The sequence below is a fragment of the Culex pipiens genome, chromosome 2 (genome assembly GCF_016801865.2).
Source record: "Culex pipiens pallens isolate TS chromosome 2, TS_CPP_V2, whole genome shotgun sequence".
Classification (NCBI taxonomy): domain Eukaryota; kingdom Metazoa; phylum Arthropoda; class Insecta; order Diptera; family Culicidae; genus Culex; species Culex pipiens.
The window spans coordinates 365,061-637,273 of record NC_068938.1 but is presented as its reverse complement, the minus strand read 5'-3'; the positions used below and the strand labels follow the sequence as shown (position 1 = coordinate 637,273).

The 272,213-nt window shown below is 38.3% G+C and overlaps 11 protein-coding genes and 1 long non-coding RNA gene across 24 annotated transcripts; 5 read left to right on the top strand and 7 right to left on the bottom strand.

The window, feature by feature from the left end:
- Positions 1 to 58,490: 58,490 nt before the first annotated feature.
- On the top strand, positions 58,491 to 60,483 carry LOC120419050 (KIF-binding protein). The gene is made up of 2 exons (XM_039581616.2): positions 58,491 to 59,890; positions 59,949 to 60,483. The coding sequence occupies exons 1-2, from the start codon at positions 58,590 to 58,592 to the stop codon at positions 60,409 to 60,411; spliced, it is 1,764 nt and encodes a 587-aa protein (XP_039437550.1). The 5' UTR covers positions 58,491 to 58,589; the 3' UTR covers positions 60,412 to 60,483.
- A 34-nt stretch (positions 60,484 to 60,517) lies between these two features.
- LOC120419051 (vesicle transport protein SFT2C) lies at positions 60,518 to 61,466 on the bottom strand. Its single transcript, XM_039581617.2, has 2 exons — positions 61,133 to 61,466; positions 60,518 to 61,072 (listed from the first exon to the last, which is right to left on the bottom strand). Exons 1-2 carry the CDS (start codon positions 61,325 to 61,327, stop codon positions 60,650 to 60,652), a joined length of 618 nt encoding a protein of 205 aa, XP_039437551.1. The 5' UTR covers positions 61,328 to 61,466; the 3' UTR covers positions 60,518 to 60,649.
- Positions 61,467 to 63,512: 2,046 nt separating this feature from the next.
- LOC120419071 (coiled-coil domain-containing protein 28B) lies at positions 63,513 to 68,423 on the top strand. Of its 2 annotated transcripts, none has more exons than XM_039581656.2 (4): positions 63,513 to 63,949; positions 64,015 to 64,162; positions 64,620 to 64,700; positions 67,877 to 68,423. In XM_039581656.2, exons 1-4 carry the CDS (start codon positions 63,809 to 63,811, stop codon positions 68,092 to 68,094), a joined length of 588 nt encoding a protein of 195 aa, XP_039437590.1. In that variant the 5' UTR covers positions 63,513 to 63,808; the 3' UTR covers positions 68,095 to 68,423. The 2 variants fall into 2 exon arrangements, with proteins under 2 accessions (XP_039437590.1, XP_039437589.1); XM_039581655.2 differs by having other exon boundaries at positions 64,353 to 64,700.
- On the bottom strand, positions 68,398 to 150,362 carry LOC120419069 (fibronectin type-III domain-containing protein 3a). Of its 4 annotated transcripts, XM_052708471.1 has the most exons (8): positions 150,205 to 150,356; positions 137,372 to 138,837; positions 87,779 to 87,966; positions 83,236 to 83,551; positions 80,032 to 83,174; positions 76,191 to 76,708; positions 68,686 to 68,783; positions 68,398 to 68,620 (listed from the first exon to the last, which is right to left on the bottom strand). In XM_052708471.1, the coding sequence occupies exons 2-8, from the start codon at positions 138,057 to 138,059 to the stop codon at positions 68,421 to 68,423; spliced, it is 5,151 nt and encodes a 1,716-aa protein (XP_052564431.1). In that variant the 5' UTR covers positions 138,060 to 138,837; positions 150,205 to 150,356; the 3' UTR covers positions 68,398 to 68,420. The 4 variants fall into 4 exon arrangements, with proteins under 4 accessions (XP_052564431.1, XP_039437586.1, XP_039437587.1 ...); XM_039581652.2 differs by lacking the exons at positions 137,372 to 138,837; positions 150,205 to 150,356 and adding an exon at positions 106,130 to 106,731; XM_039581653.2 differs by lacking the exons at positions 87,779 to 87,966; positions 137,372 to 138,837; positions 150,205 to 150,356 and adding an exon at positions 83,642 to 83,800.
- On the top strand, positions 70,187 to 76,165 carry LOC128093040 (uncharacterized). Its single transcript, XR_008212188.1, has 2 exons — positions 70,187 to 75,497; positions 75,764 to 76,165. It is a non-coding gene; the product is annotated as an uncharacterized LOC128093040 (long non-coding RNA).
- Positions 150,363 to 153,062: 2,700 nt separating the features above from the next.
- LOC120419074 (serine protease inhibitor Kazal-type 1) lies at positions 153,063 to 153,471 on the bottom strand. Its single transcript, XM_039581658.2, has one exon. The coding sequence runs from the start codon at positions 153,404 to 153,406 to the stop codon at positions 153,134 to 153,136; it is 273 nt and encodes a 90-aa protein (XP_039437592.1). The 5' UTR covers positions 153,407 to 153,471; the 3' UTR covers positions 153,063 to 153,133.
- Positions 153,472 to 153,816: 345 nt separating this feature from the next.
- On the bottom strand, positions 153,817 to 154,883 carry LOC120419075 (trypsin inhibitor ClTI-1-like). Its single transcript, XM_039581659.2, has one exon. It carries the CDS (start codon positions 154,256 to 154,258, stop codon positions 154,007 to 154,009), a length of 252 nt encoding a protein of 83 aa, XP_039437593.1. The 5' UTR covers positions 154,259 to 154,883; the 3' UTR covers positions 153,817 to 154,006.
- A 911-nt stretch (positions 154,884 to 155,794) lies between these two features.
- On the top strand, positions 155,795 to 171,713 carry LOC120419073 (EF-hand domain-containing protein D2 homolog). Its single transcript, XM_039581657.2, has 4 exons — positions 155,795 to 156,488; positions 168,830 to 168,994; positions 170,232 to 170,393; positions 170,466 to 171,713. The coding sequence occupies exons 1-4, from the start codon at positions 156,325 to 156,327 to the stop codon at positions 170,551 to 170,553; spliced, it is 579 nt and encodes a 192-aa protein (XP_039437591.1). The 5' UTR covers positions 155,795 to 156,324; the 3' UTR covers positions 170,554 to 171,713.
- Positions 171,714 to 172,293: 580 nt separating this feature from the next.
- On the bottom strand, positions 172,294 to 174,392 carry LOC128093039 (zinc finger protein 665-like). The gene is made up of 3 exons (XM_052708470.1): positions 174,386 to 174,392; positions 172,504 to 174,197; positions 172,294 to 172,443 (listed from the first exon to the last, which is right to left on the bottom strand). The coding sequence occupies exons 1-3, from the start codon at positions 174,390 to 174,392 to the stop codon at positions 172,294 to 172,296; spliced, it is 1,851 nt and encodes a 616-aa protein (XP_052564430.1).
- A 225-nt stretch (positions 174,393 to 174,617) lies between these two features.
- LOC120419070 (THAP domain-containing protein 1-like) lies at positions 174,618 to 174,979 on the bottom strand. Its single transcript, XM_039581654.2, has 2 exons — positions 174,821 to 174,979; positions 174,618 to 174,759 (listed from the first exon to the last, which is right to left on the bottom strand). Exons 1-2 carry the CDS (start codon positions 174,889 to 174,891, stop codon positions 174,618 to 174,620), a joined length of 213 nt encoding a protein of 70 aa, XP_039437588.2. The 5' UTR covers positions 174,892 to 174,979.
- Positions 174,980 to 175,296: 317 nt separating this feature from the next.
- On the top strand, positions 175,297 to 178,199 carry LOC120419063 (histidine protein methyltransferase 1 homolog). The gene is made up of 4 exons (XM_039581643.2): positions 175,297 to 175,451; positions 175,505 to 175,911; positions 175,967 to 176,223; positions 177,953 to 178,199. Exons 1-4 carry the CDS (start codon positions 175,391 to 175,393, stop codon positions 178,119 to 178,121), a joined length of 894 nt encoding a protein of 297 aa, XP_039437577.1. The 5' UTR covers positions 175,297 to 175,390; the 3' UTR covers positions 178,122 to 178,199.
- A 760-nt stretch (positions 178,200 to 178,959) lies between these two features.
- On the bottom strand, positions 178,960 to 264,047 carry LOC120419061 (rap1 GTPase-activating protein 1). Of its 9 annotated transcripts, none has more exons than XM_039581638.2 (7): positions 263,330 to 264,047; positions 238,908 to 239,106; positions 197,486 to 197,506; positions 182,095 to 183,795; positions 181,734 to 182,028; positions 181,079 to 181,503; positions 178,960 to 180,396 (listed from the first exon to the last, which is right to left on the bottom strand). In XM_039581638.2, exons 2-7 carry the CDS (start codon positions 239,094 to 239,096, stop codon positions 180,256 to 180,258), a joined length of 2,772 nt encoding a protein of 923 aa, XP_039437572.1. In that variant the 5' UTR covers positions 239,097 to 239,106; positions 263,330 to 264,047; the 3' UTR covers positions 178,960 to 180,255. The 9 variants fall into 9 exon arrangements, with proteins under 9 accessions (XP_039437572.1, XP_039437573.1, XP_039437568.1 ...); XM_039581639.2 differs by having other exon boundaries at positions 263,358 to 264,047; XM_039581634.2 differs by lacking the exon at positions 263,330 to 264,047 and adding an exon at positions 262,752 to 263,247.
- Between the last annotated feature and the right edge of the window lie 8,166 nt (positions 264,048 to 272,213).

The following is a 272,213-nucleotide window of genomic DNA, read 5'->3' as shown; positions in this document are numbered from 1 at the left end:
GCGAGCAACGCATACTATGATGATGGGAAGAATAAAGGGGGGAGGGTGGCCAAACACGCTTATCTTGTGCACTTTGTGATGGTATGGGGAGCTATCGAAATCAGCGCAGCGCGAATGAGGATGTGAGGATCTTTGCTTGTTATGCTTTGGTTTTAGAGGCAAGATTTTCACTATATTCTTACACAATAATTAGGCCAATACAAAAATTGTTTGTGTGGATTTTTCAGTTTTAGGTAATTTTCATGTACTTCTTTAAAACTAGATTTCTCAAATCTATATGAAACCAATTCCCGAATCCATCATCCGACCCATCTTTGGATAGGTAATTGAAATATCTTCTAATCAGGTCCAAATCTGGTAACCCTAGCTCAAGTTATGACTACTTATGTGATATTTTTAACCGGATTATCCTTATCTGTATGTAATCAAAGTCTGGATCCATCATTCGACCTAGTGTTGGATAGATACTCAAGAGACAATCTAAATGAGTCTAACTAGAGGGTGACGATTCTCGAGATTTTCAATTTTCCGGGAATCGAGAGTTGAATTTGACCATTTCCTGGGAATTCCCGGGATCCGGGAGTTTTTTGGACTATGGCAATAGCGCCAAAAATTTAAAAAAGAAAAGTAGTAAATTTGTTTCTTTTCAATGAATTAAGTTACAATTAATTCATACTTATTCTATGAAACGTTAATATAAGTAGCCTCATTATTTTGAGGAACTATATCAGCATTTTGATTTTTTTCTGAATCTGCAAATACACAATCGTTTCTTGAGATTTTTAATACTGAAAATTGTAAACTCAAATGTTTACGAATCGTAATTCGCACTGAGTGACACAAACTTGTTGCATGAACTTGTTATTAGGTCTTTGTAATAAAAAATAGCTAATATAGCCAGTATATAATTCCCCGGTATCTGATTTTTTGCAATATGCTTAACAACAACTCAAAACAACAGATCAAAGTGTTTTTGTTTTTTTTTTAATTTTTAAGATCAACTGTAAATATTTATTAAAGAAATATTTACAGTTATCAGGAAAACTCGAATGTTCACCAAAAAAAACTAGATTATGAGGGTTGCTTTTCTTGAGAGAAAATATGGAAATTGAACTTATCTTGAAAAAAAATTTCCCTCTTAGAAATAAAATAAAAATATTTGGAATTAAATAACACATTAGATTTCAATTCTGGGGTGTAACTTCTAAGTATATTTTAAGGTAAATTAAGAGTTCACATTTTTTTGACTTCACTCAATTATAGTTATAAGAAGATTAGAGAAACATTGGTTTATTCAAACTTGAACATCGAACATTGGACATTCAATGTTCCAAACAATTTTGAATTTTTCAATTGTTTTTCTGATTAGTTTATATAATTTTGCATCGATTTTATAATTTTCCGGGAGTCTCGACCGAATTTCCCGGGAATAGAGAGGTTCAAAAATTGTCGATTTCCCGGGAATCCCCGCTCGTTACCCTCTAAGTCTAACAGATCGAAGATCAGGGTTCAAAATGAATGTGGCGTTAAATTCGAAGATCTATCAATATATTAGAGTAATTGGGCCCTGAAGCTCTATGTCATTCTTTTATTATTATTAACCCGAGCAGATGGAAATAACTTGGGAATAACATCTTTTGATATTTGAAAATACTAGGCCAATATCATTTTATGTTATTTATAACAAGATTCGTTATTCGTCGTTATGATTTTTTTGTTATTGGATTTTTATTTTGATAACAGACAAACAACATTTTGAGTTATTCTTTGAACAAATCTTTGTTATTATTTTTTGTTATTTTAACAACTAATCCGATCAGGTATTCTTCCATAACAAAAAATGTTATTCCAAAGTTGTTTTGGCTTTCAATCAATATCAGACCAATAACAAACTTTGTTATGATAACATAAACTCTTATGCAAAAATAGATTTTTCAAGAAGATTCCATAACACTTTCTGTTATTTTAACAGTTTTTGTTATTGATATGGCATGAATGTTGTTATTACCGTCTGCCCGGGTAACGATGAAAAGCACGTCCAAAATTGATTGTTTAAATTGCAATCACAAAAAATGTATCGCCATGTACAGCTATTTTAACAACAGTTTTTGAAGCATAAGAGTAATTCTCTGTACGTTTTCGATAATTTTTCGTCATTTTTTATTTTTTTTTTATTCGAACTTTTTCCATGCATTTCCAACGAAAATAAACGCCATTTGCATCATGAGTTTTTCCCAGAGTCCTGGTTCAACACGCCAAACAGAAACAAAACTGCGAACCGAATATTAGTGGTGAAGATTTGATATTTTGACAGTCTGAAACTGATGAATTACCTGCGGAACAACCCCATTTTCGGTTTCCCGCACGGATAAATTGGGGCAAAATGATTTGATGCACAAATTTGCTAAGCTTAGACGGTAGAAGCGAAAATAATCAAAAAAAAAAGTCCAAATTGACCTGTAAAAAAAAAACGTTTCTAGAGCTCTAAAAGTGTCCCGAATATCACTTTTCTCTAAAACTTTACCCTGAATTGCCATGTTAAAAAAAACTGATTTTTGAAGGTTTGCTCAGATGCTTTCTATAAATTTGGTCGTAGAAGGCGTAGATTGAGAGATAAAATTTTGGTGTCTTCGACAAAGATGCTTGAATTGGTAAGCCCAACAACTTTCTAGAAGTTGAAAAAATCCCAAAAATATTCCGTTTCCGTTTCCCAAAAATATTATATTTGGTGAACCACCCTAATTTTCAACCAAATCAAAAGTTGCCCCATCCTATTTGCAACAACTCTTCTGAAGACACCAAATCCGTTTTCCACTTAATTTTGCGATCTGATCCACTGTACACTGTTGATCGGTCTACTGGTTTCTGTGATACAACCTCTTAATGTTTAATGTGTAAAATGTGGTTTTCTCAGTGTCACAAGGTCAGCTCTAATTTGCCGGATTATCGCGAGTTAAAAAATGAAACTTTTGTAAAATTTTCGGCATTATAAAAAAAAATGCAGAAAAAACTGAAGTTTCATTCATTTCATTTCATTTCATTTATTGGATTGTTTTGGCAACAACATCAGTGCAGTAATTATCCTAAGCTGAGATATGGGGTACCTTTCAACAGCTGGCTAATTCAAACGGTGTTAGAGTTTACTGGTACACGGGAGAACAAATTGAGCAGGGGAAGGAAAAAAGTTACAAAGTAACCTTCGAAATTGCTAATAAATAGGGGATAGTTAGAGGAACGGAAGATGAAGTTTCATTCAAATTTATAAAATACAAAGAAAAATTGATTTGTCGAATTAGGTACGCCTATGTTTCTTTCATTTTTGTACTTGTACTTATGTGTTCAGTAACTAGAGCAAGTTAAGCCAATAAATTAAACCTCTTACATCGAATCATCTTTGCGGTTAGGCCTGGCCAAAGAAAAAAAGGATGCTGAGAGGTACAACTTAACCTTCTTCGTGAGGTTTCCGAAAAACTGTCTCCATCATGTTGTGATAAGATTACTTAAAATGGTGGACAATTTTCATATCTCTAATGGTAAATTATAATTGCTTGATGAATTTGTGCTATCAAATGTTGCAATCTAATATCCTCTAATGCCATTTGATTTAAAACAACACATCGCTGCCAGCGTTTACTCGCCAAATTATATTTGCACAAATCTTCCCTCGATTTATAATCTATAATTATACGCACGGGAGTATTCTCTCTTCTTGTCAGAAGTTTATTTATACAATAATTACACTTCACTTCTCCAAATATAAAGACAGCGGCACAACGAGACCGAGACCGACTCTCGCCATCCGGGAGATTTTCGCCTGGAATCGTTCCGGTATACCAGGTTAGGAAACTTTCTCCGCCACAATCCCTGCCAGAGCAGCGTATTTCTTGAAAAAGCAAAGAATCATCAAAGAATTGTCCCCCTTTCCCACTTTCACTTGCCCTCAGGGTGGGGGGGGGGGGAGGGGTGCGGGAACCGAAATCTTCTTCATTCCCGCGCAGAGCAAACACATTTCCTCGAGCAGCACATCCAGAATCAACAGAATGCTTGCCTTGGCATGCTGCGATGATGACGACGATGAGTAGGCTCTGACTCGGCGAGTGTGCTGATGGTTGGTATTTACTTGCGATTTTTTTTTGATTCACTTTCCACTCTCGTGATGATGAATGGATTCGCAGCTTCCTCTTCGCTCCGGGATTCACCTGTTAAAACACTAATTCTTCCGCGTGTGCGTGCGATGCTGGCTGGTTTGGCGGGATTCCGCGCGTGAAACGACGAATTGCGATGCGCTTCTGGTGCGCGATTGGTGGTGGTGACGATGACGAACTGAATCGTTTCCGGTTTGTTGCGACATTTCCGAGTGGTTTGCGGTGCATGGGACTTGAATGCATTTGGAACTTTGAGTTAAATTTGATTTATTCAGATTTACATGATTATGGGCAGTCTATTAAAAAAAAACACCGAAATATTTATTGTTTCGTTGCTGTTTTATTAATTGAGGTGACTTTAATCGATAAATAATCAAAATGATCAAAATGATCAAAATGATCAAAATGATCAAAATGATCAAAATGATCAAAATGATCAAAATGATCAAAATGATCAAAATGATCAAAATGATCAAAATGATCAAAATGATCAAAATGATCAAAATGATCAAAATGATCAAAATGATCAAAATGATCAAAATGATCAAAATGATCAAAATGATCAAAATGATCAAAATGATCAAAATGATCAAAATGATCAAAATGATCAAAATGATCAAAATGATCAAAATGATCAAAATGATCAAAATGATCAAAATGATCAAAATGATCAAAATGATCAAAATGATCAAAATGATCAAAATGATCAAAATGATCAAAATGATCAAAATGATCAAAACGATCAAAATGATCAAAATGATCAAAATGACAAATTAATTTTGGTAGATTTGGTAATTTTGGTAATTTTGGTAATTTTGGTAATTTTGTTAATTTTGTTAATTTTGATAATTTTGATAATTTTTGTAATTTTTGTAATTTTTGTAATTTTTGTAATTTTTGTATTTTTTGTATTTTTTGTAATTTTTGTAATTTTTGTAATTTTTGTAATTTTTGTAATTTTTGTTATTTTTGTAATTTTTGTAATTTTTGTAATTTTTGTAATTTTTGTAATTTTTGTAATTTTTGTAATTTTTGTAATTTTTGTAATTTTTGTAATTTTTGTAATTTTTGTAATTTTTGTAATTTTTGTAATTTTTGTAATTTTTGTAATTTTTGTAATTTTTGTAATTTTTGTAATTTTTGTAATTTTTGTAATTTTTGTAATTTTTGTAATTTTTGTAATTTTTGTAATTTTTGTAATTTTTGTAATTTTTGTAATTTTTGTAATTTTTGTAATTTTTGTAATTTTTGTATTTTTTGTAATTTTTGTAATTTTTGTAATTTTTGTAATTTTTGTAATTTTTGTAATTTTTGTAATTTTTGTAATTTTTGTAATTTTTGTAATTTTTGTAATTTTTGTAATTTTTGTAATTTTTGTAATTTTTGTAATTTTTTTAATTTTTGTAATTTTTGTAATTTTTGTAATTTTTGTAATTTTTGTAATTTTTGTAATTTTTGTAATTTTTGTAATTTTTTTAATTTTTGTAATTTTTGTAATTTTTGTAATTTTTGTAATTTTTGTAATTTTTGTAATTTTTGTAATTTTTGTAATTTTTGTAATTTTTGTAATTTTTGTAATTTTTGTAATTTTTGTAATTTTTGTAATTTTTGTAATTTTTGTAATTTTTGTAATTTTTGTAATTTTTGTAATTTTTGTAATTTTTGTAATTTTTGTAATTTTTGTAATTTTTGTAATTTTTGTAATTTTTGTAATTTTTGTAATTTTTGTAATTTTTGTAATTTTTGTAATTTTTGTAATTTTTGTAATTTTTGTAATTTTTGTAATTTTTGTAATTTTTGTAATTTTTGTAATTTTTGTAATTTTTGTAATTTTTGTAATTTTTGTAATTTTTGTAATTTTTGTAATTTTTGTAATTTTTTGTAATTTTTGTAATTTTTGTAATTTTTGTAATTTTTGTAATTTTTGTAATTTTTGTAATTTTTGTAATTTTTGTAATTTTTGTAATTTTTGTAATTTTTGTAATTTTTGTAATTTTTGTAATTTTTGTAATTATTGTAATTTTTGTAATTTTTGTAATTTTTGTAATTTTTGTAATTTTTGTAATTTTTGTAATTTTTGTAATTTTTGTAATTTTTGTAATTTTTGTAATTTTTGTAATTTTTGTAATTTTTGTAATTTTTGTAATTTTTGTAATTTTTGTGATTTTTGTAATTTTTGTAATTTTTGTAATTTTTGTAATTTTTGTAATTTTTGTAATTTTTGTAATTTTTGTAATTTTTGTAATTTTTGTAATTTTTGTAATTTTTGTAATTTTTGTAATTTTTGTAATTTTTGTAATTTTTGTAATTTTTGTAATTTTTGTAATTTTTGTAATTTTTGTAATTTTTGTAATTTTTGTAATTTTTGTAATTTTTGTAATTTTTGTAATTTTTGTAATTTTTGTAATTTTTGTAATTTTTGTAATTTTTGCATTTTTTGTAATTTTTGTAATTTTTGTAATTTTTGTAATTTTTGTAATTTTTGTAATTTTTGTAATTTTTGTAATTTTTGTAATTTTTGTAATTTTTGTAATTTTTGTTATTTTTGTAATATTTGTAATATTTGTAATTTTTGTAATTTTTGTAATTTTTGTTATTTTTGTAATTTTTGAAATTTTGGTTATTTTTGTAATTTTGGTTTTCAGGCAAATTTACATAGAAAAAAATTTAGCTGATAATTTTTCAAAATTTTTTAGGGACTTTTTCATTGAAAATTTTGGATTTTCATTGAAGATATCTCGAGTTTCGAGATATTTGAGTTTCAAAATTACACCTTTTCTTCCATAAAATGTCTGTATCTTTTGATCATCAAATCAAAATGCTATTTCCGTCTACACACCTAACAAACATCGTTCTGGTTGATGCTGAAAGCTTCCAAGAGCTCTAAGAGTGATAGTATAAACTATTGAAGCAAACATATTTTTTTAAATTGAGTAAAATTTGAGAAAATCAATTACATTATAAATTCGTCAACCAAGCAGAGCAGAAATATGCCAATGTGCAATTTCCTCACGTAATAAATCAAATTGCACACGAAACAATTCACCAAAGACGACAAACCACTCGCCGAACCTGCTGCACCGACTAAGAATAACCTCCCTGTCACGGGAAAGCGCAAGAAAAATCACATCCCTTCCTGCTGCTGCTGGCTGATGACGAAACAGTGACTAATGTCACTTCACCTGTCGCATTTTCCGCAACGGACGGAGAAAATTCACTTTGCGCGCAAGTGACTTTCCCCTCGACCAAGCTGGGCTGTGTACAATATATTTATTGTGTCATCTACCGGAAACAATCACTTACACGTTTTAATATATTTTGACAAGTGGAATAATTTGCGTGCGCTCCCTTCTCTGTCTCTCTTGGCTGCACTCTTTTCTATCTCACTGGATGCACTCTTGCGAGTTGAAAGCGTTTTGCAAATGGATAGATAGCGTTGAGAGTGAGTGAGAGGGCAAATTTATTCTAGATTTTATTTATAGATTTAATATTTCATATTCTGCACACTAAACTAAGCGACAGCGACGAACTGCAAAGCGCACGACAACTGCTGCCGACTGTCGTCGTGACCGCCATAGAATCGCAGTAGTCATTTTTGCGGGTAATTTTCTAGAACAACGCGCGGCGCGGCGACGACGTCGCTCCAAAAATCACAGCAGGCGGCTCGCGGAATTATCGGGAATTGGGTTTGGGGTACCGGAAAGAAACGCGTCGTCGTCACAGAGCACATAACCGACACTGTCAACCCAAACCCCAAGCCTACTGTGACAGTTGGGCTGCTGGGAGAAGTTGAAGAAGTGGGGAGGGGTTCGCTCAGCTAGAAGTAATTATCTTAATGAATCGAGAATGAAAAGGCAAAGGTTAGATTTCCTTGTAATGCTGATTGGAAATGAAGAAAGCGACGAAGATGACGACGACGACGACGACGGGACTTGTTTGTCCCCCTTCGGCGTGGCAATGAAGAGGAAAACTCGCTTGCTTTGAATAACGCAAAATCCTTTTTAGTTTATTAATCCCATACACACGGAGCGCGCACAGAATCCGAGGGGAAAGATAAACATTTGTGTACATACATACAATCATACTCACACGTATACACACATGCTTGAAAGACGGCTTGCGAAATGAAAATCGAGCGACTAAACACAAATACATCGCAAAACAAATAAAAATCGTTGATAAATTATTCATCCGTAGAAATTTCTTTTGCTCGGCACGCTGCTTTCCGAGAATCTTGCCTCGACGTCCCCCATCCTAGCAAGCCTGTGTCTGCTTTTGTACACGGTGGCTGCCACCCACTTTTCCAAGGCCTCCTACCACCGCCCACCCACCTTGTCTCTTTTATTGAATCATTTTTTGTTCTCATTATTATCCCTCCATCGCATCGCATAAACACATGCACACAGAATGTCACTCGCGCACACAAACGCAGCAATCGTCCTCGCCGTCATCGCAGTGATCCTTGGAAAAGTCGTCTGCTGACAGGGCCTCCTTTCGGCAACATCATCTTCCTGTGAGGTACCGTCAGGTGGCGTTACTTTGCACAGTCCCAATATGTAAGAATGCTTGTTTCGCTGAATGAGAAAGCTTTTCCTCGTGCTTTGTGAGGGTTGTTGGTTGAGGATGGGGGTGTGTAGGAAGGAAAACAGCCACCCACTTGCTGCTATTGCTTCTCGAACACAGCGAGAGAGTGTACATAAGCGAGAAGATATTTTCTGGAAGATACGGTTTGAATAAGAGAGTTCCGAGACGTTGTAGATGAGACAGGAAAGGTGGAACTGGTTGGTTGGTTATTATGTAAACTCTAACAGAGTGTGTCCCTGCCGTGATGTGTTTGGAGATTTAGGGAACTTTTAACAAAAATTTCTAAAAAAAATTTTTTATTCATTATCATGCACATTATCTTCGAACATGTTTTTGTTATAATTTATAAGGTGATAAAATACTCATTTCTATGAAAATAAATAAGTGGAATCCGGAGCTGAGGAGTCGGAGTCGAAGTCCAAGTCCAAGTTTCAGTTATAATACACGGTGTATTTTTTAGAACAAACTAATGATAAAAAATTCGGTATGTCTGAAATTTGGCACCGTGAAAGAAGGGCTCTTTCTCGTCATTTTGCGGTATATACCGAAATATTTCGTCGGGGGGTCTAGTGCAACTTTTTTTTTTGAAGATTTTTTTTCGATTTTATGGGATATTTGTTCAAAAAAGTCACAGAAAATCGGTGCATTCATGTTGATTTCATTCAAACTTCTTATGAATATGCCTTGGGGATTCTAACCAACTATATTTGACCAATATTTGACCTCCAATAAAAAAAAATCTAACCAAATTTACCAGATTTCTAGCTTTCTTTGAAATAACCCCAACATCCAAGCTGGAAACACCGATACGACCGAAAGCAAATCTTTTCTTTGTACAATTTGTCATGAAATAACAGTAACACATTTCCTGGAAAGAGATTTGAGCATTAAACAATGCAAAACATAGATTATTTATTTAATAAGCTGTTTATTACCCAATAGGTTCCGAAAATTATTTTTTCAATCCTCTGCCACATAACACCATTACATTTTAAAACTTTTTAGAATCAATCACATTGTAGAAAACAGTTTTCTGAACAAGTTCCATAAAAAAGTATCACTTTTGGTTCAATATAAGCAGAGATATGCCCATTTTCCTGAAATAAATAGTGCCTTTCTCCAACATTTCTTAATTTAATTACCTTTCACACGATGGGTACTGCCTACTGAAATTTGTAATGAATGCTATAGAATAATTTCATTAATTTCGTCAAAACTTGTTATAATTTTTACATTTTAATAACATATAATCATCATAAAAAATATCTTAGTAGGCAGTGCCCATCATGTGAAAGGCAATTAAATTAAGAAAATTTGGAGAAAGGCACTATTTATTTCAGGAAAATGGGCATATCTCTGCTTATATTGAACCAAAAGTGATACCATTTTATGGAACTTGTTCAGAAAACTGTTTTCTACAATGTGATTGATTCTAAAATGTTTTAAAATGTAATGGTGTTATGTGGCAGAGGATTGAAAAAATAATTTTCGGAACCTATTGGGTAATAAACAGCTTATTAAATAAATAATCTATGTTTTGCATTGTTTAATGCTCAAATCTCTATCCGGGAAATGTGTTACTGTTATTTCATGACAAATTGTACAAAGAAAAGATTTACTTTCGGTCGTATCGGGGTTTCCAGCTTGGATGTTGGGGTTATTTCAAAGAAAGCTAGAAATCTGGTAAATTTGGTTCGATTTTTTTTTTATTGGAGGTCAAATATTGGTCAAATATAGTTGGCTAGAATCCCCAAGGCATATTCATAAGAAGTTTGAATGAAATCAACATGAATGCACCGATTTTCTGTGACTTTTTTGAACAAATATCCCATAAAATCGAAAAAAAAATCTTCAAAAAAAAAAGTTGCGCTATCCCCCGACGAAATATTTCGGTATATACCGCAAAATGACGGGAAAGAGCCCTTCTTTCACGGTGCCAAATATCAGACATACCGAATTTTTTATCATTGAGGTCTCGAAAAAATACACCGTGAATACCTTTGGAGGCTGGAGTCAGAGTTTAAATCGAATTAAACATCAAATTCGAAAAAGACATGTTTTTCAATAATTTACAGCATAAAAAGGTGATGGTTTGGAAATTTTGTGTCAAAGGGGCTTTTTTGTAAATTTGGACGCCCGATTTGATGGCATACTCAAAATTCCGAAAAAAATATTTTTCATAGAAAAAAAACACTAAAACAGACAACTCTGCCATTTTCCGTTACTAAACTGTAAAAAAAATTACCTTCTCATTTTAAGGGAAATTTAATGCACTTTTCGAATCTACATTAACTCAGAAGGGTCATTTTTTTCATTTGGAACAAAAAATTTCATTTGAAAATTTGTGATTTTTCTAACTTTGCAGGGTTTTTTTAGAGTGAAATAATGTTTTACAAAGTTGCAGAGCAGACAATTACACACATTTTGATATCTAAACATAAGGGTATACCATCACGAGTTATCGCGATTTTACGAAAAAAATCAGGATTGGGACATTTATGCGAACATGGGCAGAAATAGTTTTTTTAATTTCTAACCCAATATTTATCATTGTCAAGCAGCAAGTATCGCAAAATGCTAAAATGCTTGCTTTATTTTTGAAAAACTTTAATTAATATATGAAAATTTGATGAAAATATTGATCTCTTTGAAGTGTTGTGTCTTTTTCAAAACTTTCAAAGAGCATTTAAACTCCAAATTTGTTGAAAAATATATAAATTAACGTATTTTAAAAAGGTATTCTCAATTGTTTACAGTCGATTTCACAAGTTTCTAAATTAAATTTCTTGGCAGTATTTTTTTGCCATTTGATTTTTGGGGGAAATATTGAAGGGGACAGGAAAACTTGAAAATAAATCCAAACCGTTCTGGGTTTTGTGAGTGAAACATCAATTAATGTAAATTTATATACTTTGTATCAACGTTTATACTTTAAAAAATCAATATTAGCTACAATCAACTATAATCCGTAGCTCAAAGAATACATAATTTTTATTTATACAAAGAAATGTATTCTAAAAAATTGATATTTTTTCCAGAAAATGCATTTTTTTAAATTCAAGGAATTTCACTGACGTAAGTCAAACCACCAACCTCGGTAAATTTGACCGATTTGATTTGATGATCTATCATTGCTAAAAATAATTAATTAACAATAATTGTGATTTCTTGTTTTTCCTGGATATTGCATACAGGAAAAAACGGTTTGAGCAAATTTTCTATAAATAAAAAAACTCAATGATTGTAATATTTCTTAACAAATTATATGAGATTTCCAAAGTGTGTCCTCGTGGTTTACGGATAGTCCCTATTATTTGACACTGATTTTGTTTTGTCAAAATTGTTACTGCATGAAACACCTCAACAAGCCAAGCACTTTCATTCATTGAATAAAGACATCTTTCTGCGCACTTATGGCATGCTATGCCGCGATGCACATTCCCGGTCCCTCCCTGCAAGCACATCAAAACAAAACGTCATTTTAAAATGTTTAATGGTTCACGCACGCACGCACAGTCACTGCGGTGCTGCTCACACACACGCACATAAAGTCATTCATTTCCATGTCATTTCGCGGCTCTAATTATGTTATAAGTCGACAAAATTTCCAGCCCATCGCCCGCCACGACTTTCACGACTTCATATTCCAATATAAGGTGGGCGTACCTTTTTTCCGCTGCCACCGTCTCCATTTCAACGTGCTAACCCTTTTTTTCTTTTCTTGTTTTGCTCCCAACTCCAACTAAATGACTCCCACCTGCTCGTGCCACCCGCCGCAGCGTTCAATCATCGGTATTATAAACAGCATTTATGAGTGCGCGTTTCAGAAGAGGTGACCCCCACATCCCTTACCCCCTTCCAAAAAGAAAAAAAAAGAGAAAAGAGACGACAACCCGAACATGTGGCGAGTGCCAAAGGCCAGCGCAGCTGACAACATTATGTTGAATCGTCGAGCATCGCAGTAGGCCAAAAATGAAACACGAGCTCGCACCGCGATGGCATTGTTCCGTGTTATTTTCCTTGTAATTCCGTGCGAGTTGTCTCATAAACACAACACCGCCATTCACCGGGCATAAATCAAAAAAGTGTTTTTCTTTTTCTCTCTCTCCCTAATTTTGAGGGTACCTTTTTTTGAGTTCTATAATTTCACACTCCTTTCGGCGGCAGTGGCTTCCGCTTAGTATCGATGGGAGCATGTTTTCCATAAATTTTCGTGTTTGTTTAGCTTCCCCCCTAATTTTTTTGGAGTGGTGGAAGCACTCCAGTTACAGAAAACATCAGGCGGTGATCTAGTTGTAATATTTTAAATCCTAAATTTTGAAATTTTATTAATATCAAATTGTTTGGAAATGGACGTAATGAAATGTGCTGTTTGGAGGAGGTGAAAAATGAGCAAGCCATGAGTTTGCTTAAGCAGATCTCAAAAAACGACACCTACATTAATAAGGCAGCAGATTTTATAGCCTGCTCTGATCGTTTGAAAGGGGTGAAAACGAGTCCCATCCGAGAAACATAATAATATTGGATAAATTTCGAATGGACAGATTAATTTTTATAGTTGACTTACTTTATTACGCATTTCGAAGTTCGCCACGACAAAACTGAAACAGTGAAAAGTCGAACCAAGTGTGCGGTAATAAAAAAAGAGAAAGAAAATACATTTTCCAAATTTCACACGCGGCGTGCTTCTCACACGCGGCCGCGCTAGTTGTCATAAAAATATTAAGAATGAAAGAGTTGCTGCCAAAAGTGGTCTCGAACCATCAACCCATTACTCATCGCCTGCTGCCATCACCACCCACCATGCGATGGTGCTTTTCCGGTGGGGGGAGGAGGAGGGTTGGGCGTGGTGGGAGGATCGCTTTTTGACCGCGGAGTTCTTTTTTTCTCCTTCGTTCTTTCACCCAGCCTACTTTGGTGGGAAGGAGCAGGCCACCACGATCGTGTGGTGGGTGAAATAAAATAGCGACAACAGCCAATGAACGTCAGGAAGACATTTTTGTTCTTTTATTGGGTGGAACGGGGTGGTCAGCTAGCAGTGTTAAGGGGTTTTGATGATTATTTTGAATGATCTTAAACTTTGTTGTATCTTGAATTTATTTTGAAATAAAAGGAAAATAACGTTTCTTTGTTGTCCTGTCAATTTAATAACTCTCAATAACAAATGACTTAATCCACCTTCAGGTTGCTGGTGCCTTTTACCAGAACAGCATTTTTTATTTCATTTTATAAAAAAAACTTCCAAAAATTTGGGGACAATTGATTATGTATAGAAAAAATCTTTTTTTTTATTTAAGAAAATTACTCTACACCCTGCAATATAAGGTCTTTTGATTACTTATCCGACGACGGTAAGCATGATTAATCGGGACAACATTTTCTTCAAAATATTTGAGATCCGGATCTAAAAAAGTGTATAAACACTTAGTTAGACATAACTTTTGATAGGGTTGTCAGATCTACAATCTTCTGAGCTCATTGGAAAGGTCATTCAAATACATATTTGTAGTAAACTACAAAAAAACAGTTTTTGATTTTAAACATTGAAACAACAAATTATCGTGAATAATTCTATATGTTGACCAAATAAAATGATAAAATTAATTTGAAAATATTGAATATATTTCGAATATTGGTTAAATTTAACAAAAGTTTCATTTTTTGACATCGAAAACCGCATACATTTTGATGACTCAACGTTACTGAAAAATTCTCAGCAGCTATTCATCCAATCTTCAATGTCTTTGAAGAAATTTTATAAGAAACTTTCTGATCTTTTTGAATAATATTTTCTGGGATGGTCAAGCATATTAATGACTAAACAAAAAAGTCACATATTTATTTAAAAAAAAAACAGTTTTTAGTGGCTTAACTTGAAAACGGTGCACGACATCGAAGTTTCTGTAGATTACATTTCAATCAAAAAATTGATTTGGCATCTAAAAATAAAGTCAAAATCATGATTTTTCGAAAAATGTGTTTGCCAATGTTAAATGGATTTTCACCAAATTGTGTGGAATTGAAAACATAGGAAATTTTTTTAGATTGCAACCATTTCCTGAAAAGTTTTAAGCACTACCTATAACTTTGCCAAAGACACCAAATCCATCAGATAATGCGTTCATGGAAACATTTTTCAATAGAAAAAGAACATACAAAGTTTTATTTAAATCAAAAATTATAAAAAAGTATTAAAAGTTTCAGAGAAGTTTCGGCTCAATAACATAAAAAAATTAAACTGTTAAAGTAGTGATGTATTATTAAGATTTTTTCTGCATAACTAATTTAATCATAAAATGAATAATCCTGATTCGATATAATCTTGATCCAGTCCGTGTCCGTGAGTCCTAAAGGTAAAAAAAAAACAAACAAATAAAAATGTTCATACGCTAAATTTCAAGACCGTTGAGCAATATTTAATTTTCCAAAATCAAAAAATATTTTTTAAGAGTTCATATTCAAGTCATTTTTTTCAATCAGTCCCAAATTTGAAAAGGACAAACGAAAATTTATTGTCGTGAAACTACTTACTTTTCCTGTCATTCTTGTACGACGAAATAGCCTACTTTTCTGTACCAAAAATAACAGAATCAAATAGCAACACTTTTCAAAATAAATGCTGAAAAGTTCTACTTTTCAGCACTGAAATGGGTGCTGAAAAGTTGAACTTTTCAGCACTTGTTTCGAAAAGTAACACTTTTCAACATTTTTTTGGTTTAAACGATTTATTGACAAAATACATGAAAATTCGACTTAAAATTTCACTCAATGGGTGTTTTTCGAAATTGCAAAAAATGTTGTATGGAACTCGTTGCAAAACTTGATTTTATCAGCACTCGTCGTATTTATCCAACTCGGTGAACCTTGTTGGATAAATTTGCTGGATAAAAAAATCCTCTTTTTGCAACTTGTTACATAAACTACTATTATGAAACTTATTCTATATTTTAGGTGGGTCCAAAAAATGAGTTTAGATTGACATACACGTACAAAAGTTCAAAATTGATAATTAAATTAATTTTGAAATAAATTGAACTTTTCAGAATGTGTTTGCGGAAAAAAACTGTACAGTACTTTATACTTTTTGCTTTTTTTATAAAATTGTCTTGATGCATCACAAAAATATTGAATAGACATATGTTACATTTTTGCAATTTTTGCCAATATGTGCTGAAGACGACCACAAATAAAGCTGGTAAGTATTTACCTTCTATTGAATTAAATTTCCTCTAATAATAAACAATGATGCAAAAAAATTAATGATTTTCAAAACAAATATCAAATCATTCATTTCAACAAATAAGAACCATTCTAAGCAAATACAACAAAATTAATACTCCGGAAAATAATCGCACGTCAGTGGTCCATCCGAAATATCTCAGATACAGTTTCTCCTCGCTCTGATTCACGCCAACCTTAGCCATCATACGACCAGATTGCGTCAATAGAATCTATAGGAAAAACAAAATTAGTAGCAAAAAAGAAACTCCCCGGCCGAACGATAAGATATGCGACATTTCGGTCGTCGTCCCCGGGGGGACAAAATATGATGCACTAAAATACGACCATTTCTCAACCTGTCCAACGGTCCATGTCATTATTCTGTCGTTCCGTTTTTCCAAGTCCGAGCTCCAGAAACGATAATTAAATTTCTATTTTCTAACAACACACTCGACGACGACGACGACGCAACTCGCACTCGCGTTACGGTTGAGCACTTTGCGCACTAAAATCGAGATTCGTCGTCGTCGTCGTCGCTGAGACAAATGGCCGAAAAGAGTTGAAAATTTATTTCCCCCATTAAAATTCTACAACCGTGGAAATCCAGCCACTTTGACAGCTCCTGATTTCGATGACATTTCGGACGAATGAGTGGCCGACCAGAAGAAGTGCGTGAATGAAGACATTTCCGCATCGCTTTCTTGTTCTTCTTTGTCGTTTAGAGTTGTTGGTGTGGTCCCAAAAGTGGCAAATCAACATTCCGTGAGGCAACCGGAAGAATGGGAAATTTAGTCCATTTCGAAGAGATAAAAGATGAATTGCTTTCCGGGTGGGTAGTTTTTCACTCACCGGCGGCTGAAGTCTGAGCATGATGGTGTAATAATTGGTAGTTTACAAGCAGGCCGTGATTTACGCTCGGTGGCGGCTACTTGGATGGGATGTGGTTGCAGTGGGTATAATGTTTCCTTCGAGATGACATCAATCACGGAGTAGGAGATGCATGTTTATGCAGTTTTTTAATGATATCATTATATTCTTCAAGATGTTTGTATTTTATGAAATTTAGCTAAGAATATTTTTTTATGAATTTTATATACAAGAAAAAGGTGCGGCACCAAGCTCAGGCTCATTCTTGCTGCGATATTTTTTTTATTACCGTGGCAGAGTTAGTTTCATACCATTTTATAAATATGTTTAAAATGTTATTCATAAATTTGTTTAATTGTGGGAAGTTTTTGATTGTCTTTGGCCGACCCAGGCGTTTCGAGATAAACTTATCGGATGTATTAAAAGCAACGTCCGTTCCTAATGCAAATCAATGGAATTGATATCCGTTTTGACATTTTTCACTATTCTTTTTATTTCAATCTGAAATTTAAAAAAACACATTAGATTTTCCTGCATCTTGTTAAAATTTAATTCAAATCAAATTATCAAATCTGGGCCCAATTTGAACTTGATATAACACACAAAAGTGTGACAAAACGAACAAAGTTCAAGACTCTAAATATGGATCAATTATTGAAATTATTTTTAGGAAATTCTTCATTTAAAGGAAATTATTTAAATAAAATTGCGCTAACTTTTTTAAAAGGTCCTATCAACATGGAAACCCATGGCATATTGGTTGTTTTAAAAATAATATAGAAATCCAAATAAGAAACAAAATAACATTACACCACAGATGCCATTGAAAGAAACAACATAAAATTTAGAAAATCTTACGAATTGCACTTTTTTTTTTTCTTCGGCCAAAAACAACTAGTACCGATATTATCTATCTGGAATCAATATTTTCTGTTAAACAGGACATATAAGTTATCTCATATTTAGCAAACAGTTATCAATTTTATCTTGGAATCAGGCGGTTTAGGATAATTTCAAAAATAATTATTGTCACTTAGATATGTAACAATGTGGTTTGTTGAAATAGAAATCCCGAGGCTATTGAAAATGATTTCATTAGCAGAAAAAAATAGCTTATAAAACGTTTTCGATAAAAAATATATTAAATTGTTCAAAATGTAGAAAGTAATTAAATCAAATTTAAAATAAATCATAACCACAATAAATCGTCATTTATAAGCCAATTGAATATAACAATATTTTCGGTAAAATTTAACCTAAAATAACTCAAAATCTTTGTTTTTACATGTGTATAAGAGTACATTTTGAGCAACTGCTCTTTCAAAATTTTACTTCTATTGTTTTCGTTTTCTTATTAATTTAAGTATTTTAATAAGCATTAATCTAATTTAGTTTATTGTTGTGTCTGATAGTATTTGGCTTAATCTACATCCTCCTGTTATTACCATTTATAATTTTAATGTTTTCATGTTTTTACAGAAACTATAGTCACTATAGTCATCATTATCATTTAAATTGTTTAAAAATGCGTATAGGCAAAGTCTGCGAAATTGCAAAAATTACTTCATACTTATTTAGGCTAAAACTATCGGAAATGTTAGTAAAAACACCGCCAAAATTTGTAAAAACATTAGCAAAGTCACATAAACCAACTCAAACTTCCATACCTTGAATTTTCTTTAACTTTTAAGAGTTCCTCTTTTCAATGCTTTTCTAAAATCAAAAAAATGGTTAGAAACTGATTTGTCGAATTTTTAGTTCAATGCTCGACTAGAGGCGAGAGTGGGTTGTGTAAATTTAAATTCAATATAATCATTTGAAAAAATAAATAACTAAAATATCTCTTGGTATCACATAAATTTAAATGTTGTTCTTGTATATTTTTTTTTTGATAAGAAATTATGAAAAGATATAACTTGGTGCAAAAAAAAATCAAGAATCTAATTACTGAAATAAATGTTTTTTTCTCTTTCAGCCAACATAATCTATATCAGGCCTGTCCAACGTCCGGCCCGCGGGCCGGATCCAGCCCGTGAAGCCATTTCATCCGGCCCGCGACGGCTTTTCAAAATAGTTCGATGACCGGCCCTAAAGGCTGTTCATAAATTGTAAATAAATTTAGTGTCAAAATTTAAAAGATAATCTTGAGATCAAATTTTCAGATATTATAACGAAACATTTATTTGTTTAATTTTTGCTTTTGACATAAAATGTTGCTAATTCAACGTTTTGTTTGGATTTTGCCTTTGTATTTTTTTAATTTCCTAAAGTTTTGGCTGTTTTAAATTCTAAATGAATTGTTACATTTTAACAGACATTACACCGTCTTTTCAGACTGAATTTACTAACTAACGGGACAAACACAAAACACCCAGAGGAGATGGGCGGGAATCGAACCCGGGCCCCTTAGCACACATGAGGGATCGGCAGCCGAAGCCGCTAACCACCACGCCACGGGGTCCTCATTTTTGAAGATTTTGATTGAAATTGATTTTTCATAAATGAGTAAGCAAAAATAATGTATTTTTTTAGAACATCTTTTTAATGATAAAGTTTGCTGAAAAAAAAGCTTCAAAAAATCAAATTAATCATATCGAAAATAAAGATCGCTGTTTATATTTTTGAAATATTTAAAAATCTTTCAAAATGAGTCTATCAGATATTTATTTTTCTCCACTTTTTCTAAATTTCGTGTCTTTAAAATCATTTTGGAATGTGTTGTAAAATATTTGAATAAAGTTGCACAACAACGCAAAAAATGTTTTTTCGTAGAAAAGATTTGAATCCAAATTTCGTTTCAATAAATTTTATCTTGTCTCATTGATTTTTCGAACTTGAAAAAAATTTGCGGCGACGAAAATTGAATGTTTTTTTTTTTTTTTTTTTTGTTAATGATATCAGGGTATATAATGTTAATCCACAAAAACAACTTCAATACAATTCTAACCTAAAAAAAATAAAAAAAAAATAAATAAACACATATTTGAAAGTTATTACTAGTTTATTTATTTGTTTACTTAAAACAACCTAATGAAATAAATTATATGATTTTTTAATTTTTTTTGAACTTTTACCAACATTAGTTCCGGCCCGCCACTGCTTCCGAAAAATCAGATCTGGCCCGCAGGGCCAAAAGGTTGGGCACCCCTAATCTATATTATAAAACATAAAATTTCTATGGATACTATTTTTTATATAAAACAGATAAAAATAATGAGATTTGAAAAGATCATACTCTGGAAAAGTTTGATTCAAAATTAAATTATATTGACCACTTATTGAAATAACCAAATCATCAGCTTAACAGAACCCTAAAAAAAATTGCGAAAAAATATTAAAAAAAAAAAATGCGAAAATTTTATTAGAGTAGATTGATGGAGTATAAAGATCGTGTTTCCAGAAATATATGCATGTATTTTTGTAACAATTTTAAAATTAGAATGCATTTAATTACAGTTGAAAATAAGTTGAAAAAGATGTCCAAGACTGCAAGTTTTTTGAAATTCAACTTTCAAACTATTAAATTTTACAAGTTGTAGTATTTTTAATTTGAAAACTTGCAAAAATGGTCCGCGAATTCAGGCTGGCTGAGAACCACTGATGTAAGTGGTACATATCTTTAGAAAATATGTACAAAGGAAGAAAAAATCTTTCTTTTTTATACATACACTTTTGACGATGCATTTAAACTAAAATTACAAAATATAGTGTTTGTAATTTTAGCAAAACAATAGAAGTCTGAATAACGCACATTGCCAATATTAGCTTTAATTTAAAATAAGGTTTTGTACCATGTTTTCTTTAAAATACGAAAAGGAACTGTTGTGAATTATTAGAAGAATTCTCGTATGTTTGGCAGGTTAAGAATTTGGTCCTTTTACAAGCTGTGATTGAACCTCAGCATCAGGTGCTAGATGAATTTAAATGCTGTTCCCTTGGTATCGTTTTTTTTAATAAAATCTAGTCGATTTAAATATTCAACTTTTCCAATGATGGACCAATTATCCCAATCATTGGGATCGTTCCAAATCGCGGCATAATTGAGCCGAACGAGTTTAATAATCGTTCATACATAATTGGAATTTTAAAACTCTTCTATTTAATTATGAAAAAATCTGCCTCCCAAATTAATTTCGTAGAATTTTAATAATTCATTTCCTCTTTCCGACCGAAACCGTTGCGTCGTTCCGTTCCTAGCTCGCTCATGTAGAGTTCATCGCAGTATGCCACGCTGCTACAATGTTTTCCCTAACCCGTCCCTTTTTTCTGAGCTGGGAGGAAAACCAGCTCCACCGTCACCGCAGTAAGCCGATCTTCTGTTGGGAAGGTCGATGCTGGCCTACTGCGTGCATCGTTGTGTGATTTTCCCTTCTGTGTGCACCTTTTCGCTGAGAGTGAACCGGTTAAACGGCGGCGATGCGAACGGTAAAGACTTTTCCTGGTCTGCTTGGCTTGCTGCGATCCGATGGATTTTTCACTTTGCGCGGTGAGTTCGTTAGACATTTCGACGACCGTAAATTTCCTCCAACCCGCGCGTTTCGTCTCCACGCCGCCGCGCCGTCGAGGAGTCGATTTTTTAATATCTTTTTAATATTGTCGCCTGCCATTGGACGCTTTTCTGGTTTCATTTTGATGAATAATTTACGGTGATAAAATTTCAAGTGTTAAATTATTAATCGTTTCAGCTGGTCGTTTTGAGCGGATTTTTACGAGCGTGAATTTGACGAGTGAGCGGTTGCGGTGTAGGCAGATAATTTAATTAAAATATGAGAATATTTTCCGGGAACGGGGTAAGAAGAAAGCACAATATTCCGCACTTGATGTGCTACACTGCAAGGAAAGTCAGAGTGCGGGGAGGAGGAAAAAAAACTTCTCAGACCGCAGTGGCGGAGAGTTCACAGAGTCAGTCGTCGTCGTCGTCAGTTCAGAGTCCACTTAGCGGGGAAGCCAAGCGAAGAAAACTGCAAAGTACAAGCGAACAAGTTCGTGCAGAAAGCCCGAACAATTTAATATCGTTCGCAACTTAATTAAAAATAATTTTCCATTTTTTTCATGTGCAAATAATTAGTGGGAGGGAGTGAAGAGTTATGTTGGGGTTTGGTCCTTCCCGGGGTTTCATTCGATAGCTCAAGTGAATGATGAAGTTCGGAGCCAAGTCCCAACACGATAGGAAACCATGACACCAGGGGGGGGGGGGGGGGGGTATTACCCGCAGACCAGCAGATCGTACTGCGACTCCAGCGCAGGTACTCCAACGCCCAGGTGATCCAAGAGCGCCATCCGGATTCCAAATAAAGCACCACACTCGCGATTACAAACCACAGTTATACAAATAACATTTATTGTCCGGTATTTACAAATATTTACAGTCGCGTCACGACGGACGGGTGTCCGACCCGCACCGTCCCTAGGTTCTAGGACTACTTAAATTGTATTGCCTAATTGCTCCCTACTTGGCCCAGATCCCTTCCAGTCGGGATGAACCCCAACCGATCGGAGAGAGAGATCGTTCTCTCTTATCGGCTTATCTCTTGTGCATTACCACTGACCACGACCAAAGAAGAAGATCACAGCTGCTGGCCAGTCCAGCGTATTCAAATCAGTGCAGTGGTATTGCGGGAAGAGTGGAATGATAAAAAACGCAAATGACCAAAGTCCAAACCATCCAGGGATGTAGCTCTGGGAGACCTTACTCCCGAACATTCTCCCCTGCCCTGAAATTACCCAATTTCTGAACAAAATAAATTTCCTCGTCAGTGTAGGTGTAGGTGTAGGTGTAAGTGTGATTGTGTACAAATTGTGTGGTTCAATTTCCTAGGTTGATGTCCACGTCCGTGTGGCACATCACCTCCTAACCGATTATTGATGGTTACTTAATCCGGTTGTCCTTCGGTTCCCGTTGACCTCCTTGGGTTGTTCCTTCCTTGGGTTGATGCGTACCGTGCACCAGGTTGATGTTTCCTTCCAATGGAGCCCGCGCTCCGGTGTGGGTGGTGAAGCATGACGTCCCACGACGTGCTTATGCTCGACCATTGGATTCCGTTTCCGAGGAGCCCTTGCTCCAGTGTGTGGGTGGGATGTGGCTCGAAGCATGACGTGCTGGTGACGTCCCGTGGCTTCGTACCGGGATACCTATGGAGCCCTGCCCCAGTAGGTTGAGATCCGAGACACGCCGTCCACGGACCTCCCTTGTGGATAATCAGTGCACCGACTAATCGATCCTTGGATAACGTTGTTCGCTGCCCTGTGCAGCACGCTTTTGTCACCGATCCGATGGTGACGGGTTAACCTCCGGATTCTATAACGACGACCCTGCCGTCATTATTTGCACTTTCCTAGTGCCCTTGGGTGGGAGTGTGTGGGTTGAACAGTCTCCGCAGACCGTCCAAAACGAAATCCAAATCCTTGGTTGAACAGTCACATCCTGTGGCCTGTTCCCTCCATGCATGTGAGATGCATCCTTGAAACACCTGGCAAGCACACCTGAGCCTGCCACCGTACGCTTGGTGGTGTGTCTCCGTACCAGGAGATCACGATGGGAAAGAGTTGATTATTGAGCTGAAGTCGCCCTACGCTTGCTCCCCTGCCGTTTTACAACCCGTGGCAGTGTAGTGGTACCCGAGTGTAGTGGTAGTGGTTCGGCGGTCCCTTGCCGATCCTTCCAGTGGTGTACGTTGGTACGATCCTCCGCAGTGTGCTGCGCTCCTGGCAATCACACCGTCCCGATGATGGGTTGAAACCTGGAGTCCCGACTCCGTGAAGTGGTTTGTCCTGCTCGGCTGTGCCTGACCAGGCGACGACCGATTACCTTTGGGTGGTGCAGTGCGTCCTTGACTGCGCGTGGGTGGGGATTGGGAGAGTCCTTACTTCACCTGTCCGGGATACGAAACCCTGTTTCGTGGATACGCAGTTCGTCCATGACTGCTGGGAATGAACGCCCTTGTTCCGGTAATCCAGATTTAACTGAAACTTTCTGTGCATGTGCGGTGCCCCGTTGGACTACACGTGGGTGGGTGGGATGCGCTACACCGAGACCCTAGCGCCGTGTAACCATGACCACGCAGTGCAACCATGACTGCTGGTGGAAGATGGGAGTCCTTCTCCGCCCGTGACGTCACGCTTGATTGGATTTGTCCCGATGACACGTGGCGACCATTCGCCGATCGTGATTAATGACTCGATGACGTCACGACTCAACTACGCTGCGCTCCGACCTCCGGACCCTGCCCAGAGTAGCGCTGCGGTGTAGTGGTGTCTCAGCCATGAGACCGTGGTGTGGACCTATGCCGATGGGTTGGCGACGTCCCAGAATGTGCTCCTAGCAGCATTCACTTCCATGACCCGAGGGTAGTTCACGTCGTCCCGACGTTCTCCAAAACTTGCTCGTGTGAAACCTCCATGACACGTCCAGGTAGCCTGACCGCAGGCGTGGTTGTTAATCAGCGATCACCAGCCGCCAGTTGACCAATGACGCCCCAGTGACGTCACTCCAAAGGATGTTAGCAAGCGTGTGAAAGAGGATAAATCCAATTGAAATTGTGCGGTATCCGAAGTCCGGCTTCGGCGGACATAAACTATTCAATTTGTGTTTACCTAGGAAAACCAATGTGTGCGCCTCCTCTTCACAGTGCTCGTTGTCGTCCAAGCCGAGCTGTCCCGAAGTGTCACGTGGTGAGCTCAATGTTGACAGCTGACTTCCAGTTGGGTTGGTAGCGACCTCCTAGATCGCTGAGGGGTGGAATGAACACAGACCATGTGCTCACTCGGGTCCGAAGTTGGCAAAGCTCGAAACCAATACCGAGCCGACGCGTTTCAAATCCGTCCTGCTGTTGGTAGCAACTCCTTGAGGTGCCGTCTGCCGTTGTATGCGTAGACAGCTACCAAAGTGGGTGGTTGTGTCTGGTCGATCCCGTGATCACCAGTGGGTGGCGATTGGAAAACCTCCTTGTGCTTCTGCTCGCGTGTGGTAGCCAACGAACCGTCCGAGTTTGTTCGATAGCTGGTGCTAACGGATAGCTCGATGACCATATAGCGAAAGAAGTAGTGTTTTCCGCGCTCGATGATTGTGGTTGATTTCCATGCCAGAAGAAAATGGTTGTGGGTGTGTTAGTGGCGAGCATAGCGATTGCTTCGGCGGACATATACAAGTTCATTATATTTACCTGGAAAAACAGGATTTCCCGCGATGAACTTTGTCCAATGTCCAGAACCGATCCAGAGTACCAGGTTCCCATGAACCGTGAAGATGTCTCGCTGGGGAGATGTAGTCGCGCGATGCTCTTGGTGGTGATCCGCTCTCGGTACTCGATCCGACACCGAGTCCAGTTGGTGTGCAACCCCGTTGGTCGCTCCGTCACTCGATACCCGTGTGCTCGACCCGTTGCCGAACACGTCCAGCGTGGGTGGTTAGCAGATGACGCATCCGTGGGCCACCAGCTCTACCGATGTTGATGAATTTAAAAACCTCAGTGCAGCCGTGCACTGCCCGCGACACCGTGTCGCCCGTAGATGATGATGAATGGGATGTGCTCGCATGTGTGTAGACGAGCAAGCCGTTGTGCGTGCACGCAGTACCTATGTGTACTTGTGCGTGTTCCTCCAGTCCAGGGTGTAGTTGTATTTTTCATCGAGAGAATTTTGGAATTGGTGTTAGGTGGTTGTTGATGAACACTCCGGCAAGACATATACACTGAACTATTAATATTTACCTGAGGAAACAGGTGATCCTGCCTGTCCAGTGTACAGTCCGAGTCCTGGGTTGAACCGAATTCCACTCGATGATTCCCAAACCGTTGATTGATTGCCTCGTCCAGGGGCGATGAATAGGAGTTCAGCACGCGAGGATGTTGATTGCGACACCGGGCGATGTCGAGCGTTCCATACGGCCGACCAATCCTTCCTAAGTTGACCGTGTCCACCTCGGTACAGTCCGACGTACCGTTGGGTTGCATGCTGTCCGATGCTGAGTAGTCCTTGGTGTGTTTCGGTGGCCATTTCCGAGGCCATGTCCATGGCGCTTTGTTGAGGCCATATCCTTTGGTGTCCTTTGTGCAGCAAGTGCGATGGCGGCGAAAGTGCATTTCGCGGATAGATTTTGGCGCTCACCCATTGTTGAATGTTGGCGTTGGTGCTGGCTACCAATGGCGTCGATCCAAAGCCTTCCAACCTGGTCCCACCGTCCTTCATCCGGTTCGAAGGACCAAATGTTGGGTTTTGGTCCTTCCCGGGGTTTCTTCGATAGCTCAAGTGGATGATGAAGTTCGGAGCCAAGTCCCAACACGATAGGAAACCACGACGCCAGGGGGGGGGGGGTATTACCCGCAGACCAGCAGATCGTACTGCGACTCCAGCGCAGGTACTCCAACGCCCAGGTGATCCATGAGCGCCGTCCGGATTCCAAATAAAGCACCACACTCGCGATTACAAACCACAGTTATACAAATAACATTTATTGTCCGGTATTTACAAATATATACAATCGCGTCGCGACGGACGGGTGTCCGACCCGCACCGTCCCTAGGTTCTAGGACTACTTAAATTGTATTGCCTAATTGCTCCCTACTTGGCCCAGATCCCTTCCAGTCGGGATGAACCCCAACCGATCGGAGAGAGAGATCGTTCTCTCTTATCGGCTTATCTCTTGTGCATTACCACTGACCACGACCAAAGAAGAAGATCACAGATGCTGGCCAGTCCAGCGTATTGAAATCAGTGCAGTGGTATTGCGGGAAGAGTGGAATGATAAAAAACGCAAATGACCAAAGTCCAAACCATCCAGGGATGTAGCTCTGGGAGACCTTACTCCCGAACAAGTTACTTGAGCGATAAACGCCCGTGAGTGAGCATCGCCTACTTCTCCACAAACCGTCCAGGGCATCGCGTCCTGCATCCTATCACAGTGCCTACTAGGATATGAGTGAAAGGAAGGACTCTCGTGCGGTGTTGCAATATCAGTGGATGCAGTAAAATTGCATCGTAGAAAAAAATGGGTCGGGTGTGATTACGGCTTGATGGTCCTGACATGCAGTGCATCGTTTGATGCGATAAACGGATGCAAACATTTTAAGAGGGGGAACAACATTTCGCAACAATTAAGTACATCGGAACACTTCATGCTTGCGAGTGGGGAGAAGGATGCTTTGGCTTCAAAGAGATTTGTAATTTTAATTATTTTAGAGAGATGGTTTTTTTTAGGACTATTAAATTTGCAATCAAAAATAATTTTAATTATGAAAAATACATTTCAGTTATTTTCCAAATTGTGTCTAAAATCGGCTTCAAAAGTATGTATAAATAAAATTTGATTGCTTATAACTTTTGATATGGTAATCATATCGTCGATGTTTTAGGTTCATTTGAATGGTATATAAATTATCTAGCCAACGATGGGTCGCATTATGGACCCGGGCACCACTTTCAACGAAATAATCGAGATCCAGTCTCCAAAATTGTATAAATAACACTTAAGTGTTAATAACTTTTCATAGGGTTGAAACAAGAAGACGGGGTTTCTTGCAAAAACTACCCTTTTTACAATCTCCCGAAGCTTAGCCAAAATCGTTTTTTAGCATAACTTTTAGAGTACTTCAAAATATGATTTAACATGTTTAAAAAGGTACCAAATTTACAAATAAAATCTGTGCAACAAACGAAAACAAAACAATATTACCCAAGTAACAATTTACGTTTTAATTCACTCTGGAAGAATATTTTAAGAATCTCTGGAAAGATTCGAGCAAAAAACCGCTTTATCCTGAAAGCAGCAATAAAAAAGAGTTAAATCAGCAATAAGTGTATAATGGACCATTTTAGGAGGTTGTCAAGAGCGTATTTCAGGAGAGTTCTAGAGCCAAACAGTATTGCTGTTGATATTTAACGGACTCTCCAGATACTCTCAAGAGATCTAATAGAACTTATTCTAAAGCTAATCAAATTTATAGCTTTATTGAAGATCTCTTGGTAGCCGCAATAAAACATGATTTAAACTTGTTTATTCTTGATTAGGATAAATTATATTTTATCAAGCAAATATGGGTGCAAGATTTACTTTATTAAATCCAACGATTCTTTGAAACTTTAAACGACAAATGGTTAACTTTATTCGGTGACATGAATATAATAATTATATAAATAAGTGTTTGATTATCGATTCAATCATATCGGGAAAATCCATGCCATTAAAATTTCACCAATCAATTTCTAGAGATACCTCGAAAAAATAGACACCGAATACATTATTCTGTCAGAATAACTCTCATTTTTCATAAAATTTAAGCAAACTTTTCTTGTTTAGCTGTAAACAGCATCATGGCGTCCATCTAGGTCGCTTTTTTTCATTTAAACATGGCGAAATTCGTTAAATCTATTTGTTCTGACTTAAAGCTATTAGAAAAACATCTTTTCTGGAGATGCTCTTGATCAAGAACAACGTTTCTTGAAAAGCTCTTGTTTAAGATTAAGCAAGGGGTTCTAGACTGAAGTGAGCTTTGACATAGTTTTAACCCAGAGTAAAATTCACAATACTGCGACCGTAGCGCATGCAAGTTTTAGCCCACTGGAGGTAGATCCAAAAAACATGTGTTGGCACATTTTCGTCATTTTCGTGAATTACGAATAACGAGTTTTCGTCAAATTTGAATAAAACTAGGATTACGTTCAGTTCACCGTTTCTATTTATTTATAACAACAGAAAAGAATACTTGTCACTTTTTTTCACTTGATGATTCGGAAACGCTTTCCAATGTTCAATGCCGGAAGCTCACAAAGAAGCACAACACTTGTTTCATCACCTCACGAATCTAAATTTGACACAATTTAATCACTAACTCACATAACAATTACGAATGCAAACTTGGTTTTAATACTGATTTGGTGAAGTCAATTTGTTCTGGGAATATCTTCTTCAAGATAACTGTAAGTACATAAAAAAGAAATTAATAAAACTTTGTTCCATGTTCTTCGAGAACATTTCAAGATTTTTTCAAGATAATTTTAGAACAGTATTTTGCTAAGCCCAAAAAGACTTGATAAAAGCTTTTATAAAAGCAAGACGCATTTTTCAAATGTTTTATAAAAACTGATAAAACTTAGGAGCATTTGGATTGCTACTTGGGTATGCTTTGTTTATCTTATTTCCATCGGAATGATACATCCGTGAAGTGATCGTCTAAAAAAAACATGCAAGACAGAATACCGCCACTGGCTGGTAAAGAAGAAGCATTTCTACTGTTTCTCAACTTACTTTGTGAACTGAACGTTATTGATGGACTTACTCACCCTGTTGTCGATCGGTGTGGCCAGCAGTGGTCTTTTGTGTTTGTTTAGATAGTCGTTAGTGGAAGGAAATTGAAAAATGCTCAATTGAGCAAATCATCCCCAGTTGGTTGTTCGGTGGGTGATTCGTTCTTGTTTATTTGGCTGTAATTGAATCGATACAAAAGTTTGTTAAATTGCGCCACATCTGCGCGCCAAGTGAGTGTGGATCGTGCGTCTCCATCAATGTGTTTTCTTTTGAGAGGCACAGAGATGAAAGCCACGATCCATCATCCGATCGTTTTGCACACTTTCTTCTGAAACGTTGTTGCGGAAAACGTTCACAAAATAAAACGACGACAAAATTTATTGTTCTCTTTGAACGATGAATGGTGCTGCCGCGATCGACCCATCAAAGTGAGCGGTGCTCGCACTTGCTCAAAACACTCGATCCAAGTAGTCCACTATAGCATCGTGTGTATGTGTGATCTTCTCTTTTACACTTCTGAACTGTCAGTTGTCTAAGCTCAAGTCTTGTCTTACTTTTTTGTTCTCCCCAACTACCTTCACTTGGCGGTAAATATATTTACTTAAGTAGATTGATTATAACAATAAATTAAGTTTATTTCTGCTGCGTTTGGCGGTAAAGAGAGACTGAGCTGTTGGTGGTGGTTTTTGAAGTCTCACCTCGAGCGCTCTGAGCAGACTCGGGCCGTGTCTATGGCTTTTCAATATTCCGCGAAGCGATGATCTCGGCGCGCAGCTTCCTGGTTCGTCTAGTCGAAGTTAAGGTGAAAGGGTGTTTAAGAACCGTACTTGTGTGGCACTTGTGCAGTTTTGTTTTGTTGCCGCTCTCGTCTTCGATTGGAACCGGTCGAGATTTATTTGTTTCGTCTTCATTGGAAAACGGTCGGTGCACTTAATCATGTGTGGATCATGCCGCGAAGATTGAGAAGGATCGCGGGAAACCGTTGTGGGATGTATTCTGAAACCGGTTGATCGATTGGGGCAAATTAGACGCATTTGTTTATTGCATTTTAGCAATCCCCTTTTCAATCTTTTATTTTTGTTTTTTGAAAAAAAAATACATTTTTAAAGACAATCACCAAGCCTCTCCATCCAGCCTACTATGACAACATCTTCCAACGATTCGTAACAAACGGCACTTTTTTTCCCCAAACCGTGATCGTTATGCTCCATTTGATTTCCCATTCATGCAGTTTCAACGCTCACTAGATCCGTTGCGACCACCAAAATCTGTCACTTCCCCTTGAGGCAGAGCCAAGCCATTCCAAGTCGCGGCCTACTGAGCGCTGCTCGGAAACTGCTCACCCCACCGTTTTCCTTTGAATTATTTTGCATGTAACGACCGTTCATCATTCCCTGCGCGAGTGATTAAAAATATTTGCGTTCGACTTCCTGCTCCTCACTCTCACTTGCGAGCTCTGCGATGAGATAATCCGCGATTTTCATGTTCGTCAAGGGGAGGAAAGGGCGATGCGAAGAAGGGGGACTAACATATGAAAAGCAGCAAAATTTGTCGCGAGAAAAGAACAAAACGGAAAACAGGTGTGGTAGTATATTTAGAAATTGATCCAATTAAAAGCATCTTGCACGGGGCCAACAAGTCCAGCATCTCAAGAGGAGTGACAATTGTGGCATGCACCCTCCCTCCCTTTTCCCCCACTCCCCTCACCACCAACCAACTTCAGTTTGTGGTGAATGAAAACTGCAACACGCATCTCTCCAAAAGGCTGCTGCTGCTGCACTATATCATCAATCGTGGACAGCCAGCCAGTCTAGCGCGAAAACTGGTTTCACGCGTTGACCGTTTGTTTTGGCTGTTTTTGAGATTTTGCACGACCCACCGTGTTGCTGCAAGATCGTGGAGAGTTCGTTCGTTCGTTCATGTTCTGTTGAAAAATTAGCGCGATGAGATTTGTCAAGTCTGCACTGACGACTGCTTTGCTTCGCGAGGGGTGATATGCAGCGTGGCATGCTGCGATTTTGTTTAAAAAGTTGATAGAGATTTTTATCTTCAAAAATTCGTTATCAAAACATATTTTGATTCAGAAATGAGTTGTTCTCTACAATTTCGCAAATCGATCTTTATATTTTAATTATTTGGATGAAACTTCGTCCTTTGAATTTTTTAAAATGTTTTATGGGGCTCAAAAATACATCTTTTGAGTGTATGATGGTGCAAAATCTGGTATCAGAGATATGAATGTTTGAAAAAAAATCAAAGAAAAATGCGCTGTTGGAAAAACATATATATAAATTTTGAAGAACATTGAAAAGACGGTCAAAAGATTTTTTATTGAAAGCTTAATCAAATTTGTAATTGAAAATGTTTCGATTCAATATTTTTGATAAAGTGCACCGTTTAGAAGTTATAGTCACTGTAAATTTTATTTTTTTACGTTTTTATTTTTTTTTTATATTTTACAAAGAAAAGCCACCCATGAAAAAAAAATCTGATAAGCTGAGAAGCTAACAATTTTCCTTTAGAGACTTTGAAATTTGTAAATAGAGGAAAAAAATCGTTACGTCAGAAATGAACTCCAATCATTCAATGTTCATTTTGTGAGTGACTTTAACAGATTGACAGCTACACTGTCCTAAATTTTCTGTAGGAGAGAAAAGGAGGCGAATACTTTTATGAAAATTATACCAAAATTCCAAGCCTCAAAATTTTTGTCGCGAGTTCATTTTCTCCTCTATTGGAGCATCACAAAGAATTCGAATCGGGTAATTTTTTCAAAGGTGGCACCTAATAAGCCTATGATATTCAACTGACAATATCTCGAAACTATTTGTTCGATTTTCAAGGTTAAAAAATGAAACTTTTTTGAAACTTTAAAAAAAATCAATCTAAAACCAAACATAACTTTTGAAATGGTCTACAAAAAAATATTTTTCTCATTTCAAATTTTAGAGCAAATTAAAAAAATCTAAAAATCGCGAAATAATTTATGACATACTGGAGAATTACTCAAATACATTTTCAAACAAAAAACATGAATGAAATAAAAAGAATTTTACAGTTTTTAAATCAAGCAAAGCTTTTGAAAAGGTCTACAAATAGATAAGCTCATTTCATCTTATTACAAAAAAAAAATCATAAAAGTTCCATCCAAATACAAATAATCAAAAAATCGCAAAATTATTCAAGAAAACATTAAAAAAAATAAAAGAATGGAATAAAAATTATGTTACAATTTAAAAATTAAGCACAACTTTAAAAAGGTCTAGAAAATTATCCTCATTTCACACTTAAGACCTAATTGTAAATTTTGGAATTATTTTTTAAGAGATCAAACAAATTAACAAAAGTTTCATCCAAATGAAAAAAAAATTAAAATCGCGAAATAATTTACAAAAATCCAAAGAACTATATCTTTAAAAAATAAAATAAATGAAATAAACATAATTTTACAATTTTATGCATAACTTTGAAAAAGTCTAGATAATTTTCTTCATTATATATTTTAAACCAAGTTTGAAAATTATGAAATTGTTGATGTTGAATTGATCACAAAATTTTAAATGAAATGAATGAAATGAATGAAATGAATGAAATGAATGAAATGAATGAAATGAATGAAATGAATGAAATGAATGAAATGAATGAAATGAATGAAATGAATGAAATGAATGAAATGAATGAAATGAATGAAATGAATGAAATGAATGAAATGAATGAAATGAATGAAATGAATGAAATGAATGAAATGAATGAAATGAATGAAATGAATGAAATGAATGAAATGAATGAAATGAATGAAATGAATGAAATGAATGAAATGAATGAAATGAATGAAAATGAATGAAATGAATGAAATGAATGAAATGAATGAAATGAATGAAATGAATGAAATGAATGAAATGAATGAAATGAATGAAATGAATGAAATGAATGAAATGAATGAAATGAATGAAATGAATGAAATGAATGAAATGAATGAAATGAATGAAATGAATGAAATGAATGAAATGAATGAAATGAATGAAATGAATGAAATGAATGAAATGAATGAAATGAATGAAATGAATGAAATGAATGAAATGAATGAAATGAATGAAATGAATGAAATGAATGAAATGAATGAAATGAATGAAATGAATGAAATGAATGAAATGAATGAAATGAATGAAATGAATGAAATGAATGAAATGAATGAAATGAATGAAATGAATGAAATGAATGAAATGAATGAAATGAATGAAATGAATGAAATGAATGAAATGAATGAAATGAATGAAATGAATGAAATGAATGAAATGAATGAAATGAATGAAATGAATGAAATGAATGAAATGAATGAAATGAATGAAATGAATGAAATGAATGAAATGAATGAAATGAATGAAATGAATGAAATGAATGAATGAAATGAATGAAATGAATGAAATGAATGAAATGAATGAAATGAATGAAATGAATGAAATGAATGAAATGAATGAAATGAATGAAATGAATGAAATGAATGAAATGAATGAAATGAATGAAATGAATGAAATGAATGAAATGAATGAAATGAATGAAATGAATGAAATGAATGAAATGAATGAAATGAATGAAATGAATGAAATGAATGAAATGAATGAAATGAATGAAATGAATGAAATGAATGAAATGAATGAAATGAATGAAATGAATGAAATGAATGAAATGAATGAAATGAATGAAATGAATGAAATGAATGAAATGAATGAAATGAATGAAATGAATGAAATGAATGAAATGAATGAAATGAATGAAATGAATGAAATGAATGAAATGAATGAAATGAATGAAATGAATGAAATGAATGAAATGAATGAAATGAATGAAATGAATGAAATGAATGAAATGAATGAAATGAATGAAATGAATGAAATGAATGAAATGAATGAAATGAATGAAATGAATGAAATGAATGAAATGAATGAAATGAATGAAATGAATGAAATGAATGAAATGAATGAAATGAATGAAATGAATGAAATGAATGAAATGAATGAAATGAATGAAATGAATGAAATGAATGAAATGAATGAAATGAATGAAATGAATGAAATGAATGAAATGAATGAAATGAATGAAATGAATGAAATGAATGAAATGAATGAAATGAATGAAATGAATGAAATGAATGAAATGAATGAAATGAATGAAATGAATCAAATGATTGAAATGAATGAAATGAATGAAATGAATGAAATGAATGAAATGAATGAAATGAATGAAATTCAATAACTAGTAAATGCATACAATCCTTACACTATCCACAACGACGTCGTTGCACTTTTGCCTGCGTTCATGTTACGCGCAGTAGTTGCAGTGTTTTTCTATTTCTTGTCTTGTCTTCTTGTATTTTTTGGAAAACTAACAACACGCAGCATCTCACGAGACACTAAGCCCGTTATGAACAGCACACGCAAAACGCAAATCTGCCCCAACTGCAACTGCATGCGAGTGAAAGTAAAAGTTACCCTCTTGGCTTTTAGAAACAAGTGCAAAAAGAAGCATCATCACCGCCGTGTTATACATAGATAATTAAATGACATTTCCGGTTCAAGCGGACTGTGAATTATACACCGTCGTCGTCGTCGTCTTCAGAGAGGAGACCTGAAGAGTCTTGGCGACGAATGTTGAATGAACATGCGTCTCGAGAAGACCAACACGCAACACCGAATGGACCGTCGCAGCATCCAGCATCAGCAAGAGATGGTCAGAGGAGATGCACTCGCCGAGAGATGATGTTATGCTTACGCGGGAATAAATTGCAATCAGCGCAATTTGGATTATTAAAGCGTTTAGACGTCATGCGGCGTGACCAATTCGATTAATCAAAATTCTGGCGGAAATTAGGTCGATCTAGCAACGGCGGCACATGTGCGTGCATGCGTGAGAGAGTGAGTGTGACTACTTTTAAATGTATGTATATATATTTCTGTGAATGAACCTGGGGTTGACCAGCGAGCAGTCGTGCCACGTTACTGGATGGACAGTCGGTTTGACGAAGATTGAAAACATCCTCCGAATCGCAACATATGAATGAGATCTGCAAAACACACACTAGAGATATGACAACCTGACTGGAGATCAACCGAGCTTCTTACAATGTTTCACTTGGATTAGCTTCTTTGGATTTAAAGTGTCTCTATAATAACGATGAAATGTTGTTTTACAAAGTAGAGTCCAGTGATTATACAAACTTTTTCCAATATTACTCTAGTCTAACAATGTCGCTGACACAGCTTAACCTCGTTTCAAACACCCTCCTACAAGAAACCAATCGCACAAGTTAGTAGCTTGTACAAATATTAAAAAGTTTTTCATTTTCCCACACAAACACGAACCAACTCTCAAGCTCCTCTCTCCTGCTCTCCACGTGTCCTTTCGAGTACGGAAGCAAACTTCATTTTAATATTTCCGCCGTCAACGAACAGGGAAAACTTCTTATTCAAGCAAGCTCGTCTTCCTCGCCCAGCATTTGTATGGAAACGAAAGAAAAGAAGCCACCAACGATAACTACGACAACGACGACGACCAAAAAGAAACGCTCGTATTTGAATTTGCATTCTCGTCGTTTCAAATGCTTTTCTTCCTATGTACAATTCCTTGCAAAAGAACCCCCCCTGGGAAGAAACTTTTCAATATGCAGTTTTCCCATTTCTACGGATGTTAATCTTACATGCATACATTCAGGCTCCAGGTTCATGCAATTTTCCTTCCTCACACACACACACTGACAACACAGCTTACGTGAACGAACACACACAGGAAGATGTGGTGAATAGAAGCTCAACGATCTCTCAATCTTGGTGTGCCATGCAAAAGCTCTGCGTTCTGCGCTGGCTGTATTTGGCGGTATTGTTTGCACAAAGTCGTCGTCGCAGCAACCCAAACTGCTTGACGTGAAAACATCTAACGATGTCGTAGTTTTGGAGCTTTTTCACCCGCCGCTCATTCATGTTTGCACAATGCTTTTGAGGCGAAGGTGAAAGGGGGAAATGATAGTGTGCAGGTACGGTGAGATTGGGGATAGTTTAGAAGAACATTATATACAATATATTTTACAGTAAACTTAAACTTTTGAACGAATTAAATAAAATACAGGATTTCAGAAAAAAAAAATCGCTTTAAATATTAAAAAGTATACATATTTTCATAAAACGCTATAAGATCGTCCGTATTCAATAAAAATAATGTTTGGTATTTCTTTAAATGAAATTTAAAAATAATTTCAAAAGCCAAAATTAACTTAAAATAATGTTCGATTGAAACACTCAATATTATGAATTTTGAAATAAAAAAATCATATCCTTAAATTTCATTTTCCTTATCTATTTGTTAAAGCCGATAAAAGTAAGTCATATTCTTAAAGAAATCCAACAACGCCAACAAATCAAAAAAAAATGTGTTTGTTATTTAGTTATCTAGAATCAGAATATATTTTATTTTATAAGTTTTCAAAAAGTTAGTAATAAATTGTCATTTTCAAATCCCAGTGTCGAGTTTGTAATTGATTTATTTGTAATTAATTTGTAATTGATTTGCTCTTTTGAAAACAATCATTTCTAAATTTAAGAATCAAAAATAACATTCTGAAAAGGCAAAATCTCTTTTTTTCTGAAATATTGAAACAGTTTTTTTTAATTTCGATATTATTTTTAATGAAAAGAACTGAAAATTTCATAAATGATAGAATTTTTAACTGTTAAAATCCAACCATATCGCGAGTTCAAAAATGAAGGCTTAAAAAAACATATTTTTCCTTGTATTAAAAAAAACTAAGTGAAGTTTCTCAGCCACCAGTCCCGATCAATAAAGTAACAAAAATTGAGAAAATTTTGTATTTTTTTTTTGTTGCACAAGTGCTTTCCTCATGAATTATTTTTAAATGAAAAAATAAAATAAAAACACCTTAAAATACCTTTACAATGAAAACGGTGTACTTTATCGGAAAATGTAGGAAATCAATTGAAAATTTGATTTTGCGTCTAAAAAAGACTTTTTAAATTTGAGATCTTTTCCATAAACATTAGTTTTTCCAGAAAATCATAACTGCTGTACCAGAATTCACACCACCTTAAACTCTAGCGCAAAAGATACCCTTTTTAGTCCCTAGCGGGCCGTTATAGCAATTTGCCACAGTATCGCGGGTAAGTTATAGAACGAAAGAAAAATTACTTAATCTGTCCATTCAATGTTTGAAAGTTGATTTTTTTAAACATCCTTATTGCACAACTTTTTTTATTTGTTTTTCAAATCTAATTAGTTTTCCAGCTTTTAGTTTTCACAAATTTCCATATCAAACTCTTTAATGAATTTCATTCTTATCAAATTTGTTGGGCAAAAAAATCAAGCGATTTACTGGCAATTACATAAGAATAAAAGTATCAATCCTTTTAAATTTACGCTTCACCAAATTCTAAGATTTTTTCAAATCAAAATCAAATTATTCGCTCTACAGCATTGCCTTGGCGTTCTCGATTGCGAGATTCCTACTCGAAACTAGGTGTTCGAAGGCTTGATTGTTGAGGCAATTGCAAACCTCTTTTTACACCTAAGCTTCCATCCACCCCGGGATTCGAACTGACGACCTTTGGATTGAGAGTCCAACTGCCTACCAGCGACTCCACCGAGACAGGACCCAGGAAGACGACTCCTACACCTGGACTGAGCTAACGACCTAACCTCTAGGTTAGACCGGGGCCAACATTTACTTCCCTGTCCGACGGAAGGCGTGATCAGACAAATCTCGTCTCAAAATTTGCCACCGGGACCTTCTGGGATCAAACCCAGGCCGACTGGGTGAGAGGCAACCACGCTTACCCCTACACCACGGTCCCGGCTCTCAAAGATTTTTTGTAAGTTCTATATTTTTAGTTTAAAAAAAAATTCGAATGAATTTGTTCTGCGCATAAAACAATTTGCTTATTTTTTATTTGATTTTTGTATAATTTGAATATTTTTCAAGCAGTCCTTACCTCTCCTATCTCTACTTTTCGCTCGCGTTACTCTTGTCGCTAACGCTCGCGAGTTTTCCTTTTTTTACGATTATTTTGTTGTTCTAGCTCAATTTTAAACAAAACTCATTATTTAATTGCTAGGTTAGCCAAAATCTAAGAAAATTTAAATACAACATTACAGTAATTTCATTATATACCAACACTTTTCACATAAGAAGAGCATCGATTTGGCTTACATTTTATATGGTTTCTTGGTCGACAATACTTTTATTTCATAAGGAGATTCGTTGTACCCTATATAGAGCGTCCAATTTCCCGTCCCGGGAAAAAAATTCCCGTGAATTCCCGGGATTTCCCGAAAAAAAATATTTCCCGTTTCCCAGGAAATTTATAAATTTCCCGGGAATTCCCGAAATTCAAGCGGAAGTATACATTCTCCTAACTTTTTGAAATTTACCAAAACAAATAGAAGGCAGAACCCTAACTTAATTTCATTAATTTTAATATTTTGGAATGAAAATAAACTTTTTTTATTTTTGGTAACCTTATTTAACGAAAATTCTTGTTATATAATTTAAAAATAAAATTTTAACCGCTTCCGGCCAGCCTCAAAATTGAGATTTTAACGTTTCTGTTTACCTTGACCAAATTGGATGAAAATTGAATTGATATCATGAAAAGTTAGTTAAATATTTTTTTTTTTTTTGAGAAATTACAGTTTGAAGCATTGCATGCATTGGAGCTACCAAGGGCGTATAGGGGGTTACATATGATAAACGTGTTTAATCGTTGTCATTTAATTTAACCACTTTTTGCATTACGAAAATTTTGTTAAGCTAAGTAATTTATCTAATCTAATCTAATCAGACCCTAGCGCAGCCAATCTTTCGAAGGGATCCTGAAGAGTGCCTTAGGTTAGATGACGCCTAGCAATCTTCTTGTCATTTATTAACATTTGTTAATTTAATCTAATCGGTCTTTATTAACATTTGCAGTGCGCCATTGCATTAGAATGCATTGAAACATCACAAGCGCTAAAGCGGCCAGGCCTACTGCGTAAAGCCGTATCGCAGAGATGATTCGTAATTGGGTTGAGTTTGAGCACAGAGTGTTCGAACAACAACACAATTCTGAATCGACAGGGGAGGAAGAAGCGTAGGGACACACCACCATACGCTCCGAGATTTTGGTTGTATTCGTTGGGAGCACCATGCTAAGAAGGTTTGGTACTCCGGGACCCTCTGGGATGGGACATTGTATTTCCACGAATGCCCTGGACACTAATTGCCGTGGTTATAGCGCCACAACTCGCTCTCTGTAACAGTATTCCTAATTCCAGTCCACGCTCACCAAGTCGTCATGGCCTAGTGGTTAGCATTTTTGCTTACCAATCCAATGGACGGAGGATCGAACCCCGCCTCGAGCGACTTTGATTTTTCGTTCATATTCATCATTTCAAATTTATGTGTTGTTAACTTTCTCGTTGGGAGCAGATGGGAATCGAACCCAGAACCATTCGCTTACAAAGCGAATACCGTAACCAGTCAGCCACGGCCGCTCTGTTAAGCTAAGTAATTTATTAGGCAAAAAACTATACCATAAAAGAAATCATAGAAAATACAAAAAAACAAATTCGTATCATATAAAAGGTGCACAATGTATGCAAACAAAAGTAAAAACTCGCTTCAAATATTTCAAAACTTTGAGATGTGATTTCATGAAATTGTGTTCCAAGTAAGTAGCACGAAAAGTTAGGTTTTTATTTATTTATTCATACACCCAAACGAAAAATATATCTCAAAATCTGCAACAGTGGATTTGCTGCAGAAAATGTTATATTTTATTACATTTTTTGCAGCAAGCCTATCGATCACTTTTGCCCGCGTGTAAACACGTCAGCGATCTGCAGTTCTCACCAACACATAGAATGCTGGCGCGTCCCCGAGCAACACTCTAGAGAGAACATTATGTTCGTGCTCTGTCCATCACCATTCGTCAAGCGTCCATGGCGTCGTTGGTAGCGTGTCGGATCAGCAACCTAGAAGTTGATGGTTCAATCCTCGTTCTGTTAAGATTTTTTTTCTGCGATACAATCAATCTGCCGTCGGTAATGTCGATAATTGTCGGTAACGGGCAAAAATGTCATACCTCTATATCGCAAAAAATGCATGAGGACAGTTTTCATGCAGATTCTGATATACTTTCATGCCGCCATGTATCACAATCATGCGACCGCCGGTTGGGTGTAGGCTGAAACCAGTAAGACTTATTCTGGAAATAAGTTATTTGCCATTGAAAAAATATTTTTGAATGATTTTTTATAATCTACTTTACCTGCCAATGCTATTCTAAAACATATTCTCTAAAATTGGTCATGAAGACTTATTTAAAAGTAGTTTTATGTTTGCGTAGCATGGCTAAACATTTTGATTTAAAAAGATACTTCTCAACAAAAAATACGAATGATATTAGTTTGATTTAGTACAGTTTGAAAGATAGCATATTAAATTAGAAAAATCATATATTTTCTTAAAGTTGTATGATTTAACAAGCAGTCAAGCCATTAATTCCAGAGTTTTTTTTTCTGAAAAGGTCCAATAAGATATTGTCTTGCATATGTTTATAGGACCTAATAAAAAAAAAGTCTATTGATCCTCACACTCATGTTGAACCTTGAAATTCCGTTCTATACAATCAGAATAATTTCCGATAAATTTTAAATTTCCCGGGATTTCCCGGGATTTTCCGGGAAATTTGTTCGAAATTTCCCGTTTCCCGGGAAATTTGTAACCCCCGGGAATTTGGACGCTCTAACCCTATACACCCAAAACTGGCAGCGCTAGTCCGAGAGAATGATGGTCTCGAGTCGAGAGAATAGTGGTACCATTCACGGACGCAGAGAACACAGCTCGAGATGGGCGATAGAACTATTCTCTCGAGGTTCATTTGCAAAAAAAGTTCATCCGTCAAACAAAAAAACAAAATTGTCGACAACGGGAATCGAACCAGAGACCTTTGACAAACCAATCCAATGACTTAGCTGCCTCGGCCACCACAGCTTGGTGACCAAGGAGAAGTCAGAAGTCGATGTACCGTAATCTGGGGTGAATCGGGACTACAGTCTGAATAGGGACAGCAGTTTTTAGAGCACTTAAAGCTTTTAAATTTGGAAATGGATGTACACATTTGTTGGCCTGAGTCTGTTCTAACCGAAACCAACCAGAAAAATCAAAATTTAGTGCTCCAACATGGTTAAAACTGCTGTCCCGATTCGCCCCATGTGTCCCGATTGACCCCAGTTTACGGTATGACACTTGTTGGAGATTTTTTGATTCAACTATCGAATGAACTCATTTGTTATGATGGTGTGAGTTGGTACCATTATTCTATCGATTTTGGCACTGAGCCCTCAATAAATTTTGAGAGAACGATTATCTCGACTCTGAATTTTGGGTGTATGATAATGTTTTTTTCTTGTTTTCAAAAATTTCCATTTCCAGCAAATAAAACTCAAAAGATATTATGAATACATTATCATCAATAAAAACAACAGTAAAGTAAATGATGTTTTCAAGGATATTTAGTATCTTGAATTGAAAAAATAATAAAATGAGAATACACCAATATATACACCCAAAATTCAGAGTCGAGATAATCGTTCTCTCAAAATTTATTGAGGGCTCAGTGCCAAAATCGATAGAATAATGGTACCAACTCACACCATCATAACAAATGAGTTCATTCGTTAGTTGAATCAATAAATCTCCAACAAGTGTCATACATCGACTTCTGACTTCTCCTTGGTCACCAAGCTGTGGTGGCCGAGGCAGCTAAGTCATTGGATTGGTTTGTCAAAGGTCTCTGGTTCGATTCCCGTTGTCGACACTTTTGGTTTTTTGTTTGACGGATGAACTTTTTTTGCAAATGAACCTCGAGAGAATAGTTCTATTGCCCATCTCGAGCTGTGTTCTCTGCGTCCGTGAATGGTACCACTATTCTCTCGACTCGAAACCATCATTCTCTCGGACTAGCGCTGCCAGTTTTGGGTGTATATATCACTAGCCCAATCCTTTGTGATCCAATGAGAGGGGAAAAAACCTTCTGTATTTTTAAACTATTTCACTTGCATTAAAATTAGTGGAATAATGGATCTAATTAAATAAAGTTTATTTCAACACAATCATCCAATCATTCCACGCATAACTCTGCCAACTTTTGTAATACCGTTCGGAAATGGATCCCCTCAAAAATCGCCCCTTCCATAATGCAGACTAAAGCTGCTGTGGCAGAACGTGATAGTTTCGGGAAGTAATCTCGAAAAAGCGAACAAACTATGCTAACAAGGGCAATGCAATTTTCATAACTTGGATACATAAAGTGGCAGCCAGCAGCAGCAGCAGCGCACCATTTACCGTGTTGAGAAGGGAAATTCCAGCAGATTTGCCTCTTTTCCCACAAACGGCTGGAACGTTGTATGTGAGTATAGTGTCGTCATTCTGCACAAGCAATTGTGCAAGCAACTCTCCGGGAACAACCACGCCCAAAACGATTACATGCGGACTCAACGACGACGATGCTCGTCTCTTACACACAAAGTTTTGTAGTCTGGAAAATCAATAGTTTCGGTATCAAAGGCAAACATCCCGAAAAAGGATACATGCGAGGGTTTTCCTCCGAAAATTCTCGCAAATGAATCCTGGGAAACACGCTTTGAATACCAAATATTGTCCCATCCCAGGTTAATTATCTTCTGTGTTGATATTTTACCCCTCCTTCCACTTTTCGTTCCCTAACCAACCCAAACAAAGTTCAAAGTTCTTAAAAATACTTTTCGCCGGTATAAACACAATAACGCACACACACCCTCCATTGTCTGGCGACTGTCTGGAGAACAAAAGATCAAAGTCCTTTTCATAGCCTTCCCCATCCCACCCCACAGCCTCCTTGGATGTAACGATGGAAAAACAGCAGCAAATTTTCTTGGCGCGCCATCCGACAACATCCAACAAGAGCAACAACAACAACAACACAAAACAACTGAGCTGGATAAAGGAAAAATATTGATTTTGGTCCTTTTCTCTTTCTCTCTCTCTCGCTCGCTCGCTGTTTGTGTGTTCTTCTGTTGGTGGTGGAAGTGGGTGGGGAGGGGTTTGAATGGTGGTGGGAGTAGAACACTCTATTGAAAAGCATTTTCCACCCGTCGTCGTCGTCGTCGTCCTTGTCGTCATTCTCTTTCCATTTACAAAGAAAGCATGGGCGGAGAAAAAAAGAGGGGAGTCTGAAGATATTTTAAATTGCATGTTTAGAAAATTTAATTTTTTGAAGGCGAGTTTAAGGCATAATGCTTAAAAAAATGGTTTAGATAAGAATACGTTTAGTTATGCCAGAAATATAAGTTGACATTTTTTTTTTTCATATTTAAAAAAAATTATTCAGTGTGTTAAGTTTGATTGTCGGATGAAATGCTTAAAATTGATTCGAATAATTCTGAAATTTCATGATAAATAATAAAACTACCTCCACGCCAATGCTGATGGCACCATGTCCCGTGGCACAGTCAGAGGATTCATTCCTTTCCGTCCTTTCAACGTTGTATGGCTGGGCTTGGATGGTATTGTATACAACACACATTCAACTCACACACAACAGCACAGCACAAAACAGAACAGAGCACACAGCAGCATCCCATTCAGAGCTTCGGAGCTCTTTCGCTCGAGCTCAGTGTTCTTCTGCTCGCGAACAGAGGCTCTCTGTTGTACATTGAATTGTAATGGAAATAAACGCTTCTCCCCACCCCCCTCTCCTTATCTCTTCTGGTGCAAAACACAGACTCTCTTTCTCGCTCGCACACATCGTTCGCTCTCGTTCAGGGTTTTCCACCCCCTCCCTCCTCGGAATGACGAAGGAAGATTTCCATGTGTATTTATTCATGGTACAGTGCTGCCACTGTTTACCACCCCTCTCCACCTCCACCTTGAGGACCGTTTGCAGGGATGAGAATAGAGTTGAGCAGAAGCAAACAAGCATTCAGAGCAGCAGCATACAACCACGACGGTGATGACGATGCGAGCGAGCGCAACAAGAAAAGAAAAACAAGATCATGTACCTCTCTCAATACACAATGCACACATTCACATGCACACACACAGAATGCTATACACAATAATAGCTGATGGTTCTGAGGGGAACTAGGGTTGTCTAGTAATAAAAAGTATAATTTTTAGTATTATAGATAACCAAAAATGTAATTTTTAGATTTTTTTTTTCATTTTTTGGCAATGTTGCCAACTATTTGACCAAAAATATTTTAGGTAATGATGGAAAAATGATTTTAAGGACCGTACGAAAATTATGACCAGCTAAGATTTTTTTTCATAATTTTATGAAAAAAAAGAAAAAAAAAGATTTAATAATTTTCATAATTCATAATTTTTCGGAAACTTCATAATGGAGAATTTTATGAATTAATTTTCTAGTCCTAAAATTACATTTGAAACGAAAAGTTTTTTACAGTTTCTTTATGGAACTATTCACCGTTTAGCCAAACAAAATTGTTTTTTTAATGTGATCAATTTTTCCATCTATACAAGTTTCTATTCAATTTTTGCAGTGGTCTGTACAACTGGTATCGGGAAGAGATTTCTGATTTGATGTCTTTCAAAGATGTAGGTCATGATGATGATTATTTGAAAAAAATACACTTGTGGTTTAACTTTTTCCACAAATAGCTAAATCACCAAAAGACTTTTTCATATATGTTATTTTCCAAAAAAAGGGCAATTTTCATGATAATAGTTTATTCTGGGTTTTTTGAAAAAGTGATAATATTTTTTTCAAATAGAAAAATCTCTACAATTTTCTTTTTCGAATTAGAAAATCGGACAATTAGTTGCAAAGATCAAACATTGCATAGAATTGAAATAGAGAAAAATTTAAGTGTTTTCCAATTGGCCCTAATTTGTAACTGCATTCTACGTTGAAAAATAATTCTCGGTGAAATTGTCAAATCTTCCAATATTTTTATTAAGATTTCAAAATGAGGCTTGAGTTAGTTAAAAATACTTTCCATTAATTGAAAAAAAAAATTTCTCAATTTTAATTCTTTGCATTGCTTCATCTCGGCAAATATTTTTCCAACTTCTTAAGTCTAAAAAGGAAATTGAGCAATTCTCTACGAAAACGGTCGATTTCGATCATTTCTAATTTTTGTATTTTGTTTTATTTGTCTCAAACTTTATGGGGCCTTCCCTATGACCAAAGAAGCTATTTTGTGTCATTTGTTCACCCATACAAGTCTCCATAAAATTTTGGCAGCTGTCCATACACAAATCTGTAACTTTTGAATGAATTTGCTGATCAATTTGGTTGCTTCGGCAAAGTTGTAGGTATTGTTGAGGACTATTCAGAAAAAAATATATTCTGAACCCTTCAAAAAAAAATCGGAAATGGACACAATTGGTCACTATATTTAAAAATCGAAGAACTTCAAATATTTCGCTGAAATAAAACTTTCGGTGGCTATATTTTGAAACAGAGCCCTTTATTAAAAAATCTTTAAAGAACATTTCATTCAATTAATTCAATGTTACAGTAAAAAAAAAGCTGAAAAAAAATCATTAAATTTCGATTATTTCCACAAATTACAATTTTTTTAAAACCCGACAAAGTTGGAGCCAAATCAAATTTTGAAAGAAATAAAATCCATTCTCGGTTATGGTAGAAAATTGCTCAATTGGATAAATTCCAAATAAACTTATTCCTAGCTTTAATTATCTCTCAAATGGCCTATAACTATAAGCGTACTCAGAATTCCAAAAAAAAAGTATTTTTCATGGGAAGAAAAACACTAAAAAAAGTTTTAAAAACGCTTCCATTTTCCGTTACTCGACTGCAAAAGTTTTTGTAACATTTCATTTTAAGGGAAATTTAATGTACTTTTTTAAATTGGGTCATTTTTAATTTAGAACAAAAATTTTTATTTCGTGTTTTTTATCACAGGGTTTTTTTTTAGAGTGTAACAATGTTCTTCAATGTTGTAGAGCAGACAATTACAAACATTTTGATATTATATATCATCAAAATGTTTGTAATTGTCTGCTCTACAACTTTGTAGAACATTATTACACTCTAAAAATTACCCTGCAAAGTTAGAAAAAACACGAAATTTTAAAATGAAAATTATTGTTTTAAATGAAAAATTGACCCTTCTGGATCAATGTAGATTCGAAAAATACATCAAATTTCCCTAAAAAAGACAAGTTCCAAAAAATTTACAGTCGAGTAACGGAAAATGGGAGAGTTTTTAAAACTTTTTTAGTGTTTTTCGACGAAAAAAACTAATTCTACACAAAAGTCCCTTTGACACCAGATTTCTATCTCATCACCGTTTCAGGTTGCAAATTAATGAAAAACACCTCTTTTTCGCATGTCCGAAAAATGAAGGGGTCGTACTGCCTCTTCGTCACGAGATTTCAAAAAACGGACCTCAGATTCTTGATCAGGGACAAAAGTTACCCCTTAGGACAAAGTTTCACGCAAATCGAAGAGGGGTCGGGGCAACTACTGTGTGAGTTGGCGGAGAATTACCCATTTATATATATAAACTGTATACAAATATACAATTATATGAAAAAAAATGCACAACAGAGTACATTAAGATTCAAATAATTAATACTTTCAACCTATCTTTCACAAAATCCAGACTATGACCAGCTTTCTAAACGTAGCTTAAATAGCCTGAGAACCCGGGAATTCACGAGATTTTAAAAAATCCCGTTTCCCAGGAAATTCTAAACCCGTCACAGATTTAATCGGAATGGCGTAGGGTCCTTTAAATGATAAATTTATTTTCACGTTCCTTCTAGACTTGCCAAATCGCCAAACGCCAAAGTGGTAGTAGGGGAGCTGGGGGTAAGACGGCCAGGCGGGGTAAGACGGCCACCCCACTGTTTTACTAAGTATACTAATGAATATTACTAAAATGTTTAGCAATACTGTTCCTCATGCTAAATAATGCATATGGAGTCACCTTTGCCAAAAATATTGTTTGAAATAGTATAAAAATAGCTCAAAATAAACAAATAATTTTTGAACTTGAAACTGGATGTAATTTTCATGAATTACAACTTAGGCATTTTTGTTAGATAACAATATGTTTTCCTGTCTTCAAATATTTTTTCATGTTAAATTGAAGTTTTCCCTAGATTATGTCCCTCGAAAAAGTTTAGAAAATGCGATGAGCTTTTTACAAAAATTGTTTAAAAAAATAATTTATTTGGGGGCAAGACGGCCATCTCCTCCGGGGGTAAGACGGCCACCCGTAATTTGTAGATTTTAATTGATATAGGTTATATTTTTGACGGTTTTTGACTATTATGACATATTTGTAGATAAGGAAAAGCATTTTCAATAAAACTATCCATTTTTAATCAAAATGCTGTTAACTACCGTTTCGACAACATTCTTTACTGTGATATAGCAAAACTCATTGAATAGTATGAAATCCTATCAAACTTTTCATAAAAATCGCTAATTTAATATTGTTTACATAATTTTGATTTACTTATTCTAATCAAAATACACAAACTAATTATGTTGCATCAAATTGTGTTTGTTTTGTAGTAAAAATTCACAGTTTTTCATAAAATGTGGTCGCAATAATATGAAATTCACTGAGCCAAAATATGAAAATTTTTAAACAGCATTTTTCTTCACATTTGAAACCTGATTTTTTCAACCAAAATAGTTATGATGTTCAGAGAAGTCTGTTCAACCAACCTTGTAGGAATTTGGGTGGATTTAGCAAAGTTATTAAGTTAATTTATAGCACTGTCCTTCTTACCCCACATGGGTGGCCGTCTTACCCCGCGTATTTCATATATATACGATTTCAATTATTTTTTAAAAATTCCTGAAAAGTATTGAAAATTGGTTTTTAGACTAACTAATTTATGTCATTTCTATAATGGACTAGTAGTAGAACAATATGTACGTAATTTGAGATCAAAATAATCTGTTGTGTAAATTTTATTAGACTTCTCCCTTAGGGTGGCCGTCTTACCCCCATCTCCCCTAACAATTATGCACTTTAAATTGAATTTTGTATTTTGACAACGCTACTGTGTCGGCAATTTTTTCCAAATTTCGGGTACATGGAGTTCACGTCACCGTTATGAAATTGCATATTTAGGTTTAAAACCCACTTTTAAAAATTGTTTGATGTTTGATTTCTCTGTAATAGATTGATGGAAAATTGTTAACTAAATTTTGAATCGAATGGATTTAAAAACATTTGCCTTTTTTACCAAATTCTAATGATCAACCCTACCAAAGAAGCTCGTAAGGACGAAATGCTCCCGTTTACTGGTTCGTAGCCAAAAAGCACCCACCGAGCTTCAGGACGACCTGAAGCTTCCTCTACTGTAGAGAAGGAGTCCCACGGTAGCAGCAGCAGCCATCCAGCATCCCATCTTTTTGTGTTCGAGGATGAAAACGAGAAAAGCTTGCTTTATTTCCCCATTCCGTGTTGGTTCGTTCGTTCGTTCGTTTGCTCTTCATCAACAACAACGAACCCACGCGCGACGACCCACACCCCATCTGCTTCTCGGGAGGAGGTCGGGGAAAACCCGAAGTTGGCTGTGGGAAAATGGGGAACCACCATCAGCGAAAGGAGCCTTGGGAACAAAACGAAGCAAAACATACACAGAGAGATAGAGAGAGAGCGCATTCTACAGAATCGAGCAGAACAGAGCAGCATCCCCAAACCATTCAACTGGGGATGTTGATGATGGTGATGTTTTGTACAAAAGAGGAGTCAATACATGGTTAGAGAGTTGTGGGGGATGCAGTGAGAAGAAGATAAAAGACATCGTGGGGTTACTCATTCATTTTTATATGATGAATAATAAACTGTTCAAACATTTTTTTTTAACTTCATTTGAATGTTGAAAAGTTCAATTTTTTAGCACTTGTGTACAAGAGTAATATTTTTCGAAAATGTTGTATCCGACTCACTGCAAAACTTATTTTTTTAACACTCGCAAATAAATTTTCAACAGAATAATTTCTAATGAAATTCCAAATATTCAGAAATTCATCACCCCTAAATCAAACACTAGTTCAATGCTATTCTCTCACTCTAATAACCCCGGGAGCCTCGCTGGATGTACACAAAAGCTTCTGTTCGCAGGTTGGCTGGTTGATGCTGCAAAGAGCTCGGAAAATAGCACGACGAAGTCCACCACACAAACCCAGCTACAAAAAAAAAGCATAATAAAACAACATAACAGCATATTTTTCTCTTCTGTTCGCCGTGGAAAAATCAACCATGTACTGCCATCGTCCTCATCATCCCATTGCCAACCGGAAGAAGAAAGGAATAACCTAGTGGGCAAGTGGGGTAAAATGGAAGGGGGCGAGGAAGCACCACATTCAGTATCCTTTGCAGACAAAATCGTATCATCGTCACAGAACAGAAAAGAAGAAAAAATACACGCGAGCGAACAAAACGAAGTGAAATAAAGAGAAGAAATGATGGGGCAAAAAAAAGAAGAAGAAAAGAATCCGCCCTGGGTAAATGCTTTTTCCAAGTTCCATTCCATCTGGTCCAAAGTCCCGGTCCCGGACCCAGTCCTTGGATGTGGAACAAACACACACACACAATATAGCACAAGTGAATAAAAGCCAAAGAATACGAGAGTAGAATATGTTTTCTGTCGAAGCAAGGAGGAAAAAAAGCACTGAATGAGATGTCCTGGGAGGGAAAAAAATCCCACCCCCACGTGGGTGGTAGAATCGTTCAGAGGTCATCATCGTCAGCGTCGGGTGGTTGGTGTGTTTCGCTGGCAAAATAAAAATAAGAAAAAAGAGAGCGGAGGAAATATTATTAGAGCACAGTTCTTTCACTGCAATGAACCGGGTTAGGTATTGTGCAATAGTAGACAGTATGACCGTTGGAACTGCTGGTAAACGAGAAACCCTTTATAATTTTTCAATTAATAATGGTTCATTATTTATTCCATATCAAATTGATTTACAAAAACCAATTACATAAATTAAAATAAATAAATTGTTTGGTCTACAGCATCGCCTTGGCGTTCTCGATTGCGAGATTCCTACTCGAAACTAGGTGTCCGAAGCCTTGATTGTTGAGGCAATTGCAAACCTCTTTTTACACCTAAGATTCCCATCCACCCCAGGATTCTAACTGACGACCTTTGGATTGTGAGTCCAACTGCCTACCAGCGACTCCACCGAGGACCTAGGGAGATGACTCCTACACCTGGACTGAGCTAACGACCTAACCTCTAGGTTAGACCGGGGCCAACATTTACTTCCCCGTCCGACGGAAGGCGTGGTCAGACAAATCTCGTCTCGAAAAATGCCATCGGAACCTTCTGGGATCGAACCCCGGCCAAGTGGGTGAGAGAAACAAATTTAAACTGATTTAATATTAAGAGTTCGAATTGCATGAGAAGAAATAACTAAATCCGATATTTTTTAATGTGATATTAGTAAACGCTTCAGTTTCGTCAAGGTATGATGAATTTATGCTTAGTCCAATCGTCAGAATCCCCTAATTTTGATTCCGTACCATGTCTACCCAAAATTTACAATTTTACTTATTGGAAGGAAATTTACTCAAATTGATATTCTGTTACGTGAAATATTTGCTGACATCAACTTAAAACATGTAGATATAAGTAATTAAAATTGAACATAAGTGTGCAGTTGATAGTAAACTCTTACCAAATGATTTTCTTTTAATTGCTTTACAGCAATTTTAACAGGTTAAAAAAAATTTAAAGTAGAAATGTTCACTAAATTAAATATTTAGATGAAGTTTAGATTCAGGTATATTGCTGTCATCAAATTATAAATCAATAAATAACATTCTAAACAATCTCTCAGTTTTTATTAGAGCCTTATGGCCTATCTACAATCACTTAGCTTAGAACATCTAAGTAAAGTAGTTACTTAGGAAAGTCTGCAACTTACGTTCGTCATCCACAATCAACTTAGAAAACTTGCTGGGCTGATATACGTTGCTATGCAGTTGTTTGTTTACCTTTGATATGGAAACGTCAACTTACCGTAGATTTTGAAATTTTCCAAACCAAACGTCAGTTTCTAATTTGATTACTTTTCCATTGTAGAAACTCAGATTCATTTCCATTGATTCAAATTCCTAAGCTAAGTGAAATTTTCTAAGCTAAGTGATTGTAGATAGGCCATTAATGATTGAAATTGAAAATTCTTTGGCAAATTGGATTTTCTTTCAATATGTTTCTTATAATTTGAATGAAGCTCATATTTTTTAACATTAATGTTAAAAAAAATAAACTGGAAACAAACCATTGAATCCTGCTTCTAATAAAAAAGGCAGGTGTTTAGTTACATATTACTAGGGTTAGTGAATTTTCACGATTTCGCGGACAGCGTGAAATTCGTGAAATTTGAAGATTTCCGTGAAATCCCGTGAAATTGATCGATTTTCTCAAATCAATTCTTTAACATAACATCATAATAAATATTTTATTCATGACGACTGTTTAAGTAAGTTTTATTAGTTTTTAATTGAAAAGCGTGAATAAACCATTTGAAGAATTGTTAGCAAATTATACATAAACATGAAATTGATTCAACATTTACTGAGAAGTGCATGCTGCGAAGATTTTAACGATGTTGACAAAAATCAGCCAAAGAAGAAAAAAAAACATGAAATTTATTTTTAATAAATTTTGTCTTTTTCAACCAACACTTGTTGAAATGGATTGAATAAGTATATTGTGAAATGTTTTATAAATTGCATTTTGAAAACTTTATTGATTTATTTTTAGAAATCAATTAAAAGCAAACATTCATGAAAATGTAACATTCTGTGATAATAGTCGTCTCTCCTTTTTCCTCCGGTCAATGATATAACCGGAGAAGGAGAAAAAAATAGATTGAAAAAAATAATTCCATCAGAGTAAAGAAAAATATTGAGAAAATAGATTGCTTTTTTCATGATACTCTAAATAACAGTTTATCATTTATTCTTAGTAAACAAACTGAATTTAGCAATATCTTCATTCGCCGTAATAACAATTTAACTGTTATTTAATTTGAAATTTTTAAGACTTAATTACAATTTCTATTGAAAGACTCAAGCTTGGTTCATTCAAGATGAAATAAATAGTTTTTATTATCTTTAAAGTCGCACTTAAAGAACATTTCGGATTTTTTTCTGCGTCCTGTTTAATTCTCACGGTATTTGATTATTTGGGTGGATGGTTCCATAGGAAGTTAAAAAAATGTTTATTTTGTTTTTGTTCTGATTTTGAATAAAATTTTGAAGATTTCGTTACAGATAAAATAATTATTTTTCTAGTGACTTTAATTCAGTGTTTAAAATGTAAGATGAAAACCTTTACACTATTTTTACTGGGAAAAATGTCGCATAAAAACTATTTTAAATTGTTAGAATGTTTTGTTAAATTTGGCTTTGATATGAAATTCAATAAAATAATAGATAAAAAGTAGCAAATCAGCGAAAACTGTTCAGCTATATTAGTCGAACATTGAAAAAGCAGCTAAATAAATGACAGTACCCATGCTCTACATTTTTATTTCAAGTTATATGTAAACCCCACCCGTCCATAAATTGTTTTTTTATTGATTGTTTTTTTTTATAATTATTTAATGTTTTTATTTGTGTCACGTTCAAATTAAATTATTTTTTTTAGTTTATTGAAAAAAAGTAAAGCATAAAAAATCATTTCTGTAAGTTTAACATCAATTTTTCATAGTTATTTCAATATTTTTCACGTTCCGCAAAATTTCCGTGAAACTTGATGTTTTGAAATTGAGGTCCCCGTGAAATATGCAATTTTTGAGCGAGAAAAATCACTAAGCCTACACATTACCCTTATGACAAAGAACTTTGCATAAAGATCTTTAAATTAAACCTATTTTATGAAGTTTTAAAAAATATATAATTTCAAAAGTACTTACTGCCCATGTTCGCATAAATGCCCCATATGCAAAAACAGCAAGCTGAGAAAAACGCATTTGAAGTTTGTCCCACACATAAAGCTACGAAAACTTAACACGAAATAACTGGATTTCCTCCTGATGTCCTATCTACAATCACTTAGCTTAAAATAGTTAAGTAAAGTAAAACTTAGAAAATGTACACAACTTACGGCCGTCATCCACAATCAACTTAGAAAATTTGCTGGGCTGATATACGTTGCTATGCAGTTGTTTATTTACCTTTGATATGGAAACGTCAACTTACCGTAGATTTTGAAATTTTCCAAACCATACGTCAAGTTTCTAATTTTATTCCTTTTCATTGTAGAAGATCAGATTCATTTCCATTGATTCAAACTCCTAAGCTAAGTGAAATTTTCTAAGTTAAGTGATTGTAGATAGGCCATGATTTCTAGAACAAAGTACTGGATGTTATAGGCTCTTCTCAAAGATCGCACGATTTTGAACAAAACTTCATCAATAACTCAAAAATGATGAAAATGCAAAAAAAAAGATGAAAAACAATGAAAATGCATATGGGACAGAAGGGAAGGGACAGAAAAATTTAAAAATAAATTTCAATCCCACTTTTCTTTTCTTTAAACAAAAACTTTTACCGAAAATTTACAAAATATCAATAAGCTTATAAAAATATTTTGGGGGAGGGGAGCACGACTTAATATAAAATTAGATAAGGCGTTAAATGAATTCAAATATTGATTTTTGGTTTTTGGAACAAATGAATACAAATTTATAAACTATAGTAAAAAAGTTAAAAAAATAGGTCTTCATCAATATATGGAAAAAAAAAATCATATCAAACCAGAACAAATTTTTTGTCGGTGCCTTTTTTGCCTCAATTCGACTCTCTAAAATTTTAAACCGTTTGGTTGCGTCCAAACTATGCGCATTTCATTTTAATTTTGTATGGAAATTTATATGGGAAAACCCACTTGTTGTATTTAGATTTTTTGTAATTTTTATTTGAACAAAAACAACACGTGAACAAAAAAAATGCAATATTTGACAGTTAAAATATAAGAAATGGCAGTGATCTAAAAAACATTATTCAACTTTTTTAAATTAAAAATACGTTTTTTTTTATTTTAAGTACGTCATCAAATCGGGCTACCAATTTTACACAAAAGTTTCTTTCATACCAAATGTCTATTTCTTCACGGTTCCGTGCTACAAATCACAAAAAAACATGTCTTAGTAAAAATTCAGAAAATAAAAGTGGTCGTATCGCTACCCTGTCGTAAGACATCGAAAAATGAACCTCGAATTCACGATCAGGAAACAAAATTACCCCCTAGAGCAAAGTTTTACGGTAATTGAAGAAGGGTAACTTTGACCCATATAAAATAAGAAATTTTCTTGGAAAAGTTGATTTGCCCTTTCGAAAATTAACTAGTTTGAAAAGCTTGCTTTTCATATTAAGTATCTTTTTCTGAATTAAAATTAACTTGTATATAATTTTAAATTATACTTTTGAAAATTACTTTTGCTTTTAAAAAAGTCATTGACCAAAAGATCCGATTCGATTCCCAAAAGGTTAGGATCAGTTCATTCAGTTACCATGTCACCCAGCACAACGCCCGGCTTGCTGGGACCGTCATCACTAGTATGGCAAGTGCAAACAAGAAATACAAACAGCAGAAAACTGCTGCGCTGTTCAGTAGGAAGAAGGAGGCGCCTCATCATCCTGCCAGTGCAGCAGCAACGATTGTTTCCGGGCACTCCGAGGTGTGATTAGCTGACCGACCGACCGACACCGACGTTGTTTGCAACATTGTCCGCCGGTAACGGGTTGGTTGTTTGTAAAACAATCGCCACAATTCGCCTACTTGGACGGCTCGCAGTTATCAGTGATGGCTCGCGGCCAACTTAGTGACGCTTGCACGCTTTTTAAACAAATGACTAGTTTTTACTTTTATTCTTTGAGTGAAAAATTCGAATCCCGCTTGCTCAAGGCGAATCAACACAAAAGGTTGCCACTGGCGGTGAAAACTCCTACTAATTTAAATCACTTGGCGCAATTCCAACGGTCTTGCTGTCACGTGCAATTGTGACGATCGCGTAATTAACTTTTCTCTTATTTAAAAGGGTGTGGCTTAATTCGAGTGCTTCGCAATGCAATGCAATGCAAAGTGCAATTGTTTTGTGGGGTAAAAATAGCATCGACTTGCTTGACGCTTAGCGATGCTCGGCCTCAGTGATTTGGATGCAGAATTTTAATTGTGCATCGTAAACAAGCGGTTAATTATAATAGTTATGGGCGTGACCCGTAAAACAAGCTGTAAATGTCGCACGATGGGAATTTAATGACTGCAAGCATGGAATAGTTCTATGTGGCGACCCCTCGTAAGAAAAGTGACATTGTCAATGGGGCTAAAAATAGGTCTACATTTGTGCGAAAATACTTGAGATTGTAATGCGCACAGAGCACGTTACAACTTCATTGAGTGAGGGCGAAAATATGTTGAATGAAGTACCGAAAGCGATTGAAATCAATATTGTTCATCTTCTGTTACGAGTCATTACATTGATTTACCAGCCATTATCTATCATTATTTATTGAACAAGTGCTCTCGTAGGTTGTTCACGTGTGATTCCACGTCGGCACGAGTAATCGATTCGTTTACGATAGTTTAATAATCACAGTGTATTATCTGTTGGATGATCTGATTGTTTTTAGAGCGTGCACAATGTTAGATGCCAACAATTTAAAATCCCTCATCCCGCTTTCAATAAAAAATTAGAACGCTCTTCCCTTGCCTCTGTACACCCAAACGGCGGTCGCATGATTGTGTTGCATGGCTGCATGAAAGTATATCAAATTCTGCATGAAATCTTACAAAACAATTACAAAACAATCTGAATTACTTTGTAATATCGAATCTCAAAACCCAAAGTCTTTATAATAAAAGGGCCGATTTTTTTTTGCTCCAAATTAAGTATTTCAGCATCATTACATTGGCTGGCAAAAATCAAAAATTGATTTATTTAAAAATTCATTTCATTCCATTGCGGTCGTACAAAGGATCAGTATGCTCAGAAAAATAAGCTTTATTGGTGTGTACAATAATATCACAATTTTAAGCTTAATTTAAAGACCCAATCCAAAAATGTTACAATTAAAAAAATCGAAAAAATCACAAATTCTAAACTAAGAGCATCAAGAATTAAAATATTTAAAAGTTGAAATCATTTTAGAAATTTATATTTAAAAATTAACAAAAAAAAATCAATCAATATAAAATTTTGGAAATTCTAAAATTAAAAATTTCAAAATCAAGGAACCTAAAATATGACTCCAAAAATATTTTTCATTCTAACGGCTTTCTAGAATTTAACAATAGAGCAATTCTCTACGAAATCGGTTTTTTTTTCTTAAATTTTATTTTTTGTATTTTTTAATCCGACTAAAACTTTTTTGGTGCCTTCGGTATGCCCAAAGAAGCCATTTTGCTTCATTAGTTTGTTCATATAATTTTCCATACAAATTTGGCAGCTGGCCATACAAAAATGATGTATGAAAATTCAAAAATCTGTATCTTTTGAAGGAATTTTTTGATCAATTTGGTGTCTTCGGCAAAGTTGTAGGTATGGATATGGACTACACTGAAAAAAATGATACACGGTAAAAAAAATTTGGTGATTTTTTATTTAACTTTTTGTCACTTAAACTTGATTCGCAAAAAAACACTATTTTTATTTTTTTTTTATTTTTTGATATGTTTTAGAGGACATCAGATGCCAACTTTTCAGAAATTTTCAGGTTGTGCAAAAAATCTTTGAGCGAGTTATGAATTTTTGAATCAATACTGATTACATTTTAAAAGGGCGTAATATTGAATGTTTAGCCCTTTTGAATGTTAGTCTTTGTTTAAAAAAATTGAAAATATTTTTTTCGAAAAGACCGAAAAATTTCACGACTGTTTCATATTTTAACATTGAAAATTGGACCATTAGTTGCTGAGATATCGACATTAGAAAATGTTGTGTTGTTTGGGTGGGACTTAGAAAACATCAATTTTCCTGTTTTTTAACCTTTTCATGGCAATATCTCAGCAACTAAGGGTCGTATCAACAAAGTTAAAATATGCAAAATATAGAGAATTTTCTCAGCTTTTTAAAAATATTTTTTTTTCTAAGGTGGGCAAACATGTGCATTAATTTAAAAAATTTAAAAATTGCGACTATTTTCAAAAAAGTCACCTAAAACTGGATTTAACTTGAAAACGGTGCACTTTATCAAAATTTCACTAGAGTACTTTTCGATTGCAAATTTGATTTTACATCGAAAAATGAAGTTGAAAAATTTTTGCGACCAATTTTTCGATTTTTTGAAAAAATCTGTATTGATTCAAAAATTCATAACTCGCTCAAAGATTTTTTGCACAATCTGGAAATTTCTGAAAAGTTGGCATTTGATGTCCTCTAAAACATATCAAAAAATAAAAAAAATAAAAATAGTGTTTTTTTGCAAATCAAGTTTTAGTGACAAAAAGTTAAATAAAAAATCACCAAAAAATGTTTTACCGTGTATCATTTTTTTCCATACCTACAACTTTGCCGAAGACACCAAATCGATCAAAAAATTCCTTCAAAAGATACAGATTTTTGAATTTTCATATATCATTTTTGTATGGACAACTGCCAAATGTGTATGGAAAATTATATGAACGAACTAATGATGCAAAATGGCTTCTTTGGGCATACCGAAGGCACCAAAAAAACTTTCAGTCGGATTAAAAAATAAAAAAAAAATTACGAAAAAAGACCGATTTGGTAGAGAATTGCTCAGGCTTCGAACGCTTAGTTTCGAGCAGGAATCTCGCAATCGAGAACGCCAAGGCAATGCTGTAGAGCGAATAATTTGATTTGATTTGATTTGATCCTAGATCTGTAAATTAAAATAAAGGTTTATTTTATTATGAAATCCAGAATTTCAAAACTTTGGAATTTTTTAAAGTTTAGTTTTTGTTTTCTTTTTTTTCTAGATTCTCAATTTAAATTTTTTCAATTTTTTTTTTTAATATTTTAAACTTTTTTTTCCAAGAATCTCAAGCGCTCAACCCAGTCACAAAATATTCTAGCAGAGCTGGTTCTGCCGAATCCTGCTGCGACTGGGAACCGATCTGTCAACATTTTTTGAAAAAAATGTTTTTTTTATGTTTTTTGCTTTTTTTATCGAGCCCGTTACATGGAGTGAAACTTTCTCAGCTGTCATGGAAATCTTAACAGAAAGTTTATCCCCATGTTGCACTTTTTATTTCCCGATTATAAATTTAAAATTTAAATTTCATAACAAGTCTGACAGAACGCAAAGATAAAAAAGTGTCCTTCCCCAAACCGCAAATTTTCACCTACTGCGGTAAAATCCCTTTTCGACCTCCGGTCCAACTCCCGTCGTGTTGCGCAAACTGTCAAATTGTGTTGTTGTATTATGATTACAGACTAATTTTTTCAACTTTCCGTTACCCGCGACCTCGTGAAATCGATAAAATTGCAATTTTTCAATAGTTTTCTTCAACAATGGGCATCACAAAGGAGAGCCTATCGGACATCCGGGAGGAGTTTGAGAAGGCCCACAAGAAGATCGACGAGGACGCCCGTAACGACCCACCGACGGAACCGTTTCGCTCGCATTACGCGGCGAGGGATATTTTGCAGTCGGTGCAGCGGAAGTTGAAGGATTTGGCCGAAACGCTGGATGAGGGGTCGGATGCGCGGTTGACGGTGCGGTGCATTTTGGCGAACGTGCTGAAGGATATTGGGCGGATATCGATTTTTACGGAGGAGCTGGGGAACGGGGAGTTGGTGCTGGTTGAGGCGTTGGGGTTGGTGCGGGAGGAGCGGGAGCGGCCACAGGCGGTAAATGGGTATGTGGAGGTGCTGAACCAGTTGGGGATTTTGCAGTGCAACCTGGGAAACTTTGAGGAGTCGAAGGGGTTCCTGGATTTGGCGAATGAAGCTTATGAGGGGGCGAAGGGTGGTGGGGTGGAACCGTTGACGATTTCGGATTTGTTTGGCTCGAAGGATGAGGTGGAGAAGGGGAAGGGACAGCTGCTGCTGGAGAAGAACCACACGCTGACGTTGTACTATTTGGCCCAGGTTTATGGGTATTTGGAGGATTTGACGGGTTCGGCGCGATTTTGCCATTTGACGTTGAAACGGCAGTTGAATTACAACGACTTTGAGCACGTGGATTGGGCGTTGAATGCGGCCACGTTGTCCCAGTACTATTTCCCGCAGAACCATCTGAGCCAGGCGAGGCATTTGTTGGCGGCTGCTTCGTACATGCTTGATCGGTTCGAGGAGGAAGTTATTCCGAAGGAGACGAATTCGGCGCTTAAGGCGGAGAAGATTGAAACGCACCGGCACCGGTCGGCGGATATTGCGAGGTGTTGGGCCAAGTACGGGATTCACATTTTGGCTACTTCGAAGGAACGTCTGTGCAAGGATGACGACGAGGATGGTGGCGCCGGGAAGGTCGGATTGAGTCCGGTGAGGGAGATTGATCGCTTCATCGGGCTGGATGGGTTGTCCGCTTACGAGGACCAGGTCGCGGACGAGTTCTGCTTGACGCTGGAGGACGCAAAGCTGGTCATGTTGAATGGACTGAGCTGGCTGGGAAAGGCCAAGGATTATTACACGAAGGAAACGGAAGCGTCGCAGTACGCGAAGATCGTCCAGGATGTGGCCTCGTTGTACAAGCACTTGGCGTTCTTCGACGATGACGAGGACAACCAGTGCAAGCTGTACAAACGGTGCGTGGACCAGCTGGAGGATTTGGACAGTGTACTGAATGCGACGTATTATCAAACCATTTGCAGGTAAGTTTTCAATAATCATTGCAAAACATACTAAGCTAAAATCAATTTCAACTTTCAGAGAAGTCTGGTACGAGCTCGGTCTGACCTACGGCAAAATGCTGGACGTGAAGCTGTCTAAGCTGGAAACGGTCGAGCGACCGACGCCGCACGCCCTCAACAAAATCAACCACCTGTGCGAGAAGAGCATCGCCAAGTTCCAAAAGTTCATCGAATCCTACAAAATCCCACTCGACACGCTGGAAATTCCGGCCAGCCCCGCCATCGACCCCGCCGAGCTGCAGCCGATTCTGTTCGCTTACTTCCACATCGGCCGGCTTTACTACAAGGTCATCACGCCGGACAAACGCCTCCAGCTGAACAACGTGCAGAACAGCTTCCGGTACTATCACCACTTTGTGAAACAGTGCGAGGCGAACGAAGCCGTCGCGGCCCACTTGGGAGCGGAAATGGGCGTTTGCAAGGAGATGAGCCAGCTGCTTCCGCTCAAGATTAAAAAGCTGATTAGCGAGATTAACGATTAATTCTGTGACTTAAACTGATAGTCTTTATCTTTAGGAAGAGTTTGTGCATGAATAAAATATCGAAAGCTTGAATCGTGTTTTATCGACCTACTTTGATTGGAAAGAAAACTCCGTTTTTTAGATGAAGATTTATTGATCGAATAAAAAACGATAAATATATACTGATTCAATTTAGATCCAACTTACAAGCTACAAGTCTTACCCAATCTAGAATAGGATCGCGTCCCCCCTCGCAAGCTTAAACCGGCAGCGTGCTGGACACCGACGACCGGAACATCTGCCCGAAGAACTTCATCCCGGTCATTCCGCCCGGAATCGCGCCCAAAATCATCCAAAGCAGCGAAATAATCTGCGCCACCGCAAACAGCACCGTCAGCGCCGTACTCTGCTCGATCATCGCAAAGTAAAGCGTCCCAACGAGGCAAACGCTGTACGAGATGGACAGCGCCAGCCGCTCCCGGGAAAACATCTGCCGGAACATGGCCGCGAATCCGCTCAGGAAGGAAAAACTCATAATGAAAAAAATGCTCCCCATCGTGTAGAGCAGAGCAAACTTGCGCGCCTTCAGAATTAGCACCGGGATGTAGAACGAGGACACGACCATGCAAAACACCCCCAAGCCCATACAGGTCACAAATCCGACGATCCGTTGTATTCGACTCTGCAAAAGAAAAACCCAACATCAATCATCAACTAAATACAACCCCAAACCCAAACCTACCAACTTGGGGCAGCAACTGTCCTGCGTATCCTTGAGCCAGCTGTTCGCCTCCGGTTCCTGGCCCTTGCCAAACAGCTTGCCCACCAGGCCCGGGGTCGGAATCGACGGCATCCGGGGCATCTCGAGTTTGAAGTTTTTCTTCTGATCGCTCTGCAGCAGCAGATATTCGTCGAGATCCTTCTTTAGGTCGGCCATGGTTGCGGCCGGCGCGGAACGGTTTTCAACGGGGAAAATCCGATTATTTTAGAAGAAAGAAAATTGTGGTGTACGCGAAATACACCCACGTATCATGTTTTGGTTTTACGGGACCAGCAGATGAGTGTCCCCTTGTTTACATTTGCAACAGCTGTCAGGCGCAGGATGGACGGACATTAAAGGGGTTTTACTGCACGAGTCGAATCGGAATTACATCGTAATGTAAGGCCGTTGCAAATATTTTTTAAAGTTTATGTGACCCCCCCCTCCCCCTTCTTCAAAATCATCCTGAATAATCAGGGGGCAAAAAAAATATTTTTTATTTTGGAAACTTTAATCAACCGAAAACCAGTTTAAATTAGAGAACCTGGAGCTTATTAAAGAACGGACATTTCAAACCAAAAGTACCAATCGAAGCACGAGAACTGTCAAACGGTGGTACCAATCGAGCAAAAGACAAAGGATTTTGCTCGATTGATACCTCCGTTTGACAGTTCTCGTGCTTCGATTGGTACTTTTGGTTTGAAATGTCCGTTCTCTAATAAGCTCCAGGTTCTCTAGTTTAAATGCATTTTCCTGCGTTTATAATCATATTTAGCATGGTTGAATTCTTTTGAAGACATTTTAAATTTTCATGAAATACCAATGTACAGTCCCACGAAAAGTTTTTTTTCCCCGAAAAAAAAATCCGTCGATAGGGGAAATTCTCGTATGTTTGGCAGGTTAAGCACTCGCTCCTAAATCCATCCAATTTGCTGATTTTCACTATTTATACAACTAATTTTGCAAAACTTTTGATAGAAACTGGCTTGCTCACTTCTTATTGAGCTATTTATCACTCCATTTCAGTTGAAAACGCTTTTAATTAGCTTTAATTGAATGTCAAAGTTCTGACCTGCCAACATTAGAGGCACGCTGGAATTAGATGCTGTTCCCTTACTTCGATATTTTGAAAAACTAATGATTGGAAAGCAACTGGATGCGTGTAAAATGCATTTTAAAACACTTTTTTCATCCAAATGTTGAAACCTAGGCTTGTAATTTAAATTTTTATATTTTTTGTCCAATAATTAAAGCTAGAGGTCGACGAGAGCCGAGCGACAAATTTTTAAATAAATTTTGTAAAATCCTAATTGAAAAAAATCAGCCTCAAATTAGGCTGATGCAAATATTTTTCAAAGTCAATTTAAAAAAATATATCTACAAGGAGACAAAAACCTTAACTAAAATTTGTACCAGCCTTATAACAATTATAAAAAATATAATAGTTTCCAAAAATATAATGAGCTTAAATAAAATCTTTGAAGTTATTTCAATTATTCAATATCAAAAATCACAAAAATTCTACAAAGTTGAGAAATCCAGGAAGAGTAGCACATCTAAATTGCCTAATGTCTGGGATTTTCGAAACAGTACATGCTTGAAAAATGCTTATGCGCTCATTTCAAATGTTACTAAAAATATATAAATGTAATAAAAAATTAAAACCAACAATTTAAATAAAAATTATATTATTTTTTTTCATTGCAATTAATTTTATAAAATATATTCATATTTTAAATTACTGAAAAAAAATATAATTTTTTAAATTAAAATTTTAATCACAAAAAATCAAAAAAAAAATTGAATTCATAAAAAAATACTAACGTTATCAAAAATATAAAAACAAAATTTAAATAAAATCTAATGATTCAAAAAGGATAAAACCACAGAATTGATTAAAAAAATTAAAAAAAGAAAAATTTATAAACATAAACATACGTGAGGACGTGAGCAGAATACGGTCTTTGTTCACATACCAACATTGGCTCACAATATAAAATAAATAAAAGCCCTCAAATTCTAAACTTTTTAAAAACTAAAAAATGTTCTTAAAAATTGTAAATATTCTTAACATTTTAAAAGTAACCAAGAGGTCATACTTGTAGGGAACTCGAGCTTACACTGTGTCCAATAAAACAACAATGTCATTTAAAATTACATTTTAAAATATGCTCATAATTTTTATCTGCTCGCATTTCTTGTTTTAGTTTTGTTTTTTTTTTAACTAATAATTTAAAAAATATTTCAATTCTAGATTTTCATTGAAACATTTTTTTTTTAAGAATACCTTCCAAAATTCGACCCTTTTGTCCAAACCCGCGCAGGCAGGCACTCATTTTCGACCACACGGCACTCACTGTTGACATCCCCCGAGACTGACAGCAGCTGCCTTTTGCTTTTGCTATCGATCAAAAAGTAAATAAAGAAAATCAAAATCGCTGAAGCGAATCATCGCTCTTCTCTTTTTTCCTGCGTGAAATAAACTTTGATAAAAGTGCACTGTGCTCTTCGTGGTGTGTTCAGCTCGTGCCAGTGCTCGGGCCTTCGATCGTCACGGGTTTGATAACCAAGTGCGAAGGCCACCACCACTTTCGCTCTGGGCACGAATCCCCACCCAAAAGCACATCAACAAAGGCGGAACGTCCACCACGGACCACGATGGAATGCGATGACGCAGCAGTCGAGCGGCAAAAGCTGGTCTCCAACGACGAGGAGGACGACCAGACCATTACCAACTTGAGTTCCAGCGGGCCAGCTAAATCTATTCAAACACCGATTTCGCCTGTCCTAAGCAGCAAGGTAAGGGTTTGAGTAGTTTCTTTTGGGATGTTTCGGATTAATTTGAGAATTGGACATTTTTTTAGATTTTCTCCAGCGGGGAAACCAGCCGCAGTGGCCACACTGCCAGCCTGGGGAAGCCTAGTGAAGGGGCACCATCGGCCAAGCTGAACTACGTCAACGAGCGACGGAATCAGGAACAAAAAGCCAAACCGAAAAAGGTTCCCCAGCGAGGTATGTTACTGGGGTCCAGACCCGTCCGGACGTCTTTGTAGATGCTAGTTTTTACGTAAGCTTGATTTTGATTTGGTTGGTATTTCTCTTTTTTTCGTTTCTTTTATGTTCCTTGCGTTTGTACCGCGCTCGTGCACCGTTTATGTTCCGTTGCGTCCTTCCCCTCGTTTTTTGGTTTGTCCACCGTTAGACCTCACCCCGTCCAGTGCGGTCAGTTCTGGCGGTGGTGGTGGCGGCGGTGACGCCGGAAGTGGTAGCATCCCCTCGGCTAGTCACTCCCGGTATCGGGGAGCTTCCCTTCTGCGTGCTTCCGCCGAGCACTCGCTGGCCAATAGTAGCGTCGGGGGTGGCAGCCGGCAGCACTCGACCGCGGCCACGGCCAACAGTAGTTCGATTAGTTTGAACAAAAGTCACAGTTTTACGTCACGCCCGCTAAAGCACCACTCTTTCATCTCAGAGGTTCCGGACGTGCGGCACATGGAGCGGGCCCTGCTGGGCCTGCTGGATGACTTCCACTCCGGGAAGCTGAAGGCGTTTGGTAAGAATTGTTTCCACTTCTGGGAGGGTGGTTACTCAAGTGGGGAAATCGGTGAAAAGATGGGAATTGTCAAATTTTCTTTTTTGATAAAAAGACCAAGTTTTTTTCTATAACTGATTCATCATTTTAAGAAGCTATAACATTCCAAACTCGATGATCCGAAGGCTTGAAGAAGACATTTTTCTTCTTCTTTTCTTTTCTTTTTTTCCTGTATGCCTAGCAAAAATCGGGGAAGATGGGCTTTAACCCGGAAGTGTTTTATTTAAAAAAAAATAAAGATTCAAAAATTTAAAAAAAGTAAAAATTCAGCAAAAAATTTAAACGTATAAGGCCCTCTTAACTCTGACCAAAGTCGAGGGGGGGGGGGGAGTATAAAAATTGAAATTACGAGCCATGGTTTTAACATTTTAATGAAAAAAGTGTTTTAAAATGCGTTATAAACCTGTCCAGTTGTTTTGCAAACATTAGTTTCCAAAATATCTAGGTATTGACAAAAATTTAATTTTTTGCGAAAAATAAAATTTTTGCGGCGCTGTACATTGTAATTTCCTAAAAATGCATTTTAGATTGTTTTCAGTTGATTAGATTTTCTAATTCTGGAGTTTTTTGCAAAATTTTTTTTTTTTGCCCCATGATTCTTCAGACCAATTTTGATGGGGGGAAGCGACATAAACTATAAAAAATATTTGCAACGGCCTTATTTAAAATTAAATATTAAAAAATAAATTAAATTTTTTTAAATTCTAACAGTGACCATTTAACAATCTAGGGATTTGAAAATTTAAACAAAGTTTAATTATCCGAAGTCCTCGCCAAAATTGCATTTCAAATAATCTATCTTGAATCTTTTTTTTTTTTTTCAAGATTTGAGTCTCCAACTTAAAATCCGATTCGAAAAATACTCCTTAGTTATGTGATTTTTTGTAAAGTCAGAATTAAAAAATATATATTTAAAAGTTCCAAATTCGGGAATTCAAAACTGGAACAAAAATCTGAATTTAAAAGTTTCAAAATACAAACGTAAAAAAAAATCCAGTCCAGACTCGATTATCCGAAATTTCGATTATCATAAGGTTTGTATGGGACTTCGGATAGTCGAACCACGAACTAAAAAGAAAAAAAAAATCTTTTTTTTCTTGTTTGATATTGATGTTTAATAAAATTCGAGTTCTGCAACCCCATTTTTTTTAATAACTTAAGCGTAGTTTAGGGGCTTAACCTCGACAATCAAAAAAATAAGCTCGACATTCAAAATTAAGACAATGAAAACAAAATTTTTCGTCATACGATTATCCGAGGTGTAACTTTCCCGAGGCTTTCGGATAATCGAGTCTGGACTGTTTTCAGAAATTAAAAAAATTCAATATATACATAGAAAAATTATTTTAGTCAGGGGTATTGAAAAACACCCAAAAAGCAAAAACTGAAAATTTGGTTTATTGGAGCTTTAAAAAAAACTCCAGAAAATTTTCACCAGACAAAATTCGAATTACTAAATTTTTTTTTCAGCGTCTGGCTCTTGGGTTTTGGGTTTTTGATTTTTTTTAAGTTATAAAGTTTTCAAAACATCTAAGTTTCGAAGAAAATTTTATTTTTCGCGAAAAAATATTTTTAATGGAGCCCAAACATGTTAAATATGATATTTATGCAGAAAAATGTATTGCAAATTGTTTTCTTTTGACTAGATTTCGAATTCCATAAACAAAATTTGTTTTCCCCTAAAAACCATTTCTGAGTCTTTTTGATTTTAATGATAACCAATTGCGTCCTAAAATTAAGCTTAAAATTGTGATATAATTGTTCACAACGATAAACTTATTTTTCTAAGTACAATGACCCTTTGTACGACCGCAAAGGATTTAAAATAGTAGTTTATGCAACAAGTTGCAAAAAGAGGATTTTTCAGCACGAGTCGTACATTTATCCAACGAGGTTCACCGAGTTGGATAAATACGAAGAGTGCTGAAAAAATCAAGTTTTGCAACGAGTTCCATACAACATTTTTTGCAATTCCAAAAACACACACTGCGTGAAATTTTATGTCAAATTTTCATGTATTTTGTCAATAAATCGTATAAATCAAAAAAATGTTGAAAAGTGTTACTTTTCCAAACAAGTGCTGAAAAGTGTTACTTTTCCAAACAAGTGCTGAAAAGTTCAACTTTTCAGCACCCATTTGAGTGCTGAAAAGTAGAACTTTTCAGCATTTATTTTGAAGTGTTGCTATTCGATTCTGTTATTTTTGGTACATAAAAGTAGGCTATTTCGTCGTTCAAGAATGACAGGAAAAGTAAGTAGTTTCACGAAGGAATTGCAAAAAAGATTTTAAATCATTTTTAAAAAATAACTTCGCTGGTGGTAAATGTTGGCTGATTTTAGCTAATTTTAGCGTGACGTATACTTTATTTATGGATGAAGCCAAAGACCTTTTTTGTCCAGAACAGAAAAGGTCCTTGGCTTCATCCATAAAGTACGTCACGCTAAAATTAGCTAAAATCAGCCAAAATTTACCACCCTCCCCTCCTTTGTTACGCTTTTCCTATACTTGTAACATGCAATGTGACGCTTGTTGGTGCAAATTATAGTACCAAATTTATGAATTTATGAAAAAATATTGTGGAACAAAATTTTAAAAAATCATGTTTAGATTAAAAATTATTACGTTGTTGTTCGGACTGCTGGTTGCTGAGATAAAGCCTTTTAAAGCTTAAATTGCGTGAAAAATGATTTCTCAGTTTCATCTATTGATCCCTCATTTTTCAAATCGCGATATCCTGAAAACTATAGGTTTGATTTGCAATTCAACAAAAATAAATCTTTTGTGAGATGTCTGCTCTTTTCTATAACAATAATCTCGACATTTTAAAACCAAGATTAAACTTTGAAAGGACTAAAATAATTTATTCTGGACAATTTCAAATTTTGGGCAAAAGTATTTGTAAACAGATAAAATTTTCAGTTTTCAAACTTTTTTTCAAAATTTTAATTACGAAGCTATAATAAATTCCACATAAACCAGATGTATTGTTATGCTTCACTTCTCTCAGGGGATGAGGGAAATTCTCCAAGGTATTCGGGAATTGAAAAAAGGGGATTTGAGTAGCTACCCAAAAATAAAAAAGAAATTAATCATATTCTGACAACCCCCGTTTCTTCGTGGGCGACGACACCAACAGGTTCCGGCTGCACGATGGAGCAAATGACGAGCATCCGCGAGCAGCAGGAGTCGCTAGCGAAGCTGCACTTTGACCTCGGCAACGAGCCTTCCTTTTTCGCCAGCAACGCGGCCCACAATGAGACGCAATCGCAGACCAACATGCAAAAGCTGGTGGCCAAGCTGGAGCAGCTGTCGTTTTCCATCGAGAAGCTCCACTCGAGCAACGTTGAGCAATAAACAGTTATAGTCATATAGCGATTTAGAGAGGTGAGTTCTTTGGTGGCCGTTTGGGGAACCGATTTTAGGGTTAGAATGCTTTTTAGATTGTTGGTTCTTTAGACCAAATTGCAAAATTGATTCCAGAAAAGACCAACGAATGCTTAGAATTTAAGGTAAAGTTTTTCGATTAGTTGGTTGAGACCTTATTGCGGATTTGAAATTGTATTTCTTTTATTGTGAGTTATCGGTTCGTTTCCGTCTTTCTTTTGAAACCATTTGTTCGTTCGTACGAAAAAGGATTGTGATCAAATTCAAATAAACTTCTGTTTTTATACATACATGATCTATTCAGAATCTTTCATTGGACAAGAGAGAATATCACCACCATCACCAACACTTCTTACTTCTTCTTGGAGGCGAAGCCAGCGCTCCAGACGAATCGCAGCACGCCGAGAATGCCGATTCCGCACAGCGCCACCGTGGTCAGGAAGAGCGCCTTGTCGGCCGGTCCGCCCTTCAGAAACACCGGAATCTCGTTTTTGGCCTAACGTTTCAAAACAGTAAAAAAAAACTAAAATTACAGCATCAAAATTGAAATCAAGTCCCCACCTGGAAGGTCTGCATGCTCTTGCGCAGCGAGTCGGGGATCTTGTCCGAGATGTAGACCTTCGGTTCCGGATGGTGTCCTCCGCCCATGGTTCGTCGAGCTGCTGAAACAAAGCACATAGATTAACGCTTAACGGTTATGCAATCAGGTGCAAATCACGATCACGATCGTCAAATTCAAAATCAAGCCTAATTCCATCAATCCTTTTGTGTTGATGTTAAAAATTTTATGTAATTCTAATACAATTTTTTTTATCAAACTCACTTTTCTAAACTGAAAGAAAACTGATTTCGTAAGCACGAACGATCACTAGTTGAAAGTCGATCGAGAGTGGAAGCCTGGCTGTGCACTAAACGACGGCGGCGATGTCACACTGCACTCTTGCACTATTTTTAACGTGTCCGAAAAGTGCAGTTTGCGCGTGATTGGTAAAGTGTGATGATTCGCAAATAGATTTCCAATAGATGGCAACATAAAAAAAGAAGGGATTGTTTTAAACTTTCCGTTGATTCGCGTTGCGAGTAAAAGAGTGTTTAAATTTGGGTTATTTAAATGTAAAGTTATGGAAAGAAGATTTAGCGTGTAAAACAAAAACAATAATCTGACAGCTCATCGATGGCAGTAGCACAGACAAACAGACGTGACTCTCCATACAAATTATTTTTGAAATCCATCGTCCTTCACGAAACCACCAAATCACGGCGACGCCAGCGCTGCCTGGTGAGCTTATGCCGAAGCGCAGCCCAAACACACCAATACAAACCCATTACTGTCATGTGTCGTGTCAGTGTATGCGTGAGACAATCAAGCCTTAACGATTGTAAACATTAACAGCTGTTTCGAAATAATTTTGTTGTTGCTGATCATCAGTAACAAAATCAAAATAAATAAATCAAGACCGAGGGACGAAAATTACGGTTGGTCGGTTCCACGGTCGGTTCCGTTTCCAATGGCAGAACCTTATGAGGCAAATCATGCGGCAGCACCTGCAGCGATGCACGACAAACACAATGACAGAGACCACACCACTGGTCCACCCCGTTGCTCGCATGTTCCGTCTAAGGTTCCTCCTCCACCGAAAACATGAACCATTACACCTGACATCAACATCAACAAGATATCCCGGTCACGAAAACACCAGTAGTGGCCGCCGGAATAGGAAAATCCAATTCAAAACTAACGGAATTGATCCCCACGATGGGCATTTGGAAACATCTGCGGGGAACGTGTCCACGGCGCAATTAAGTTGCCAGCCAACAAAACCAAAAGGACCGAAAAGTCGCGAAGAGTGGCGCTCACGATCGACGCAACATCGTCAAAATGCCAAAAAGACGACCAGCAGCAGGATAAGCAGGTTGCTCCGAAAGAGATGACTTCACCACAGGATCCGGCTTTCTCCGCAGTAGCGGGCGCCTCAGCAGCAGCCTCGACTTCGGCAGGCAGTGGAGCAGGCCTATCGCTAGTCAGCCGCTCATCTGACTCTGGCCGAAACTTCCCCAAATTTGACCCGCAAAGTCTGGGTAGTGGATTACCGTTGGAATTTCTGAATTTCATAATAGTTTCTTTTTTTTCATTTGCTGCCTCACACGTGCTCACGCTCAACTTAATAACAAAAACACACGCATCACGCACACTGAGAAAAGACGGGCGAGCTGTCACGACAGCAGCGCCATCAGCGCCGGGTGAGTGGATGCCGAAACAAAATTGAATTTGAAATAACCGTTTTTGGAGGACGATGGTTCGGCACTCGAGTGTCCCGTCTGTTTGTCTGTGGCAGTAGGCCGAGTAGGCCAAGTGCGCGTTGACACAAATTTGCCTTTCAAAACTTCAAACTAGACTCACTAAAAGTTCTTTCTTCGTTGTTTGTGTTTCTCAATGTGGGGAAAATGGTTTTTTTGTCAACGGTGATTAGCGCAACGGTCCACTCTCAAAGTTTGAGTGGACAAAGAAGGAAATTTGTGGGGACGCATTGTAAACAAAGGTTGAAGAGAAAGCAAGGGACGGTGAGCGGAAACTTTGGTGTATGCAATTTTTCAACGCCCTCAGCGGCAACTCAGTGCAAACATGCTGCCGGATCTTTTTCTATCTTCCGGGAAAAAATCGACAGCATTTATTTCCGGGTTTGACGTTTTTTGATGGTGCTGGGTGCTGAGGTCACTGCTTGCATAGGTCGAAGGACGCATTCTTCCGAAAAGTGGTCAATCCGGAAAACGTCCATTCCTCACAGAGGTGGATTCCGGGAAAAATCAAGGTTAGTAAAGAGGGAAATTTTTGAGTACGCATTGTAAATAAAAGTGAACGCAAGTAAAGCTGCATGCAACATGAAGCTGCAAAAGGAGTTTCTTTTTGTTCCACCGACATTGCACCACAAACGGCTATTTTTTACATAAAATATATTTCTGTTAAATTAAATATTGTTCATATATATTAAGATATTTTTGTTGTTTATATACTTAATGTCCACTTTTTAACATATATATTTTTTAATTTATTTTCCACGTTTTTTTTCAATTGTTCATATGGATGTGTGTGTGTATGTGCGGTTGCACTTGCAATAATATTTTTGTTTTGTTTTACATGATTCCATCAGTTGTATGTTTTATTTTTCTTCTCCATATTATACCAATGTTTCTCATTCAATTTCCCCACAACTGCACTTTGTTTGCGTTTCGCGTATCAACTTTCTTCTCCCACTCCCATTCGTGCGTCCAACCCAACTTTACTTCTATCCTACTTTGTTGCTTTGTTCTCTATAGGTTTCGTTTCGTTTCTTTCTTCTTTTTTGTTTTGTAGTTGCAGGTTGTCGAGAAGAAAAGTGTTTTGTGTAAAATAGGATTTTATAAAAATAACATGTCTAGTAAACAAATTATAATAATTGTAATCAAAAAATGAGATAAAAAAGGTTTTTTTCTTGCAAAAAATATGTATCATATTCTCACGTTTCATCAATTTTAACGAATAGATTTAGTTTTAGTAAAATTTATACAATTACTTTACCCCCATTAGCATCAATAATATGTATATATATATAATTTGCTTTATCAATATTTTTGTTTACGTTTTATCATCAATCAATTGTTATTCATCATCTTCTTCGTCTTCTCCCGTTTTCCTCATCATCATTATCTTTCAATAGAGTAGGTTGTTTGTTTTGTGGGTGTGTATTGTTTATCAGTTTATGCATAGAATTAATACAAGAAACCTAGGTTTACCTTTATTTATTTATTAGTTTTGTCCTAGTCACGCGCGTTCATCCTTGCTCTCTCCCATTTTGATTTCCTTCTCATTTCGTTTCCGTTTCTCATTGTTTTTTGTTGTTTTGTTTTGTTCCACTAGAATACATACGTGTTTGTTTGTGGTTTGTGTTGGTGAAGCGAAACAATTCACAGAGTTTCTTCCGTCTTCTCTTTTGCATATATATTTACACGACGACGACGATGACGACAATCACGTTGATTTTTTTTTCTGTGTTTCAACAAAATTCAAGCAGCTTGAACAGTAATGAAATATACAATTGTTTTTTTTTTTGCGTTTTTCCCTTCTCTGTATATTTGTAGTTTTACATGTAGTACAGTTTTGTTTCGATTTGCAGCGTATTTTGTGGTTTACTTTGTGTTTTACTTGTATGTTGTTTTGTATGCTGTATCGTCCTTCACGTTCTGGCGTATGTTGTGTCTGTTTTTGTGAGTCTGAGTGTGTACGGTTAAGATACTTTTTTTATATGCACATTTTGTTTTCCCTTTACTTTAGATATTCCTAAAATCAGTAGTTAAAGCCTTTTTGTCCGTTTGCTCCAGCACAATCGTTTAATTTCTCTCTCTCTCAATCATAAAACAAAATTTTCAACAACCAAAAATGCTCTGTTTCTTTAAATATAGTACAATTTTCCCTAAAAGTTTTTTTCTCCCTGCTTCCTGCATTGTTCTGCTCTCCCTCTCTCTTTTCGTATAACTCTTGTTCGTTTGCTTTTCTGCACTCTTTCTCTCTCTTTCTTGCCTGTGTGTGTTGAACGTTTTGAACGCGGAAAAAGGTAAACTGAAGGGTGCTTACAAATCATCTTTTTGTCTGTCTGTGTGATAAATAAGGTTGTAAATATGCTTTCTCTTGTTTTTTTATCTTCTTCTTGTTATATTGCAAAAGTTTACCAATAAAATAATACACAAAAAAAGTCGGGGGAAATTTTACTCGCCTATTGCAAATACGGTTTCGAGGGTAATAGAATAAAACTAAATAACAAATAAAAAATAGAGATAAAAAAATGCTCTTTCCTTTTTTTGCTACTCTCTCACGCTCGCTGTTTTTTCTAGTGTAAAGTTTTATTGGTTAATTTTCTAACTACGGGGTTTCTGTGTGTGCTTTTTTTTGTTTGCATATTTGCAACTATGGTGAAAAAAATAATAAAATAAATTGTAATTTAAATAGAATTTAACTAAATAATTGGGAGAAATGCCTAGCAAAAAAAAAAGAACAAAAAAAAACAAAGAAAGGTATTAAAAAATTGCACATTTTTCACCACAATTTTCATGCTAATAAATGTTTCGGTTGTGGGGGTAGGCCATGGAAAGGTCTCCGACTAAGTAGGTCAACAATATTTTTTGAATGCTTCATGGCCGACTGCGTTAAATCATAACTGCAAGCTGGTGTGATAAATTAAATGTGGATTTTTCAGATGCAGATCTGCGTGTCCTGTTTCTAGTGTGTGGATTTGTGTCATAATTGTTTTTTTCCTGTTTTTTTTTTTGTTTGTTTTTCATAATATCCTAATATTAAAATTCATCTTGGTAGCGTTTTTTTTACACATTAATGGTGTTTTAATTATTTTGATTCCTTGTTTTTTTTTCTAAGTATATTGCCTGTAATAATTTAAATAATAAAAAGGATTACAAAGTAAAAAAAGAGCTTCTATGGAATGCATCATGTTTGCCCCTCGACGAGGGGCTTTTTATAAGAGAGAAATGGTTTTATTATGGTGTGTATGAGTGTGGCGTGTTGTTTACTTTTCTGCAGCGTTTTAACCTTTTCAGCTCAATTCTGTTGTTGTTTGTGTTTTCTGTGAGTGTGTGTGTGTGTAAGTTTCTTTCTTCTACGATTAATAATACTATAGTTTTCCTTGTTTTATTGGCTATTACTTGTTTTTCTTTTGTCTGATTTTTTTCAGTAGCAGATTTGACCTTATCGCTTGCAACACAACAAAGCGCGCGCGCCGAAAACAATGCTTTTTTTAAAGAAGGGGTGGACGACAACAAATTACTTCAAATCTTTTCTTAAACACTTTCTTAAACATTGTGTAAGCGTATGATAAGGACACTGTTTTGCGCGGGCATTTTTTTAAAAACGTTTCCACTTGTTCACCATAATCAGAATAAACGTTTGAATTTGTTTGTGTGTGTATGAGTGAGTCAGTGAGTGTGTGTGTGTGATCTTTGTAAGATAAACAATATAGCAAATTTAACATAGAATATTTTTTGTTACCCAGCTCTATCTCTCTGATCTTTTCAGCTAATTTCGCTTTTTCTCGTTGATGCTAACAGCAAGTTGGTTAATTGTTGGCTCTTTAATTGGGGTTTTATTTGTGTATTTTATTGACGGTAGCAATAGCAATTGTCACAGCAATATTCTCGATTAAAATGTTCTCTTTTTCGAAAAAAGATGTCTGAAAGGGTGGCCATTTTGAAAGATATATGAAAAATTTTCTCGTTCGTAGTATTTTTTTTACGTATTTAACCATGACATAATATTGGAAGAATTTTAATTCAATTATAATGTATGTTTGATGCTGTCAATATTTTTAACAGGCATTACAATCATTACTCATCACAATACAAAAAAACTTTTTAACAGATAAAAAATGTATACAATCATAAAAAAATCAACATCAAAAACCTTTCTGGTTTTTGAAAACATTCAAAACTGTAAATATTCAAAAATATAAAAAACACAAACTTGAAAAACTATAATTTAAAAAACTTTTTATAAGTTCTAAAAATTAAAAAAAAAATAAAACAAAGACTTCAAAAATTTGCAAAAAAAAATAAGGTTATTTCCAATTTTGTAAAATTACAATTAATAAAAATTTAATGAATAAAAAAACAGTTTAATATTAAAAATATTAAAAAATAAAGGAAATAGGAAAAAATAATTAATAAATATATGTCTTATTTAAAAAAAATAGTTACAAAATTGTGCTATTTTGAAATCTTGTTAATTATTACTTAATAACTTTTCAATTTCAAAATAGTTGAATTGTCAGTTCTTGATTTTTCGAGTTTTTAATTTTTGAATTTATATTATTTTTTTAAATTAAAAAATTTCAGAATTCAAAATTGCGTAAATTGTTCATTCAAAAATTCCAAAAACCCAAAATTAAAATATTAGAAAATACAAACATTTTTTTATGTCGAATTAAAATTTTTAAAATTAATAATTTATTAAATTTTAAAAATTTGTAGTGTTGAGAATTTTTGAACTTTTGAATTTTTAGAAACAAACTGCGTAGAAAATTAGTAGCATACAGGTTGTTTTGACAATTTACTATAAAATTCCTATTTATTAAGAAAGTATTTGGTAAAAATAGACACTTCATAACATATTTAGGATTAATTTCTTTTACAAATTTGACTGGATGGCCCTGATTTGAAATATGATAAATTATTTAAAAAAACTAAAAATGAAACCAGTTGTGTATCTAAACAAAATTTACAAAAAAAGGCAATGGGAAAAAATGTATTTTCAAAAAAACAATTTTACCAACTCATTTAGAATAATTGAAAAAATGTAAAAATACGTCTAAAAATATATGAATTATCGAATTCTAGTGGCCGGAACGGAATCGACGTAACACCTTAAAATGTGGCCCTCTTAAACCTTGCGGTTTCGTCAACGAATCCACAGGCGTGTATCGTTCTTTTTGCGACAAGACTCCGCCTCCCGGGTCTCCTAAGTGTGAAGGTATGGGCACGGGGAGAGGGCACCGAATACCTATATTTACACTTAGAATTTTTTTGCGTCCGCCCCGGGATTCGAACCGGCGACCTCTGGATTGTGAGTCCAGTGCGCGGTCCGATTGATCCACACAGGCAGACGGCCACCCTGAAAATTATTTTAAATAGAATTATACCAACGGCTTTCACGACAAATAACTTTGGTTAATTTGAGCATAGTTTGCTAGTAACAAGCGTATAAAATACTCGGCAAATAAATATGCAACGACTTTTGTCTCAACCCAACCAAGCCATTAATTTACCCTCTCTTACTTACCCGAAATCTCTTCGAAAGAGCTGCTGCGTCGCTGATGAGATAAGCTAAACGAGAACGATAAGAGCGGCGATGCTGCATTTTGATTATACGAATATATTTTTGTTATTTTTTTTTCTCGGTATGTGTTATGCTCTCTCCCTCCCTCTTTCTTTGTTTTCCCATTCACTATTTCTTTTGTTCATACAACCAAAACGACAAAATACAACACAACAACGACGACGACGACGACGACGACTCAACGCTTGCTCACTTGAGAAACGCGGCCACAATCACCGACAGCACGATAAACAGCAGAACGCACACGACCGCCTTGCTCGAGTCCGCCTCCAACAGCTCCGACACGGTCTGGACCAGATTTCCACCCCTGGGCAGCGCCAGCAGACTTTGTGCCGATGCGGAACTGTGGTGTTGGTGTTGGTTCTGATGCTGATGCTGTTGGTGGCCAGCACCAACGGCCGGATTGCGCAGAATCAGCTCGTGTCGGCTGTTGACCACGTTGCCGGCGTACAGCGTCCGTGTCTGGTGGGTGCCCGCCGTTCCGCTGCCACCATCAACATCATCGTGACCGGACCCGTTGAAGCGCGAGTGGCTACCATGCATTGCGGACGAGATCCGGTGCGGTGTCAGCTGGTGGTGCAACGAGGGCGAAAATACGCCGTAGATTTCCTCCCCGTTGGACCGGATGCGGATCGGGCACACCTTGAACAGGTAACCGACGCCGTAGCTCAGGTTGTGGATGGTGTAACGCGTCTCCGGACCGCGGTAAACCTGTAGGACGGAAAGAGGTAAGATTATTGCATGAGATCAAAATATTACAATATTTTATTCAGAGCACAGATCTAAATATATAGATCGACGATCCAAAAATTTCGATCGACGATCAATAGATCAGCTCAACACAAAAATATATATAAAAAATAAAAACATCTTTAAAGCTTTTTTTTAATGGCAATTTCCAAATTTTGTAAATCCCAATCCTCTGATTTTTTTTTGTTCGCCATTTTTTTTAATTTCTTATTTTTTGTTGTCCCTAAAATTATATATATATGAATTTTCTAATTTTTTTTATCAGTTTGATATTTTAAGTACCCGAGCAGACGGAAATAACGTGGGAATAACTTTTTTTGATATTTGAAAATACTAGGCCAATAACATTTTAAGTTATAAATAACAAGTTTTGTTATTCGCCGTTATGATTTTTATGTTAGTGAATTGTTATTGAAATAAAAAACTAATAACATTTTTAGTTATTCTTCGAACAAATCTTTGTTATTCCTTTTTGTTATTTGAACAACTAATCCGATCATCCCAATAACAGTTGGAGTTATTTTTCCATAACAAAAAATGTTATTCCAAAGTTGTTTTGGCTCTCAACCATACCAATAACAAATTTTGTTGTGATAACTTAAACTGTTATTAAACTCTTGTGCAAAAATGGATTTTTTTTTTCAAGTAGATTCCATAACATTTTCAGTTAATTTAACAGTATTTGTTATTGAAATGAATTTCGTTATTACCGTCTGCCCGGGTAACCTTTAAATTAGGAGTAGTAGTTTCTGAACTTTATGTCGTTTGATTGCTTTTTTGTTTGAATTATAGATTTAAAAATATCTAAATTTTGAAAATAAAAAAGATTTCTTTTTGGTTTTCTAGATTAGTTCGATTTATTCCATTTTATTGTTTTTAACATCAAATTCGAATTCTGCGACTCCATTTTAGTTAAATTTGACTTTTGAATACAAAAAATGTATTTTTCAATATTCCATTACCGCCATCTTGAATTTAAAAAAAAATATTTTTTTAGCTCGACAAAAAAAATAAGACATTTTTTACTGATTCGATTATCCGAAGTCATTTTTTCCGAGGCCTTCGGATAACCGAGTCTGGACTAGGGGAAATATACCCTTTCTAATCAAACACCTATATTCGTCATATGGAGAGTTTGATGCTCGATTAAAGCTCCAAAAATACTATTTAGGCTGTAAACTTATCAGCAACAGTACCGCCTCGAGTAAGCACGCAAATGTATGCCACTTACTGACCAAAAAGATCAAATTTAATGCACTTTTGATCATAATTTCTATTTTGCGAGACCATTTCTCATCATTTTGGTGGCACACACATCCACACGCAAGATCAGAGGTTAACTGCTTAACGAAAGTCGCCATCAATATCTTTTCACTTGCGCTAACGATTTCAAAGCGCTTAAGATATAAAATTGCTTCCAACTACCGGCTACATGTTCTTTTGACCGTTACTTAGTCACTCACTTGAAAAATAATCCCGAAACATGTAAATAATTAGCAAGCGCCATCAAAAAACAAACGCGCTAAGTCTTTTGACGTTTCAATTTTGACCATCCATTCTAATCGAAGGCTGAAGAAAACCGAGCGAGAAGCGAAGGCAAATAAAGAACAAAGGGTGGCCACCAACACCACCAGCAGCGCTTGTGGTGTTGCCAGAAAACTTTCTCTATAAATGCTACTTTTCGTGAGTGTTCGCTCAAAATTTCATCAATTTTGGCAGCACGAAGCCGACGCAAACGAGCGTTGGAAGAAAAAAAGAACTAAGCTGAAAATACAAAAATGGGCGTGGCCCAATGCACATGACTGGTTAGAATGCGTTTTTGAAATATTTCTTTAAAATGCTTGTAAAAGGAACAGCATAACTTTTAATAAAAGTGAAAATAAACAGAAATGTTCACAAAAAGTTGCTCCACTCGTTGGTGTACTTGGTTTTACTGAATTTCAAGGAACACTCCAGATTATCCAGCATCATTAAAACAAGACCGCTTATTAGGGTTAAAATGGGTTTATTTCCCCTATATTCATGTACATTTTGAACTTTCAATTCAATTAAATTAATTTCATAAATAAAAAAAAATAATTCGCATTTTCGTATTTTAACAAAGGATTTGGCAAGAGAAAATACTTTTAAATAGCAATAAATGCCTGGGAAAAGTTTAAAAACAAAAAAGCTAAAACTAGACATCCGTTGTAGAGAGCAAAAATCTTAGATATCAGAATTTTATGTTTTTTGAAATTCAATATTTTTTAAAGTTAAAGTTTTTTTTTAATTTTAAGATTTTTAAAAGAATTTTTCATTTTTTTATTTTCAACTTTATGAACACTTAAATTTTTTAACATTGTACGATTTGTAAATATCAGAATTTCATATATTTTTAATAATTCTTTTTCCCTAGTTTATAAATTTATTAACTGAATAAATGCAATTATGACATTTTTTTTTTTAACTTCATGTAGACATTTTGGAATATTTTCTTTGTTTTTAAAATTTTTAGAATTCAAAATTGTTAAAATTTCAGATTTTCATTTTTTTAATTTATTGAACTATTTGCGAGGCCCAGAATTTTAAATTTTTAATTCCTGTATTTCGTCGCTTTTAACAATTTGAAAATTTCATGGATTTTTTAAAGTTTCAGAATAAAAAAATCTAAATTTTAAAATGTTGTATCAATGTTTGTCGATCTTATCGAATAAGGACATTTATTTTTTTTCTTTTTCAATTTAAATTGTCTTAAATCATTTTATTTATTTATGAATTTGTTTACTGCGTGTTTTTTTATTTTCAATTTATTTTATAGTGATTAAAGCTTCTACATTTCATAGTTTTGCGAAGTTTTAACAGTTTTTTAACATACAAAAAATAAGATAAAGATTTAATTTTTTTGTTTTTCTTTTTGTACTATTTTTAACCTAAAGTTCCGAGCTCGTAATAAAGGGGTCATTTCCATTCAAGTACTTAGTTTTCAAGCTTGGGATTTCAGGTGTTTTGTTTTTAAATTTCATATTTTCTAAACTTTCTCAAATTTTAAAATAAGTTTTTTTTCTTAACTTTTCATAACCTTAAAGCTTCAGGAAATTGGGAATATTCAAACAAGTTACATATTTTTTCTCAGACTTCAGATTTCTGGTGTTCATTCTTTAAGTTTTTAAATCTTTTATTAGAATTTTTTCCCTTGATTCTTTTTTTTTATTTTTTATTTATTAATTCAAAAATTTATTTAATTCTTTTATCCTATAATTTACAATAATCAACCATACAAACTAACAAAACCCCGCGCCACTCACCTCTTGAAAGTCCTGGTCCTTGCTCTTGGCGATCTGCAGCACGTACTCGATCGCATCGGCAAACGGATTGTTTCGGCTCGTCTGCCACTCGATCGTCAGCACACCTGCTCCTCCTGCTCCTCCTCCCGCAGCCGTCGTCTGACCCGTCGTCAGATGGGTGCTTCCCTGGACAATGGTGTTCAGATTGCTAACGCTTCCGTTGACCGACGAGGGTGGATGGGCGGGCGAGTTGTTGCCACTTCCGCCGCCGTTCAGTGGTTCGATGTAAACGCGTGGCGCTTTGATCGTGTTGGGCGTGGCCGCACTCGTCACAAACACGAAATCCTCCGAGTAATCGCCCATGCCGGCGTGCTTGGTCTTGACCGCTATCCGGAACGTGTACGGGGTGAGTTCGTGCAGTTTCATCACCTTGCAGGTGCTTCGCGTTCCCGTGTACACGTTCTGGTACTCGCCGGTGCGGGCGTTTTCCAGCTCGACGTAGTACCGGGCCAGATCTACGAGGTTCTTGCCTTCGCCCCAGCGCAGCTTCAGGTGCGAGAAGCCATGCTGGATGCACTCCAGCTTTGGTGGTTTCGGTGGCAGTGGTGCTGTGGTGAATTTGATGTATCCGGAGAAGGGTCCGGTGCCGATCTCGTTGACGGCCTGTATCCGCAGCTTGTACACACTCTCCGGGTGGAGGTCTTCGATGAGCAGTTCGTTGCGGTTTGCTTTTTCGGCGAGCGTGGCACTGGCAATGCTGGCCGCTTCCGACGCATCGTCCTCGACTTCTTCCTCCTCCTCGGGGTCCGAGTCGTCCTCGTCGGCATCGGAGACTGCTTCGTCGTCTTCTTCGTCGCGTCGTGCCGATCGCTTGGAGTGATCGCCGCTTGTGCGGGTTCGCGTGCTTCGGCACAAGGTTGAAGCGGCATCGCTCGTAATGACCCGATCGCCGCACTCAATGTTGTAATGGGTGATTTGGGATCCGTTCGATTGCGGGGTCTCCCAGCAGATAAGTATACTTTTGGCCGTGATTTTGTGCTGCCCGAGGACGGGCACGTTGGGCGGTGCCGCGGGCGTTTTTTGCGAGAATGTGGTCGAGTAGCGGGAACTGCCGGCACTGTTGACCGCGCAAACCCGGAAGTGGTAGTTGGTGAATGGTGCGAGATTTTTCAGCTCAGCCGTTCGCTGCTGGCCGTGATAGACGGTTTGGAAGAGCGACTGTTCCGCTTCGGCGTCCGGTGCGGTACTCGACTGGAGGATGTACTCGCTGATTGGCGCTCCGTTGCAGTGCGGTTCGTCCCAGATCACAGTTAGATGGGTTGGCGATTTCAGCGTGATGGTCAGCTCTTTGGGAGCGTTTGGCGGTGCTGCTCCCGCGTGGAAACTGTACTCTTCGGACCACTCGCCGGCTCCGATGCGGTTGTACGCACGGACCTGGACCGTGTACATCTCACCCGGTCGGAGGTCTTTCACTACGCAGAAGAGGTCCTTGCCGCGATAGCACGATTGGCGTGTTTTGTTCGTCAACTCGACTTCCATTTCGTACTCGAGGATTGGCGCTCCGCCGTTGTAGTCCGGTTTGTCCCACATGAGACAGGCGGCGTACGGCGTTGGTGCACCACTGCAGTACGGTCGTTGGGGTGGCCGTGGGGCGACCGGTTCCGTCGTTACCGTGGATGGTTCCGAGAAGGTGCTTATTCCTCCGGGTCCTTCGCAAAGTACGCGGATTTGGTACGCCGTTCCCGGGCTAAGCCGCTCGATCATCGTTTCCGACTCTTTGCCGCTGTATATCCGTTCGTACATTGCACCGGAGCTGATTTCCAGATGGTAGAGCTGGATGTCGGCACCGCCCGTGTCCATCGGTTGGTCCCACTTGACCTTAAATGCTGTTGCGTGAATCTTTCCCTTCACCTGAGGTTTCGTTGGCCGGCCAGGGCACGCCGGCAGAGTCTTGAACACCACCTCCTTGCTGAACGGACTCTGGCCATTTTCGTTTTCGGCCTTTACCCTAAATTGGAATGTCGTTGCTCGTCTTAAACCTACACACTCGTACACGGTGTCCATCCCGGTGTAGATGTTTTTGTACCCGTAGCCCAGGTCCAGGTCGTTCATTTGCAGCGTGAAGCCTTCGCTCGGCGATCGTCGCTGCCAGGCCAGTTTGAGCGAGGCGGCCGTCGCGTGCTGCAACGTTGGCGGTGCCGGTTGTGGTGGCGGATTGCCGGCAGTGTTGAATTTGACCAAGTCCGAGTAGCCACTGCGACCGTACTCGTTGACCGCCGACAGCCGGAAGATGTAGCACATTGACGGGTGCAGCTTGTTCACGGTAAACTGTTTGCCCTTGGTTTTGCACACCTCGACAAAGTCGCAGTTCTGGGCGTTGATCAGGTGGATCATTCCGTTGTACTTGCCGTTGTCGTACTCCAGGATGTAGTTGGTAATGTGCGACCCGTTGTCGACGGCGGCGTTCCAACGCAGCTGCAGCGAGTTCTTCGTTCGGGCAATCAACGTGGGCGTTTTGGGCGTGTCGGGTTCGCACGGCGGAGTGTTGAACGTGGACGCTTCCGTCGGTGAGCCGTGCAGCTGCTCGAGGTAGACCTGCAGCCGGACGGTGTACTCCTGGCCCGGTCGCAGATCCTGCACCATACAGCTGAGCGAGCTGCCCTTGAAGATGCTCTTGTACTTGTTCTCCTTGCCCGGATCGCTCAGCAGCAGCTCGTAGTGCAGGTCGTGCACGTTGAACGGGAGCGACTCGTGCGGGGGCAACGGACTTGGCGCCGCCCACTGGAACAACGCCGATCGGGACGTAATTTCGTTGACCTGGGGCGACGGCACCGAGCTCAGGTGTTCCACGATGCTCTGCGTGTTGTCGTCCTCTTCGTCCGGCATGCTGGAAGACTCTTCACCGTCCTCGGACGTGTCCTGCGAGGACGTTCCGTTACGGTGATGTGGCTGCTGCTGCTGCTGGTGGTTCTGGTTTGGGTTCTGCTGCTGCGGATGGAGGTGCGGATGCTGTTGGAGCAGTCCCGGATGCAAGTGCAGCGGGTGTTGTTGATGCAGTTGAAGGTGTTGCTGCTGCTGTTGGTTCTGCTGATGCTTACGTGCGTTCCCGTTGACCTCGGTGTGCTTTCGCGGCGAGGGCGGCAGCTGCGTCGTAAGGGCGGCATCTGTAAAGAATTCCTGTAAGTCTCACAGTACCAACTCCACAGTTGACGAGACAATACTCACTCAGTACTTCGCGGTGCTTCTGCTCGAGCTTTCGCAGCAGTTTGGTGTGCTGCCGCTGGGTTCGTTCGTCCTTGTGGTACTGGTTGTTGTTGGAGTGGGGCGGTGACGGCGAGTGGGTCACGTTGGACTGCTGGGCCCCGGCCGCCGTGTGGATGGTGTGGGTTCCAGCCCCACCTCCGGACGCCGCCGCCGCCGCCGCAGCCTGTCCACCACCCGTAATTAGGGGCGACTGGTAGATGTGGGGTCCCCCGGGACCCGGTCCCGCCTGGTAGCCAGCGGCCAGCGGGTTAAAGTACTGCGGTGTAGTACCATTAATCTGTCAAAGAGAGGAGGAGAAAAGGAAGAAGAGAGTCAGTACTGCTGGTGCCAACTCATCAGGTGTTCGTGGCCACAATAGATTCGATACCTTAAACACCACCCTCACCCTCGGCGGGTCATCACTGGGGCGTCGTTCCATAACACGGACGACGAGGACGGTGATGTTATTTCAGTAATTAGTAAACAAGGGATAAAAGGGAAAACTTTTGCTTTTCTTGCAAGTGAGCGAGAGATAACACGTCGTCGTACACGTCGTGACCAACGGACTCGTTAGAACTGACACGTCTACCGGCCGGCCTCCGTTCCAGGAAAGCTCCTCCTTATCAACAAGTGCCTCCACACAAAACTCACACAAATAGTCATATCATTGCAAATACAACCATCCAAGCAACCACGTAGCCAATGTTTATTTGCAAAGCTGTTTTCGCCCGGGTTTTCATTGCTACTCGTGCATTACCGAGTCTCTCTCTCTCTCTTTCTGGCAAAGTCGTGTTTGTGTTTGGGATCTTCCGAGACCGGAAGGGAGGATGGAAGAGTGGTGCGCTGCTACCACGGCAACTCTGTAACACGTCGCCAGATTCATCAGCCCGAACGCGAAAGGAAGCTCAGTGTTGTTTAATTAATACGATAATAATAATCTCAAAAAATACAGCAGCACTGATTATTATACAAGTGCGTGCTATTTTTAGGGCGGATTTTCTTCTGAGAAGTCGGGCGCTTCTGGGTGTTGATGATGCTGATGGTCCCAGACGAGACGACGTGCTCGAGAGTCATAACAATCATCGTCGTCAAGGTGCGTGGGATAAGATGCAGCGGCGGTCGCAGTCGCATCTTAGCCATTTAGGTCATGTCTATAACATAAGCAACTGTTACCTTACTAAAAAAAAATTGCAAATTGGTGACGTAAACAGGAGGATCCGTCATTCATGATTTTACGATCCGCACAGCAAAAATCTTGGCTGGAAGGGAAGGTCAACCGGTGTGGGGCCACGAAGAAGATTGTCTCGTCAGCAATCGTCGCCGTTGGTCGTCGTGTAGCGCTGCCGGTTTTAGTGGTTTTTCCCACAACCAGTTGAGCTGCAGCTGAGCCACCACCACCGAACGAACGGTAATTGGCTTTGCTGTTGTTGCACGAATATAACTTTTTTATTATGGCACTGTGTGTGAATACACCTTTATTAATATCATTCGCGATCGCGATTTGGCGCGCAAAGTATTAGGTTGACCAAAGCTGGCCAATTTGACACGACTCGCTGTTCAGGAAGCTCCACTTCCGGATGTGTGTGATCAGATTATGATTACTGGTCGGGCCTGGCCAGGCAGTGGACAGTGGGTTCGCATTCAATTTGCTTGCTTGCTTGCACTCACGAAAATGTTTGCAATTATGAACCAACTGATATTGAAATGTCGTGGGAGAAATTTTTGTCACCTGAGCAAATCTGCACCAAAACCGGAAAGTAAATTTATTTGTATTTTTATAATTTGACCTAAACTTTGTAGGGGCTTACCTGTGACCAATGAAGCCAAGTTGCCAATTTGCCAGCCAATTGCATTCATTGTCATTTATACAGGAATTGACTCATAATATTGTTTTGCTTTAATTTTTGCAGCTGTCCATACAAAAATTGTACATAAATATTTAAATATATTCATCTTTTGAGGAAATTTTCTGATCGATTTGGTGTCTTCGACAAAGTTGTAGGTATTGATGGAAATCTTTAAAAATAGGTTTACACTAAATACAAAGTTTCCCAATTTTTAAATGATTTATTTTTTACAAAAAAATCTCCAAAAATCCTGTTTTTTTTTTAATTTTATTTATCTATTTTTTTAGATAAACCCGAAACATTGAGCCATAGAGAAGTACGAACTAAAATGTTGCCGTCGAGTAATAATTTTTAAGAAAAAAAAGTGTTTTTTGAAAAAAGAAGAAAAATTTGGCCCAAACATTTTTTTTTATTTCAGTTTTTGATGTAAAATCAAATTTGCAATCGAAAAGTGATTAACAGAAAAGTTGATATAGTGCGCCTTTTTTCGAGATAAAGTCACTTAAATCTTAACTTTAACTAAAAAATTAGCTTAAGATTTTGAAAAAACCTAAAATTTATCGAAAAAAAAGATTGAAGTGCTTATTTCTGAGATTCAGCGAATAAAAGAAAAATAAACCATTTTTCTTATTTGTTCGATTGGCTGATTTTTTTTTAAATCTAACCCACTGCCCATGTTCGCATAAATGTCCCATATGCAAAAACAGCAAGCTGAGAAAAACGCATTTGAAGGCTACGTGTTAAGTTTTTGCGAATAAACTGGATTTCCTCCTGATTTCTAGAACAAAGTACTGGATGTTATAGGCTTTTCTGAAAGAGGACACGATTTTGAACCAATCTGCATCAATAACTCAAAAACGAAGAAAATGCATTTGGGACATTTATACGCTCAGGGGCAGCCCAGCCCTTGAAAATGTGTGTGTTTCAAAAAAAAGTAATTTCTGATTATAAAATTTAGTTTCATTTTTTAACAATGAAGTGTACCAATTTTTCCGAGATATCTCGAGTTGAAAAAGAAAGGCTAGAAAGCTTTATAATGCTTATAACTTGAATAGGGTGTACTTCATCAAAAAATGTGTTAAGTCATTTTCAACTGTAAATTTGGTATCATATATTATTTTTTTTTCTTCTAATATTCACATCTTCTTTCAAAATTCGAAAATTACAATAAAATACTTGAAAGAAAATCTCTTGAAGGTTCTTCTTAAAAGTTTTTCTAAACATATTAGTATATTCTTCGATTTTTTTCCGTTTGACAACAAAATTAACGAATTTGTAAAAGTTAATGAGAAGGCTCATGGTGAAATCTGTGCAAATTTAACAAAATTTAATTGCCAAGTCACCGTCCCTTTTTTTTGTTTCAAAATAGTTGAGACGTTGGTGGTGATTGGTGTTGGTTCGATTGTCTGTAGTTCTTTGAAGAACTTTGAAAAATCAAGGATTCAGATTACCGAGTCTGGACGATATTTTTAATCAATTAATTTGTATGAAGAAATAAACATCAACTTAAAAATCCGGTGACAAGTGCTCAAGTCTATTACAAAACAACAACCCCAAAGAGAGTTCAAGGTTCCCTGGGTAGTGTGTGCTGCTTCACAGTGCGGAACACGAAAATTGTTCACCTGACGGCGACAAAAATCTGTCTCGCAAAGAAGTGAAAATAGCACCGAAGCTGAACACTGAACACAACAATTACGTGGTCTACAATGATCTACACTGGCCCACACACACACACGTGTGTGTAATTTGAGGCTATTATTACAGGAAAGGTTTGATTTTGTGGGCGCCCTTTTAGTTTTGATGGTGACTGCATAAAATTTTACCCTCAAGGACGCCACTGCCAAAAGTTGTTGTCGGTTTTTTTTGTGAATGAGTCGTCGCTCTTTAATTGTCACAATGCAAAAAGTTCCGCAACCGCCCCAAAACATCCGGCTGTTTTTTTACGCCCGTTCCGTTTGCTTGGCAAGCTTCGCAACAAAACAAATTACCACTAGTCATTTTTCGTGTTTTTTTTTTCATCTCATTTCGGCGTTTGGCGCGGTATTGTTTGATGCCCATTTTCTCTGTTTCTCTCTCTTTCTGACGAACGCAAAACCGGTTTCATTTTGGAGTCGCGAATAATACAATTGAGTCGCACTGCAGAAAAACCCTGAATTTGAAATTAAAATCCGTCACCACAGTGCCGAAAAATCCCCCTTTTTTTGGAGGAAAAGTGCAGCGTCATAGAGTTTAAGCTTTTGAACACCTTCACATTCCGTGGTTGGTGGATTGAAGTTTATTTTTTGAAGAGGAGGAATAATTTGGTTTTGTTTCATTTACATCACATCAGAAAAGAAACGATTTGCAATGTCGTTTTTATTCGGTTGATGGTTGTTAAGTAGATAGATTTCACTTGGAATTTTGCTTCAGGTCAAATTGAGTTTGAATTAATTTACTATAGTTTTGAATGGAATATTTGTATTTTTGTCATTTTTGTCATTTTTGTCATTTTTGTCATTTTTGTCATTTTTGTAATTTTTGTAATTTTTGTCATTTTTGTCATTTTTGTCATTTTTGTCATTTTTGTATTTTTGTATTTTTGTATTTTTGTCATTTTTGTATTTTTGTATTTTTGTATATTGATATTTGTGTTAGATATGTCATCCCGTTCCCCTTAAGAATTTTAGCAAAATACTTACAAAATGTCCATGCAGATGATGCTGGACACCGCCCTGGCCGAGCTGCTGGTGCTGGGTGGAGAGGATGACGTGCCGCAGCGTGCCATTTTCGTCCACGATCTGCTGCATGACGTGGCCCGGCGGAACCTGCACCGGCATCGCCATCGGAGGAGTACCGTTCTGTGACACCATCGGCACGGTCACTGGACCTGCAATTGAATAGAGAAAAAGAGAGTGAAAAGAATTAGTTATCTCATTTTATCGATGTCAAACGAAAACATTCTGGAACAAGTGCCAAACATTACAACACCCTTCTTATTATACTTCTTCTGCTTCCAGCCCCAAAATTTCATTCCTTGTTCACATATTTGTCCATTCTGACCTAAATCTTGCCCATGTTTACAAATGTGTGTACATTTTTTCTTCTTTCCCCCTTCAAGCTGGTGTTGGAATCGAAGTCAGAAATCAGTGCCTGCTGATCATCATTTTAATGACGATGATGATGGTGTTTGTTTGGTCGGCGGCGCCCCAAGCTACTTCCCAGGCCATATTTTGTGTCGTTAATTTTTTTTTCTGTTGTTTCGGGCTCCCCCCCTTTCTCCGGCTGACTACGACTTAAAGTTCCCCGTTCAATGGCCTCGACGGACGACGATGCACGCGGGAAACGTACTTGACTCAATTTGGAGACAGTCGACGGCCGTCGTTGTCCGACGGTGCCTTCCCAAAAATCACGTCTTCCCGCCCGCGGTTCCGAAACGTGCATAAAAAAATGGTGAGTCCCGTTTGATGCAATGCACTGTGGTGGAAAGGCGTGAGAATGGTGGACAAAGCAGTTTATTTTTTTTTTATTTATCAAAACGTTCAGCAATCTAGAGAATTTGAGATTACTGTGGAGAATTTCCCTTATCCTCTTAATCGATAAGGCGAGCATTGTCATGTCCCGTTTTCCAATGCTATGCTATGCTATGCAAACGAACGGACAAATGTGGACAAGGGACACGACAAGACTCAGCGGAAAGGTGAAAAATTGTTTGCAAAATTGCGCTGTCCATCCGATGGCGCGTTTATTGAACTCTTTTGTTTACGTTCCACCGCAGAGAGGAACGAACCGAAAAAAAAAATCTGGGATAACTTGCCAGCCAGCAGCATCCCATCATCATCGTCGTCGTCGTCTCGCTCTTTCGAGTGGTCCAACACCAGCATCATCCCGGCTGACGAACGAACAAACTGCGATTTTCATCAATTTTGCTTTTTTGACACAAAAGTGATTGACCGTTCTGGGCTCCTTCTACTCCTCACTCTACTCTCTCACCAAATTCTTCGAAAGTATCCCAAAACCGGTTCCCCTCTGGCGAGTGGGAATTTCTGCGAGCGTCCGTCCAAAGGCCATTTTTTCTGGTCGTGGGAGCTCCCACCGTCAGCCGGTCTTCCAGTTGGCAACAGTTCGCGGCGAAAGAACATCATCAGTTGGTTGGTACGGGTGCGTTCTCTGGTGCTACGAGCATTGCTAATTGATGGCAGAAACGCGAATGGATTCTGTGATTGCTATCTTTGTTCGTGCGGTTGACATTCACGCCGCCAACCCTACAGTACAAGCTGCGTGAGCCGGTTCAGGTGGTTACAACTGCGCGGATCATCCGCTACTTATTCTGCATGGTAATAGAGTGGTTTGGGTAGTAACATAACTCATTTGAGGAGCTTCAGAAATTAAAATTAACATCTAAGCAACCCGGGCTGAACAATCATCACATATACATGACAAAATCCAGTCTGCAACTCGCGAATGTCAAAAATTCAATGTTTTTTTGTTTATTTAAATAAAATTTAGACAAAAATCCCAAAATTTCGTCACCGTAGTAGTTCCCGAAGTTCTTCATCGAAAGCCTTTTTCCCCAGAACCAAAAACCTAGCAAAATTTCCAGAAACCCATTTCAACCAGCCACGCCAACCGTCTCACGACCGCGACTTGGTGGGCTCGCACTCAGTCAGCATGCAAATGCGCGAATGGCTTTTTATTGTGTTTATCTTTGCCGCCAACATGTTACCCAGTAAAGAAAGAAACAGAGTGAGACTGTGGAGTGGTGATCCATAAAACAGACACCCGGGACGACGAGCGCCAGAACCGGTGTTGGGGGTTGGAGGTCGGTTGGAAAAAAGGCAAGAGATAGAGTGAGTGCACACACATGGACGATGATGACGACAATCCAAACTTCGACGACGACGACAAGGACCGGCCAGACGGTCATTAATATTTCGTGTGTAGACTATACACTACCGACTATGCTGATGTGGTCTCGATGAACTAACTAACCGGCAAAAAGAGAGAAAAGAAGAAACGATCGACAACTAGAACACCAACAACATCGACATTGGAGAGCAAACAAACACAGGCACAGTCGATGCTGGACAGAAGCCCCGACAGAATGGAGAAGCAAAAAAAAAAGAGCATAACTAATCAAGGTCATTATTTGCACAGAGTACAATCAACTCGAACTGGTCAACCCGGTTGGCTGGTTTGTGTCTCGACTAAAGCCAGCAGGTAGTCACTTCTTTGCAAGAGCAATTTTTCATCCCACGTATCAAGTTGTGAGATCATATTATTAAACGCCACCCAACCCCGTTACTCGGATGGACACTTTTTGGGGCGATTACTTTGCTGGTTACGGTCATTCAACTGTGTTTTTTTTTTGTTGTATTTGCAAATCGTGAAACTCCGGTCCAGTCAAGCGCCGATTAGTCGCGGAGTGAATTCAAATCTGATCGTTCTATTCGGGTGGGTGCATTCGTTTCGGTTTCACTAGTGATGGGAGCCACAAAAACCTAGCGGGCAATTGTTGTGTGAAGTGTTCATTCATAAAAAATGGGGGTTCAATGTTCCCGGCTTTTGAATTTCCCGAGAAACGGGAAAAATATTTTTTAAATCCCGGGAATTCCCGGTATCCCATGTTTTTCAAGCTTAAAACCATAGAATTAGCTCAATACTATTCATTGGTGATAAACTTCATTCGAAACTAGGATAGAAGTTTCTAGAAAGCATGAAAGATTTTATTTTGTTCTTTGTTGTGCTTTGGTTTTTAAATGCACCAAAATTTCTAATCCAATGTGATTCAAATTAAATAATATTCTTATCAATACCTATTTTTATTATTTTAATGACAATCTTTTAAAATGTCTTACATAACAAATAAAAAGACAACAAATAAAATTATACCAGCCAATATAATATTTTTGACAAGTGTAAACATTCATGTTTTATATATATAAAAAAATATCTCAAAGTCAACTTAGGGAGATCTGGACTACAGTCTGTATAGGTACAGGAGATTTTAGAGTAATTAATTCGAAGATCGGTGTATTAATTGTTTTGTTCTGTTCCTGTTTTAACCGAAATCAATCAAAACATTATGCAAAAAAAGACTAAAACAGCTGTCTTATTCGATACATTCATTTTGATTTGCCTAAGGCCGATGCAAATATTTAAAAAAGTTTTTGTCCCTCGGCCCTGGCCGAGGTCAAGGGGGGGCAAAATAATAAAAAAATATAAAAATTTAAATAACAAACCATAGTCTTCACATTTAAATGAAAAAAGTGTTTAAAAATGCATTTTACACTAGTTCAGTTGTTTTGCAATCATTACTTTAAGAAAAAATCTAAGATCTGACAAGAACAAAAATTGTATCGAAAAAAATAAATTTTGCATCGAAAATTTTCAAAAAATCTTAAGATTTTTTAATAAACCCAAACATACTAAAAATGATGTTAAACGCAGGAGAATGTATTTTAATTTGATTTCAGTTGGTTGCACTTGAATTTTCATTGAAATTTTGAAGTTTATTGTAAAAATATTTTTTTGCCCCCTGATTTTTCGGGCCAATTTTGAAAGGGGGAGGTGACAAAAACTTTTAAAAATATTTGTACCAGCCTAAAAGGTTTCATGAAAAATAATTTAAAAAAATATTTTTTTTTAATTTGAAATAAAAAAATATATCTTTTCATAAATTAATAAAATTAAATAGTTTTTTAAAGCGCTAGGCAATTTACGGATCGGTAAATTTTATCAATTTTCGTTTCTAAATCAAATTAGGGGAAATTCTCGTATGTTTTTCAGGTTGAGCACTCGCTCCTAACTCCATCCAATTTGCTGATTTTCATTATTTAAACAACTAACTTTGCAAAACTTTTGATAGTAACTTGCTTGCTCACTTCCTATTAATTACTGGATTTCAGTCGAAAACGTATTTAATGAGTTGTAATTTAATGTCAAAAAGCTGATATGGCAACATTAGAGGCACGCTGGAATTAGTTCCCCTAATGCTGATATACGCCTAATATTTTATTTTTTTATCGTTGTTCAAACCAATGTCCTTGGACAAAATATAAAAACATCCCGGGATCCGGGAGTCCCCGGTTTTCGAAAAATTCCGGGAATTTTGTCCCGGGATTTCTCGGGATGGACGCACTAGTTCCTTGGAATCAACTACACAAGAAGAAAAGAGTGCAAAAAGTTAAGATAAAAACATTATTTCAGTTATTATTCTTAAAAAAAAATCAAGGTTCTGGGAAATTGTTTAAAACATGTTTTAAACAAATTTCTTTTTATTTAATTTTAGGTTTATCATAATAAATTTTGAAAATATATGATGATTTTCAAGTTTATGTGGCTTTTTTGAAAAGACAAATAACATTTTTATAAAAGGTTGAATAAATTTTTTATGGATTATTTTGTCAGTTTAAAATTACAACATATTTCAAAGATTTTTACGATCAATGAAGGCCATGCTTTATCCACATTGTCTACCCGTTTTCACGAAAAAAAAAACGGGATTCCTGGGGCTATTAGATTTTTGATGGCTTGATTTTTAAGTCCTTTCATGCTAAAATACATTAAAATATACATCATTTTATTTCCAAATTTTTAACATTACGTTATTTTCAAAAAGCATAGGAAAAAGAACATTTAAATATTTAGAAAATTACTAGTTTCAGTGATTTAACTTGTGTTATGTGACATGATCAAAAAAAAAATTGTCGGATTAACTTTGGTTATGTTTTTGATTAACATTCTCAATTTTTCAACTTGAACTAAGTATTAAGTAATTTTAGCAATGTCTCGCATTATGTGTTGACCCACTTTTTAGCATCTTAAAAGCTAATGGTTTTATGCTTATATTTAAAAATGTGAAAAACACTTCCAAATAGAAAATCTGAAAAATATTTAAAATAGCATATAGGCAAAATATATTAATTGTGGGTTTTGAAATAACAACAACAAACAACAAACAAAATAAATGTTGATGAAATACTGAAAAATAAGGCTGGTACAAATTTTATTAAAAGTTTTTGTCTCCCACTAAGCAAATGACTGCAAAACAACTGAAGTAATGTAAAATACAACAATAAATCGAAAGTAAAAGTTAGGCAGTAGAGGGTTAAGTTAAGCGCACAAGACGAATTGATAGCAATTGATTTGAAAATTGTACAAGATATTACAAATTTCCTCAAGAGCTTCACAATATTTTTCAAAGTTTGTAGAAAATCCCCGACATTTCCAGACAATTTGAAAAAAATACAAATTATTCTAGTTTTTTGCAGATTTTGGATGTTTCCCGAAAAAAGTAGCAACACTGTTATAGCTATTTTAGTTTTTTTTTAATTTAATTTTTGTTTTGTTGGACTTAAAACTGTCCAAAATTAACTACAAAACTATTTGAAATTTGAAATATTCAGTAAATTGAAGACTGTTTGATTATTACCAAGCCAAGCAAATTTGACGAAGACAATTTTATATTGTAATCTTCGAGTTAACTTACAAAAGTTAACAGCAAAAAAAAAGTTTTCAAACAGCAGCATTTCAATGTTAAGTTTAAGAGAAAATTACGATTCAAAGGGTTTGTTGAGAGTAGAAAAATCATTTTGTATATATAATTCGACCTTCTCTTCCGGAATAACTTTCCGGCATAATGTAATTTAAATGTTTAAAAAATCATTCTTTGAATGTGGAGCAGCAGCACAAAAAACGTCGAATTTTAAAGTGAAAATTATTATTTATTTTTGTCTTTATGTGAACAAAATATTGACTATTGGTTACATTTTGTAACGGTCGACGTCGAAGTCGTATACATTTCTTAATTGAAAAAAAAAAACAAATATTTTTTGTTGTGGTGAACTGATTTTTGAATGATTCTCAGTCCAAAATATCCTACACGGAGAGACTGTGCCCAGAAATTTGAACAATTAAAATTGTTGATTTTACCTTCGTAAATTTTTAACAAAAACGTAGTTATGAAGCAAAACCAAATTTGAATCATAAAAATTGAATTGAATTTCAAAATTAAAAATTACGCCGCCCTCAAATACCAGTCATCGTCACCCACCTATTATCGGCCTGTCAAAAGCCATTAAAAGGCAGTGATTGAGCGCCAATTAAGCGCCCGAGAGTTTCACCGAAAAACGCAACGCTCAAGTCCCAATCCCGCCACCAAACTGCAGCATTGTCGGCAACTGGCGTGCGATTTTTGTTTTAGTTTGCTGGTTTGGGCTCTCTCAAGCATCGCGCGCGCAATTTTTCAGTGTTGTTTCGAGAAGAAAGTTTTTTGCTGACGCTTTTAGTTGCGGGTGAGTGAGTGAGAGGGGAAAACGAAGAAGATACTAGAAAAGTCGGGGCGACGCAACAAAACAACAATCATTGATTCCATTTTATTCCATTACGGCGAATTGTGTTGTATGTTGCTTTTTGCAGTCAGAGTCGGTGTAATACATACGACGCAGTTACTACACACATTATCAGCTTGACCGACCAGCAAACTCTTCTTCGTCGTCGTAACGTGATTCCGCTCTATTGTAGTCACTTTCCTTTCACTTGGGTTGCAACAAGTGGTTGGTGTTGGATAAGTTTCGATTAGATTATTCGCATTTATTTTCGTTTCGATTATAAACAAACATTTGCCTTTTATTTGATAACAAATCAAACGGATGGAGAGGTGCTTTCGAAATGTTTTAACCTCCGAGGTCTCGGGGCGCGCGCCTTATCGCTTGCTCGAGCTTGGAAGTGATTAAAGCCGGCTAATGATGTGTGGCGGCCACTTTTTCTACAACTTAACGAACGGCTTAAGCCGGGTTACACGATCGTTTGTTGATATTCGTTCGTTCTGGGGTGTCGAGTGCTCAATTACCCCTGTACTGAGTATTACTATTATAGCTCCATCTACAATAACAGAAATTCACTCGTTTGCAGCGATGCGCAGATAGTGGGTTTTTCTAGGAATGTCGGAGGAATTTGTTTTATTTGCTCAATCCGAACCAAGGTGCAAAGGGCAAGCTTCGTAGAAGAGGTCGCTTAGCTGGAAGAGTTTTTTTTGCTTGCAAAGTTAGATTTCCATTGATTGATTGATTGATTTTACTTTTTTAAAATCTTTCAACAATTTCTTGATTTTTTGGCTGTACGTGTACAGGTTTTTGAAATATTTATTTTTCATTCCTTTTGGGCAAATTTGAAAATAGTCATTATATAATCATTGAGTTAAAGTTGTTGCAATAATTTATGATACATTTTATATCCTTACTCGAGCATGGGTAGCAAGGGAAATGTGTAATAGTACCTTTCTCTGGTATCAATACCAAATTTTGGTATTCCTGGACCCTTTAAAATTTGTCTTAAGGATTATGCAAGAGTAAAATTTGGTATCATCCAATGTAAGGTATTGTTTTGATATTGCAAAATTGTAGAATTTGTTAATGGTCGGACACCACATTTTGGTATTATTTTAGTATTTAAGTGTTTTATCAAATTTCTCTGAAACTATAGGAAAATTTTGACCAATTTTGACAAAATAATTAATTTTAAAACCGGATATTTCAAACTTGATTTTAAACATTTTTGATATACCCCCTAAAAAAATAACTTGAAATTATGGAAAAAAAATTAAGTCAGGATACCACATTTTGGTATTATTTTGGTATTAAAGTGTTTTTTTCAAATTCCACTGAAACTATGAGAATTTTTTTACAAATTTTGACAAGATAATTAATTTTGCGCTAAAATAACTTAAAACCCAAAAATGTTAAAGATGATTTTCATTTTTTTTTATAAACCCAATAAGATTTTTGTTTTAAATCGTTGAAATTTCTCTAAGTCGGGATAACCATTTACTTTGAAAAACGAGTCAATTGACAGATTTTTGAATTTTGGTGAATTTCAATCCAATTTCATTTTAATAACATTTATTTTTCAATCTTGTTATTTTTCAGAAGCTTCAAGAACTTCATGCACAGGCCGTTCATCCATAACAAATGTATTCGATGTGGGGAAGAATATCACCAAAAACAACATGGAATCATCAGATGAGTAGATTTGGCTGTTGAATATGAATCATTTCCGTTTTTTCACTAACTGCAATTGCTGCATTAAAAATGACATGAAAATACCAAATTTTGGTATTACTTGTGCAAATACCAGCGACCAAAACGTGCCCTTGGTTGCCCATGTATGTGGAAGACCACAGGAATACCAAAATCTGATTTTCCAAGGGCGCGGGTATACCTAAAAATAAAACCATGGCAATACCAAGTTTTGGTATTCAAGCAATGTTCAAAAATCCAGAATACCTCAACATGGTATGGAAATGGTTTTATTTTGTGGTATTATTTTACCCTTTCAAGGAAAAACATGGAAAAACATGGTTTTGGTATTGTTGTGCCCTTCCACATACAAGATTTTGATATGATTTCATGGTATTATACCATATATTACTGGGCAACCAAGGGCACATTTTGGTCCCTGTTATTTTCCCGAGTAATACCAAAATTTGGTATTCCCGTGTTATTTACTCCTGCTCGAGTAGTTATACAAATGTTCAATCATAGAACTTTAACCCAAGCAATTCCTTCATCCATGACGAAAATTCTCCAGTTACACTGCAAATCTGCAACAGTTGCGTGCTGTTCTGCTCGTTTACCCAGCTGAAATTAATATCCCAAATCAATTAAAAAAGTGCACCAAACTTATATCACTCAGCAACACGAAATGAGAGAAATGAGAAAAGTGCAATACTCCTTCTGCTCGATTCGATCCACGGTCGTTTACAAAACAAACAAACCGTAAATCATCGAGCAGTGCAGTGTGCGAGCGCGGATTGTTTTCCAATGTAACTTAATTATTATATTGCTCGAGCACACCACCATCATCATCATTACCATCATCCGCGCCCCATGATCGTCAAAAAGGTTAGCCAACCCAGCAAAACGACTGTGAAATTGGAATCTAACTCCTCGACATTGTGTGTGTGTGTGTTTTTGTGTTTGTGCAATAAATGCCACTTTCGCCCTTCGACGACGACGCCGGTCGACTCGGATAACAACACTTGACGACGACGACGACGACTTCGAATCTTCCAAGCTGATCTTGATTCTGATCACTGCAGTGCAGTGGAAACTCAATAGCAATTGCACCACCATCCACCACCTCAAACCACACCAAGGTAATCTGCCCTCCCTCCCTCCCTGGGAAGAAGGAGGATCACGAAGATTTCGTGTGGTGGTGGCTGCACTGCAAATTGCCCAACCAAAATAGTGTTTAATTTCAGCAGAAAACAAAAAACTTGCATCACTCGCATTTTGTGATGGCGATAGGGTGGCCCATTAGGAGGGCTGGAAAGGGGGGCATGGTTGGGGTAGACAAAGTGATCACTGCACATCTCTCAAGCCACGCGAGGGCACTGTGGGATTATTTTGTTTTGGGGTGGAAGATTGACAGCAACGCTATGGGGAAACCATTTGTTTATAATTAGTGTTTTAAATTACTTAATCCACCTTCGAGGTTGTGGTTTTCTCCATGATTTTCAAGTCTAGATAAAGCTTCGAAAGTAAATGTTTTTCAACGCAGAATGGTTCAACGCGAAATTATACAATTCCAAATCGGTTGGCTTAACTATGGTAGAACAAGAAAAAAAAAGTTGAATTTACAAAAACAAACAAAACTCGAAAAATGATCTGGGAATTTGTAATCCAAGATGGCGCCCAACATGGTGACGGTACAATATTGATAAAAAAATTGTTGGTAATCAAATATGTAATCAACCTCTCGATTCCGACTTGTCTGAGGTCTATCGGGACTTGAAAAAGAATCGGTGACTGACAGCAATTGCCTACTATTTGACAGAGCTCGGGAGTCAACTACTACGAAAAAAATGATGGTAATATTCATCAGGAAATGGTGACAGATTTTGTGTTTGAAAAAATATCTAATATTGCATCATGGACTGGTTAATTATCCTCAATTTCTGATGATTTTTTATCAGATACAATTTTCTAAACTGAATCTTAGTCAAAAATGAGGTAATATTCAACCAACCACATTTTCATCCTTCAAAAATTCAACTTTTTTGTTGTGTATCATTTCCTGATGAATATTACCATATTTTTTTCTGTGTATCATCAGCGACTCGATCATTGGATGTTCACTGAAAGCGCCGGCCGTGTTCGACATTTGGATGCGACCGCCGAGCGACACGACGACACTTGTTCTTTTTCTTTCTCTCTTTTCCTTTCTCTGTCCTGCTTGTGGTGACTGCAATCATTTGAATGCAGTCATTGGGCCATGTGTTCAGAATCTAGGTAGATCGAAATTTCTGATGAGGACGGAACGAAAACGAAAGACGAGCTCTGCCAACTGTCACAAAAAATGTCGATTGATCACAAGGTTGGCCTGAACTCAAATTTTATGTTTACAAAATTATGAAATGAAAAATATGTAAAAAAAATATAGTGTTTTGGAATCGGGATGATGTCAGTTATCCATTCAAATTATAATATCATGAAAATTTTCACAAAAATACGTATTTTTCCTGTATTTAGAAAATGCATTTTTTTTCTCTATAGAAACCAAAAATATATTGTAATTGCAATATGGGTATGAAATTATTGGAGTTTTTTTCATACATTTAGAATGTTGAATCATTTTTTCAAACACCCTAAATTTTTCACTAAACTACGTATTTTCCAAAAAATACTCGAAATTTCCGTTTTTACAATATACAATACATATCAAACGATCAGGTTTTTTTTTTCATACATTTCGAATGTAATAACAACGTTTTTTAAAAGTACTCAAAATTTTCACAAAACTACATATTTTCAAAAAGTACCGTAAACCGGGGTGACTTTGATAGGATTTCAATTTGTTTTTAGAATATTTTCCAACAGGTAAGGTTTTTCTCATGATTATTATTTTTAAAACATGTACTGGGGTAGACCACACAAAGTCCATGCACTAATTCGGAAAAAAAGTTTTTTCAATAATGTTTAGAAAAATAGTTACGTTAAAAATTCTTAGTTTTGATTCCGGGGTGACTTTGATAGTCATAGTTTTTCTTGTTAAAATCATATTTAAAATGATCAAACTTTATTTGTACGCTAAATGTACCATCACTAAAGTAGCTGATATAGTTTTTAAGAAAAAAATCATTGTTTATATTAAGTTAACTAAGTGTATAAGCTTTTTAGCTAAATACATATAAATTTTAGGTAAAATTGTTGAAAAGTCGAAATTTTGCCTGAAATATGTTAAAACTAGTTTTGTTTGTAAAATGATCGATTTATATTGCATGTTATACTGAATTCGAAACACGAATCACATGTTTTCACATTTTAAATGAAATTTGTTCAACTGAAATTGCCTATAAATTTTGAGATTTTTTTTTAATTGTGTTTCAAAAACACATATTATTTATTATTTACAAACTTTTTTAATCTTCACCTAGTGGAAAATTGTCCAAAGAATCCGAAAATGCATTCCGTTTTCTGATTAAAAATCATGTTCATTGAGAAAATCATGACACTTTGAGAAGTTTAAAATAATGACTTTCATCAACATTTTCTTAACTATAGTTAAATAACTTTTTAAACTTGTCAAAATTTTATGAAAAGTTCTTCTTGAAGTACTTTGAACACTTCTCTACCACGGTCAGTATGTTTCTAAACCATTCCTTACGTATTTTAATTGTACTCTTCATTTTGCGGAAAAATCGCAAACCTATCAAAGTCACCCCGGCTATCAAAGTCACCCCGTTTTACGGTACTCCAAATTTCGGTTTTTATAATGTGAGTATCAAACGGTCGGGATTTTTTCATACATTTCGAATGTAATAAAAACATTTTATGAAAATACTCAAAATTTTCACAAAATTACATTTTTTCGAAAACATGCTCAAAATTTCAGTTTTTACAGTATGGGTATCAAACGCTCGGGATTTTTTCATACATTTTTAAGAAGTTTTGTGAAAATTGAGTATTTTAAAAAAATGTTGTTATTACATTCGAAATGTATGAAATATCCGTTTGATTCCCATATTGTAGAAACTAAAATTTGGGGTATTTTTTCGAAAATACGTAGTTTTTTGAAAATTTTGAGTATTTCCAAAAAATGTTGCTGTCACATGCAAAATGTATGAATAAATCCCGATCGCTTGATACCCATATTGTAAAAACTGGAATTTCGAGTATTTTTTTTTTGGAAAATATGTAGTTTTGTGAAAATGTTGAGTATTTTCATTTTTTTAAAAACTTTTTGAAATGTATAAAAAAAAATCCCGATCCCGAAAAATAGATAAAACCGTCAGCATGGATTTCATTTTAAACATTTTTTACGTATTTATTTTTTTATGTTTTGAAGTACAAAGTATATGAAGTACATGAAATATTTGAAGCATTACATGAGTTTTAAGTATTTTGATATTTCTACATTTTTTCATGTTAAAAGATCAAATAAATATTCTTATTTGCTTTTGAAGTGTTTTTGAAACCACGCAAAAACACGCAAAAGCTCGAGATTTCAAGTGTTTCAAATATTTCAAGTATTTAAAATATATTAAGAACTTTGAATATTAGCCATTATTTAAAATTTTAATAATTTTTGGATTTGTTATGTGTTGAAATATTTAAAGTATTCAAAGTACCGTCAACAGAAGTGACATCGGGTCAAATTTCTGCATTTTTGTATAACCCAATCTCACCTGATGACGGTGTTTGGAGTATTTGAAGTATTTGAAAAAAGTCAAATATTTTAAGTATTTTACGTATTTGAAGTTTTTTAAGGTATTTCAAGCATTTTGAGCATTAAAGTATATCAGGAATTTTTAGAATATGTAGCATAAATATTTTTTCAAATTTTATAAGCGTTTCTTTCTATATTTGAAGTATCAGGCCAACCAATTAATCAGACTAGTCAAAAATCCAAACAACAATAAAAGAAAATCATGTATGCTGTAGAAATCATGCAGAAATTGACAGCTGCATTTTCTACAGTTAAGCTAGATTTATCAAAAGGTTCCAACTTTCAACCAGGATTATTACTGCTGTTTTTGCTATAGGTTTAAGTTTAATTCTATGATAAAATTTCGTTTTTTGGTGGAAAGATGTATACGCCATTTCCCCAATTTTGATGGCAGATCATGTAAGATGATAAGATGATAAGCGATTTAAAAAATAAAGGGTCTAATTTTGACTTAACATGTACAAAGTGAACTCTTTTAATTTTCCAAACTATTGTTCAGTTGAGCGTAAAAGTCTGAGTAAAGTTTTTCTCAGAAAAGTGTACATTATCCTAACTCAACAACTTCCATAGTGAACCGGTCTGTCTGTCGCTGTTGTTGCTGGCCGATGTTGAGTTGGTCATTATTAGCATTTATTCAGTGAATTCGCGCAGCAGACACGGCCCGGCCTGGCTTCTCAGAATCCTCTCGGGGCGCAACACACAAACAACACAGCACACAGAGAGTCTGGTCTGGTTTTCCACTTTGAAATGCATCCAACAGTCCAATCCACTAGAAAAGGCGAGCTATCATATTTCTCGACTCCCCACTGGTGGTTGTCTTATTATAATTTATAAACTTCCAAACACCCAACAAGTTCCAGTGCTCGGTTTTGAAAATGTTCAAATAATTAACAGCAACAGTGTGGTGATCTTCTTTCATCCGGTTCGTTTTTTTTCGTATCGGGAGGACAAAATGAGTTATTTTCATGTGGATCTTTGATATTTCCACCAGATTGTTTGACTTCGCGCGAAACCCGTTTCTGCACTTTGTTAAAAATGTTAAAGTCCCCCAGACGACCTTTAATGATGGTGGTTACGTGAGCTCGTCCCAACCATTATCGTCGACTCTCACGAAGGCTAATGAAGACACCTTTGGCGAGCTGATATAGAGATTATGCGAGAAGTGACTTAAGCCGATCGATGAAAACTGGACTTTCCGGTTCTTATCGGTTCTGCCTTGAGGCAAACGAGCTAGTCCAGATCAGATCCCGGAGATGTTCATTGTATAAGTTATAGATTCATCTCAGTTGCACAATCGTCGTCGTCCAACTAATGGCGCTTTATTAAATCTCTTCTTGGGCCAGTAATGACCGGCCAAATTGGCATCCAAACTTCAAACAAAGACAGCAAATAGAGATTTATGATTCATATTCCGTTGGCCGTTGGAAGCCACGCGCATTGACAAATAGAGGCGACACACATATTTTGTGCATTTGTTTGCAAAAGGATTGAGTCATTGTCGCGCGGGTTTTTTTTTGCCTTCAACTCTTTCTTGCTGCTGGATGCCAACGCAAACTGCAAGACAAATGACACTCACTCGCTCGGCCTATCTCAAACCCGCAAAAAATAACACCAAACCCCGGACTTTATAGACACAACATCGCGAAGCAAAGAAAAAAAAATTGACTCGACAATATTGGGGACAAGCTCCATCGACTGACTGTCGAAGAGGCTGTCATATTGTTTTCCTTTCATTTTTCGACATTTTACGAGATTTTTTATGGGCCACTTCTCCGCGTCGCGAGTTTGCGAAAATGCCAGCCAAGCCATCAGAGCAGAGAGTCCGAACAAATGACTACAATAATCGACGAAATGTCAGCCAGTCAAACCGAACCGAACCGATATCCTGTCGCGCGCGGTCTCTGTATATCTTATATCGACGACTAGAAGAGCTAACCAATAGCAAAGGTGATTAATCTCCGTCGAGGTATGCATTTGGTTACTGGGAGTCGCGGTCAACGAAGGACGGGTCGATGATAACTGGTTTGGATTTATCGTACGAGCTAATGAACGACCGGAAAAGGTGGCTTTAAATCTTCAAAGTTGCATCCTCTCTTTTCTTTTTTTGGCTTAACTAAGAAAAGTTTAGTTTGTTGAATAACATGTTGTGTTTTTCTATTGAATGCAATTTTGGTAGAATATCAGAGTTTTTCTTAAACTTACTGAAAACAAAAGTTTTTTGGGCTAACAAAGTAAACAATGATGATGATTTTCCGCACGATAAAAAAATTGTAATTGTTATTGTAATTTTATTTGGCTACAAATGTACAAACCGGATTTTTTTTTAGATCCGGCTTCAAAAATAATATAATTTTTATTCTAGTTGTATAAACCTAACTTCTACGTCAAAACTCGACAATTTTGAAGTTGATATCAGTAAATGCTTCAGTATCGTTAAGGTATGGAAAATTTGGGCTCTCTGAACACGCTCCAATCCACAGAATTGTTTTTTTTTTGTGGATAAAAAAATCATCTTTCGCAACCATGCGCACCCATTTTTATCTGTGGGTTTAGCAAAAATAAAAGGGGGCGTCGAGGGTGCGCATGGTTGCTTAAAATGATCCCATAACATTTAAACCAGAAATTTACAATTTTATTTTTTGACTGGAAATTCACAAAAATTCAATTGAGTCGATTGAAGCGGCTCCAGGGAACCCAAGTCCATCATACCTTGACGAAACTGAAGCGTTTACAGATATTATTTCCAAAAAAAGTTGTGTCGAGTTGAGTGTTAGTTGCATTGATAGCTATTTAAATACCTTTCCAACAATGATATGATGGGTCCGTATAGCATGTTTATGTTTTAAATGAGATCCAAATTTACTCAGAACTTTACTAATAACATTAGATACGGCGATTATGACTCACTTGAAAGATCAATCAAATATCTATAAATCGTTATTGCATTGTGAAATTCGTACATAATATTCTGGGTGTTGAATAGTGGTTCGCAAAACGGCCTCAATTTTGAACTGTCAAAGTGAAACCAATTTACTGTTCGCCAAAAGTAGAGGGTATTGTTATCGATCATTAAATGTTTTTTTTTTTTAAGAATGCAAAATCTGTGGCCAGGAGTTGAAGTCAAGAAATCTTAAGAAAGTAGAAGGTGATATCTTTTTTTTTATAATTATGGGTGGAAGTTGTTTATGGTCGATGCGGTTGTATCCATCTAGAAGCTGTCTTTATTGTTTTATTCCATTTGAAAACCTACTGGTTTAGTGAAAATCTTTTCTGTTTGTTGGATCAGCTTCGCTAGAATTTGCGAAGTTTTTTCGCTGGACTAGGAAAAGCTGCTGGATTCCAAAAACAGCCAGGGAATTTATACACGACATCGCAGAATGACACTTTCGCTGCAGTTCTTTGTCACCCGTAAAAACGAAAAACCTCCTCAATCTTGAAAACACACACAATTTTTCAGCCAAACATGACAAAACTAAACAAAATAAAACACATACTACTGATAATAAAAAAGCTCATTTACAAGTAAGAAAAAAGTCATGCTTGTGCTTGAACAGCCTCCTACTTTGTAAATGTAAACAAAGAGGGATCATTCGAAAATCACGTTACGCATTCTCTCTATTCATCACCCAGATAATATTCTATAAAAAAAATCATTTCAGTACTTGTATTGACCAAAAATTACCTTACAAAAAAAAATCTTTTGAAATGTCTTTTGAATATTTTTTTTTCAATTCCGTTGTGAAACTAATTACTTTTTTTTCATTCTCTTTCTTTTCTCTACTAAAAATAAAAGAATCGAAAAGAAATGCTACTCAATGCAAGTGCTGCAAAGTTCTACTTTTCCTTAGCAAATCTAGAAAGTTCTACTTTTTACGCCCATTTCAGCATTTGTTTCGAAAAGTAATATTTTTCAATATTGTTTTCATTTTATCGGTGAATCGACTACACAGTAAAAAAAGTGTAAATTTAGAAGGTGTAATTGTGGAAGGTTGAATATTGCCTCTTTCATGATGTAATTTTACCTCAATTTAGACTGAACAAGTGACATAACGCCTGAAAAATGGTAATATTACACATTTTCAGAGATAAAATTACACATTTTTTCTGACATAAAAGATGTACCCCTTACCAGATGTAATATTACCATGATTTTTTTTTTCTGTGTATGCACATAAAAAATTGTCTTAAAATTCCATGCAAAGGGTATTTATCGGAACTGCAAGAAATTTTGTTGGAACTCGTTGGAAAACATGATTTTTTCAGCACGAGTCGTACATATTGAAATTACTATGCAATCCGGTCCATCTCAAAAAGTTTTTTGTAATAATTATTTGTTTAGTTTGAGAATGCAAAATAGTGTATTGACGAACCGTTAAACGATAAAAACTTCGACGTCAATAGACAAAACATACTGTGATTTAGTTTTAAGCTTTTCTATTTCTATCCTTTTCCTTAGCAAATCTAAAAGGTTTTTATTTTAATTTTTCCTTCTCTTGCCAAATCCATTGTTAGAATATCCAATTACATCAAAATGAATTATTGTACAACTCACAGTTGAAAGGAACTCCAAAACTCTGTTAGGTCATAAGAAATACGGAATTGCAAATTGTTATTTACTAATAAAATAAATTGAATTGAATTGAATTGAATTAAACGATTTAAACATTTATAGTATTTTTCCAGAAAGCATAACAATGTATAATAATTATTAAATAATGTTACAAAAGTTTTTTGAACCATCATTGCTTGCCTGAAAAAAACGGAGACATAAATCTACTGATTCTATTCAGTAAAGATTAAATTTATACAAATACAATTTTTCTGTAATGCAAAATTATTTAACTTTAATAAATTCAAAATTTGAAGTTTCAAAAATCTAAAACCATTATTGAAAAGATTGGCAAAATGTTTCAAGCTTCATAGAATTTTAAATTGAAATGTTTGATAAGCGTGGAATGTGGGATTTTTTTTCAATTGAATTAGGAAGTTTGAAACAGTTTTCAAACTTGAAGGCACTTGAAAACTTGGAATGAATAAATTGAGAAAAAGATTTTTTAGCAAAATTCTAATAGGTTTTTTTTTTAATACACATCATTAAATAATAAATTTTGTATATGTTTCAAATGCCGAAAACTTTAAAACCTACCCAATTACTTTGCTAACCCTTTATTAACAAATTTGCGAAACATATCAACGCACTAAATTGTCCATACATTCACCAAAAAATCTTCAATTTCAAGGGTAAGTTCCCGGAGAAAATCTCATCCCAGTTCATAAAAGTGCACTCAGCTGTGCACACTTCCCAAGAGAAGACAGACGCTTACCATAGTCGTGCACCGGACAGATGTGCGAATGCTGCGAGGGGGGCGGTCCATAGTCGCCGGGATGGGGCAAATAGTACGAATGTTCCGCCGGGTAGTATTCCGGCGAGTAGGGCAGATAGATGTTGCCCCCACCATTGCCAGCTCCCCCTCCTCCTCCGCCACCACCACCACCTCCCCCTCCCCCACCATTCTCGTGGTGATGCACGTGGCCATGAAGATGTGGTGGGGGCGGCGGTGGCTGCTGATGCTGTTGCTGTGGCGGCGGTTGAGGTGAATGCTGCTGAGATTGCGGTTGTTGTGGCGAGTGTTGTTGTTGCTGCTGTTGCTGATGTTGTTGTTGTTGTTGGTGCTCTGACGAGGAGGACAGCGAGGACGTCGAGGATGTTGGCGTTTGAGCTTGGCTGATGTGATGGTTTAGATGAGCTGGCGATTCCGGGGACGTTGAAACGGCTCGACGAACCATGGTCACTGGTCCGGCTGGGGACACTTGCACTTGTTTTTTTTTTTTGTTGATTCGTTTTTTTCCTAATTGTTCTTCCTCTTTTCACTATTCGTTATCACAATTTTCATTCACAATTTTTTGCTCACATATTTGATGCTTTCTAAATCACACAAAAAAAAACGCACACAATTAATTCACGAATCACATAAAACACCCGCATCGAGAGTCGACTCGGCTTATCAGACGAAGAACACCAGGACGCTCAGTTCCGTTCCGAATCCTGATAACAACAACCCGGCCTGGCCTAGCCTGAAACTTCTTGGCTCTTCGACTTTGTGTCTTGTTGTTATTGTTAGAAACACATCACAAAACGGTATCATTCCGGCAGCATCGTTCGTTCGCCCATATGTGGCCCATATTTGCTTCGTTTTCCTCCTCAAAGATCTTTCACTCACTCACGAGCGCCCCTCAAAGTTGATTCTATGGTCGAGCTTCCGCCTTTGGGCAGTGGCGTTACAAGGGGGCGGGGGGGGGGGACTCCCCCTTCAAAGACGGTTATTTACACACGCACATGCTGCTGGCAGCAGCAACACACATTCCGGTCACAGTCGGTCGACCAGCCAAACAACACACTACCTCACACACTCAAACTCAAAGAAGGGAGAAAAAACGCACTCACTCGTTTGTGCGTCTGTGTGTCTGTGGCTTTCATCTATCTTTCTATCGGCTCAACATAAGAAACCAAGAAACGCACCCGTGTATGTATGTATGTAAGTGCGAACGAACAGGGCGAAGCAAAAAATGCCGTTATCAATCATAGAGAGAGAAGAGATTTTTTTGTTCATTATTTCTTGCTTACAGACTGTTAAAAGGAACCGAACCCCACCGAAAAAAGAAGACTCTCACTACTTTTTGGGGGGGAAGCAACAACTATAACAACAACATCCAAAACAACAGAACAACTCTAGAACTCTCATCAATGGAGACGGTCAACGGTACACAGCGGCAGAAGGTTTTCGAATTCAACAGTTCAATGTTTCGAAACGGTACGAGAGCTGAGCTGCGATCGTGTTGGCGAGATTTGCACAGCTGGATAGCAGAAGCAGATAAGGTTGTTGCTGGTTGATTTCTTTCTACTTTTTTTTGTGGGCGGGCGGCTTTTTTCGAGCATATCGCGCGCACAAGATCGCGTTACACAATTGTGATGTTGTGTTACGACGAAGCTGTTTGCACAGCTCGACAGAACTCAACATGTGTAATATGCTGAGGGGTGTAATAACCGAAAGTTTGTTGTTATTGGTCTTAAGTTGATGAAGAAAGTCATTACAACTTAATTTATGTAAGAAAGATCACGCGAAAAGCGAATTTAGATTATCTAAATATTAATCAGTTTCAAGATTCATTTTATCAATAACTGTTAAATATATATTCAAAAGTTTTAAAGTAAAACGCAAACAAAATAAACCTTATAATTCTATTATTTCAAAGATAGAAAATAAGAAAGACAACAAATAAGACCAAATCTTGCACACAATAGTGTAATATTTTCAAACAAATAAGGCCTTTCACAAAAAAAACTGAAGTTATGGATAATCTGGTCGAGATTCATTTTTTTAAATTGAATCGATCTGAACAAAAATTGGCCCAGACCGCAATTTGAGCCAAATCTATGCCGGAGAACCCACATTCATATAGATATTAAGATTTCGGATAAAAAAACTGGTAATGTTTTTCTCGATTTTTCTACATTCAGTCAAAGGAAGCGTCTTTCGGGGTCAAAACAAAGCAATGCATGTATAAAATTGTAGCTAAATCGATTTTATGAAACATAATGTCTCTTTTTTAAATAAAATAGTAGTTTATGCAACAAGTTGCAAAAAGAGGATTTTTTCAGCACGAGTCGTACATTTATCCAACGAGGTTCACCGAGTTCGATAAATACGAAGAGTGCTGAAAAAATCAAGTTTTGCAACGAGTTCCATACAACATTTTTTGCAATTCCAAAAAAACACTGAGTGAAACTTTAAGTCAAATTTTCATGTATTTTGTCAATAAATCGTTTAAATCAAAAAAAAATGTTGAAAAGTGTTACTTTTCGAAACAAGTGCTGAAAAGTTCAACTTTTTAGCACCCATTTGAGTGCTGAAAAGTAGAACTTTTAAGCATTTATTTTGAAAAGTGTTGCTATTCGATTCTGTTATTTTTGGTACAGAAAAGTAGGCTATTTCGTCGTTCAAGAATGACAGGAAAAGTGAGTAGTTTCACGACGGAATGGCAAAAACATTGTTTCAGACTGAAACTCACAAAGAAATCCGTCTTTTTGTTCTACAAATCACCAAATTGCAGGGTGGCCACTCAAATTCCAATTTTGAATTCTCGATTTATTCCCGACTTTTGCCTAAATTAATGTACTACGCATTTTTATTTTAGTAAATATTAAAAAAAACGTCGATATCAACCGTCGAACAAAATTTCTTAACAAAAAAAAATCTAATGATTTAAAGATACTGAATCTGAATCTGAAAACAAAACTAGACAGAAAAAAATGTAAGCACAAATAATATCGTACAAATGCCATTTTTTACAATCCATAATATCTCAAGACTTAATTTATAAATTGCCAAGCTTTAAGTTTGCATGCATCGTTTGAACTGAAAAAGAAAGGAGCTAAATAAATGTAAAATATTTCTGAATTTCAAATTTTATTCTTGAATTTTTAAATAGATGAACGAAAAATTATGGTGACAGTTATTATCAAAATCTCTGTAAATTCGCGCAAAAAAAATCAAGTCTTGTTTGATTTTTATGGATTTTAAATATTAAAAATAAAAGTTGAATTATCAAGTTGGAAGTGTTTTGTTGTTTAACATAATTTTCAATTGGAAATCCAATTTAATAAGACTTTATTTTAACGGAACGTTTGAATTTATTTCGATCGTTAAATTCATCCGATTTCTGAAAATCAGGTTAAATCTTAATTTTTTACATCTATCTGCCGTTCTACGCATAATTATCCCAAGTTCAAAAAAGTGCAACTGAGAAAAAAGCTATTGAAATTTTTCGACCGATTTCTGTGTTTCTACACATAATTGTCCCGTGGATTTCTATCCGTCATATGTGTCCCTAATCGCCCCAGTTAATAGTTTATCACTCTTATTTATGATCATCTTGCTATACAATAAGAAAACAAGGCATAATGCTTCGTTAAACTAATGATTCTATGAGAGAAAATACTTGGTGGGACAATTATGCGTAGAAGTGTAAAGATGGGACAAACAGACTTGGTGTTGTTTTTGATGAGTTTCCGAACAAAGTACTAGATTTTATGTGTTTTTCTAAAAGTATACGAAAAACTAAACTTAAATATATTTAAAAGTCAAAATTGACCAAAAATGACATGGGACAATTATGCGTAGAACGGCAGCTATGTACTCAAAAAAATACAATTATTTGCAGAGAAATAAAATTAAGTCATGTTGAATTCATTTTCAATTATTGAAGCAATGTGGAAAAATAAAACAGAAATATATTTTACGCTGATAATAATCGTTTGAATAACGATTTTATAAAGAACATTTATAATAGCTGTCACCGTTCATTTTTTTATGTTTTACAGTCGCTTTTTTAATTTTTGCTATAGAATCATAACATCATCATTTGAATTATAAAGCATAAAGGTATAGCCTCGGACATTACAAAAATTAAAGCATACTTATTTGCAGAAATATAGGAAAAGCTAGCCAACCTTGAAAAGTTGAACCATTCTAATATTTTTTTTCAACATTTACAAAACAGAATTAAACAAGTCAAACTTTCAACCATGATATTTTCAAAAAAAAAATCTTCTTTCTTATACTTTTTGAGATCGAATATTGGTTTAAAAATTGATTTTCGGCAAATTTTTAGCTTTGATAACCCTTGAGTTTGGTTGTAGAGGGTTAAAGGGTAGTAACTTAATTGAAATTTAATGTTAAAAATAACAACAACATCAACTTTTTTTCAATGATACGAACTACATTTGAAGACCTTTCGATACTTAAACCTCGTATAGTCGAAATTTCGGATATCCGAGGCTTCGTATAATCGAGTCTGGACTGTATGAAATCTTGAATTAGGGAGTAAATCTTGTTGAAGTTATGTTCATATAAACTTTGCTTCGTGTAAAAACTTTCAAAAGTTAAATGGCTTGACAGTTTTAAATTTTAAACACCGTCACAAGGAAAGAGCGAATAAAAGAATCTCTGCCAGAAGCAAAGAGCACGTCTTTCCGCTCAAAACACATGTACAAGTGCTTCCTTATCGCTCCATACGACACATAAATTCGTGCCAAGCGGTCAATAGCTCCAATAAATTACAGTGCTATGCTCATTGTTCTTCTTCTGGCCACGCGCGCGCACACACACACACTCACAGAGTGAGAGGGGAGGTCCGCTTAGCAATTTCCTAAGTTCACGAAGCGCAAAAAAAGTGGCAGTGTGCAGATTCGCTTGTGCCAATCTCTGATGGCGGCCCTTAACTTGGCTTAGCCTGACTGTGCCATTGCCGTGGGTCTCGGCTGAGCGAACTCGACTCAACACTCAGCAGGCCGTGCGCCATGCTCATTGCTCTAGGCCTCAGGCGGTTCCGGTTCAGGTCCAGTCAGTTAGTGGCTCAACCACCACCACCAACAGCAACAACAACAACGACAACAAATACATCTATGCGCTCGGTGGAACAACATTACCATCCCAAGCCAATCCAATCCAATCCAAACCAGCCAAATTCCTTTTTGACTGAGCCGCTTTCTTCATCGCGTTTTATTTTTCGCGAAACAGATTACGATTTTATGCGCCCGGCTTAGTAGTATGTGCGCGCGTTCACTCTTGTATGTGTGCATGTTAAGTGAGTCCGAGAGAGACCTCAGTTCGCGGAATGGTTCGCGCAGCGCACTTGAATGAAAGGAATGTGCCGAGTTTGCGAAAAAAAAAAAAGAAAAATGAATCGCTCGAAAACTAGGACGTTATCAAACACACAAACACTCTGCAAAACCAGAAGTACCAGAGCCACAATGGTGTGTGCAGAAAAAAGTGTAGAAAAATAAAATAAAATAATGAAAAAAGAGCGAAAAGCGAGAGAGAAACACCACCTCAACAAAGTCGGCGATGAACGAACGAACGAACACAGCGAAATACTTAAAACGTGGCATCATTAATCGCACCAGCACTAGTAGCGCTCAGCAAATCGCAGTAAGCCGCGAGAGCTCTCCTCTCTTTCGCTGCAGATGATCGTGCGGCGCGGCGCGTATGGTTTCGGCGATGAACTCACGGCATACTACGACGATGACACCGAAGACGACGACGATCATCAGTGTCGTGGCACTCTGCGATTGTGGTGAGAACGCAATGCCGCCCACCGCCTGCCGCGATGCGCACACGGTTCTGTGTCTGTGCGCGAGCTCGCGCCTGTACACAAACAAGCTGCGCTCGGCAGAAACAGTTACGTGGCACTTACACACAAATAAACCCACCCAACTTTTGAGGGGGAGGGAGGGGTCTTGTGGGGCTCTTCGTCGTAATTGCGAATAATTTCGCAAAAGCTCAAAATCTGTGTGATTTTTTGTTGTTCATGTTGTTGGTATCTTGCTTGCAGAAGGCAAGATGATAAAGGGTTGTTTCGTGAACAACTAAGCTCGTTGGGATGGGAAATGGGGCTCGAAATTCGATTCGGCTTAGCTTAATCGATTATAGTGACATTTCCGGAATGTGTGGTTTAGGTCATTTGCAAATTCATAATTACAATTTTCTTATAGAACGAACAAAGCAAAATAACATAATTTTTATGTTGATCAATTTTAGATAATTTGGTGAAAGATAATAATAATGAATAATTTGCAGTATCTAAGTCAAAAAATTCATGGAATTACGATTTTATGCGCATTATTGCAGACTGGATTACGCCATGAGATGTGATGATTGTCTAAGCCTTGTTGGCCGCTCCCAGAGACAAGGAAGGGATTTGGAAGACGGGATGTGTTGATGCTCTACTTTTTTTAAGGGGATAAGGGAAAATCTCCACGGTATCTTCAAATAAGTTTCGCTTGAAGTTGGACGTTATAAGGGAAGGTATACGGTCTATTATACGCTTAAAAAAATTGTTTTCAATTTAATCACGCTATTGACATGATTTTTACAAAGTAAGCCTTCAAATGTTCTTCACCCTATATCTTCCGTAGATTTCAATATAATCACTAGGGTCTTCAGGAGCTTCAAAGATAATTCTTTTTACTCCACTGTAATAACAGGCAAATAAAACCCTTATAAAAGAGCGATTACATGTCTGTCGATATAAAAATTTGTTAAAAATCAATTTTCAAACAATTTTTGTTCTGAAAAGCAATGTTTTTAATTTGTCAAAATTGACCTCTGAAATTATTTTGACAGTGTTTTTACTAACTTTTCCCATATTTTAAGTAAAAATAAGTACAGTCCGGACTTGATTATCTGAAGGCTTCGGAAAAAATCACTTTGGTTAACATTGGACTACTCTCAAATGATTTGAGAAAATTAATCCAAAATAGCGACCAAATTGGCGGTGTTCAAATAATGAGAAAATGCTTTTTTGTAATTTAAGAGGAATTCAAACAATCAAATTAGACATAAAAAAAATAAAACTCCAATTTGATGTTAAAAATATGAAAAAAAAAGTGTGATTCGATCGAGGCTTTGAAAACTCGAATCTGGACTATATGCAGTGGTTTTTAAATCCCTCCCTTAACACATTTTTTACAATTTAAAGGAAACTTAAAAAAATAGCAAAAAGTGGAATAGATATAAACTAAAAGATCAAAAAGTAAGTGTAGGAGGCAAAAGAACAAGCCAAATACTAACATAAACAATCATAAACTAAACAAGATAAATGCAAATTTAAATACTGAAAATGAAACAAGAAAAACATGAAACAAGAGGAGTCCAGTTTTTGTAGAAAAAAAAAGTGGCTCAAAATTACCCAAAATCACGAGAAGAATGGAATATTTAGGTTAAGCTTATATTAGTAGAAAAGTGATAAAGTAGGAAAGCAACCAAAATTCAATTAGATTTTTCAATGTAATCAAAAGGTTACCATTGTTAGATTTGAATTCCAATTGGATTAAAACAGAAAAGTAATGAAGGCCGGAGGGTTGATTTCTAATAATGATTGATTTTAGCTTCTAAGTTTTGTTTTTGCTCTAATAGAAAAAAAGCACGATAGAGTTAGTTTTTTATTAATTATTAATTATAAAAGACACATTTAATAAACAATATCTAATTTAAAGATCAACACAAGATTTCAAGATTTTGTGTAATTTTTGGCCATTCCAAGCCAATTACAATTACACAGTGCATCGTACCCCGAGTACATACACAATCTGTGACTATCTCGCTCTCCTCTTCCACAATATCTGCTGAACTGACTTAAATTAGATTGTACAACGTCCAATCCCACAAACACTGCTGTAGCAATTAGTGGCAGAGTCACACGCACAAATGAACACCACAACTAGTCAACACTAATACCGATAATGGCTGGTTGTAAATGTATTACAGACAAACTCGCACACAACTCAACTAAACCACCCACCACCACTAGAATCAACCACAACGACATGAACCCTCTAATGGACACGAATTTCTTGACGACGACGACGACGACACATTCATCAAGGGTGTAATGGAATGGGGCGCTCAAATTGGTGAGAAATTCCATTCACAAAAACGCGATGTAATCGTCACCGGGTCCAGATAATCACGAAGACGACGACGACGATCGCGATTGACACGATCGCGACTTCTTCTCTTCATTCAACTGCGCAACTCGCGCCGCAGAAGAAGAGTTTAGTCACACGTCGACGTTTCACTTTTCCTGTGCTAATACACACAAACAATCGCGCGCACTTTTGGAGGTTTGAGCTACTTCCTAGCCTACTACACAGACACACACACATTCACACGCACATTAAACAACTTTTTCCTTCGGGGCCAACTACGATATCGATCCCATTGATCGATCACACTCGCAGGAATTTCGCTTTTGGAAATTCCATCGCGCAGTGACACTTTGCGGTTGCGACGATCACCTTGCAGAACAAAGGAGGTAGGTTGAAAGTTGCGGAATTCCAAACACAATACCACCCCCTTTTTTTGCTGGTTGAAACGGAAAAAAATTGTTGAAGAAAACGAAACGAAACTTCTTCTCACGGTCCGGCTTAACTCACTTGGACGCGATCGAAACAAACTCTCAACCAACTAAGAGCTCTGGAGCTTAAACCACAGACAACGACGTCACTCCGTGCGCTCGCGGGGCCGCCAACTGAGGACTGACTTATAATTTCGATCAATTAAGACCGCCGACCCTCTCTTTTTGCTTGCTCGCACTCGCAGTCTCCCTCTGGACCAAGTCAACTCAAGTCAAGCCGTCGTCATCCAAGTCGCTCTTCGCGAGAGAAGATCACACTGCTGCTCTCCACTGTTGCGTCCAAGTCCCAGCAGCAGGGAAAAAAAGATGAATAAAATACCAGCGCGCAACACGGCACCACCACGGCAAACAAGAAGAGAAACGACTAAACTATTTCACATATTTCTGCCTTTTTGCTGCTTTCCTCTTTTTTTTCTTTTTTCTCACACACAATCTCCGCTGCAGCGATCTTTTTTATACCTTTTAAAACAAAATATTCTTCACTTTCATCCAAGTGTGCCGAAAATTAATTTTCCACTTTCCAATAAACAAACACTAAACTAAACGCCAATAATAGCAGGCTAGGCCAGGTTAAGAACCACACAATTTTTCCATCAAAAAGACGGAAAATTACACGCAGTCAAAAGCGATAATTTTTCCTTCAATTATTCCTCTTTTATGTGTGTCTCTCTCGCACTGCTATGCAACCAGGATGCAACATACACACATGCAGCACAAACTTTCACACGTCTTTTGGTTGAAATGCACTTTTCAAAATTGTATCACAAATAAAAACAACTAACCTAGAATTCCTAAATAACTATCAAAACAATTCCCAAAAAACAGTTAACAGGTATTGTTTGTGACTGGAAAAAACGGGACTCGAACCGAACGTCAAACCGATCGTGAGGAGCGAAATCACAATTTACAGCATAGTTGTATGGAAGTCAAAATAGCACTGATCTCGTACGCTCGTATTCAAATTTAATGTACTGCCAGAGCCAAACCTTTCATATTTGCTCTTTTCCATTCAATGAACTCCGCGCCTCACAACCACAAACACACAAAAGCTGAAATCATGAACATGAACATCCCTCACGATATTCATTCAAGTTCTCGCGAGTGATCGCGGCGCTCCTACTCACACCAACGCATCGTAGCATGCTCTGCGATCGTCGTCGTCCAGGTGCCAGCATAAAAAACCCACAGCATAGAGAAGTCATCAACACAAAAGAATAGCCGACAGGGCCTACTTGGATGGCGACACGTCGCTTGGTTTTTCCAACAAGATTAAATCCACTCCACTCTGGCCTGGCTAGTTTTGGACGAGTTCTTTAAAAGATTCTCCCCGTTCGACCACTATCAACGCCGTCTCATCTCGTTGCCATGGTTCCCCCCACCTAATCCCAGCTCAGCCTCCGAATGGGTTTACAGAGGTTTTTACTCAATTTTTATGTTTATGGCTATATACCGACTCTCCCGCTGCTGCTGCTGCTCGTCGTCGTGTGTCGTGTCCTTCCCCCCACCGGTTCAGAGAGTAAATTCGCGAATACAAGACACTTAACATTTTCAGTTCGCCGCTGGTGCCTCAAGATCTGGCTGCCCTATACCGGAGGAGCGCCTTGTTGCACTCTGTCCCACAATGGGAACGTGGCAGTTTTGCGAACGGAAAGTCAAATTTTAGCGCAATTTTTAATGCTGAGGAAATGTCATATTAATGCCATTACCAGAGTCTTTTTGAAAAATGTTTTTAAAAGCTAAACCTGAAATGAATTAAAGAATTAAACATTTTTCACTTTCACAAGCCACCAAAATCAAAATCAATGATTTTTTAATTGCATGGTACAAATTTTCCAGTTAAATAATTTTTAACTTTAGTAATCAATTTCGAATTTTAATGACATTTGCGAATGTAATCTTAAGCAGGTAATTAGACTTAGACGAACAAACAAACAAATTCGCTCTATTTGACAGTTTTATAGTTTGACTAACTCGCAAACTGTCAAACACGAATGAATGGGAGTTTGTTTGTTTGTTTGTCATAGTCTAATAGCTGCTTTAGAACTATGATTGATACCGCTTTACTCAAAAAAGGAAAGTCAATATTTACATTTTAAAAATATAACATTAGTTACACAATCCAGCAAAATTTCCTAAAACTGCACAAATTCATTCAATTTTTGTCGAAAGTTTCCGTAATGCAAACATTTTGGTGGTTATATTTTATTTCATTATTTATTATGGTTTACTAAGTTACTCAAAAGTAACACTTCTGGAGTTTTTTTTTAAAGGTCCAATAAACGAAATTTCCAGTTTTTAATTTTTGAGTGTTTTTAAAACCACCTTGAATCAGGGGTATTAAAAAACACCCAAAAAGCCAAAAACTGAAAATTTGGTTTATTGGACCTTTGCAAAAAAAAACTCCAAACTAATAGAATATCACATTTTGTGCATCGATCATATTGCCAGGAAGTTTCTGCTGATGTAACAAAACTACTAAACGTTAATGCTGTAGGCTTCTATACAGGACCGTCCATGGTGTGTAGTTTTGAAAAAAATATATCCAGTCTACTTTGATGTTCTGGCAATTCAGGCCCGTAGCCAGGGGGGGGGGCTTCCGGGCTGCAGCCCCCCCCGAATTTTTTTCCAATTTTTTTAAAATTGAACTACCTTAAAAAAATCTTAAATCAATGATTGTGTGTTCTCTTCCCAGAAATAATTTGTAAGATAGAGAATCAAGAATTGATTGATCAAACTAAGTAATTTGCCTGTCCATTGCCGGGCTCAGTTTTTGTAGATTATGGATCCAAAATTTGGATATTTAAAAATTGAGCTGCAGATTTGAACATTGTTCCATTCAGTAACATCTCATTTATCTTGTAGTTTTAGCATTACATTGGTTAGGATGGTCCAAATCTGGGCTTACTTGGGGCTATCCCCTGAAATCAAAGATTTACGCATCACTAGCCTAAGTTCCAAAATTTGAGCTTTTTCTGACCACTGACCACCAAGTTTGGGCAAAATCGTCAAATTGTATGGAGAAAAGCAACTGTTTCAGTTTTTGACCAATGGAAGGCGCAATAACTATCCACACAGAAAAAAATCAATTCTCGAAACCGTGAAGTCAGTTCACGATTATGAGAACCACGAAGGAATATATTCACGTTTATGGTGCAAATGCACCATACTCATGAATAAATTCCTTCGTGGATCTCACATTCGTAAACTTAATTCACGATTACGGGAATTGATTTTTTTCTGTGCAGTTCTTATCAATTTTCAGAACTAATATCTTCTTTAAATTTGGAAAAACTTTCCCGAAGACACCTTATTTTTTTGGTTTTTTTGCTAAAAAGTTATTAACCTTCGAAAATAGCAATTTCCGAGCGGACTGCTCTAAGGGGCTACATAGAAATAATTACCGTCATCTGGGGCGAATCGGGACTACAGTCTGAATAGGGACAGCAAAAATCCTTAGATCTTGTTGTCTTATTTTTGATTGTAGAACTTAAGTATGACCCCTGAAGAACCATAAAATAATTTAGAATTTTTGGATTCAATGTGGCGGTCAAAATGGAGGTCAAGAAATATTTCTGGTGTTTTTTTAAAGGTCTAATAAACCAAATTTCCAGTTTTTGCTTTTTGGGTGCTTTTGAAACCGTCAGGGGTATTAAAAAACACCCAAAAAGCAAAAACTTGGTGTATTGGACCATTAAAAAAACAGATGCCGAATTTGATGTTAAAAACAAGTAAATAAAACATGCCGATTTCATTTGTTCCTGATTCGGTTATCCGAAGTCCTTCGAACTTCGGATAATCGAAACTTTGGATAATCGAGGCTTCGGCTAGTCGAATTTGGATTGTAAAATTAATAGCCCTCCTTCATTTGCATTAAAACCTTTAAACTGTCAATACATGTTTTTTCTCTACATTTTTCAAAATTTATCATAATTTCTCAAAAATATTTAGATTTTGTTTTAAAAAACGAAAGCATTTAATATGAAAAACATTTGAGTGAATTTTGACTATTATCAGAAATACAATTCTAATTTTATCGTTTTGGTTTTAAGAATATGGTTAGTTACATATCTAAGACCTTAGAGAAAAATGCTTGAGAAATATCTGTGTGTATTTTTTTATTACTTTTTCGTAAACCTTTTTTCCGAAACCACTCGTCCAAAATGCTTTCTTTTGGTCACATTTTTTAGTTTCCACCGTGGCCAATCTCCAATTTTTATTTAATATATCAAAAATCGGAAGATCAACTAAGTGAATACTTATTATCAACTAATTTTCACTTTGTGCATGAGCTTGCGATTTTTAAAGGAAGAAATAAAATGATAAAAATATTCAAAACGTTAAAAAAATTTAAGCTTGGATTCAAAAACTCTGAAATTAAATTAATTAAACATCACTTTCAAATTATATAATTTCTGATCAATAATTCATTTTTAAACTATTAAATTTCTATTTTTTGGATTTTACAGATTAGAATTTGCATTTTGAAAATTTTAAAATTTCTTTTTTTTTATAATTTCTTATTTCTGAATATCAATTGTAAATATTTTCCAAAGTTTATGTTGCCACCTTTTCAAAATGGAACAAAAACAGAGAGCAAATACAATATTAAAAAAAATAGCTTCACAATTTTAATGGAAATAACTTATTTCGATTAAGTCTTTTTAGGACCAGCGACCAGGTCGGTCCGGAAAACAAATTTGAAATGTTTTTCCTGCTTTGATAATCATATACGACATGTTTGGGCTAGTTCAAAAATATTTAGAATTTTTGTAACATGTCGCGGAACCGCGGAAAGTTTTTTCTCACGAAAAAAGGAATTTTTTTTTTTGAATTAAATATACTTTATTGAATCTTTCTTATAATAATTACATTTGGTTTACATAATAAGTGGTCAGCTGTGGCTCTTCAGCTTTAGTTTGCTTTTCGTGATTTAAACACTGTTCATATTCATAACTTTAAAAGTATATGATTTATCATTTTTGTAACACTAGGTACAATGAAGAAAAAAAAAAATAAGAAAACATAACCTAACCTAAAACTAACTTAATCTTACCATAAACTAAACCAATCCTTGAATCAAGGGGTATTCAGAAATAGCACATTTTTCCCTGAATTTCAAACATTTTTCTTGAATCTTCTGATCCAACATTTTTACTTCTGCTAATTCATGCACCTCACTTGATCTTGTCCAGCCAGGAACATTCAAAACCATTTTGAGTACCTTGTTTTGGACACGCTGGAGCTTCAATTTATGAGTTCTAGCGCAACACTCCCAAACAGGTACTGCATACTCAATAACGGGGTAAATTATTTGTTTATAAACTGCTAGCTTATTTTTCAAAGATAACTTTGATTTTCTGTTAATTAAAGGATACAAACACCTGATGAGAATGCTGCACTTGTTCAATATTTTATCTACATGCTGCCGAAACAATAGTTTCGAGTCAAGTATGAGACCTAAATAGACAACTTCCTTTGACCAGGGTATTGAAACATCATTCATTTTAATCAAAACATCATCCTTTGGGACAAATCGGGCCGATTTGGAAAGTGGAAAAATGATGGTTTGAGTTTTGGCTGCATTTATGCGAATTTTCCAGTCGCCAAAGTATTCGGAAAGAACGTCAAGACCCTTCTGAAGACGGCCGACTAAATATCTGGTTATTTTACCCTTATAAATAACGGCAGTGTCATCAGCAAAAAGTGACAACACACCATTACCAGGAAGAGTAGGCAAATCAGATGTAAAAATATTGTACAGAAGTGGGCCAAGAATACTTCCTTGGGGAACCCCAGCATCAATGTTGAATAATCCAGAAGCAATCCCATTCAGAAAAACCCTGAACGATCTCTCCGAAAGATAGTGCTGGATAATTTTGATAAGATACATTGGATAACCGTATAAATACAGTTTATGTATCAAACCATCATGCCAAACATTGTCGGGGGATGAAGAGAGAGACCTGAAGTATCTTGACGCGTCGTGCTAGTGGCCGAAGAAAAAATCCGTTTTCAAGTGAAAAATAACTCGATTTTGCTTTAAAATTGCACGTATCGATTCGCTTTTAATTGTGCAATTCGAGGAACATGAAGTGTCGCGATTTATCAGTGACTTAGTGTTGATTATTTGGTTTCAAAATCGATGACCTGTTTTTGCCGGAGGCCGGCCATATTGGACTTAAGCTTTTTGATGCTGTGCGAAAAGAGAGTCAGAGAGAGTGAAAAGAATCGAGCCGATTACACCGCAGTTGCACCGTTTTTGTCTGTTCATGGGACGAATTTATGTGTGTGTTTCCCGGTTTGCTTTGGCTAACACAGAGCAGTTCTGGTAAGAATTTGAAACATGCTAGTCGTGAAGAAAGCTGAGCAACATGCAGCATCGCCAAGCCTTTCATTGTGGTCGTAGTAGTTGTGACGTAGTGTAAGTGAGCTGCAGCAGGGCAGAGCGGCTTAGACGTCGCTGCCAGAGAAGAGCCACAACATAAATGAGCGTGAGAGAGAATTCACGTGCACGTGCTTGCTTCGATATCCTCGCCTCGCTAAGTGTGGAAGTTGACGAGCGGCGTAATAGTATTCGTGTGCGAATACTGACAGCTGCTTTCGCGGAGTTCACCAGCTTGACTTTGACAGCAAGGCTGTAGGTAGAAAGCCATGCTTTGACAGTCGATCTTTGAAATGAACCTTGCAAGATGCAGAGAGGGTCAAAGGGCATCACACTTGAGGTAAGCTCTTTCTGTTTTCAGGTAAGTGTGAGCGCACACTCAACTGTAAATATTAAAAGGTATGTTGGCATTGTATTTATTTATTTTATTTTTTTAATCTGATTTGATCTGATTCTAAGCATTACTTTCTCGCTCTCGACTGTCTAAGAAATTTTCCTAGAATGTTTAATTGTATTTATAATTTATACTCATCTATGTTTACCTACCCACAGTGAGCGAGTTGTGGCGCTATAACCACGGCAAAAAGGGCCAGGGCATCTGTGGAAATACAGTGTCCCATCCTCGAGGGTCCCGGGGCACCAAAACTTCTTAGCGTGGTGCTCCCAACGATTCATTGCTTTAATAACCAGGAACGTGAGCGGGGGATCCCCACGTTTCTTCCTCCCCTGTAGATTCATTAAATGTTTTGTTGTTTGAACATTCGTGCTCAAACGCAATACATTTTAACGAATCATCTTTGCGGTTAACTTTACGCAGTTGGCCTGGCCGCTTCGACGTTTGTGATGTTTCAATGCATTCTAATGCAATGGCGCACTGCAAATGTTGATAATGACAAGAAGATGCTAGGCGTCAATCAACCTAAGGCATTCTCCAGGATGCCCTCGAAAGACTGGCTGCGATAGGGTTAGATTAGATTAGATTAGATTAGAAACCATCATGCCAAACATTGTCAAAAGCCTTCTCAACATCCAACAAAGCCATAGCAGTTGATTTAGACTCAAGCTTGTTCTGCTTGATGATTTTAGTTACTCTCGTAAGCTGATGAGCAGTATTATGCCCCTTTCGGAAGCCAAACTGCTCATTCAAAATTATATTATTATCGTTGGTAAAATCCAAAAGCCTTGAATAGATGACCTTCTCAAAGAGTTTGGACAGACTACTCAAAAGACTAATGGGACGATAACTTGTTGGCGATGTTGGATCTTTTTGAGGCTTCAAAATTGGTATGACTTTGCCCAGCTTCCAATTGGTGGGGAAGTAACCAAGTTGCAAACATTTATTGAAAATATTGGCTAGATGTTGAAAAAACTGATCACTCTGTTTTTTCAACACCATATTAAAAATGTTATCAAAGCCAGGAGCTTTCATATTTTTCATTTGTATAACTGCAACTTTGACTTCCTCACCAGAAACATGGGAATCTGCAGGAAATTCAAAGGTAGAGTCATTGATTGTTGAAATACTATTGGCAACTGATGTTTCTTTACGGCTGGTCATGGAAGCGCCAAGATTATGTGAACTAACAAAATGAAGCCCAAGTGCATTTGCCTTTTCCTCGGATGTAATCAAAGGAGAATCCTCAACAATAAGAGGAGGAATAGGCTTTGGTTTGTTTTTAAGAACTTTTGAAAGTTTCCAAAATGGTTTTGAATAATTCCCAAGCTGGCTTACATGTTTTGAAAATTCTTGATTTCTAATATTGTCAAGTCGGTCTTGTATGATTTTGTTCAAATTGTTAACTGAAATCTTTTTGTCATAGTCCCCAGTCCGTTGATATTGTCTCCTATAAACATTCCTAAGTCTAATCAAGTGTTTAGTATCTACGTCAATATCAGTTACCTTAAAATTAACAGGAACCTCCCGAACGTTGGCAGCCTCTGCTTGGTTGATAGCCTGCTGGATCACCTCCAGCGAACGATCAATATCAGCAGAAGTTTCCGGGTGTTGATCATAGTCGATGTTGCTGTCTACCACTTGCTGAAACTGCTGCCAGTCAACGTTGTGGTAATCTTTCCGGGTTGGTTGCCGCTGCGGAGTAACGGAAGCTCCAACCTCCACAACCACCGGATAGTGATCAGAACTCAACTCTTCAAACACCTCAGGATGAGCCACGTTCTCAGCCATATTGGTAATGAAGAAATCGATGATTGAGTGATTCCCAGACCGAGCCACCCTCGTTGGACGATCCGGACTCACAACGTTGTAGTATCCGTTTTGCAGATCGTTGTGCAGAATCACTCCGTTCCGATTCCTCCTGCTGTTGCCCCAAACTTCATGCTTCGCGTTGAGGTCACCAGCGATGATGTACTTTGCGCTCCGCCGTGTCAGCTTCTGGATATCGCCCTTCAGTTTTGCTGCTGAACCATCTCTGGCATTCACCTGACGTGGGCAGTATGCAGCAATGAAGAGTACTGGGCCAACCGAAGTGGGAATTTCCACTCCAACGGCCTCGATGATGTCCAGCTTAAAGTGTGGCAGCCGGCGTGGCTTGAGATCACGATGAACAGCGACAAGCACACCTCCTCCTCCAGACGTGGTCCTGTCGAGCTGCGTCGCAATCTTGTAGTTTTGCAGATAAACTTTTTCACCGGGCTTCAGATGAGTTTCCGTGATGGCAGCTACGTCGATCTCCTTCTCGCGAAGAAAATCCACCAGCTCTAAGTTCTTCCTCCTAATGGAGCAAGCGTTCCAATTCAGCAGCTTGAGGGACCTACGATCCATACTGGATGACGAACGAGGTCAGCACTTCAATCTGCTGGGTCTTGGTTTTGCATCCACGCAGTGCAGCGGACATCTGTTTGAAAATATTGAGGAGTTCGGTTGAGGTGTAAAGATCATTACCATTTTCCTCAACTGCTGGTTCTTGGGTTGGTCTTGGCTCCTGGCTGAAGCCCGGTGGTGGCGGTCTCGGCTCCTGGCTGGAACCCGGCCGTGGATGATTCATCTCAGCTCTCTTCCTGGGATCCAACGGTAAAGGTGCCAAGTTCGGGACCTGGCGTCGCGGTTGAAGAGGTGGAAAATTTTGCTCCACCAGGGCTGGAGGAGTTCTACGACGCTGAGGCTGATTCTTCGTCGATGCTTGCTGCCGAATTTTCACGAACTCAGCTCTCTTGGGGCACTTTCGGTCGGTTGACGAATGCTCACCGTTGCAGTTGAGGCACTTCACCAGCGAATCTTGGATGCACTGGGACGTGATGTGCGCATCAGTACCACATTTGGCGCAACGACGCTTCAGGTGGCAGTTCTTACCTCCGTGCCCGAAGCCCAGGCAGTTGAAGCATTGTGTGACGTCACGATGCACTGGTCGGTATCGCTCCCACGACACGATAATGTTGAAAACCGCTCGGATTGCCTTCAGCTCAGGAAGCGTCGTCGATCCCTTAGCCAAATGCAGCAGGTAGAGCTGGTCACGGTACTTGATGTCTTTGTTGCGTCGGCTCATTTTGTGCACGGCCAACACATCCAGTTTCAAAACTTTTAGCTCGGCAGCTAATTCCTCCACTGGCATGTCGTACAGACCTCTGACGACGATTTTGTACGGCTTATCCATGACGACATCATGGGTAAAGTACTCCGCCTCGTTTTCGGTCAAGTAATCCTTGACCAGTTGATAGTGCTGCCTGGATTGCACCAGCACCTTAAATCCGTCCTGACACAGACGAATGTTGCCTAGGACTTTCCCAGACTTGATGAGTTCAACAAGCCCCGCACGAAAGTCGATCGTTGCTGCTGATTGCCTCACATAAAAAGGAGGCAGTTTCTCCTTTCGCTGTTTCACTTCATTCTCCTTTGCTTCCGCTACCTGGTCCTCGTCAGGCAGTCCAGCGAACTTGTTGTTCTTCAAAAGCTGCTCCTCGTGCGATGAAGAGTTCTCCTCCTCCTCATCCATTGGTACAGTACCGTCGCTCTTTTTCGTCTTTTTGCTGTTCGATGTCACTTCCAAAAGCACCTTCCTTTTGGAAATTCCCGGTTTTTGGCCATCAGTTGAGGCCTCAACCTTCCTTTTGGAAATTCCCACTTTTTTGCCTGCTTGAGCCGCAGGTAGGGCAATATTGCCGGCGTTTTGCGCCGGGACGCGACGAGTCATGTTGATTCAGACAACCTTCACCAACGAATGCTCGGATAACAATGCACGAAAAAAGGATTTCGCCATCAGCTAGATATTTTGAAAACCAATGATGCAAAACAGCTGTACTGATTTAAAGTGTGTTTTGAACACTTTTAAAATAATAAAACCATAGCTTGTAGTTTTGATTTGTAACCCTCTCAACTTTGGTCAGAGTTTAGTGACATAAACTTCAGAATAATATCGGCTAATTGAAGATTTAAAAATTTTACACTTTCAAATTTCTAAATTTTCATAATTTTTGATTTAATTTTTTTTGGTATAAGACAAAGAAAAGCCAGGAATCAAAAATAAAAATAATAAAAACATAAAAAATTTAAGATAACAATTCAACAGAATAATATCAAAAAATCTGAAATTCCAAAAATTAAAAAATCTAAAACTGAAAAATTAATAAAATAATTGATACTTAAGAAATCCTAAACTAAAAAAAATATCATTTTAAAATTAGGTTATTCAAAATCCAATAAATTATGTTTTTTCAATATTTTTATGTTTGAATTCTAGTATTCCTAAATTAATTTATATTTACCAGAAAATTAAGTGATTTTTGTAATGGCTTTTCCCTTATTTCAGCATTTTAAGATTCAGCGTTTTGATAGTCAGCTTCATGAGGCAATTCTTCAATATTATTTAAGCGAATACATTATTTTCAAACGTTATTTTCAGTCGCATCCAAATAAACAAATCAAAATCTCATCAACACATATTGCTCCCAAAGAAATATCAAACGACGCTTTTTGTTTCTGTTCCTTTTCAGCTGCGTACCGCTTAAGAGAAGTCTTTTCGTAAACCTTTTCTTGACCGTTCCTTGAGATTTTTTTGTATGGAGTTTTAAGAGTCTCCGTACTACAGGACATTTTTTAAAATTTTCGTTTGAAGGTAAAATATAGTTCTTGTAGCAAAATTCAGACTAAGATTTGATTTACAGGAAAAATGTAATTGATTTAAGAATTCTTACATAAAGTATTCTTTACCTTTAAAACAAAAATTTAAGATAATAATTACTCATGATAATTTCAAAAAAATCAGAAATTCCAAAAATGAAAAAAATCAAATACATAAAAAAATAAAAATAATTACAACTAAAAAAATCCTTAAATTATTAAAAAAAAACATTTTTTATCATTTTTAAATAAAGATATTCAAAAAATAATTTTCAATCATTTCAATAAATTATGTTTTAATAATCTTATTTTTTTGATGCTTCGAATATTGGTATGTTTGAATTCAAGTGCAGTCTAAGATTAGATTTACAGGATAAAACTAATCAATTTATGAATTCTTACATAAAGTTTTCTTTATTTTTAATTTAGCAACGTTTCGTAAATATAAAATTTCTAAACCATAAAATGTGCTAGAGTCAAGATATTGCTTGAACAAACATCGATTTTAATAAATGGTTACAATCCTAAATTATTAAACATGTATATAGATTAAAATTTTATTAAAAATTTATCTTTAGAATTGAGATCTGTTTAAATTTTTTGTCATGTTTTAAAATTTTATTTTTGCTCAAATTCTGGACCAATTTTCAGAATACAATGAGTAATGAATTTGAAAATGGTGTTTAGTCGGAATATTAAAGTTAAACATGATTCGTTTTAATGTTTGATGCAATCGAGGAAAATTTTAACGGTTACATATGCATTTAAAAATGGTTACATATGCATTATTAACAACTCTTCCAGTGAATATTTTGGCGTTAAAAATTAATTTAATACATTTTATCTAAATTTTTTAACACATTAAAATTAAACACAGGCACTGATTTTTTTTCTTCAAATATATATTTATTATAGGCCTACACAGAAAAAAAATGTGAATTTACTCGACACGGAAAAAATGAATCACATGTAAACTCAGTTGATGTAAACTTGAGATTCGACGTAATTTTTTTTTGTTGCCATGGAGACACTTCAGAAGCTGAAATTTCAACGATTATATTTTTTTGTATTTCATTAAAATTATTTATTTTTGAGAGCACCAGGAGCTTCGCAAAATATGAAATGGCTTCAATAGCTTAGAACAATTAAAATAAAACATTGTTTAAGTTTGTTTATAAAATTTTAAGAAAAACAAATATTCCAGTTATAAGTTTTATGTTGTGCTAGAAAAAATGAAAAATGTTAGATAAACCATCACAATTATCACACAGCTGAAAATGTAAATCCAGATGGTTTAAAATTTCTCTCAGTATAAAATACAGAAAACATAATACTTATGGTTAGATAAATCGATATTTCTTTAAAAAAATTTATGCTTTCAAAAATTTGGTTCAAAATAAGTATATTTTAAATTTAGCGACGTTTATCACGAAATTGGATTACAATTAAACAATTCAAGAAAATGTAAAAAAAAAACACTTTCTCTACTCCTTTAATACAAACTAGCTGTTAAAATAAAGAAAAAAAAATGACGAACGAGTTTCTTCAATAAATACATTGATAACTTAATATGAAAATCTTCGAAAACTTTTTTGCATTCATTACATTAAAATTTTACAATTCATCTCAATAATTATACCACAAACCAAGTGATGGTATAAATGATTTGCTAATTTTTATACTCCTTGAATTTTTGCACCCAAGCCCCCCCCGAACAAAAATCCTGGCTACGGCCCTGTGGCAATTGTTGCCGTATGATTCTCTATTGATACAAAAATAAATTTCAAAATTAAGTGAGCAAGGCAACAAAAACTTACAGGTGGATTTTCTTAACAAAGTTGAGAATTTTGTCTAAATTGTGCATTTTCATCGAAAAGTCAAGTGCCCCAATAGGGCTAAACCCCGGTGAGCACTAAGCACGCTTATAGAGCTCGTTGTGTGCAATGATGAAGGTGCTACTGCACTCTTTCTCTGTTTCTGGGGCCCTCTGGTCGACCATCAGGTCCCCAGAGCAGAAGGAGGATCAACCCAGTCCAGTTGGGGTGCAGCGTCGTGTGCAGTGCCACCGAACCCGAACCCACTAGGCAACAGCAGCACAGAGAGAGCACCGAATGATACCCGGGTTCAACTTTAATGGAATGTAGTTTTATTTCTACTCGTGTGGTTTATTTTCCTTCTTCGTTTATATATATGTACGGTTTTATGATACCATCATCGCCCAGCATAAGACGGACGGAGTTGTTGCAGGTTTTTTCTTCTGTGTAAAAAAGGGGGAAACAAACTTCCAAGTCTCTTTTCTCCAATTTTTTGTTCGCTTTTTAGTTCGCTGCTGCTTGCTCTCGTTGGCCGTTTACGTTCCGTCCTTCGTTATATATATTATTGCGACCACTGCTGCCAGCTCTCGAAACTGACACCACACTGGGACTGGGACTTGGGCGATGACTTCAGCTCCCAGTTGTTGTACTAGGCCCCGGACGGAACGACCGACACAATAAGTGCATTATGATGCGTTTTTCTGGATGTTAGTGTGTACAATTTCATGTATATATTCATATCTGGATGCCACGCCACGCCACGGGAGTGTGTCTGTAGTATAGTTTAGTCTACAACCCTTGAATTGTTGAACCTGTTCAAGCGCACTGGACAACGATAATTGTTTGCTTTCTTTCCTGCGGATACAATGTCTCGAGAAATGCTCCCAAAACCAACAAACAAGTGCAGCACACGTTGTTGAGAGAAATGGGACACAACTCTCGAATGGTAGAGAAATGTGCATTATTCTAATTACAAACATAGATACAAAAACATACACGCTTAAATAATTCAAGCGCACTCACACCGCAGAAAAAAAAGACGAAGAAAAGACAGAGCTCAAGCCCTGGTTCAGCTGAGTCGCGCGGCAGGGCAGCAAAAGTAGAGTGAAAGGAAGGAATCTTGTCAGGAATGCTACAATTTGACCTGTTTGCGCTTCCATCGCGTTCCGCGAGACCTCACCACTCCCCATCACATCATGGACTGCCTGCCGCGACTAAAAAGTCTTTAGTGTGTTGCATCTCTTTCGTTGCCGTGGAGAAAAAGAACCCGACGACGACGACTAAAGCAAACATTCTCTGTCTGTGGCTGTTCTCGTTCTTGGACGGACCAGCAAAGTGCAGACTCCTCCTCGTGGCACTTCAAGATGGCATATACGATATTATAGTACGTGCAACAAAAGCCAGTTCCCCCGATAGTATAAGGGGAGAGGGACTGTTGCTACTCACAATGCTGTTTGACTTAACCCTTTAGGTGACTTACTTACACGGAAGGAAGTTTGGTAGAAAAAATCGCATTACAAATAAGTGTAAGAGTAATGTTATTGCAGTAAAATGATCAAAATGATCAAAATGATCAAAATGATCAAAATGATCAAAATGATCAAAATGATCAAAATGATCGAAATGATCAAAATGATCAAAATGATCGAAATGATCAAAATGATCAAAATGATCAAAATGATCAAAATGATCAAAATGATCAAAATGATCAAAATGATCAAAATGATCAAAATGATCAAAATGATCAAAATGAATTCTAAGAATTTTAAGAATTTTAAGAATTTTAAGAATTTTAAGAATTTTAAGAATTCTAAGAATTTTAAGAATTTTAAGAATTTTAAGAATTTTAAGAATTTTAAGAATTTTAAGAATTTTAAGAATTTTAAGAATTTTAAGAATTCTAAGAATTTTAAGAATTTTAAGAATTTTAAGAATTTTAAGAATTTTAAAAATTTTAAGAATTTTAAGAATTTTAAGAATTTTAAGAATTTCAAGAATTTTAAGAATTTTAAGAATTTTAAGAATTTTAAGAATTTTAAGAATTTTAAGAATTTTAAGAATTTTAAGAATTTTAAGAATTTTAAGAATTTTAAGAATTTTAAGAATTTTAAGAATTTTAAGAATTTTAAGAATTTTAAGAATTTTAAGAATTTTAAGAATTTTAAGAATTTTAAGAATTTTAAGAATTTTAAGAATTTTAAGAATTTTAAGAATTTTAAGAATTTTAAGAATTTTAAGAATTTTAAGAATTTTAAGAATTTTAAGAATTTTAAGAATTTTAAGAATTTTAAGAATTTTAAGAGTTTTAAGAATTTTAAGAATTTTAAGAATTTTAAGAATTTTAAGAATTTAAAGAATTTAAAGAATTTAAAGAATTTTAAGAATTTAAAGAATTTAAAGAATTTTAAGAATTTTAAGAATTTTAAGAATTTTAAGAATTTTAAGAATTTTAAGAATTTTAAGAATTTTAAGAATTTTAAGAATTTTAAGAATTTAAAGAATTTAAAGAATTTTAAGAATTTTAAGAATTTAAAGAATTTTAAGAATTCTAAGAATTTTAAGAATTTTAAGAATTTTAAGAATTTTAAGAATTTCAAGAATTTTAAGAATTTTAAGAATTTTAAGAATTTTAAGAATTTTAAGAATTTTAAGAATTTTAAGAATTTTAAGAATTTTAAGAATTTTAAGAATTTTAAGAATTTTAAGAATTTTAAGAATTTTAAGAATTTTAAGAATTTTAAGAATTTTAAGAATTTCAAGAATTTTAAGAATTTTAAGAATTTTAAGAATTTTAAGAATTTTAAGAATTTTAAGAATTTTAAGAATTTTAAGAATTTTAAGAATTTTAAGAATTTTAAGAATTTTAAGAATTTTAAGAATTTTAAGAATTTTAAGAGTTTTAAGAATTTTAAGAATTTTAAGAATTTTAAGAATTTTAAGAATTTAAAGAATTTAAAGAATTTAAAGAATTTAAAGAATTTTAAGAATTTAAAGAATTTAAAGAATTTTAAGAATTTTAAGAATTTTAAGAATTTTAAGAATTTTAAGAATTTTAAGAATTTTAAGAGTTTTAAGAATTTTAAGAATTTTAAGAATTTTAAGAATTTTAAGAATTTAAAGAATTTAAAGAATTTAAAGAATTTAAAGAATTTTAAGAATTTAAAGAATTTAAAGAATTTTAAGAATTTTAAGAATTTTAAGAATTTTAAGAATTTTAAGAATTTTAAGAATTTTAAGAATTTTAAGAATTTAAAGAATTTAAAGAATTTTAAGAATTTAAAGAATTTTAAGAATTTTAAGAATTTTAAGAATTCTAAGAATTTTAAGAATTTTAAGAATTTTAAGAATTTTAAGAATTTTAAGAATTTTAAGAATTTTAAGAATTTTAAGAATTTTAAGAATTTTAAGAATTTTAAGAATTTTAAGAATTTTAAGAATTTTAAGAATTTTAAGAATTTTAAGAATTTTAAGAATTTTAAGAATTTAAAGAATTTAAAGAATTTAAAGAATTTTAAGAATTTAAAGAATTTTAAGAATTTTAAGAATTCTAAGAATTTTAAGAATTTTAAGAATTTTAAGAATTTTAAGAATTTTAGGAATTTTAAGAATTTTAAGAATTTTAAGAATTTTAAGAATTTTAAGAATTTTAAGAATTTTAAGAATTTTAAGAATTTTAAGAATTTTAAGAATTTTAAGAATTTTAAGAATTTTAAGAATTTTAAGAATTTTAAGAATTTCAAGAATTTTAAGAATTTTAAGAATTTTAAGAATTTTAAGAATTTTAAGAATTTTAAGAATTTTAAGAATTTTAAGAATTTTAAGAATTTTAAGAATTTTAAGAATTTTAAGAATTTTAAGAATTTTAAGAATTTTAAGAATTTTAAGAATTTTAAGAATTTTAAGAATTTTAAGAATTTTAAGAATTTTAAGAATTTTAAGAATTTTAAGAATTTTAAGAGTTTTAAGAATTTTAAGAATTTTAAGAATTTTAAGAATTTTAAGAATTTTAAGAATTTTAAGAATTTAAAGAATTTAAAGAATTTAAAGAATTTTAAGAATTTAAAGAATTTAAAGAATTTTAAGAATTTTAAGAATTTTAAGAATTTTAAGAATTTTAAGAATTTTAAGAATTTTAAGAATTTTAAGAATTTTAAGAATTTTAAGAATTTTAAGAATTTAAAGAATTTAAAGAATTTTAAGAATTTTAAGAATTTAAAGAATTTTAAGAATTTTAAGAATTCTAAGAATTTTAAGAATTTTAAGAATTTTAGGAATTTTAAGAATTTTAAGAATTTTAAGAATTTTAAGAATTTTAAGAATTTTAAGAATTTTAAGAATTTTAAGAATTTTAAGAATTTTAAGAATTTTAAGAATTTTAAGAATTTTAAGAATTTTAAGAATTTTAAGAATTTTAAGAATTTTAAGAATTTTAAGAATTTTAAGAATTTTAAGAATTTCAAGAATTTTAAGAATTTTAAGAATTTTAAGAATTTTAAGAATTTTAAGAATTTTAAGAATTTTAAGAATTTTAAGAATTTTAAGAATTTTAAGAATTTTAAGAATTTTAAGAATTTTAAGAATTTTAAGAATTTTAAGAATACTAAAAATTTCAAGAATTTTAAGAATACTTAAAATTTCAAGAATTTTAAGAATATTTAGAATTTTTAGAATTTTTAGAATTTTTAGAATTTTTAGATTTTTTAGAATTTTTAAAATTTGTAGAATTTTTAGAATTTTTAGAATTTTTAGAATTTTTAGAATTTTTGTAGTTTTGTAACGGTATGAAAAAATGGGTAAAGGGACCATCCATAAACCACGTGGACACTTTAGGGGGGGGGGGGGTATGGCGATTGTCCACGATCCATACAAAAAACTTTTTTTTTGTATGGACAATTGTCCACCAGGGGGGGGGGGGGGTTAACAGATTCCCAAAAAAGTGTCCACGTGGTTTATGGATGGTCCCAAAAGAGGGTTAAGACGTCTCAACTAGCAATGAAGAGTGCTAGACTTATGCAAGAGTATGACAGATTTGGACACTGCTGGTAAAAAGTTTGAGGATAATTGATAAATTGCATACACCCTGTTACTATGAAATAAGATTATTAAGGTTATTCAAAAATCTGAAACTGCAGTGTATCACATTGTTATCCTTTATCATCATAATGCACAATATCGTTTACTGTGTGTGCCACTCTGTTTGTACTACGCAGTCTGGCTTGGTTTTTTTTCTCCCCTCTCAAAACAGAGAGCACCCAGCATTAGAAGGCTTGGGATAAAGCTTCCCATACCTCCATACAGCACAAAACATACATTATTATCAAGACTGAAGAAGAAGGGCGGAGAAGGTACCGCCTCCGGGCACCCCCCTCAAAAGCCTAAAAGATGTGAAATTGTGAAAATTTCAACTTTTTTCATCTCATTTCGTAAGTTTGAGAAACCAACGCCACCAACTGTCTCCCGGGAGGGCTCAAGAACAAAACTGTGAATGTGAAGAGTGGCTCTATTCACGCGACCGACGACGACGACGCCGGCAAAAGAACATCAGCCACACCAGGAAAGGGCGCTGCTGCTCTTGTTTGATCTGTGGCGAATAAACTCTTTACGGGTTTAAGCCAGGCGGCGACGGCTGTGGCGTGTTGCATCGTGTTGTGAATTTTGAAACTTTCTCAATAAGCTTGGTGACTCGGGCGAGAAGTTCCAAAGTGATTATGGAGCTAGTTTGGGAAGAAACGGTTTGAAATGTACAAATAATACATTTTTGAGAATTAATATCAGCATAATTGATCATGAAATAAAATAATTAAAATGATCTTGATATCATTATTGTTAATATTAGACCTAGGAAAGATTTTTCAGAACTTGAATCAAGATTTTTTTAAATTATCAAATGAAGCTGGTTTTCCATTATGGGATTATGGGAAACATTGTTTGAAGTTGATGTCAGTAAACGCTTTAGTTTTTTTTTGTTTTTCTTCAAGGTATGATAGATTTGCACTTCCCGAACATGCTCTAATCGACAGAATTAAATTTTTAAATTGTGGAATTATTTTTATTCAATATTTATTTCGTTGAAAAAATCATACTTTCGGTTTGTCTAGCTCAAAAGTAACTACTTTTTGCACACAAACTTGTGTTACTCACAAACTAATTAGAGAGCACGATCAATTCCAATTGACAGCGGTGCAGTCATTCCCACTAGTCGAGTGCCGGCAATATTCCTCCATATTAAACTGGATGCGCACACGCGTCTTGGGTAATGTTTTGTGTATACTTTACAACGGAGCTCGGAGTTCCTGGAAGTAGCCGGAAAGTCGCGGCGGTTTTATGAGCTGTGTGCGTTGTTTGCAGCAAGGTCTACCCTTTGCCCTTCTACACGACGCTGCCCCGTCACCAGAGTTGCACCAAGGAGGAAGGTGGATGCAGCGAGAAAACAAGATCAACAAATCAACCCGACTCAGACTCTGCTCGGTTCTGTCTGACGAGTTGGAGACTTTGAGAGGAGAGCTCTGCCGCGAGTAAAAGTGAAGGTCGAATTTATTAATATTTCGGTTAAATAAATTGCTGATAGCGGTGTGCGATCTTTGTTTGTACACATGTTCGCAGAGCAGCTCCCCGACATCAGTAAAAGTCTAGTGAAGTGGAGATATATTGATTATCTGCGCCGTTTGCGTTGCGTTCAATCCGAGGTCTAGACTGTGTGTTTTTCCAGCACAAAACATCAGCCCAGCCTGCTGGGACTGACGTTCGATTATTGGAAACCATAAAGGCTTATCTGTTTAAACAAATAAGGTTGGGGTTTCCCTCCTTCGAGAACACACTTTTGAATGTCACCACGAAGCGGTAGCAGTTAGTCACCTCGTGTTGGTCGATTGCGGATTTGAACCCCGGGCTGCTTCCTGGTTTCGCGACTGCGAGAATATATTAAGAAGGAGCAACAGATCTGGGATCCTGCCGCGCGAATGACCTCCGCGGGAAGACGATGCATTGTACCTGACCATCGGACCGAACCAACTTCAATTTCCCACGACCAGCAGCACACAATACCCAAAGACGGGGACGGAAGACTCGACTTTGTTGCAAACCGAGTGCCCTTGGTTGACTTTTCGATATTTCGAATGTAAAATAGAGTGGGAATTATGCGGAATTGCGAATTTGAAACACAAATCCAAACGACTTTGGAACGACGACGACGACGAGAGGTGGATTTCCCTCCTGTGCACAGGTTTATTTTTCGCAGGGAATAAATTGATTTGATTAAGTAACTCACGTTGGTTCAGAGCTAGAGTCGCGGCCGCCGCGGATTGACGTAGTGTAGTGTTGCTTCTTTGAATTTACTACGTCTTGGAGATACAAATTCCTTACGGCGTTTAATCTCATTGCTTAGTGAATTCTACTGTATATTTTATGGCAACTGATGGAAATTTGAAACATGGTTCCATAAACATTAATTGTATTAACGAATAAGTAACGACATCAAAACTTAGGAAAAGTTTTTGAGCAACTCACACAGCAGTTGTCCCGAATAGATTTGCGTGAAACTTTGTCATAAGGGGTATTTTTTTTGTCCCTGATCACGAATCCGAGGTCCGTTATTTGGTATCTCGAGATGGAGTGGCGGTACGACCCCTTTAATGTTGGAACATGCAAACAAAAGGCATGTTTTTCAATAATTTGCAGCCTGAAATGGTGATGAGATGGAAATTTGGTGCCAAAAGGACTCAAAATTCCGAAAAAAACGTATTTTTCACCGAATAAAACACTAAAAAAAGCTTTGAAAACTCTGTCATTTTCCGTTACTGAACTGTAAAACATGTTAAGGGATATTTAGTGAACTTTTCGAACCTTATTTTTTTTTTTCATCTAGAGCAGATAAACTTGTTTTTCATAAAATTGCGATAACTCGTGATAATTACCTCTTATGTTTATAAATTAAAAAAAAATGCAATTGTCTGCAAAAAAACTTGGTACATCCACACCAGTTGACTCAACATACTGCGAATCAAAACAATACCGTCTACAATGACAAATTACTTCCCTGTCCCACATTGGCGCGCCCCTTTCTTTTAGCCGTCTCGACTCTAAGCATTGCTGGTCAAAGCTTTACGAGTCGTTTCCACAGGCCACCAGCTAGGTTACACCTTGTCATCATGATGACGAAACCAAGCCAACGTGGAGGTAAAAAAATAGGACACTTGAAAAGAACCAGAGCTATACTGTCTTGATCAAGAATGATCTAACAGGACTACGGACGTAGTCAGTGACGCTCCTTCCAGGATGTTCCTCGCCTGAGCTTCAACTGAAGAGGTATCAACAGCATCATTCGCCCTTGGCCTGCTATTTTACTAAATTTCAAGTCATTTTTCAGACAAAATAAAATTGTTTAGCCGAGAAAACTGTGCAAATTGTCACCAAAGTTGTCACCAAACTCAATGTGAACTTGGATTTGTGTTTGAACATCCGCACAAAAGAGAATCGGAAAAGAGTTGCTGTTTGGACGCGGGTGACAAAATTTTGATCTAATAAGTTGAATAAGAATTTAATAATATCAGTGATGCTCTTTTTATTCTCGTAATGACTCCCCACAGCTTCAAGAAAATTCAAATAGATCGCTTTTTCCATGGCTTCAAAGCAATCGATAACTTTATCGAACCAGTTCAAAAAAACGTCAGGTATAGCAAAAATAATAAAAGAGATATTGGACTATGACAAACAAATAAACAAATTCGCACTTTTTGTGATTGACAATTTGCCAAACTCGCAAACAAAGCAGAATGTATGGAAGCTGACGTTTTTGAAAACAAATACAGGAAAAAAAAAACAAAACAGGCAATCTGCGAAAATGTCAAAAAGGCAAGTTATTTTTGTCATAGTCTAATACCTCCTTAACTGGATTTTTAAAGACATGTTTAACAGAGATTCACTTCTGAAATGACAACTGTCTTGAAAAAAAAATCTGCAGCTGTCATCAAGTAGGAGTTTTTACAAAGTTTGCTCTTAGTTTTATTGTCAGTTTTTTAGAAGCACACCAGAAAAACTATGATGTTAGGTTGCATTGATTTGTACACCCAATGATTTTAGCAAAAAAGTTGGCTGGCTAAGCAAAAAAAAATCGGTGAATATCTTAAAAAGCTAAATCTGTCTGCTGTTTCAACGATTTTTTTTGTCGAAAATGTTTGGTCAGATTTGGGGCGTTTTAAAACTATGCTCTGACTTTTGTTGATGTTTCATCATCCTTGGTATGCCGTGGCGTTAAATTCAATTATTGACCTTTCTTGGTATTTATTTCAGATATAAAAAAAAGCAAGAAAAATTCACTCACCTCGAATAATTTCCCGGCTGTTGCCAATCTGGAACGTCACCGATACTCCCGGGTTGACGTGAAACAGCACCACGTGCTCCGACGGTTGCGAATGAGCCGGACAGTAGGGTCGCGTTTGCGGTTCAAAGCCTGGTCCAAAGTGGAAAACCGGCTCCACGATTGGCCAAGTGGCGGTGGCCGGTGCCGCGGGATGACCTACGCCGGCGGCTGCATTTGCCGGAAGGGCTGCCGCTGTCGGAGGGGCGGCGGCCGTGGCCACCGTTGCGATACCATTGATCAGCTGATGGTGGTGGTGGTGATGGACGTGGTGCAACGGTTGAAGTCTTTGCGCCTGCAACGTGGGTGTCTTCAACGAAACCGCGGCGCCGGCCTGCTGAATCGACAGGACCGGCGCGGCTCCGGCCCCGCCACCGTTGGCGGACGATGCCGTCGAAACTTGGACTGTTCGAGCAGTCGGGGCCACCACGGCAATTGCGGCCGCGGTCGTCGTTGTCACCGAAATTCCACTTCCTCCACTGGCCATCTTTCCAGAACTCCGGCTGCCGCTTTTGGCGCTGCTGGAGGTTCCGCTGAGGATCGGCGGAGGTGGCAGGGAAAATTGATGAAAATGTTGTGGCTGATGATGCTGCTGTTGCTGCTGCTGCTGCTGCTGCTGTGGCACGGAGGTTAACACCGGTGCCTTTACCATCGAAAAGCGCTTGGGACGGTAGGCACCCACACCACCACCGGCTCGGTCCGTAGTTTCAATTATGTCTTCCTGTTTCTGCTCCTTGCTTCCACAAACACTTCCCGCGCGCTCTTCACTCTCCGGAGAGTTGGAGATTTTCGCGATTCACAGTACGTAACGTAACGTAACAAAAACAAACGAACAAAAACACACAAAAGTCCCTCAAAAAACGGGGTCAATAAACGGGCACGATTCAAAGTTTATTCTTTCTTCCTTTCCAATCTCCCAACAATGTTCAATTTGTGGTTTGTGTCCCGGCTTTCAACAATAACGATTAACACACGCGAGTTTCACAATCACTATTTCTTCTCGCTCTCGCAACAAAACCAGCCTTGATTAATTAATCATTTACAAATACATATTCAAATGCGCGCGTTATCACGGTCTTTGGGGAAGAAGCGTTGTCTTCCCGTTTGCTGCTTCTGCTGGTGGTTTCGACTGGCCGACTGCTGTCGTCGTCATCTGTGGCGGCCGTGTTCCATCAATTAGCTGGTGATCCAATTACGCACATTTTCCGCCGTCGTCGTCGTCCAAAAGGAAGATGATGGGCTGCCGTTGCCGCTATCAGGAGGAGGTCACAACTCTGCCGCTCTGTTTCTACTACTACTCTCTGCCCGAGTGGGGTATATTGGTACTATACACTTAGGGAGAGACAGAGACAGAGGCAGGGAGGGACAGAGAGAGATAGAGGGGGCGAGGGCGGTACAACACACTTTATCAAACACAGATATACAGCAACCTGCAAATGGCAAAAGAGAGCAAAAACACGAAAGATTAAAAGCAGGAAACAATGATTAATTGGCATTTTGTTGCGACGTGCACAACAGCAGCGAGAGTGCAAAGTTACAAAGTGCCATGCGGCTCCATCGACCGAGACCGGAAGACTGGTTGGTTGGGGTCTATGGTTGGGGGGGCTTTTGAAGGTATCGAAGAATTTTAAACACTGCCTGGAGGGTGATTTTACAGGTCATATTAAACATTTTTGACTCTCAAAAAAAAAAGTAATTTCTAATTCTCGACGTCAAAAAACTTTTCTTTGATGCCTTTTATTTGTCCACCCTTAAGTAAAATTAAGCCAAATTGAACCAATAGTTTTTCGTACATGTCTCCATTTCGATCAATTTGCTGTCTTTAATCTTTTTAAGGAAAGTTAGCATTAAACAAATTGCAAACTTCACACTGAACGCAAATGTCCACACTGTGCTCCAAGGCTATGTCCATCTAGTCCTAGGTTTTTGTGACGAAATTTGTATTTCTAGAGTTTTGTTTGAATAGGTACTATAAAAATATGAAAGACAATAGCTTATAGGACCTTTTAAAAATATTTGTTTTGGAGGTTGAATTGTCTCCCTAAAATCCGGAAATAGATATTACTTGTACTCTTTTTAATTTGGGTCAAACTTTGTGAGGGCCTTTACTATGAAGCCATTTTGTGTCATTGGTTACCCATACAAGTCTCCACACAATTTTAACAGTTGTCCATACAAAAATGTTCACATGATTTTGAACCAAACTGCATCATTAACTCAAAATTGACGAAATTACATATCGAACAGACTTGATTTGAGTGGCAGTATAATGTAATTTTACCTCAATTTAGACTGAAAATGACTCCAGACAAGTTGTAAAATTACACATTTTTTCTGACATACCCTTTGCCCTTTGCCACATGTAATATTATCATGTTTTTTTACTGTGCAGATCGCACAAATTTTCAGATCGCAGTTTTAAAGTAAATTTTGCTCCGTTTTCGCATTGTTTTCCTTTTTCTTCAAAACCACCTTTTTAGTTTTCATCTGACCTTTTCAAATGCTAGGTTAGATTTTTAAAACTTGGAACTATTTACGTTTAAAGCCTAACTATTTTTATTTGAGTCAAAGAAAACTTAAATCTGTTAAAACGGAATTATGTTTTTTCAATGTGGTTTTTGAGAAAAATTGACGAAAATTACCATTTTTCTGAACATCAAAACACCTCCCGAAAGTTTTATCTCTTAATTTAAACATTTCGATTAAAAAAATCAAGGGGCTACAAATAAACAGTATCAGTAGCAATCTTAAAAGGATTATCGACAAAACTTATACGAACGATTGTAAACTAGTTTTTAAATGTGTTATGCGTTTTTTTTTCACATTCGCAATTGCAACAGTTTTGAACAACCTTCTTATGATACTGTTATTTTTAGCTTTATGATAACTGTTATTATACTTTAAGCATTTTTTGTACTCTATTCTTAGATACTGTATTGAAGATCTTCATGATAAAATATTTGAAAAATTGTGTATTGATAAAAAAAACAATGAAGAACAATATAAAATTTCTCGGGAATTTACGCGTTGATAATACTTTTTATTTTCAAATATCTCGAAACATTTTACGAAAATTATCCAAAAATGAAATAGTTGGAATAAAGGAGTGAAAAGTGACTTTAACTTTGTTTACCTGGTATTTCAATACATCATATTAATTTGAAGCATCATGCGCTTCCATCAATTTATGAAGAAAATGCAATTTTAATAGAGCCCTTGGTGTTTTATGTTCGTTTACAAATTTTTAAAAAAATTAATACACTCAGAATTTTACACTTAGTGAAAATGATAACCAGAACCTACTGAAAATATCAATGATGCAATTTTCGGTAAATTTTAATTGAAAATGAGTCTCACAATTTGGTTTGTTCACTGAATTCAGTAATGACAGTTTGGTGTGCAACCAAGGTAAAAAATATGGAATAAAAAATCAATTCCAACCGGTCACAACACGTGGCAATATTTCGATGGCGCGAATAACACAACAAAAATCAACGACACGTCACAGAAAAAAAGCATCAATTATTATGAATGACCATTAATCTGTGTGTTCCGTTCATTCATAAAGCACCACATCACACCAAAGTCGTCAACTTGGCGGTGCTTCGAAGGGAGTCAAAGTGGGAAAAAGCGGAGAAGGGGCATCTCTCCTCCTCCAGCCTCATCACATCATTCCGAACAGAGCTTTATTATCATCGTGTTTCGTTCCGCCGCGGTTCTGTGTATAATTAATAACGCAGATGTTAAGGAGCAAAAGTCAGTCCAATGATGGCTGTGGAGTGTGGACTCTGGCCTGGCTCTCGAGCACTTCAAAAAGCCAGCAAATCTACATTGTTGTGTACATAGTTATTGTTATTACTATTACATTTTATCGCCCGGGCCAGCAAGCCGGTGGTGACGGCAGCAGCAGCAGCAGCAGCAACCGCCACGTTCTTCCCCGGCGGTGCTATTAAAAGATAGGACAACCTACCCCCTCCCCTCTTCCCGTGGTCCCCTCCCCACTCGTTTGGCGATTAGATAAGGAAGGCAATCCAGCAGTGGCCCGTGGGGCTGGGTCGGGCAGGGTGGTAAAAGTGAAAATTTAAATAAAACATTCCGCCATCGGAGTGGCCACGTCGGCCGTCACGACCTTTTTGGCCCACGTCCGCGCGCGCGTTTCGCAACAAGTGGCTGATAATAATGTTCTAAATTTTCGAAGGGGCCCCGAAAGTTCGTGTTTTTTCGTTTGTTTTTATTTTATTTATTTTTTCCAAACTCGTGTGCCATTCCGGCAGTAATGGTGTCAATGGCACACAACAACTGCCCCAGACGGACAGGAAATTTACTTTTTTAAGCCCTCGTATTAGTCTTGGTGGCAAAGTTTAATAGCACCGAAAAAGAGCCCCAAAGTCGTGGTACGTGGCAAAAGCGATTGGACTGCCATCGTCGCCGGCCGTTCATACCTCTGTATATTTGTGTATTAATATACGCGCGATTTTGGTGTAAAAACGCACACGTTTGCTGTTTCGCTGATGATGATGATTGTGGACAGTCGGCAAAAGCAGTCGGTAGCAGTCGGGGGTTCGGAAAAGAAAAGGGTTTCCCGGTAAAAAACCGCACGCGTGTACAATTCGAGGTAAAAATAGCATCATCGCGTCACTTCCTTTGCGTAGAGATAGAAACCCCCTCACAAATGCGTAAGGGAGCAACGCCAGATGAAGGGGGCTGGCTGCGTGTTGCACTTGTTTGCCATCTTTGTAGAGGCCATCTTGTTAAAAAGTATGGCGAGAATAATGCACTTATGCCTCATTTGCACGGGATTTCTTATAAAGGTTGTTAGGGGGACAAGAAAAATTAATTGGCTCGATGATTTAGGTAAAAATAAGAAACTGTGCCAACCTTGATCAAAACCGGTTATGGTTCAAGGGTCGTTATTGTTCGTTGAAATTTGTATGGGAAAATTTGCAAAAAGTATGGGGAACATCAAAATTTCAAAATAAGACCAAAAGGTGGCGTTAAACGAGTCGGATCATTGTCAAGTGTGAGACTCTCAAGTAAAATTTTATGACAAACAACTTTGTCCACGTCCGTTAACACTGACGAGTTATTAGCGATTTAAAAAAGACGATTTGGTATGAAAAGATTTTTTTTCATCAATTTTAACGATGTAAGAGACCCTTAGAACTTAACCGATTTCGCTCAAAATTTTCAAAGTTGCTTTTTTTCAACCATTTTAAAATTACAGAAATTCAATACCAACGTATTGTTTATCAAATATCTAAATAATTTGTTAACCAAAAACGACATCTAATTAAACTGTACATTAATTAGAATTTTCTAAAATTCATAAGATTTTTAAATAAAAAATCTTATAGTTTTATCAGGTATCCAATCCAATGAGGAGGAAAAGTGAAGCAGGAAGTTATTTTTCAACTCAACAAAATTTTAAAAAGTTTTTTTTTTAAATCTTATGCCATATCATATACAGTATGTAAAAAAAGTATTCACACCCCTTGGACGCAATGCACATTTTGTGATTAAACATGTAAACAATTTAAAGTTTGACAAAACCTAGTATGCACTACGTTTTGTTCAGAAAGTCATGCCAAACATTTTGCTACAAAAAGCTCATGAAAAGATGATTTCTATAAAATGTTATATAACAAATACTAAAACAAAAATAAAAAAGGTGCAAAAAAAGTTTGTACACCTTCTGAAAAATTAACATAAATAATGTTATTTGTTGACAAATCACCATAAATCCAGTCTCCCAACTCGAAATAGGCATCCTTGACGGATTAAAAAAATAATTTGGATTGAATATAAAGTTTACTAACTATTTATTATAAAATTATATATAGCTCTGGAAATTCTATATAAAACTATCTAAACTTAATTTTGCAAACTTTTAATTTAACTAAATGTCAATATATTACCATAGAATTGCAAAATAAACATTTTTGAGTGGGTATAACACCGTTTTGGGGGTCTTTTTATCGATAGAATAGATTTTTCGTTGGAATTTCGTACCAACCCGGAATTACGTCGTCGGAAAATCCGCCGGCATCCAAACCGGTCCACGATTCACAAGTCAACCTATGAGGCATCGGAAAGGGCATAAAATTTCCGATCTTTTGATACCCAAACATCTAGGTTTTCTATACAACCTACGTTTTTAAATACCTGAGCAAAAAGTAAGTTTGATCCACGAGAACAAAAATTACGAAATTCCATACGTTTTTGGCAGGTTGCTCAAACGAAACCATAACAACGTTTTTACCTAGGTATTTAAAAACAAGGATTTTAAAAGAAAACCTAGATGTTTGGGTATCAAAAGATAGGAAATTGTATGCCCTTTCCGATTCCACATAAGTTGACTTGTGAATCGTGGACCGGTTCGGATGCCGGCGGATTTTCCGATGACGTAATTCCGGGTTGGTACGAAATTCCAACGAAAAATCTATTCTATCGATACAAAGACCCAAAAACGGTTTAATACCCACTCCAAAATGTTTATTTAGCAATTCTATGGTAATATATTGACATGTGTGTGTGTGTGCAACCAACCAAACGGAGCCACGCGGCCGCTTCTTACAAATTGAGTTGTTTCCATGTATTTTTAGATCTACATTCTATACATGCAAATAACTCGCATAGGCATTTTTGGAAGGTGTTAGCTCTGCCGAGCTTCGGTGACCCATTTCTACGCTGGCTAGCCGAGCGCGAGGTACTTCAGCTTTATCGACAAGCCCCGCCCTGAAGAAAGTTTGCATCAATCGGATTCAAACGTTATTTAGAACTTCCGAACCCTTGTCAAATGGACTAGGACCCAGCGCGTATATAGTTGATAGTAACAGTATTCTTAATTCCAGTCATAGCTTACCAAGCCGCGATGGTCTAGTGGTTAGCATTTTTGCTTACCGATCCAAAGGACGGGGGATCGAACCCCGACTCGAGCGACTTTGATTTTTCGTTCATGTTCAGAGTTTCAAGATTTATATTTCCTATACTTTCTCGGTGGGAGCAGATGGGAATCGAACCCAGGACCATTCGCTAACAAAGCGAACACCGTAACCAGTCAGCCACATTTAGTTAAATTAAAAATTTACAAAATATAAGTTAATTTTTATATAGAATTTACAGAGTTATATAAACTGTTATACTAAGTAGATAGTAAACTTTATATCCAATCCAAATTATTTTTTTAATTAGTCAAGGATGCCTATTTGGAGTTGGGACACTGGATTCATGGTGATTTGTCAATAAATAACTTTATTTGTGATAATTTTTCGAAAGGTGCACAAACTTTTTTTGCACCTTTTTTGATTTTTGTAATAGTATTTGTTATATAACCTTTTATAGAAATCATCTTTTCATGAGCTTTTTGTAGCAAAATGTTTGGCATGAGTTTCTGAACAAAACGTAGTACTAGGTTTCTGTCAAACTTAAAATATTTTACATGTTCCATCACAAAATGTGCATTGTGCCCAAGGGGTGTAAATACTTTTTTTACATACTGTAATTGTACTTATCCAGTGAAAAGTACAAGTTAATGACATTTTCATACATATATACAAAATCCGGCAATACAGTCCAAACTCGATTATCCGAAGCCTCGATTATCTGAAGGTTTGTATGGGAATTCGGATGATCCAATCAAAATTTTGCATTTTTTTCGTTTTTTTTCTTTTTCTTGCTTTAAACATCAAATTTGAGTTCTGCAACCCCATTATAATCAAATTTGAGTTCTGCAACCCCATAATAGTCAAATTTGAATAGTTGATTGCCTATTAAATAGTAAAAAACGTTTTATCAATATTTTGTAACCGCCATGTTAGTCGTCATCTTGGATTTAAAAAAAAATAAATCACTTTTGTGTAGTTTAGGGGTCATAATTAAGCTCGACAATAAAAGATTAGACAACTAAAACATTTTTTTTTCGTGATTCGATAATCCGAAGTGATAATCGAGTCGTGACTGTACATGAAAAAATTTAATAAATCATAAATCACGTTTGCATTGAAAATTAAATATTTATCACTTTAAATCAGTCTCGGATTTGGAAGATTTTTCTTGTCAATAAAAAAAGTTTGTATAAGTTTGTAAATGACCCCAACAAGTTCTTGCAAAATTGGCACATTTTTTACTAATCCAAAAACAAACGACGCAAAACACCCTCAATCATTCCGTCAAAGATTACCAAATTCCGATTGTGCAAATTGGTCCCAAACGACGACGACGATCTTACCTCTCAATCACCCCGAAAAAACAAATAGTCAGACGAGTGGTGAAGGTGTTGGTGGGCGAGGGCAATTAGCCAACGAAATCCAAAGGCTTGCAATAAGGAGCAGCAGCATCATTGCAATCTGGGTCCACCGCATTTGCCAGTCTAGAGCGTCTAGAGTGAGGCCATTTGTTCCGAAAGACGATTATCAAAGCGGGGAAGAACTTGGATGCGGGGGGAAGTCGATTAATTATGTTTTTAATTTCAAACTGCCACGGCCTGGTCTGGTCGGGTCGGGCCAGAACCGCCAAAGAGGAGCAGCTCTTTTTGCAATAAGCGTTTGCGAGCAAATTATTTTTCAGTTTTTCCATATGTTAAAGTCATTATCGTGTCATCAAGCTGTCCACCCCCGCGTCGAATGGAATGGAGGGCATCGCGGATCACCGCCGGAGCCGGAGGTTACTTGAGATCGCGTAAAAGTGACGCCAAAACCACCTTGGCCTCCTCTTACCTGCGAGGATTCCGAGGAAATCACAACAATAACGATAGATCGCGTCACAGACACTGTAAAGCATCACCATATCGCAGGGGCAATACAGAGAGGCAAAACGAGATGGAGGGAGGGGAAATTATGTGGGTGACGAGGAAAATCGTTCGATTACGTCAGCACAGGAGGGCAGGCTGCCAGAAAAATGAGCCGACGAGATGATGATGACGTGCCGGAAGGAGTCTGGCTCTGGTGTCTCCCCCCTTTGATACAGATCGAGTGGGCGTTATCGCAAAGGTAATCAATTATAATGCTTGCTTTTCCTCTCATTCATAAAATCGCTTGTCTTGTCTTGTGCGTAGTTAGTAAAAATGAAAAAGGATCTTTTACCAGAAAGGTAGAAATTACATAATTCGAAGAAAAGCTCAGGTCTTTTCCAACGTCAACCAGCAAAGTAGCAGCGAGAGTTGCTTTTCTTTACTTGGCTGGTCTACTGTCTTTTTATGTATATGGGTCACTGGGAACGACGAATCGGTTGCTTTCCTAGCAAGAATCGATTACATTTACACATTTTTTGTAGATTTTTGTTAATGTCGTTTGTACACTTTGGTGTCGCTTAGATTTTTTGTTGAGCTGGGATGCATTAAACCGCTGATTTTGTTTTTTTTGAAGTCCTGCATTTTGGGTGTTTTGAAAACCGTCTTGAGTCAAGTATAAATTTCAAAATTGCACACGCGGTTCCCTGAAAATAATTTCATGCATTATTTCAAGATATGTGATTAGAATCAAATTGAATGTTGAAAATAAGATTTTTTTTTCATAATTCTATTAATCGTAATTCCTTACAAACCTTCGAAAATGTTGCTATGGGTTTTTGAAACTTCGGATATTCGAGTTATTAAAATATACATTTTCAACAATTTACAAAATAAATTGAAAGGCATTTGGTTGTATCAAATCAGCTCAGAATGTTGTTAAAGACTCGTAAAACCAGTCCCGACGAAGGCCAATTTTCGAAAAGTGTATTTAAAAAAAAAGATAACAATATTTTGCGGCGATTATCCATGCTCAACACAAAAAAGTTTTTTTGTATAGACAATAGAGGAGAAAATCAACTCGCGAAATCATTTTGAGGCTAGGAATTTTGACAGGTATGATTTTCATGAAGTATTCGCCACCTTTTCTCTCCCACAAAAGAACTGGGGACAGTGTAGCTGTCAATCGACTTATTTGAGTTCATTTCTGTCGTCCGATTTTCTTCTATATTGTCCACGAGGGGAGGGGGGTAGTTGATATTTCCAAAAGTGTCCACGTTGTTTATAGATGGTCCCTAAAGCTTGTACAAATTTTATTTAAAGTTTTTGCAACCCCCACACGGAGAAAAAATAATTGTTTTTACAAAATTAAAAATTTCAATTTGAATTAACCCAAGAATGCTAAAAATAATAAAACGCAGGGGAAAGCATTTTTAATTAATTTATGTTGTATGCACATAAAACTAAAAAAAAAAGAGCTTTTAATTTTTTTGTGGTTCGATTATTCAAAGTGATATTTTTCCCAAGATTTCGGAAAACCGAGTTTGGACTGTAAATTAACTTTGACAAACATTGTTTTTAATGTCATATTTTGTAAATAGAACCATTAACTGTCTTTTCATAAAAACATAAAAAATCGAATATTCGCCAAGTTAGCTGCACAGCAAAAAAAGTAGTAATCCAGTTACGTGTAAAAGGCCTGAGTGTAAAATAAATTTTTTATTAAATATTTTGTGAAATTTTATGTCATATTACATCAAAAAATATGTAGCCCTGATGGGAAACCTACACACAAAAAAATGTTTCTGAATGTTACACTTTTTGCACGTCATTAAACATTTAAATTTAAATGCTATTTGATGTTAAGTTACAACAAATTATGCGTAAAAACATTATTTTACGTGCGATTCAACCGTTTACGTCGAATCTCAAGTTTACATCAACTGAGTTTACATGTGATTCATGTTTTCCGTGTCGAGTAAATTCACATATTTTTTTCTGTGTACTTGACCGAAATGCCAAGCTATCCTATCCGTTCTTCTATGGTCTGATGGCGGAGTGGGCTAAGGCGCCAGTCCTTGATGTTGGTGCTGGGTTTGAATCCCGTCGGTTGCAATTTTTTTTGTGTTTACCACAAATGTACAAGCAGTGTGTAATATTGAGTGTGACGTGTGAAGTTTGACGAAGGTGATGTGCACGCTTTTGCTTGCGAGTTTACCATCGGATATTTTGCTGTATGGTTAGTTCGCAGATCATCTAACACAGTGTTTCTCAACCAGTGAGGAATTCCCCCCTGGGGGGGAATTGACCATTCTTGGGGGGGAATGAGGATGCAATATAATGTTTTTGTTTTGAACGTTTTTGCTTAAAACGTAAAAAAAATCTAGGGAATTTTTATCAAAATGTAATGCTTATAATTATTTTTAAATTGCTTGTGAAATGCGTGAATTTCCCTGCCATTTTTCGGTCGTTTTTTTTAAATGTCTAAAATACGAATTAATAACTTAAAAATTATGAATGTTTTTTCGAAGAAATAAATTTCTCTGAATTTTCATATTGTTTGAAACATGAAGAGTTCTTGAATATCTTAGTTTTAGTTTTCAAAAATTTGCTGTACTAATTGTCTGTGAATCTGTGATACAGAATTCATTGATATTCTTTCAAACATGAGCAGTGCATTATTTTTTATAATTTCCTCGATTTCTGTTTTTTTTTTGATACTTAATTTAAAATTGAAGGGGGGAATGAAGGAGTTGAAAATAATCCAAGGGGGGAAATGGTCGAAAAAGGTTGAGAACCGCTGATCTAACAAGTTTATAATTTAAATTTTTAAATCTGTTTTGTAAGATTAGAACATGTTTAAAAATAAATTTGACGGTTATCCTCATCAATCAGTAAACTAAAGAAAACAAATTCAACTACTCAAATCACGTTTTAAACACTTTTGAGATCGTTTGTCCAGCCCAACCCACGACAAAAGGTCGCCAATTTGACTCCCAATAATCATTTCGCTCTGTTGTAATTAGATATCGTGAGCCGGAAGTACTTAGAGCTACACATAGTGAGCATCAACTGACTGGGCTGGATGTTGTTCCTGCTGCTGCTTCATTTCACGCCATTCATTGCACGATGCACGCCAGATAATACACACATATAAGAAGGGGCTAGACTAATCCGGTATTTGCTTTCAAGCTTGTTGTCGCACATGAGTCATGCGAGTCTCCTCTCAGCTTCACAGATCTTCTTCCAGGAAGTCGGAATTTGCACGCTCGACAAACACTTGTTAATCGTGTATCTCGGGGCCGGCTCTCCAAACAATCAATTTAAATTCATTTGTCAATCTGTTTGAGAGAGGCGGAGATGCCCACATTCCGGGAAATTCCCACCGAAGAATTCCGTCGATCTGCCAGCAGCAAACGCGCGCTGGTTTGGCCACAGCAAAAACAACGGGACATTTGCCACTGCCAGCAGCCGGAGCAAGCAGAGGCAACATAGACGAAAATGACCGTGTCTGTGGGGAGAGCACTGCACTACCCTTTCCCTTCCTCTTCTGCTTCTTCCACCACCACCCACTTCCACCCATCTCACCCACTGTGGAACATCCAGCAGGGCCAGCCACCCACACCAGGGCAGAAACGCCCACATGTCAACTTGCCATTTTCCGCTCCCGGCCTGGAAAACTCGACCGATCCCGTTCCGCCGGAACATTCACCGGAAAATCGCACTAACTTTTCACAAATCACTAACAATCTGTTCCGGATCCAGCGCCGCACACGGCAGAGGGAGAGCAAAAAAAAACTTGCCAACTGGACCGACTTTTTTCCTACTCTCTAGCCAAGCGCCTGGCCACATAATTTTGTCTGGAAATTTTTGTCCACGTCCTCTGCTTTTGCTGCCGTTGGACCCACGACGACACACTCAATGGGACTCGAGCGACGGACGGACGGACAGCGAAAGGGAGGGCACAGAAAAATGCCAAAAGAGAAAGATTGGCCCTCGAACAGAAAGTCCGTCGTCCCTGGACCCCTGAACCCCGGACTGAAATGTTACCATATTTTGACAGATTACTTACACGGATGAGCGCCCTAGCGGCCGGAACCAAACGCAACGAACCACCGGTCGGAACCCCGAACCATTTTCACACGATACCGCACGGCCACGCGAGCACTACGTTCCGGAGGAATTCGAGAGCTGTAGATTCCGGACAACCCCGAGACCTTTTTTTTTGTAAGTGTAGTGGCGATGACACGAAAGAGTTTTGTGGGCTCTGTGCGATCTGCGACGTGCAAGACTGTGTGCGACTGACGTATCAAACACGGAAAACGCAGCAAGCGCCGCACACACCATCGCAGCAAGTGTGTTGTGTCAACGGGGTCCAAGGCGGTGAAGACGATTTGGTTGTTCAGAAAAACTGCAATTTCAATCAGAGTTTGAAGTTTAACTTCAATTTGATGAAGCAAAACGATTGCCTGTTCATCTAAGCATGTTTGAAATATCAAAAAGTTTGAATAAACTACTTTGTTTCTCGTAAAATCATTGTTTCAATCAATTGCGCAAATGAAGTTGTAGCCACCTTTGCCACGCCATCTTGAAATTCTTTAAATGTGTTGGTAACGGTACCAGCATGAGAAGTCGAATAGCAATCACCCTTCCAAATCGAAACCGAGGGGTGTTACATTAAGCTTAACGACAGCAGCACCATCTGATGAATCGACAACGAACTGTTAGGGTAACAGTGCCTATAGCGTGACCGTGTTGGACTTGAGATAGATCAACAGTTGATAAACGTACCGCCATCTTTGAAATCCCAATGACATTCCTCTTCAAAGGTGGGGGGGAGGGGATGGTACGATGGTTGCGTTGTAACCTGTAGATTCTTGACAAGTCTTTTGCAGACATTTCTGACGCAGCACAACCGCTGCTGATCATTAACCGACCCACTGACCTTATCCATTTCCGTCGTGTCCTGGCGTGCTCTGATCCGGACTCCGTCAACCGGTTCTAGCACAATTTAATATCGCATCGAAAAAAGAGTTTTAAAATGCATTTTACACCACACTAGTTCTGTACGACTTTGCAAATTGATTTGGATGGAACTATGCATTCCCTATTTCAAAAGAAGCAACTTTGCACCATTAGTTTTGCGGAAAAATAGGTACACGAAAAAAATTTTTTTTTTTTTAACTTTGTATTACTAAAAGTTAAATGTCCAAAATACGATATTTTAAATTGAATATTTTTTTTATTATTCTGGGAATTAAGAGAACATCTAATGTATAATATCGAAACTCTGAACAAACACAATATTTATAAATAACTTTTAAAGCAAAATCGAATTTGCAATGTACCGTTTTTAAGTTATACCTACTTCTTTCTGAAACAGAAAGAATCAGAAATTAGTTTCTGATATACAGCCTCACAAAGAATTCGATTCGATGAAAATGTTTTTTTTTTTCTAGATGTCACTAACCTTGGAAAATTGGTCCGATTTTAATAGTTAAAAATGGAACTTACGCAAAATTTATGATCTTTCCAACTAAAATATTTCCAAAAATTTTATAATTTGGTCTAATCTATGAAGTTAAAAAAATCTATTTGTTCACCTTTTCAGAAGTAAAGCTTTATAAAATTTGAACGTTTTTCTATTGAAAAGATCCCATAATTTCACAAAAGTTTCATTAACAGTACCATAAATGTTATAACTAAAACGTAAATTTGTTAAAAAATTTGATTTAAATTTTTCAAATTCACTCGAGGACAAAAATTATGTTGCTTCGTCTACAGTAGGAGGTACCCATAACAAGAGATCGAGTTGCAAACACATAGATATTTGTCCTTATTTTGAAATGGCTCTCTAAAAAAATATCTAGTTACGTAGCTTTGTTGTTGTAATTTACTCTGGAAAAAGGCTAAATGATTCAATGTTTACTACTAAAGTTAAATTATTGTAATACAACTTTATCTTGGAAACGCCTTCTGCTAAAATCGTGAAAAATACGTCATAATCGTTTATTTATTTTTCAAGATTTTCCCATGAAATTAGGTCGTTGCAAATATTTTCTAAAGTTTATGTCCCTCGGCTCTGAGCGAAGTCGGGGCAAAAAAATGATATAAAAATTGAAATTACAAGCCTAGGTTTCAACATTTGGATGAAAAAAGTGTTTTAAAATGCATTTTACTCGCGTCAAGTTGCTTTCTAAAAATTTGTTTTCAAAATATCGATGTATTGACGGACATTTTTTTGACGAAAAAAAAACTTTTCGTGGGACTGTACATTGGTATTTCATGAATATTTAAAATGTCTTCATAGAACTTCAAACATGCTAAATATGATTATAAACGCAGAAAAATGCATTTTAACTGGTTTTGGTTGATTAAACTTTAATTTTCATTAAAATTTTGAATTTAAAAAAAAAAATGTTTTTTTCTCCTTGATTATTAAGGCCAAGTTTGGAGTGGCGGTCAACATAAACTTTGAATTTAAATTTTCAATGAAAGAACTTGTAAAATCGATCATAAATTTAATTTAAAATTGAAATCAAAACGTTCTAAAATATATTCTTGATAATTTTAAAATCAACTTAACATTTTTCTCTTAAACTCTTAAAGAGTCTTAATTAATTATTCTGATTAATTTTGAGGAGAGAAAAATATTAAAAATCTTATCTTCGGAACAAAATCAAACAAAAATAATTCTTTTTTCTAGATAAAAAATAATCAATCGAATGCTTTCAATTTACAACAAAAAAAAAATAAGACGTGTTCTTGTCCAGTAGTAAAATTGCGCGTCAATGGATTTTCAACACAAGGTACTTAATTTCACCACTAACAGATTGTGCTAAACCCGTTATCTGCACTGAGCTGCCTTTGTTCTTTATCTGTGACTTCTTTTCAATCCTTGGAAAGTTACTCATACATTTTTTCAAGAACTCAAAGTTTAAATGTTTTTTTTTTATTGATCACAAAACGTATGTCGCCATCCATCAATTTCATCACCACCTTCAATATTCCACCGGAAGTTCCGCCAGGTTATCGGCCAAGTTGTCGCACGGTCCATCGCTCAACTTCCTCAGCCCTAGGGCGCGTCCCCGGTTCGAATCCACCTCGCACCGCAGCAAGCAATCGTTGCTGTAGGTCTCCAGGTCGCTTCCGCAAACCGGCAGATAGATCCTCGGACAGGCACACAGACCATCCGCTCCGCCTCGTCCGCGGGCTTCCGTCAACACGACGAGGGCACCCAGAAGGGCAAAAAGTACCAAAACACGACCGTTCATAATTTTGCTCTATCTGTTTCACCTGTTCGACGAACAACTGACAAATGCAAAGTTGAATCGGGCTATTTTCATTCGAACCTTATCGATTATATTGGAAGAATGTGTGTTGTGTGTTGTTATCGGATCGCGACTCGAGTGGCATTGATAAAACACTCGAGCCTCACTTACTCACCAACAGTGCCGGTTGAAAGTTTGAGGTAGTTTGACATTCGAAGTGAGCTGGGCAACCAGGCGTCTCCTCGAATTGGTCTCCATGACTAATTTTAAGTGGAGACGCAAAGTAGGCTGGGACGTTGAGTTTGGGGAAAATTTCAAACCACACTGTTTGATAAGCCTACTACGCCTGACTACAGTCAAACTTGATAGAATGGGATGTTTCGGCTTCAAGTGGGGACACGTACTCGGCGAAACAAAGATAAGTGAACCGTCTATGACGGTGTTTACTAATGGAATAAAATGCACATTAATTAAACATCAAAACCTGTTTAAACCGTTTTGCGCAGTGTCTGAGGACAAAATGAATAAACCACTCACTGAGCCGCACAAAACAGTCACATTTTTTATTCAAATCCAGCTTATCAACGGCGACGCAACAGGTGGTTAGAACTCCTGGTCTTCGCACGATCCGGAGCGTAACTTTCGCAGGGCCATCTTCGATCCGGTCGGGGTGGTCATGGCACAGCCGAGGACACAATCGTTTGAGTACGTCACGTTGTCACTTCCGCAAACCGGCTGGTAGCTGAGGGGACACGCGCAGGCGGCCATTTCCGAGTAGATGTCGGCCGTCGAGGGCGACGCGAAGAAAGCGGCCACAATGGCCAGGACTACGGCAATCAGGGCTACGGAACGCATTTTACGGAGTGTCTGTTGCGACGAATTTGAAGCTACTGGAAATTGGGTTCCAACATGAATGCGATACGTGGTGCCTTCTGTGCAGCCGTTGGTCTCAGTAAGCCGATAAGATAAGCGGTTGAGGGGGCTTTTCCCGGTTCTGTGACCTCACCTGAGTAGGCGGGTTTGTCGAAAGGTTTTCACACATTTTACACCTTTAATTTTGTGAGCACTGTAATGTTATTTAATACTTCAAAATAACTTTCAATTTAGTGCGACATTTGCAGTGACCTTTAACCTTAAACGAGTGCCTCCCTCAACCTAAAAACAGTTCAACCAGCATCCTGAACGACCTCTCCCAAGGTCGCCCATCCACCCCCCCTTTTAGCGTAACCTTGAAAATGCTGTTCATCTCGACCAAACACATCTCCTGAATCCATCCTTTGTTACCCCATTTCCATGAATGGCACAAGCACCAGTTTTGTGAACCCAGCAAGACTTTGCGCTGTTTCAATTATTATTTGTTTGTTTGTTTTTTTTTTCGTTACTCGATCCTAGAAGGCTTCTTGCGTATTTGGCACAAAAACAAACGCAGCAAGCCAACGCCAGGTAAACAACCCACCGTAACAGCGCGACTATCACGACTCGGAGAGCGAAAAGATTGCGAGAGAGAGCGAGAGAGTGTTGCGCAGCATATCGCAGTAAACATAGCCTTTTATAGCAAACAACATAACAGGCAGCTGGCCGCGGAAAGCAACGGTTGCTGCGCATGAGAATATGCTCGGAGAGGGAGAGAGAGATTTGAAGAGTGAGAGAACGCGGCATAAAACATGATGTGGTGTACAATAACCGCCTACTATGGATGTATGCTCGAGGGGAAGTCCTTTTTTGTGCTTTGTGAAAGAATTTTCTGGAAAGTTCGTTCTAGTTTAAAGTTATGCTATCAACAGGAAGGCTTTGTTTGATGATCTTTTGATGAATTCCATCACTTCTGTTTAAACTATTCTACTTGAACAAGGTATAAGATAAATAATATACTGTGTAAGTTGGTTGAGAGGCCGAAAATGAGAGATTTTGGGGTAAATTTAACAATTATTGAACTTGGTTTAACCAAACTCGATATGATTAAGATTGGAGTTATTTTTTCTGTGAATTTATTTTTAAAATAATGTTTACATTTTATCAACATTCAATAAACAAAATTGCTTCGTTCAGAATGTTCTGACCATTCGACCGTTACTGTAATTCTCTCATTCTGAACGTTTTTTGATGGTGACGGTTATCGTTGTGCCATGCGGGTTTCTGAGAGAGCGAATGCGATGAAGGGGTCGTTCATAAACGACTCCATTTTCGTCTATTCACATTCACAAAGCATTCTAAATATCTATTGGTCTGTCTACGTAATTCCGATCGTCCCTCCTTCTACGTAGCTCAAGAACGACCTCCAAACCTCGACCACATGTATACGCAAACGTCTCCCACGAGCCTTCTCCGACCAGGTCGGATCGCCCGGAGAAGCCGTTAGCGAGAGTCGGTGTTGTTTGAATTTTCAGTTTCACTTCTACTTTCAACCAAAGTAGACGCACAAGTGCTCTGTATCGCAAAACAGGCAAACAAGCAAAAAAAAAATCAACAACATTGTTTTCCTTTAAACAATCAGGCGGCTCTCAGGTCAAGTAGGCTGGGTAGTAAATCACACGACCCCCCGCTCGCAGGTGTGGCGTACAAAGTCAATGTTAAGGAGCCTACTGTGATTTGCATTTACAAGTGCGTGAGGAGCGCGCGAGCGAAAAACGGTGCACAATACCTCCAAGTTCATCGGCGTTGGTGTCGAACGCGATTTAATTAGCGGTGCATTTCTCATCACAGAGCAAAAAACGTGCAATAATTGGGGGGGAAAAATCTGCACAATAAGTGAGAACAAGACAGCTCGCGGTGTGGTTGTTGTGTGTATATTCTTGTTTAGTGTAATTGTACGTCTCTGTTGTATTGTGTGTAACGTCCTGTGAAACAGAAAGAAGCGCAGCAAAAAAGTTGTATTGATTTCCAATAGAAAAGGAGGAAAAAACCTACAAAACAGTACAAAAATGTCAGACGAGCTGTCCTCCATCCTCAACCGCCGCCAGGCCATCAACGACGCACTGGAAAACGGCCAAGAAGTAAAGCACACCTACCGGGTAGTGAACATCTACACGGAGTTTCACGAGTTCTCGCGGAAGGAGATCAAGGAATACCAGACCACGTTCTCCAAGTAAGTACACCCAGTTCTCAGAATGGTACTAATTAGTCCGAATGACAAAGTGCCATGCACCATAGGCATTTTAAATGTCAAGGTCAGCTGGAGTAGTAGCAGGCTGCGCAAAAATCGTGCTAAAGTACGAATTTTTAAATTCGCCTCGTAGCGCGATAACATCTAGAGTGCCATGGCGGGGTCAAACGACTCTTCCCTAGAGGTCACAATTCTGCGTCGCCTTCTGCGATGCGATTTGCTCTCTCGAAGGAAGACTCGAAGCAGACTCAAAAACTGCACTTCGTTGCCATTCTTCTTCGATATATCGATTTTATATGTGCGCATTATGCACCGTTTGCATCACATGAGCGTTTGTTGTCCGTCTGCCGTTCTTCGGTCCAGACAAAGAGCAAGATTTGTTCCAGCAGGGATCGATCCAAGTGTGCGAGTGCGTGCACGTTTGTTGGGTGTAGGAAGGCCAGAACCTGTTTTCCAGGTGGCACACAAAAAGACAGAAAAGGTATACCGTCATCAGGTAGAGATACGGACAGAACAAAACAAATGGAATTGGAAATTGCCCTCCGGAGTAGGACCGGAAGTTGGAAAGGACGCTGCCGAGGGAATTGAGTTTTGAGATTTGAAGCAAGGATTGCTTCGATTTTTTAGACGATTTTCTTAGAAGAATGTCACCAAATACTCAGTCGCACAATCATTGATATGGTTTTGGTTTCTGCTCTGGTCACCACAAAAGTGCTATCGATTACCAACTTGAATGGATTCTCAACGAAAAAATCCATTCAATCATGTGCGATTCACAGCTTTTGAATGTCTACATTGGGTAATTGAACGTCAAAACGTCAATATATGAATTTGTTTGAAACTTCAAAAGAAATTTTGTTTATGTTAAGTTTTTTTCTTTGAAAAGATTAACATTTTTTTTTGATGTTTTAGAATATCCCTTACAAAATAAAACTCAAAAAGGCAAAAAAAAATTTTTTTGGTCCTTTAAAAAAAACCTTCAGAATTTTTCATCACAATAAAAATTTAGTCCAACAATTCTCCCGTTACCCTAACCACCCTGCAGTCGTACAACTGCAGGGAGGGTCGTTGAGCGGAACCGTCCCTAATTCGATCAATAAAACCTGACCTTTCCGCGAGCTCGTTCTGTTCTGTCCACATTGGCGATTCCGAGCAAAACTGTAACAATGGGGGTGTGAAAAAGGTCACCTAATCCGTTTCCCGTTGACCCAGAACGCGAAGCGCGAGTGCACTCAACTCAAGGCCTGCCGAGTATGTTTGTGTGTTACACATGTTGTTTGGAATGGGCCTACTTGCATTGAGTTCGTTTTTTCAATCTCGGGGTGAAGGTGATTGTGCCAAATTCAGAACAGCCAGTCACTTGAGACGAAGTTCTTTTTATGATTACGTTGCACGTGTTTTGCTCATCCACCAGAAAAAAAATCCAAGCTGGAAGGATAAACCAGCTGCGATAAACACGCTGAGCTAATACGAAGAACACGCTGTAACAAAAATTTAGAACGAGTTGAAATTCTTCTGAAACTTGACGGACCATTAACGTCAACGCACAAGATTTGTTATTTATTTCAAGAGTTCTTGAATCGAAGCAGGCGAACCAATTGAAGAAAAAAAAAACTAATAATTATGATTCTCGTTCACCACGCACCGCAAAGTTGGCTTTGATTGTGCAAAGCGTGCTACTACATTGTGTTTAGCAACAAACACAAGGCCTACTCTGCCTGGGGCACAGTGTACGATTACACGTGCAACATTTTGCTTAAAAAAATAAATACCAAATCGAAAACAGAAGGGTTGCGGGGAACGAGACTTGGCTGCGGTCAGTGCTGCCAGGTGCGCCGCAGAATATTATGCAAACGCCGATCTCTGGCTAGAACGAACTGTGTTTTGAAACGCGAAACCAAGTTCTTGAACTCGTGTAGCGTTCCGCAAAGGGAAATCTAAGAAGGCCGTTGCTATAACGACATCACAGCTCTTTATCCGCTCTTTGAGCAACACACAGCTTAATGAAGGCAAATATTTGATATGACTCAAAGATAATGAGAGTGAAAACAATTGGTTTAATTGTAGCTGCGAGCCGGGGAAGATAAAATTACGCTATGTAACTTGTTTGCTCATTTATCAAGCATTTCTCAGCGGCAAGTGACAGATGCGTCATGCTGGGAAGTAAAGTATGCTCACAGCAAAGTATGCTGGGCATTTTTTATTAAACAGCGTGTGTGGCCTGCTTGGATGATTGCGGAAAAACATGCGAGGTGCAAGATATTTACAGCATAACTGGAATACTCTATTTTTACAGATGAATTAAAACGCTTACGCACATGGTTTGTTTACACCGCAAGTGCTCTCCCACCGCGGTAATATTCTATATTTTTAGAATTCTCAGCACGTGCTCTATACTAAATTCGACCAAGTTATCGAATGTGGTCGAGTTGAAACCGACCGTTTCAAAACTGGAAGCAATAAACAAAACTAATCAATATGAATTCTCGGAATTCGCCGTCAATTCCGCTTAGTAATTGATTTAACAACTGTAAACAGAGGCTTTTGACGTTCACTTTAAATTTCCGGTTCTTGGTGGATCAAAGTTGGCCGTTCGTAATTCCATCGCGTATAATACGCGTCGCCAGCTTGTCTGTTTACTCTTATATAACCATCCATGGTCGAATAAACCGGTGACCATTTTTGGCACGCACCAGGTACTTCGTCACACAAGTGGCGTTTCCGCCCCGAGGGTCTGCGGGGCGGTCACATATCCGTTCGATTATACGGCCCTCTCTTTATACGGTTGGCAAAAGGGACAGGTTTCGCGCGATGATGAAACGAAAATTTCACGCTACGCCTAACCTAGTAGTGGCATTGTTTTCGGACGGGGCACTGAAACCCGAATCCAATCAACTTCCTCGTTGAAACACTAAATCGCGCCAATGATGTGCTGCTGCTCTTCACGGTTCGGTGACACGGAACGGTGTCATAGGAGGCGGTGTCCCCTTCTGTCAACGGCTATCGCTTTGAACAAAGTCGGCTGTGATTTGAATTTATGCTTTGTCCAGCAACGGTCACTAAATTGATATGGCAGTTTAATTCGAAGAAATTGTTTGATTGTTTTATTTTTATTGAGCACAATTACGCCCACGATTTTTTGTTCTTGATAGCTTCGAGCATGCGAAGGTCTCGCACGTTCGCCCGTGTAAATTTGCGTGCACGAAAAGTACTTAATTGTCCAACCTTGTAACGCCGGCAAGGTCTAAGGCAGCAAATCGCGAGCGAATGGGCATAAATTTCCATAAATGTGGCCCGCACCAAGTCACGCGGGGCGAAGCCTACTATGTTGCGAGCGTGCGCGCACGCAAATGGCAAAATCGAAAAAAAACGAAAATAGTCAACCGGTTAATATTTTTCCCACGTAGTAGGCTGTGTGCCCAAAGCCTACTACCCTTTTACGGGCGGGTGTTGACTCTCGCTGGCCTACTGCGATGAGCAGGATTTTTATGCAATCAATCGGCGACGGCGACCGACTAACCCGCATGGCATCTTTCCTCTCTCTCCCAAACGGTCAGGATGATTATGTATCAATTTAGTATGGCCCCTTCACCGAACCCACACCAGAGTCGGAGTCGCTCTTAATGGTGCGTAATCTTCACCCCCCGCCAATTGAAGCGACGAAGCCTAATCGAACTCTAAGCGGTTCGTTCGTGTCTCGCAGTTGCATGCCGGTTTCTTCGAACAGGGAAGAGTTTCGTAATTAGCATGCTTCTCGCAAACGCAAACACACAAATATTAGACAGTCGTCATAACCTTTCTTGTTTTGGGTCGAACCTGTCGATTGGAATAAATGAGCCTTTTGCAAAATGCAAAAACAAAACAACTCGATGATTTGTGATCCAAAGCGCAGCAGGTCGGTTATATCAGCAACGACCACATCTACGGCAAGTAACCGTTGACCGTTTGTGTTTTCGTTTTCGGGGTAGGCGTTGTTGCATAGAAAGGGCCCTCTTTTGACGGAAGAGACCACCACAAGGGTCACACAGAAGGAAAAGTGAACAAAGCAACGACTTTTAGGCGGCGACGAAGCAGGAAGCAAAACGCAGTATGTCATGTGTGCGCGCAATGCATTCATATCTAATCGACGTGGTCAGCTGGACCCGTGGTTGCTTTGATCCAAAAGTAGTTCCCACAATGAGTGGCGTTTCATTTTTTTTTTATTTTTTTCGAAAATTATGGATTCCCTGACAAAGCGCTTTTCAGTACAAACAGGGAGTCACATGAGGTGAATATCAATCAGCTGCTGGATGCATGTCATTTCTTTAAGTAGTTTTGTTATTGAGTCATGACGCGGTTGTAAAATCGCTCACTACAACGGAGACTAAGCTTGATCGCAAACGGTATTGAGTCACTGTGACTTACCGCTGAAATGATATTTGTAGCCATTAAGTGGGCTCTCTGGAAGTTTTTCTAGGAAATTTGAAACACCTTGATTCATGTACAGCTATAGAATGTCTTCATGTCAACTCGACGAGACAAAATTGCAATATCGGACACGTAAGAGTTGTGGGTTGCAGAAGTAAGCCACGAGTACGGAGATTTATAGCGCAGTAATTAGCTAAACTGAGTGGTGCATCGACGCCAACCCACCATAATTGGTTGGCTTAGTCAACCAGGTTGTCGTAGTGTAGCAAGAAGTTTGAATTTTTTGCCTTTTTCTAGTTTAAACGAAGATTAAAACTGTTTGAATGTAAAGCCAAGATCGTAAAGCAAAACCAAAATTATAAGAAAGATTGGTTAAGGCCTGAAATTTAAAGATTTAAATTTTATTTTGAGAGATGACGATATTTAAGCATTTTTATAATTGAAATTTGTATTGATATCTTCCTAGATGTCGTAGAATAAAATTCAAGGGCTGATTGGGTATCACGATTTTTTTTTTCTTTGCTTTCAATCATTGCAAGGCCACCCAAGGTCGTATAAACAATGTTAAAAAAGAAAAATACCTTTTTATAAAACTAACTTTTCAGAACAATTTAACTTTGAAATGGATAAATCTAGAAAACGGTACACTATATTGAGATTTCACAATACATTTCACGGTCTCGAAAAATCAGAGATAAAAAACATATTTATTCAGAATACTTTAAAATGTCATTGGATAATAAAGTATAATACGTCTCAATTAATTTACAATGCATTCCCTTACGTTTAGAATCATTTTTGGTATATTTGTGTTTATTCAAAGATCTTTTGTAGTACATTTGAAGTACAATAGATTTCGACAATTTTCGAAGCACTTTGGTGCAGACAGACTCCAAACTTATAAGGGAACATAAGAACATAAGAAATAAATGGATAGAGTTTAATGGAAAAAAATGAGATCACTTTTTGCGAAAAGCTAGACAACTTCTCAATGATAAATATTAGTGCAAACCATCCATCTTTGTTTGTATTTTGCTCAATTATTTTTTTAAAATCAAACTATGTTTTATTTGAATATTCATGTTGACGCCATCGACAGATGACGTAGCATTTTGTCAAAGATGTTAGACATATTTTTCCTTGCAAAAAAATAGGTTTATGTTTTATTAAAATTATTAAATTAAATTAAATTAAATTATTTATTAAATTAAAATTACAAATGGCTGCTTAGAATCTCTGTAAAATAGTGTTAAATAAAGATGAAGAAGTTGCATATATCGGGAGAAAAATTTGAAAATAATATCGGAATATTTTGTAAAATAACGGTTTTTATTAAATTTTGTTAAGAATATAATCTAAGTTTAAAAAAAAATGTTAAACTTTGTGCAATGCATTAATTTTTTTCTGCAATTATCAATCCAAAATATTACATAAAGCTAAGAACGGAGATTTTGCCGAACTTTCCTGAAATACTCAAATTTTCTTTTAGCTGGAAATCATTAACAAGAAAAAGCACATATTTCATTGATTCTTATTTTGATAAATATCACGAATCCATTTAAGATAATCGACGCATTGGAAAATCAAGACTTTGAATTATCGAGTAAGGTAATTTGAAATCTAAGTTTTTTTACAGATCATTTATATTTTTTACAAATTATTTACAACTAATTTGTTAATAACAAGAAAACAAATTGCCACGCCAACTCAAAAGGATCCAATATGATTAAAAATGTTAAATGGTAAATGGTAAAAAAATGCACTTCCAGCATGTTAAGCATGGATGTTTGGGTGTTTAAATAAAACCATGCTCATTCAAACATATGGTTCACACGCAGCGAATATGCTACGAAGAACGCGAGCAAAAAGAGATCGCGAGCCTTCCACGAAGTCACAGCATCTCCCACACCCATCAGCGAGAGAGAGAGAGAGAGAGATAATTATTGTCTAAACATGCAGCGTCCATCGGGTTTCTTCTCAGTAGCTGAGCATCATCATAGAGATTGCATCTGACGGTGCACTGACCAACCAATCGCGATGGTGAATCATCGCCACCACATAAAAGCTTAAATTTGAACAATTTACCCCACCGCAGAGGGGTCGTCGTCGATGCGTTCTAAAATGGTACATTACTTGAACAAAGAACAATTTACTGATGGAGGGGGAGGGCGATACCCTCCCCACGGATCTCCATCAGGAGCCATTACCATACTGTGTAATAAAGGAAATAACCAGTTTTGTTATCAACGCGGTTGCCCCCAAGTAATACTATAATAGAGGGAGCGAAACCATGCTCGAAGCAGTGCATGACTCATTCGGAGTCGTTTACACGTGTGTACTTATTATGAGTACAAAACCACAACTGGCGGTGATTTGTCTAGACTTTTATGGGAGGCCTGGCGGTAATCCATATGTTTACCCCTTTCAAACTTCCTGGCGACGACTCACTTAAAAATATTGAATCATTCCGATCGAAAGGACTTCCAAGAATTTATTAAACTCTTATCACGAAATACTATGCTTACAGTGATAAGAAATGGTAATGAATCACGCAACAATCAATGTCGTTCATTTTGATTAATCAAATTCATAACTAATGAGTGAGGCATTAGGCTGATAAACGATTAATTAAAGTACCATTCCATCAGCATAATTTCGTTCGTGACAGAAATCGTTTTGTGGGCTTATATTTAATGCATAACACCAACCAACACGCGAATACGAAAGGATTTGAAACGTTTTGCGCCTTTCTCCGCCTCACGTTTTGCCCGGCGGTGTCAGTCGGTCGGTGGTCAATTAGCAATCGATATGTCCCCCGGCGTGACTCACTCTGACCAGACTCGGAGAGCAGAAACAAAACCAAAAAACTAGGTTCAACCTGATCGACCACCGACATGACGAGATGATGCCCATAACTAGGTCCATTCGTCAACCTCGTAACACATATCACAGTGTATCGATCTCGACCGGTGTTGATGACTTCCAGTCAGTAGCTGCGTAGAAAACCCGTTTGAAATTGGGATAGCTTTTGGTTTCTTTGGAGGCTGGCAGTCGGTAGTCGTAAACAAGATTATGTAATTAGGGGTTCAAGGCAGGTTGAATGTTGATGGTAAACATTTTAGTAATAAATAGATTCCTAAAGCTCTATATCAATTTTTATGTACAACAGTAAAAAACACGATTTAAAAACATTTATGATCGCTTTTTTTTAATACTCATTTTAAAATAAATTGACAAGACAACATTTTTTCGATGGATCAACTATGGTCCCCTTGGAACAAACTGTCAAGTAGGAACTTTTCTGTCAAAAAGGGCCGTGAAGTAAATTTAAAAAAAAAAATTAAAAAATCCATCTTAAATCCTTTGTGGTCGAACAAAGGTTCATTGTACTCAGAAAAATAAGCTTTACTGTCGTTAACAATAATGTAACAAATTTAAGCTCAATTTAAGGACCCAATTATAAAACGATTTCGAAAAAATGCCAAACTTTGAAGGTCTGTACCGATCTCTAGGATGCTCCAAACTTTAATGTTAATTTACCAAAAGATGCGCAAGGATCTTGCCTACAAGCCAGTGATGTTTTTGGTAAACGCATTCGTGGCCAAAATGCCTCAAAAATTTTCATTTTTGAAAAAAATCTTTTTTACGGGTTAAATCCCATTCAAAATTGAAGGGCGGAGCGCCAGCTCCTGTTACGTCCAATCAAGCTCATATTTGGGATTTGAGCTCAGTGTGCCCAATGGAACAAACCCCTGAATGCCCGCCAAAAAGTCATTTTTGTTACATCCTAATATACACGCTATTTCTATGAGATTAAATAAAACTAAATAAAAATTAAAGGTTAAAATATTGAAGATTTTATGGGTTAGAAGTCAAATTACCGATCACCATCAGAATCGAACGATGTTTTATTTTTTTTTGTGGAAATATCCTAAAATGTTGCAAAAAACCTGACGACAAATTTAACGGAACGGAATTTCACAAATATATTTTTGATAGATTCCAAACATGCTAAATATGATATTTAACGGAAGATAATGCTTTAAAAATTGTTTTCTGTTGATTAGATTTCTAACTGCAGTAAAATTCAGAAGTTTTTTTTTTTAAATATGTTATCAATTTATCGAACTGGTTTTCAAGGAGGCGACATAAACTTAGAAAAATATTTGAAAGAACTTTATTTAAAAATATATATTTTTTAGAAAAATTTACAATGCATTTTAAACAACTCCTCAGTAAAAGCTACAACTTTGCCGAAAACAAAACTCTCATGATTTCACAACCAGCAAAACTACGCATTCGTCATTTAGCTGATTTAATTTCCAGCAATTTGTCGAATCAATAAAATCTCACGTGAGCAGCGGAGAATGGTAAACAAATTATCACCAAGAGCTCCCTTGTTTGCGATTGTGTGCGTATGCGCACTGGTGGTGGTTGTGAGTCTGATGCTGTGATGATCAATTAAAAGTCGATAATTGTTTCATTCGAGATCAGTCCAATAATTGGGAACGACAGCCTGCAGAAGCAGGTCTGACAGCGAGGTGGACACGATTAAAATTGTTAGGTCGAATTTTTGAGGACAGATTTCAATAACCAAGATGATGGTACTTCTCATAACAATTACTTTAGAATTTTATAATTTGCAATATTTTTTTCCGTGTCCAGAAAACATTTCGAATCCAAATGTCATGCGCCATAAACATTCAATAAAAATTTAAAGTAATTTGCTGTAAACGACCAACAGCCCGCAGGTACACTGAATGAAAAAACCACTTGTTAATTATATGTTTCGGCGTACCAATAAAAAAACTCGTCTGATTGGAAATGTGAGGTTATGAAATTGGCACCCAAACAAGAGAGTGAAAAAAAGCTCCTAACCAAATTTAGTAGACTTTCCTCTTCCTTTTTCGACCGAGGCTGCCGCGGCAGCATTTCCATCAGGGTCGTGTTATGAAACTGAATCGAATCGAACAAGCATAAACTCACCACCAGCTACTTATTATGATGGTTTTGCAAAACGAGCATCCTTTCATCGATTGATCTTTTTTTCCTCTTCTTCTTCTACTTCTTTTCATCGGTTTGCCAGGGTCAGAAACGTTCGCGCGCCATTATCAAAATTGAAATTACCAATTTCAAACATCAAGGTGAATCATTAATTATTATGCATCTCCCTAGTGAGTTGCACTAAACCCGACAGTGATTGATGCTTTCTTGTGGCATATTTTTCTTGCACCTTTGGCGTAACCGCCATATGCGAATCGTGACGCAAGGTGTCAGGCGGAAGGTTGTCCGGGTGGTAATTAGACTCAGTGTGAGATGAAGAAGGAAAGTTAGTGTAGTTAGTTAAATCCGACGCCACCGCCGACGCCGATCGTACACGATGAAAGGCTCGAATCGATCATTTCGCTGATGCACGTGATGATGAGAAAACGAACACTTTGTTGTTGTTGTTTTATGATTATTATTTTTTCGTGAGATGAAAGAGTACGCGCGAGAAAAAGAAAAACAAAAAGTGAGTAAATGAGTGAAGAAGGAAAAATCGCTTATTTTTATTGAACCTATTAATTAGATGAACACGCGCGAATTTATCGAGCAAATCGTTTGTTGTTTGGCGGTGCAAGCCGGCCAGAAATTGCCAAATTCTTTACCCACGATGATGATGCTGCTGCTGTTACATAAAAGGTCGCTCTCGGTGGGTTTCTGGACAAAGTTCGATAATTTGAGTATGGGGAAATCACCGACAAATGCATTGAATAGAATTGCATTGCTTGAAATAAAGTTTATTTGTGTTCCTCATGAACTTTGTTGCAAACATGTTCAAATTGACCAAAATGATCAAATTTACCAAAATGGTCAAAATTGGAAAATTGACCAAAATAACCAAAATGACAAAAATTACTAAAATGATCCAAATTATCAAAATTGCAAAATTGACAAAATTCGAAAAAAAAAACAAAATGATCAAAATGATAAAATTGACCAAAATAATAAAAATGATCGAAAAAGAAATTACAAAAAAATTAAACAAAATAACCGGAATTGAGAAACTGATAAAATTACCAATTGACCAAAATGATCAAAATGTTCAAAATGACCAAATTGACCAAAATGAATAAAATGACCAAAATTAACAAAATAACCGAAATTGTCAAAAAGACCAAAATGACCAAATTGACCAAACTAACCAAAATGACGAAAATGATCAAATTTATTAAAATGTACAAAATTGGAAAATTGATCAAAATAACCAAAATTAAAAAAATACTAAATTGATCAAAATGACCAAAATGATCAAAATTGACAAAATTGACAAAATTCGAAAAATGACAAAAAGGACCAAAAAGACCAAAATAACCAAAATGATCAAAATGATCAAGTTGCCAAAAATTAATAAAATGACCAAAATAAACAAAAAACCGAAATTGTCAAAATGACCAAATTTACCAAATTAGCCAAAATGACCAAATTGACCAAAATAGATAAAATGACCAAACTTAACAAAATAACTGAAATGGCCAAAGTGACCAAAATGATCAAAATGTCCGAAATGACCAAATTGACCAAAATAGATAAAATGACCAAACTTGACAAAATAACCGAAATGGCCAAAATGATCATATTGACCAAATTAACCAAAATTATTGAAATAAACATTAAAAAAAATTACAAAAATTACAAAATTTACAAAAATTACAAAAATTACAAAAATTACAAAAATTACAAAAATTACAAAAATTACAAAAATTAAAAAAATTACAAAAATTACAAAAATTACAAAAATTACAAAAATTACAAAAATTACAAAAATTACAAAAATTACAAAAATTACAAAAATTACAAAAACAACAAAAATTACGAAAAAAATTAAAATAATTACAAAAATTACAAAAATTACAAAAATTACAAAAAATACAAAAATTACAAAAATTACAAAAATTACAAAAATTACAAAAATTACAAAAATTACAAAAACAACAAAAATTACGAAAAAAATTAAAATAATTACAAAAATTACAAAAATTACAAAAATTACAAAAAATACAAAAATTACAAAAATTACAAAAAATACAAAAATTACAAAAATTACAAAAAGTACAAAAATTACAAAAATTACAAAAAATACAAAAATTACAAAAATTACAAAAATTACAAAAATTACAAAAATTACAAAAATTACAAAAATTACAAAAAATACAAAAATTACAAAAATTACAAAAATTACAAAAATTACAAAAATTACAAAAATTACAAAAATTACAAAAATTACAAAAATTACAAAAATTGCAAAAATTGCAAAAAATACAAAAATTACAAAAATTACAAAAATTGCAAAAAATACAAAAATTACAAAAATTACAAAAATTACAAAAATTACAAAAATTACAAAAATTACAAAAAATACAAAAATTACAAAAATTACAAAAATTACAATAATTGCAAATATTACAAAAAATATAAAAATTACAAAAATTACAAAAATCATAAAAAAGGATTTCAAAAGAAAAATATTTTTGTCGATTTAAAAAAAACATGAATGGCACATTTCATCAAAAACAAGAGTTCAGTCGTGTTTTGTGAATTATCAAATCTAAAGGAGGTATTAGACTACATAAAATAAAAGTGCAAGTTTGTTTGTTTGTTTGCCATAGTCTAATAGCTCCTTTAGTTTGAATTGGTCATTCCGACATTTATGTTGAGGTTTTTAATAAGGTTATTACACATTTGGCGTTAAATAATAAATCTCAAATCATCCAGCTTCACTTCGTCATTCTCACATTACGGAAATCACGTCAACCTGGAAGGGGGTGACACCAATCCATAAAGCCACCTTTATGCATGACTCACACCTTCTTTTTCGTCGCAGGCCAAACAGAGCAGATTAATCATTCGCATTCGTATGTTTCACTCTTCCACAGGTACGACGTCGGCAACGATGGCTTTCTAGATCTGGCCGAGCTTAAGTTTATGATGGAGAAGCTCGGTGCCCCACAGACTCATCTCGGTCTCAAGGGAATGATCGCGGAAGTGGACGAGGATAAGGACGGCAAGATTTCGTTCCGCGAGTTTCTGCTCATTTACAGGTGAGGTGCTAATCGGAGCCGGGAGCCGGTTTTTTATTATTGTATGATTGTGTGTTGGTTTTTTTTGACAGACGTGAGTCAGTTTTATTTTTCGAGAAAACCAAACAACTTTATTTGATTAGCTGTTTCAAATTTGAGCACAGACAAACAAACATAAATCTGTCGTCAAATGCTTAGAAACTCACCACGATAACTTTGAATTCACCACAACTTAACCCTCTCACGCCCATGGTTACTCCAGAGCACCAAAACTTTGAACTCAAATATCTCGGAACTGACAAAACTTTTCATGGTGCTTTAAGTTGCAGGTGTTCATGAAGAATGTATACTAACATCTCCCCAAATTTCATCAAATTTGGTTAAGCACAAGCAAAGTTACAGTGTGAAATGTAAACAAAAGTGGGCCAATTGCAGGGAAATAAATAAGACCTGTTTTCGAAAGCCCGTAAAAAATACCAAACACAAAATTTTATGAAACAAAAAATGTTTTGCTATCATTTGAACCTTGGACAAGAAACCCTGTGAATAACATTGTGAGTTTGAACCGGTTTTAAGTGTTTTTCAACCTTTTTCATTTGGTGCACCAGAGCACCACCTAGGCATATGAGCAACTAAATATTCAGGAGCACTTTTTTCTAAATTAAAGAAAAAGCTTATTTTTATCAAAACAAAAGTTTATAAATGTTTTGACTATTCATAAACAAGACAAAACATTGTTATTAGACTGATAATTTTATTATTTTCCTCATTTTTCATGAAAATGGTTGTTTGTGGGTTTTGAATGAGCCAATCAAAGAAACCTGAAAATGCAGAGATTTTAGAATTTGTAGTTAATACTTCAGAAATATGGTCTTACAGCAAAGAATAAGTAGTTTTTAACACATTTCGAAGCGTTTTCAAACAAATGAACCAATAGATTTGAAGAAAACGAGATTTTGTGATTTAAAAAAAAGTTACTCATCTTCCTGATGGTGCTCTGGTGCACCACTTCAAATTCTACTTTTTTGCCCCTATTCGATGTTTGTGGGTCAAAGTAAAGTATTTCCTACATTATTGTACCAAAATTAAGCCATTTACTATTTTTACGATAAGCAAACAGCTCTGGGCGTTAGAGGGTTAAAAATTTCGTTAGGTTCGTTCAATGACAACTAGATGGCTCTAATAAAACTGAAAAAAAATGATTTTGAGATTATGTTTGCTTCGATTATTTCATTTTCTTTTTAAATCAATCTTCCAGGAAAGCCCGCGCCGGCGAACTGGTGTCCGATTCCGGCCTCGGCCAGCTGGCCCGCCTCACCGAGATCAACGTGGACGAGGTCGGCGTGAACGGGGCAAAGAACTTTTTCGAGGCCAAAATCGAGCAGCAACTGATGACGAACAAGTTCCACGACGAAATCAGGTATGTTGTTAGCTTCGAAGCAAAATTGGTCAACGGAATTTTCAAAACGTTTGTTTCTTTCTTTGTTTTAAGGCAAGAGCAGGAAGAGAAACGCCGGATGGAGGAGGAACGTATTCTCCGACGGCAGCAATTCCAGCAGCGTGCGGCCGTTTTCCAGTAGAGACAGAGCGAAGGAATTGTGCATGTTTGTCACGTGCTGCAGTAGAAGGAGAAGGAGAACTCACACTTCTCTGTAAATGTGTTGTACATGTTTAAACTTAGTCACAGTTTAGGGTTTTAGCTTGCTTTAAGTTTAAGTTTTATTGTGTCAGACCAAGAAACGCAAATGTGTCATTTCAGTTTTAGTTGATATTTTACCTGGTTTAGTGAGAAATCGTTCATTATCAACAACAAAAAAAAATACAAAACACGTAATCGATTGCTTTCAAAGAGAAATAAAAGAATTGTGATAATGAGGAATCAAAGGAATCTAGCAAAAGAAAGGGTGAAACACTAGGTAGATAGATCAAGAATGGATGGCCATATTTTGCCTATTCCCTTGTGGTTAGGAGGCAAACTCAATAAAAAAGGGAAAGGCACCCACAAAGCAAACAGCACCTCTCCCATTTTATTTTATTCCACTATTTTATTCGCTGATTTTATGTTTACGTTTAAGTTTAAGTCACTCGCTTTGTGCTTCTACTGTTAAACTCAACCAACAAAAAAAAAAAACAAAAAACAAACGGCTTCGTCCATTTTAAGACACAACTTCACACACTCACACAGTTTATCATTAGGAGTTACGTACCGTAAACTGGGGTCAATCGGGACACATGGGGCGAATCGGGACAGCAGTTTTAACCATGTTGGAGCACTAAATTTTGATTTTTCTGGTTGGTTTCGGTTAGAACAGACTCAGGCCAACAAAATGTGTACATCCATTTCCAAATTTAAAAGCTTTAAGTGCTCTAAAAACTGCTGTCCCTATTCAGACTGTAGTCCCGATTTACCCCAGATTACGGTAACGGAAAGGTATCAAAAAAACAAGTTTTGAGGAGAGAAAAAACGAAAACCAAGCTCAGCTCAAAAGTAGCGAGAAATATATTTTTGATATTTGAGGATTTGTGAACGATTGCGTGCGACGAACGTGAGTGCAAAGTAGCAAATGCGAACGGTATTGAGTCCGGGTTAGGAAAAAATACCTTAACTTTAGAGTTGTAGAGTTTGTGAAAGGTGAACCACCCAACCACCCACACACTTAGACCGTAAGTTTGTTGTGTGTTTTCGTGGCATAAATGTACCGAAAGAGTTACAGAATAAATGTTTCAGTTCACCAATGTCGATTGATGCGTTTTAAAACTATGTTACGGTGTAAATTTTAACTTGAAAAATCATTCACATCTCCTAGACTTCTCCGTTCAGTTGTATTTATTTTTTTCATAAATTGTAACTAATGAATTGTTTGACAAACACAGGGGTCATCCATAAACCACGTCCACGGTTTATTTGTTTTGTAAAATGTATATTTGAATGCCAGAAAAATTCAAAGCTCTAGCATTTATTCACATTTGCATTCGCATGGAGATGGTGATATTTGCGGGTTGCAGACTGGATTTCGTCATGTATATTTGATGACTGCCCATTTTGAAAGATCTTGAACAATCATCTGACAATAGCGAAATTATTTGGGAGAACATAAAAAAACTACATGAACATAATAACATAAATGAAAATTCCAGGTCAAATAATATCCCAAGATTTTACATTTTTTTTTTTCAGTAATCAACAAGATATTTTTTGAATTTTTCTGAAAAGGGAATTTCTCACTTTTCTATCAAATGTGAAAACCAATCTTCACCAATCTTGTTAAAATGACTTCTTATATTGCAAAAACAAAAACACAAGCTTCGACTTACCATGCTTATCCATTCTCCTTCAGCTTCGAGTGACGACACCGGGTCATATCGGCCTTGAGCGCGAAATCCCGGAAACAAACCGGACACTGGTAGGGTTTGATTTTCATGTGGAACGATTTGACATGCTGGCTCAGACCACCGCTCCGTTTGAAAACCTACGAGATAAACCATGTTCTAAATTTTCTAATTTTTCCAAATCTTCCCACAATGCTCACCTTCGGGCACAACTTGCACACAAACTGCCTCAGCTCCGTGTGCGTCAACCGATGCTGGGTCAGGTTCATCTGCCCTCCGAACCGCTTCCCACAGGTCTCGCAGATGTACGCCTTCAGTCCCGTGTGAATACTTTCGTGCACCTTCAAGCTGTTATAACTCTTGAACTGCTTATTGCACGTCGAACACACGTACAACAGTCGATCCAGTGCGCCTTCCGGCGCCGGAACCGTCCCCGCTTCCTCACCACTCCTCGCCGGCAGCACGTACCCGCCATCCCCGCCACTACTGCCAGCGCACTTGCTCAGCTGAAAGTGCTTCTTTAGGTCGAAAAGCTTGTCGAAGATCTTCTGACAGACGCCACACTTGTGGTTCCACTGTTCCATCGGCCGGTGGCTGAGCTGGTGCCGCCGCAGGTTCGACATCCGCGAGTACGTCCGGTCGCACATATCACAGGTGTAGGTTTTGGGGTGGGTCGTCGCTTGCGGCTCGTGTTGGCTGTTGCTTGCCTGTCGGACAGCGTTTTTGACGGCACTCGCTTTGGAAGCGAGGTGCTTCCGCCGGGCGGTCCTTCGATGGCAGGCGGCCAGATGGATTTGGAGTTGGGTTCGGATGGGGAACTTTTTCGCACAGTAGACGCACCGGAAGTGGGGTCGCTTCCGCGACGGACAGTAGAAGGTTCGGTGGCGAAGCAGCTTCAGTCGGGTTGGGAAGTTATGGTGGCAGGATTGGCACGAGAAGGTCACGAGTGGAAGTTCCACGTGGATGACTTGGACAGTGCCGGATTCTCCCAGCTGAATGGGATCCATTGGTTCCGGAAGGTGGGGGAAGATTTCGTCCTTGTTATCGTCCGCTTGGATTGGGAGCTTGGAATAGCTGTGTTCATCGAGCGTGTTCAGTGCCAGCTGAAAGTCGTAATATCCGGAGTAGTCTTCGTATTCTTCCTCGAAATCTGCCGTGTTTTCCGTTTTAAGGTTGATGATTTGGGGAGGTGCTGATTGAAAAGCTGGAGCATTTGATATTGAAGGGAGAGTGATTTCGTAAGGTTGAACTTCACGAATGGTAGCGCTCGTGATGTCCACAATTGGAGGGTAGAGGTTGACGATCTCCAAAATTTCACAGTTTTTTGGCATTGGCTTCGTGTTTTGATTTTCAGTGCTCTGATTTTTAAACACCAGAATTTTGTTGTTATCACTGGCAACGTTTGGATTTTTGATTATGAGAGTATTTTCCGGAGTTTCCGGAAGTGGATTCTCGCGGATTCGACTGTTTGATTCGATTGCCTCCTCCTTGATGTTGACCATCGGTTCCTGCTTGATTCGTATCTTGGGCGCTTCAAAAATCTGCTCATCGACCGGATCATGCTCATCCACTCGATTGTTGTACTTCAGCTCCAGATCAACCTGAGCCCGTTGAACGCTGTCATAAAACGCAGAGAACCCGTTGATGACCTTCAGACAGTGGCCACAAACTTTCGAAGGAAAATGGACCAGCTCCAAATTGACGAACGGCAAACACTTTCCAATGACCACGGAATGCGGCCGGAAATCCACCAGCAATCCCTGGCACCATTTGCTAAAGACGATTCCGCACAGTCGACACGTTATATCTAGCAAATTTGTCTCCTCCCCACCGGAGTAGTCCTCCTGGTCCGTCTCCGCATCCGGATGATCCGAATGGGCCTCATGCAACGTTTCTTCGTGAGGAGTTTTGGGTTCTTCATCGACATCGCACTTTCCGGCGATAAATTCCGAAATTGGTGTGTGATGTCTCACTCGAACGGAAGGAACGGCGTTGATAGTCAGATTTTTCCTAAAAAAAATATTTTATGAAAATTGCTTCAAGATTTAATCAAAATGTGTTGTTGTTGTGCTCAAATTCAACGAATCATCTCTGCGTTAAACGTGCTACAGTAGGCCTGGCAACTTTAATTTGTGTAATGTTCCAAACGTTTCAGAGCAAGGCAACTATGGCACACTGTGATGTTGTTATTGATAATTAGAATGTTGTTCAAATGCACTTTTTCTTTAAAAAAAACATTAAATTTTGATTCAACATTAAATATCAAATTTCAGTAAATATAATCAGCAAGAAGTAATAATGTGTGAAGTCAGTCTCACCTGTAAATGCAATCCTTGAAATCGGACGGCTTGAAGTGCCGACTGCAGATGGCGCTCCAGCGGCTCGGAACCCAGGCCGGGTCACGTCCGGTAAATTTGACCCACTCGCTTAGCAGTTCCGGTTTCTTCAGAGGGAATCTGCAGAATATTTGAAGAATTTATTATTTTATTTTTCATTGATTATTTTTACAATACTCACTTGTGATACGAAACGTCTTCCGAATGGGCATACTTCAGTTCGCAATCTGGCACGGAACACGACGACGGCATTTCGATGCTGTAAACAGTGAAGACAAAACATTTAAAATTAGAGAAACATCGTTTTCAACTTTTCTTCGAACTTGATGCAAGTTTTGCATCAACATTCAACAATAACAAACAGTCAATCAAAACATTGCACGCATAATTAGCTTTACTGAAAAACATATCTGATTAATTTTTACTCATTTTTGAGTGAATTTCACCTACCCTCGTTTGGTCAATGAGGCAAAACAAGATGATCAAGCATGGGTGAACATTTTCAAAATTATAATAATTTTTAAATAAATTACAGGATTTGTTACAAATTAGATGCATTTTTCGATTAAACCGATAACTAGATAAAACTGTGGGGTAAATCGGGACACATTTGGGTTAACACCTAAAACAATCATCTTGTAAATAAGCACGAGCTCCCGTACCAAACAAACTTCTTGTGTTGATTCAAAATCGCACGTGTGTCGTCGCCAACTGTGATTGAACCTCCTTGAATTCGAAAATTTGATTTACAATGTTCACGTTTGGGTTTAAAGTAAGTGAACCATCCAACGAGGATTCCGAGGAAGTCGTTGGTAAGTTAGTACCTAATGGTTAGTCACCAACACACTAACACCAACTTTACCAGAGGAGAAATCCTCTCAAGATTCGCAGACATGGTTCGAGTGCTCGGAACTAGCTCTACCGGACGACCTCCGCTCCGGCACCTCGATCGATCCAGACCACCTGCACGTTTTTCTCGCTAGTGTGGACATTCAGGTTGAGTACATCAACTGCCTGACGCTGGACAAGGAAGAGCTTTCGCGGGACGTCCTGGTGGCGGAACACGACCACTCCGACCTGGTTCCCGGACAGTACGAGGGCGGACTTAAAGTGTGGGAATGTACGTTCGATTTGGGGGAGTTGATGGCGGAACGGGAGCAGGTTACGAAGCTGTTCAAGGGCGCAACGGTGCTGGATTTGGGCTGTGGCTCAGGGATTTTGGGCATCTTGGCGGCGAAGTTGGGTGCGACCAAGGTGGTCTTCCAAGATTATGTGAGTTGGGTGATAAAAATATAAAGTTCGGAAAAACAAAGATTTTTCATTTCAGAACAAAGACGTTATAGAAAAGGTAACGATGAAGAACTACTCGATCAACTGCTGCGGTGAAGAGTCGGAGGAAGGGACGAGCAGCAGTTCGACGGTGAAGCCGGAGGCACAGTTTTACTGTGGAGATTGGGGCAGTTTCGTGGAGAAGGATGAAACGCATTACGATGTGATCTTGACCGCAGAGACGATCTACAGCACCAACAGTTACGATAAGTTGATTAAGCTGTTCAAGAGCAAGCTTAAGCCGGACGGAGTGATGTATCCTTTTGTTTGAATTTGGCATAATTGTAGCCTTGTTGTAGTACTAGATTGCTGGTGTAGTACCAGCTTACTAAGCAATCAGTTTTAAGACAACGGTCAGATTAGGATAAATTTCACCAAAACTCACGTAAAAAATCCAAAGTAATTGTAGACATCCTAAAAAACTCAATAGCTTAAAAAAAAAGAAAAATCTAAAACAAAAAAAAAACAATTTAAAAAAATCTAGATTCTTATCAAAAATTTAAAAAAATATTTGAGGAATCCTCCAATTTTAAAATTTTAAAAGATTTATAAAATTCTAAACATTTTTAAAAATTCCAGAAATTCTAGGAATTTTATAATACTTAAATTTCTTAAAATTGAAAAAAAAACTTCAATTTATAAAATTCTTCAAATTTATAAAATTCTTAAAGTTCTTAACATTCTTAAAACTCTTAACATTCTTAACATTCTCAAAATTCTGCCAATTTTTACAATTCTTAAAATTCTTAAAATTCCTCAAATCCTAAAATTCCTCAAATCCTAAAATTCTTAATTTTTTTTAAATTCTTAAAATTCTTAAAATTCTTAAAATCCTTAAAATTCTTAAAATTCTAAAAATTCTAAAAATTCTGAAATTTTTTAAAATTCTTAAGATTCTTAAAATCCTTAAAGTTCTTAAAATTCTTAAAATTCTTAAAATTCTTAAAATTCTTAAAATTCTTAAAATTCTTAAAATTCTTAAAATTCTTAAAATTCTTAAAATTCTTAAAATTCTTAAAATTCTTAAAATTCTTTAAATTCTTAAAATTCTTAAAATTCTTAAATTTTTTAAAATTCTTAAAATTCTTAAAATTCTTAAAATTCTTAAAATTCTTAAAATTCTTAAAATTCTTAAAATTCTTAAAATTCTTAAAATTCTTAAAATTCTTAAAATTCTTAAAATTCTTAAAATTCTTAAAACTCTTAAAATTCTTAAAATTCTTAAAATTCTTAAAATTCTTAAAATTCTTAAAATTCTTAAAATTCTTAAAATTCTTAAAATTCTTAAAATTCTTAAAATTCTTAAAATTCTTAAAATTCTTAAAATTCTTAAAATTCTTAAAATTCTTAAGATTCTTAAAATTCTTAAAATTCTTAAAATTCTTAAAATTCTTAAAATTCTTAAAATTCTTAAAATTCTTAAAATTCTTAAAATTCTTAAAATTCTTAAAATTCTTAAAATTCTTAAAATTCTTAAAATTCTTAAAATTCTTAAAATTCTAAAAATTCTTAAAATTCTTAAAATTCTTAAAATTCTTAAAATTCTTAAAATTCTTAAAATTCTTAAAATTCTTAAAATTCTTAAAATTCTTAAAATTCTTAAAATTCTTAAATTCTTAAAATTCTTAAAATTCTTAAAATTCTTAAAATTCTTAAAATTCTTAAAATTCTTAAAATTCTTAAAATTCTTAAAATTCTTAAAATTCTTAAAATTCTTAAAATTCTTAAAATTCTTAAAATTCTTAAAATTCTTAAAATTCTTAAAATTCTTAAAATTCTTAAAATTCTTAAAATTCTTAAAATTCTGAAATTTCTGAAATTCTTAAAGTTGAATTTAATAAAATAATAAACTAAGAACTGATATTGTTAAATCATGTTTTGGGCAGCTAAAAAAGATAAAAGCTGTTTTTTTATAGAAATCATTGAAACAATTAATTGAAAATTTAATCTAGTACTACATTTCCTTAACCCGAATATTCCCTAGCTTGCTGGCCGCAAAGACGTACTACTTTGGCGTGGGCGGTGGCCTTCGCCTGTTCGAGAAGGCCCTCCAGGAGGACGGACACTTTTCCCACCAGACTGTGTGGGAGTGCGAGAGCGGCGTGAAGCGCGAAATCCTCGAGATTAAGACGAAGCCGCAGTCGGGCGAATAAACAAGGAATTTCTTTTTTGTTCCACTCTCAGGAAAATTCTCAAATCGACGTATTTTTCTAATATATGTTTAAAATATATATAGTCTATTCCATTGTTTGCTTCCAAATGATTCCTTAGTTCAGATTTCCTCTGCTCTCTTTTTTTCCAGCGGTTGTTTGATTTTTTTTCTCTCTTCTAAAGATCCGATTTTTTTTTTTTCAAGTCGCATTTGTTCCTGCTGTAATGTGGTTCAAACCTTGTCAATCCATTTTCAATCTGTTTTTACTCTCACAAAACACTTTCCGGACACTGTTCGTTTACTTTTACTAACACAATACTTGTAGCTATGTTTTGTTTTTGTTTTTACGCTGCAGTTTTACATCAAGTGACTGTTTATTAGAATGTTTGTGTGTGTTGTTTACTTTTTTTTGGTGCAAAATCTACTTTTTGTTGATTTGTTCTCAATATCGGTTGGCAACATCTATTGTTTTACTTGTTTGGTTTTCGTTCAAATACGTGACAGTAAAAGCGGCTTGTTTGTGATGTTTGAGTTTTTTGCTTCTGTAACACAGAGGGACAGAGGTTTCACAAATTCAGGTTTATATTTTTTTTCATTTTTTGGGAATGTTGTTAACTTTGGTATCAATTCATTGAATAAGTTTCGTCTATCGCGCGGATAGTTTGCAGAAGGATGCGTGGTTTGTCTCTTTTTCAAAGTACGTTTCAAGGTGATTTTCGGCGTTATTTTTTTGTCTTAAATTGGAAACATTTCTAATAAGTGTAGAGAGTTAATAATAGAAGGCAGTTGTATTTCGTACATACTTGTTGATTTTTTGTTTTTTTAATACCTCGTTACTATTTTGTTGATTTTTTTTCAATTTCTTAAAGATTTCATCTAAAACAGGGGATAGTCTAAATTTCAAACTGAAACGTTTTCTTTTGTTTTAGTATTATTCTCTCTAAAGTCATTCAAAATTCACAAGCTTCAATTCAGATAGATTTTTTTTTGTCATAAGTTTTCGGGTAAAAGGCATAATTTTTGTCTGTTCAATTATGTATTGCACATGTAGCTTTTTACCTTTACTCTGTGTTTTGAAGTGGGTTTGTTTGTATGTGATATTTCCTTGTTTTATGTTTTGTATCTTTTGTTGGTTTATATTCTACTCACTAAAATCTTATAAAACATCTGGTAGCATTCGGATTGATGTCCATATTTCGATCAACGTTTACTATTTTTTGGTTTTGGTTAGCAATCTCTTCGCCTTCGTTCAACTAAACACACACGCTCCACTAATAGCCCATAATTGTCGAGTGTTTGTAATTATGAAAATGAAAAAAAAAATACATTTTTAAAATTCTCCTACACATGCACTTCTGTTTGCGTAAAATGAATAAGAAAATGAACAACATTTCAGTTAAAATATCTTCTCTTCTCTGATTTGATTATGCTTACACACACACAGTTTACACATGTTTAAAGTTTTCTCAGTGTATAAATATGTAGGTAATTGACATTTACAGCGCACACATTTCCTCCTCGTTCCTTTTTTGATTTAGCCAAAGTCTTCCTTCCGGTCCGCGTCCGAGAAGGGAAAACAGCAGCAGACTCTCTAAAACATTTATTTACAAAGTGAGTTCTAGTTTCGTTTGACCGGGACTGCATCTCATCCGAGTGTCTCGGAGAGAGTTGTTTGAAATGGGGTGGGATGGATACCAGAAGTGAGTTGTGCCTTAAAATTAGCTTTGATTTCGGAAGATGAAAGGTAGCGTCCATCTTCGTTCGTACGAGAGATTACCAAGTAAAGAGCGGGGGTGAACAGTACTTTTAAAATAAATAGAAATTATAATAAACGATCTTTATACACAAAAAAGGGCAAAAAATAATAACTTTTATATGCTTTTCTTCCTAGCATAGTGTACACATCTTCATGATGAGGAGCGGAAAGTAGTATTCCATAAGTTTGCGATTGATTCGGCGGACCAATAACAGCGACAACAATAACAACGACGACGACGATGCTCACGATTATAGCGTGTGTGGTGTTTGCCCATTTTTCGCTGCGCTGCCGCTTCAGCTCGAAAATTTTCGTCCCAGAAAAATACTTTCGTTTGGAGGAGGATTCTGCTTCTTCGTTTTTGGTTTGCTTATCTGTTTTATATCGGTTCACCTGCGGTCGCCGGCATGTACTCCTTCAGCAGGTCACGTAGCCGGAGGATTTCCTTGCCGGCCGCCGCCAGATCACCCTGCAGTGATAGTTCACGCTCTCGGAGCCGCTTGATGTCACGTTGGCAAGTCTGGGGAAAGAGTGAAATGAAATTGATTAAATTGTTGAGTTTGCTGGAAACGTTTTCGACAGAGCAATTATGTTCTCATTAGCGTTAGAGAAAAATAGAATAGCAGGCCAAGAATCAACATTTGGACACAAATTTCAATTAAAATCTAATCAATAAAAACAGAAAAAAACTTATTTGGTTGCAAGTCTGACCTATTCTTTATATCGCTTTGGTGGAGTACTAGATTACGAGACTGACAGCGCTTGATGTCATATTACCCTTTGTATGACTGATCACAGTTTAGAGTGTAATCAGCGTTTTTGACAGCTGAAGCTAGAAGGTAAACAAGGGCAAAGTTGCTCGCAGATAAGAAAGAAAAGTAGAAGATGTGTGCCTGAGTAAACGAGAAATAAATCAGTCGTGTGTTTTGCTTGGGCTTAAATGACGCATTTTTAAAGCTTATCCGAAATATAGTGAAATTAAGTGAAACATCGGGCTTCAGTCACGACATTTAGGACCTCGAGTAGTTGGGAAGATTTGTTCCGGAAACAACGGAGTGTTACATCCAAGCGCTGTCATTGTCGCAAATGTATGATCGTAGTAGGCATTCGATGACGAAATATTGATCTCATTGAAATGTGGACCAAATGTTTACAAGAGGGCCTGCCTTGATAATTTTCTCAACCACTAAAATGCAACTTACCACATTCTGCCTCAAGAGATCCAGCTTATCACACTTGAGTCGGGTAATTTCCTGCTTGTACCCATCCATCTGTTGCACAATTTCCGGCCCGACCACCACCGCTCCCTGGCTCGTTATGACGGTGACCGATCCGTGACCACCACCACCTCCTCCTGTCACACTCGTCGTCGTCGTCGCTCCGACCACCACTCCTCCGGAACTACTTCCGGTGCTGCTGCGCAGATCCCGCGTACTATCTCCGCTGGTGCTGCCCGTTCCGACGCTCACGCTGATCACACTTCCACCGCCGTTTGTCGACCGTTCCGCCCGGTCCACCCCGTCCAGACACAGCGAGCACGCCTTCGTGGTTGCGTCCGCCGACGACATCGATTCCAGCCCGGTGTCACTGTCTATGTACGTCGCGCCGGCATCTACGTTTGGGAAAACTTTGGTTCGTAAATCAGGTTTTCGAGAAATCATAAGTGGCCAATTGGGGTGAAAAAATCATGCGTAATTTAATTTTTTTGAAAAAGAAGACAATTTTGCAATTACAAACGAAAGTGTGATTGTGTGAGACAAGAGAAAGAAAGAGAGAGCAAACATTAACCGTTGTTGTTAGTCTTCACCAAACGCGCGCGCTCAATCGGGTTAATCCGTGCCATAACCTCAAACTTACCCATCGGATCCAGATCGACGCTGTTCAGGCTGGAGTCATCGCTCGTCTCGGACATGGCCACCGGTCCGTTGTTGTTGTTGTTGTTATTGCCGCTGCCACCCTTCGGACCGTGTGCTCCGGCGTGATGGCCACTGCCACCGTGATGGTTGTTGTTGGCCGTGTTGGTGTTGTTGTTGTTCAGCGTGCCGCCCGGGTTCAGCGAACAACGCGACGTAATGTCCGGCGACGAGGCCACCGAATCGTTCGGAGACTTGCGCGAACCCGTCGTGCTGCTCTTGGACAGGGATCGACCAATCTGAAAGGAAAAAAAATGTAATCGTGAAATAGGCTGCTGAACATCTGGGAAAGATCATCAACCTACATTGACATTCTGTCCCGTGGGTCCGCAGGGCGCTTCGGAAACCTCCTTGGACTTCTTGATCGAGTTGTGATGCTTTGGGTTGGTGGAGTCGACTCCGTTGGTGGGGTCGGAGTTTTGCGATCGCAGGCGGGCGTTCAGCGCCTTCTTGACCGTGTCGATGAACCGCGATCCGGTGAATCCGCCCTCGGATTTGGGCGTTTCTGGGGTGGGGGAGGTTGGCGCTCCGAGCAGGTCGGCTCCGAGAAAGTCCCGGGTCTTTTCCTTCAGCTCATCGACCAGGTTCTGGAGGAGGGATGTTCGCGTCCGCAGTTCGAGTTGGGCGAACTTGTCAGCTTTGTAGCACGCGTTCTCGGCGTTAATCAGCTTGGTCAGGAGGAACTCTTTGAGTTCGGGTCCCTTTTTGAATACTGACGGTTGGGGCAGGGTGGGTCCGAAGAACGGGACGTCATCCCGGGCGGTCACTGAAATCTTATACCGGCAGTTGGGTGTGTTTGGTTCCAACGGTTGCACAACGACAAACGCGTGCAGAAAGTGACTCGCAATCATAGCCGGAGAGAAGGGAGTGTTTTCTTCCTGGAACACGATCGCAACAATGTCGTTTCCGATGTGACGCTTCCGCTGGAGTTGCTGAGGATCACCCTCGGTGTACGGAAGCAGGGTGGACACGTGGAACATGATCTCCCGCTCTTTGAACACTTCGTACACGGCGGTATCGCCCGTGTGTCCGTTCTGAATGTCCAGCCCACCTCGGTAGCCCTTGTGATCGCGCAGACGTATCCGCTGACCGAGTAGATCTAGGAACTCCTCCAGCGCAGGTGTCGTATCACTGTTGCAAAACAGTTCCTCTTCCGTCGTTTGACCGTACCGCTGGTACAAAACACCAAACTTGAAGTTCGTGACCAGCACGTGCTCGTCGTAGCTAGCGATCAACGTGGATGCCTTCGGACACAACACCGGCATGAAGCTGTCAACGTTGATCTGATCGTTCAACAGTCGTGCCATTTTTATCGGAGAAGGATTCGATCCCAAACACGACGCAGGAATGATTTCGTGCATGGTCCCCGTTCGTAGCCGGAGCAGTATTCGGATATGATCTTGGTTCGCAACATTTTCGGACTTGATCGACAACAGCACCGGACCCAGCTGATCATCGTGACCGACCAGGTTCGAGTGTTCCCGCGAGATAAAGAACCGCCGGTAGCACTTGGCCGTATCGTCCGACTCGATCTTTCCCACCCGCCACGTTGCGTGCGACGGAATGTCGTACCCGGCGTCGTGATCGGTCCCATCGATCCAGTAGCCCCCGCTGTTTGGTATCACAATCATCTGGTACGGAGCCGGTTTGCTGAGGTGATCCTCGAGCAATCGCTGCAGCGGCGGCACCGCCGAGATGATCGACGAACTCTGTGAACTCACGGACGACTGGCTCTGGTACTGCGACGAGTGATGGTGCAGCGATCCTCCGTTCGATAGCGTGTGATGTAAGTGGCCACTGGAGCTGTTGGACAGCAGATGCGGCGAGGCGGGCGTCGAGCTCGAGTTGGAGTGCGGATTCGAGGACATACTGTTCGAGTGCCGCAGCAGCGATCGCGTCTGCTGAGGAATTTGTACGGTGAGATTGTTGGATGCATCGTTGTTGTTACCGCCGCCGCCGTTGTTACTGCTGCCGTGCGGGTTCGAGATTCGTTCTTCACGCGAACTCTGCAAATAAAGATCACAAAATTAGTCCTTTCCCAAGATCAAGTTCCGGATCGAATTTCAATCGAACAGGTGCGGTGCGTCAACTCTCTAATTGATCGTGCGCACCTTGAACGAGAGATCGCGTCGGTTCGAGGCCAGGCACGTTTCCACCTCTCTTCTTATTTAGTAATCACGACAGCGCGATCGCTGCGTGACCAACATTCCAGGGATGCAGCCAAACACCTTCGCACACAGATCGCGGGGAGGGAAAAGGCACGTTCGAACATAAAACAGAAGCCGTTTCGGGCGCGATCGCAAATCACACGTTGTAAATACTTAAATGCATAAACATTAGAAGGGGTGGCGATCGCACACGATTGGGCAATGTTTAGTCACTCTCGATATCGGTGTATGGAAATGGAAAATAATGTTTCGATTTTTTTTTTCAATTGCATGCAGACCATAATTTCGCGGGGCGTAGCAGGGCCGACACGTGGTTTGCGTGTAAGCGGCGACGCGTGCTAATCAGACGCTCTCATCACTTGGCATCACAGTAGGCCGCTCGCGCGTTGATGATTGATTGTTTTGACAGGTGCGGAGCGGGCGAAAAAAACGCAAACGACTTTGGGAAATTGAAAATATTGAGAAAAGTTTTACTTTCAACTGAAAATAACGGGACAAGTTGGGTTTCTCCAGGAATCTGCGCCCCGTTCAGAACGGGGACACAATGGAAATTTACTGTTGGAAGATTACGTAATCAGCACCGTTCCGATTGTTTAGACTAAAACGGTTCTCTGTCTTCTCGCTGAGCCGTTGCCGGCTTCAAATTACGTGTGCAAACAAACAGAGTGTGGAATGTGTCGGAGTGTGTTCAGCCGGTGTCGACCACCGCCGCCGCCGCCAGAATGATGGATGAATTACCTCAAATTCTAAGGTTGACCCAAGGACGTTTCTTTTTCACACTTTCGTTCGGTCTCACCCAAAAAAGAAGAAAACACCTCATTGAGTAACGTCGTTTGCCGAAAATAAACCCCAAAAATGGTGGTTTGGCGTAGTTGGTATATGGAATAATGAGAAGTTTATCATCACGCAAAGTTGAGCACGCCAAAGGTCCGGGGTTCGGCCAATGAAAGTGTCATTTTTGCCACCACATACCTCCCCGGACGGGTTGGAACAATAAAACAAAGGTCCATAATGGAATAGAATGGCAAAAGTTAGTGTGCGATTATCGCAATGGCCCATCAATCAGGACTTTCTGGAGCCGGAGAAGAAAACGGCAGGACGATGAATTATTCAGCAATCCCGGGCACTCTTTTATGGTCACTTTGTCAAAACGGTCCGGTTTGCTCTTTCCTCGTAGATCGTAGTAGGCACGGACGTGCCACGTGGTGGTGACCTTTGCGGTGAAATGGCAAAGGTTGGAAATCTCGCCGGATGTTAGGACGCGAACCCACGCCATCTAGCAGTTATGAATCGCACGAAAAAAGTCGAGTATAATCTTCAAATCACCGCTAAACCCTCCAAGGGATTTCAACCCAATCTGATAAACGGTCTCGATGAAGGTGTGAAACAGTTATGCGCGTCAGAGCCGGCAGAAGAACGAGCTGAATTATTTATGCAAATTGGATTTGGTGCAATCTCTTGGCGAACTTTCAACCTACGCGAAGCAGTTGAAGAACAAACAGAAGAGGAAAAAAACAGACGAGATACATGTTTAGCCGACATGCAATAGCACAATTATGATACTGACTGTGTGAATTTCTAAACCAATTCACAACCTTCCTCACCTGACGGCAGTTGGGCAATTTGAGGCAGAACTTTACACCGCATCTCCCAACACTTTGAGGTGTATGCAAGTTTATCTCGAGTCCAGCCATCCAAAAAAACATATTTTCCGCACTGCAGAGGCAGCGCAACAGTTCGTAAACCTCGGAAAGTAATTATAATTACTTTTTTTCAACTTTAGAACACAAAACCCAACGTCCATGAGGGGCGGACAAAGCAGACCAGGCGGTTAGCCGCCCAGTGAACGCCCTTTCCGTGTCGTCTGCTCACAAGGCCTACTACGACGATGGTATCATCATGGTCTACTGCCGGTCCAAGAAGTGTATTTTAATGGTTCTAGACGTGATGCAGATGTGAGTCTAGTGCACTACGGTAAGCGATTCCAAGGAAAGAGCGAACCCACGGTAGATTCCGGACCAGAGATAGTGTCCAACGTTCTCTTTCCAAGGTGTGTTGGGTAATGTAGTCCGAAAGACAAAAGGAAAAAGAGCCAACGCAGCGCGCAGCGCTGGGAAATCTTGCTAAAAGCCTGGATCTACATAATCATAATTGAATGTGGGAAAATGACCGTCGTCCCCCACAACACAAGGTTGAGCCCGTTCTAGAGGCGAACGGCGACGACGGTTGCGGTTTTCCCGAAACGATGAGAAAATTCGCCTTCTCCACCTTACTTCACACTTGACCGAAACCAAGCAGGCCGTCGGTGAAGCCCAGTCACCGACGACGACGTCGTTGACTTCTTGATTGACAGCTGGCGAAACTTCCGCTTCGCTGCACACCGCAGTCACCGCAGCAGGCTGTGTGACTCATCCTTCGAGCGATTTTCGATTGGAAATTGAAAATATTGGGAAAAATAATCATAATTTGTGGTGCAGCTGCGCTGCGCCCGCAAAAAGCGCACAAATATTTTCCCCAAAAGAGTGCAGGTCTTCCGACATAGAACAGATGTTTTTTCGCCCGTTTAACAGCTTTGTTTATTCGGTCTAACAAATCCCGTTCCCGTTTTTTGAAGGCACAAAAAAACAGCCACAAGAAGCAACTCTGGAATGAAAAATGAACCCAGGGGAGCGACATGGCACAGTTTTCTATTTTAATCCTTGGCACCGCTTGCTGCGATGTCCTGAAACGGGCCGAGCCCGGACGTTCGGTGAATAAATTTCCCACAATCGAATATGACAATGTTTCGGTTTTCCGGTGCAACACAACCACTTGAACACATTATAGGGGTGTGGTGTGCACCGGTTTCCGGCTGGCAAGAACCCACAACTTTTGGCTTCCTGCAGCAAGGATGTCGAGCCCAAAAGGAAACTGTCAAGTGCTCATTTTTTATGCCGCGCGGATGTGTGTGCGGTGGTGTTTTGCCGAATGGAGAATTAATTTCCTTCTTTTGAGAGGCCCGGTTCCAGGAATGATACGTGGTGAATACGCAGAAACATTTTTCGGCTGTGCGGTACGTGATCCGGTTGTAATTTCCAAGATCGCGATTGACAGGTTTTGTTTTGTGAGTGTCGTTCCGACACGTTGTTTCTAATCTCTTTTCAACGGATTGGATCTAGTTGGCGCGTGATTCATGCGTGGGTGTAGTAGGCGGGGGATTGTGCAACAGAGTAAAATCGATATAATCGTTCTTATATGTGCCAGCGTGTCTCGGTCCAAGTAGGTCGCGCGCTTTGGTGAGGTGAGGGGAACCATTTGTTTACCGCCACGTTAATTCCGGGCCGCGGTTCAAGATCCTGTTTTTATTTTTTTTTATTTTCAATTTCCACGGGGTTGTGGTGTGGCGTCATTTGGGCTGGTTTTGTTGGCGGTTAGTGCTGTGGGGAGGCGCAGTAGCAAAAAAAAAAAAAAAAAACATAAACGAGGACAACGGGGGAAATTTATGGCTTGCATTATGCACCTTGCATGTTAAGGTACATGCATCAAGCCACAAAGGATAACTTCGTTACAGAGTCAGTGCAGTGCACCTACGGTGATGGATTCCCGGAAGGGTTATAAATTTTAAATGGGCTAAGACCGAAATTGGGTCAAATCGTACCCTCGACGGCATGGCTTGCTTAGATTTGGTGCATTGATTACCGCTGGGAAAAAGTGGTTTGAATCACAAATTTTCAATCTCGAGATTTAAAGTGATAAAAAAGTCATCAGCAGAGAGCTTACAAAAGATGCCCGCACGTAATACCGAAGAAAGCACAAACATATCCCATGACATAGTGCACATTTCCCGTGAACGATACAGCACAGCGCAGCCACTTGTACCGGGGCTCTCGTCATGAAGGACAGGAAGGAAGTGACACTTTTCCACTCGACCGGCGACGACAACGACCGTAGAACGACGATGAGCGACGATAAAAATCAATTTGTGAAGAATTGCATCCCCTCGACAAGAGCGCGGCACGAAGGTAGAGGTCAATCGATACGGTCGACTAGCTGCGGCCAAGACCACGTCCCCCTTGAGGGCAGGCGTGGGCGGCGGCGGGGTCCCAAGAGTGATGCATTACATGTGAATGCATGTTTTGCACACACACACGAACCAAGCAGGCCGTGACTTGGCATTCTGACGCGACGGCAAGGAGAAGAAGGCCGAAGAAATGACGCAAGCGTGCTCCTCCATCCAAGAGGGCTACGGCCGGCGGAACCTTGGCTTGCTGCGTCCAAGATGATATAAGAGCGAGAGGTGGAGTGTATACTTAGGCTAGTTGATGATTCTAGCTTGGAAAAAGCGCACTCGTTGACTCCGTAATTAAGTTATGAGTCGACGACGTTCGTCGTCGACGTTGTCCCAAGAAACTCCCACAGGCCATCAAAGAACAATAATCGAGGGTGCGGAGGAGGAGATTGGCAAAAACGCATGACGACGACGGCATGACCAGCGGACCGTGCTTCCTCCCAACTCTTGTCGTTAATCATCAGGGTTTGTGTGCGAGCCACTAAACACATTCTTTCAACTTCGTCAGCCTGGCTGGAGCCTTTCATTTATTTATTATTTCCAGCAGGTTTAAAAAATGCGCTCGTTCTCATAAATCCAGCAATGGTTTCTAGAATAATGACTTTTTATCTACCCCTGGCGGAGCGCGCCTTGGAAAACAACAACACCAAACTAAGCCTGTGCGCATATTATACGCCACATTTTCATCGCTTTTTGAGTTTCACAAAAACACAGTCGTGGAGCTTTTGTTCAGAACTTCAAAGTTGCCAGCCAAGCAACACCGGCGAGTCGTGACCGGGATGACCTGCGGGTACTGACGACAACGACGAAGTTGAGGAGTTTTCGTGGAATTAGATGAGTTTATTTGAGGTGAATTAGTGCAATCACTTTGGCGAATGATTTATTTACTTTTTGGGGATTTTGAGTGACTAATCTCGGCACGCATGAAGAAATTTAATCTAAATTTTCAGCAGTCACTTAATATGCTTTCTTTTGAATTAGACTTGCGTCATTTACTTTGGATTTGATATAGCGTTAATTGCTCATAAAATTTAGCTCTACAAATCGTCAAATTTGTTAGTGTTAGATTTAAAACTATGAAATCATAGCTTTTCGACGAAAAATCTTAAGGAAGCCAAGAAATTCCCGGGAAATATATATTTAAAAGAAATAAATTTATTCCAAGTTGGCTTGAGTAGTCCTATAGTAATATTTATCATTTATGTCATTGATATTATTGATGTCAATGTTATTATTGTCATTTTTGTTATTTATGTAATTATTTTAATTTTTTTCATAATTTTTGTAATTTTTGTTTTTTTTGTAATTTTTTGTAATTTGTAATTTGTAATTTTTTAATTTTTGTAATTTTTGTAATTTTTGTAATTTTTGTTATTTTTGTAATTTTTGTAATTTTTGTAATTTTTGCTTTTTTTGTAATTTTTGTAATTTTTGTAATTTTTTTAATTTTTGTAATTTTTGTAATTTTTGTAATTTTTGTAATTTTTGTAATTTTTGTAATTTTTGTAATTTTTGTAATTTTTGTAATTTTTGTAATTTTTGTAATTTTTGTAATTTTTGTAATTTTTGTAATTTTTGTAATTTTTGTAATTTTTGTAATTTTTGTAATTTTTGTAATTTTTGTAATTTTTGTAATTTTTGTAATTTTTGTAATTTTTGTCATTTTTGTCATTTTGGTCATTTTGGTCATTTTGGTCATTTTGGTCATTTTGGTTATTTTGGTCATTTTGGTCATTTTGGTCATTTTGGTCATTTTGGTCATTTTTGTCATTTTGGTCATTTGATCATTTTGATCATTTTGGTCATTTTGGTCATTTTGGTCATTTTGGTCATTTTGGTCATTTTGGTCATTTTGGTCATTTTGGTCATTTTGGTCATTTTGGTCATTTTGGTCATTTTGGTCATTTTGGTCATTTTGGTCATTTTGGTCATTTTTGTCATTTTTTTTCATTTTTGTCATTTTTGTCATTTTTGTCATTTTTGTCATTTTTGTCATTTTTGTCATTTTTGTCATTTTTGTCATTTTTGTCATTTTTGTCATTTTTGTCATTTTTGTCATTTTTGTCATTTTTGTCATTTTTGTCATTTTTGTCATTTTTGTCATTTTTGTCATTTTTGTCATTTTTGTCATTTTTGTAATTTTTGTAATTTTTGTAATTTTTGTAATTTTTGTAATTTTTGTAATTTTTGTAATTTTTGTAATTTTTGTAATTTTTGTAATTTTTGTAATTTTTGTAATTTTTGTAATTTTTGTAATTTTTGTAATTTTTGTAATTTTGTAATTTTGTAATTTTGTAATTTTTGTAATTTTTGTAATTTTTGTAATTTTTGTAATTTTTGTAATTTTTGTAATTTTTGTAATTTTTGTAATTTTTGTAATTTTTGTAATTTTTGTAATTTTTGTAATTTTTGTAATTTTTGTAATTTTTGTAATTTTTGTAATTTTTGTAATTTTTGTAATTTTTGTAATTTTTGTAATTTTTGTAATTTTTGTAATTTTTGTAATTTTTGTAATTTTTGTAATTTTTGTAATTTTTGTAATTTTTGTAATTTTTGTAATTTTTGTAATTTTTGTAATTTTTGTAATTTTTGTAATTTTTGTAATTTTTGTAATTTTTGTAATTTTTGTAATTTTTGTAATTTTTGTAATTTTTGTAATTTTTGTAATTTTTGTAATTTTTGTAATTTTTGTAATTTTTGTAATTTTTGTAATTTTTGTAATTTTTGTAATTTTTGTAATTTTTGTAATTTTTGTAATTTTTGTAATTTTTGTAATTTTTGTAATTTTTGTAATTTTTGTAATTTTGGTAATTTTTGTAATTTTTGTAATTTTTGTAATTTTTGTAATTTTTGTAATTTTTGTAATTTTTGTAATTTTTGTAATTTTTGTCATTTTTGTAATTTTTGTAATTTTTGTAATTTTTGTAATTTTTGTAATTTTTGTAATTTTTGTAATTTTTGTAATTTTTGTAATTTTTGTAATTTTTGTAATTTTTGTAATTTTTGTAATTTTTGTAATTTTTGTAATTTTTGTAATTTTTGTAATTTTGGTCATTTTTGTAATTTTTGTAATTTTTGTAATTTTTGTAATTTTTGTAATTTTTGTAATGGTTGTAATTTTTATATTTTTTGTAATTTTTGTTATTTTGGTAATTTTTGTAATTTTTGTATTTTTTGTAATTTTGTAATTTTTGTAATTTTTTTAATTTTTGTCATTTTTGTAATTTTTGTAATTTTTGTAATTTTTGTCATTTTTGTGTTTATTGTAGTTAGTAGTTTTTTGTGATTGTTAATTTTTGTCATTTTTGTGTTTATTGTAGTTCTTTTTGTTCTTTTTCTTTTGGTTTCTTGAATACGGTTTTCGGTTTTTGTTAATCTCAAAATTAAGAAATTTTGATAATCTTTTTATTTTTAGTTTTATTCCGCGATAAGAATTACATTTTCAACATTTTAACATGGTATGGGCAAACTTCGGATTGAATTTCGTCAATTAATTTCCCGTTTATCAAATTAGTTCTTCCTTAAAAAACGCTTAATCCAATTCAGCTTAAATCCTAACAAACTCACTAATTGATTTGACCCAAAACCCATCCCACTCACGTTGCTACACACACATTTCCCTCAAAAACGATGTCGTAAATCGACAATAAACACAGATTGCTGAGTTTATTTTTTCGTAAATTTGCCTCATTAACGCAACGATTGTTGTTCATCTCGCCCTGGAACACATCGTAGGCGGTGGCGGTGTTGCACTTTTTTTTTACATAATCCAAGTATCGCACACGCCTGCTACGATGTGAAAAATATAAACGTTGCCTTAATTACTGGCTAATGAATGAAAATGAGTGCGTACATATCTGGGCCCCCTCTCTCAAAGCTGTGCGAGAGAAACATAATGATTTAAACCAAAACATTGAACATTGTGGGAGGTACGGGGGGCGGCGATTGTGATGATAGTATAAATGCATGAATGTGTATCATCGCGGCAGACAACAACATCAACATACAAAACAACTCACACGGGGCTCGTGTGCTGCCTCTCTAATAAACAATAATGGATCGATGAGCTAAATTGTGAGTGCCAACTTTCTATGCTTTCGGGCTCAAGAGTGTGCTTTACCAGGTTCAGGCCAAGCCGCAGCTTCCCGGCCTTAAAACAATATGCGAAATAGGGGGAAAAAACAGTACACAACACAAAACAATTAAAATTACTGTTTTTCTCTCTTTCCATCACTTTTTTTCTTCTCTTTGCTTGGACTATGTTTTTGTTTCGTTTGGCGGCGGCGGGAGTTACACGGTTTTCTCCGTGCACAATGCTTTTTTGTGTGCAAAGTTTAAACAACAGGGATGTGAGCCGATATGCGCGCGCCACACTTGGGGCGCGTTACGCGACACCAACCGCCGACGCGGACGATTTTCCATATTCAGACTTCCGTTTTCCGTCGCGTTTCAATGAGAGTGCACCGAAAAAAAAAGAAGCACGAAACGAAACGCAGAATGACATCACAATTAGCAGCTGCAATTACAATGTCATTACATAAAACAGTCGACGGAGGTGGCTTTCCTTGAAATTAGTCGCACTTTGTATTAAAAAGAAGCAACACAGCCGACGAAGACACCTTGAAACAAAACTACGAAACGAAAGGGCAAAATCGAAGCTGCTTTGCTCCAATTGTCGGTTGGATAGACGCGTCTTGAACTTTGGGGAGGTCGACCGACCCAATCTGCTCAAGTCGTGTGTTGTTGTTTATGTTACAGATGTTAATCGAAATTCGTGCCTGCAAAACCACTTGAACTCGCGGCTGAATGCTGGTACTAAAGATTGGCATTGACATTCGCCGACTTGCTCCAAGTAGGCATTGGAAAAAACAGTGCTTCTAACGCAGTAGGCTTAAATGCAAAAAAACATCACATGAGACAACTATGTGTTTATTGTCAAGCTGTCGATACACACTGAACTGAAAACGTTCACACACACTTTCACGCCCCCGGATTGCGTTGTGTATCTTTTTTCGGGCAAACACTTGGCATGTTTGATTTACGCGCGCCTGGTTCCTATTTTAGGAGGTCGCGTGTGTGCATGTGTATGCGCGCGACTAAATAAATATCTCTAATCATTGCGGCAACGATCCGGTTCGGATTTGTGGACATCTCCATATCGCCAAACCAGCTGTGTGTTTACCCTTCGCAAGTCGATAAGTCAACACGCGGATCGAGAGAGATATTTCTGGTTTCTGGTAGGGAAAATCCGCCTCGGGCGCGCGGAAAACGTGAACCGTCACGGCAGTAGGCCGTGGAAATGTAAGTGAAAATGACTATTTTTACCTTCGAATCGCGCGAGGACCCATTTACGACTCTTTTTTTTACAAGCGCGCGCGTGAGCGAGTGAATGTTGTCACTTTCATCATGTTACACGTGTTGCCCCTCCCCTCAGTAGGCCACGAGACGAGTCTCGTGCGCGCGGGGATGAAACTTTGAAGAAAACTAGATCGACGTCGCGTTCAGCGGTTTTATTGATGGGCCACTTCTGGAAGCCGCGCTTTAATTGGCATGCTGCGATGTAAATATTTTACACACATCGGGGCGTGTGTACGTGTGGCCATATTTTATGAGCTGCTGTCAGTTCGAAATGTTGCCACAAGTGCATTCCCGGGAGTTTCTGTGACATTTTTGTGTGTGTGTTCTTCGTGTGACGACGACGACGACGATGATGACCAACAAAGCTGTTTTTACGGGGAAATTCTTCCCACAGATAGTTTGCTTCCGTTTGTCGCATATCATCATCGTCGCATAAAATTTACATGCTGCTTTTTAAGTGGATCGTGAGTGTGTGTGAAATATGAAACTTGTGCTCGCATCCGCACCTAAGGTCGTAAAAAAGTGCGCTTCACGCACCCTGCACGGAAAAAAGTATGATTCGTGAAATTAATTATTGAATTCGTAGACATTTATGAAATCGAAGTTAATTTCCTTTTTTTCCGTGGTCGTGAAATCATGAATCGATTTTGATGATTAAAACTATGATTTGAAATTATGAAATTTTGAATCAATTTCATGAAATCATGAATCAAATTAAAGAAATAATGAATCAGACTCATCATTTCTTGTAATCATTTCATGGTTTTATGATGAAATTTTGCGATTTCATCAATGAAACCGTTAGCTCTAATGAAATTCATATTTTTCCGTGTGGTCGCCTAATGAAGAACTGTATGATGGGGTAATTTGTTTGAGCAGAAAAAAGTGCCACACACACTGTACCCATATCGCGCAGCAGTAATCGCAGTAACGTCATCGCCAATTTTATTTTTAAATTTCACCAGAAATGGCAGCAAGCCATGACCGGCTGTGTTTGGGGTACTTTCCGGAACGTGAGCAACGCAGGGCCTGCTACGACGACGGCCATAAAAATTGATTGTGTATTAAATTGTTATTAGTGCGCGCCCGCTGACACTACACACACTAGTTGCATGGCCTGCTGCGACCTCCCAAAATCGACCGACAAAAACATGCTAATGACAGTGTGGCGTGGCGTTGCTCGGCATGCTTTGATTGCTTTGTGTCGAACGTTAGAATGGAATTGTGAGCGTCCATATGTTGCGCTGATAACGAGTCGTTAAAGGTCAACGAGTTGGTCGCGCATTGTCACACGGCGGCGGGCTTATCGCCCGCTCCAATATGTGTAATTTGCATATTTACATTTATTTACAAATACATTAGCGAGGTCGGCTATCTTATCCCCGACAGTTGTGAGGACGACGCGCCACATATTGACTACCCTATTTGTACTGAGTGATTGATAAGTCCAGTTTTGCGCCGGGCTGTGAATTGAGTGATGATAGCGAAACCTGCATTGTAGGTACAACCGGAAGCACCAACAGGGCGCGCTCTAATCAGCACGGCGAAAGGTGCAAATTTTGTAGCACCTTGTGTGTGCTGCCAAGCGTGAACCTTTTATTATGCACGAGGAAGACATCAAAGCTTGTAGGTTGTTCAACGCCTACTGAGAATTGGCGTTAGCAGCATATCCTGCCTTGTTCTTTTTCTGTGAAAATTGTGCAGTTTTTTATCAGTTGTCCACCATAAAGGTAAAAAACTCAACTACTTTGAGAAAGCTTTACAAGTCGACTTCCGTTCAATGCGCGCACTTCCACCGTTTCGAGTGCTTCCGCGAGTGGAGAAATCTTCTGAATAGGCCACAACAGCAACTAAGTACCATTTACCGTTCATCACTGTCAATGTCAGTAACGCACACGTTCGTGCCCATACGTGAGATTGGCTCCATTTTCGCATTAATCTTCGCTAGAGCTGACCGGTGGTGGTTCGATGACCGCGCCGAGAAGAGGGCTTCAGAGGTCTCTCTGTATCCAGCACTTCCACATATATCAATCATAATAATCAGCTGTTGCTGTTGGTCCGCGCCCCTCTCGGATTGATCGCGGATCGAAGCACATCATCTGGGTTGCATTACGGCCTGGCCGGGTACATGTGTGAAGAAACTGCATAACAGTATCGATTCCCCGCATGCAAATTTATATCCAAATGTCTATGACCGCGCGAGCGGACGGACTAAGCGGGGCGTCGCAATCCATTATTTATAACGCAAATGGATCGTCGCTCCTACTTCTTGCAGCTGTCAGTCATTTGTCGATTAGACTCCAGCCATCGATCACTTGGCGTCACCGTGGGACGCGCAAATCGTCCTCGCCAAGTAATAAATAATACTTTGGTGAGGATAATTTCCTCGAATCATTTCACCTTAAGTAGGTCTTCGTCGATCAAACACTGGCACAGAAAGCAGTCATTAAAGGTTTCGATCATCTCTCTGTGTTGTTGTTTCTATCACAAGAAGACGCCACCCAAACGATGTCGATGATGCTGCTGATGATGATGATATAATTTAGCGCTGATTAAATTGATTTTCCGCGCCTCGTTCACCAACCAACGACAACGTCGAGCTCTGATGATGCTGCTGGTTTAGAAACAATTTATCTCTCAAACAAGCGCACAGCAGCAGAACTGTGGCAGTTTCGTCATCATCGAATTCAATTAAGTGATTTTGATGCTAGCTTTTGTTTGGGGATTGTTACTTGTTGAACAGACGCAAAATTAGTGGAAAGTCGCGTGCGGTGCAAACAGGTGCGCCCAAGGCGTCCCAAATTGACACAATGGCTACTTTGATGTCGTTTGGAGGGCGTCCTAAATCGACCAAATCATTCTAACAAGAATCACGCTAGGCCGGCTACGAAGTTATGAAAAAGTTGAAACTAGTTAAAACTCATACTCATATCCTAGTCCTGAAAATTGGGTGGTGTTAGCCCTCCCACTGCTTTCAATGACCCATTTCAGTCATTCTAACAAGAATCGCAACTGCCAGTAAAAAGAAACTTTAATTTAATCGAGCAATTTCCTTTCATTACAGACGACATGAAACCCATTCATTAGGGCGGGTCGAAATAATGAATACTGTCACGTACATAGTGCCGCTGCCTTGAACTATTTCTGATAGTTGTCGGAGGAGGCCATCGGTTCCAGTAGCCCGCTGAGCGGGCGCGAGGACACGTGCTGCTTTACGTCCCATTTTCGGCAGCGCTGACCGGGGGCAGGATTTTTTTTGTTGTCGTGCGACGGTTACAACCCCCAAACATGACCCTGATATTACTAGATTTGACGCTCACAACCACACAGGTTTAGGAAGTTTCATTAGTCTGTGTTTATAGCACGGTCACATACCCCATTAATACTGGATGATAGTTATCGATTTCTCTCAAGCTGCGACTAAATTGATTTTTGTTATTTCCTAGTTTGACCAAAGTCAGCTGGAACTTGCGAGTGAGAGTGAGTGTCGGGTCCGAGGCCTGTAATTACCGCAGCTACCCTCGAACGCGCGACACGCGATCACGATCTAGTTTGCAAAAGCGAAAAAAAAGTGTCCCAAACCGCGGTCACGCTGTCACGTTTGCACGAACTCCACGTTGTCGTCGGTCGTTGGCGTCGTCGCGGTGCACCTGACCAACTTGTGCGACTGACGACTAGCCGTCATCACCACTGGAAACTAATGGCTTTTGGAGCGCAATTTTCCCCCTGGCTGAGTTGCTTCTAATGGAACTGAATAATTAGAGCATTGCGCGATTGGACTTTTGCCAACTCTGTGTGTGCATTTTGTCCCGCGAAATTATGTCGTGAATTTGTTTGATTTTCTGAGAATGTTTTCGCCTGTACTAACTTTATGCAGTAGGCGCTGGTTGGCGAAGCAAGCCATGATCGGCGGTGCATCGAAATCGCAAAAGTGACTAATATTGCCACATCGAATTTTAACGACGTCACGTACTTTATTGTTCCATAATTTGAGGGACACACCTCGGACTTTGTCTCATTGTCACGATCGGCGTTTTCAAATTTGTAAGCTACGATTAGAATCAAATCATTCGAAGTGGTGAAACGTGAATGTCCATCCAATTTAGGTCGAAATATACTCACGAAATTGCTCAAATTGCTCACCTGGAAAGAAAACAAGCAAAAAAAAAAACTCATTAGTAAGACTCAAAACAACTCAAACGCGGATATGCGACCCATCAATCAGGGGCCCGGGAAACGATCAATCCATTACGCAAATCGCAGCAACCCGGAGGACATTCGTGTCGTGAGACTTTCTTGCGCAAAATCAAGCAGGCGGCGTCGTACGCGAAGGGAATCGCAAATTGCCCTGAAACGGACAATACTCCCTGCCGGTATTCACTCGCTTCGCTCGTAGCCTACTTGATGAATTCGAAGGTGACGCTTGGTCACCTTTTGAAAAAGGTTGATATTTGTTCATGTTTAAAAATTGTTTTATTCTGATTTCTGACTTAACCGGCTTAGTCACGTACCTTGCATGAAGTAATCCGTCCGCGTCGCGTAATTTGTATCCCAGCTAAAAACAAAAATGGCGACATTCCCGCCCCACAGAAGCAGAACAAAAGACACTTTTTTGAAGTCGTAACTCGCTAGCACCACGTGTTGTACACTTAATATTAATGTAAAAACGAATCAAAGCAAACGCACGCGGAGCGTTTTTGCGTGAGCGTTAGCGCAAAGCCTGCTTGGATTTGCGACGCGTTGTCAAACTAAAGCAAGTCGTGGGAGTCGGAACCGGCGTTGGAAAGAAGTTATAGAAAAAGAAGACGAATTAATGCGAGATTAATTAAATAAAAGTAAGAAAACGAAAACGCTCGAAAGAAAGAGCGACGGATGTGGTAATAACTTACAACAATAGGTCGTGGTAAATAAAAGTCGAAACGAGTTTGCAAACGCTCGCTCGCTCGCGATTAGCTTTTTTATTCGCATTAATCTGTTTATTGCGGCACTCGCTTCATTTTGTTGCTCTTTACCACCACTCTTTTTTGCGTTTGAAATATATTCTACCGTAAACGCGTCTTCTTTTAAAGACTGCGCCGGTCACCGGTCTCTATAAATCCCCCCTAATTGAGCCTATTAATCCGAGAGTTTGAAATTTTTCGCCGTCGTGATTTACCCTTTGTTTTTGACGGGACTGCCCGCAGACGACGTCCTATCTTTGGCATGCCAAGAAAAGTGAAACCAACCGCGGCGACGCCGCCGCCCAGCTGACGTCATCGTGAAAGTGACAACAACTGTCGCGCGCGCGCAGCCAATTTCTGCATCCAAGTTGGCGGTGCGCCGGATCAGCCGCGCGTTACCGTGGTGACTAAACTGCGCGCCACCGAGCAAAATACCAAGTGATGACAGACAGTCAGGCGAGGGATGATGATACTCTCTCAAGTGGAGGGAATGAGAGGGAAAGTGTCTGATTCGCGGCTGCATGCTCTCGTGAATGGTACATAAAAAAGGCACATAAAAATGATGAATGCAAAAGTAAGTGAGTAATGTGCACAATTTTTGCAGCTAATTACCGGCCATTAGCACGCCAGGCACGGCGTTGAAGAGAGCGACTGATGCGGATGCTGTGCCAAGGCCTGCTAGATCAACAGTTTGGTGTTCGATCAAAATCGTTATGGGTCGGGAAAAGGTGAAAATGTTTGTCGATGAAGAAAACAGACTTTTGGTTGGTTTCACAAAAAATCATAGACGTTTTGAAAATTGTTACCTAAACATGTTCTTTGTCATACTGGACATGTCTGCTACATAACACCCTGCCACATTTTTAAGGGGATAAGGGAGGGTTTTCACGGTGTTCTCAGTCAAGTAAATTTAATGAATTTGTAGAATTCACTTTAAAACTAGAAATCTGCATCGTTTCATTGTTTTGACCTCGAAAGTTCATTCAATTCTACCGCAATTGGTCACCTTTACTTCATCGAACGTGACGTGGCCATTTTTCCCGACAACTCGCACCACATGATGACATTCACAATTATTTTTATTGTATTCGTCAACTCGTAGTCCAGTCCAGCGGAGAGTCGCCATTGGGCGAGGGGGTGTGCTAATTATTGCACTCGACAGCACCATGTGGGAAGTTTTTGATTTGCGACTGATTTATGATTAGATTCAAAGTGAGAAGAACGTTCGTTTGTGGTCCATTACGAAAAGTATTGCGCATTGCAAACAAAAGTGAAGCGCTTTTTGGCGCAATCCACCTTTCAGCTTATCTCTGGAATTAATTGCAACCGCGGGCTCGTCCATTTGTTCTGCTCTTCACAATCCGTTTAATTAAATATTCAAACATCAAAAAGCATGTGCTGCCACCAGAGCGGGGGTTGAGCATAGACTGACAGACTGACGAAAGCAAAGAAAAAAAAACAACGATTGTGTTTACACTTTTGAGCGAAATCTCGTGGTTTTGGCCTAGAGCCATCATCACTGTCGTCATCGCGCGATGTGCGCGCCCCCAAAGAATGGGTAAATCTCTTTTGTTCAACCTCGACAGAATCTGCCCCCAAAGGTTCTCACTCCTCCTCCGCTTGGAAGCGCCAGCGGCACTATGAAAAGTCTCACGAATCTAGTATGTCATGGGATAACTATAGGCTTGTTTTGTGTTTTCGAAATGCTTTTAAGTACGATTGATGGTAAAAAGATTTTAAAATTAATTCTACAAATTCATATTTAAGAGTATCTAACTTAAGGATACCGTGGAAAGTTTCCCTTGTCCCCTTAAAAAAATGGCAGGTGTTTATGTTACATGCATAACCAGTATGACAAAGGACATTTTTAGGTAGAATCTTCGCATTTCCAGTATCGGCTGCCACGATTTGATGAATATGAATAAACATTCAAGAGATTTTTTACAGTGCAACGCCCTCAGAACAAGCTGGAAGGGCGCCAAATGTGCCTCCGGAGAAATGACAACAACCAGATTTCGTCACAACGAACCGTGTCGTCAACCTGGAAGCTCGAGCGGAAGCTGGATTTTTTCCCCGTTTGATACCGGAGGATACAGTGGAAAAAAAAGATGATTACGACAGATATCACCCCCAGGTTGGACGGGATAGACAGACGTGTGCCGAGAGTGCAAACCGATGTAAAACATAGAAAATGAATCAGGAAGGCTTTTTTCCACTCTCGGTCGGGGACACTCTGGAAGTGCCGTGATTTGAGGCGGGCTTAAATGAGATGAAATAAAAAAGAGCGTTTTCTCAATTAGAGTCAAGTAATGGACAATTATCACGTTCTTGACGAGCTACATAAACATTCGCTGCAACAAGCTCCGCAGAGTGTAATTTGATTGACTACCCGTTTCTCCTTAAACAGACCGATCGAGAGCCCCACTTGAGATGATTTAAAGTGAGTTTCAAGCGCAAGATAAATAGACAACCCACCCCAAAAACCAATTCCCTCCGCGCGTGAGTGCTAATTTCAACGCGTCTTGAGGGGGATTTCCAAGCTTTGGACAATGAACCACAAACCGTTGTGGCCGCGATCCGGCGGACCACACACTACCGGAATTTACCGTTGGCCATTGAAAATCCCGGCCCAGCCGTACACAACAATGTGATACAGTTTGAAAAATTTATTTACTTTTGATTTCCGTTTCTCTCTCGCGCGCTGTGTCTTTTATTATTCAACACGATCACGCGTAAAAAGCGCGCAATAGCCCACAAATTACGACTGGGAACGACGACATAATCCGGACCATAAGCCACTTGGATGGTTTGTCCAAATTCCTTCTCCGTCTTGTGTTGTGGCGTGCCCAAGATCTTGGTATTTTCGCCCTACCAAAGCTAGCCACGACAAGCCGAGCCGCGCCGCGTCGGTTTGTGATGTGATAATAAATTACGATAACTGTGCTTAAATTAATCAAATTGTTTTCCTTCTTTTCCGCCAACAAGAGCGCACTCAGTAGGCCTAGACCGGGTTGGTGGTGCCTCTCTGTCTGTTCCCCACGGACGAAGGGAGATGCTCCACCGCAAATAGAGATGATGGAAAAAAGCGCAGATCTTGATCCGAAAGTGCATTAGGAAAAATCTGCGCGCGCAGCCTCGTTGAGAGGAAAAAAAGTTGATTGAGCGGAGATTAGCCGGAGGTGATTCGTATCTTGTGAGGAATTTTGTTACGTTTTTTTAAGAGTTGAGTTGAAAAGTTTTCTTTAGCAAAATTATATCTTTCTATCAAACCTAGTTGGATGCTCAAAGGTGGATTAGTCCACTTCGGCAAACACCTTTTCATGGCATGCTTTGCGCGCAACATTGAAGTAGTACCCTTCGCGGCATCAATGGCGATCTTCGAGGTGTCGATTGGAAGCTTCTTTTACGCCGTTAGAAATCGTAAAAAAGGAAACATTGTAAAAAGCTTTATACGCGAATGCAAATGGAGTTTCCCCACAAACGATAATGGGCCATCACTATCTGACCAAGGCGAGGTCGTGCGCGGCTGGCTGACCATGATGGTACCCAATTATTTTCTTCCAACCCCATAAAGGACACCCAGACATTACCACTTGTTGGGGTGGGGGCCGGCAGAGAATAAAACTGGAAACGACTTGATGTCGCCAATATATTTCACTTTGTCCTGTGCAAACTCTGCGGTGTGGTGGTGCAGAAGGGTACTTCCGCTGGGAGTTTCGCCGACGGATGCTGAACCGACGACACAGACTGCAGACGAAATAACTCGAAACGATCCTGGACAATGGCATAAAATTTATATTCATATTATTGTATTATGACGCCAGGCGCGTTGTTCGCGGCACGCATTATACATATTAAATATCACTTTTTCGAGGAGAAGATGAGGAACCATCTGCTCATCGAGGGTCGTTAATCCGAGCAAGATTTCCAGCGTCGTTCGCCGCAAGCAGATCATATTTCGCGCAGCTCCACTTGTCTGTGTCAAACATTTCATTAAAAGCATAATCCCATTTCCAGAGTCCCTCCGTGTGCAGCCTGCCAGGCGAGATGTGTGATTATCTTCGCACCGAGCCATGCAGCACGTCTCCAAAGCGTCAAATTATGGAATATCATTTGAATATTGATTGAAATTTCCTACACAGAGGCATTAGGATCGGAGGAGAGGTCCTGACTGCCAATCAAAGCTTGCCGTGGCTTTTGAGCTTTTGAGCCCCCCGAACCGCAAAATTGATGCGGCGCTCCCGATTCCATCCAAGAAGGCCACCTTTTGACTCGCGCGCTCGGCAAAAGCAATCACATTCATCCCCGACCACCAGGACAGGACTGCTTTGATCTGTTCTGGGCGGAAGAAGTGCGGGGGCTGGCGAGTTGGTGCACTGGAGCATAATTCTAGAGCATGCTGTCAGCGCCTACTACGACGAGACCAGCGGCAAGGATTGGCATTTAAAAGAGCTCTCAGAGCGTGCACACAGGGTGTGTCGGTTTAGGATGATGTCATTTTTTGTGCCGTGTAGCTCACGGCGCTAGGCACAGAATAGAGGAGTTTGTGTTCTATTGCGCGAGCAGCGCGCAAAAAGTCAACAGAATTAACCTTCTGCGAAGTCAAGTCAACATTCGTTTTATTAGATTTTACAGTGTTGTGTTGAGTTCCACTATGTTCACGCTAACAACATTAAGCGATCGGCGGCAGCGTTTACCGCTCACACCTTGACTCATGCCGTGACGTTGATTGTTTTTCGACTCGCGAGTCTAATTTGTGAGTCGCTCGAAACAGCTACTTTTTGTGTCTTTCTGGAATCAACCACCGTGAGCGATTGTCTCTGCGTTGATTGAGGAATTGGCCTTTTTGATCCCAATTTGTGTCGGCGGAAGTTGATAAAACTGTTGCACCTTTCGGTAACCCTACCGAAGGAAGGTTGCGGCGCGGTTAAAGTGATATAATTCAAGTTCACGCCATCGTATCGCTTGGGTACGAATCAGATGTTCGTGTTAACAGAATAATTACACGGAAGTCGATGCGTTTTCCGCGCTCGGTATTGCACTACCGACTCTTGTGTTCGCACAAAATGTGAACCAATCAAAGCAACATGTGCCGCAGCAAGCAACCAGACAATGTCGCGACAGGGCCTACTAGAAAGTGGTTTCATTTTCTTCGTCCATGTAAACAACAAATGGCCTCGACAACGGCGCATAACGATACCATCCGGGCTCCGGACAAACATCGTTAAGCAGACAAGGATACGCTACGGCGGCGAAACGCCGGGAAGGGCGAATGTAAACACAGCCAGCCAGATTTCGTTCAGAGCCCAGTCGGAATGTCTCAAACCGGGCTCGGGGGGCCTACAAAGAAACACTTTGCAAGATAATCTCTCAGCATAATAAACAAACACATGCGCGAAAGTTAACCGTGATTGATGTCACAAAAAAGGCATGCTTGCTAGCGATCTAGTTGGCCGACTGTAATGGACTCCAGCATCCAAGTAGGCGACAACAAAATCAACAATCGATCACTTTGGCATTTGCAGTGTGTGTCTCGCTGGATGAAATCGAAATTGAGCGCGAGCAGGAATTGCTTCCAACCGAATACCGAGTTTGTCAACAGAGTTTGCGGTGGTGTACAAGCATCAACAGAATGCAGTCACGAATCCCATGAACCGGTCGACACGGAAACCGGTTTCTACGACAACTTCAACAACTTTGCAATGCCTGAGTGGATTCGTCAGAAGTTGTTTGGCTGTTGTAGTAACAATAACGCTGATAGCTGCTCAAATGTCCATAAAAGTCACTCGAAGGCCAAAGAGAAAATCGTCTGGAGGCTGGCGACGAGTGACACAGAAATAAGTGAAATTGAAGTTGATTATGTTTTTTGCACCTTATTAGAAAATGAAAGAGAAGTTCCCCTTGAAAACAAGTTCGAGCTACTCTCTCCATCAGCTGTTATGACACCGTAATCGATCATCCTGAAGGCTAAGGTTTCGCACACGCGGCGTCCGATATTGATACGGATTCTCGGCTGTCAGTTTCCTTTGCCTCCCCTTCCTTCTAAGCAGCTTATCGACCCCCCCGCAAAACCGATCATTTTAATGTGATAACTTTAGCTATTCATTCAGGTAACTGCGTCGGCATCAAACAGGTCGCAGGAGGCGTTGAGAAAGAGGATGGCTGAAAACGACCACGTCCGCACAGCCAGCTGCGATAGATACGAATCGGCGACAGCTGGCGGGCGATAAGTGCGGACTAACTTTAGTCGTCCTGCGTTTTTATGTGTGAGAAACAAATTGTGTTAGGTCCTTCTTCCACCCCAACCAAAAAAGAAAAAAACGCCAGGTGAAGTTTTTCGCCCGCTGCTTGATTGACTGTGTTGTTTGCCGAGTAAATTGACCACGACGCATTCAAAAAGTGAAAACATCCTTGAGGGTCTGCAGCCGGGCAACACCCTCGCGCAGAGGAAGCTAATGATCGGTGGCTTTTTAACACCCCACAAACCAGCCAATCGAGAACCAATTTCATCTCGATCGGTCGCTACTGTCCTTCAAGAAATCAACGACCCAGTCGCGAGCCCGCGTCAGGTGGAAGAACCAAAATGGCATGTAATCATGGCTCTCGGCAGCAATTGCTCCTCGCGGTGTATTGCGCGCACTTTGCGTAATGACAGATTTTCATTATTCAATCAAAAATATGGCTCGTGCCACACATTGAAGTAGGCATGGCAGCCGCTGCGCGGCGAGGACAGTTCCGTGATCAGCCCCCCCACTACCTGCCAATGTTGGCACTTAATAAAATCGCAGCATGCGCGTTGTTGCTGCCTCACTGATATGTAATTGGCCCCAATCCGGAGCGCCTACTGCTCTGGTACCGTTTGCCAAGACGAGTGTACTGGATGCTGCTCGCGCAGATTTGGCAGATTTTCTCTTCTGCTTGGCCTACTGCGCGCTGCGCGCGCGCCTTTTGATGACGACCATTAGACGAGACTGACATTGAAAGAACATCAACCAGCCAACCAACCGGGCTGCTTTGATGGATGGGTGATCCTTTTTTTCTTGTGTTGGACCACCACACTTGAGCCGAGGGGAAAAACGAACAAAAAGAGCGTTTTTCAAGAGCAATTGAGATGCGGATCTAGTTTTTGAGGGTTTGGCGAACGGTGGAACGAACAGTTGGTCAATGGCGAGCCCGGCAGGTTTGAGTTCGATGAGTTTCGGATCTTTAATTTGACCGAGACAAATTTTAAATTGAATTGATTGGTTTGGGTCAAGCAATTTTGTCTGATTTGAATGTTTAATAGAAAATATAAATAATTGCTTCTGACATTAAATTAATGCCATCTTGATAGAATTTATTACAGTAAATTTGAAAACTGTTAGTTTTGTGATGAATGTACCACGAGCCAACATAAATTTACTAATTTACGAGCACCGGTAGCCGCGTAATCTCCAAAAGCTCATTGAATTCATCTAGCCAAGTCAAACATCCCGCTGTGAAGATCATGCCCGAGTCGTTTCCCATCAGCATGAAAGTTTTTTTGCTTCTTTCCTGGCCCCAAGTTGCGTGTCAGAGGCAAGCCATCACGAGAAAGTTGAAATTTGGCCAGATTTGGGGGGGGCCCATTGCGTTGAGGTGTACGTGATGCCTACACGAACCACATTTTCTTACCTCAACGCGAACGTTGCCGCCGCTGTTATTGTTGATGGTATTGATGTTGGTGGAGTTGTTGTTGTTGGTGATGTTGGAACTGCTGCTGTTGACGGAGTTGCGACTCCCCGGCAGGTCCCGCCACCTGAGGACCCCCATCACTGCCTGACGCACCCAGCGCCGTTCGCCCCCTTCGTTGTGGAAGGCCACCGTTCTAGCTTTGCCGTAGCCAATGGTGCCGATCGGCCAGACCGGCTGCTGCTGCTGGTGGTGGGGATGATGATGAGCTAGAGCCCAAGCACACGCCAAGCCAATTATTGTTCCGTCCGAAAAGTTCTCCTTCTCGTCTGAACCAATAGAACACGCACACACGGTAATTTGCTGGAACTTGCACAAAGCTCCCTGTCTATCCGAGCAGGAAATCTAATTCAATAATTGCAAGTCCAGTTTGACGGCACATTATTACGGTTCCGCCAGCCATTGGACGAAAATTGACGAATGTTCTGCCGTACGACTTCTGATGTAACGCCTTATAACACACTGCCTCCCAGCAATTCCTCCACTGACCCAAGCAGGCGATGACTCATCGCCGGCTTCCTTGCGTGTGTGTCGAGGGGAGCAGGCGCGTGTCGTTCCAGACGAAACGATTTTTTTCTGTTTTTGTTTCTGCCAGACGAGAAAGTACGCCACACAACTCTTTCCTTTTTTCGACCAAAAAACGTTTTTCAAGTCAGAAGCAAAACAGGAAACGCCAAACTTTCTTCTCCGCCACCAAAACACCAAAACCACAAATCTCACTCAGCTGTGCGCGCACACTTCCTGCGGAGTTGACACACGCACGCGAAACCACCCCGAACGAATTTTTCAAAGCTGGGCGCGAAAATAGCCGTTTAATTGATTGTTGCTGGTCCACTTTCAATGATCGGAATCCGATCCGAGCAGGCGACTCTCGCTTTCACACAACAACCCAATCTAACAGCACTTTCATTAACACGCTGCGCTGCGACTCTCGGCGATCGGCGGTACTCGAATTATGTGTGTGTGTGTTGAGTAAGTTTTCAAGGCCCCTTAATGCTCACTGATTTTTGCATATCACCACTTTCTACTTTTCAGCACATTCACCGCCGCCTACTACGCGAAATGCCACACGGATCCGTTTGCGCGCGATCACCGGATACGTGTCCCCAAGAACAACACACATAACCCCTGCGACGATCAGGTTACAAGATGTGCGAAATCCGATTTGCATGAGCTGCTAACAAGAACTCGCGGTTGTCGTAACACAAAACCGGACTCTGGTTCCGCAACGGGCATCACACTAGGTAATTGTACACTAATAATATGCAGCCACACAGTACGTACAAACCAAGTAGTAGGCGAAGACGCACCGAACGACTGAGGTACAACACGACCGCCTCCGACGACGACTACCGAGCGAATGGTGAGCAAAGTATGCTGCGAATGTTTTGGTTTTTCTTGCTGGGAGAGTCGTGCCGAAGAGAGCGATCATAGCAGGCTGTGCAAGCAGCAGCTGAGTTGGGGGAGTGTGGACTGTGTGGAAAATGGAACGAACAGTAGGCTGGTTGAAGAAGTTTAGTGAAGGAATTTGTTTTAAAAAATATCTAACGCAATAATGGGACATTATAGTGAAAATAGTTCAAAATTATCAGTCAAAGAAAACGCATTATTTTGTGCTGAATTTGGAGCTGCCAAGCCTATTATGTAAAGTTTATCGCATAAATGATTCGTTGAACGTCATTAAAAAACCTTCTTGTACAAGTATAATCCGATAGTAAAAATGATACAAACAGGTATTGAAAATTCTAAGCTATTTACTTCCTTAAAACAAAAAAAATTATGAAAATTACATTTATTTTGATTATGTTTTAGAGAGCTATTTTTATTCTACTTGTTTAAACTTTCAAAAATAAGCTTAAATTAGGAAATCGGCTTCGGATAATCCAGTCTGGTAAGTAATTAAAAAAATAGAGATATTTTGAGTATTGGGCAAAAAAACTAAAACTTAAATTCCCATATAGCAAAAAATGAATATTTGAGTTTGATTTATCTGAATTGCTAATTAGGGACCATCCAGAAACCACGTGGACACTTTTTTGGAATTCTCAACCACCCCCCCCCTTGTCCATACAAAAAAAATCGTTTTGTATGGAGCGTGGAAAATTGCCATACACCCCCCCCCCCCCAAAGTGTCCACGTGGTTTATGGATGGTCCCTTATGGAAATTTTCAAAAAGAGCGATATTTTGTGAGAAATTGAGTATCTTCTATATACAGTCGACTCTCTGGTTGTCAATATCCAAGGGACCGTCGAGGAAGAGAATCATCAGTTTACAGAACGATGCAAAATGAAGACTCGATTGAAAATATTTTTTTCTTGATACCCAGCTATGGGAGAGAATCATGGCAACGTCCATCAAACAAAAACAAACTAATGTCAAACACCCTTCAAAGCTTCGTTTCGCCAAGAAAAATGTCCATGCAAGCCATGAGAAAGTGAAGTTATTGACAACCGGAAGCGATTTTTAAAGCAAACAGAATCCAAGGGACCGTCGAGGAAGAGATCCTTCAAGCAAGGGAAAATATCGAGGAATGAAGATAATTGAAGTATGCAGATTGAAGGGACTGAAGAATTCATCGATAGATGGAGAATTATTGATATCGAGAAGATCGACAGCCAGAGAGTCGACTGTATATAAAAAATTTCGATGGTTTTTTTCGAACGCGAATCAGTTGAACACGGAACGTCGGATCGAGGCGCTTTTTGTTGCGTTAGGTTCGTGTAAGCCCAAGGAAGGTTTATATGCTAAAAAAATGCCACTTTGGCCACTCTGGGACCGATTCCGGAGCATCTGCAGATTGTATGGAAAAATTTACGTAAACTCACATTTTGATCACAGAAGGCTGAATGAATAAGCAAACAAGCTATACGTCAAGACGAAGTTTGTCGGGTAAGGCTTGTTTTACATATTTTTTTTAATAAAATGAAAATGCATACAAAATCTCCCTTCATTTGATTCCCATGTTGCAATTTTTTTTTTTTTTGTATTTTCATGAAATACGATATTTTGTGAAAATTTAAGTATTTTTAAAAAACAGTGTTGAATATAGTGAAAATGCAAACATATTGCAAATTATGAAAATTTGAGTATTTACAAAAAATGTCTGATAAAATGAAAATGCACATCAAATTTCGCTTCATTAGATAACCATATTCATAATTGCGAATTATGAAAATTTTATTTTTTTTTTTTGATTGAAAGTTGGAATATTTGGAGTAAAATGCATTGGATTGTTTTGAAGTAGAATGCATACCGCATTTTGCTTCGTTGAAACCCATATCGCAAACAATGAAAATTTGAGTATTTTCGAAAAAATACAGTATTTTGTGCGAATTTCACAAAAGCTGTAATAAAGTGAAAATGCATACAAAATTTTGCTTCGTTTCATACCCAAATTGCAAATTAAAGAATCATCGTTATCGAATCTCGTTAATTTTATTGTTAACAACCTTGGTTTTAAGTCAAGGAGAGAGAGAAAATTTGAGAACAAACAAAACCAATAAAATGAAAATGCATACCAAATATTGTAATTTATCAAAATTTGAGTATGCTGGAGTATTCAAAGTATCAGACAAGGGGACGCATGGTAATTATTGTGCGAAAAAACGAAGTTGACTTTATAGCTGTCGGCCACCATTGCTTGTACCAACCACTAGTGTCTTCCTTCTTATCTGCAAGGACTTCGCCGCCCTGGGCTCCTAAGTGTATGAAAGTATGGCACGGAGCGACGGCGCCGAATACCCATATTTACACAAAGAATTTTAGAGCGCCCGCCGCGGGATTCGAACCGGCGACCTCTGGATTGTGAGTCCAGTGCGCGGTCCGATTGATCCACACGGGCGGGACTATTGTGCCCTACTGCGTAAATTTTACCACTAAGAAGATTCGTTGAAACTGACTCAAACTTCAAATCCAACCCAATTTTTCCCAGCCTACTGTCGGAAACCGAAACGCAAAACTTGTGAATGATAGTCGGAGCAAAGAGCGAACAAACCGGATCACAACGTCGCGTTCTCTCTCTCTCAGAGCTCGCCTGAAAACAAAAACAAAACAAGCAAAACATGTGTGCGCCTCCTCACCGTCGTCGTCGGCACCGGAGTGGGTTACTGCCAGGCCTACTACACACACACACGCTCCTCGCGGCAGGATTGACGTTTTGTGCAGCGCAGCCTGCTGAGACTCTGTATTGGTGGCTGGTCATGAAAATGTACGTGCCGAGCGTTTACAAGTAAGCGAAAATTTAGCATGCAAAAACATGCACCACCGGCTTTTTCGCTTGCATGCGGCATGTGGAGACTGAAGGTATGCTGTGGCGCAGCACACAGACATGTCATGTCTGTGTGCAGTGGGAAGGAAGTTTGTTCAAGTGGTTTGCAGGAAAAGGGGATAAACTTCAAATTTGAGGAAAAGTTTTTTTTTGTTGGTCGTTACAATGTGGCAAGTGGATGGCGAGCTTGCCGCGATACAGTGTTGAGTGTGGTCGATGGGGGCTTTGCTCGTTATTTGCGCTTTTCAATGCTAACTAGATCTCATTTGATAGAGGTGTAGTGTACTCACGGGTTGCTGTGATTGCGCTAAGCTTCTAGTTTTACATACCTGCAAATGAAAAAGAGAAAAATGATTTCTGTTAATACGGGGTGCCACTTTGAAATGAAATGAAATATTTTAGCAAACATTTTTCGAGCGTATTCATGAATAATTCAGCACCCTTTTTGCAGTTGTGTTGGGATGTTCTGGCCCGGCGACACAGCATGGGGTTTCAGTTGGCCCGACTCGCCGGCAAGATAACAGCTGGGTATTTAACGTGTCCAACGTTTGGAAGTACGTTTCGATTGCCATGTGTGCCGGGTCAACCCCCGCAGGAGCACGGAGGGAAATTTGAGTGCATATTTTTCTGTTTAAACTAGTAAATTTCCCTCCGTGCTCCAGAAACAGTAGGCCTGGCGTAGACTCCGAACTTCTCAAATTACAGAAAAAAAGCGAAAATTCTCAGAGTGCATCGGATGGCGCCAGAGTGTAGAATGGCAGCCGTGCATCGTGCACAAGTCGGATTTTGCGTCAGTCTCGGCTCGAAACTACTAAATACTTGCTTATTTTGGAAACGATTTGTGTGTTGTTTCTGGCACGCAAAGTCGTCGCGCGCGAGAACGAGATTGAGAGAACTTAAAAAGTAAAAAAAAACGACAAGCTTTACAGATTGGAGAGTTGTTCGGTTTGCTACTGGGACGACGTCGGTGTCGTCGTGTGGGTGTTTAAATATGAACGTCGTTTGGTTCACGTTAATAATCTCGTTTCAAAAGTGCGACTAACTAACACTAACACTGCTCGGGCGTACGTTGCCGCCGCAAAGACTGGCACCGAGTTTTTCTTTCACTAATGGCATTAACCAGCTCGAGTGAGTCATGTTTGCCCGAGTTTTGTGGTCTATTTGTGTCAAGACCGAGGTTATCCTCTGATTTAGAGTTGGGAGTTCAATCTTGGAGACATTGAGGGATTCGTTGAAGGGTGATTAAATTTCACGCTGAGCAGGCCATGCTTTCTAATTAGAGTGCATGTCAAATGGGTTCCTCATTATGACTGAAATAAACGTTGGTGAAAAGGATTGAAATGGAATAGGGTAAATGAGGTAGCTCACTTAGTAGGCCTTGGAATGCATCATTACTGTTTAATGCATAAATGAATTGAATGATTCTTAAGTACTCTTATTAATGCAGACAACCATACGTTTCCATAGCCTACTGATTTCAAGTCTTAAAACCGCACTAAAAATACACAAACCCTCACTAATAATTCCCTGTTCCACATAATTCAGAATAAAAAGTTGTTTCCACAGTTTGACACTTTGTTTGATGTGCGCTCTAGAACTAATATTCGTGTTGAAACTGCGTCTTTAGCGGGAGGCTTGGTTGGCCTCCGGTAACGAGATGCCGACGATATAGTATGCAAAGTTCAGCCACTCCCAGCTAGAGGCACATACGACGGTCCCGGTGTGTATGTGTGCTTAAATACACTCTCAACCATTAGTATAGTATAAACGGCGTGTATTCAAAGCTTAAGTGTATGCCATATGGGCAAGGTATGCAGTTTGGATAACTTGGGATGTCTTTTAATTGCTAAAATTTACATGAATTTACAAGTTAACATTTATTAATATTATGTCCGATACAATTGATTTGCTAACACAATCTGTGAGGGTAGTAAAAATAAGGGGGTGGGGGCGCATGATTGCTTACGATTTTTACCCGAATTTTACAATTTTATTTTTGTACTGGACATTCACTAAACTTCAATTCTGAAGATGGGAGCGTGTTCAGGAAACTCAAATCTATCATACCTTGACGAAACTTAAGCGTTTACTGACATCCAATTTAAAAAAAATGTCGAGTTGTGATTCTAAAAAGCTACATGAATTCATTCTAAGGATATTCAATGGAGACGCTTGGTTCTTTAGAAGGGCTCCACAATTTGTTAAGTTAACCGGAAATAAACTAAAATGAAAGTCATGGATTTTTCCAGAACGTGACTAAAAATCCACAGAAAAAAAAAGTAAATTTGCAAAACATGTAGAGTTGCGTTACTTCTCGGACATCCCCACCCCCACTCATATCCCAGGCGCGATATTTCCAAATTGCCAAATATGTGACGCAAGCGACGTCGTGCTTCGGTGATAAATGCGATGCGTTATGGGACGTCGACGACGCCGCCGTCTTGAGGAATTCAACTTTGTCCTGTCGCGCGATGCCCCTCGACGCCAAATGAATTCATAAACTGTTGGCGCTACTCAAATCGATCCTAATAAAAAAAGATTCGTGGAGAGGCAGCGCGCTAGCAATTGTTGTTGTTGATGCATTGGGGGGCTTAATGGCTTTGACAGACGACCCAGTCGCGAGATGGAGGCGACTTTCGCCATGTGTAAGAAATTAATAAATGTACGTAACTTTACTCGCCGCCAGGAAAGAAAATAACGTAAACGCATGGCTTTCGCGGTAGCAAAACAGAGAGCAAAAAGTGAGGGAGAGATTGCTATTTATAAAATTTGGAGTGAATGAGTAGCGGAACACACAATGATGTCATCGCGGGCGCGACCGAACGGTAAGTGTACGCGAATAAATTAAGTATTACAGTATGCACTTTGACTCACAACACCATCACCGCCGAGTGAAAGGAATTCCCATAAACATCACTGATAATTTTTAGGCGATTTTTATTTAGGGGTAACACATGTTGTGACCAGCTCGTGGAGACGCACGATCCTTCAATTTTGCGCTGCGGTTAAACTCGGAATCACCGCAGCAGGCCATGACTTGGCGGTGCCAAATTGAAATTTATCGATTGCTGGGGGTGCATCTTTTCCATGGCCTTCTGCACTCCCTTGAGACGTGAGTAGTTTCAAGAGCTAATGGCGGTAATTAAAACGCATTGAATTCGATCCCTCGCACCGAATACGATACATTTTGAAGGTTCTCTTCCCCTTCGGGACAGGTGATTCGTGAGGGTTGGCTGATTCGATAAATGTTTGGTGAGTCATGGTTGGAATCATTTTTAATTAAATGTTTATCAATTTGGGCACAACATGTGTTGCCTCAAAATTAAAATTCTTACCGTATGTTTTTCTATCCCATGCTTAGTTTTGTGTTTCAAACCAGAAGATCTCTGCATCAACTTCGGCGTTCTCATTTTAACTCCCGCACTAGCGACAATCAGTTTGCAACTGAACTTTGAACCAGTCTGTCCCACCCCTAGAAGTGATCGAGCGAAATTTGTGGCAAACCAACACCCAACCCACCAGTTTGGGGCGCGGGGGAAGGAAATTGATTCCGGACAAGTGTTTAAACATTCGCTTCATTAGACATTTCAAAGGGCCGAAGGAAAAGCTGAACCACGTTGACCATTGTTTTCCCCCTTTCAAAATTTAATGAAAAGCTGTTTCATAGCGCGTATGCATTCCAACTCGACACCAGTTGTGTACGCCGCCCAAGATACACACGTATCGAGCGATATTGGGCCCGGGAATCAGACGGAAGCATTGTGTTTTGTTTTTTTTTTCTTCATCGACCTGTGTTTTTGTTTGTAAGTTACCTGGTTTCATCAACCGACTGTGCCGACCGACCACCCAGCACAGCTGCCGGCTTTCTTTCTCGAAACGATGAGCTCGTTTTTCAAACCGTTTGCGCGGCTTCTTGAAAAATGGTATGGCGAAATATTCAATTAATTTTTTGGGGGATTCCGCGGTGCTAAGAGAGGATGATGCTGATAATTTATGCAACGATATCGATAGCATCTCTCTCGCGAGCTGCCCACTTTTTTTGGGATCAAGAGTGTTTTTGCTAATCTTATTGATTTTAGTTGCGTTGCGGTAAAATCGACCCCACAAAGTCGATCGATGGAGGAGTGATGCAACGAGTTTGATCAGATGCCCCAGTGATTAAAGCGAAGATGCTCTCGCCGCAGTGGGATTTGGAGCAGCCACGTTTAATTAATCTAGTAGGCTTTGTGTCCGAGAAATGATGTTGCTAATAAAAAGAGAGCAAAAATTTGCTTTTTGTAAAATAACACTACTCGGTATTTTGAATGTCAAATATTAAACTAAATGTTAAGTCAATAAACGCTTCCGTTTTGTCAAGGTATGATAGATTTTGGCATCCTGAATACGCTCCAATCGACATAATTGAATTTTAGTGAATTTCTAGTCGGTACTAAACATTACAAGTATAAAAGTTATGGACTCATTCTATGAAACCAAGCGTCTCCATCGAATCTACTTTTATAACAATGAATTCATGGAGGCGCCTGGCTTTTTAGCATCGTATAACTCAACAGAAAAAAATTCTTTCGAAATTTAGAGCTGCTTAACTAATAAAAAAATTGCTGTAATCAATTTTTTTTCAATTTATTTCAAACACCATCTAAAATTTCGATACTTCACTCACGAAGTGCTCTTATTTTTATTTTCGCTCATAATACTGTGATTACTTAATTACTGCTGGATCAATTTCCGATTTCGGCGTGTGTTAAAATTTCGATTGAATAACGTTGCTCTCACACCTCGCTTTGAATTACCGCCTCTAATTATCATCTTCGAACCAGCAGAGCCGGCAGGTCTAGCTAGTCTAGGTCAGTGAGGTTTCCTCCTTAACATTGAAGCCGAACTCTGTTTTGTTTTCTCGACCCAAGTGGTACTTTGTCTTTCAAAACTGTTATTCTTTTGTGTGTGTTTACCTCATTTGATCTCCGCTCATCTCGCCAGCGACTTAATTATGCTTTTTTGGAGGTCTGAGACCAAAAGTGTTAAGTTCGGATCAACCTTGACTGGGGTGGCTCTTCTTGACCGTCGTCGTCGTCGTCGTCACCGACTCGGAACAAGTTCAAACACCTTCTCCTCCTCTGAAATTGTAAATTTGAAGCAAAACTCAGTCGCTCGCGCGATTGCTATCGTTATTGTTTCCGAGCGCATCAAAACTCACGGGGGGAACGAGCGTGGGATTTTTTTCTGTGGTTGAGCTGATTGAGCAACCGCTCTTCTACTTTTTTTTTCTTGAGCCGATACACATTTTGAGTCGGTTAGGAACTCGTGCTCGGGAGGGCACAGACAAGAAGATTGCTCTTATTTTAAGTGAAAATTACGCTTTTACAATTGAGAGAATTTTACTCTCACATTTTTAACGATGAGCTCAAATCTGTTTAACAAATACAATTTGAGAGAAAAACCAATTTGAGAGAATTTTTCTCTATTTTTGAGAGCAGACCAGCCGTAAAAGATTGAGAGCATTCTACTCTCATCTGTTCAATAATGAAATTTTGAGAGCATTTCACTCTTCTTTAGAGAGTAGAAACTCCGAACAAATTTGGGAACATTTCAGTCTCATCTGATGTTGATAAACTAAAATTTGTTAAAAAGTGACAATTTGAGGGGAAATGTTCACTATTTTTTGGTACAGACGAACCCTTCAAAGTTGAGAGCATTATACTCTCAACTGTCATTGATGATCTTAAATTTGTCAAATTTGAGGGCATTTTTTCATCGGTCTTAGATAACCTCAAACTTGCTAAACAAAGCTGATTTGAGAGTTTTTTGCTTTCTTTTTGAGAGCAGATTTGCCATTCAATAATGAAAATTTGAGAGTATTTTATTCTTTTTTTTGCGAGCTGATTTACCCTGCGAGATTAATTTTTACTATATTTTTGAGAGCAAGTTGAGAACATGTTAAGCAATTTGAACATTTGAGAGCTTTTTGCTCTATTTTTGCTATTCAAAATTGAGAGCTTTATACTCTCATTTGTTCAAATACGACAATTTGAGAGCATTTTATTATTTTTTAAGAGAGTCGACTTGGCTTACAAGATTGAGAGTATTTTGAGCAATTTAAGAGATATGAGAGTATTTGCTCTATTTGCTGACATTTTGAGAGCATTTAACTCTTCTTTAGAGAGCAGAAACCCCGTATAAATTTGGGAAAATTTCACTATCATCTGATATTGATAAACAAAAATTTGTTTAAAAGTTACAATTTGAGGGAAATTCAGACTAACCCTTCAGAGTTGAGAGCATTTTACTCTCAACAGTCATCGATTAACTTAAATTTATCAAATTTGAGAGCATTTTCTCATCTGTCTTAGATATCCTCAAACTTGTTCAATAAAGCTGATTTGAGAGTTTATTGCTTTCTTTTTGAGAACAGACTTGCCATTCATAATTGAAACATTTTACTCTCAATAGTTCAATAATGACAATCTGAGATGCAAGATTGAGAGCATTTTGAGCGATTTGAGCATTTGAGAGCTTTTTCTTGTAATTTTGAGAGCAAAGCTGTTATTCAAAATGGAGTACATCTTAAGCAATTTAAACATTTGAGAGCTTTTTGTTCTATTTTTGAGAGCAGACATGCTATTGAAAATTGAGAGCATTTTACTCTCATTTGTTCAAAGAAGGCAATTTGAGAGCATTTTAATCTTTTTTTTTAGAGAGTCGGCTTGCCTTACAAGATTGAGAGTATTTTAAGCAATTCAAGCGATTTGAGAGCTTTTGCTCTATTTTTGAGAGCAGATTTGCCATTCAAAATTGAGGGCATTTTACTCTCATTTGTTCAAAAATATCAAGTGAGAGCATTTCACTCAAAAGAACAAGATCCACTTGTCTGTGGGTCGACGAAGGCGGCTCAGCGACTGATCCAGTTTTGTTTTCCCCTCCTAAGAAAACTCACACGGGGGGAAATGAGTGTTTCGAAGGGTGGATGAAAAATTATGGTGATTATGGGAAGAAAAACGAACCAGACTAGACGGGAGAAAATCGCCCGAGTGTGAAGTGCATCAGCATAAAGACGTGGAAAATTTTAAACATCACCTTGAGAGAGTCCGCCGGTCCGAGAAGCTTGAGTGATTTTACCGGCCAGTCTCGTCGCCCCATTCTGGGACGAGTCTGGTGAGAGAAAGTCATACAAGAGTGTGTGTTGCACAATAGGGGAAAAATGGGCCTAGCATGAGCGGTCATTAGGCACTTTTCACGGCTGGCGGAGCACTGACTCTGGAGAAAAAATCGAGCATTGTTCTACCTGAAATTTGGGATTATCACGCTCCGAGGATCGTCCGACGACGGTCCAAGGTTCAGCACCCAATTAAAACCCTTTTCCCCCCGAAGAGCCGATTTACATACCTAAGAGTGGGTTGGAGGTTCGTGATACGAATCTAAATGTGCGCGCGCTGTTTGTATAGTTTGTGTAACGAACAAAAATGCACACACATTCGCAGCAGCGGCGAAAAAACGTTGCCTGAATAAATTTTGTAATTTCCACCCTCCCCCAAAAGAGGGGTAAACACTAAACTAAACATGCATATTTTGTTGTGGCAGTTGGAACTGCATCGCGAAGTTTGTAAACGTTTTGAATAAAAATGGTGTTAATTGAATTAACAAGCCATTGTAGTGAGGGCGAGAGGCGTCTTTTCCGTTTTTCTTGCCAAAGCTCGAGCAGCATCTCTACAATACCGATTTTATAACGCTCTTTTGTTTCTGGTTTTCCAACTTCCAACCCGTCTCGCGCAGCTCTCTACTTTATTCAAGTTGGGTTTATAATTATACTTTTTTACAATTATTTGTTTTTGTTTACACAGATTTAACTTTGTGAGCTCTCCCCACCCCCTTCTCGGAAAAGTCGTCGGAAACGAAAAAAGCACCCTCTGCAAACGATTTCCATCCGAAAAAAGTCGAAACTTTGGTGGGCTTGTAAAATTAGTTGTAATTTTCTCTTTCGATATAATCCGAGCAAAGTAGTAGGCTCTGCCTGGGCCCCCACACGTGGAGTAGGCGGCGGCGGCTCGTTGGGAGTGGGCACAATTTGATTAATGAAGGAGAAATAATGCTCGTCTAAAGTCCGCTGGAAAACAATGAAGAACGACGTTTGGCCCAGATTCGAACCCAAACTCTTCGGCGAAGGAGGATGCCGGAACCAGCACACCTTAAATTTCGCCCAATTGATGGTGGTGGAGGTGTTTATTCAATTAAAAATAAACTTCACTCAACGATTTTTTTCTCGTTCGATTGAAGAGTGAAAGTTGATCGAAGGAGGCGCTGCGTCGTCAGATATTAGTTGTGAAATTTCCCTCAATTGATGCCAATAATGAGTGGCTCAACAAAGGAGGCTTTGGGCGCGAACGCGCGCCCACCCGAGATGATTTCGAGGATAATGGCCTGCTCGGATTGCTTACGAAAAAAGTGGTTTGAAAGTTGAAAATACAACAATTGCGACAATCGCCACACAATGGGCTCATACATCACGCTAATGAAGTTTTATTCTATTCCTAGAGGATTGTGTGTGCAAAGATGAATAATCACATGCGGTGTCGAGAGAAGCATAACTCCCACGCAGGTTGGCTGCAGCTTAGAGCGGAGAAAAATGAGTTGCATACATCAATTTAACGCAACCCACCGCATAATCTTCTGGGACAGATCAATAATGAATGCATGCAGCATAATGGCGACCAACGACATTTCATTTCATTGCAACAGCTAAGATGTCGTAAAATGGTGAGCAATCTAACATCTCCTTTTATTATAAGAAAATTAGCTGTGCAGCATTTTTCCACAAATATAAAATATTCACCTTAAAATGAATGCCTTTTTTATTTCACCCCTTTCATAGGAACTATAATTTCGTGCACGATAAAAAAATATTTTTTTACATGACGAAATCCAGTCTGTAAACCGCTAAGATCACTGTCACCATGTTAATGGCATAAATTGTTTTTTTTTTTAAACAAAATGGAAATTTGTAGCAAATATTTTTACTGTGACGTGAACTACTTAAGCTCGAAAGGGATCCCCTTGTTTGGTTCTTATCTTCCGAAAACGATCTAACCATTCCGTTGGAGAACCCGAGACCCGGCACAGGAAGGCAAATTCTAGGAAGAGACAATACAGAGGGCAATTCGTTGGATCATGCGAACCTCGAAGAAAGCCAGCAGCAAGCAATTTGAATCGCCCACCAGGTAATAATGACCCCGCTGCTGAGACCCTCTCTTCTTTCTTAGGCCTACACACGTACGTGACGGACCGTGTCGTAAAATGATTTTCATTCATTCGAGTTTTTTTTTCAAACTCATTTTTGCATACTAACGCCTCCGTCATTTTTTTCTTTTCGTTGTGAGCAGCACGTCCTTTGAGAGTGTTGTTCGGCGTTTCTTTTCAACAATTTTTGCGGTCCAATGCCGGCCCTTTTCATTCGAAAATGTATTTAAATTACTTCCGCCAACCGTGTTGCTTTTACCTGCAAAACACGATTTATGCTTGATTTGCATACACCCCGTGTTTTGCGCTGACTTGTTCAAGTGCGGATAATTGCTATAAATAATCCTCTCAAATTATGCTTCCCCTAGCGTTTGTGGCGTTCGTTGCTTAATTGCGATCTATTCTAGGTTCACGACGACGAAGACGACGAACAGATTCTCCGCAAAAATGACCAGCAATTTGCCCCAGAGACCCCAATCTAAATAAAGTGGTTCCCCACCTCAAACGAGACCATATAGTCTCTCTAACTTGTTCGAGAGTATAATGCAAATAAAAAAAACAAGAGCACTCACTATCAATGGCTGCTTCCCAGGCGCGCGGTGAAAATTTCATTCTTTTGTGTTTTTTCCGATCTTAATTTTAGCGCCCCCTGGAGCCTTATCGAAATCCCACTATCTCTCCACTACTAGTGTTGTTTGTGTGTACTTTTTAGTTTTATTTATTTAAATGCATGTGCCGGCAGCAAAAACACAACACAACAGCTCTTTGCTCTGCAACATCATCACCGCGAAGAGATCGCCACCGGCAGATAAGAGAGCGAATTAAAACCCATAGTTGCTGGCGGTTGTAGTAACACCATTCATTCATGCGGTAGCAATGCGGGAGACTGTCGACACTTTCAAATTAAATGGGTTTATAAAAATTCTGGCTGCCGCGAGGGGATGGACAACCAGAAAAAAAGTGTCGTTACAAAATGTGATCCAGTTTTCCCATTGAAGTGGCCGACAATAAAGGGCTTCACGAATGGGACTACCCGTTGGTGATTTAAGCTATCTGAACTGTCTAATTGATGCTGGGTTGTTTTGTTATAAGAAACTGGATAGTTACCAAAAATTTTGTTTTGGAAAAAACTGTAAAATGTAGCTCTATTAAATTAATATTGTATAAAAATTGTACTAAATGTGCTTGAATCATGAAAACTAAATTTATAACTAAATCGATGACAACGAATCATCACTACTGTGAACTATACGCAGTAGGCCTGGCGGCTTGAGAATTGTTAACAATTATTCGACAGCAATAGGGTTTCATGAAAAAATTATGATTGATTGTTTAAAGAAATGTTTGTACAACTCAAAACATGTATTTTATTTACAGTGGAATTTAACTGGATTAAATACAAAAAAAACTATAAAAATTATACAAAATTGACTTGCAAGTCATAAAAACCTACTTAAGAACTAAAAAAAATAACGAGAACAATGAATGATCTCTGCGATAAACTATACACAGTAGGTCTGGCTGCTGAGAAATATTGAATAACTACTTGACTACAATAGGGTTTAATTTATCAGTTTTCAAGATTTTTTTAGAAAAATTTAATTGAAAGGAAAGGAAAAAATCAGAAACAGTATAAAATAAAACATTAAAAAAAAATATGCGAAAATGAATAAAAACTAAATTAACCATCAAAATCTTAAGTACACTTGCATCAAAGAAGGCGCTTTCTTGAATGCAATCCGACGACCATATCCATCACCTACCAGCATAAAAGTCCAACGGATTTTTCATAACCTACTTCTCAAAAAGTATCAAGCTTTAATGCTGCCGCCATCCGACCCCGACAATGCTAGCAATAATTACGCAAATTATGCTCAATAATTTAATAATCATTCTATGGATTCTTTGGATTCAAAAATTTTAAACTTATCCAAAAAGTTCAGAAAGTGTCTCAGTGTTAAACGCTGTAAAGACTTAAAAAACAACAAATAAAAAATCAAAATTCTTGAAAGAAAGTAAAAAAAATGATGATATGCAAAGTCTTAGCATAAATTGCATCAAAGTAAGCACTGACTTGCAACAAGCAGCATAAATTTCACAGCTTACTTTCGATAAATAAAATGCAAAAAGCTTTTATGCTGCCATCCACCCAAACATCGTAAACTGAACTCAAAGTCAGCATAAAGCACAAACGCTTCCCCTTCCAACGCCTGCTATGCTTCAAACAGAGCTTTTAAATTTTCGAATGCCGAAGCGTTTCACCCCACGATGGAAAATAGAGTCAAAAAGAGAGAGCGTAAAAGCTTATGCTGCTTCGCAGCGCGCAACGCCTGTAAGAGCTTTCAGGTTTTTCCGTTTTCCTTTCAAAGCGTTCGTGAGGCTGAAACATTTTCGTCGATGAAATGTTTCAGTTTGATCGAAACTTGTGGCGCTCTGGTGGCGGGTTTGGAAAGCAAAAAGTCTGTTGGTCGTTTTTTCAGATTTCTTCGGGAATGTCTTCGTTGAATGACTTACCACATTTTCTACGAAAGGGGAAAAATGTGGGTTGTATAATTAGGAGGGTTAAGAAATAAAATTGCATAAAGTATAAATTCTGAGGGCAAAATATCAATCACAGATTTAAAAGTGTTTTTCTAAACTGAATTTCATGAACTTTGAATAGCTTCTCAAGAATGAGCAATCCCTTGAAATATTTTTTTTGAATTTTTTTATTTGGATGATTTTTAAAACTATCAATTTTTATAACTGGACACACAAAATTATACTGCGCAAAATTATTTATTTTAAACTCTTATTTTTGGAAATGATTTAGATGACAAAAAATTAATCTAAAAAATTGGGAAAAAAACATTTTTCAGTATGCCAACTTTTCAAAAAAATCGTGATTCTTGAAAAAGGTAATAAATGACTCTATTTTTAGACGTCAAATTTAATTTTCCGATTGTACTTTACATAAATTTGCATATCGTAGACTTTTTTCGAAAAATAATATTTTTTTTTTTTGGTAACGTGTTTATTTTAACCTTTAGAAATCATGGTCAAGCTTGACCATTTCTGAAATATTTTTCTCGAAGAGATCAGAAAATTTCTTATAAATATGCTTCAAAGAAATTGAAGATCGGACCAATGGTTGCTGAGATGCAGCCTTAGAAAGAAAAGCAACAAATTAGGTTTTCTCTACATCATCAATATTGCGTCGAAATTTAAGATACGATAATTCTGCAAATTTGCATCCGACTTTCAATGTCAAAAATTTAAAGTATCGTGAATTTTTCCGATACATCGAGTAAAAATATTTTCAAAATTTCATTTCAACATTTGAAAAGGAAATAAAACACATTTTTTTGGTTGTATGAAATTATCGCGGTCTAAATGAAATCCTATGATTTTTTTTAAATTCAACTTAAAAGCTGCAACTATTCCGTTCACAATTCGATTACGATAAATCTCCTCGCAAGATCAAATCGCAATCGCTGCTAATCAATCGCAGCCGATGCGTTTTCTCCCCCTGGATCCTACCTCAAATGAGGGGTTGGCCACTCGGAACAATTTGTCATAGTTACTTATCGGGAAGGAACGAAAAAACTACTGCGTCATTCACATTTCAGTGTAAATTTTGCAAACTCACTCCGTGTGTGTCCTGGTGCGGTTTGCCGTTTCCCACCAGGATTTCTTTTTCGGAAATTTCCCGTTTGACCGACGAGACCGGTCGAATCATTTTGCCGTAATTAAATATATTAAATTCAATGGCACTGGGTGGAAAAACGTTGGCACACGTGGTGAAATTGGATATATCTGCAATGGTCCGGGGGTTGTGGCGGGTATCAAATGGTCACCCTTTTTTCTCTCGTCAAGCATGTTGGCAGCGTGGACCTAAGCTTCAAGTGAGAACATGCCAAGGAAATCCTATTAGCCATGTATCATCATTTCCATTGGCCTTTTCATTGTGAAAAATTCGAAGGGGTTCGGGGCGCAAAGAGAAGGAGTAAAAAATCAAAACTTTTTAAAGCATAGTTTGTTTGCGCCCCTTGTTACCCCTTTTGCGGAACGAAATTTCGGTATCGAGAGTGGCTTTTTTTCATCCTCTGATGTGGTGCCCTGGCCAAAGGTAGAAGGTAATTATACCATCACGTCCAAATATTTCATCTTGTTTTGGCGCAGTAATGCACCCAGTGCCGGGAAGTGGGACAACGTGTGTTGGTTTTTTTTCGTCTAAAATCCACCAGAAAAAATATTTCCTGCTTTAAAGTTATGATTTATGAATTGCTCGCTTTATTAGCCGGGCATTGTTTCGCCAGGATAAATCATATTTGCTCTCGATCGTGGTCTCCCTCGGCCAGATGCCGACTTATCGAACCATCTGCCTAGTTATTTCTTCGGGGGGAAAGACACTCTTAAAATCAGTTGTTTACTCGCCGACCATAAACACAGCCCGACAGGAGCGGCGCACTAATATTGACATTCCGCGGCCAACAATTACGCCACGTAGTGGCGGCTCAAAAGTACCGCCAAAGAATAACGCCCCCGCCAACGCAACAAGTCGTCTCAAGTTCAGTAAATTAAGTGATACCACTTTGGTCTGGCACCTTGTCGTTGCTTCGGCGTGGGGGTGGGACACCCCTTTTGCTTACACTCTTCTGGGACACGTCGCCTGACTTGGCTTTGTCTTTTTCGCACCTTGTGCACCGCCACAAGACGACACCGACGACCACCAAAGGATCAACGAACAAACGAAAGTTTTCCTCCCCGGGGATTCAAGTTTTGTGCGCAAACCAGGGAGAAATCTGGGGACCAGTTTTCTTGTTGCCACGACGATAGAAAAAGGGACCGGGACAAGAAAATCTCGCTCAACCTTAACCTTAACCTCGGCAGGCAGGCAGAGGCACCTTCGCTCCGCAATCTAGCAGGCCTTGCGAAGCGAGATTTGGGTGAGGGTCGTCGTCGCCGGCTTTGTCTTGTTGGGACAGGGGGAAAGATTCACTTTGAGGAGGCCGGTAATGGGATTCGGTGGGATTACCTGGATGTTTATTGGTTGGGAACGAATTTACATCATTGGTGGTGCAATTGATTTTAATGGGATGTAGGTCATTTAGGGGAATGAGCAGGTTACGGAAAAAATAAACATGCCAAGCTACAATGTTAAAAAATGTACAAAATTTGTGAATAAAAGCAATGACTTGGTAATCTGCATCCTAAATATTATTACCAAGAAGAATAAAATGTCGTTCGAACACATTTTGAAAAACATTAAAAAAAAACTCGGAAATAAATTCTAATTAAAATAATATTAGGGAGGCAAATCATACCTCAGGTGAGCATACAACAAACCAAGATTAACCGGACGCTGATTAAAATATCAAGTTAATTTCGTAAGATCAATTAAGAAAATCTCGGAAAGCCATTGGAATCAAATTTGAAACTAATAAAAAAATAGAGATGCAAATCATACTTCAGGCTAGTATTCAACAAGTCATGACTAACAAAGACTGACCGGACCCTGATTAAAATATAAAATTAAAGATGAGCAGTTCTAGGATTTCGGTCATTCGATTTTTTTTGTATTTTTTAATCCGACTGAAACTTTTTTGGTGCCTTCGGTATGCCCAAAGAAGCCATTTTGCATCATTAGTTTGTCCATATAATTTTCCATACAAATTCGGCAGCTGTCCATACAAAAATGATGTATGAAAATTCAAAAATCTGTATCTTTTGAAGGAATTTTTTGATCGATTTGGTGTCTTCGGCAAAGTTGTAGGTATGGATACGGACTACACTGGAAAAAAATAATACACGGTAAAAAAAATTTGGTGATTTTTTTATTTAACTTTTTATCACTAAAACTTGATTTACAAAAAAACACTATTTTTAATTTTTTTTATTTTTTGATATGTTTTAGAAGGCATAAAATGCCAACTTTTCAGAAATTTCCAGGTTGTGCAAAAAATCACTGACCGAGTTATGAATTTTTTAATCAATACTGATTTTTTCAAAAAATCGAAATTTTGGTCGTAAAAATTTTTCAACTTCATTTTTCGATGTAAAATCAAATTTGCAATCAAAAAGTACTTTACTGAAATTTTGATAAAGTGCACCGTTTTCAAGTTATAGCCATATTTAAGTGACTTTTTTGAAAATAGTCGCAGTTTTTCATTTTTTTAAATTAGTGCACATGTTTGCCCAGTTTTGAAAAAAATATTTTTGAAAAGCTGAGAAAATTCTCTATATTTTGCTTATTTGGACTATGTTGATACGACCTTTAGTTGCTGAGATATTGCAATGCAAAGGTTTAAAAACAGGAAAATTGATGTTTTCTAAGTTTCACCCAAACAACCCACCATTTTCTATCGTCAATATCTCAGCAACTAATGGTCCGATTTTCAATGTTAATATATGAAACATTTGTGAAATTTTCCGATCTCTTCGAAAAAAATATTTTTGGAATTTTCAAATCAAGACTAACATTTCACAAAGGCCAAACATTCAATATTACGCCCTTTTAAAATGTTTGTCTTGATTTGAAAATTCCAAAAATATTTTTTTCGAAAAGATCGGAAAATTTCACAATTGTTTCATATATTAACATTGAAAATCGGACCATTAGTTGCTGAGATATTGACGATAGAAAATGGTGGGTTGTTTGGGTGAAACTTAGAAAACATCAATTTTCCTGTTTTTAAACCTTTGCATTGCAATATCTCAGCAACTAAAGGTCGTATCAACATAGTCCGAATAAGCAAAATATAGAGAATTTTCTCAGCTTTTCAAAAATATTTTTTTCAAAACTGGGCAAACATGTGCACTAATTTAAAAAAATGAAAAACTGCGACTATTTTCAAAAAAGTCACTTAAATATGGCTATAACTTGAAAACGGTGCACTTTATCAAAATTTTAGTAAAGTACTTTTTGATTGCAAATTTGATTTTACATCGAAAAATGAAGTTGAAAAATTTTTACGACCAAAATTTCGATTTTTTGAAAAAATCAGTATTGATTAAAAAATTCATAACTCGGTCAGTGATTTTTTGCACAACCTGGAAATTTCTGAAAAGTTGGCATTTTATGTCTTCTAAAACATATCAAAAAATAAAAAAAATTAAAAATAGTGTTTTTTTGTAAATCAAGTTTTAGTGATAAAAAGTTAAATAAAAAAATCACCAAATTTTTTTTTACCGTGTATTATTTTTTCCAGTGTAGTCCGTATCCATACCTACAACTTTGCCGAAGACACCAAATCGATCAAAAAATTCCTTCAAAAGATACAGATTTTTGAATTTTCATACATCATTTTTGTATGGACAGCTGCCGAATTTGTATGGAAAATTATATGGACAAACTAATGATGCAAAATGGCTTCTTTGGGCATACCGAAGGCACCAAAAAAGTTTCAGCCGGATTAAAAAATACAAAAATTAAAATTGAAGAAAAAAGACCGATTTCGTAGAGAATTGCTCAGATAGGAAAATCATTTGAGCAGCTTGTTGCTGAAAACATTTTTCGATGATCTTTTGATTGAAGACCGCACTCTGCGTCAAAAGACGCAAAGTTTAATTTCTTAACTTGTTGAGGGCAACCAACCTCAACTATCCGCGTAACTTTCAAAACAAATTTGTGAAAAAATTTAACGACTCTCGTTAATTACTTCACACTAAATTTCCCCGCTGCAAACTCAAAAAGTCCCAAAATTTGGGCGCGCGCGCCAGCTAACCTTTAAGCACGTGTGACTGCGCTCAGCACTTATTTCTTCACTAATTCTCAAAGACATCTGGTCGTTCGCAGCCCATAAGCCATCACTTCCTCAGCCACTCCAGATCATCGTCCCGTCCCGCTTAATGCGGATCCTAGTTACGGGGTTCGTTCCGTGTCATCTTTTATGATGTGCGTGCCCTTCTCTGTCTTTTCGTCCTAAGTCATTTCGTCCTTAGAAGGGAGGGGTGTCAAAAGATAAACACCAATTGGCTCTTCTTGAAGGGGCTCGTTATTGACACATGGACCGATATGGTTCCTCGGCGATTGTCGCCTAATGCACGAAATAATTATCGGTTTGTTTTTCCCGGCGACGACACTGTCAGCGAGCGCCAGTCATCTGTGATGTTCCGGGGGCAATCTTGATGAGTCTTTAATTGTCACTCTCCCGCGGGAGATCGTTACTGGAGCAGCGCGCAACTGTCTTTTTTTCCTCTTCTATTCTCTGGAAAACAGAAGGTCAAGCTCTGAATAATTGGATACGCGGACCACGTGTGTCAGTGATAATCATACACGCATTTGCCCTGCTCTGCTTCACGTCGAGTCGTGTAACTATCAGAGAACAATTTAGATTAATCTAGGGTACAACTCCCGGGGTCTCGGACCCTGGACAGCAAATCCTTTGGAATTAGCGCCGGAGATACAATGGAATTTATAGCCGTGTTCGCCGTTGCTTCCTTTCTCAGCGTCCTTCGCTTTTGATTATTTGTTTTCCGGACAATTAAAAACCAGGAGGGATTCACATACACGTACACATCTGTTTCGCTGATCCTACCCACTACTTGGACCGTTAGCAGCGAGGGATCGATTTAATTGTTTCTACACTCTCTCCAAACACACACGACAAAAACGGAACTCTATGTTCATTTCAATAAATATCAATGTAGGGCAGGGCATTGATGAATCAATCGCCGCAATTTTACATTTCCGCAATCAGTGGCCCTTTTGTGGACACCGTCGTCATGATGTTACACAAAGCCACGTGATTATAGAGTTTTCAAAACGGCGGAACAAACAGGGCCGACGAGTCGTTTCGATAAATTTCCCATCAATCACTCTCGATGGCGAGGTTCACCCCGTCATCATCTGTCACGAGTCGGAAAAGTCCCTGCAAACGAATAACGATAAAATCCGGATTATCACGTCCCATGTGGTGGCTTTTCTAGGATAATTTGATGAAGCGCGTTTCCAGGATTCACGTGCTGTTAATCAAAATTTAATTCAGACACCATATTCTTTCTACAAAAGAAGAACAAAATGCTGGTTTGTGTTTGTCCCATTTATGGTACTGTGGAGATTTTCCCTTGTCTTCTTAAAAAAGTGAAGTCAACACTTACCAAACGACATTCTATGACAAAACGAAGTTTGCCATGACAGCTAGTTAAATTATACAAAAAAAATCTTCAGAAAAGCAAATCATATCTGAGGGTAGTGACCAGCGAACAAAGACTAACCAAATTAATAAAAGCAAATTCATATCAAATGCAACTTCACCGGCTAGTCGCCGACTAACCTACAATAAATTTGGCAACCTGCGTCGTTGTCTGTGATTCAAGGTAGTGAATATTCAATTTCCCTCCGGGATTGCCGCAAAGCGCACACAATTCATCCGTGGAGACGAGGGTCCTGAGCCATTTCCAATACTCCGGTCGTTAATTACCGCCTTTATTTCCGCCTTTCTACGGTGCTTTTCCTTCCCGACAAGATGAAGAAGACGTCGTCCTTCCTTTCCTTCCCATCTCGCTATTGTCTTTCGATGAAATAAATATTATTTATGGCTAACCGAAACCAGAAGCCACGTGTTGAATTTACGACCCATCGAAGGTCACTCCTACCCGAGAATCCCCGGAGAGCGGGCTTATCCTTTCAGGGTGACGTCTATTCACCTGCTTTTCCTTAATGAGCTTGACGATAATCGGCACCGACAAATCGAGCCAAGTCATTGCCTTGAAAATTTCCTTGATGAATTTAATACATCTCGCGAATCTGTCTTCGCCTATTACTGGAAAAGCTCGCCTCCCCCGGAAAAAGTTTCATTTTTTCCCACGAAGAAAAAACTCGCGCGCGCCCCCCTTTTCATTCTTGGAAGTTGCTTCATTGTCGTGCCCCAAAGGAGCTTAGCGGGCTCAATTCGCAGTGTGCATCACAAAGTACTTTCTTTACCCCCCTCCAGCTTCATTCTGTCCTAATGTATTTTGCTTAAATTGCTTTTATTCCAAGGACCAACAAACTGTTTGAGTTGTTTGAAATTCAATTCGAGAGAGAGAAACGCAGATCGCACAAACAAAATTAAGCATTCGTTAACCTCGGGGAACGAAATCTTATTCTAATTATGATCGTCTTTTCCGTTTTGCCTGAGCAAATAGAACAGAATAAATGCTTTCTCGGTGAACCTTCCAGGAAGTGGCTGTCTTGTCTATGATTAACGGGGAAAGAAAAAAGAGCCCGGAATTGGATTGAGTGGGTTGACATCTTCTGGCAGTCTCAAGGGGTTCGAGGAAAGGTTTGCTGAAAAATTAGGATTAGCGAAGCGATTGAGGGTAGGTCGGGGGATGCGATTTGTGAAATCTCTAGAAGAATATAAATTTAGCTGACATTTGGTGACAAAAAATTCTATGCTTTTTTAAATTTTTATCTAAAATGCATTGCCTACCAGATTGACGGAAGAAACCGATTTGTTCCTTGAAATGTCTTCTTTTCGGCGAATTATTAATTAAACATTTTCTTTGTAATGAGGCAGGAAACGAATAAAAAATTCAAAGGAGCTAAGTTTTCAGAAAACAACATCGTCAGTGACAGTAAAGTTTTGGGAAAAAATACTTGATCAATACTCACTTTTTTTAGTATCTTTAGACATTAACACAATCGAAAACAAAATAAATGATTTATTTCGCAATTAGTATGTGTTGTGACAAATTGTAAACGAAAAAATAAATAAATGAATGGGCTAGTTTCCAACAACATGACTATCCTGAAACTTACTAGCATTTATCAATTCGTAGAATGACAACAAACAGTTTGTTAATGTCACCAGCGTTAATAGAGCGGATTTGATAACATGTCAAGGAACAAAACTTCCCACAACTGATAAAAATAACCTCTTTCTCAACGGGAACTTCCAGCAGCATCCTACAAACGTGACCCCCTCAAATTGCTAACCAGGTGCAAAAATCAAAACGACAACCATAAAGCATTCTTTCCCGGTCTTCCGTGTCCTTCCACTGCACGCCAGAACTAGAAGCATGCCATAAATCTGCCCTAGTGGAAGTGCTCTCTCGTTTCCCACAACGGTCACATCCATCCATCCCGAAAGTGTGCTTCATAGGGTGACCAGAGGCCCCTCAATGTATGCAACCCACAACCTCTCAGCTGGCTGTCATCGGGTTTTGCTTACTTTTATGAATATTCCATTTTTTCCAGAATTATACATTCCACTCCGAGATGAGGAGGAGAGTCATCCTAGTGCACTAACATATGGAAGCTTTCCCACCAGGAATGCACAACCGTGTGTCATAAATTCTCGTTGCTAACCATTTGGCACCGGTGGCGATGATGCTGCTGCCCTTGGAATCGACCCGAGCAAAGTGTCCCCGGGCTACCATAAATAAGAAAATCGCGCACGCGCGCCGCGAATCATAAAAAAAAACTTGTGGCGAGATTAAACCTTTCCTAAAAAGTGTGTAAATATTTTAAAAACATTTCATCGCGACGAGAAAGTCTGAACCACGTGTGAGATGAAATGTAATGTGCGTGCGTGCACGATTCGTCAAACGAGCGATAAAAATACAACAAAAAACAACATTTGTAACTGTAACACGGCGTGTTTTCTGGGCAACCTTAAGGAGAAAAAATAGTCATCACTACTTTCAAATGTGTCTTATAGGAAATTTTCTCAGCTTTCCAATGCTTCTAAGAGCGAAATGTTTCATCGGGAAATTTCTGAGATATCTCTATTTTAAGTTTTTTCTTTTAAAATCCTTGATTATGAATTGGACACTTTTAAATAACAGTCCAGGAAACTTGTCAAATTATGTGTTTCATGTGTCTTTTACTCATCAAAATGTGCAGAATAAGACAAGAAACAACTTTGTAGAAGGTTGCAAACCGCTAAACATTTTGAAAATTAAGTTTTAACCGAATTTTTGGATATGTGGGATTTATTCAAATATTAAAATAATAAAATCGTATTGAAATATTATTTTTAAAAGAACAAATAGATTATTACATAATTGATGTGTACAAATAACACCGGTCTGCTCTGATCCAGCTTGGAATTAGCTGATACAACCGAAATTTCTACAGGTTTGAGATTGATAGGGTATTACAAGATTTTTATGAATAAATATAATATTTCCTTAATCAAACACTAAACAGTTGCATGGATACAAAACATGTTTAATACTAGAAATTAAACTGCAAATTACTGTTGCGAGCTTTAGGAGAAATACTTTTCATTAGTATGAAATGATTGTTTTAGTTTTTTTGTATTAAATGATTAAATGATTAGCAATATTTTAGAAGTTTATAAGACTCTCATCTTCAATCTCATCTATAAAAAAATATATATATATATATATTTCTTGATTTTTTTTTTCAAATAGTTTGATAAGAAAGTTTCTGTTTGTTTTTTTTAAATTTTATTTAATTTTTGTTCAAACAAAAAAAAAATGTTTGTGACGGTGTTTTCAGCATTCTGAATTGGAAGACTCGAGTTTAAGTGCTACTTTAAGTGCATTTTCAACAGAAAACATTTTATAAAATTTAATTTTTATTTTATACTGATGAAAATATGACTTTTGAAGCTTGCTACAGTAATATGTAGTATATTTTCGATTTCAAATCATATTTGTATTTATGTTCCAGGTTAATGTTTGCTTAAGAAAATATCAAATTTATTCATTAAAATTCAATAACACCATCAACAATCACAAACCTGCCATAGTTTCGGTTGAACAAGCTAAATCAGAGTAGACACGTGTTATTTGTACACAAAAAAATATGTAATTATCAAATAATTCTTGTACAAAATATATTTTTACACTGTTTTATGATTTTAATTTCTGAATAAATCCCATATATTCAAAAACTTAGACAAAACATGATTTGCAAAATGTTTAGCGGTTTGCAACCTTCTACAAAGTTTTTTTTTGTCTTATTCTGCACATTTTGATGAGTAAAAGACACATGAAACATATCATTTGACAAGTTTCCTGGACTGTTATTTAAAAGTTTCCAATAAATAATAAAGGAATTTAAAACCAAAAACAATAAAATAGAGATATCTCAGGAATTTCCCGATGAAACATTTCGCTCTTAGAAGCATTGGAAAGCTGAGAAAATTTCCTATAAGACACATTTGAAAGTAGCGATGACTATTTTTTCCTGATAAGGTTGTTCTAGAAAACACGCCGTGTGTAACCCATCGGGGGGAGATCTCGACGACGAGGTTGCCATCGAAAGCTATAAAATTTTATGACTTTATGATGCCATCGATGCAGTTTTTTTTTCTCTTTCCTCGCAGGCTGACTTTTCTCATTTTTAGGGCTGACTTTTCAAACAGTTTGACATGTTTGATGGTCCAGGGTGCCTCGCGGGCAGGCAGGCCCTGCCGGGTTATGGGCCACAGTGGTGTGGCACTCCAGTTTAGCCCCGGTTGCGCGGTTGATTTAATGCGTGGAAAGGAGATACTTTGAGAAACGATGTGTTAATCCGTTAGGATTGGCGGGGTGGTATGCACCACAATTTTCAGACAAAATTAGAAAAACGTTAAATTTATAAAGAATCTAAGATACCATTGCAGATTGCTAGTGATAATTTTTACACTATATTTACATTTACAAATATCACGATTATGAAAACCATATATAACTTATTCAAGTATTTTGTATATTAAAAATTATTCTCAATTAAAAACTTGTAAGAAACTCTCTACTGTTTGACATAAAAATAAAATTAAAGATCTATTAGAAAAATAAATAGAAAAAATAAAGCAGGATGCAAATCGTATTTCAGGCTAGTTTCCATCGAATCAAGACTAAACTGTCACTCATTAGCATTAAAAATATAATGAGATAACTCATCAAGAACTACATACAGAACCATTATGTTATATTTTTTTTTGGCTGCTCTAAAAAGTAACTCTGCAGTTACAAAAAATTCGTTGTTTTAGTTATTTTTTCGTTACATATGAAATAATGACCTTTCTGCGTTATTTCAGATTCAATAATACAATAAGAATTTTTATTTTTCCAAAAAATGACATGTCTCCCGATTTTTTACAGTTCAGTAATTTTAAATCTATATTTCAAAGTTTTAAGATGAGAAAACATTTTTCAGAATTTTGAGGACGCCATCAAATCGGGCGTCCAATTTTACACAAAAGTCCCTTTGACATCAAATTTCCAACTCCTCTCGGTTTCGAGCTACAACTCCTGTTAAAAAAATGTCTTAGTAAAAATTCAGACAAATGAAAGGGATCGTACCGCCCCACCGTCACGAGATATCGAAAAATTGACCTCAAATTAGTGATCAGGGACAAAAATTACCCCTAAGGACAAAGTCTCTCGGAATTCGAAGGCGGGTCGGAGCAACTTTTTCCGATTTAGTGTGAGTTGGCGAATAATGACCTAAGTGCAAATCATATTTCAGGCCAGTTTCCATCGAACCAAGACTAACCTGTCACTTTGTCCATTTAAAGCAGGCCTGCCCAACCTTTTCGGCTCAATTTTCACATATTTGATCGTCAAAATTACAATTGTTCATTTTTTCATGGTTTCTTTGATGGAATCGGTTCTCAGATAACCAGTGAACATAACTTTTCCATAAGTTTGAAAAAAATATTTATACAAGTCGTTTTTATCCACATTTTACGTCAAAAATCAATCCGGCCCGCGGGCCGGACCAATTTTTCACTTAAAACTTACATAAAAACAACCTGCAAACATATTTTTTCAAACTTTTACTAAAGTTATGTTCTCTGGTCATCTGAGAACCGATTCCATCAAAGAAACCATGAAAAAATGAACAATTGTAATTTTGACGATCAAAAATCAAAACGACAACCATAAAGCATTCTTTCCCGGTCTTCCGTGTCCTTCTACTGCACGCCAGAACTAGAAGCATGCCATAAATCTGCCCTAGTGGAAGTGCTCTCTCGTTTCCCACAACGGTCACATCCATCCATCCCGAAAGTGTGCTTCATAGGGTGACCAGAGGCCCCTCAATGTATGCAACCCACAACCTCTCAGCTGGCTGTCATCGGGTTTTGCTTACTTTTATGAATATTCCATTTTTTCCAGAATTATACATTCCACTCCGAGATGAGGAGGAGAGTCATCCTAGTGCACTAACATATGGAAGCTTTCCCACCAGGAATGCACAACCGTGTGTCATAAATTCTCGTTGCTAACCATTTGGCACCGGTGGCGATGATGCTGCTGCCCTTGGAATCGACCCGAGCAAAGTGTCCCCGGGCTACCATAAATAAGAAAATCGCGCACGCGCGCCGCGAATCATAAAAAAAAACTTGTGGCGAGATTAAACCTTTCCTAAAAAGTGTGTAAATATTTTAAAAACATTTCATCGCGACGTGAAAGTCTGAACCACGTGTGAGATGAAATGTAATGTGCGTGCGTGCGATTCGTCAAACGAGCGATAAAAATGCAACAAAAAACAACATTTGTAACTGTAACCCATCGGGGGGAGATCTCCGCGACGAGGTTGCCATCGAAAGCTATAAAATTTTATGACTTTATGATGCCATCGATGCAGTTTTTTTTCTCTTTCCTCGCAGGCTGACTTTTCTCATTTTTAGGGCTGACTTTTCAAACAGTTTGACATGTTTGATGGTCCAGGGTGCCTCGCGGGCAGGCAGGCCCTGCCGGGTTATGGGCCACAGTGGTGTGGCACTCCAGTTTAGCCCCGGTTGCGCGGTTGATTTAATGCGTGGAAAGGAGATACTTTGAGAAACGATGTGTTAATCCGTTAGGATTGGCGGGGTGGTATGCACCACAATTTTCAGACAAAATTAGAAAAACGTTAAATTTATAAAGAATCTAAGATACCATTGCAGATTGCTAGTGATAATTTTTACACTATATTTACATTTACAAATATCACGATTATGAAAACCATATGGGTAATTCTCTACCAACTCACATGAAATCGGGAAAAGTTGCCCCGACCCCTCTTCGATTTGCGTGAAACTTTGTCCTAAGGGGTAACTTTTGTCCCTGATCACGAATCCGAGGTCCGTTTTTTGATATCTCGTGACGGAGGGGCGGTACGACCCCTACCATTTTTGAACATGCGAAAAAAGAGGTGTTTTTCAATAATTTGCAGCCTGAAACGGTGATGAGATAGAAATTTGGTGTCAAAGGGACTTTTATGTAAAATTAGACGCCCGATTTGATGGCGTACTCAGAATTCCGAAAAAACGTATATTTCATCGAAAAAAACACTAAAATAGTTTTAAAAATTCTCCCATTTTCCGTTACTCGACTGTAAAAAATTTTGGAACATGTCATTTTATGGGAAATTTAATGTACTTTTCGAATCTACATTGACCCAGAAGGGTCATTTTTTCATTTAGAACAAAATTTTTCATTTTAAAATTTCGTGTTTTTTCTAACTTTGCAGGATTATTTTTTAGAGTATAACAATGTTCTACAAAGTTGTAGAGCAGACAATTACAAAAATTTTGATATATAGACATAAGGGGTTTGCTTATAAAAATCACAAGTTATCGCGATTTTACGAAAAAAAGTTTTGAAAAAGTTACTTTTTGCGTTTCTCTTTGTTTCGTCGTCCGTGTCTGTCGCGGGTGACGATGAACGGCCATGATCGATGACGACCAACTTTTTCAAAACTTTTTTTCGTAAAATCGCGATAACTCGTGATGTTTATAAGCAAACCCCTTATGTCTATATATCACAATTTTTGTAATTGTCTGCTCTACAACTTTGTAGAACATTGTTACACTCTAAAAAATAACCCTGCAAAGTTAGAAAAAACACGAAATTTTAAAATGAAAAATTTTGTTCTAAATGAAAAAATGACCCTTCTGGGACAATGTAGATTCGAAAAGTACATTAAATTTCCCATGAAATGACATGTTCCAAAATTATTTACAGTCGAGTAACGGAAAATGGGAGAATTTTTAAAACTTTTTTAGTGTTTTTTTCGATGAAAAATACGTTTTTTCGGAATTCTGAGTACGCCATCAAATCGGGCGTCTAATTTTACATAAAAGTCCCTTTGACACCAAATTTCTATCTCATCACCGTTTCAGGCTACAAATTATTGAAAAACACCTCTTTTTTCGCATGTTCAAAAATGGAAGGGGTCGTACCGCCCCTCCGTCACGAGATATCAAAAAACGGACCTCGGATTCGTGATCAGGGACAAAAGTTACTCCTTAGGACAAAGTTTCACGCAAATCGAAGAGGGGTCGGGGCAACTGCTGTGTGAGTTGGCGGAGAATTACCCATATATAACTTATTCAAGTATTTTGTATATTAAAAATTATTCTCAATTAAAAACTTGTAAGAAACTCTCTACTGTTTGACATAACAATAAAATTAAAGATCTATTAGAAAAATAAATAGAAAAAATAAAGCAGGATGCAAATCGTATTTCAGGCTAGTTTCCATCGAATCAAGACTAAACTGTCACTCATTAGCATTAAAAATATAATGAGATAACTCATCAAGAACTACATACAGAACCATTATGTTATATTTTTTTTGGCTGCTCTAAAAAGTAACTCTGCAGTTACAAAAAATACGTTGTTTTAGTTATTTTTTCGTTACATATGAAATAATGACCTTTCTGCGTTATTTCAGATTCAATAATACAATAAGAATTTTTATTTTTCCAAAAAATGACATGTCTCCCGATTTTTTACAGTTCAGTAATTTTAAATCTATATTTCAAAGTTTTAAGATGAGAAAACATTTTTCAGAATTTTGAGGACGCCATCAAATTGGGCGTCCAATTTTACACAAAAGTCCCTTTGACATCAAATTTCCAACTCCTCTCGGTTTCGAGCTACAACTCCTGTTAAAAAAATGTCTTAGTAAAAATTCAGACAAATGAAGGGGGTCGTACCGCCCCACCGTCACGAGATATCGAAAAATTGACCTCAAATTTGTGATCAGGGACAAAAATTACCCCTAAGGACAAAGTCTCTCGAAATTCGAAGAGACCCCTCAAACAACTTTTTCCGATTTAGTGTGAGTTAGAGGAGAATGACCCAAGTGCAAATTATATTTCAGGCCAGTTTCCATCGAACCAAGACTAACCTGTCACTTTGTCCATTTAAAGCAGGCCTGCCCAACCTTTTCGGCTCAATTTTCACATATTTGATCGTCAAAATTACAATTGTTCATTTTTTCATGGTTTCTTTGATGGAATCGGTTCTCAGATAACCAGTGAACATAACTTTTCCATAAGTTTGAAAAAAATATTTATACAAGTCGTTTTTATCCACATTTTACGTCAAAAATCAATCCGGCCCGCGGGCCGGACCAATTTTTCACTTAAAACTTACATAAAAACAACCTGCAAACATATTTTTTCAAACTTTTACTAAAGTTATGTTCTCTGGTCATCTGAGAACCGATTCCATCAAAGAAACCATGAAAAAAATAACAATTGTAATTTTGACGATCAAAAATGTGAAAATTTAGCCGAAAAGGTTGGGCAGGCCTGATTTAAAGGAAATAGTTATGAATAAACATAATCTTTATTAAAAGCAAAAATTATACGCATGAAATTCGAGAATTATTGTTTATTTTTGTAAATATTAAAGCACATAAAAATTTTAAAAAATAATAAAATTTTCAATTTATATTTCTATTAAAAAATGAATAATTTTGAAGGAATAAGTTAGAGACAAGTTTTCCAGGAAAAAAATATTATTGCTAAATTTTATTAGTTTCAATTTATATTCTTAACTCAAAATTGTTTTTTTTTTAACATTCTGAAGTTGTTTAAAAAAAAATCATTTTTCTCAAGCTGCATACCCCCCTTCACCGTGCACCCTTAATGCGTGATTGCCATCGGCACGGTTATTAAATTTATAACTCGCACTAAAACGGTTAAACCTTTCCAAAACGGCAGCAGCGGTAGCAAAAGTTTCTCCACACACGCAATCGAACCACTTTAGAACGTATATGGTCGTTGGACGTGGTGTGTTTTGAGTAAAAAAAAGTTTTACAATTGACAAAATGTGCAAGTTTTCAAGTGGCTTCTCTTAAGGGTAATGCCGGATATCGGCGCTCATAAAACGAAGTCGGTTTGGGATGATCGGGAAGACGAGGAAGCAGCAGATCGCAATGCCTGATAGATGACCGGAAAAATGAAACGGTTCAGGATCGCGTGCTTAGCCCATAATCGTAATCATCAGGTGGAAATTATTACTTAAGGTAAGGCAACAACACGAGCCAACTGCAAAATTTTAAAGTGGCGTCGGCACGTGGTCGAATAAATTATGACCGCCGCTGCACGAGCCGCCGACCTTCGTCATCGTCGATGAAGAATGTTCTGGCGAAGAAGCAGAATTAATTAATACACTTTCTCGTTTTGGCGGTTGGTTTGGGCACCAAAGAGTGATGAAAATAGAGAGAGAGATAAATAATTCCGGCACGCACCTGTGTGAAGTACGAGGGCAGGACACATCGCTGATCATCCAGGCGGGAGCACTGGACACGTTCCAGCAGCTCGAACAGATCGTGCGTTGCCCCCCGGAGCCGGTCCGGACTGGTGGTGGCACTCTTCGTCGGCGTCGTCGGCAGTCCATTCTGTTTGGCGTTGGTCGCGGCCGTCGTCCACCCGCCCATATGCTGCCGTCTGTTTACGAGTTTGAAGAGAAAAACAAGTGGAAATTAAAATTAACATGTGTTTAATGAGATATTAATTGTTATTTATCTCTGCTTGCCTACACTACACACCACCAGAAACCAGTTTTAAACTACGCTCAACTACCTCGTCCCCAAGTACCATTTAAGCCAAATGAAGCTCAAGCCAAGCCAAGATATGTAATACTCCAGCAGCAGTGTTAGCGGTGGTAATTGATATGATTGATCGCTCGGCTACCGAGCACACACCAAACCGAAAAGTGAAATCTAAAACGATTCTTAATGAACCCCCCTCCTCAACCACAAGCAAGGGGTTACATACTTGTAAATCGGCAAAAATATCAGAAGTTGGTAGGTGCACACACTTAATTTTTTTAAAATCTGTTTTCAGGGCATTAAAATATACATTTTTATCTATTAACAAAATAAATATGAAGACATTTGGTTGTATCATTACCGAGATATAGCTATTTGAAGTCAGCAGTTTCAAAAAACGGGTGCCACGATATCTCAACACTGCTTTGACCAAATCGGCTCAAAATTTTGGTGAAGACTCGTCAAACCGGTTCTGTGTGCATGACAAAGGCCGATTTTCAAAAATTTTATTTGAAAAAAAAGGTAAAAATATTTTTCAGATTTTCATATAAAAAGTCGTCAGTTTTTGATTTTTGTATTTAAAAAAAAAGCAAATTTAAAAAACCAGGCTTCGTCATGCACACGGAATTTATCTTGAGAGTCTTCACCTAAAATTTCAGACAAATTGGTCCATCCCATCTCGAGATATCGTGGCACCCGTAAATCAACTCGATGTTCAGAGAAAAACGCTCACAAAGTTTGACAGTTCGTTTTGCGCATGGCAAAATTTCAAACTTAAATCGTTTCTGACTCACATTAATCATGAAATATCTTTATGAAACTTTCAGGAGTGATTGAAAATCATCTTTATTAAATTTTCTGTAATATGAAATTTTGTGATTTTCTGCATGTATGTAACCCCTTAAGCCATTACAGAGTTAGGTCATCGTTAATAAACGTCACTCGATCGAAATTGGCTGGACCAGTGACACTTGTTATAGGGTAACCAAACCCCCCTCCGACAAATCTCGAGCAAATTTACTGCCAAGGGTCAAGTTACAAGCACAAGCAGAGCAATGTCCTAAGGTCCTAACCAACCCAGCTCATTCTAAGCTCCGCTGCGGAGGAGGAAGTGCTGTTCATTAATCAATTTTGATAAATTGATTCGTTTGCGTGATTGGTACTCCACATACCGCACCAGAGAGTTTGGGCGCGTTGACAGGACACCACACCCCGGAGGCGGTCAACCTTTGTGTCGAGGGAGGTGTGGGACGTCAATTAGTCAAACCGTCAGTTCTGGTTGTGTGTTTTTAATGGGTGGTCAGTGTTGGTGCGCGCCGGAAACCTGGCTGGAATTATTCATATTTACACAGAGCGCGATTCAATCACTACAAAGTGGATAAAGTTTAACGTTTTTTTTTGTTTGGCTTTTTGCGTATGATTAGATACATTGCGGCGCGAAGGTCAGCTGGGGAATGGGGCAGTTGATGAGCTAATCGAGAGGAGGGAAAAAGTGTTAATTGAGCGGTTTGGGAGATCTTTGGGAATAGATAAACAGCGATATGATTGAAGATAATTGTGGAAATGATGATTAATCACGTTATTTAAAGGACTTTAATTGTGTGTTGTTGGATGTTTGAATGACACGAAATTATTACTTTTTTGCTGGCTTCAGAGCGTTATGTTGTTAATAGTTTTTAAAAGGCAAACATATTATTACTGGCGTTTAAAAATAAAAATAAACAAGCATATTCCATATTAACAAAGTTGTGCAGCAATAAATTTTACGAAATCGTTAGAAATGCAATTTAAAAAAAAAACACAGATAACACACTCCACAATAAAATGCACAATATCAAACAAAATTAGACAAACTAACACAAAATCGCACAAACTCACACAAATCACAAAAATTCACACATATACTCACAAAATCATAAAAAAATCACACATAGTCACACAGAATCACACAAAATCACACAAAGTCACACAGAATCACACAAAATCACACAAACATTTTCTTTATTCAAAATTATTTTAAATAGAATTGCCTAGTAGTGATAATTCGGAAAATCTAGAAACAGAATAATGCTGCTGCTCGATTGCTCCATTAAAAATGCAATAAATTCCAAAAATCTAACGGTCGTCGCATTCAGAGATCAAAGCTCGCAAAACTCCAACCACATTTCCATTCACACTCGCTCCCGCAAAAGCGTTTCAAGAGATCTGCAACAAGGTAAACAAAAGCGCACAGATATAAAGCGGGCCGAACCGTTTTCCACTCATTTGGGAAGCGCTTCTCGGCGAATGTAATTAATTTATGAGCGGATTATACACACCGCATCGCAGAGCGAGATCCATTATTCTAATAGAATAATTTTCCCCGCACACATCGTGTGATGCGAGAGCTTTTGCGTACGGGATTCTCCAGAGATTCCCCGTTCCAGCAAAAGGTGCCAGTTATTAGCACTTCTTTCCCGCTTCTGGCGGACACAGACTGACCGGGCCAGCTTTCATTTCGGGCCTTTCCACACCTACTTCCATTATGATTGCTGCGCTGTGCGGTTCTATTTTGAAAAATTGAAATAATAATGCTGAAAAATGGGAGTAATTCGATCTGGCTTCTGCACTTTTGCTTCTTTCTCTCGCTCGTTTTATGTTGGTCGATTTGTTGATTCGGATGACGCCCCCTGTTACGGTCGATCAAAGCCGACTTTGATTCCGGAACAAATCCAAACAGATTACTGTTTGATGCGCACCTACGCTACCACTATCTTGAACGCTATCGTTTAGTATTTATTAGGCGCGAGCGCCACCAAAATTGAGACATTCTAGTAAAACGACCTACAGCTACTTAGCATACTAATTGGAAGTAATTAGCGAAACAAAAGGCGTCGAGGTGCGGCCGAAATATTTATGGTGCATCGTTATTCAAATTGCCAGACCAGAAAAAAAAGCTGTGTGGCTCCCGGGCGGTCAGCGTCAGCGTTTTGTCGCACCGGCCAAGACCTTCTAAGCGACCCCCGAAGATCTAGAGCAAGATTAGCAAGACGTTGAAAACGGACGCAGCTCCGAGAGAACAAATATCTAGAGGCAGAACAAAGACCGGAGGCTAATCGTGGCGCATAAATCATACGGGTGGTGTCCGAAATTGGCTCGGCTTGGCGTTCGTGGTCTGGACCCTGTCAAGACACACGTAACGCGGCCGCCGCGAATCTTCGTTGAATTGTGGGAAATCGGCGGGCTTCGCCCGGAAAAGAAGGCAAGGTTTTTCTTGTGCCGGGGGAAGCTTTTAATTGAATTAGCTTTCTCCGCTGGAAGTCGGACGTTCGCGTTGGTCAGCCGAGGATTTGAAACTGGTTTGCTGACTCGAGAGAGTGTAGAAAAAAAAAACTTCTAAAAGGTCAAGCCACAGGGGTTGATCCTTGTGCCGTTGCTGAATCCTGAAATATATGAAGCCCGCGCGCAGCGCAGCACAAACCGACGAAACTCAATCAATATTTTCAACAGAGAAAACTCGTTCCCAACCCAGCGTGTGAGGATGGGATTACAATTTTGCGCTTGACCGCACCTCCACCGGACACACAATGTCCGTACATCTGCGGTAAATTTTACTGCCCTAAGCTGATTACAGGGTTGCACTGCGCACACACACCCATAAAACACGAAGAATAGATGCAACTTTTAATTCACACCTCCTCGGAAAAAAACCCACAAAAAAGGGCGTATTACCCGGGGTGTTTGGTATAATCAACGAGTTATTTGTTTGGGATTCACGCGCCGGAATCCCTCTCTCCAATCAATTCAGTGTGTAAATGATCCTTCGGCTGGACTCTTTCGTCGGCCAGTTTGGTGCTGTACATGATACCCAGTCAATAGAATCAAATTCCTGTTTTTTCGTGTTGAAACCCCGAAAAAAGAATCTCATTGAAGGCAGATTATTTTTTACCCCCGACAACAAAAAAAGAGAATTTTCTCTCTGTTTACTTTCAATTATTCCATATTATTTTAGTAAACAGATCGCACTTTTTCACCGCGCTGGTGCTTTTGTGCAATCGGGCGATCAATTTTTCCGCACCAAACCTGCCGCCGCGTCCACGTATGAAATCCTCTTTCAGGCTTCACCGGGACCATTGTCGGGAGCGAAATTATGCAAATTCTGATGAAATTGATTCCACACCAAAGGCTTACCCACAATGTTGGGTCGCACCTTTCCACTACGTCACTGCTTCGGGCAGGGAATTACCGGTTTTTTGTTGTTGTGCAAGTATGTTTCTGAAGGGGGTTCTCAAATTAATAGAAATGTCAATGTTTCTACCCGCGTAATTGAGGTGGAGTGGGCGCTCCGGAAACTGCAAGCTGCAACTGCTCGACCCCCAAATCGTGCCACGAGCATGCTCGAGGTGAAATCAAGCGGCAATTATTTAATAAAAATTTCCATTTAATCATACACGGCTACCACTCTTGAGCATGAGCATGAGCATGAGCATGGTTGACTGCCAATGAGCTGCTACTCCGTTATTGACAGATCAGCTGAAGTTACACAATGAACCAACAGATGAGTAGTGGGAGCTAATCATCCTCACTGTATAACCCCTGAAGATCTCTGCTTTAAGTCAATACCGGCGCCCCCCCAAGGAGATGCAGTTCAACAAAGGTAGGAATGTTAGTCCGATAGTTGAAGTTGCAGACTCATCAGACACAGAGTTTGTCGCTCTATACCTGTTGACACCGCATGAGACCGTTGAATCCACAGCATCTCCTTCAAGCATCACGGGAAGTGGGGGAATTGTGTTAGTAGGGGAAGGAAAGGGAAGGTCAGGATTCATCTTGGTAGATGATATGACCAGAATGTGAACTGTGAACCATAATCGTTGCCTTCTGAGCTACGACGCTATGAGAAGGACTTATCATTCGCGTATTTTTTTACTTTTTACCGCCGGCGTGCCATCCGAGCAACGATGCTTTGGGATGGGCTTTCAACACGAAATGAAATTTGAATTAACGCATTATTCGGTAACGTACAATTTAAAATAGATCCGTCGTCGTGCCATCCGAGCCACGATGCTAAGGGATGGGCTTTCAAAACAAAATTAAATTTTTAGCAACGTATTATTCGTTATCATGTAAACCTCAAATAGTGCTGATACACCGAACTGTTTCAATCGATTTAATGAAATTCTTCGCGCATGACTTCTTTGCAACAAACTTCCCCACGAATTTACCCAGTCCGGACCGCGAACAACCGGCTCAACAACAGAAAGAAAATATATACACGACGACGCGAAGCCTTCTATCAATAAATTCAAGAATCTTCTATCACTTTCTCGCGGATTCTCGCGCGTCGATTCTTCAACCGATCCCCCCGACGAACACCACGCGACTGAGGGCCAAACTCCCAAGGCCACCACGCGACACTTTTTCAATGAATTCCAGAATCTTCTATCACTTTCTCGCGGATTCTCGCGCGTCGATTCTTCAACCGATCTCCCCGACGAACACCACGCGACTGAGGGCCAAACTCCCAAGGCCACCACGCGACACTTTTTCAATGAATTCCAGAATCTTCTATCACTTTCTCGCGGATTCTCGCGCGTCGATTCTTCAACCGATCTCCCCGACGAACACCACGCGACTGAGGGCCAAACTCCCAAGGCCACCACGCGACACTTTTTCAATGAATTCCAGAATCTTCTATCACTTTCTCGCGGATTCTCGCGCGTCGGTTTTTTAACCGATCCCCCCCACGAACACCACACGACTGAGGGCCAAACTCCCAAGGCCACCACGCGACACTTTTTCAATGAATTCCAGAATCTTCTATCACTTTCTCGCGGATTCTCGCGCGTCGATTCTTCAACCGATCTCCCCGACGAACACCACGCGACTGAGGGCCAAACTCCCAAGGCCACCACGCGACACTTTTTCAATGAATTCCAGAATCTTCTATCACTTTCTCGCGGATTCTCGCGCGTCGATTCTTCAACCGATCCCCCCGACGAACACCACGCGACTGAGGGCCAAACTCCCAAGGCCACCACGCGACACTTTTTCAATGAATTCCAGAATCTTCTATCACTTTCTCGCGGATTCTCGCGCGTCGATTCTTCAACCGATCCCCCCGACGAACACCACGCGACTGAGGGCCAAACTCCCAAGGCCACCACGCGACACTTTTTCAATGAATTCCAGAATCTTCTATCACTTTCTCGCGGATTCTCGCGCGTCGATTCTTCAACCGATCTCCCCGACGAACACCACGCGACTGAGGGCCAAACTCCCAAGGCCACCACGCGACACTTTTTCAATGAATTCCAGAATCTTCTATCACTTTCTCGCGGATTCTCGCGCGTCGATTCTTCAACCGATCCCCCCGACGAACACCACGCGACTGAGGGCCAAACTCCCAAGGCCACCACGCGACACTTTTTCAATGAATTCCAGAATCTTCTATCACTTTCTCGCGGATTCTCGCGCGTCGATTCTTCAACCGATCCCCCCGACGAACACCACGCGACTGAGGGCCAAACTCCCAAGGCCACCACGCGACACTTTTTCAATGAATTCCAGAATCTTCTATCACTTTCTCGCGGATTTTCGCGCGTCGATTCTTCAACCGATCTCCCCGACGAACACCACGCGACTGAGGGCCAAACTCCCAAGGCCACCACGCGACACTTTTTCAATGAATTCCAGAATCTTCTATCACTTTCTCGCGGATTCTCGCGCGTCGATTCTTCAACCGATCCCCCCGACGAACACCACGCGACTGAGGGCCAAACTCCCAAGGCCACCACGCGACACTTTTTCAATGAATTCCAGAATCTTCTATCACTTTCTCGCGGATTCTCGCGCGTCGGTTTTTTAACCGATCCCCCCCACGAACACCACACGACTGAGGGCCAAACTCCCAAGGCCACCACGCGACACTTTTTCAATGAATTCCAGAATCTTCTATCACTTTCTCGCGGATTCTCGCGCGTCGGTTCTTTAACCGATCCCCCCGACGAACACCACGCGACTGAGGGCCAAACTCCCAAGGCCACCACGCGACACTTTTTCAATGAATTCCAGAATCTTCTATCACTTTCTCGCGGATTCTCGCGCGTCGATTTTTCAACCGATCCCCCCGACGAACACCACGCGACTGAGGGCCAAACTCCCAAGGCCACCACGCGACACTTTTTCAATGAATTCCAGAATCTTCTATCACTTTCTCGCGGATTTTCGCGCGTCGATTCTTCAACCGATCTCCCCGACGAACACCACGCGACCATCATACACGGCTACCACTCTTAATCAATAACTCGAGTGCCGAGATGCAGCCAATCGGTGCAAAAATAAGGCGCACCGAAGGAGAGAGAAAAAAAATTATAGGGCGAATAAATCAATCCATTTATTACCATTTATTAGAAAGATCGAAACTCTCAACGCCGAAAAAAGAGCCCACAAAACAAGGAGGGCGATATAAACAAAACGCGCCGAGAAAAGTGGGATTGGTAATTCAACCATTCATCAAGCAAATTTGTTCTGAATTACCTTCCGCTTCTCCTCGAGGGCATAAGAACGAACCCATCGTAATGAGAGTGCTCTTTGGCACACTTCTGCGTCAACGAGCAGCAGCAGCTAATTCGAGACCTCGTGCGGGTGAGCCTATTATTAACGGTCCACGAAATTGCTGCTCCAAATAGGGTGGTGCACACACGTCGCCGTCGACGACGACGAGGGAGGAGAAGGTGTGTGCTACCGTAAACTTTTCGGCTGACCTCGTTTCACAGCTTGCAAAATTTGACCCCCCAAACGAGATCTCAGTCCGATCACATGTCTCTGCGGCTAGTTACTCCAAGCCTCCTAACAAGAGTTGAAGGAGAGAAGAAGGAAAAAACAGCCAAATAAAACACATTAATTAACTTTTCTTCGAGCGGCTACCTGCTACCAACTATATTAGTTAGCGTCAGAGAGAGATGGAATGGCAGTTGATTGGCCACCTGGCTGCGAGGCAGAAACCTTGAGACAATTAACCGAAAAGAGCTTCACCTTTGACCGCTGCAACGACTTCGTCGTGGGATCGAATTATCGCTCGTAATTAATAAGCCGATTATAGAAATTCCGTTGATCATTGCTACTGCGGTTGCGGCCGCGGAGACCAGGCTGTCACCTTAAGCAGAGTGTTGCGGTTTGAGTACCAATTAGCCGCGACCAACCGCACGTTATTACCTTGAGCTTGCGCCGTATGGAAATCAACCCCCCGAGATCTAACCCGCGCGCGTCTAAATTATGAGGTACAACTAAAGCCCTTGTAATTACCAATAATGGGTTCTAAATTCAAATTATAGGATATTTGATACCGCGCGGCGGCATCTCCCTCTTTCCATTCGGGGGAAATGGGACTGACATTCGATCTATTACGTGCGTTGAATGGTTGGTTGGGCCGATTTTCCCAATGTGTTCGAACCAAGTATCAATCAAATATTCATATCGCGCGACCCCGACGTTGTGCAGTGAAAATTTTCACCGCGACGAATTTTCCTGAGATCAATCAACCTAGAGATTTGATCCGCCAAAGGGAGATACGCTCGTGCCTAATAAACAACCTGGAAACGAAAATTATGCAAAAGTGGTGGAGGGAGCAACATGTGAGACATGTGTAATCGTTTTATCGGAACCTCTCTAGCTCTAGCGCGCTCGCATAATTCGGTGATCAATTCTGGCCAGCGCAGCTGAGGAGTGAGTCAGGGATTGCGTCGTGATGATCTTTCGTGTGAATTCCCTGCGCGGCGTGCCGCGCCGATGACCCATTTACGGTGAGAAATTCCACATGAGTCGATAAATTCTTGAGAACTAATCGAAGAAGGAAATGCACATTTCTTTTAATTTCCCTGGAAGACAAACAAAATTTCCAAGACCATGTGCATTTAATCGCGCTGCGCGCGAACCGAGCCTGCCACGGCTACTAGATGTCATTCTGGGAAATTCGAAGCCGTTGGCGCGAAATTGATCGTCCCGCAGTCGAAACCACGCGCGACTACTAGATGGCACGTGATGCTGGCGCGATATCGGCGCGCGTCCCCCGCGGCTTATCGTCGCTCGTTGATCGCTGACTACTAGATGGCACCCATAAACTAATCCCAAACGGCGCTTTCTGCAGCAGCCTCCCGGCATGGTTCGGGTCACGCGGCCTACTCCACCTCCCCGCCAATCGATCCTTTCTCGATAGCTCGTTAAAATCTGTGCGTCGAAGCTTCTGGTGTTGTCTTGCGCGACACGGATTGGAACGAGCATAAAGTGTCTGTCTGACTGTCTGCCAGGGAAATAACGATATGAGCGCGCTACACGATACACACACACACGCCAAACAATACGCCCGGATCGAACAAGACACAAAGGCGAGCTTTTAAACATTCGCGACGACGACGACGACGTTTCGATTCCAACCTCCTGTCAGGCACAACAACAAGGGTATGGATTTCGAAATCTGCGCTGCGTCGTCGGAAAGCGCAATATGTTTTTCGGGGGAGGAACGGAAACAGCGCACGAGGCGCATACACAAAAGCAAGACATTAATTGAAATATGAAACAAGACCAACCGCAATAACTGCACACTCACCGCATTCGCAATATAGCGGGGACTAAACGAACGGACAGACAGACGCGGTCACAACCACCCTAACGTCAACCGCAGCGGGGCGGCCAAAGCGAGCAGACCTGGTCAACATACACAGTAAAAAAAATAATGGTTCTGTTACATCTGGGAATAGGTACAGAAAAAAATTGTAATTTTATCTCTGAAAATGTTTAATTTTACCACTTTTCTGGTGTAATTTTACTTTTTCAGTCTAAAATTACACTTTCCAAATTTACACATTTTTTTGCTGTGTACTGTTTGAGTTTGTATATGGTCCAGTTTGGACCGAGTTAGACGGACCGGCGACCACCAAAGTCCTCCCAAATTGAGACATTTCGCCACGGCGAACCGGACGAGAGGGAGTGGGATTTTTGCGCGTGAAATTAAATCTAGGTCTGGCCTGTCCCTGTCGGGGCTGGCTGGATGTGCAGCCGGAATGTGCAATGTGTTCAGCAGGGGGATATGCATAATAATAATAATGAATGCATATTCAAACACACTGGCAGACAAAACCCCGAAAGGGCCGGACCCTACCGGGTGGAGGATAATAATAATTTTCGCAACAGTTGCAGCACGAGGCCTGAATAGGCGTTCTAATTGGAGATAAATCACACAGGCTGAAATCTAGAGCGAGCATTGTTCACCGGAAGACATCTTCATCGGCCGACTCTGCATGAGTAGAGGCAAACTTTCACTTGCGAAACTACTTCAATTAGGCGATGTTGTTCGGGATCACACAGGATGAAAAGGGGCACGTGTGCTGGGTTTGGTTGCGTTGCTCAGGTGCACCACGTGTGTGACCTTTGAAGGAAGCTTCGAAGGAAGCTGTTGTGTTTATTAAGGCTTTGTAGGTGGAGCTTTGGGAAGAACTATAACTGATTAAAATTAAATCCGTTGACTAAAGTTTCATTCGTTGACAGTTCTTAATCATAGCAACAAAAACTTTATTTAATGAATCAATCACGATTAAGATTTTCCCAGTTCTAAACGCTTCAGTTTCGTCAAGGTATGATAGATTTGGGCTCCCTGAAGACACTCCAATCGAAAGAATTTAATTTTACTGAATTTTCTGCCAATAAATAACATTGAAAATTTCGGGTTTAAATGGCATATAAGCATACAAGCAACCACCGATGGAGCGTGATCAGGGAGCTCAAATCTAACATACCTTGACAAAACTGAAGTGTTTACTGACATCAACTTCAAACATGTTGGGCTGTGTTTTTTTACAAACGTTCTTAAATTTCCAGTTAAATTCAAACAAATCTTGTACAAATCGATTAAGATAATTGTTTTCCATTTGTCACGACCTTCACTGTATCTATACATGATTTCATACTCCAATTTATCAATACACAACAAAAAAAAACTCGCTGACCTTTGAAGGAATCTATCGATCAACCAACCGCGCAACAAAAAACGCCAAAAATTGGCGCCTGGCCAAGCCCCCCAACAACAACAGCAGCTTCCACGTGTTGCTCGCGCCAAACAAGAAATTCACAACGCTTACCATATTTTGGTCCTCAACATTCCCAAAAACAGAAAACTCACACCGAAAATTACCCTTCGCGCGCGCTCCCAACAGCGTACAAATGGTGTGGAGCTAAATACCTCCAAATAAGGAGGGGGAAGATCGATATCACAAATCCATAATACGGCGGCCAAGACATGGACTTGCCGATGGATAGTGAAAGGAATCGATCAACAAACATTCCCCTCTCGTCTGGTTGTGGTCGAAAAGACCTTGAAATTTAGAAGTACCGCGCCGACTGGCGATTCGGTTTTGTTGAAGAAAGAAGTGGAGATTATCTCCCTTTCCAGTCGGATCAGCGGATTAGGCCGCGCAAATAGGTGTATGTATGTATATAAACATGCTTATTGCGCGCGCCCTCTAATAATGCGAGATTTGGACGAGAGTGGGATTATGAGCGTTTTGAAGTGTTTATCTTTTTTTTCGGGGATGCGCATGATGAGATGAGGTGTCGCAGCATCCCCTTGCTGAATCGATGTGACCGGAAGACCAGAGGTCCTCTCATGCATAATAATATTTTTCGCCATCACCAACGTGAGAGCGCTGCATTAGAACTCTGTGAAGTGGTATAAGCTGTTTGTAATCCGGTGTTCTCGTTTTGTTGTTTGTCTGCTCCGGATGATGTCCAGGACGACGTCACTGTTGCAGTGCGGTGTTTGTTGTTGGGTGCAGCATCATAATTTTCATAATTACAATCACCTTTCTCGCCCGGGTCCAAAAGGGAGTGGAGGATGCCACTCCGAAGAGTTGCATCAACAGCAAAAAAAGTGAGCAACGGACAAAAGAGCGTCGAAACCGGAGCCTAATGAATTTCCATTCATCACACGGAAAATTTAACCCTTTTTTACGGGTCCTCACTCCTGCTGTGAGGCCGCTTGAAGTGGTCCGAGTCCGCTCTATTCTGTTCTGTTTATTTGCGTTTGTTGTAGGCACACTGGATATGATCATCTGCAGTTAGCCGAGTGCCCATCTTCCTGCTCGTCCATTATTCATGCCGTACTTGCATAACAAGTAGGTCAGTCAGTGCTATAGGTACTAGTGCAGCAGTGATTTCAAGTACCACTTTGGAAGAGGGAAAGAGTGACCGACCCGCATCGTTTTGGAAATCGAAAGGGACGTCGCATAAATAATTTCCATTTCTGTGCGTCCCGCGCCATTTATTAACCTATCACTTTGGCGAGTTCTTTCCAAACCAAATCAAAACAGATGTACACCTTCCTATTCGAGAGAGAAAGAGGGGTCGGTAATGGCCTCTTCCGTTTATATTTTATTCATTTCGTATGCAAATTCACTCCCAGTGATGGGTGGAAATTAAAAAGTAAAAACAGCAACAAACGAACAACCGGAATAAATTAGTAATTTAAGAGAGCGAGTCGTTGGCATCGCAGCTCCTCTTGAACTTGGCCCACAATCATGTGCGTGTTTTGTTGTGACTATCGGGCCCCTCTTGACTTTTTGTTCCGACATCCCAAACACGGGATAGCCGTAAAACCCGTTCAAACAAACGCACACACGTCAAACCGATAAATCTCTTCAGAACGAACCCACGACCGGATAGACTAGCAAATCCGAAATAACTGAACTTTATAATTCTTCAATCTAATCTAAACACCATCGCGCGAGCGCGCGCCCCTTTCCCGAAACTGGTGTTATTTGAACTAATTGAAAATCAACGCCACAACAGAGAGTTGAGAAAAAATCAAGATTAAATCTCGCGAAGAAAAAAAAAGCAAATATTCAAATTGTCACCCGAAGTGCAGCAAAGGTCGGTTGTTCAAATAAACCGTTCCCGCGAGCGCAATGCAACCGTACAAATTTAAATCAAAATCCGAGATTATCTGGTCTCTGGGATTGTCAATTGAAAATTCATTTGAAAGCTGTTGGAGGTTGGAAGTGATGTGGAACGGGTGATGTCATAATTAAATGTTATGATGAGTTTTTTTTTTCTGGAGCGTAATTAAATATGAACGTTTTTTTAGTGGTGTAATGAGCCCAGATTCGTAAATACTCTGACAGATGGTTAATGTTGAAAATTGACACTAAAGAACTTTTTTTTCTCATGCATTTTGTGAAAAAAAAAATAAAAACTCAATAGCGCCAGCCGCACGTCAAATGCGCCAACTGCGATGGCAACCACATTGCGAACTACCGTAGCTGTACAGCGCGAAAGACTCACCAGAATGCAATCTGGACAGCGTCCATCGCGTGCAAAGTGCGCCAACTGCGGTGGCAAAGGCATAGCAAACTATCGTGGCTGTCTTTCTTTAAAAAAAATGTTATGGTTTTAAGAGGTTACGGTGAAACTTCAGCAAATCGATATAATTTCGACGCATGAAATCCATACTCAAACGACTCATTAAATCCAGTTTTGATCGTTTGAAATGTAGACCACACACGTTCCCAAAACCCCCCGAAAAATAGCACGATTCATTCAAGCTAATTATCCTGACCGACCGACTTTTGTTTCTGCACCCGCACCCAAATGTGAGCCGGCATGTGTGTTCCCAATTCCGGGAGAGTTCAAACCGTTGAGAAATCAATCGAAATCGTGGATCTGGTTCAATTTTCCCGCAGGCAAATCTCGCAAAACAAACGGTCCAGCGTGCGCGCGCCCGCCCAATTATAGCATTGTTTGTCTAAACATCCAAGCAGGCGTTGGGCGGGTTGCCACAGTTCAGTGATCCACAAAAACTTCCCTGGAACCCCGAAAAATACACAATGTAATGGGTCGAAATTTAAATAAATTTGCAATAAACAAATAGCGCGCTGGGTCGTGAAATTTGCCACCGAAGAATGTAAACAAACCCCGGGGTCATAAAATTTAAATGAACAAACCTGGCCGGGGCTGCGGCAGTAAAGTTTACAAACAATTTCCCCAAAAGAAGTGCCGGTTTTTGCGCGAATGCCTTCGGGACACCACCTTGGGAAAGTGGCAAGATTTATAACCGCAAACAAACCGCACCGCTCGGGAAATAAATAATTATAACCGATCCCAACGCAGGGAATTCGAACACTGGAATCAATAAAAGTTATCCCTTTTTAAATATTTGCTCCTTCTGGGCAAAGCAGGCGACGACGACGACGACCCGCAGTGCAATGGCACCGCAAGAAATGCATCTTTTCGCCGTCATCATCGGCATGCTAATGGTGCTTGATTGATGGTCGTCCCTCTTTCCCCTAGTTCGAAGTTGTTGTGCCACCAGAAAAAGTGCATAAAAATAAGGTAATAACAATAAAATGCTACACAATGGCCAAGAACTTCTTCAACTGTCGACGTCGACGACGTCGTCGAGGAGGAAACCGTTTAAGCTGGCAGTTTCACAATCAAGATTGAGGCAAGGATTTCCCCCTTCTTTTCGCCAAATCGGATTTCCTATCCGATTCCCTCGTTATCGTTCCGGCAGGTAACCGATTCTCTCTATTGAGCAAGTCACCCCCGGGACTCTCTAAGAAGCCATTTGAAAGAATAAAAAACCGGTGCCATTCCCCCTCCTAGCGCAGAACGCAGTCAGGTTCAGAACCACTTTCTCCTTCTTTCTTCGCGCTTTTGTACAATTGTATGCACACTTGAAGACCACCATTTATCACCTGCGTATAGGGACCGGAGGGACCGCCGCGGAAGACTTCAAACGGTGACGGAAATTTTACGTGATGCGTGTTGAGATTTGGGGTATGCAAAAAAATGTAAACATGCGGGACAAACGGTAGGAAGTTGTCGTTGATTTTTTCGTTTGAAATTGGTCTTGATGTTGGGAAAGTCTTGGAATCTTTGAAACCAGTCAAAGTAGGCTCGTACACAGTAGCATCGATCGCGCGTCAAGTGCGCCAACTGCGATGGCAAACGTACGGTTGCTTCTGCAGCTATGGAAAAAGCATGGCTTGCTAATCGGAAAAGTAGTGGTCGCGCGTCAAGTGCGCCTACTGCGGTGGGAAACGCACAGCAACTTCCGAAGTTGAGGAACTTTTCAAAAGCATGACCTTCTTGTCGCAGACAAGGACATTTTCTCAACAAATTCTCAGCAAGCAACTCCGTAGGAATTCTAACTTTCCTGAGAAAATTGGTTGCAATCTATAAATCAAGGGCTTAATAGACATCATAACAATAATGACTGTGCGTTTTTTCTTCTTCTTTCACCGCGCCCTGGACACGAATAATATGCTAAAAGACCGTGCAGGCAGTTAACAGAACTAGAATTGCAACCCCTAATTTTTCCCCGGCGCCCCTTTCTCCGTGCCAACTTTCTTTATCCGCATTCAAGCCGAAGGTACCCTCCGACATTTGAATACACTTTCTCCGAAGAGCAAGAAGAAGAACTTTTTATTAATTTGCATCGTCGCGACATTAAAAAATTAGGGAAGCCGGTACGCAGAACAAATAACCAACTCCGCTTCGCGATTTTTCCCACGTCGTCGACGTGTCTATAAAGATCGGTAAAGTCTTACTTGCTCACGATGTCGAGGGTTCCGAAAAAAAACGGAACTTTCTTCAACTTTTAAAACGCGAGGGGGAACTTTGTTTAAGAATCTCGCGCGACAAAAGACTCTCGGAAACGATAAGAGGCCGTTGTCGACTCGAATAGTTGGTGGTGGTTGAAGTGAATGAAAGAAGGAAAAAGTGAAAAGTTTAAGCTGGAATTAAGGACACAATCGCTGTTTAATCGACGAAAGCGAAAAGGTAAAAATCGATAAACGATGTCTTTCGCGCGAGCGCTCCTTCAGCCAAAGTCAAGTGTCACTCGTTCGGGACCAGCATCACGATCCAAGTGTGCGCTGCCACGTCGAGAGGCCTACCGGGATCACACGCTAAAAAGTTGCACTTTGGTTGAAAGGCTTGAAATCGAGAGTGCGTCTTTCTGAGCCTACTTTGATGATATTTTTGGTCGCGAGACAAATGCGGAAAATGCGATGGCAAATGCACAGCTGCTTTCGAGAGTTATTCGTTCTTTGATGATATTTTCGCTCCTTGTTTGAGATGCTCGTTGCAAATTGATATTTGATCGCTTTTTGGAACAAATTTGCCGTTATCATAATCATGCAAGGAGTGACGCAATTTATGAAAGACCCCACCTCACAGCATGGGAACCACCATCGCGCGCGCTTTTGTGATGGACAGTATTGTGTGTTTGTTGTGCAATTTTCGGAATTATAAATTATCGGTGGGGTGCGAATGGCCGCGCATACACGTTTGGACTTCACACCGCCGGAGCATTGCGCAATTCTGCGTGATTTAAAGTTTTTTTTGCCTTCCACGCGAGATGCCGAGAGGCCATGGCACGAGGGTCCAAATACGGTCCCAAAACTAATTTCGTTACCCACCTCCGTCTAACGAATCGAGGAAGGAATCTTCTACGCTGCTAGTATGGACTTGTGGGTTGGTTTTCTATTTGTTTTAATCGAGGCCGTTTTACGATTGGACACAGCAGGTTTTCAGTTCTCGACTCGACTCGGAGGCAATTTTCAAGGTATTTAGGATCGGTTACAAATTGGCCTCCACTTGCTGGAATAAATTGAACCGTTTCCGTTCTCACCATCAAGACCATCAATACAATTTGGCACAAGCAGAACAAAAACTAGAGAAAAATGTCTTTCGTCATTTTTTCTCTTTCTCAACCCAAAGAAAGTCAGTCAAAGTTCCCACCACAAGAAAGCAGTCAAAAGTCACCCAATTTTTTTCGCACCCCCTAATGCGATTGAGCAACTCATTAGCTTCGCTGACACCATTTGCTGCTGCAGAACATCCGAAAAAGTGCCGGAAAGAACGTCACACTTGAAACATTCCAACCTTTCTTGGCTTTCGTGGTGTCGCGGCAAAAAAGTAGGAAGCTTCCCGTAAACACACCCCAAAAAGGGGTTCCAAGCTGGGCGATGCGGTTTCGTACCGAACATCCGGACTCCCACTGCGAGTCGGCAGAGTGATGGCAAAATAATGATCGATTTCAGCTTCCTCCCTCTTCGGAGGAGTCCTTTAATGGGATTCCGATTCCTTGAAGGTTTTTTTTTTTAAACTGGTGTTATTTGCTAGTTTGAGAACGGTCCTTTTTTGTTTTGGGAATGTGTTTAGGAAAATGTATTTTTGATGATGTTGTTTGGTTTGCTTTTTTATTGCCAGGGAAAAGTGCTTTTCGAGAGTGTGGGAACAGGACCACCCGTAGAAAGGGTCCGAATCTTGGGAGAGGAAGTGTCATACCTTGTGATCGACCCTGTGAGAAGTTTGCTTCTGTTCGGCATCAATAATTAATAAACCATGACCTCTCGCAAGAAAATTAACATATTTGGACAACTATTGGCCAACTACCCTACCAGCCCAAGTTGGAGGTTTGGTTATTGTTCCCCAGCCTGCTTTGAATGGGCTCCAACTATGGAGTCGCAAAACTTCCGGTCATGCCGAGTTCAACCTTCTGCGGGTATTGTCGGGTGGGCCATTTCCTCAGAAACACTATTGCTGGCGGGGTGTTAATTACACTCATGCACTAATAAGTACTTGTGGTGCTTAATTAGCATTGATTAATCGTCGTGATCGATTACGAAATGCGACGACTTCGAGAGTAACGGTTTCTCGGCGCAAAACAAAAACTTCCCGTCGCACGTAGTAGGCGTTGGATTTGAAATTCATAAACAAAGCAGGCGGGTTTGATGTGATTTTAAGAACGCATCAATATTTTATCACGATTCCCGAAAAAAGGAGCAGCTTTGGCTAATTAAAAGATCCCCACCGATACGAAATGGTCAAAACTCGAGTTAGGAAAGGTCGCTTTTTCGATTAACACCGCCCGCTCGGAATGTGGTACAAAACGGCCGAACGGTCGTAAAACCGCGAACAAATACGAGCTGTTGACACCTACGACGTCGACGCGATAGGTGGCTTTTCGGTGGGGAGTCGTAAAAAATGTTCCGATTTGTAGACGAAAAAAAAAATCAATATTAATAATGATGCGATGAGGAAAGCCCACCTCGAAAAATAGCACAGATCGTAAACCAATCGTTCGATGCAAATCGAGCTCAAGTCGGTAGGTGAAAACACTTTTCTCTCACCTCACTCGCACTCTCGACACAGTTTTAGACACGCAAGATTCATTGGAATGGCCAGAGAAATATGCACTTTCCGGGGCCATATTTTGTGTGTTAAGTGCACACGCGGAAAGAAGACGACTCTTCACGCAGTTTGATTTTAGTGCCTCAAACAGACAAATGAGTGAGATAGAATCACAGGAGGCCTAGCCAAGCGTGAGCGCCGGATCCAAGCATGCGAGCAAACTGACAAACCAAAGGTTGTAAATTACCTCCTCGGCTAGCAGGCTCCGATACAAGAATAAAACAACACTTTAGCGTTTATTTATTACACAATCGGACTTTTTTCAGTTCTCAAATGCCCTCCGAGTTGGCCCCGCACAGTGCAAGGTGAAGACAGGCTACGGGACCCTTGGAAAGCAACGCACAAGAACCGGCGACCCTTGAAATTAATGTTAACAAAAGTCGAGTCAAGGAGATTCCGGGGCCAGAACAAAGCCATGTTGTGGTGCTCTAATTATAACCCCCGGTCCCCTGTTTCCAAAACCAGGGAAAAAACAATGCGTATTGGTTTACGTGATTCTCGTGACGGTCGTCTTCCGGACCCTTTACGCATCAAAGCAGTCACTGACGGTTCTTAAATTACGGTCAACGCTTGCCTGGATGCCCGGCGTGATATATGCATGCATGCGTGCGGTGATGTGCTCTACTTGGTGGTGGTCAAGCCTACTGCGGTCGGTTTGAAACTCGGCTGTAGGTAATTACATGTGCCTACTGCGACTTCGAACCGGCGTTGTGGTTCTTGTGACGAGTCGAGTTCTCCCATATTGTTTCAGAAAAAGGAGGAAAGGTAAAATGATACTTTTTTGACGGCGCAACGGAAAATCAAGAAAATCCGGTCAGTTTGGGTAATAAATGTCACTGGAGCAGCGTGGCGTTATCAATCGTTTCCGATCTGGATTTCCTTCTTTCCCCTTTGAAACTTTCTTTGAAGTTCTAAGGTTGGTGACAAGATAAACTAGTTTTGAGGTTAAAAACGTGAATCCGAGTGCACGGGAAAAAAACATCACAAGAAAAAGCCAAGATTTATGGGAGTTTTCTTCTCACCTTTGGGAGAAAACAATTGTGGAGTGCACTGTACTGCAGCGGCAGCATCGTTCTTCTTTGGAAATGATACAACTTTATTTATTTGCCTAAGATTAACATCAAAGCACATTCGTCTGTCGCTTTTGTACGGGCCCATGTTCTTCCGCCTTCCCTTTCAAAGGCCGGGTTCTTTATTAGATTACATCTCAACTCGCTTTCAGCGCACTCCGAAATAACCCTTTTCATCTCGTTTAAAAAAAGAAACAAAAACATACTTTCAGCATTCAGCAAAAACAAGCCTCTTCTCACCCCGCAAAGCAGTGACCGTTATTGCCTAATTTGGAGGCCCCCTAAAACCCACGCGCAGCGTATGTTGCCCATATTCGTTTCTTCAAAAAACATTAATCCACTTTTCGCCCCCAAAAACCGTACCCACCAAATCCATAAATCAACGCAGGCCCTGTCTTTCTCGCGCACTCTTCACGCTATCGCGGGCGCGCGCACTTTCGTTATCATTCTGGGCACGATCGGGTCATAGTAGGCGCGCAGTGTGTGTAGTTCTGCAACGTTGCACGCGTGTCGCATTTCAAACCACGATCGCGGCCTGCTACGATGCTTGAATGCTGCACTTTGAGAGGGACTCAGAAAAAAACAACCAAGAAGTTGTTTTGAGCCTCGTTGAGATTGATAAAGCGCGCGCGCAGATTATGTGCAGCGATTTGTTAGCGCTCAGACCTCCTCCAATCAGCTGCATCGATGCTAATTAGGTGGTGAAATGAGCAAATTTGTTCGCCAACACGGGAGTGTGTCGAAGAAAGGTAAACAAACCACGTGGGAAAGGGGCAATCTCTGATTGGCGCGCTAATTGGTTGAGAAATAGTCAAAATCCACGCGAGCGTGCTCGCGCAGTTGTGGGAAAATTTGACCACTTGTAAAGTTGTGTTCAACCGTTTTGTGCAATATGTTGCTTTATTAGTCAAATTTGTGTGTTTGCAACGGCAGAGAACAAATTTCTGGTACACAAAAGTTTTGATCGTAACGGTTTGCTCACACGTACGATCGAATCGATCGTAGCAAGCCACGTCGCAACAACCGCCGATATGATCGCATGATGAGTACTAAACTGCAGGCAGAGCACACTACGATTATGGGTTGTCCTCGATACGGTTCGGTGGGTTCCTTGGCAACCGAAGAAACAGGTGTCAGCGCGTGCGCGCTTGCTACGATGTCTCGTGCCCGACTTCAATTATTGTTGGCTCATCCAGGCCTACTGCGCGATCATCTTCGGCGAAGGTCACAGAAAATTCGTTGGACGACAACGCGGTAATGAATGCACTTGTTTTAATATGAATCTATAATAGGTGTCGTTGCGCTTCCTCGTTTGCGGGATCTCACTGGGACAAGGTGTGTTTGATGCAATAAACTGTACCTTATTACACGCTGGCTGCTACCTTGGAGGCAACGTAAGAGGGCGTCGTTATTCGCGAGAATTTGTCGCCCACCCGATCCCAACGTGTGCAATAATGGCCTGTTTTACACTGACACTTGATGGAGCTCTTTTGCGTTCCAGCAACACACACCGGCAGCAGCCGGAGTGTGGTTGATGGGACATTTATTAGAGCTTTATCTATGGCGAGCACGAATGGCCGGAGCGCGATTCTTGTTCAATCTAACCTGGTGCGCGACGGAACAACGAAAAACGTTACGACGGCGTGGCGTGGCCGTAAAGTACGTTTTTGAATGTCATTGGTGTTCTCTCCCTCGCTGTGTCTCTGGTTCACTGGGATGGAAAATGGTCTGGCGTGTACAAGATTCAATTTGTCGACAACAGGAAATTTACTTCTGCCGATTGAAATTGTGTCAGGGCGTGAGATTCAGCGCCTGCTTTGCTTAAAAGTGGTACAAAAAGAGCCAGATTTAGTTCGTTTGGAACAACTCTGAAGAAACAAACATACAAAGTGCACATGTTCTGAACGGATCATTAATTATTCCGCAATCAACACTTCATAAATCTACCGGGCGCGCAACACTTCCTTTTCCTATCACGCTCCAGTGCGCCGCCTACTACGACTCCTAGGAGCAGGAAGGTCCCCCGGGAACCATAATTTCCATATCGCGCGCTCTCAGCGCGTTTCGGGAAGTAAAGTAAATGACTAATTGCTTGTAATCTCTCTCCCCCTTTTGTGTCACACGTTCGTCCTAGATCGAGTCCTAGAGTCGTCCCCGGAAGTCCGCAGGTACCGCGCGGACAAACAAATTAATGTTTCCATTTCCGATGTAGCTCCAGGGAGAGCAGCAACTGCCAGGATGATATTGCCTATTTGGACGACAAACAAACGGCGCGAGGTGTCCTGCCGGGATCGGTCTCCTTGTGTGTGTGAATAGATTTTTATCGCTCCAGGACATTTTACACGCAATCAAGAGTGAAAATTGTTTGATCGGGAAGTCTTGTATGACAAAACAGAGGAAAAAAACACACAACGCCAGACAGGATATCGTCAGGCAAATAATGACGTTTTTATTTGCCTAGTTTGGCCCGGTTCTAGCTGCGGGAGCAATTTCCAATAATTTTTCGCCCTCCTCCCGATCATCATCATCATCGCCGGAGATGGTTGGGTTCAACTTTGTTGCAGTCAGTTGCAGTTTCGATCTCACGCTGAGAATTATATTAAATTTCAGGCGACGACCATGGGAAGTCCGCTCGTTTGTCGTCCTTTTTCTTTACTCTTATCATGCTCCTTTCTACGAGTAGATGCAATTTATCAACCCATTCGGGGCGAGAACAACCATCACCACCCACGGCGCGAACCTCAACCGCCGTGACCGATGCGTCGCGGCCCCCGAAGGGGGAAAGCAATTAAAATTATGTTGTAATTACTCGAGTAATTATGCTGTGCACCGGCTTTCGAGGAAAACGCGGACTTTGATATGTAATACGACACGCGAGTTTTTAAGAAAATGAAAATGTTCTATCACGTCACGTCAATCTAGTTGGCTAAGAAGCGATCCTTACGAAACTTGGTAAAACCACAAAAGCTGGAAATAAGAGATTCAAGATTCACTTTTTATCTCAACTGTACAATCGTAGAAAGTCCAAATGAGATTGCAAGTCATTCTTCCACTAAGAAAAACACAAGCGTTGAAAGGTAACAAAAATAAGAAATAATCCTCAACCAGTTGATGTTAGGGTGGTTCACGGGTGCAACCAAATGATTTCATTATCGGGAATAGTAAAGGTTTTGATATGGATAACAACTTTGTAGAACTTTGAAAAGCGTTGGGAATCGATTACTTGAGGATACAAAGTAATTTTTGGAATAAGATTAAGGTGAAGCAGACAATTATTGATAACAAAATGAATTAGTTTATGCCGGTTATATCCTTCTTGAAGACACTGAAAGAATTTTTGATCTAAATCAAATGTGTCTCAAAATTTATTTAATTTTGTGAAGCAATTATTGAATAATGATGATTTTATAACTGTTCAAGGAAGAGGACAATCGTTACCAACAAGTATCAACACAAGAGGCTACTATTCTAAACAACTTGTAGAAGGAATTTTGTGAAAATATTTTAAACGAGGCGAAATTTATATCAGATGAAAGTCGTCACCTTAAGGGGAATCGGAAAATTTGCTAATAGATCAAATCGATCCCAATAATATACAACTATATGAATTTATGTATAACATTAAGAGTAAAGGGAGAACTGAGAATGCCTTCATTTTGTTGGGTTCCAGGTTTGAACAAAAATTAAGGGGAACCGATCATTTTTGTTAAGGGGAATCGGGACACTCAACAATAATTTAATTGAGATTTTGAATAAGAAAAGTTTATGTTTTCCAAAGAAAATGACTAATAAGATAAACTGCAACGAAATTCTATATTTACACGAGTAATAAAAACTTTTGTCTTAGTCATACAACCGTGAACCACACTATCAGGCATACATTAAAACCCTTCACCACAAAAAAAAACGTCAGAAATAAAAGGGAAAAAATGTGAGTGATTCTCTTGTTGTTTCAGGAGAAATACTTGCGGCTTTTCCACCGAGAACATTTATCGCGCGTCTCAAAGGCGCACAACACACAGTTGGTTCCGCGATAAGCGTACATGCGCGATAGAGGCTACTAAAATATTTAGAATGTTCTGCTGGGATTCTACGATTCATGCGGTTTTCAACTCTATATTTACTGATGAGCGCACCACACAATTCACGAATCTTGTGAAAGGCGCCCATCTCTCTAAAGGGATTGTGCAGATATATGAAAGAAAGGAGTAACTCAAAAAAACACAGAAAAATATGTACATACAGCATTCGTTTCATGTACCTCTTGCGGACGACCAGGGTGTAGGATTCCCTGTGCCCAGAGCTGAGGTACTTCATCGTCGTCGTCGTCGTCACAATTGACTTGTCACACAGTTTCGGGGATAACTCCTGGGATAACCTTCCCTGTCGGGAGTTTCGGTTTTCGTTTCGTGTTTTTTCGGTGGTTGCGTTGGAAGGTTAACCAGCAGCAGATGATGTGGTAGGTTATGACGCGCGATGACGATGAGGGATGTTTTCTAATGGATGAGTTTCTCGTTGATGGGTAGCACGTGACTACCGTATCGGTTCGTTGAGATCCCTGGGCTGCTCTCGCCCTCTCAAGTGATCCAATCAGTTTGAGCTATCGGACCACACATGTGCGTTCAATCACTCGAACGCGGGGTTATGAATGGGTTTGCTTGATCGGATTAATGAGCTTGGTTGTTATCCCCGTGTGGAAGCCACGCAGATGAAAGATGACAGATGATTTGTTAATCCGAAGCATCAGCGTTAGGTATGTGCGGTTATGTGTCTAGCTCGCGATCGCTCTTGCTTCTCTTACTCAATTACTCAATCACTCACATTCATAGGCCACACTGTGTCAACTAACTTGTAAAGGTGCGGTAGCCTCAATATCCAGCATAAGGGTTTGTTCCGCTGCGAAGAACTAGAATCCAGTGTACGTTCTTGACACACAGCACCAGCCACAAAACACTGTAAACACTACACACACACTCTGTGTTCACGGCGGAGATAAATCATCCACCGATCAAGTCAGCGCTGAATGAAACTCCAAGAGTAGGCTGAAACTGAGCGTAGCAGAATAAATCACAGCACACTGCATTCGCGCGCGCACGTCGATCGACAAATGATCAATCAACCGTGAGGAACAACGGACACAACAGCTTCCAGCCGGCTATCACCACAATCCACGGGGTGTTGTTATCTTCCTGCCGTCCTGCTCACTCCCCACGAAAAGAACGTCGTGCGATCCCGAAACTCGAAACGGGCACAAAACAGTAAAAATCAATTTTCAGCTTTTGCTTTCCAGCCGCTTTTCGCCTCATTTACTCTTTTACTCCCACTCTTATCTCCCCCGAAAAAAACGCAACAGGTTCTTCTTCGGGAATCGCTTCACTTGCCTCACATCGCTTCGCGATCCCATTCACAACTTCAGCAGCACACTATGATAATCGCGCGAATTCTTCGTTGCGGCGATCGAATCCCGCGGTTGTGGTAGACGAGCGCGCGGGGTGTCGTCCGACAACGTGCTAAACGTGCGATTGCTACAGGCACACTGACTGACTGACTAGCAGGCTGTGACGACAACCGAGCGCCGACTCGGATCCGTACATGAATGAAAACATTGGACCGGATCGCACCAATACAACGGGACAAGGCAGCATAGCCAGCATAAGCTTTACGCGCACGCAGCATGCTGCGACCGCGCGGTGCACACGAACACAAGGAAAAGCGCAAAACGGGTGGTCGGATTTCGAGCAGTAGCGGTGTGTTTTTCGAGCTGTTTTGCCTTCCTCACCTCACTGAGGCAAGGCTATAAAATCACTCGAAAAATGAACTTCTTAAATACGACTCCTAGATATACCTTCACGTATACCTATCGACTCAGAATCAAATTCTGAACAAATGTCTGTGGGGATGTGTGTAGACATGATTTTTTTCCACACGATTATCTCAGAACTGGCTGTACCGATTTTGGCCGGATCCGCCTTATTCTGTTCGTTTTGGGGTCCCCTAAGACCCTATTAAATTTTATTCTGTTTAGTAAAGTACTTTCAAAGTTATGCCAAGAAAAAGATTTTTTGTAGCTACAAAAAAGGGTGATTTTTGCATAACCTCAAAGGCCGGGTCTTTTTGCTTTTTTGACTTTTTGACCACGCGGGGGATTGGCAGCCACACCCCCTTGCATGCGTATCGCCCGGTTGCCACATCGCTTAAGCAGTGTCTGCGTCTCTTCTGGAAAAAATCTGTATTAATTATGTTGCTGCATCATTTTGTCTCGACAAAGATTTACACGAACTTTTTACTGAAATATATAACTCATGAGACTTTTCACCTTTATTTTGAAGAGTTGGTAAAAAATAGAATTGAAAATTGCTGTTCAAGTAAAATCAATAATTTAAAAAACCAAATGAAAAAAAATAATAAAAAAATAAAATTAATTTGTAAATACCACCTAAAATACAACATGAATGCGAGGAAGGCACCAACCACCTTAAGGTGGATTAAGTAACGTTTTTTCTGTTTGAATTCAAGCATTAAGTTGCAAAAAGAAGTTGAGAATTGAAAATGCCATGAACAGTAGCATAAGCCATGAACAGTAGCAAAAAAAATGAAAATGAAGCAAAAAAAAATGAAAATGAAAAAATCAAAAAAAATATTTAATTTAATTTTTATTTCCACAAGATTTTTATTCAATTTTGGCTTGTAATTATAATGTTTAGAAATTTCGTTATATTTTTCAAGTGTGCAGAATAAAATAAAATAAATCAAATTTAAATGAAAAAAATAAAAAAAAATATGATTATTTTTTTTCTTTCACGAGTTTTTGATAAAATTTTGGTTTGAAATGATATTTTTTTTGGCTTGAAATTATAATTTTGAAATTTAACTATTAATTTTTACAAATGAACGATATTCAATATATTCAAAATAGTTTACAACCGATTGCACAAGTTTTTTTTTAATGAATTTTAATTTATAACGATAAGTTTTAGCACCTGATTTTTTGAGGATTTTTAAGGATGAAGCATGAGCATGCATGAGCATGAGAGATCACCCATGGTTGCCCCTCCGTTGCTGAACAGAACCGTAAAATCCTTTCAGCACTACTGATCATAGGCTTCGACGATCTGGTAGTGTTACGCTTATCAACAGCATGTATGAATGCGCCGAAAAGATAAAACACCATGATTGCTAAAGCTAGATCAATTGCGAATAGGTAACAGTCATTGGCCACCAACGGCGCCCGCCATGTCAGTTTGTAGACCTCGATTTTAAGGGACGGGAATGTTAGTTAGCGCAGGTTGCTACTAGGGCAGCTGATTTACTCTGTGCTTACACCCCACGAGCGCCAGGAACCTGAAAACTTGTTAGTAGGATAGGGTGCTTGGTCAGGATTCATCATAGAAGATGATGATGCGACCCAAAATCATAGTGTTTGTTGAAAGGTATTATATTTTATTCTCAAGGCAAGCAATCGGATGCTGCGGATGAGACATTTCCCGTTTAACTGTTGTTAAATTTTTAATGAAATGGTTTAATCTTAGACAGCCGGCTGTGGAAAGATAAAACCAAATAATATTTATTTATAAAATGAGGTGTTAAACGCAATGCTGCAATGATAGCGTAGTCTGATTTTTAATTATATAATCATTTAGTTCATAAATTTGTTACGGAATGGACGCGACGAACTCAACCATCAAGTGCCTTCCGATATTTTTTCTGTAAGCTAGATAAGGTATTGATTTTCGTTGCCTCTCGAGCTACGATGCTATGGAGAGGACTTAACACACAAACAACCGACGTCGTGCCCTCCGAGCTACGGAGCTATGGGAAGGTCTTTTCAACACAAAAAAAGACTCGCGCACCACACGACGTTCTTGATGAATCAAAATAATTTTGTTACGCGATAAACCTAACTAACTCAATCGTCAACTTGCCATCCAATCAGCGATGATGAAGAAAGGGCTTGAAGCACACAATAACTCACCGATTAATATGAATAATTTTCAAGATCGATCTTGTTTTATAACTACAGCGCGACTCACTCCTGATATTCACGATCCCGAATACAGCACAAAACGAACACCGCAAAAATCCATCTCACAATCCTGATTTGTTTTTTTCTTCATTTTTTTGCTTTTTCTCACTTTGCACACAAACACAACCATCCGCTTGCACTGGTGGAACATAATTGAATAATTTCCCCCAACCAACGCGTCCCTTCACTCACCATAGGGAGATGGCGTCGCTATTTTTAGACCACGTTTTCCACTTTTGCTCATCGAAACCGACTACTTTATCGACCTAATTTTGCTGGGCGAGATAGGACGCCGTCTATTTTTAGACGATGATTCAGCATTTTAAAATCTTGCGCTTAAAAAAAACCAGGTGGCAGCACGATGTAACGCCACGTCCCTATTCTTGCAGGCACAATCCTGATTTTTTTCTTCACTTTTCAAAATTAGGCGATTGGACTTTAAAGTAGGAAAAACTTTGTAGAAGAATTGAAAAAATAACAAGATAGGAATTAAATAAATTTGAAGATAGGAGAAGTGAACGGAAATGAAAAGTATTAGAATTTTGTTAAACATTCTTAAAGCAATATTTTAAGTTCTTCGAAAAGAATCCACAGCACTGCTCAGGATGTCACAGACACGCAAAAGTGCTGAACCGACTCCTATTTATCCGGTTGTCTCACATAAAAACTAGACGGTTTTTCAGGATAATCTTAAGCCAACGAAATATCACAACAACATCAGCACACTTTTGCCAACGGTTTACCCTACGCTCACTGTTTCTCACGGTTTTCTATTTTCCACTAAAATTTACTTGTCTTCTTTGGTTTAAATCCGCTTACAAGTCACACAACACAAATCACTTCAAAATTTTCAATTAAAATTCCTAAAACACTTCTCAATTGGCAGAGTTCGTCGTGCACCAAAGAGTCCATCACTTAGTATTTTTGATTTTCCTTTGGATAACATTTCATTCACTAACACGCGCACTGAATTAATCAAAGTTAATAAAAAATCCGCTAGGATACACTTTCACCACTGGGCCCTAATGAAATGTTTGGCTTCGCGGATAGCGAATGAAAATGAAAACAAAGTGCAAGCGAACACGAGCAAAACAAATGTCACTTCGGATGCTGTCAATGCTGTAAACGGAACGCTCTGCTGGAAAAGCAAAACGTCTGACAGCGTCTGATCTTTTTAGGATTTTCTAAGGAGGAGGGAGGCAAAAACTTAAAATAAAATTTGCAATAACCTTATGAGCGGTGATATTTGATTAAACGCAAAATAAAGGAGTTATAAATAAATATCTTGAATTTATTGTTTTATTGATACCAATAAGCTTGATTTCGAAAAAATAAAAAATAAAACTTCTAAAAGAGCTGAAATGATAACACTATGAAGATCACGCAAGACATCAAGTTTTTTTTACAAAGCGATAAGCTTCCGTATTTCATAATTCTTGTGGGCGATTTGGTCCAATCATCGAATAATTTTCGTTCAACCTACAATTAACTTTTTGTATCACGTGAATCTTGCCTCTAAAAAACCATCTCCACGCGTGAATTCGCAATCACCACTCTTGAGCGGAATTAATAACTGTGAAATAAACTACCTTCCGATTTGCTGCCGACAAATGATGAAACAATTATCACCATTTATCAAAACACATCTCCACAGCGCGCGGGCGAGGACCACGCCAATGGTCTGACACTTGGGCCGATTATTGTTATGTTTTGGCCGACCCCTTCGAATCCAATCGTCGCATTGTAACAACAACGCACACCGGGCGTCTTGTCTCGTGCCAAATTGCTCTTCCAAATCCGATAAATCAAAATCATCGAGCGCATTCAGCGCAAAAGTCCAACAAATCAACCCCCGTCGTCGTCCGAGCACGAACTCATACAAAACAACAAAGAACTTGTCGAAACATTAATTTAAGAGTCGTTACGCAACACATTATTACTCTTTTTTTCAAAAAGCGTACTCAACCCGAACCGAAAAACGAAACGGTTGTTCCGAAAGGAAGTGGAAGAAGCACCAAAATCAAAATCGGATTTGATATTTCCCCCGATCAGAAAAAGAGCACTTTTCGGAAAAAATCGTCGAAATTAATTGTTTTTTTTTTTTCGGAATACAACCCCTAATTCCGAACCAACATCCGTGTGCGATTCAAGGCTTTTTCGTCCATTTAACTGAGTTGCATCGCACGCCACACACACCGCAAAAAGGGGGTGCGCATAATAGTCGAAAAGCGCTTGCGATCATCACAAACCTCTGCGCGAATAGCCGCACTTTTCAATAAAAACAATACTCGCGCGAGGAGCAAAACAATCGCGTTATGACAGCAACAGATGGACCACACACACACAAACTTGTGGGCATCTTTGAGTTTAAAAATAATGACTAGTGACGATCAAGTCTGCACTGATGGTGAGGATCACTTTCTATTTCGTCCACGGACCGGTATGTAAATCGGATCCAAGTGGCCGTTGATCGCGAAAAAAGAAAGAAACACGCAACCATGATCATGAACCTCCTTCCTAGCCCAGCAGTTTATGATGCGCTAAACGACGTTTGTTAAGCAACAACATCACATCCCGTCACATCCGCCATCCGATCGGCGGCGTCGACGTCGCGAAGGTACCGAAGGTTTCTGTAATGGGCTGTTGGGTGCATGCGCATAAAATTAAACCGTTGGAAAATTCGTCTAATGCACCACCAAGTAGTTCAATCGCCCGAGCCGATGAAAGTTGAGCAATTATCATAAAATTATGATCGACCATCACTGCCAATGTCTCCTCTTATGCCACGAATTGAGCGATGATGGCACCATTGCTGTTGCACCCATCAAGTAGGCGTCGAATTGCAGCTGTACCAACGCGATCATAACAATCCACCCCTCCCCGATCCCAGGAGGCTGCGCTGCGCCGCATCAAGGTTGCCAAACGTCACCGACTACTTCGATGCCGCAACACCCATTTTCCTGGCAGCACTGGCGCGCCGCCGATCGAAGAAGGCACTGACCTGCCGCGCGACGCGTTTTCGACGGCGATCCATCAACATTAGCCATCATCATCATGCCACCACCACTCGATCGTGGATCGCGGATCGGCAACTTCCTCATCCTGACTCGCTAAGCTGCTCGCACATGTGTGTTTGCATGGGCTTTAAATCGCTCTCGGCGTGGGGCTGCTGCTGCTGCTGCTGAAGGCGGCGTTATTTGCTTATGTCTGGCGGGTCTCTTTTGCTTGGGAAGCGATTATTTTGCGCGCAAACTGCTCCGATGAGCCCATCAATTGCGCGATTTAATAGATAGATTACAGATCATGTAGGGGTTTACTTCATTCACTCTTTTAGCGTATAGGCGCAGATGCTTGAGTTTAAGGTTAAGCGAAAGGGGGAGGAAAGCTTAATTGTTGTCTAATATATGCACTTGCTAGGTACAAGATCCTCAGCAAATTTTCAATGCATTAACAGGTGCGCATAAAAAAGCTATGTCGTAAAAATAACTACAAAACTTCCCGAGTTAACTTCCTTCCTTAATTAATTACATACAACATTGTTGCAAACAATTCAGGAAAACGCGTCAAAACAATAAATTTGATACAAAATCTACCGATTTTCAGAAATAGCCATGATTCTAAAAAATCAAAAACATGGTTTACTTGTAATTATTATTTGACAAAAAGAAAATTACACAGCAGTATTCCTAACTAGCTGTCTAACTGAAAATGGTTGAACAATAGTTAACTGGTTTTCAACAAGTGCTCTACGTAGGATCTGTTCATCCATACAAGTCTTCATACAATTTAAGCTGTTTCCTTTTAGCTTACAATCAATTGTACATGTTTTGTTCCTTGAAAATTTCTATTTTTGGTATTTTTTTTTGTTATGGCCGTTTTTTGTGAAACATTTTGAAGGTTTGACATTTTGATAACTTAGCTTTTAAAATTTATATTTACTGCCGATCTTTTAAATGAAATTTCAGACAATATATATACTTGAAATTTAACGCCTATCCCAATTTGCAATAATATCTCACGATTTCTTGAAAAATATTATACGCTTAAGGAGTTGTATTTTTGAATTTTAGAGTAGTTGATTTTATTAGGAAAACTTTAACCCTATGGGTCATTCGCTTCTATTGGTAAATATTTGGGAGTAACATTCAACATTTTTAGTAGTTTGTAAAACAAGTTTTTTTTTCAGTTTTCCAAAACACAATTCATTTGAAAATGGGTGTTTTATATTTTTAAATAGAATTCGGCAGCACATACATTTTTTATGGTTATTTGTGGAAGTAAATGTTTTGTGAAAAAGGGAATTCAAAAATGAATATTTTTCGGTAGGCACCAAAATTAACCATCAAAATTTAATTCATGTAAAAAAATTCTTAAAATAAATATTATTTCAAGAAAAAAAAATATCCAAACATTTTATAAAAATCTCTTCAAATTTATAATTTAATATATATTCCTTAAAAAATTAAGATTAAAGAGCTAAGTATTTACAATAACAATTTAAGATCGAAAGAGCTAAGTATTTAACGGTTCTGTACACTAACAATAAAAAGCCAAATTTATGCCGATAAAGTCCAAACAAAAAAAAATAATCCTGAAAAGCCATTTGACTATTCCACTTTTTTCACAACCAAATCCGAAATTTCAGACAAAAATGTGGATTATTTATTCCAATTTCTGGAAATCCGGGACAAAAATTAAGAAAAGGTGATTTGAGATGGGTTTTTTTTTTCAAAAATCATATCCCTGGAACGGCTGAACCAATTTAGTTTAATAAATTAGTTGGACATTTAATGAAAAATACTAAGACATTAAAAAAAAGCTGAATACATTTACAGTTCAAATGAAAGCTTTTTTTTTTTTTTTGTCCGCCTTGTGGGCAGATATTGGGATTAGTTCACCTCGACCGTCCTAGCGACTATCTTTTGTGATTCCCTGTTATACTCTTAAGGCTGCAATTTTTGCTCGAATCTTATTGAGAAGAATCAAGCTATCTGTTTACAGTCTTTGTTCCAATGCACATATACACTGGTAGAGTGCGCCTGAACGCAGTGCGTTGAAGCGTGGTTGTGCGAAAGGAAGAATTCTCCTCTCGTGTTTTTTGAGTCCGAACACTCATCGTATCTGTTAGCGCATCTTCGGCTAGTTGGCCAGTCAACTATCTTCCGAAGTGCACAGATCAGCCGAAGCTAAGTAGTTGTAGTTGACCTAGCGAAGGAGAAATGAGCAACTTTTGAAGAATTGTTGTGGCTCGCAGGCTGTTGATGTTCAACTTCAAATGATGAGGACGGACGGGGACTGGAGCGGTCCCTGTTGGCTGTTTTTAGATCTCTCCCCTTTGTCATCAGTTTTTTCGGCTCTCTCGTATTGACCCGACTGTCGTCAGTTGGCATTGGAGCTCTTCGCCGAGTAGTCCATTTTTGACTAACTCGAGGTTTCTCCAAAGCGCAGACAGCAGGGAAAGATAAACCTGTACTGATTTTGCGGGATGACCAAAGCTCCAAAGCTGCCACCCGAGGATTGAACCTCTGACCTTCCGCTTGTTAGGCGGATCCCGTAACCACTCGACCACAGGAGGTTGGCAATGAAAGCTTTACTGATTAGTGAAGTTCTCGGGACCAAAGAGCTCAATGCGGAAAATATTTTTCAATCCGCTTCGAGTACCCAAAAACGCGAACCACATTC

Coding starts and splice junctions, on each gene's coding strand:
- LOC120419050 (XM_039581616.2), top strand. CDS start 58,590: ATGGGCATCACAAAGGAGAGCCTATCGGACATCCGGGAGGAGTTTGAG. Junction 59,891..59,948: donor TATTATCAAACCATTTGCAG/GTAAGTTTTCAA, acceptor TTCAACTTTCAG/AGAAGTCTGGTACGAGCTCG.
- LOC120419051 (XM_039581617.2), bottom strand. CDS start 61,327: ATGGCCGACCTAAAGAAGGATCTCGACGAATATCTGCTGCTGCAGAGC. Junction 61,073..61,132: donor ACAGTTGCTGCCCCAAGTTG/GTAGGTTTGGGT, acceptor TTTCTTTTGCAG/AGTCGAATACAACGGATCGT.
- LOC120419071 (XM_039581655.2), top strand. CDS start 63,809: ATGGAATGCGATGACGCAGCAGTCGAGCGGCAAAAGCTGGTCTCCAAC. Junction 63,950..64,014: donor CGCCTGTCCTAAGCAGCAAG/GTAAGGGTTTGA, acceptor ACATTTTTTTAG/ATTTTCTCCAGCGGGGAAAC. Junction 64,163..64,352: donor GAAAAAGGTTCCCCAGCGAG/GTATGTTACTGG, acceptor GTCCACCGTTAG/ACCTCACCCCGTCCAGTGCG.
- LOC120419069 (XM_052708471.1), bottom strand. CDS start 138,059: ATGGTAAAGGCACCGGTGTTAACCTCCGTGCCACAGCAGCAGCAGCAG. Junction 68,784..76,190: donor ATTGTGGCCGCGTTTCTCAA/GTGAGCAAGCGT, acceptor TTGTTTCAGCAG/CTCGACGAACCATGGGCGGA. Junction 68,621..68,685: donor AGAGCATGCAGACCTTCCAG/GTGGGGACTTGA, acceptor TTGAAACGTTAG/GCCAAAAACGAGATTCCGGT.
- LOC120419074 (XM_039581658.2), bottom strand. CDS start 153,406: ATGAACGGTCGTGTTTTGGTACTTTTTGCCCTTCTGGGTGCCCTCGTC.
- LOC120419075 (XM_039581659.2), bottom strand. CDS start 154,258: ATGCGTTCCGTAGCCCTGATTGCCGTAGTCCTGGCCATTGTGGCCGCT.
- LOC120419073 (XM_039581657.2), top strand. CDS start 156,325: ATGTCAGACGAGCTGTCCTCCATCCTCAACCGCCGCCAGGCCATCAAC. Junction 156,489..168,829: donor TACCAGACCACGTTCTCCAA/GTAAGTACACCC, acceptor ACTCTTCCACAG/GTACGACGTCGGCAACGATG. Junction 170,394..170,465: donor AAGTTCCACGACGAAATCAG/GTATGTTGTTAG, acceptor CTTTGTTTTAAG/GCAAGAGCAGGAAGAGAAAC.
- LOC128093039 (XM_052708470.1), bottom strand. Junction 172,444..172,503: donor TGTGCAAGTTGTGCCCGAAG/GTGAGCATTGTG, acceptor TTTATCTCGTAG/GTTTTCAAACGGAGCGGTGG.
- LOC120419070 (XM_039581654.2), bottom strand. CDS start 174,891: ATGCCGTCGTCGTGTTCCGTGCCAGATTGCGAACTGAAGTATGCCCAT. Junction 174,760..174,820: donor GAAGACGTTTCGTATCACAA/GTGAGTATTGTA, acceptor AATATTCTGCAG/ATTCCCTCTGAAGAAACCGG.
- LOC120419063 (XM_039581643.2), top strand. CDS start 175,391: ATGTTCACGTTTGGGTTTAAAGTAAGTGAACCATCCAACGAGGATTCC. Junction 175,912..175,966: donor AGGTGGTCTTCCAAGATTAT/GTGAGTTGGGTG, acceptor TTTTCATTTCAG/AACAAAGACGTTATAGAAAA. Junction 176,224..177,952: donor CTTAAGCCGGACGGAGTGAT/GTATCCTTTTGT, acceptor AATATTCCCTAG/CTTGCTGGCCGCAAAGACGT.
- LOC120419061 (XM_039581634.2), bottom strand. CDS start 262,825: ATGAAGTACCTCAGCTCTGGGCACAGGGAATCCTACACCCTGGTCGTC. Junction 197,507..238,907: donor TGCCCTCGTACTTCACACAG/GTGCGTGCCGGA, acceptor TTTTCTTTCCAG/GTGAGCAATTTGAGCAATTT. Junction 182,029..182,094: donor CCACGGGACAGAATGTCAAT/GTAGGTTGATGA, acceptor TTTTCCTTTCAG/ATTGGTCGATCCCTGTCCAA.